Here is a 288,358-nt window from a genome sequence, read left to right as displayed (position 1 = left end):
GATCGTCCCAAAGCAAAATGGCGTATTATATCACTTTATGCCATAATTATCAATCTTTTCCCAAAGAGAGTTAAAATGCCGGTAAATGCAAATTCTAAGACAGGCAATCAAATAGTTTTTTTTTCATAGTCAAGAGGCATATCATTATTTATTTCTAATTGTTTTTTCTGCCACGACCAGCAGGCTAGTAAAAAATCGTATGTTTGATGGCTTTTTAAAAGCCCTGCTTTTTCTAAATTCGGCTCTTTGTTTCCATCGTAAAGTGCCCTATGACACCTTTTGAAGTGGAAAGGCTGGGAAGCATAATAGGAATACCATTATAATAGCCACGGTCTAAAATTGTTAACCAGAGTTTTACGATATCCCTCTTATATTCTCCCTCTGACCTTCTTTGTAAGCTAAAACTAAAAAACGAACTTTTAAGAACAACAGCTTAATGAAAAACTGTTATTTATTTATATTTATTTTTCACGAAAATAATTGAATTTCTTATTTGCTAATTCTCAAAGATAGCAGCGACAATGAACCTTGTTAGTCTTTAGTTATGTGACAAAGTTGCAAATATCTTGTTGAAGCTGTAACAGTTTATGGAAGCTGAAAGCCTATGTTTAATATAGTATTTTAACAAAAATTCATATGTACTTTCAGTTTTATCATCTGAATTCGACAAAAATCTTTTCCTAAGGTTTATTGCGTACATTCAAAAAATGAGAACGAGCAAAAATTAGTTTTAAAAAAGCTTTTTTTTAAGGAAGTAAAGAGTGAAGTTGAAATTCAGAACGAAAAACTAAATTATAAGATAAATCCGCAAATCTAGCTTAAAGAAACTCACTCATGGTATTTACATATCTATAGGATTCTAAAAACTGGCAATTTACTAAAACCTTTGCTGAAAATAAGAAATGGGCAGAACTATTGGCAACGCTAGAGCGTTACGGCTGTACAACATTACTTGTGCTATTACTACTCCTACTACTACCACTACTAATATGATACTAGTAATATTAAGACTAAGGGCGTGTAGGGGAAATTTAAGGAAATATAGAGGGGAAATTTGAACTAAATCAAAACAGTCAAAATATGTGCATGCGGATTTTCAAAGGGGTGTATTTCAGGGATAGATTAGAAAATTAAGTTAGAATTATCCTTTGACTCTTGAAAATTGTTCTCCCACTCTTGATGTTCTCCCAGAACATCTCCACATGTAAAACTGAGTCGCCAAAGAGAAAGTAAGATAAACAAAAACAATTTCGTAAAGGAATTCGACCAAATTTTACCCTTGTAAAATCTCCTGGAAAAACAATGGGCGAATTTCATAAATTATAATCCTTTCTCCAGGGGCTATGGGGGTCATGTCTTCCCCAAAGGTATAGTTATTGGACCTTTCAACTAAGCTGAACAAAATGGCCATCTCAAAATCTTTATCGAATGACTGAGGAAAAAGGGACGTGGGAGGAAGGTATTTGCCCTCCAATCCCGTCGGTCACTAAAAATTGTGTTATAACTTTTAACTTTCTTTCGAATAAGCCCTCCTTGGTCTTCTAAGACCTCTAGGTCGATACGACCACTCCTGAAAAAACAGGAAAAATACATTTGTTATCTTTTTTCTGGCAAGAAATGCAAAATTCCCAATGTTTGCATATGTGAACTTGGAACCCCTACAGCAGGGGTCTCTGATACGTTGAATCTGATGGTTTTATTTTATTAAGATTCCTTGATTTTCCTCTCTTCTCCCCCTGGCTGGTTTCCCCCCTTTTTCGAAGATCGGGAATTATTCTCAGGCTCTTAGTTCTTGAGTTCTCAGGCTTTAGTTCTACACTAAACTTAAGGAATTGTTTATATTTGGAACAAGGAAAAAAAAATCCAATTCTTTTGATGCATTTATTGTTATCAAAATTCCCTTTTTAAAGTTTCAGTTACTATTGTATCGAGTTGCTCCGTACTTACAGTTCGTTACTATGAACTCTTTGAGTACTGACGTATTACTACGTATTATACCCGTATTACTGGCGAAAACGAGTGATAAGATTTCTAGAATTGACGCAGTCTGTTTTTTTCATAACTCTACGCTGCAAGTAAGGAGCGACGCGGCGCAATAGTAACCGAAACGCTTTAGAAACAGAGTCTTGATAACAATCGATGCATCAAAAGAATCGAATTTTGATTTTTATTCGAAATATGCAAAATTCATCAAATTTAATGGTACCCTCGTCAATACCTCGCTCTTTATGCTAATTTTTAAGTACTATTAAAAGATTTATTTATTCTAATTAAATTGCCTTTGTAATTCAAGAGCCATTATTAATGACTTGGGACAAAATTAGAAATTTAGTGTAAAGAGCGAGGTATTGACGAGGGGGCGACTTCGTCATATACGCAACAATTTCTGTTCATTTTAAGTTTTAATGCTGCTCCTTACTTTCAGTTGAAAAACTTGCTTTTTTTTATTTAATACTTCAAAAAAAGAAAATAAAAACAGCGACTTGTAATTGATTTTATAAATCTATAATAAGAATTGTGTTGTTAAATGTTTTAAGGAAAATTTTAACAATCAGTATTTGTGAACAAGAATTCGAAGAAATGAATCATTCTTTATTAAGATTGTCTAACTTTCAGATTCGATTAAAAATGTTAAAATAAGTCAATTCCGACCGGGTATGGCGCAGAGAAGTCAATTAAACGCATGACAGGTTATACAACATCTGTTTCCGTGGACGGATGGAGGTACACAAGGGATGGCGTCATCACTTCCTGGAAAAAAGATTTTGAATCCTTTGTTTTTCGACTGCTAAATCCCCCTATTGGAATTTAGTTGCCAGTGCTGGCATTATACAAAATGCAAGTTATATTTATTTCACTTTTGAAATGTCGTTTCGCTCGAAACCGAATGGCTGATCCCAAACTTTTAGTGAACATGAGTTATTGTCTCTGGTGCTAGGCTTATTTCCCCCCAAAAGATCTCTGCGGAAAATCACCCCCAGGGAAATTCTCCACCTTTTGAAAAATTATCCCTCCCTCTCGGGAAATCCCCCCCCGCAGAAAGTTCCCTTGTATGTAAAATTGGCCAGCCACAGAGAGAGAGAGATAGTATGTCAAGTGAAAATAATAAAGAAAAGAATAAATTTTGGTATATTCTACCAACATTCCAAAATATAGGCAAAATATGTAGTGTATAAAATTCTTACAGTATTGTATTTATTTTTTCATTTTTATTTCATTTTAATTGTTATTTTGTGGTTCTGGGAGTTGATTTATTATAGCAGGTTAAGATGAAGTTTAACATTGGAGCTGTGGGGGTAGCCTAATATCAACCCTAATATCAACCCTCTTGACATTGTCAAGATTTTTAACAAAATAGACGCATCAAAATTGGATTCAAGTTTAGAGAATAGGGGATAGAGGAGGGCCAGATAGCAGAAAAGGAACCGAGGGAGAGGCTGATTGCCGTCCAGTAGCTTTCAGTCTTTAAAAAGCACATAAGAACTTTCGGTCGAATAATCCTCCTCCGAAGTTTCTAAAATAGCTTCTTCCATTTGAAGTGGATGGGAAATTTTTTTAGCACTATTCTGGAACTTTTCTGGGCTGCAGGAAAGCAACATTTTTATTTATTTTCCTTCTGCATTTGGGGTTCCTTTAGCCCTATGTTTCGTATAAGAATCATGCCAATCAGCAAAATTCGGTGTTTTTTTTAACACTTTTTTAGAGGAGGGATTAATTTCAAATGAACCAATCCTTTAAATAATTGTGTACCTTGGCTTAAGGAATTGCGGCTGTAAGTTTCAAATTGATCACGAAAAAGTTTTTAGGCTAATTTTCGATCCCCTAATCCCTCCCTCTCATCGAAGCAAAATTTTGATGATCTTTTTTAGCAAGAAAATAATCCCTAAAAGTCTGACGTTACTGGACTTCCAAATACAAACTTCCGCCCTTTCTTTACTATAAAATGGGTGTGTAAGTAATCGACATTTCACATAATTTACGCTCATAATCTAGGCCCTCTGAGGATTATGTCATCCTTGGATGTAAATTTACTGATATTTTCAACTATTCTGTAGAAAATGGGAACCTTAAAATATTGATCAGGTGTCTTAACTGTTACAAAAGGACCAGATATAAAAACAGGTTCTAGGAAAGGGGCTGGTTCTCAAGTTTAATAAAGATACTAGAACTCAAGTTTCACCTTCCTCCCTGAGGGGAGAGTTAAGGAGGTAGCATACCCCCTCCTATACTGAATAAATTTTGCTGGTTCTGGGTTTTAATGCTACTTTTCACTTTCATAATAAAGGGGTAGACAAGACTTATTCCTGGAAATCAAGAGAGATTATAAATCAATTTTTACCTTAACCCCCCTCCACAGAACTAATTTGATGTTTATCTGAATGAACAACGAGAGTTAAGATGTTTTAGCATTAAAATGCACTCGTTGAGGCATATGCTCCCCCCGCTTCCAAAATGAACCACCGCACCTCCTTTGTAATAGCTGATACAAACTTACACGCCATTGCATGTAATTTTATGAAATTAGGAACAGATTAGTTAGTTATATGAAGCTTTAAAATAAGCGTCAGAAATATTTTTCTGTAATAAGAGGGGAGGTATCACCCTGCAGCACCTTTATTCAGGCTGAGTCTAAATGGAGGGAGATGAGAGATTACCCCTTCCAAATTAAATGAAGTAAATGCCGTAGTAAATGAAGTTTAAATTTCGATAGTTGGAATTATATAGCAAACAAAACTTTTTGATCGACTGTGATATGGAAAAAATAACATTTATCGTCTCAGGCAGAAGCTCTAACATACAACAACAAAGTAAAAGTGTGTCCACTTTATTTTGAAGAAGTCACATTTTCCTCATTTATTCTCCAACTATCTAAATGGGATTGTTTTTTTTCAGGCTGTTCTGAAGACAAGATCTTCAAATGTGACTCGTGACGAACTATTTTCACTTGAAGATTCTGTCCCGCAAGCTACTTTCATGTCCCTCATGAACGGGAGATACGTATCTGTAAAACAAGGTAATGTCTATTATTATCATTTACGTTTAGGGATTCCCTGTTTCCTCCCTCATGAACGTCCATCCTAACCCTCAAGAACAGAAGATTTGTGTCTGTAAAGCAAGGTAATGTCTATTCGTTGAGGCAAACCTTCAGTAATTTATCGAAGAAAAGAGTTGTACTACCAGTGTACTATTATATACTATTATAATACTATAATAGCACTATTGTACGTAACGCAATGCATTTTTTTTACATGGTTCCGTTATAATGCATTTTGACTAATAAGTTTTGACTATAAAAGGAATCTGCATAAAACTATTGTGAATCAAAAGGCCCTTTTTTTCAAATTCCTAAATTGGTGGCACCAGTTGTAATTGAATATCGGATTTGGCCCTAGTCTTTTATCGAGTTTGAATATGATATAAGGTCAAAACAGCATATGATAGTGGTAGTTGAACTAACAACGGTTGGATCTTATTTCGAAAGAGTCAACAGATAAACTTTTATGGATAACTTCCCCAGAGATATCATTCCAGATCGAAGTGCAACGTCGAATGAAGATGGTTTTGAAGTGCTCTGTCCTCGGTTTGTCAATTTCAAGATAATTGAATCGGTCTGTGCGCCTTTGTGTCTGTCTTGTCGGTTGGATAATTGGGGGCACAATACGAGAAAGCTCTAGAGAAGGAGGTGAATTTATGCCCTTGTAGAAAACAGCCATCGACGCTACATCAAGCCTCTCGCTAATAAACTGGAGAGTTGTGAGGAACGACTAAACATGCCCTAAATGCTTTGCTTCAATTTCGAAGTCTACAAATCTTTTTTATAATACACGAAACCGGATTAAAAGAACTATTCAAGCCGCATATATTTAAAAATTCCTTGCCGCTGAGATCAAAACACGCTGACAATAACAGACTAAAATTATTAATTTTTTGCGTAGCGAAATTTGTAAATGTCACGAAGCTGAGAGTCACGAAATAATCTGCACCTGAATATTCTCTTGTACATTACCATTAGGGGATCTGGTCTTGGCTACACTCCTACAAAACCTTCTTAATTACCTAAGAAGCATTTTGACATACCATCCATGCGCAAGTATTTGCTTTATCGTACTTCTGAGGATGCAGTTCGCCCATATGATCTCTGGAATTCAAATGAATCCCCTGGAGTCTAGCTTCATTCTCCTTTCTGTGGAAAATCGCTCAAAACACTATTTGATAAGTCCTGTGGTAGTATAGTAGGTTTGATTTACTACATTGTAATATGGTAATATATTGGTAATATGGTAATATTGGTAATTGGGGATAATAAAAAAACTGTATTGGTAATGTGGCCCGGAGTTCGAGTTCAACAGTAGCATCACACTGCAGGGCCGAAGCCAACGCCAGGACCTTAGCAGTCAAGAAATGTCGTTGATCCGATACGTACGTACGTGCTATTTGATAGGATTGGCGGTGTTGCATTCTATTGCTGCTGCCACGAATCTTTCTGTGAATATTAACGTTTTTTCTTTCGGCTATTCCATGGGCAGTGGGTATAAGTTTGAATTGCTTTTCAAAAATTTAACTTCGATTATCCTTCTTTGCTAGGTTACAATCTACTATTGGAACTATGAAACGTGATAACCTAAAAACATCTAACTCTTCCATGTTTTTTTCGTGATTAGTTGCGATCATAGCCGTCGAGGAAATATGATTTCAAGGGAGATGTGAGGAAATCACACTTCCATTTTTATAATATGACTGAAAAAAAGGAATATATGGGGAAAAATTCTGGCTCAACCTTGCTAGGGATTCCTAGAGTGTCAATTCCTCCAGAGAATTCTGGAGATCATCACTTTGAACTTAGTCTTATCTCAATACACTAAACTAAGCGTTTAGAGATTCACGCAAAACCACCTTTCAAGTTCTTTTAGAGGAGGACACTTACCTCCTCGAAGTAGCCTTGGAGCGTCATCTCCCTGAAGTTAGTGCCTATTCCATGAATTACTCGGAATAGTAATAGTAATTAACTAAGTAAAATAGTAACTAAGTAATAATAGTAAGTAACTCTACTTAGAGTTACTCGGGGTTAATTTAAAGGTCAATTACTCGGTATTTTCTCAGTTTGTTGGCGTAGTAGCAATAACAAAGCAAACAAACAAAAAAGGAAGAAAAAAAGGCAAAAAAATTGAAAGAAAAAAAGTGAAGGTTCTAAAAAGGTTTCTAAGTCCTTTCTAAGGAAAATGAAACAACAACCTTGTTCATTCTGGATTTATGCTTATCAGCGTTAGAAAATTGACAATTTGTATGACAAGTTTATAAAGCTACGAGTAAATTTCTTGGATTGAGGGGAGGGTCCAGGTACTAAGACTCTTGCTCTCTTCACGCGCCTGGGTTTGAGAGTGTCAGTTTGTTTAGGGATGACTTCAAAGAACAAAACAAAAGCAAACTAACAAATCTATATTCTAAGAAAGTAGCTGTAACTCTTTACTTCTTAAATGAATCTTTTTGAAATTGGTTAACGAGACCGGGCGTACAACGCACTGTTAGAGCTGTCTCTGCTTTTCTGTGCCTCCCTTTTTATTGTTAAAATTCTACTCTCTTTTCACCTATCATCTCATCTAACTAATTAAACACCCCATACGGGATGTCTAAACTTGAAATCCTTTCGTGTTACCTCTCGTGTCAAATAAATCACCGAAGAAAATGAGTGAAAAAGAAATCTGTCTAGACTAGCAATCACCTGAAAACGAGGTTGTATCTGTGCTTTATTTTATTATTTCTTCTAACAGAAAAACAGACACATAAACAAAGAAACGGGACGTTGATTGACAAAATGAAAGTAAAACCCCGTAAAAAAAAGAAAAAAGGAAACCTACCTTAATTGTTGTCGCGGGCTCATATGTTGAAAAATTCCAACTTTTCGATGAAAAGCGAAAAAAAATCAATAAAAACGACGGTACTTGTGCATTATTCGGTACTCACTTGAGAAATGAAGTTATCCTTCCAGCAGAAAAAAAACAGATAAAAAAGAAAATTCGGACGAGGATTGACAAAATGAAAGTAAAATTCAGTAAAATAAATAAATAAATTGGAAATCTTCCGGAATTGTTGTCGCGGTCTCATTTGTTGAAAAAGTTCAACATTTCGATGGAAACACAAAAAAAATCAATAAAAACGCCTGTAATTATGCATTTTTCGGTACACACTCGAGAAATGAAATTATCCTTCTAACAAAAAAAAAACAAAAAAACACATACATAAGCAAAGAAAAATTCACACGATGATTAACAAAATGAAAGTGAAATCCGGTAAAATAAATAAATAAATGAGAAACCTTCCGGAATTGTTGCCGCGGACTCATTTGTTGACAAATTTCAACATTTCGATGGAAATACAAAAAAATAAAAATAAAAAAATAATAAAAATAAAAAAATAAAACGCCGGTACCTGTGCATTATTCGATACACACTCGAGAAATGAAGTTATCCTTCTAACAGAAAAAAAAAGATACATAAACAAAGAAAAATTCGGACGATGATTGACAAAATGAAAGTAAAAACCGGTAAAATAAATAAATAAATTAGAAATCTTCTGGAATTGCTGTCGCGGGCTCATTTGTTGAAAAATTTCAACATTTTGATGGAAATACAAAAAAATCAATAAAAACGCCGGTACCTGTGCATTATTCGGTACACACTCGAGAAATGAAGTTATCCTTCTAACAGAAAACAAGAGCTAAGAGCTCATATGGCACTTGTGACGAGGCCGAAGACCCAAGAACCAAGAGCTCATATGGTGTGAGCTCTAGCAAAATTCTAAGAATCATTAGATTGATTTAAAAGGAAAATCAGAGGCTTAATACCGGTTGAAATTTGAAATAAGAGCTCTGAGTCACGATGTCCTTCTAAACATCAAAATTAATTAAGATCCGATCATCCACTCGTAAGTTATAAATACCTCATTTTTTCTAATTTTTCCTCTCCCTTCAGCCCCCCAGATGGTCGAATCTGGGAAAACGACTTTATCAAGTCAATTTTCGCAGCTTCCTGACACGACTACCAATTTCCATCGTCCTAGCACCTCCAGAAGCACCAAACTCGCCAAAGCACTAAACCCCACCCCAAAATTTGGTCAATCACGTATCTACAACATTTGCTTATTTTACCCACCAAGTCTCATCCTGACCCCTCCACTCTAAGCGTTTTCCAAGATTTCCGATTTCCCCCTCCAACTCCCCCAATGTCAACAGATCTAGTCGGAATTTGAAATAAGAGCTCTGAGACATGAGTTCCTTCTAAATATAAAATTTCATTAAGATCCGGTCATCCGTTCTTAAATAAAAAATACCTCAATTTTTCTAATTTTTCCAAATTAATACCCCCCTCAGCTCCTCCAAAGAGAACGGATGCATTCCAATTATGTCAATAACCTATCTAGAACTTGTGCTTATTCTTCCCATCAAGTTTCATGCCGATCTCTCCACTCTAAGCGTTTTTCAAGATTTCTGTTTCCCCCCTCCAACCCCTATGTCCCCAGATCCGATTCGAGTCGAAAATGGAGAATCTGAGACATAAGATTCCTTCTTTATATCAAGTTTCATTAAGGTCCTATCACCTATTCGTTAGATAAAGATACCCCAATTTTCACGGTTTCTAAGAATTCCGATTTCCCCCCTCCAAATCCCCCCCAATGTCACAGGATCTGGTCGTAATTTAAATTAAGAGCTTTAAAGCACAAGATCCTTCTAAGTATCAAATTTCATTAAGATCTGATCACTAGTTCGTAAGTTACAAATACCTCATTTTTTCTAATTTTTCCGAATTATTCCCCCCTCTCCAACTCCACCAAAGAGAGTGGATCCAGTCCGGTTGTGTCAGTCAAGTATCTTGGACTTGTTTTTATTCATCCCACCCAGTTTCATCCTGATCTCTCCACTTTAAGTATTTTCCAAGATTTCCGGATCCCCCCCCCCCCTCCAATGACGCTGGATCCGGTCGGGATTTGAAATAAGAGATCTGAGTTACGAGGTCCTTCTAAATATGAAGTTTCATTAATATCTGATCACTCCTTCGTAAGTTAAAAATAAGTCATTTTTTTCTAATTTTTCAGAATTAACCCCCTCCCCACCAAATCCCCCAAATAGAGCGGATTCGTTCCGATTATGTCAATCACGTATCTAGGACTCCTTCTTATTTTTATCTCCAAGTTTCATCCCGATCCCTCCACTCTAAGCGTTTTCTAAGATTTAAGGTCCCCCTAATGTCACCGGATCCGGTTGTGATTTAAAATAAGAGCTCTGAGACACGATATCCTTCTAAATATCAAATTTCATTGAGATCTGATCACCCATTCGTCAGTTAAAAATACCTCATTTTTTCTAATTTTTCAGGATTAACCCTCCCCCCAACTATCCCAAAGAGAGCTGGTCCATTTCGGTTATGTCAATCACGTATCTAGGACTTGTGCTTATTTTCCCCACCAAGTTTGATCCCGATCCCTCCAAACTAAGCGTTTCCCAAGATTTTAGGTTTCCCCACCAAACTCCCCCCAACGTAACCAGATCCGGGCGGGATTTAAAATAAGCGCTCTGAGACACGATATCCTTCCAAACTTCAAATTTCATTAAGATCCGATCACTCCTTCGTAAGTTAAAAATACCTCATTTTTTCTAATTTTTCAGAATTAACCCTCCCCCACCCAACTCCAACAAACAGAGCAGATCCGTTCCAATTATGTCAATCACGTATCTAGAACTTCTGCTTATTTTTCCCACCAAGTTTCATCCCGATCCCTCCACTCTAAGCGTTTTCCAAGATTTTAGGTTCCCCCCTGCAACTCCCCCAATGTCACCAGATCTGGTCGGATTTAAACTAAGACCTCTGGGACGTGATATCCTTCCAAACATCAAGTTTCATTAAGATCCCATCACTCGTTCGTAAGTTGAAAATAATTAATTTTTTCTATTTTTTCCCAATTACCCGTCCCCCCACTCTCCCACAGATGAACAAATCGGGAAAACGACTATTTCTAATTTAATCTGGTCCGGTCCTGATACGCTTGCCAAATTTCATCGTCCCAGCTTACCTGGAAGTGCCTAAAGTAGCAAAACCGTGACAGACCGACAGAATTTGCGATCGCTATATGTCACTTGGTTAATACCAAGTGCCATAAAAACAGATACATAAACAAAGAAAAATTCGGATGATGATTGACAAAATGAAAGTAAAAACCGTAAAATAAATAGATAAATTGGAAACCTCCCAGAATTGTTGTCGCGGGCTCATTTTTTGAAAAATTTCAACATTTCGATGGAAATACAAAAAAAAATTTTTTAAGCCGGTACCTGAGCATTATTCGGTACACACTCGAGAAATGAAGTTATCCTTCTAACAGAAAAACACAGATACATAAAAAAAAAAAAAAATCGGATGATGATTGACAAAATGAAAGTTAAAACCGGTAAAATAAATAAATAAATTGGAAACCTTCCAGTATTGTTGTCGCGGGCTCATTTGTTGAAAAATTTCAACCTTTCGATGGAAATACAAAAAAAAATCAATAAAAACGCCGGTACCTGTGCATTATTCGGTACACACTCGAGAAATAAAGTTGTCCTTCTAACAGAAAAAAAACAAAACAGATACATAAACAAAGAAAAATTACAACGATGATGGACAAAATGAAAGTAAAACCCGGTAAAAAAAAGGAAACCTTCCGAAATTGTTGTCGCGGGCTCAAATGTTGGAAAAATTCAGCTTTTTGATGAAAATACAAAAACAAAATCAATGAAAACGCTGGTACTTGTGCATTATTCGGTACACACTCGAGAAATGAAGTTTGGTTTGTCATAATGAAGCATACCGAAATGTGACGGAAACATAATACTTTTGTAACAAAATTATGAAAACTACTATAAAGAATTATGGGGGGGGGACGAATAGGATACATTATATTAAATGCCTAGCGTAACCTAACCCAATAGAAATACCATCCCTATATATTAAACATTTAATAAAAATGGAACCACAATGAAAACCAGTTATTGGTGGTTCCAGAACCACCTGGAAAAACCAGTTATTGTCTTGTCTCAAGATCCACATTCTCGAGTGCGTACTGAATAATGCACATGCAACAAAATATTCTCGCCCTAAAAAAAGTTATTTAGAAATCTATGGAGAGGAGGGTAAAAAATCCAAAAGAGAGCGCACATGCCCACCTCTATAACAGGCGCAACTGCTAAAAACTCTGGAGATAAATAATTGGAAATTTTTCGACATGGGTTAAAAATAAAGGGTTAAATTGTGGCTGCTGTATCCATACCTTGAACTGATTTTATTTTCTACCTGAACTATTTTCCTTTTCTATTTTCTACCGCATATTCGCGTGAATGTACTTAAGATATTGTTAATCTTTCCTATCTGGATGAAAAAGAAAACTAACCCTATATGACACTAAAACACAAAGAAAATACCAAAAATAATTCGTTTATGTTGCCTCCTTAACAATTTAGTTTTTCCGTCATACAATACACATAGTAGCCCTTATATAAAGTTTTTTTTTTATGGAAGTTTAAAAAATGGAGCTAAATTTTTTTCAAAAATTTCGCTCTTTATATATTTTTATCTTCGAGAGGAAAGGGAGTGGGGGAGCCGCTTAAGAATAGCGATTGTTGTTTGCAACATCAACAGATTGTTCAAAGTAGTTACAAAATTTATAATGTGTTTAGAGCTCAATTTCTCAAAATTACCACATACCAGGCATGCGCGCGCCGAACACAATACGGGGTTTGTGTTAATTTTTATGGCCACCTCTAGTGAGGATCTGGCTTTTTTGTAGTCAATTTATAGAACGCTTACTAATTAATCTAAGTTCTTGAAATCTAAGGCACCCCATATAGCAGCCACATTGTTACCATCAACTGAAATTGGTGAATTGAAAAAAAAAAAGAATATAGCTAATATGTGTAGGCCTACTGTTTTAAGGCCTCGGAGACGTAATTTGTGACTAGGTCTAACAATTTCTAATTAGATTCTTATAATTGAAATATAGAAATTTGGATTGAGGTTTAATAATTTGAAAGCACGGATATTATCGGGAGTGGTTTACATGGAATATGACACTCTTATACGGACTTGAGTAATGAATTTCTCTCCCAATATTTACATGCATTTTTTGCAAAAATAAGCATTAATCTAAATTTATGAAAACAATGACAAAAAAAAACAACATATAAAATGGATTCACTTTTTAGTTCGTATATAGAATGGAACAACCAGTGAGAACCCATTCTTATAGTCTCTATCCTCTCCACTCTCAATATATATATTTATCAGAAGCTTACTGTTACTCATTGCCGGGTTCATCCCCCCCCTATATCTAAGCCATAAATCTCCCTTATTTGCTCTATACCGCTAACCAGACACATAAAATGTCTGAAATTTTCCTTCCCCCTTAAAAATTGGATTAGAACAAGAACCGTTTGAACAAGAACCAGTATCAACCTCAGAATATATTTGGAGTTAGAAGGGTCCCCAGGGAGAATTTTCTATGAGGAAAAAGGTTTTTATAAAATGTCTGAAATTTTCCTTCCCCCTTAAAGATTGGATTAGAACAAGAACCGTTTGAACAAGAACCAGTATCAACCTCAGAATGTATTTGGAGTGAGGAGGGTCCCCAGGGAGAATTTTCTTTGAGGAAAAAAGTTTTCATAAAATGTCTGAAATTTTCCTTCCCCTTTAAAGATTGGATTAGAACAAGAACCTTTGCATCCTTCAATCTGAAACTCAAAGGGGTCGGAAATAAGTCGCGTATAAGCACAGCCCATCTATTAGAATATTGTCACCTGGCTTAATGCCAGACCTTTGTTCTTTCTGATGATTCATAACTGAGTTGTTGATTAATTTAAATGTGAGTGAAAAAAGGATATTGGAAAATTGTGCTGATACTAAAATGCTTCAGTTGTTAAATATTATTTTAGTACGTCAAATGAATTTCATAGCTCTTGAGAATTCTTCATGCATAACAATTTTTTGTGGTTGAAATATCCCTGACGACAAGAAAAATGCAATATCCGGAGCTTTTTAATTCAAAAAATGATTATTGAATAGTTTGAATCGTGCTATAAAAACGAAGGCTATAACTCTTCGAAATTAGTGCTGTTTTTGACTTTTGGTAAAAAGAAATAACTATTTCAACATCGCAAAATCTGTCTGAAATGGTTTGGTCCTATAAGAACAGAGACCACATATCAGTTTTCAAGGAGGAGGGGGATGGTGGTATCAGTGAAGTATTTTTCGCAAGTGATGGTCAAGACTGCAGAAAAACCCAAGCTTTAACCCATTTTCAAGAGAATTTGCTGCTTTAAAAAGAAAAATTTGGTACTTACGTGTTACAGTGACCACACCAAAGAAGTGAAGTTAGGTTAATCCTAATGAAATATACCGAAATACGATGAAAATATTATACTTAAGTAATAAAATTATGGAAAATACAACAGAGAATTATGGAAAGCAGACCGCCCAGAATACATTATATTAAATACCTAACCTAACCACATCCACATATTAAATATTTAATTAAAGTATACTTGCAAAGTAGTCTATTTTGCTCAGCCTAAGTTGATTATCCCCGAGTGGACAGAAAAACCGGTTTTATTACAGATTAAGAACAAAGTGTGGTCGCTATAACACGCAAGTACCCTATATTTATATGACAGTGTTGACAGTGACTTGTTACCCCTGAAAAATTGGTATCCTCATCAATCAACTCGGGTCCATAAAACCTTACTTCAGAATCCCCAAATTAATTTAGAAAAATATACGGGATAATAAAAGTAGAAAAAAATCGTACTACTCACGGTCACTTATGTATGAACTGGACTTGATGCCCTTTGCCAAGCTTCTTGTAATTTTGTGCTCAGTAGTGCAATCCATATCGTCGTTTTCGAAGAGGGTCTGTAAAGGATGTAGCTAGGAAGTTTGGCGCGAAAGCGGGGAATTTCTTTGGGAAACGATTTCCCAGTGAACTGGTGTGATAGCAATAAATTAATGAACATTGAATTTGTTACTGTTCAGAAATATCTTCATTACCACCCCCCCCCCCAGTGGTGCTCATGACGTCTTTAATCATTGTAAAATGCAAAAAAAGGTTTTTTGACCTACTAACAGCAGAGGGAAAAGGTCATGTCTGTGACTAAGTTGGCATAATTTGGGTCATCCTTAAGCAGTATATAATTTTGAAAACTTTATTCGTTCGAAATACGCGATAAGTATTCTTCTGGGGGCCAATATGGTCCCCTTTGTCGGTAGGACGTTTCCCATATGTCTCCAAACCTATCTCCATTGTCCTTGCCCATATGGCACCGGCCATGTCTTCAAACCTGCACTCAGCTCTTTTTCTATACTTTTGGCGTACAGTCCATAAAGCGAATAAGTCTTTAAATCCTTGATAACCTCAATTTGATATTTTTTTTTGTAAAGGTATTAAACAATTTCGTCATTTTGTTCTAACGATTTCAATTGATTTATATCTCAATTGATAAATATCCTTTTATTGTTTTATTGTCTGAATTAGTAATACGGCCTTTTGGTAGAACGCCCCTACTCTAACTCAAATTTGTTGCACAGTTATATTTCCGCTAAATTTCTACTAAAAAAAACCCCAAAAAACAGAATAAGAAAAGTTTCTTGTTTGATTGGAAGCAGAAGTAGAGACACCATATTCATGATTTCATTTTGGTTTTTTGTTCAATGACTAGTTTGTAGTCGGTTTTTGACCCTTTGGTTAACAGATGGTGATTTTCCTTCAAGTACTTAATTACAGCTAGATTTCACTTGCACCAAAACTAGGCCAGTGTAACAAACCTTAATTTGCTAGTAAAATCAAAGTGATTTGATTTGTTCTTGAAATATATACAAGTTCATTTCTGAATAATTAACTATATCAGATATAGTAACATCTAAGTTTTAGAGATTTACTTAATAATCTATTTTACATCATTTCGCCAAGAGATGGCTTGTCAATTTGGGTTTCGTGCTGGAAGTTCTGCATTAAAACTGACCAGTTTTTATATTTGGCATTGACCCAAATTTGTGTAAAAGGGTCTGATTTTAATTTCAAAGGATGGAGACTATTTTGCCCTGTATTTAAGGCCAAACGGATTCCCTACCTACTCTTCCTGTCTCTTTCATTGTAAATTGTTTAGCTTTGTAAGCAAAGTCAATGGTAATTAATAGATTATTTTGATGGCAGTTAAAAGCTTATAAATTAAATTATTTTCTTATAAAAAAACAAAACAAAAAAACAGCTCTTGAACAAACTAAGTGAGCGACATTTTATAAGAAATAGAGTAAAACTTGAAGTCGACGCTCAGTTTTCTAAGTATTTTTGCAAGAGTCTTAAAGCTTAAAATATTTTGATTTTAGGTTATACACATAGTATGGGTACCTTTGTAAGTGTGAAAAATGACGCTAGTGTCAGCAAAATTACCAACAATTCGTGTTAGCGTTTCTTTACATCTCTTTCATTGTAATAATGAGAATAATTAATTTGACTGTTGTAGTTGGTAAAATTAGTGTAGCAATAAGTGTCTGATACCAGTTTCCGGCAGAAAAACGATTACAAAGTGTGAGACAATGTCAAGAGACGCCAAACGCTAGAATGTGCTGATGGTTTTTTTGCATTGATACTAGCGCCAGTTTCTGCTCTTGTAAGTTGCCCATACTCATTGAGTTATAATGAGTTTTTTTATGATGACCATTTTGATAAAAGGTGTAAAACCGAACTTTAACACAATGACAATAACCAAGAAACAAACCTTGGAACAAACGGTTCTGTGGCCAGTAGGAGGAACAGAGAGTAGAAAAAAGCAAAAGAGAAGAGAGAAGGAAGAAGAACAATAAAATAAATGCTTCGTATGTATACAACAAGCCATCCTCATTGTAAAAAAAAGTAAATAACTTAAACCATAACTACTTAAAAACAGAAAAATCTGAAATCAAAGTTGAATTAAAAGACGCTAAATAGCAGTTCGAATAGGGATAAATCCTTTTATTAAATATTGGGGAAAAAACAATCAAAAACTATACTAGATATTTCGATCACATATACAGTGATCGTCATCAGCAGAAATACAGTAGATGACGATCACTGTATATGTGATCGAAATATCCAGTAATTTTTTGATTGTTTTTTTGCTGTCTAATAAAAAGATTTATCCCTATTCTAACTTTTATTTATCGTCATGGAAAGACAGCGTGGTATTCAAAATTACCTATATTGAATAAAAGCAAAAAATCAAACTAATATATAGGAATCATTGCCTCTTTTTTTCAATTTTTTTGAGAAGGTTTGTTGATTTATTGGATTTGTGCGTTTTTTTTTCTTACTAGATAAAAATGAGAATTGACAAAAACATGTTCCCTATCCACATGACGAAAAAAAGACCCAAGCGTTTTGTTGTATAGACGCAAATATTCGTTTAACTGTTGTTCTATTATTTCTTCCTATTGGTCATTGGCCCGTTGTTTTTAATATTTACTTCTTTAATTTTGTTATGGTTGTACAGTTCGGCTTTAGAACTTTAATTCGTCAAGGGTACGAGCAACATCTGTAACGTGTTTCCATCAGTTCTGTTTTGAATTTAGAAAACAAAAACCGAAAACCTGATAAATCAACAAACGTTTTTAAAAATCACAAAAAGAAGCGTTGATTATTATATTGATGTAACATTATATACATAAAAAGAATGGATTTCTATAGTAATTCTAGATATGTAAAATTAATTAAATTTAAGGTTAGTCATCATAAGTTACGAGACGGAGAATATTTGCCTTATTTGCGAAAAGGGGGCAGAACGCCCCCAAAAGGGTAAGTGGTCTTTATTAAAGTTACACCATCAAATGCAGCATACCACGGAACCCTGTAGAATAGCTTTCAGGTCTCTACAATGCAGTAAAACAGATTGTGCCATAGTGGCGTTTTTGCTATTTTATGGCACAAAACATAAAGTTTGCCCCAAAGAAGAAGAGAAGGATACCGATTAAACATCCTGAGCCAATCGATATAGAATCATCGAAGAGTAAGTGTATAGGACTGTTTAATTTCAGAGGAAGCAAAGATTTGCGGTGACGTATTCATTCTTAAGACGCACATAGTCCATTCAAAATTAGCCTTCAGATAAACGTAGAATGCGTTTCTTTCAGGGTGAGGGTGTTTGAGGGTAAGACATTAATCGCGAATCTCCCTGCATTCGCAGCAATGTTTTCGGACTATTTTGGAACAGCCCATCATAATAATAAGCACCATTTGTGCTGTTAAGCACAAATGGTGGAGAGTCAGCAGGGTATTATGAGCTCCACCAGGAAATTTCTCGAGAGGGGCCAAAAGTTCCCTCTTATAGTGGAGACCCAAGTTCCATACTTTATGTGCTTATTCCGTTTTCCGCCATGTTGAATAAAAACGTCTTTAGTTGTTCTTAGTGTCAATCGACCAGAGTGGAAGAGCCATATCGGTCTCCAATCTTATACTTTTCATAATTATTGGTAAGCGTCCTTATTGACCAGCCAAACATTAATCCGTAAAAAATCTCTTGACGCTGTAAACGAGCAACAGTTTTCTTCATTACTTTCAAACAGTTCGTGGTAACGAACTGTAGTAAGGAGCGACCTGGCTCAATAGTAACCGTAACTCTAAAAAGCGGAATTTATGTACAAATATTTACATCAAAAGAATTGCATTTGAATGCTGATTTTAAATATATAAATTTCATCAAGTTTAGTTTTACCCATCAAAAGTTAAGAGCCTGAGAAAATTTGCCTTATTTTAGAAAATAGGGGGAAACGCCCCCTAAAAGTAATACAATCTTGGTGAAAATAACACCATCAGATTCAGTTTATCAGAGAACCCAATCGTAGAAGTTTCAAGCTCCTATCTACAAAAATGTGGAATTTCGCATTTTTTGCCAGAAGACAGATCACGGATGCGTGTTTATTTGTTTTTTTGTTGTTTTTTTTTTCCAGGGGTGATCGTATCGACTCAGTCGTCCTAGAATGTCGAGAGAGGGCTCTTTCTAACGGAAATTAAAAAGTTCTAGTGCCCTTTTTAAGTGATCAAAAAATTGGAGGGCACCTAGGCCCCCTCCCACGCTCATTTTTTCCCAAAGTCACCGGATCGAAATTCTGAGATAACCATTTTGTTCATTATAGTCGAAACACCTAATAACTATGTCTTTGTGGACGACTTACTCCCCGACAGTCCCCGTGGAAGGGGCTGCAAGATACAAACTTTGACCGTTGTTTACATATACTAATGGCTATTGAAAACACACGTTTCCAGGGGGATTTTTCGGTTTGGAGGGGGAGGGGGAGTTGAGGAGGGGTTACGTGGGAGGATCTTTCCATGGAAGAATTTGTCAGGGGGGAAGAGAATTTCAATGAAGGGGGCGCAGGACTTTCTAGCATTATTTAAAAAAAAACAATGAAAAAATAAATATGAAAAGTTTTTTTAATGAAAGTAAGGAGCAGCATTAAAACTTAAAATGAACAGAAATTATTACGCATATGAGGGGTTCGCCTCCTCGTAATACCTCGCTTTTACGCTAAAGTATTTTTAGCAATTTCAACTATTTATTCTACGGCCTTTGTGATTCAGGGGTCATTCTTAAGGAATTGGGACAAAATTAAAGTTTTAGTGCAAAAGCGAGGTATCGACGAGGGAGTGAACCCCCTCATATACGTAAACAAAACACACGATAATAGAAGTTCGTTACGTAAGTTAATTCGTAAATTACTCAGATCAAAATTCTGAGATAGGCATTTTATTCACCATAGTCTAAAAACCTAATAACTATGTCTTTGGGGACGACTTAATTCCCCACAGTCCCCGTTATAGGCGCTGCAAGTTACAAACTTTTACCGTTGTTTGCATATACTAATGGCTATTGGGAAGTGTACAGACGTTTTAAAGGGAATTTTCTTGGTTTGGGGGGGGGGAGAAGCTGAAGCTGAAGGGGGTTGAGTGGATGGATCTTTCCATGGAGGAATTTGTCATGGGGGAAGAGAATTTCAATGAAGGGGGGGAGAGGACTTAATAACATTATTTAAAAACACAACGAAAAAATAAATATGAAAAGTTTTTCAACTGAAAGTAGGGAGCAGCATTAAAACTTAAAACGAACAGAAATTATTACACATATGAGGGGTTCACCTCCTCGTAATACCTCACTCTTTACGCAAAAGTATTTTTAGTAATTTCAACCATTTATTCTATGGCCTTTATGATTCAGGGGTCATTCTTAAGGAATTGGACAAAATTCAAGATTTAGTGTAAAGAGTGAGGTATTGACGAGGGGGTGAATCCCCTCATGTTCGTAATAAAAACATACGAATATAGCAGTTCGTTACGTAAGTTAATTCGTATTGACGAGGGGGTGAATCCCCTCATGTTCGTAATAAAAACATACGAATATAGCACTTCGTTACGTAAGTTAATTCGTAAGTTACGCATATTTTTTACTAATGAAAACGTTCGTAAAAAATTAAAAGTTCTAGTTGCCTTTTTAAGTAATCAAAACATTGGAGGGCAACTAGGCCTCCTCCCCCGCTCCTTTTTTTCTCAAAATCTTCCGATTAAAACTATGAGAAAGCCATTTATATAAAAAAAATTAATATGCAAATTTCGTTTGAATTTTTTATGAGCGGAGAGCCAAAATAAAAACGTGCATTAATTCAAAAACGTTCAGAAATTAAAAAAAAAACAAGTTTTTTTTTAACTGAAAGTAAGGAGCGTTATTAAAACTTAAAACGAACAGAAATTACTCCGTATATGAAAGAAGTTTTTCCTCCTCAACGCCCCGCTTATTACGCTAAAGTTTTTTACTGTTTTAAAAGATAAAGTTAAGAGAAAGCGTCAAACTTTAGCGTAAAGAGGGGGGCCACTAGTGGATCCGCTATCTATAATTAGCGGATTTGTTTAATTCCAAAAATCTCCCTTCTAAAGTCCTTCAGATACACACATTAAATGTTCTATTTATATCTCCTCCTAACATTAGACAAAAATAAGTGTGGCTACTTTTTGGATCAATTTAGAACTAAAGAACTAAATTTTCAACTTTTGAAACTATTTAGAAATTTGGAAACTATGGGTCTATGGCCAGTAAGAAAAAAAGAAGACGAAACAAGAATTACACGAATGTTTCGCTTGTACACAACAAGGAGTCTCCGTTCCACTTAAATCATAATAATTTCAAAAGAAATTAAAACTATATAAGTGAAAAAGAGAAAGAACATGAAAAATATCGAAACTCCTTTTTCGAGTTTCGGTTAATCCTAGCACGAGTCGCTCCTTATTTACACTTCGCTACCATCAACTGTTTGAAATGGTATGTAAAATCCAAATAGATTAAAAAATTAATTTCTTGTAGAGTTCTTGTTATTGAGGTCATATTGTATGCGTCGGTACTTCCGTGTTATAGCGACCACACTGTTGTTCTTGATCTGAGTAAAACCAGTTTCTCTGTCTGCATATTTTAATCAAATATTTAATACATAGAGTTGGTTAGGTATTTAAAATAATACGTCCCGGGCGGCTTACTTTCCATAGTTCTATCCGTTGTAGTTTCCATAATTTTGTTACTAATATATTTTCATCATATTTTGGTATATTTGATTAGGATTAACCTAACTTCACTTCTTGGGTGTGGTCGCTCTAACACCTAAGTACCTATGCGTCATTTTATTTGGATTTGTGTAGAAAAAGTGACATTATTGGATTTCACTTCTTTGCAGCCTACTGATGGGCATGATTTGTACGAATTAAGACATAAATATCTACTGGAGAAATGAAGAAAATGGCGATGGAAATTACCTGCCAAATTTGACCGTTCTTTTTGTAAAGCCATTTTTAAACAAAGACAAATATTATTTAACATCTGGTATGAAATATTTATTTGGAAATCGAACTAAGCTTGTAGCTAAGCAAGCATCTGTTCAACCATATATTATTTAATTTTTTTAATGCAATTTTTGGATGATATATGCATCCATCTTTCATATGCCACTTCTTTCGCCAAAATTAGCCGGTGGTTTTTATCAAGACCAAATTGTCCAAAATAAATTATAAAAATGTCATTTATGATGAAATGACATAAATTAAATACGATGTGCCAATCTAAATCGAGGTTCTGGGTCGTCAGCTTAGTGCAAGAACTCGAAAAGAATATTTGAAAAGGAGGAATCAGCCCCCTTACATTTAACTTTCTTTTTTCTCTTTACCTATTTGAAGGAAACATTCTTCTCTGGCATTTATTAATTCTAAATATTTTAGCTACTACTTGCCTTATTTGACAAACTGTTTTCCAGTTGCACGTTTTCTTATGAACTTATTTCTGAGTAATGATGAAAAATAGCGTCCACTACCCTTACTCTTATTTAGAAATCCCCGTCTCATTTCGCTTTTCTAAAAACATTTCCTCAGAAACATTTCCTCAGACATGACTTTTTTTTTTTTTTTTTTTTTTTTACTGGACCAAAAAGTTCAGGGTTATTTTTACATCGACCAATAGCATAATAACGCTACCATTAAAAGGAATAAACATATTTTATAAATTATAGTTAGGAAGAGATAATATACACTTATTCTTATAGTAGAATTAAATAAAAAAACAAGTTTTTTGAAATGAAAGTAAGGAGCGACATTACAACTTAAAACGAACAGAAATTACTCCTTATATGAAAGGGGTTTTTCCTCCTCGACGCCCCGCTCTTTACGCTAAAGTTTTTTATTGTTTTAAAAAGTAGAGTTGCGAGAAAGAATCAAACTTTAGCGCAAGAAGCGGGGCGTCGAGGAGGAAAAACCCCTTTCATATAAGGAGTAATTTCTGTTCGTTTTAAGTTGTAATGTCGCTCCTTACTTTCATTTCAAAAAACTTGTTTTTTTTTTATTTAATTTCTGAAAGTTTTTGAATTAATGCATGTCTGATTTTGGCTCTCCGTACATAAATTATTAAAATGAAATTTGCATATTAATTCTTTTTTGGCTAAATGGCTTTCTCTTAGTTTTGATCAGACGATTTTGAGAAATAAGGGGTGGGGAAGGAGGCCTAGTTGTCCTCCAATTTTTCGGTTACTTAAAAAGGCAACTAGATCTTTTAATTTTTAACGAACGTTTTTATTAGTAAAAAAATACGCAACTTAAGAATTAACTTACGTAACAAACTTTTATATTCTTATATTTTTGATTATGTATATGAGGGGGTTGGTCCCCTCGTTAATACCTCGCTCTTCACACTAAATCTTGTTTTGTCCCAATTCTTTAAGAATGACCCCTGAATCAGAAAGGCCGTAGAATAAATAGTTGAAATTACTTAAAAAATTTTTAGCATAAAGAGTGAAGTATTTATCTCCTCCTAAATACCTCGCTCTTTATGCTAAAGTATTTTTAGAATCCCTCATATGCGTAATAATCTCTGTTCGTTTTAAGTTTTGATGCTTCTCGTTACTTTCAATTGAAAAAACTTTTTCATGTTTATATTTTCATTGTTTGTCTTTTTTATAGTAATGCTAGAAAGTCCTGCGCCCTTTTGATTGAATTTCTCTTCCCCCATGAAATATTCCTCCAAGAAAAGATCCTCCCATATAGCCCCCTCTCCTGAACCCCACACCCAAACCAAAAAAATCCCCCTGATAACGTCGGTACACTTCCCAGTAACCATTACTGTATGTAAACTTTGGCCAAAGTTTGTAACTTGCAACCCCTCTCCCAGGGACTGTGGGGGGTAAGTCATTCCCAAAGACATAGTTATTATGGTTTTAGACTATGCGGAACAAAATGGCTATCTCAAAATTTTGATCCGTTGACTTTGGAAAAAAATGAGCGAGGGAGGGGGCCTAGGTGCCCTCCAATTTTTATGGTCACTTAAAAAGGGCACTAGAACTTTTCATTTCCGTTAGAATGAGCCCTCTTGCGACATTCTAGGACCACTTGGTCGATACGATGACCCCTGGGAAAACAAAAAAAACAAAAAAAAAAAACAAATAAACACGCACCCGTGATTTGTCTTTTGGCAAAAAATACGAAATTCCACATTTTTGTAGATTGGACCTTGAAATTTTTTCTATAGGGTTCTCTGATACGCTGAATCCGATGGTACGATTTTCGTTAAGATCCTATGACTTTTAGGGGGTGTTACCCCCTATTTTCTAAAATAAGGCAAATTTTCTCAGGCTCGTAACTTCTGATGACAAAGACTAAATTTGATGAAACTTATATATTTAAAATCAGCATAAAAATCTGATTCTTTTGATATATCTTTTAGCATCGAAATTCCGTTTTTTAGAGTTTCGTTTACTATTGAGCCGGGTCGCTCCTTACTACAGTTCGCTACCACGAACTGTTTGATAAGTTAGCATTTGGCGGAGTGCACTTTTACCTACCTAAGTATAAAAGCAGGAAAAAAAAATGAAAAGAGGTTTGGGCTCAGATTTTTTCCAGTGCGCGGACTTATCATATCGACAAAAATATCTATACTGTTTGCTTAGTCCTTAAAAAAGAAATAAATAAAGTGAGTTTTAATGATTTTTTGATTCAATGAAAAATTACAGCTTTTTCCAAGTGTGATATCATTGGAAAGTCTGATAGGCCACCTGTCTAAATTGATCGATCGTCTAGGCCTCTTGAAATGAGTCAATTCAAAGAAGCTAATGGTGTGTCACGAACCTGACATTACAAAATAAGTGTTTATCTGATTTAGTTGTGACAGGAATCTTAAACTGGCCTCTTTGTATTTTGACTTTAATTGCCTTAAATAAAATTTTCTCACTCCAAACTCTTGATTGTATTCAAAAATTAGACTAGAATTATTTTCTTAAGATTAGTTCCCTTTAAGCTTGCATGACTGTATATTTAATTAAAGTGGCAATCAAATGAAATCAGCGAGATTATGTTTGACTAAAGTTTGACTAAAGTTATTTAGTTTGACTATTTAGTTTGACTAAAATTATGTTGTATATAAGAGCGTTAGTTCCCTTCTAAAAATGTCACATTTTTAAAAAATGCCAAAAAATCAAATGGATCAGCGAAATTATGTTTGTAAAGTTTGACTAAAGTTATTTAGTTTGACTATTAGTTTGACTAAAATTATGTTGTTATAAGAGGGGTAGTTCCCTTCTAAAAATGCCACATTTTTAAAAAATGCCAAAAAATCAAATGAAATCAGCGAAATTATGTTTGACTAAAGTTTGACTAAAGTTATTTAGTTTGACTATTTAGTTTGACTAAAATTATGTTGTATATAAGAGGGGTAGTTCCCTTCTAAAAATGCCGCTCGTTACGCTCAGGTTTAACCTATGCTTTATTTACTGTATGATTAATACCAAACCCTAGCTCTAATTAATCCTGCCAATAATGACCCATACCCCGAAAAATAGCTTTTTCCCCGTACTATCTGAAACTAGTTGGGTATGAGTATAACTTATGAGAGTTATAAGCCGATTGGCCTATCATAGAATTTTGCTTGATATTTCTTTGGCGTTGGCTGGGCCAAGATCTTTGTTTTGTGAGAGAAAATGGCTGGATTCGATACCTTACCGTGGCACGATCTCTTGTTATCTAAAACTTAACAAAGGCACTGGAAATTTGAATTTTTATTGGAATGATTTCTCATCCGATATTGTACGACTACTGGTTCGATACGATTTCCTGTGGAAAAAGAACAACTAACATACAAATAAACATGCATCTGTGACCAAACGTCTCGAAAAACCACGGCAAAATTTCGCATTTTTGTATATAGGAACTTATAACTTCCAGTCAAGGGTCCGTGGATATGCTGAATTTGTTGGTGTGATTTTCATCAAGTTTATTTTTCTCCACGGAATGTTTTATTCATTTTTACAACAATATGTATATTTTTCGAGGTTAAATACTTTTGATCTGTAACCTCTATAAAATGTTGAAACTTTACCATTAAAGGAAGAGTTGTTTAAAGCAGCTGTACCATTCAAATATTGGAGAACTCATATTCATTTTAAGCTTAAATGTTGCTTTTAAGGAGTCTATGGGGCGAATTCCTCTGCTCACTTTCACCTTGTATGTCTGAAGGACCTCTCTGTGAAAGTTTTAAGACGTGGGTCTAAACCCGTGGTTCCCAAACGCTTTTGGCCCATGCACCGCCGAGACATTTATAAAATCCTGATGCCCCTTTGGAGTATTTATATCTTGTTATTACAAAATTAACGTGTATTCACCGGGAGGAAATTTAAAAGGCCATCAACTTGTTTTCTTTTTCGGGTCTTTCTTTAGGCATATTTTATACTAATGAAAAATTTTGTATTAATACAGCACCTTCCATGCAATGTATGACGTCATCGTAATGCTATTTGCTATTATATATCTTTACTGCTCTTTAAGTGCATGTGTGATGTCTTTCATATGAAGAATTTTTTTTCGTAAAATTAAGACTCTTAAAGTATAGTCAGCCGAAGGATGCACGTCCTGACCATGACCCACGAAAATATTACCATGCCCGCCGGTGGCGCCTGCGCCCCACGCTGGGAACTACGAGTCTAAACTGAGATGATTAGCCTATCTCAGAATTTGTGCTCGATTGTAGTTTGAGTTTATGTGGGCCAAAATTGTTGTTTAGTGTCGCAAAATGGTGGAAATTGCTACTTTTTGCGGTGTCATCTCTTTTGCTACTTGACAAAGTGCCTTAGAGTTTTCAGTTTGCGTTTAAATGAACCTTCTTCCGATACTCTATGACTAATTGGCTTGATACGATAATCTTAGACAGAAGAACCGAAAAAATAAATCAATACGCCTCCCTCACGATCCTGGTCGAAAAAAGACAAACTTATATATTTCGTAGATATGTACTGCAAACCCCGCTCGGCGGTTCTCAAACATGTTGAATTGAATGGTATAAGTTTCGTCAAGACCAAACCAATTTTTTTGTGTATTTTCCCCTTTTTCCAAAATTGTGCACATGCTAATGACTTTTAATGGGTAAACTTAAATTATTTGATTTAATAAATATGCAATCCATATGAAACGCATATTCTTTTGATGTGTATATTGTGGTCGAAATTCTGTTATTAAAAGTTTTGATTTTACTGACTTTGCTTGTAACCATAAAATTTGTTATTTACAGAAAAATGAAATTCATTCATTTGTTCTATAGAACATCATCCGGTTTTGAAGGATCTTTTTCATAAAATTTAGCCAGTTTTACATTTAATTGGAAAAGAGCCCTGCTAAATGCATACGGGCAATAAATTATATTTCAAATAACAGCTTCAAAATGCGGTTTTTTTCTTTCAAAATAAATTTCCTATTTTTTTTAACTTCTTTAACACTGCTTGTATATTATGGCATACATGCGGCGAGGGGGCGAAGAGGAAGGAGAATTCCCTAAGATTGGTCCAGAGAATTTTGTTTCCATAAAAATTCTGATTTCAAATTGTGTTTGTGCTTTTGACCCCCTCCCCATTTTAATAACAATGCTGGAATCCCCCTGTGGTATCACAGCTGGTAACTGATTACACTTGGGACGGCATACATTTTTCGTATTGTCTACTTAGGACATGGTGGTAACGTTTTGTTCAGAAATAGATTCATTCATTATTAATGAACGACTCCTACTGTTCAAACAGAGGACCGAACTTAAATCTGTTTGGTCTGAAGTATTAAAATTCCCAATATTTTCTATGATTTTTTTATGTATCACCCAACTCTGCTATGAAGAGCCCTTATTACTATTTTAATGAAATAATATAATCATGTCTTTTTTAGGGGTGGACGTCACTGCAAATCAAGATGAAGTATCAGATCACGAGACATTTCAACTAGAATTCGATCTGGCAACAAAACGCTGGTACCTACGGACTATGGGAGATAGATATTGGACGTTAGAATCAGGAGGAGGAATACAAGCTGGTGCCACCAAAAAGTATTTTTTTTTCAGCCAATTTTCAGACACTCACCCATACACTACTTTTAGTCTGGGACCTTTTTGTTTCAAAATTGTTGAAGGATTTTGAATATGGAATTTTTGTTGTCGCTAGATGCAGTTTACTTAGGAGCGTGTTGTGACCTTCTAAGTGGCACAGTCTGACCGAAATATCCAGAGATTTTTTTGTCACTGTCAAATAAAAGGATTTTCCCTATTGAACTGCTATTTATTTTTCATTGTATTGTTTTTAATGTTAATAGTAAGCATTTTTTGTCTACAGCAAGAATGGACAACATAGAATTTTTTTCTATGAAAAAATTCAAATAAATCAGTTTTGCCTTTGGATAAAGTAGCAATGATCTGCATTTTTAATTACTACAAGAAACTTTTGTTTAAAAAAATTTTGGTAACGAACTGTAAGTAAGGAGCGACGCGGCTTAATAGTTGCGGAGAGTCTAAAAACAGATCTTTGATAACAATAAATACATCAAAAGGATTGGATTTTTATGCTAATTTCAAATCTGAAAAGTTTGTTAAATTTGATGTTACCCATCAAAAGTTATGAGCCTAAGAAAATTTGTAAAATTTTGGGAAAAGGTAGAAAACCCCCCAAAAGTCTCATGGTCTTGATTAAAATGTGGCAATTTTTTTCGCCACAGCCAAAGATCACGGATGCTTGTTTTTTTTTCATAAGGGATGATTGTATTGAACCAGTGATTTTGTGAGATCGGGAGAGGGCTCATTTGATCGAATATATAAAGTTCTAGTGCCCTTTTTATGCAAACAAAAAATATTGAAGGCCAGGAAGCCCACGGCCCTTTATTCTTCAATATTGTCCGATAAAATTTTGAGATATCAATTTTGTTCAGCATAGTCGAAAGATCCAATAAATTTGCCTTTGTGGACCCCCCCCACAGCCCCTGGAAAAAGGGCTGTAAGATAGGAAATTTAACAGTTGCTTACGTATAGTATTTATTATTGGGAAGTAGGCTATACAGACATTTTTTATGGGGAGAGGGATTTTCCACAGTGATAATTTTCCGTGAGAAGTTTCTGGGGGCGAACTTTCTAGGGGAAGTTTTACACTGGGAGAGTTTGCCAGAATTCCTCTACGACGTTCTTTTTATATGTCTTAATTAATTTTTTCCGACTCAATTTTATAGGTAGGGATATTTCGTGGAAATTCCCAGCGGGGTTGGAATTGTCTGGAGGATTTCCCCATGGGGGAGAATTTCTCGTAGGGGAAATTCTCCATGGGTAAATTCCGCGAGAAAAATTTTTCATGTGGGAATTTTTCCGAGAAATTCTTCTTGTGGGAGTTTTCCGCGGGAGCAACTTTCCACTGGGGGTAGAGGATTTCCAGAAAAAAAATCCACAGACGGAGGGAAGGATTTCCGGCATGGTTTGAAAACGATCTGAAGTTAAAATCTTTTTCAAATGAGAGTATAATAAGGAGAATGTTTCATGTAGATTCGTCCGCAAGAAATTTCCTTGGGGTATTTTCAGCGTGGGTGGAATTGTCTGGGAGGAATTAGCACAAGAGCTTTTCTAAAAGTCCTAAAAAACTTTAGTGTAAAGAGTGGGATTTTGAGAAGGGGGCAACCTCCCTCATGTACGAAATCATTTCTATTCGTTTTAAGTTTTAATGTTGCTCCCTACTTTCAGTCGAAAAAATTTGGTTTTAAAAATTGAATTTAAAGCTAATGGCACTTTACTTGGGCTTGCAGCGAAATCGGTCCCTCACCAAAACTGTAATAGATGGATGAAAATGGGAGCTTCTATCTTCGCTTACTTACTTTTATGAACAAAATATTAAAACAAAAAAGTTCCAGTTTTGCCTTTGACAAAAGCAGCCATAACATGCAGTTTTAATTTCTACCAGAAACCGCTGTTTAAAACTAATGTTTCTTTACCTGGGCTTGCAGTCAATCTGTCTCTCTCTGAATCTGTAAAAAATGAATGAAGATGGAAACTGAACGTATTGGAGGAATGATTCTAATCTTTTTTTGAATTATTTCCGACATTGCAAGCACTTCAGTCGCTCATTTTATAGGCTACAATTGCATTATTTTAATGTGGTAAATATGGTGAAGTGATAAGTTAACAACAAATACATTTGTAAGGAATTCGAAATCTAATGTCTGCTTTTGTTATGCTAAATTTAAAATTAATTAATAGACATATAAATCGTTTCCTAAATGTTACTAAATTAATGTTAAAACTGCAAAGTGTACATGTAATAAAATATGTCGCATCGTTGCAGTTGAATTTCTAATTGAATTATTTTTTGTACTTAATTCAACATTAATTAATAGACATAAAAATCTGTTTCTAAATGTTACTAAACTAGTGTTAAAATTGTAAAGTATTGACTGTATGTTTAATAAAACATATCGCGTCGTTGTATTTGAATTGTCTGTTTTGTTTATTTTTGTATTTTATTTATTTTGAATATTTTTTTTCTGTTTTTGAAAAATTTGTATGTGATTCTAGGTTGACCCCCTCCTTTCGAAGTTTTTGTCCGACTCGTAAAAACATAACGAAAATGCATGCAAGCAAGTTTTTGATGCGTTTTTTAAGTTTTTTGGAACCCCTTCCCTCCGAACAAAATCCTGGCTACGGCCTTATTGATCATACTTACTTTTTTCTAGGAGTTCTAATGCCTTGTTTGAGCTTGCTTGGCAGGCCGATTGCTCAGTAGCTTTTCGAGCCAACAATGGTAAATATGTGGCAACTAAAAAATCGGGCCACTTATTCGCAAATTCTGAAGTTGTGGATGATGCTTCAAAGTTTTATTTCCATTTAGCTAACAGGTAAGCTACTATTTCTCCAACTTTTTCTTTCTCTTTTTCCTCTTTCTCTTTCTCTTTTTCTCTCTCTTTCGATCTTTGAATATCTTTTCTACAAAATAATAATTATAAAAGTAATTGATAATTAATATAGTTTTATTTCCATTTAGCCAACAGGTAAGCCACTACTTCTCCTACTTTTTCTTTCTCTTTCTAATCCTCTTTCTCTTTTTCCCTCTCTTTCGATCTTTGAATATCTTTTCTACAAATGATTTAAAAAACAATAATGGCAATAGTTCCCTTTGTCGTGGGTTTGCTTTCATCAGGGTAACAGTGTCTTAGTGTCTTAACAGCATGCCCTCTTTACCGATTATGTCCCATTTATTGAGAAAAATGAAAAAAAAACTAAATTTTCATCGTCATACTACAGACTCTTTATTTAATTACAAGATAATTTATGCTTTTGTAATTTGAAAGGTTATAGGACAATGTGTTTTCAGTTGCATTTTAATCCTATCTACTTTGCTTTGCTGATACTCCCTTTAAGAACAGTTTAGCAAACTATTATTATAGTTAAAAAACTATTAAACACTTATTAATTTACTATTAACTTACTTATTATTATAATTTACTTATTAATTTTGCTATTTTTACTATTATACTATTATAATTTACTTGTTAATTTACTATTAATTTACTAATTAATCTAAAATAATTACCTAATCTAGGAAGTATGGAAATGTCAAATACGACCTTTAGCTGTAACGCCGGCTATATGATCAAGGTTGTCTGCAGTATTTTCACAAATATTGCAGCGTAGTTCACATTATAACTGATGCCATTGGGTTTGTGATATATGTTGAATTGTTGTTTTGGTTTATGAAATACATTCACAGTCAGGCTGATTCTGAAAAATTAAGAAAAAAGAACAACTTTTTCAACTGTAAATAAGGAGCAACATTAAAACTTAACATGAAGAGACATTACTATGTATATGAGGGGTATTGCCCTCACCTCAATACCTCGCTCTGCACGCTAAAGTTTGACTTTTTGTCCCAATTTTTTTTTAAAGCCTCCTGAAACATAAAAAACTTCTGGAAAAAAATATAAAATTCCATATTTTTGTATATATTAGCTTGAAACCTGTACAATAGGGACTTCTGATATGCTGAGTCTGATCGTGTGATTTTGAGATCACTTTTTCCTATTGTAAGATCACTTGATGTTTTGAGGATGTTTCCCCGCTTTTTCAAAAATTAGGCAGATTTTCTCAGGCTTGTAAATTTTGATGGGTAACATTAAACTTGGGGTAACATGGTTGGGTAAATATATTTTGAAAAAGCATCAAAATCCGACTTTTTTAATGTATTTATTGTTCTCAAGACTCTGTTTCTTAGAGTTTCGGTTACTATTGAGCTACATCGCTCCTTACTTACAGTTTTTTACCGCGAACTGTTTGAGTAACCAAAATGTACTTGAACTGGTTTGGAGTGAGACAAAAAAAAATCACCATGTAAGTTACCTGATGAATATCTGAAATACTAAGGGTACTAATGGTATAAAAGGTACTAGGGGCATTATGAAGATAGGTAGTGCTAAAGATATCAGTGATCTGTAATTTATTTATAGTGCTATAGTGCACTTACTATTTTAGCATTAAGTCACCTTATTGCAACAAGCTTGTTAAAATGAAATCTGTAGCTATTTTTTTTCTTTTTTTTTGTCACGAGCAAAAGGTATCGACCGCAATTGACCGTATTTATTTAGTTCGCACTTTCACCGCTGAATAATTTCATTAATTGATTCAGCTAAGGAAATTTGCCATCTAAAAGTTCTGAGTACGTTTTACCATATTTGATTCCTTATCGATTTCATTTAATCTAAATTTATTATAGATTATATTTAGTATAAATAATAATATGAATAATATATTTCTTGTAATTTTTAAGAAATATATAATTTATTTGTATATTTTAGTTTGCTGTTCGTACCAGTTCTGAGCGCGTTTTTAACATATTTAAATTCTTATAGATTTCATTTAATCTCAATTTATTGTAAATTATATTTAGTACAAATAATAATATGAATAATATATATTTCTTGTTTATTTTTAATCAATATATAATTTATTTTTATATTTTAGTTTGCTGTTCGTACCAGTTCTGAGTACGTTTTTAACATATTTAATTCCTTACAAAATACTTTTCAATTTCTTTAAGCTTGAAGATTTAGCTAGGTTTAGCTAGATTAACGTTCATAGAGTATATTAACTATATATTTTAATTTGAGTTAGACTTCGTAAATAATGAAGGTAAACATGATCCTATAAAAAAGAGAACAATTTATGTTCTGCTTTTATGGAAGATAAAGTTGCCGTTCCTGTTGTAATTAAAACCAAGCGGCAATATTACGACTACTGGAAACATAGTCAGTCTGTGGTTTTGGATTTTGCAACTTAACTCGAAGGTGCAAGCAATCCGAGCCAAAAAATTTCCGTGCGTGTAAAAGTGGGATCAGTTTCTGTCACCTGTTTTCATAAAGGTGTTTTTATTTAAAATAAAAGCTTAAGATTAGGCAGTAGATAGTCGCTTGTACCATAAAACTATGCAAATTGAAAATAAAGACTGACTATCTTAGGCACTAGTGCTGGATTGTCCCCCAAATGCATAATTGAGTTCTTTTGCAAAAAGCTGTAGGAAAAACGTAGTTTTATCCCACTTTCTAGGACTATAACGAAAGAAAAATTGAGATGACAAGGGCATGTTTTACGGATGAAGAATGACAGATTGTCTGTCTGGGGTAAAACGAAAAGGAGTTGTCGTCCCCGAATGGGGTAGGAAGATGTCGTAAGCAAGGATCTAAGGAAATGTGTACCTCATGAAAGGGGGTAAAGTGTGAAGCTTTGAATAGATTTGGATGGAGGAGAAGAGTGCGCAGCTGTATTGACCTCGGGCGGATTGGTGCTGCAGCGAGTTCTCAGTAGTAGTAGTAGTTTCATGACTAAAAAATAGACACCAGAAAATGTATCATTTTCAGAGGCTCAAAGCTTGAACATATACGTTTTGACAGACCTCTATTATCTCGCTACCCCCCCCCCCTCTCTCTCTCTCTCTCTCTCTCTCTCTCTCTCTCTCTCTCTCTCTCTCTCTCTCTCTCTCTCTCTCTCTCTCTCTCTCTCTCTCTCTCTCTCTCTCTCTCTCTCTCTCCTCTCTCTGAGGCTTAGGTTAGTTTTGTGAACATTTGCCCCTTTACATATATGTCAACAAGTACCTCTGGTCAAGGACTCAATTTTAATTTTGTTATGTGCTTTTTTTAAACATACTATTTTTATATACGGGTATTATTTAATTATCGCTGCACATACAATCATTAATATTAATTTGCGTTAATCATTAAATGTTAACGAGTAAAGTAAATGGGAAACAACTCTTATAAAAACAGAAAAAAACATAAGTGTAATAATCGTAATCTTATTAGCAAAATTTACACCGAAAGTATTTGTTTTTTTAGTTTGGTTCTGAATATCTAAACTTAATTCATCTTAAACTTACCGTTAAGACATTATTAATAGAAGAATATTTGCATGATTGTGGAAAACAGAGGAAAAAACCGTAAAAATAGTAGCAACCGTCACGAAAATTAAATTGTCGACTTCAACACAGAACAGAGTTTTAAAATTTTTATTTGCAGAAACATGAAATTTTATGTTTTTCCGTGGAAAATGTACTCCTTATTTTTTTTTTTCACTTGGAGTGAAATATCTGCACTAAGTGTAAAAAAGGGGCATTGGGGCATTTACAGCTCTCTTGCTATGGGAGAAATAATTGTTAAGCAAGTGTTTGATAGGAGGAAGGGTTAGCAGTTCAGGGAATTTCCCTGTCATATTCAGGGAAATCCTTTATGTTCAATTAAAGCCCATACATCTATTTTTATACGACAGTTTAGTTTATAGGAGGACTGAGAGGACAATATTCGCCTTAAATTTGGGAAAATACTGAACATGATATTAAAAACGAATATAAATTGAATAAAGGAAAACAGTTATTTTCAAATATAAGCGAAAATCAGCATTAAAACTTGATGCTAGTGCTATAATACACAAAGGACATGCCACCCCTCTTGAGTCCTCGCTCTTTTTCTGACATTTGTCCTTTTTTTGCTAATCTTAATGTCTCAAGAATGTATACTCTAACACAGTCGTAATGGAAAAAAAAATTAAGTTGTTTTAGTCACAATTCTTCAAGAATCAAAGGGGCTCGTTCACTACTATTTACTTTAGACAAAAAAATCATTGATAACCCAAATAGGAAACAAAGAAAAGAAAAATACTTGCGAATTTGAATACTTGCTAAAAGAAAAAAAATGAATACTTGCGAAAAGTATTCCAAAAAACTGAAAAATTGAACTGAAAAATTAAAAAATTGAAAAATTGAATATTTGCAAAAAGAAAAAAAAACACTTACGAACCGGCTATATTTATTGTAATGATTCGCTTTTAGGAAAGGACTTAGAACTTTTGTACGAAGACTGAGGGTCGAAGGGGTAGCAAACCCCCTTATGAATAGGCTAATTTATGTTTCGTTTCTAAGTGTTAACGTCCAAATTTACTTTCATTTGAAAAATAACTTGTTTTTTTTCTAAATTTAAATGCTACAAAAGTATGATATTAGAATTGATTAAAGTTATAATTCATTACAATAAATCATCATGGAATTATATGTAAATCTTATAATATTTATGGGAGACTGACAGTAGAGTTAACTTTATCATTTTAACTTGGGTTTAATAAGAAATAAAAACTATCAACGCCACTGACTTTACATCTGTACAAATCAGAACTGGAACATTCAAAACAACCGTAATTTAGATTTAATTGAATAAAGTCTGAAATTTCCCTGGCGTTTAGCTAAAGGGGATAAGTCACCTTTTTGGCGAAAATAAGTTACAAACACCATTCGATTTTTCTCCCTCGAGATCAAAAAATTGGTCTAATCGTTAGGGTAATATATTAAATATTGACTGAAATATGTGAGGTTTTAGTTAAAAAGTTCAAAAAAGCAATATGACAAATTGGGACTAATCCCGTATCTTTTAAATCCTTTCATTCAGCCGGATCTGAATAAGTTCATCCGATTCGTCATGAAAAACTAAGCTACACAGATATCTCCTGTTTTCACCTCGCAATTTATTGATTTGACAGAAACAGTTTAACACTAAATTTGCTCTCCTTAAAAATTTTTAAAAAGTGACATATTCCCTTTTGGCGAAATGCCACAGATTTACCCAAACAATTAAAAACAAGAGTAATTGAGATTTGTATTTGTCTGAACCCAAACTAAAATTATAGTTTTTACAGTGAACTTCGTCATTGTTCGTGGCAAAACAAAAAGCGTTTTTTTTTTTTTTTCATCTTTTAAAGACAAACTTCTGAACTTGCTGTAAAGATTCATGTGCATTTAAAAATCTGAAACTCTGATGTTTTTGCATATAAAAGGTGTCTACCATGCTTAACTTGTTCCAGGCCAGTTCTCGTCTTAAAATGTGATCAAGGATTTGTTGGATTCAAATCAGCCAATACCCCAAAGATGGAGTGTAACAAAGCTCAGTACGAAACCATCATTGTTGAAAAGGGACCAAAAGGACAGGTATTTTTCAAAGGTAATGGTCGGTATTTTCAAAGGTATTCAGTCAGATCAGAACAAGACTTAAGCCCGTAATGTGCCCCTAGAACCAGATTTACACCAAAGGACAGGTATTTCCAAAGGTAATGACTATTCAGTCGGTATTTTTGTACGGCATGGCATGCTTGGCATGTCAAGTGCCAGATCAGGGAAAAGGAGGTTGTAATGACCATTTTCACTAAGATAAATGGCTTACAAGTGAGCGCTATTTTAGTGTACCGTATTATTACTTAATTAGCTATTTTCATTTGCTAGTTAATTAGTTAGGTAACGAACCAATAATAGGTCAGAACAAGACTTAAGCCCGTAATGCGCCCCTAGAACCAGATTTTAACCAAAGGATTATTTTTCAAAGGTAATGACTATTCAGTCGGTATTTTCGTATGGCATGGCATGCTTGGCATGTCAAGTGCCAGATCAGGTAAAAGGAGAGTAGTAATGGCCATTTTCACTACGATATATGGCTTACAAGGGAACGTTATTTTATTGTATAACCGTATTTCATAAATGAAACCTTTCCGAAGTTGTTTTATTACTTAATTAGCTATTTTCATTTTCTAGTTAATTAGTTACGTAACGAGCTAATGATAGGTTAGATCAAGATTTAAGCCCGTAATACGCCCTAGATTCAGATTTTGACCTTAAAACTTGTAGTGAAAATAATTCCAATTCAAAATGATAAGAATCGCATTGCACATCTTTGGAAGAACTGTTTAATTCTCCCATTGAAGTTTGCCCATCTTACAGCTTTCGAATTGGGATTTCATCCTCTTTCTTTTCAGTTTTAGGTGATTTTGTCTCCCGAAAGCAATTTGAAATTTGGAGCGGTGATAGCGCTCCTAACATGACAGCCTTTTCCAGACATTTATCCCTCCTGCATAAATATATTTCACTGCACGCATTATCTGGAAGAGGGGGGGGGAGGGGATAAAGTTCCTACATGATCATGGAGTTGGCTTTTCTTGTTTTTCTTTTTCTTCTATATTATATTCCCTATTGTAGGAAAAGTATTTTTGTGATATTTTTTTCACAGTATCTGAGTTGATGGTTTGTAGAGGGTATAGCCTATGTATAGGCGACCAGGATATTCATGACTTGACTAACTTACCACTCACTGATATAGTCAATATAAGGCTAAGCGAAGAAAACATGAATTAGGGGAAAAACCGTTTTAATTGGACTCGATATTTTGCACGTCCTAAATTTCGTTGCCTAGCTTTAGCTCTGTGAGATAAATATTAAATGAAGTTTTCAAATACAAAACACGATGAATTGCCATATTTTAAACTAGGTATAACGACTGAGAAAAATGACCTGAAAAGTAAGAAATTAACCTGTCAAGTCGTATAATTTTTATCCCGTCCAGCAGTGTAGATTTAACACTATATCATCCAGTGGCTACAGGTAGGCACTGGTCTTAAAAAAGCTGGCATTACATCTTAAGAAAACGCTAAATTCCACATGTTAATTTCCCCATAAAATTCCCAGAGTTTAATTCTTGTCCCTTTCACGAAGCTAAATTTTTTAGCAAAAACCGCCCAAAAGCTTCAAACCCCCGCTTGTGAGAAAATGTCTATTCCTTTTGCAGTTTCTATTATTGCAGGAATATCAGGTTTTTTTTTATGTAAGTGTTCCTTTAATGGAGAAGTTCTTCTACAATATAAATTTTGTAGTTGGTGCAGATATCATCATCTGTCTCTACTGATATCCCTTCGAGATCCAAAAGCTGTTTAAATCAAGCCACATACCTCGCCCTGTCTCAAGTCTTTCTCTATCTTGGGCATTTTCTCCCTGACCTTTCTAGTCTAGACGCAGGAGTTGTAAAAATATTACACCTACGGCCATCCAGATCTAATCACCATCGAGGTGGATACCCAAAAACATTAAGGGCGGAAGGGGGTGAACAATGCCTCTAAACTTGCAGGACCTCATAATTAAACCCATAATTCCTAAACTACACTGCGAATTTATTTTTGATATTCAATCGTTCAAACAGATAGCTAAAAATGTCTTTTTGGAGCACCCACGAATTAGAGCCTGTTTTTCTTGCTCTAATTCGTGGTGTAAGAGAAATTATGGTATAAAAATATATATGACAAGTCAAATATATGCGGCCTAAAAATTAATTATTCTATATGTCGTCCGCTTCTGGAGATTTTGACCTTTTGGCACCAGCAACGATGAGCTCCAGAAATCCGCGCCACATCAAAAAATGTATCTGTCCTGCTCGTTCGGAGCAGCATTCAATGAAGTGATTGTTTGTACGTCCATATTCGTGCTAAAAAGAATAACGACTAAATTAACCAATTTAGAAACTGGAAAATTTGGTGCGATAATTTTGGAAGCATGAGATTAGCTATAGAAAATTGAACCAGATAAATAAATCACCAAAGAAAAGGATGAAAATCAAGCAAACACAACTTAGAAACAATTGGGTAGTTTTTAAGAGAGTTGAATTCAATTCAGTGAATATTTTAGCGCTATGTCCATGGGCCATCTTCAGCACAACACCAGAAAAAAAATATGTATATATAAAAACTTAAATTGAAATGTGAAAATTAAAACTAAAAATGTTTTTAAAAAACTTTTTAAAACAGCCCTAGCATCCTTACTTCAGCAAAGTTCAACCAGGACTTCTTGGTTGAACTTCCTGGTTGAACTTCATTGAAGTAAGGATGCTAGGGCTATTTTAAAAAGTTTTTAAAAAACATTTTTAGTTTTAATTTTCACATTTTAGTGTAAGTTTTTCTGGTGCTGTGCTGAAGATGGCCCTTGGACATAGGGCCAAAATATTCACTGAATTGAATTCCACTGTCTTGAAAAACTTCCCTATGGTTTCTAAGTTGTGTTTGTTTGATATGGAAAGGCAGTGTGATCTTTGTCGGTATTTATGAAAATCAAGGGGATGGGACACCCCCTAAACGATCAAGCTTCATAACTCGAAATATGAATTCAGTTTCCAAAAGTTTTCTTTATTCGATCCTATCTTGGGAATCTTTTGTCTCAGGATATAATAACTGTTGCTGATTTCATTCTTTGAAGTATTTACTTTAGTTCCTTTATTTCTGTTAACCTCGCTGGGTATATTTACTTCTTAGCTTGAAGCATGAATTCGGCTTCTAAATAATATTTTTATTCGATCCTATCTAACGAAAACCTTTCTGTTTTAGGACAGAATAATTGTTACTGGCAATTAACTGGTGATGGGGTAACAGTAGATGCAGACTCACCAGAAGGATTGTATCTGGAGCTTCGAGAACCATCAAAAATAGCGATCAAGACACCTAATAACACCTACTTGAATGCTGATAAGAACGGAGTATTCAAAGCATCTAGTGCTGAAACGCCTACACTTTGGGAATTTTAAATTTGGCGGTTTTTTTGCCTTATGTTGCTAGTCGTAGAGGTGGCAGTCTAGTATAACACATATAGTGTCGAATGCTACACTGGGTAGAGATTATGCTTATATAGCACCTCTGTGTATCTGTGTATATTTTCTCTTATTAATTTATCATTAACTTAGTTCTCGGAGTCAGATAAAGATACGTCTCCGGCCAACCACAAATCGCAGCACATTAAGTGAAAAATTCGTGCTTTTAGTTCGAAGTTTCCACATTAGGGAAAACAAAAGAACGCGCGTTGTATTTTAGAATAGGGAAAATCGATGAAGAAACCGCAATTGCTTTTATAAAGCAAAATCCATCGACAGAAGGGTCGATACCCATGTTTGATGTAGCTAACTCAAATCATTAAAAAAAATTGTTCATTTCGTATATTAATTTTGAATTAGGAGTGCATCCTCCTTCCTCATCTAAGTACGACTTTAAAGAACGACAAGATCGAGAGTGTTCAGGTTTCAGCTTGAACTGACTCCACTAACCTCCATAATCTGTTATATAAAGGTATGTAAGAAGAAAAGAGTAGCATAAAATGCAATGCGTGTTCCTAAAAAAAAAAACTACAGACAAATTTAGATAAAACTACTAATACAACGTCCATTTTATTTGCTAACCTTGGCGTCACAATGCTATTTTTAGTTCCATATTCGGAATGGGTAACTTATTTACTTTGTTTTGGTCAATCCTGTCGCCCCAATTATACAGTTCTATCAACAAATCTTTTTTTTATTTAAACAGAATATTAAGCAGAACAATCCTTTGAAATGTGACAGTTGGTACTCGTAGCCAAAGAGTAATGACAACTTATAAGAGTGGTAACTGACGTTAGTGTCTTTAAAGAAAAAAATCACCAATGCCATCTATCATTTGAATATTATTCAAACCTTCTATACCTAGCTGTTTATTTTTATTTTTTTATTTTTTTTTTTTAAACTGATGTCATACACTTACTTCTACAATGATTTGCGAAAAGCATTAAATACACTAATCTGTCTTATTGAATTGAAAAAAATTCTATCAGAGGCCAAACACTAGATTGTGTTGCTGATTTTATTTTGTTGACACTAGCGGTAGTTTTCACTCTTGTAAGTTACCCCGCATTCGTTGCTTTTAGTTATAAAACACTTCATATTTGTGCGTTTTAATTAGTTTTGAAACTTCGGTAAGATTTTAATTTTCAGCCCTTTAAACATGTTTGTATTTGTAACTAGAACTAATTTATTTTTCCATTGAAGATCTGAAAGTGGATATTACTTTTTGAGAGACACTTTTTTATCCTTAGCAAAATATTTACTGCTTATACTTGTAATCATCTCCTGTATTTCAACTTGTTGCCTGTATAGTTGAAACTTTTTATGTTTCTTTTCCATATCAGGAAGAAGATATTGCCTTTACTATGTGTGTAAATGATTATGGAATAAATTGAAATGACTCATAGTCATATTATTATCAATATGAGCTGACAAGGATGTATGGCCAATAATATTAGCCGTTGCAATAGATTATCGTCTTATACGCATTATCGTCTATGCTTATTCTTTGTCGTATTGTCATAGCGTCATTGTCGTACTGTCATAGCGTCGTTGTCCTTATTGACATAGCGTCATTGTCGTCACTATGTACAATTTTGCTGTTGTTGGCTATTATATAGATTTGATCCGTTCCGTCTCTGAACAGCTCATAGAAAAATAAACATGCGATGTAATTGTGCTCAAATAAGGTGACAAACTTCCATTTTGAAGCCCAGCTACAAACATCACAAAACAAAAAGTTTGAAAAAAAAATACAAGTAAGCTTAAGTACGCGTAAAGCTATTGTTTTCTAAACTGGTCAGGGTTGCCACATACCCCTAGAAATTACTTGGTAAATCTTCAAAAATTAATGAACTAAAAGAAAATATAACTAAAAACACAATATTCTTCCAGAGTCTTGTCTCTGTTACTTTTTTTTTTTTTTACCAACAAGCGTATTCCTGGCTTTTTGGAATGGAAAAGGGAATTTGAACAAACGAAGTTTTTTCCGGTAATTATATTCCTTTTGAAAAATTTGCTGAAATCCTTTGGGAAGCTTGTTTTTACAAATTTTGAAAACATGAAAGTAGTATTTTGTGTTGGTAATTTTCAAGTTTTCGCTAGTTCTAATATGTGGTTTACAAAATAACTATGCGTCATCTCTTTCGGCATACCAAGATCATTTATCAAAGGGATAGTCTGAGTGATCCAAAGTGAATAGCCAACATTGAAAATTGGGCATATAACTAATACTCTTTACTAACATCTCAAATTGAATTAGAAATGTTGTTTCATTTATGCTTTTAGTCTTAGAAGTTAAATCAAGTGATTAAAAAAAGATGATGAACGTGAATCATTTTTTTCTTTTCTTTAGATCTGAATTGTGCTTCTATTCTGTTTTTTTTTTCTTTGTGAAAGTTTTTGCAGTAAATTTGCTAACTTTTAATCTATTTTTTAAATTTTACCTACCTACCCGGATTAGCAGTTGTCTTAAAATTAATATTTTAATATTTATTTTTAATATTTAAAAAAATACAATTTTTAATATTGTATTTTAATGCTTTATTTGTGAAGTGTACAAAGTAGGCAAGTCACAAGCATATCAAATTGGGAAATATATTGTTGAAGCTTTAGAATTCAATGTCAGAGCAGTAGACCTAACCTTACTTTAGTTCCCCCGGAGCCATTGGTGGCGCATAGGGTATTAACTAAGCCTCTCCAATCGACCCAAAAAGGTGTTGCAGTGGTGACGTCTTTCCGTTCAGGTACTTATTAGGTCCCAGCCGTCCTCAGATCTTCGTCAAAGTTCTACTACTTGGTCTCTTGTTCTACTACTTGGTCTCGAATTGTTGCCTCTTCGAGGAGAGTGGCATACCTTAATACGGAGTACAAGTCCTAAATATGCCCACTTCTTCTTCCTTTGAACAACAGTAATGGGATGCTGGCCTGTTTTACTAAGGATTTTCGAGCTACTGACTGTCTATTGCCACCCTATATTAAGATTCTCCTCAGGGACATATTTCCGAATGTAAAGATTCTATTTTCGAGATGTTGGTTTATTTTCCGGCAATCATTAGTGCAGAGTAGTATGGAGAGTGGAATATGGATTGTATCGGAAGAGGCGTCGGTTTAGTCACAGAGAATAATTGCTGCTCCTCCAAATCCAATTTAGTTTACTAAAAGCTCTGGTTGACTGACCAATTCTGCGTTTAATCTCGGTCACTGTTTCATCATCACAATTGACTCCATATATTCAGCTACTTGAACTACTTGTCTCTTTCTATATTCTTATTCTTGGAGTGCAAAGCAAGCGATGAGCTTGTTAAAGATCGCTGGTGGTGATTTTGACAGCGACCATTCCCTGGTGATGTCTGCACTGAAGATACGTCTTAAATTGCCCGCAAATCTGAAAAAGACATCCAATTGTTTCAACAGCCATCTCCTCCGAGACCCTAAAAACCCACCAGATCTAAATCTCGGAACTGTCTGAAAAATATCGAATCTTGTCTCTAATACCCCTTTAACTCTATCTGAACAGGATATTGATAAACTGGTCACCGACCCCTCTACAGTCATCAGCGACGTCGCTATTTCTGTTTTAGGAAAAAAAAGGGATAATAAAAAGCCTTGGAAAACCAACGAAATTACCTTATTATGTGTTGAGAAGCGCAAACAATAACAAATCAGACAGAGGGAGAGCAGAGACAAATGTAAGCAGTTAAAGCATACTGTAGAAAAAGTCACCCGTAGATCCCATCGTGCTTACATAAAAGACAGATGTCAACAGTGTGAGCGTAATTTCAAGAAAGGTGACTCACACTTTTCCTAATTGAAAATTTGCGAGCTAGCAAGGAAGAAAAGATTTAATTCTTGTACACTGCTAGATAAAAATGGTTGCCATACACAAAGCAAAGAAGGCATCTGCTCGAGATGGATGGAGTATTTCAAAGAAAATCTTAATCCTAGTATCGTTCTAAACCCTACAATCAAAAACCAAGGCTATGTGCTGCTCACGAAAGCTGCATGGTACAATTAAGCAAGACTAGAAAGTTAACGGAAGGATTATCCAGTGGGTCGAAGAGCTCAACTACCTAGGCAGTATAATCACCAATGAAAACAACCACTCAAAAAAGACCTCTCACCCTCGCAAGTTTCAGCTTCAAAGCCTTTGTGCCGATATGACGAAGCAAGGATTGGTCTTCACGACTTAAGACACGACTTCTCGACGCTTTGATTATCCCCATCACTATATACTAATGTGAAACATGGAGTTGAAGGTAGATGACCAGTGTCGACTCGCAGCGTTGGAAACTGAACTTGTCCGTCGTATTGCTGGTATTGCCTACCTCGATCGAATTTCAAACGTCGCCTTAAAATTAAATCAACAATCCTCACGAAGATCAACTCCAGCAACTTCATTGGCTTTGTCACGTAAGAAGAACTAGCAGTCACATCTCCCAAAAATCATGCCGAATTCATGGTTCTCGCCCTTGTGGTCGCCCCCCCCCCTCAAAGAGATAGAAGAAAAATCTTACGCTTCTTCACCTTTCCGAACTTCTTCACCAAGCAAAAGACTTTGAGGCATACCGATACTCGTCATTACGAAGAAAGAGGGCCACAAGACGACTTCCAAGGACAAACAGTACTTAAATCAGGTCAAGCTAGTCATTATCAATTCTGAAAAGTTGAATATTATCTCGCCAGATCTGTCGAAGTAGTTTTCTTCCAAAAACTGTTTAATCAACTCCAACAACTCCACCAATTTATCTCTAAAACCCCCAAAATCCCACCCTCCACTTGAGTAAACAATGGGCAAATTTCATAACTTAAAGGCCTCTTCCCACGGGATGTGGGGGGTAATTTTACATCTAAAGACATAGTTATTTGATGTTTCAACTATAATGAACAAAATGGCTGTCTAAAAATTTTGACCAGATAACCTCGTGGAAAAATGAGCGTGGGAGTGGGCGCAGTTGTCCTACAATATTCTTAGGAACTTAAAAAGGGCACTAAAACTTTTAATTTCCGTTTGAATACAACCTTTTCTGATCGTCTAGGACCATTATTTCACTACTATCACCCCTGGGGAAAAAGTCAACATTTATGGCTCTCGCCCTTGTGGTCAACCCCCCTCCCCCAATGAGGTTGAAGAGAAATTTCGCGCCTCATCACTTTTTCACCTAGCAGAAGACCGTGAGGCATACAGAAGACATATCCACGCCAATACGAAGAAAAAGGGTCACAAGACGACCTCCAAGCACGGACGGGACTTTAGTCTAGTCAAGCTACTTGACTTGGACGCTTTAATTTTTGAATTAGAATCAAAATTTTGATGGCATCAAGTCATGGCTTGACAGATAATCCAATTTATGATATATTGTGCAAAGTAATTTCGTCAGATCTTTCAAAGTAGTTTTATTCTAACAACTCAAACAGTTTTCGTTTAATCAAATCAAACATTTAACACAATTCATCTCCAAAACTATCAAAATCCCACCCTCCATTTGAGTTTCTTCTAATCAAGTCACGGTTATGTGTATTTTGAGCTGTTGACACTGTCTCTCGACAGATTCGTCTCATGAGCTTCTCTCGCTCGAACAATTTCCTGTACTTTTCTGAATTATCCCCCAAAAAGTCAATCTTTCTCTTGCTTGATATGTCAAGCTTTTTTGGATCCGCCTCTGTCTCTCGACAGATTTTATCGATTCGTCTCATGAGCTTCTCTCTCTCGAGCAATTTCCTGTATTTTTCTACATTTTTCTCCAGCAAGTCAATTCTTCTCTTCTTTGAGGCCTCCAGCTTTTTCTGATTCGTCTCTGTCTCTTGACAGATTTTATCAATTCGTCTCATGAGCTTCTCTCGCTCGAACAATTTCCTGTACTTTTCTGAATTTTTCTCCAAAAAGTCAATCTTTCTCTTCCTTGATATCTCGAACTTTTTCGGATCCGCCTCTGTCTCTCGACAGATTTTATCGATTCGTCTCATGAGGTTCTCTCTCTCGAGCAATTTCCTGTATTTTTCTACATTTTTCTCCAGCAAATCAATTCTTCTCTTCTTTGAGGCCTCCAGCTTTTTCTGATTCGTCTCTGTCTCTTGACAGATTTTATCAACTCGTCTCATGAGCTTCTCTCGCTCGAACAATTTCCTGTACTTTTCTGAATTTTTCTCCAAAAAGTCAATCTTTCTCTTCCTTGATATCTCGAGCTTTTTCGGATCCGCCTCTGTCTCTCGACAGATTTTATCGATTCGTCTCATGAGCTTCTCTCTCTCGAGCAATTTCCTGTATTTTTCTACATTTTTCTCCAGCAAGTCAATTCTTCTCTTCTTTGAGGCCTCCAGCTTTTTCTGATTCGTTTCTGTCTCTTGACAGATTTTATCAACTCGTCTCATGAGCTTCTCTCGCTCGAACAATTTTCTGTACTTTTCTGAATTTTTCTCCAAAAAGTCAATCTTTCTCTTCCTTGATATCTCGAACTTTTTCGGATCCGCCTCTGTCTCTCGACAGATTTTATCGATTCGTCTCATGAGCTTCTCTCTCTCGAGCAATTTCCTGTATTTTTCTACATTTTTCTCCAGCAAGTCAATTCTTCTCTTCTTTGAGGCCTCCAGCTTTTTCTGATTCGTCTCTGTCTCTTGACAGATTTTATCAATTCGTCTCATAAGGTTCTCTCTCTCGAGCAATTTCTCGCATTTTTGTGCATTTTTCTCCAACAAATAGATTTTTCCGTTCATTGAGACCTTGAGTTTCTTCCGATTTGTCTCATTTTCTCGATGTACCTTATGAACTTTACTCTTGAGCTTCTTGTCTTCCTTCTTTTCTTTGTACAGTTTCTCTTCAAAATACCTGTCTTCTCCAGATTTTTTCTCCAATAGGGAAATTTTTCTCTTCTTTGAGGTCTCGAGCTTTTTCCGGTTTGTCTTTGTTTCTTGATAGGTCTTATCAGTTTGTCCTTTGAGCTTCTCCATTTTTTTCAAGCGTTTTAACTAAGCCAACTTTCACTATTGAGTAGATCTGAGTTTGCGCATCATTTTATATTAGCTAATGACGTCATATGCTAATGACGTCTTTATGAAACTACGAAAGTGTTATATAATCTTTATATATATATATAAATGCCTGCCTGTTATCTCTCTGTTTCAATATGACGTCATTTATGTTTATATAGCAAGTTAAAAGAAAGAATTTTTCGGATAAAAGTAAAAAGCGAAGTTGAAACCTAAAATTAACTAAAGTTAGCTCTAACTAAAAGTTAGAGCCAATTTTCCCCAATCAAGTGAAAATAACAGCGGAAAATTTAAATGAGCCATATAGTACCATAAAGGCAAAGATATACTAAAGAAAATTGGCCTGTTTCTCTGGATGCTTAAATTATGCATGCTTATCTGAGTTTTGACAAGATTCTCTTTAGAAACTAAATTTCAGCCGGGGGGCAACTGAGATATGGAAGGGGCTGTTGTCCTCCCTCCTCCAGTGCATCATAGCAAATTACACCCCAGGTTTTCAACAAATGAAAAATGAAACACGATAGGATGTTTTTACATGATTTGAAAGAGCCTAATTATGTCGAATAGATTATCATTTAATAGATAATTGTGAAGAGAAGGTCCCCGGGTAGTGTTAGGATCCAAAGGCAAAAATAACGAGATTTCTAAAATTCATATTATGTTGTTAGTTCTTTATTTCGAATAATACTGAAGCCCCTCAGTTACAAAAACAAAAACTCCTCTTATCGCTGCAGTTAAAAGAGATAATTAAAAAATTGTATACGAAGAGTTATCAATATCATGGCTGGTCAAAGACAAGGACTATTTAGGACCTCATAAATCAGTGCTCTATTTTCTGCAGACTACTTTAGGGCTTTGTTGTACTTCAAATGCACTGTTGTACTGGAAACAACGTTAGGTCGACATGAAAAGTTCTCCAGTGGAATTCCTTTTGGTCCAATTCTGGGTTTCCACAGATACAATGTCACGCTAAAAGCGCCGTTTTTGCGTGGTCCATTAAATTTCTTCGTTTTTTTGCTACAAGTCTATGCATCACAACAGAACAACGGCAGCGCTGAAATATTTCAACTGAGTCAGTTGAACATCGCATCTGTTATTCTGAACTAAAAGTTTTCCGAACCATAAAGCACACGTAATTGAGAAACTAGTCATGTTTATCAGAAATTTTCTATTTATATTTGACAAAAAACATGAGGTTCATGTCCTTCTAGTCCAAGATTTTAGTCTTCAGCGCCTAGGGGAATATTTCCGGGGAAATGAAAATAGAAGATAATATTTTTTTTAATAAGGCATAGCTAGCCTAGGATAATACAGCCCTATGTATTCTCTGCAGATAATACTATTCCTATGCACTTGCTTCATAAATATCTCATACTATTTTTGTGCTTCAACGGCTGCAACGAACCATTTCTATGTGAAGATTTGGCAATTTTCCAGCATTCAGTATCCGTGTGCCGTTTTGCGTCAAAAATCGCATCAATGGGAACCAAGGGTAAAACCCTGCATAGCATAATTAAAGTCCCTTACGTTGAACAAGGAAAACCACTTTTTTGTTTAGAAAGCACTAACTTGTCTTTTTTTTTCTATGCCGCATATGGAGCACTGGAAGCTGTAACTTCAAAGAGCTTTATTTAGCGACTCATTTGAAAGCTATATGTATACACATATTATGGATTACACATTCCTGTGGTGGCGCAGTGGATTTGACCTTAGCTTGGTAATACGGGACCCAGAGATCGAATCATGCTACAGTAATGCACTGCAGGGCCAACGCAGGTACCAAAGTAGTCAAGAAGCGTCGTTAATCTGATACAATACACTACAATGGATTAGACTTGAAACAATCATCTTAAAGTACCTTATAGTATCAAAAATGACCCTTTTTAAACATCATTTGTGGAGTGGAAAGGCTGGGAAGCATGAAAAGGATATCGTCATTATTTTCATGGTCTCTGGCCTTTATTAATCCAAAATATAATTAACGTTTCTCCACCAGGTGTATTAGAAAACGTGCAGGTCTTATTTATGACGTCTTATTACCTAAAAGCGGGGCCCCCTCTCCTAACTCTCTGCTCTGCATGCTAACATTTGAATAGTCCGTTCATAAAAATATTTTAAAATGTGCCAAATAAACGCCCGGCTGATGATTGCAGGCTTTTTTTTGTATCAATTGTCATTCAAACTGACAATTGCTGTTTGGAGCAAATGAAATTAAAAATGACATTATTTCTTTTGTAAAATAGGAAAAATAGACAGCTCCGAGAGCTGTTATTGAGTTTATCAAAATGCACTTTTATATCGAAGCAAGCAAAAACCTGACCTCGCCGGCTTTTAATGACTTCGCTTGGGCGAGCACGAGACAACTTATACTGAATTTGGTTAGTTTCAAAGAAAAATAAGACTAACATCTTAAAGCTTTTTCCCCACGGGTAAGTCCCCACTTCGACAGAATTGAGCTATAGTACTGACAAAATACTTATACACACAAAACAAAATTTAAATACAAAAAGAGATAAAGGAAAGAAAAACAACGTAGGTAAAATGTAAATTCACTTATAGGAAATATTTTCTGGTAGTTACTGGTTGTGCAGTTTGCTCTCCGGAGCATGGAACATGTATTTATTTATCGGAGAGACTTCCTGATATTTTCCATAAAATGGAAGAGTATGATTTGGTAGAACTTCATCTATAAATTTAATCTTTTCCAAAAAAAATATTAAAAATAACAAAATTACCAACTCCGCTAAATTTCAGTCAAGAAATTTTTTTTTTGCCATCTCGCGTTAGTGAACAACCACTATTTTGAAGTTTCTAAAGATCATTAAAGCATGTAACAAAACTAGATACTGTAGTTACTTCTGACTTTTCAATTAGCTTCATGCCTTAAAATAGTCATTTTTGAACTCTGTTTTCAAACAGTTCGTAGTAACGAACTGTGGTAAAGAGCAACCCGGCTCAATAGTAATCAAAGCTCTAGAGTTTTCAAACACCAGCAGTCACACACTTAGAAAAATCAAACTAAAAAGAATGCTAAAAGGTCTATTAAGAAGCAATCATTCCAGATCTTTTTTCGTAATTTTGGGTTACTTTGCATTCCTTCATAGTAAGAAATTAACAGAAGACAAATAGTCAGAACCTACCAATGGCCAATCCTGGGGGTCGGGAGAACTCTGCCACCCCAAGATTTCTGGCGCCCTCATTCCTTGTTTTTTCTGTTTTCACTCTTTTTTTTAAATAAATTTGTCCAACTAGGTCAATTACTGGGCCCCTTGTCACATTGGCCCACCTCCCAAAATGTTGCTTATTGGCACCCTTGTCACATCCCCCCCCCCAGATTTTCTATATCTAAATCCGCCTCTGGAACCTAGTGAAAAAATGACTTCAAGAAAAAAAAGAGAAGACTTAGCTCCTAACCTGGGAGATTAATCATAAAAATCTTTACCTATGATTTTATTTACTTCCTCTGATTTGGGCTAACTTAGTTAAAGACTGAGTCTATTGTCTGAAAGCTGTCTTGGGATCCGAAAATAAATCAATCAAGATCTTTTAGTTTAAATTCCTTTAACTTTTTCCACATAGACAAGGATTGATATATGATATTAGAGATCATTCTCAGCTTAATTAAAAAAAAAAAAAGTCGGGCAGTGGCTCCAACTGGCTCTGATTTTAGCCAAATTTCATTATGAACGGACCCGTTAGCAAAATTCTGGTGTTAAACAAGGTTTGCAAAAATGTATTTTTTTATTAAAGTATCTGTTTCACATTCATTACAAATACATTATGGGTTTTCGCGGTGCAAATTTCTTGAAGATTTATTCATTCTTGGTATATAATTCAAATCCATTCCAAGCAAAAGAAAGGGTGGAAATTCCCTTTTTTATTGCGACTAGTTCGACAAATTTCAGTACATAAATAGGTATGTATGCGAAGGCCGCGATACACGCTGTAGCAAGCTTGAATTGAATATACATTTTTATTCCTACAATATAGGCACATATTTATTGTTTTTGGTAAGAAAAACCAGTCTAAATATAAAAATATCAATGATTGGCAGAAACCAGTTTCGTAGTCAGAAGGAGTGAGGTGTAAGGTTGAAAATTTCCTTTAAAGGAAAAATATTGTCGGCGATAAGTTTTTTATTAAGTTCAAGTAAATATTTTCTTTTCAATTTTATTTAACAATTTTTCATGGAATAACAAAACGAGATAGTTAAAACTCACGTTGTCTGTTATATCTAGAAATATAACGTCTACAGGCCTAGCCAAAGGGCGATAAACGAATTGAATGCAACCATCAAAATAAGTAGAAAATAGAATTATTTCAAATCTGTCTCAGAACTCCGATTCGACTAGTCGATCAAGTACTTGCATCACTACTTCATTAGTTACTGAGGCTTTGGTTCATTATCACCATACTGAAAATATACCATAATTTTTATTCCCATCTTTAGATTTTGATAATTTCTTTATCGACAAGTGTGACTATGATGTGGCGTGAACCTCTTAATTTGAAAATCTTACCACAGTAATTACAGCGTCCCTAGTTACCACAATCAAAGCCAGAAACTTCATCTCCTGAGCTTGAATAAGCAGGTGTCATTCAGCATTTGAGAGCTCGAACCAACAGCATCATCTAGTAGTTGATCAGATAATTCTAGAATATAAGTAAATATAGGTGAATTCATATATATATATATATATATATATATATATATATATATATATATATATATATATATATATATATATATATATATATATATATATATATATATACTAGCTGTTGGGGTGGCGCTTCGCGCCACCCCAACACCTAGTTGGTGGGGGCGCTTCGCGCCCCCCCAAGCCCCCCCGCACGTGTAAGTCGTTACGCGCCATTGTAGTTGTGTCCCTATGTCCCACCTGTGAATATAGATAGATATATATATATATATATATATATATATATATATATATATATATATATATATATATATATATATATATATATATATATGTTTTTAACTACGTAAAACTTGCGAATATACAACATTCTTTGCTGTCCCATTGTCTGTGCATATAAATAGATTGTCAGGTTTACCGACTCTTGAACATGCAACATATAATGGTCCATGGGAAAACAATCCGTATTCAGATCTATACCTCATGATTCTAATGATTGCCCTTGAGCTTTGTTGATGGTGATTGCTAATCGACCATTCCCTGAGTCGCCATCGTCATTTATATATCCCCCTGTGCACCCCGGCGTCCCCTTTGTAGTTATGTCCCTGTGTCCCGGTCGTCATTTATATTCCCTGTGTCCCGGTCGTCATTTGTGTCCCGGTGTTCCAGTCTGTGATTTCTCTTTGAGTGTCCCGGGCGTCATTTATATTCCTTGTGTCCCGGTGTCCCGATCGTCATTTATATCCCCCTGTGCCCCCCGGCGTCCCCATTGTAGTTGTGTCCCTGTGTCCCGGTCTTTTTTAGTTTTTTAGCTTTTTTAGTTTTTTTTCTTTTTAGTTTTTTTGTAGTTTTTACCTTTTTTAGTTTTTTTTCTTCTTTTGTATTAGTGTGAAATAATTCAGACGTCATATGCGGACAAACACGACGTCACTCGACAGACAGACAGACAGACATAACCCACAAACAACTTATTTTTATATATATTTATTCATATTTTTTTAGTTTTCTTTTTCTCTTTTATTTTTCAGTTTTTTCCTTTTTTTTAGTTTTTTTCTTTTTTAGTTTTTAGTTTTTTTTAGTTTTTTTTAGTTTTTTTTAGTTTTTTTAGTTTTTTAGCTTTTTTAGTTTTTTTATTAGTTTTTATTTTTTTAGTAGTTTTTGCCTTTTTTTATTTTTTTCATTTTTTTTTTAGTTATTAGATTTTTACCTTTTTTTAGTTTTTTTTAGTTTTTTAGCTTTTTTAGTTTTTTTTTCTTTTTAGTTTTTTTTGTAGTTTTTACCTTTTTTAGTTTTTTTCTTCTTTTGTATTAGTGTGAAATAATTCAGACGTCATATGCGGACAAACATGACGTCACCTGATCCACACACAGACAACTTATTTTTATATATATAGATATATATATATATATATATATATATATATATATATATATATATATATATATATATATATATATATATATATATATATATATATATATATATATATATATATATATATATATATATATATATCATCAGAGTTTTTACTGATTTATTTAATTTGTGTGGAACGTAAAGGGAAAATAATGACGAAGACCACACTGCCTTTCCATAATTCTCTCGTCTATATTTGTAGTAAAGGGAAAATTGAAGCTGGGCTCGAATCAAGACACAAGTCTATATCCCCATGTTCGGTTAAGCTTATTGCAATTAAGTTTTTTTTTCAAAATCCTATGCTTCTGAACATAGCATAAAAATTGAAAAAAAATAATTGTAATAAGCTAAACCGAACGAAGGGTACCCTGCGTTCAGTAAAGACATGTAGAATTTTGAAAAAAAAATATTTGCAATAAGCTTAACCAAACGCGGGGTCTATCATTGTCTACGCTGTCTAGATTCTGGATCTCAAGATACTATTCTTAAATCGTTATTAAACATAGTATTAGAATGACAAAGCAATGAAAGTTTCAATAAAGAGATTACTTGAGGGACAAGTTAGATGCGCCCCTTTGTCACTTCTTTCCTTATCATTTTCCTTTCCTTTCCTTTGTCAAAACTTTCCTTTGTCACTTTGTTTCATTGTCACTCATAGCAGAACTTCTATTAATGGAAATCAAGGCTCTAATAACCTTTACGTTTTTACTTGCTCCGTTTAAATTTCATATTGATTCCGACAGTCCCATCAGGTTTTCCTATAGTTGAGGATGGATGTCATACATGCAGTAGAAATTTTCAGCTTCAAAACTGATTTGGCAATACCCTCTGAATATTTAAGGAAATTATTATGAAGGCATCAGATAATTTAAGACGTTAAAAACTATTTTCTTTTCATTTAGCACACACAGGGGTTTATATTTTAAGAAAGTAAAACCTTAATATTAGTTATTATACAACAACGCAATTAAAGCAGCAATATAATTACCGAAAAAGCTGGAAACAAGTCTTTTTGGAATCAGTGACTCCATGCGAAATTATAAAAAACGGTGAATGAACCTGAACAGCTAAAGCAAAAGGTGTTGACTAATTATGAACAAAAATGAAGCACAGGGAGATCTTCGGTTAGAAGACATGCGACAACAATCATCACAAAGAATAAAAAATAAAATGATGGACAACGAAATTTGTGGCTAGAAGACAAGCAACGGTGGGGATCACGTCGAATCGTAGACAAATCTGAGGTTAGAAGAGAAAAAACAGCGAGAATCATAACAAATACCAGGAGCATATAAAACCTATAAAACTTATGATGCTGTAAAGGATAAACAGGAGGGAGAAACTAAATTCCCGCCCGAATTTCTTAATTCACTTGAAATTGCTAATTTAACACCTCATGACTTAAAATTAGAGAATAACACGATAATTATGCTAGTACGTAAGTTGAGAATCTCATATATACAAGCCTGCCGTGTGCCGAGTGCCAGGGCCTAAGTGAATCTCATATATATATATATATATATATATATATATATATATATATATATATATATATATATATATATATATATATATATATATATATATATATATATATATATATATATATATATATATATATATATATATATACAAATGGTTGGAGAGGACCTGAAATGGTGCAACCAGGGAAAGAAAGGAAGAAAAGAGGTTTCGGATCTTAAAATAATCTCTTTAAAACGTGAGAGACTGGTAAAAGAATGGCATATGAGCGATCTTCCGTTTCTCTGACCATCAAATAATAAGATTGAAAACAGATATATCACAGTGACAAATGAAACTTCTGAGGGATAAAAAGAGAACGAACTGGCACAAGTGTAAGCAGGTACTAGTCAAAACACTTGCCAATCCGCCCCAAGCCGGAGTAACCGAAGAGGATCTAGACAAGGAGGTAGAAAGAATCACAGAAAGCATGAGCAGTGCGTTTAAAAAGACAACCTCCAAACGCTTGTTGAGTAGACGGACCAAGCCAATAACTGGTGGGCTTCGAAATTGAGTCAAAGGAGAAAACTTACCTAAAGGACACTAAGAATAGCTATCCGAACAAATAATCCAGGAGGCTCAAATGGTTACTCGGAAGGCTTAAACACCTTAAAATAGAGATAAGAAGAACAAAAAGTAACTCAAAGAGAGGATTTTGCGAAAGCATAGTCAGATGAAGCTAGTAATGAGCTACTAAAGACTTTGAAAAAACCCATCGGGCACAGAGTAGATGGCATCCTCACAGCAGGCCTGGAGGAAACTCTGAACCGCATGCTTGACATCTTTGTCAAAGAACCAGAAGAAAGTAGTCCCATGGCAGCTTATTTTATAAAGCCAAATACGGGGGAGGAGCTGGCTTTGCAAATTGTGAGGGGGGACTGGGTAAAAAATTCGTGGATGATTTTCAGTTTTAAAAAGCCCCCGGAACCACTAGGGCATCCTCCACACTGATCCAGAAAGGATGGGAGAAAATACAAACCTATTATATTGGTAATGCTCTGGGTTATGTTACCTGGAATGAATTAAGGTCACAGGCGTTTTCATACCAAGCCAGGGAAAGAGTATTACTTAAAACACCAAGTCTTACAGAATGATTACATTAACCTCCTTTCAACTGAAAGTGATAGAGCGATTGATCCATGTTCATGACAAGTAATCCGAATACCAAGAATATGATATCCGATAAGCAAATAGGTCTTACAGATATAGTCAGATATAGTCTTACAGAATGATTACATTAACCTCCTTTCAACTGAAAGTGATAGAGCGATTGATCCATGTTCATGACAAGTAATCCGAATACCAAGAATATGATATCCGATAAGCAAATAGGTCTTACAGATATAGTCAGATATAGTCTTACAGAATGATTACATTAACCTCCTTTCAACTGAAAGTGATAGAGCGATTGATCCATGTTCATGACAAGTAATCCGAATACCAAGAATATGATGTCCGATAAGCAAATAGGTTTTAAGATAGCAGGCTCTATAGACGCAGCGGATCACGAAGCCTTAGGAGTAAAGGATATGCCTTGTGTTAAATTTCTTTGTATAGAAGGAGTATTTGATAATGTCACCTTTAAATCCGTACAAATTGCAATGGCGGAAGTAAGACTAGATAAATCTCTTAAGAAATAGAATTCCCATATGCTCAAGAATCGGCAGGTAGTCATAGAGCTAAAGAAATCGAGAAATCAAAAACTGTTCATAAACGATGTTCACAGAGGGGTGGGAAGGGTCAGTTTGTTGAGTTTCCTATAACACTAATCCTGATACAGCCAGGCATATGCAGACGATCTAGCATCCCCATTGAGAGGAAAACATCTAATGAACGTGTTTGATTTGGGACAGAATATGTTGGACAAGATAAAATCCAAATATAGTCACTGAAACATAGACTTCGTTTAGCACCTGAAAACAGTGAAATAGTAGTTTCGCCAAAAGAGAAATGGCTAGTTTCTTTTGCTCTAAAAATATATGATCACTCGATATGCCCGAAGAAACAGGCAAAACATTTAGGGGTGATAATTGATCATCAGCCGAACTTTAAAACACACTCCCTTGAAAAAGCACGGAAATCCACTGATTTCCAAATTCAATGTCAATGAATTGTGGAAAAGAGCTGTGGCTTGGCTCCTAATAAGATCATGTATTTATTTAAACCGGTAATCAGACTGATTCTGTCGTATCAAAGGTTTGGATCAATTCAACTCGAATTACGAGCCAGATAACCCCCTTTATAAGGATGCAAAGCCTAGCATACCTAATGATTATATGGTATAACATGGAACTGCCATGGCAGAGATTATCTTGGAACTCCAACACATAAAAAAAATTCTAGAAGGGGAAGCAATAAAATGGGCTGTGAGAATGCAGATAAATGGTCAATGGAGCCAAAGACAGCATATACGAAATTGAAAAATAAAAGCCACGTTGTCATCTGTAGGTCATTGCTTCAGTGCAGGGGGCAGCAGATGCCTAAGGAAAATCTTTTCCTAACAGCAATATTACGAATGGATAATCCTGTCCAGTCTTAAAGAATAGGAAAGAAGTCGAGCAGGAGATAGAGCTGCTCCATCAAAACAACATGACAGTCTGTTATACTGACGGTTCGCAGTTTGATGGAAAATCAAGGGTCGGAGTAGTAATATACCCAAATGATCTCGATGTGAACAAGCAGGTAATTAATTAGGACCTTAATTTGCTACAATCTTCAATAAGTATATATATATATATATATATATATATATATATATATATATATATATATATATATATATATATATATATATATATATATATATATATATATAAATTTTGCATAAAATGGACAAAGCTAACTGAATCCAAGCCGATACGTATATATATATATATATATATATATATATATATATATATATATATATATATATATATATATATATATATATATATATATGTATATATATATATATATATATATATATATATATATATATATATATATATATATATATATATCTTAATTGACAATCAAGCATGCGTGAAGACTTTTCAGAATATAAAGAGCCGAAAAAAGAGAGAAATTGGAACATTATGAAGCCCTGAATAGTTCGACATCCAAAGGGAACCAAATTACCCTAATAATTGAAACTGAATATAATTTTCCAAAATTTATAATAAATAATAAATATGCATCTGATAACTTGATATATAGGACTAAAAGGTTTCAAGAACCACGTTAATGCAAATACTTGAGAAAAAATATATTTGAGAATGCAACATACAATTGTTTGACTGAAAATCACTGTCTCCTTCAATAATTGTGTTGTTTAAAGTACTTAAATGTATTGTTAAATGTGTTAATAATTGTGTTGTTTACCTTAAAGCAATAAATTTTTAATCATACTTTTCTTTGTTAGCATAAATTTAGGTAATAAATTTAAGCATCACGTTCTGCTTGCACCCTTTTTTTATTCTGTCTTGCTAAACATATATTCAAATGATAGAGATGAGTATCTGATAGAAAGGTAATATTTTAAAACGTAAGTAAAAACAATTCCTGATCGAAACCCATTTTCACGTTCAATAATCGTACTCTTTTAGGTATCATGTTAAGAAATTATTTTCAATCATAAATCTTCTTCATGAAACCTAATTCATAGTGATAAACCAAAAATTACCTAATTGCAAATCATTTTTAATCTTATATAAATAGTTGAGAGGGTTATATATTTAAGGATAAAATCATATAAATTTTTGAACAAGAAATCAGAAGTTTTTTCTCAAAAAATTTTTTTTTGTTAAAAAGTATAAAAATAACGAATCAGTTTTTAAAACATTCCAGGATTAAAGTTTCTTTTAAAGGATTTCAGTTAATTTTGCAGTTACATAGATTATATACAGCTTATTTGTTGAATGAATAAAAAAAACAAGTTTTGTAAATGAAAGTAAGGAGCAACATTAAAACTTAAAACGAACAAAATTACTCCGTATATGAAAGGGGCTTTTCCTCCTCAACGCCTCGCTCTTTACGCTAAAGTTTGACTCTTTCTATTAACTCTAATTTTAAAACAGTAAGAAACTTTAGCGTAAAGAGCGGGGCGTTGAGGAGGAAAAGCCCCTTTCATATACAGAGTAATTTCTATTCGTTTTAAGTTTTAATGTTGCTCCTTACTTTCATTTAAAAAAACTTGTTTTTTTTTTATTTAATTTCTGGACGTTTTTGAATTAATGCATGTTTTGATCTTGGCTCTCCGCACATAAATAATTAAAACAAAATTTGCATCTTAATTAATTGCAATTAATCGGAAATTTTGAGAAAAAAGGAACGAGGGAGGAGGCCTAGCTGCCCTCAAAGTTTTTGATTACTTAAAAAAGCAACTAGAACTTTTAATTTTTTACAAAAGTTTTCATTGGTAAAAAATATACGTAACTTACGAATTAACTTACGTAACGAACTTCTATATTCGTATGTTTTTATTGCGTATATGAGGGGGTTCAACCCTCGTCGATGCCTCGCTCTTTACACTAAAGCTTAACTTTTGTTCCAATTCCTTACGAATGACCTCTGAATCACAAAGGCCATAGAACAAATAGTTGAAATTACTAAAAATACTCTAGCGTAAAGAGCGAGGTGTTACGAGGAGGTGAACCCCCCCATATACGTAATAATTTCTGTTCGTTTTAAGTTTTAATGCTGCTCCTTAGTTTCAGTTGAAAAAAACTTTTTATATTTATTTTTTAAATAAATAAAAAAAATCTATCCTCAACTTCCCCCCCCCCGCAAACCGAAAAGATAACCCTGAAAACGCCTGTACACTTCCCAATAACCATTACTATACGTAAACACCAGACAAAGTTTGTAACTTGCAGCCCCTCCCACGGAGACAGAGTTTTTATCCGGTGACTTCGGGGAAAAAATTGGCGTGGGAGGGGGGCTTGGTGCCCTCCAATTCTTGTCACTTAAAAAGGGCACAATAACTTTTAATTTCTGTTAGAATGAGCCCTCTCGCGACATTCTGGGACCACTGAGTCGATACGATTACCCCTGGGGGAAAAAAACAACAAACAACAAAAAAAAACAAATAAAGGCGCATCCGTTATCTGTCTTCTGGCAAAAAAATGCGAAATTCCATATTTTTGTAGATCGGAGCTTGACACTTATACAGTAGGGTCCTCTGATACGCTCAATCTGATGGTGAGATTTTCGTGCGATTGCGATGGTGCAATTTTCGTTAAGATTGTATGACTTTTAGAGGGTGCTTCCCTCTATTTTCTAAAATAATAAAAATATTCTCAGGCTAGTAACTTTTGATGGGTAAGACTAAACTTGATGAAACTATATTTAAAATTAGTATTAAAATGCAATTCTTTTGATGTAACTATTAATATCAAAATTCCATTTTTTAGAGTTTCAGTTACTATTGAGCCAGGTCGCTCCTCACCACAGTTCGGTACCACGAACTGTTTGATAGACTAGACACACTTTAGTCTTTACAAACAAGAAGGAACAAAAAATTTTCCTCCGATAATTTTATAGGATAAACGTTTTCGCAGAGGTTTTTTAGATTATTTGTTCGTCATATAGAACATAATACATTTATATGTTAAGAAAAATAATATTTTTTTTAGGAAAAGTGTATGGGATAGAAGTAAACATATGTCTCAAAGAATGTGATACCTTGTTCATGAATCCAAATTACAGGAGTATGTTGATACTGGGTATGGGGAGTATGAGGATGTTGAACTAGCCAAAAGACATTATGTACATACCACTACTACAGCTACTATTACTGCTGCTAATACAATTACTGCTACTCCCACTCCGTTTGGAGAAGATCTACTTTCTATTTGGGCGACAAGGACGATCTTTGGTAATCTGTAATCGGCAGAACGTGTCCTCCAAATCTCAATTTTTCCCTCATTATAGCCCTAGAAAGTCAGATTGAACCACACGTTTCGAACAGCCTACTGTTTGGAATACGCTCATTCAGTCGGGTACCCAAAACAATCCGATGGCAATTTCTCTGAAAAGCATCTAGCAAATCTTCCTAATTTTTCGGAACGCCCACACTTCTGAATCATACTTAACCAGTCATACTGTAGCTTCTAATTTTCGAATCTTTGTTTGCACATTTATCTTCCTATCCTTCCAAACTTTTTTTTATCTGTGAAAGAACATACTTGTAATAAGATAGTGAACACTGAGAGAATAAAAAAAACTTTTCATATAAAAAAAATACTTAATCTGAATATATCTGCTTCACATCTAAAAGCTCATTTCAGCGCTAAATAAAGCAAGGAAAAAAAACAACTAGCTTATCCAAATTAACACATACTTAAGAATATTTGAAAAAAATCACAAACAATTAACAAAAATAACTAAAAATAAGACAAAAGAAATTTAAACAAGTCCAGATGATAAATAACGCACAAATACAAGATAGGGTAACATCTATTTGCTATAAATATTGTGGGTGTCCGAGTCGTCTTCTCATGTGAGATTGTACCAATTCGAAAAATAATTTTTATTTAAAATTTCTACGCATGAACTTGGTTAAATCAATTAAAATTAGATACAAGCAAAGGTCCATTAATACTCTTAACTTCGACAAATTGAATGGAATTTTTCTTTTCTATTCTAGCCGAAGTGCGTTGACTTTTCCCATAATCTGTTTCGTTTTGATCTTTATTTATTAAGTTCAATTTCGTTTGGGGTTGATAGTCCAAAACTTTCTTATTCTCTTCCTTACTAGAAGCATACGAGGTTCTTGCATTTCTTTATTAAACCATTATTCTTTATTCTCCTTTATCTCTATTCATACTAATCCCCTGTTTTTCTTTCTATGATCCCATTTGCACCAGTCCAACGCAATTATCAATTATTTTAATACGATGAGACATCATTTTATATTTAAAAGATTAAATAGATGTTCCACAATGGCTGATTCAAAAGTTGCTATCTGTTTACTCTAATAATTAAAGAATTGAATTCCTAATTAAAATGGGAGCCGGTATTTTCCCTCAGATCCCCCATGGAAAATTCACCCACAGGTAATATTGAGCAACAACAAAGAAAGTAGAAAATAGATACCTCAAAATGCCGATGAGATATCTTAAGGGATAACAAAATGACTTGACATCAAAAACAGCTTTAGGACAAAAGGCTGGTTGGTCTCCAATCACTTTCCACTTGTAAAGAAAAGGACTAGAACTATCAATTTCTGATATAATGAGCATCCTCCAAAGTTTCTACGAGTACGAGGGGGAGGTTTGGGGACGAGGAAGGGGCAGTCCTATCCTATACGGTTAAGCTAATATGGGGGTTTTAATGGTACTTTTTACTTTCATAATAACAGCGTAGACCAGAAATAGTCCCAGAAGTCAAGAGGGATTAAATATCAATTTCTGCCACCACCCCTTCCTTAGAACTAATTCTGTACTTGTCTGAAGGCTAAATTAGAGCTAGGATATTTTGGCATTAAAATGCACAGTTTGGGGCATCCGCCCCCTCCGAAGTAGACCATCCTTCCCATAAAAAAACCTTAAACCTTAACAATTGAAGACTTGCTTAGCTTATAGCCCTTGCCCTGAAGGCAATCGGGGAATTATCTGGGGGGGGGGGGTCAGTGGTGGGGGAAATGCCTAAACCCAGTTAAAACAGATATTTATCATAGAAAGTTCAAAAAACTTCAAATGAAAACTGTGTTGTTGTAGTAACGGAAGTAAAAAAAAAATACAAGCGATGTGCCCGGTATGAATGCTGTTCGCAGTAGACAAGGAAGACTAATAAGCAAACGCAAGCGCAACTCAATTACAGTGCAGGCACAATCTATCGCATAGAGTTTAGTGTGAATGAAAGTTAAGTGTAGGATCTCCACTATATACTTGTAAAGACATAAAACCGAAAAAAAATTGACAAAGCGGTACATATCTAGTATGAAAAATTTTACGCGGGCAGAACAAAATAAAATTTAAATTAAAAGGCTCCATCATCACAGAAGATCAACAGGTCCCTTTCTAAAGGGCAGTAAAGGACCAGAAACTTTCGAATACAGCAGTTTAGAAGTGTTTATTTGATCTTTTACGCCATTATATAATGTTTGATCAAAAAAAAATAATTGATAATTCCGGTGGACTGAAAAAAACTTTTAGAGAGATCATGGAAAGAAATAACGATAATTACTTTCAATGAATATAAGGGAGAACACAGAAAACATTCTATTTACAATAGTATAATTAAAACACAGGCTAGAAATTCCTATGCTTCTAATAAAGAAGAAGATAAGGAGATTTTCGAATCCTAACTTCAGACAAGTTTGAACTTAATAAATAAAGGTCAAAATGAGATAAAATTTGGGAGAAACCAGCCTACTTTGGCTAGTTCAGCAAAAGAAAAATTCGTTCAATTTTTCAAAGACATGAGTGTTTAAGGACTTCTGAACCTGTACTGATTATAACGTACTTCAGTTGAATGATACGCGAGAATTTAATTAAACATAATGCTTCATTTTGTTAGAATCACATATCAAAAGACAAGTAAATAGCAGTAGCCTCGTCTTATGTTTCTGCGTGAGTGATCACAATGGGCATGCTTAATAACAACTTTAGATTATGAAAAGTGCATCTTCCATTTTTCTTTTTGTACAGCATTTATGAGTGTGTATGTTTTTTTTCTTATCTTGTCATCTTTCATACATATGTCTATTCTTTTAAGCCATTTTTCCTGTTTTTCTTTGCATCAAAGAAACTGAAACGATTTAATTTAATTATGCCCCCTTCAATTGGCACCCCTGGTTTTTCCTTCCCATTCTCTCCCCTCCCCTTGATAGAGGAGAAATCCTCGATTAATGAAACTTAATCTCAGGACTGTAAAGGTCTTTATTTCATGCTTAAAAACTCATTGGCCGTAGGTATATGTCCTCGAAATTCCAAGTAAATCCGACGACTTTAATAGGAAAGGTAGATGAAAATCTACCTACCTACCCAGCTCCCCTCTGTCCCACTAGCCCAAATTAGTTTCTACTAAGTTTCCGGAGGTTGTGACTACTATTGTGCAAAAATTCGAGAAGAGCATTATGTCACTGAAAATCCAAATTCTCATTTCCTATTGCCTCACGGACAAGAGCCAAGAGCTCATATGTCACTTGTGACGAGTATAGAACCTAAAATCAAACTTGGTACTAGAGTTATCAATTTCATCGTCCTAAAACGTCAAGAAGCACCGAACTCGCCACAGCACTAGAAATCCCTTCAACTCCCCCAAAGAGATGACATAAGCGAATCCCGTCCGCTTATGTCAATCACGTATCTATAGCTTGTAATTATTCTCCAACTCAGCAAAGCACTAGAAACCCCCCAAACTCCCCCAAAGAGAGCAGAACCGGTCCGGTTATGTCAATCACGTATCTAGAAAATGTGCTTATTCTTCCCATCAAGTTTCATCCCGATTTCTCCACTCTAAGAATTTTCCAAGATCTCAGATTTCCGTTCCCCCCCCCCCCACTCCAGCTTGAAAATGGAGCATCTGAGACATGAAATCTTTCTGTATATGAAGTTTCATTAAGATCCTATCACCCATTCGTTAGATAAATATGTCTCAATTTTCACAATTTCCCCTCCCTCCAGCCAATTTGTGCGGGTCCCTGACACGCCTACCAATTTGCATCGTCCTATCACATCCAGAAGCACCAAACTCGTCAAAAGCACTGGAAATCCCCCCCCAACTCCCCCAAAGAGAGTGGACCCGGTCCGGATGGTTCAATCACGCATCTAGAACTTGTGCTTATTCTTCCCGTCAAGAAAATAGCGACGAAGACCACTGAATTGATTTCAACTGTCTTGAAAAGATGTTTCCTATTGTTTCTACTTTGTGTTTGTTTGTTTTTCTCCCTTTAAGTTTCATTCATATCTTTACGCTCTAAGCGTCTTCAAAAATTTCCGGTTCCCATTATTTCCGTTTCCCTCCTCCACTCCCCCCCCCTATGTCCACAGATCCAATCCGAATTGAAAATGGAGCATCTGAGACGTGAGATTTTTCTATATATCAAGTTTCATTAAGAAACGATCACCCATTCGTAAGATAGACATGAATCGATTTTCACGGTTTTCCCTTCCACCAGCCCCCTCAGATGATCGAATCAGCGAAACGACTGTCATCAAGTCAATTTGTGTAGGTCCCTGAGACGCCTACCAATTTTCATCGTCCTAGCACGTCCAGAAGCACCGAACTGGCCAAAGCACTGTAAATTCCCCCCTCCAAGTCCCACAAAGAGAGCAGATCCAGTCCAGTTATGTCAATCACGTATCTAGGACTTGTGCTTATTCTTCCCACCAAGTTTCACCCCAATCTCTCCAATCTAAGCGTTTCTCCAAGATTTCCGGTTTCCCCCTCCAACCCCAACCGATGTCACGAGATCCGGTCGAGATTTAAAGTAAGAGCTCTGACACAAGAATTTTTTCTAAACATCAAATGTCATTGAAATCCAATCACCCGTTCGTAAGTTAAAAATACCTCATTTTTTTTAGTTTTTCCAAATTATGCCCCTAAAGTCCCCCAAAGAGAGCGGATCCGGTCCGATTATGTCAATCACGTATCTAGGACTTGTGCTTGTTCTTCCCACCAAGTTTCATCCCGATCTCTCCACTCTAAGCGTTTTCCAATATCTCCGGTTTCCCCTAAAAACTCCTACCAGTTTCAACAGATCCAGTTGAGAATTAAAATAAGAGCTCTGGGACACGAGGTCCTTCTAAATATCAAATTTCATTTAGATCTGATCAACCGTTCGTAAATTAAAAATACCTCATTTTTTCTATTTTTCCAAATTAACCCCCCCCCCAACTACCCCAAAGAGAGCAGATCCGGTTCGGCTATTTCGGTCACGTATTTAAGACATGTGTTTATTCTTCCCACTAAGTTTCATCCCGATCTATCCGCTCTAAGGTTTTCCAAGATTTCCTGTTTCCCCCTCGAACTCCCCCAATGTCACCAGATCTGGTCGTGATTTAAAATAAGAACTCTCATTCACGAGCTCCTTCTAAATATCAAATTTTATTAAGATGCGATCACCCATCCGTAAGTAAAAAATACCTAATTTTTTCTAATTTTTCCGAATAAACCGAAATCCCCCCCCCCCAACTCTCCCAAAGAGAGCAGATCCGTTTCTATTATGTCAATCATGTATCTAGGACTTGTGCTTATGCTTCCCACCAAGTTTCATACCGATCTCTCCACTCTAAGCGTTTTCCAAGATTTCCAGGTTTCCCCTCTAACTCCTCCCAGTGTCACCAGATCCGGTCGAGATATAAAATAAGAGCTCTGAGACTTAAGATCCTGCTAAATATCAAATTTAATTAAGATCCGATCACCCGTTAGCTAAATTATCTTATTTATTTCTAATTTTTCCGAATTAACCGTCCCTCCACTCCCCCTCCAGATGGTAAAATCGGGGAAGCGACTATTTCTAATTTAATCTGGTCTAGTCCCTGATACGCCTGCCAACTTTCATCGTCCTAGCTTATCTGGAAGTGCCCAAACTGGCAAAAACGGGACCGACAGACCGACCGACGGACAGAAATTGCGATCGCTATATGTCACTTGGTAATATCAAGTGCCATACAAGTTTCAATCCAATGTGTGAAGAAGTATACATACATATCTTCTGAAAATTTGCGAGATTTAAAGGGACAGCATTAAAGGGGACATGGGCTCAATTTGTGCGTCTAGTCACACAGACTGAAAATAGTTGCATAATTTCACTTCAAATTAGGTGTGATATGCCTGCCTTTCTCCAGCAAAGTGACAGGAAGAGGGGGTATAACTCGGGTAAAAAGTAAAAATAATAATCATTATTGGAAAGGGGGCTCAAAGGGTCGAATTATGTCCTCAGTCATCCAATCCTTGTATGATTCCTGTTCAAATAAAATAAAGCATGTCGATTTTTTTAATAAAAGTTGAATTTTTTAAATTTTGTGAGAGGATCTCATGAGAGAAGATTTTGTAATTTTTGTAGGGAACAAATGTCTGGTTCGTCCTCCAGTCATACAAGTTGGAAATCCTTGCGAGAATCCTGTATAATTAAGGCACAGCATGTCTATCTTTGAGGCATAATTGGTGTTGGATCCCTAGCTCTTTAGAACCCCAGTCATATGAACTTAAAATCCTTGTATGAATCCGGTTCGAACAAAACACCTATCTTTTCTCTGAAGAGTTGCCAGTGGGGAGCGGCAGGGGAATGTTGGAGGGACCAGTGCCTCAAAACTTGGACTGAAAATCCCTGTGAGATTTCGCTTTAAAAAAGTAACCTGCCTCCCTTTCAGCAAAAAGCAATTATTTCAGGAGCAAAAACGGTGCCACATACCTTAAGCTTTACTTAAGCTTAGATGTAACAGGCTATTGATCCACTTAAGATCTCAGGCAATGCAGATTGAAAATCCTTGCATGATGCTGGTTCAAAGAGGTGCAAGATACCTATCTTAAGGCTAAACAGCGGAAGCAAGTGAGGTCAGAAGGGCCAATTTTTTTTTTCTTCTTCAATCATACAGGTCTAAAACTCTTGAGTGGCTTCAGTTGAAACAAGGCAAAACATGCCTACTTTCTGAGAAAAAATTTCATAGTAAGAGGGCTGAGATGTCGGAAGGGCCACAGGGCAACTTTTCACCTCCAATAGCACAGGTTGAACATACTTAAACTTCTGTTCATACGGAGAGGAAGACAGAAGGGTCATGGGTACTCACTTAGTGCCTCCAAAACAAATACCGGATTAGGGTTTTTACGCAAGGTCATTAATTGACTTTTTTTCTTTCTGAGATGTACCACAATAATGAAGTTGTTATCCCTTGAAATTTTCACAGTGGTATATCTCTTAATCAAATTTTTCATATGCATAAATCAGGCCTTCAAGAACTATTGATCGACATCTTAGAAACAAATTATATTTCTCATAGTTCAAAAGTTGATTCCCTCACCGTGCACGAGCTTTCCAACATTACTAAGAAAATAGCAAAGGGCAAGTTTTAGTTTCTTCAGGAATGACAAAACCATTCAAGTTTAAGCAGCCCATGGGATATTCCTCTACAATAGTCCCTATCAAAGGAAAATAAACAAAAAATTTCAACGAGAATCGCAAACAGAAACCTATATATATATATATATATATATATATATATATATATATATATATATATATATATATATATATATATATATATATATATATATATATATATATATATATATATATATATATATATAAATGTAGTGTCTGTCCGTTCGTCTGTCTGTCACTAAGTATGACGTCTATATATAAAAAAACTAATTAAAAAAAATTAATTAAAAAGAATTAAAAACTATCTTCTATAAAAAAACGAAAAAAGAAAAAAACTAAAAGAAAACTAAAAAAGGAAAAAAACAAAAAAGAAAAAAATAAAAAAATAAAAAAATTAAAAAACTAAAAAAGAAAAAAACTAAAAATATAAAAAAAAATTAAAAAAGAAAAAATTAAAAAACCTAACTTAGGTAAAAAACAAAAAAAAACTAAAAAGAAAAAAAAACTAAAAAAGAAGCAAAAAAGAAGAAGAAACTACAAAAAGAAAAAAGTAAAAGGAAAAAAACTAAAAACGAAAAACTAAAAAAGAAAAGGCAAAAAAGAAAAAAAGAAAAAACTAAAAAAGGAAAAGAAAAAAAGAAAAAACTAAAAAAAGAAAAAACTAAAAAAGAACTATACATGACGTAAAAAAAAATAAAAAAACTAAAAAACTGAAAAAGATAAAAATCTACAAATGACGTCATTTTCGCACGCGAAACCAGGCTTGGGGCTGATAGAGATAGTAAAAAAAGAAGGCGTGTCGCTGTATTATAAAAGCAATGCGTGTATAATTTTCCTACAGTGTCACTAACAAGGGAACACCAGAGCAACGCAATACAAGGCTTGCGGCTCAAAGAGAAAGGGCCAGATTAGGAATGTCCAATTTATGTCATCGATTCGATCGAAAAATGACATAGCGTTGGCCCTTGCGTCGTCCAGAATAGCCTCAACGTTGCTGCTTGGTGAAAGAACTGCTCATTCCGCTTTGAAATTGCCTCTGAATATGCAGTCTACAGAAACTCCCACGTGCAACATTTCCAAATCATCTGGGATGGGTAAAGTACTGCAGCAATGCAAACTTATTGTTTGGGACGAGTGCACAATGGCACACAAAAAATCGCTCTAGGCTCTTGACCGATCATTGCAAGTTTTGCAAGGAAATTCCAAACCCTTTGGCAGCACATAGATTGCTTGCGGGAGATTTCAGGCAAACATTACCTGTTATTTCTAGATCGACACCTGCAGAAAAAATGAATGTTTGCCTTAAAAATTCTAATTTATGGGTACACGTAAAGACATTGAAATTAACTATAAATACACGTGTCCGATTGCAAAACGATCACTCTGCTTAAAATATTTTCAGATTAATTGCTGGAATTTGGGAACGGAAAGCTCCCAGTTGACTCAATTTCAGGACGTATACAACTGCCTCCCGAATTCTGTAATTTAGTGACGTCAAAAAATGATTTGGTTGAAAAGGCATTTCCGAATATTCTAACCAATTATAAAAATCATAAATGGCTAAGTGAACGAGCGATTCTGGCAGCCAAGAACAAAGACGTCCACGAAATCAACAATATTATTCTGACCAAGATTTGAGACAAGGCAGTCATTTACAAGTCAGTCGACACAGTCCTGGTATCAAATGAAGCGGTTAACTATCCATCGGAATTTTTTAATTCCCTGGATCTACAGGGGATCTCTAGGCGTGCAAATAATACTTTTGCGAAATATTAACCCACCAAAGCTTAGCAACGGCACGCGACTAGCCGTAGGAAAAAAAACAATGGAAAACGTAATAGAGGCAACAATCTTGACAGGGCCTTCCGAGGGTGAGGCTGTTCTTATTCCTCGCATTCCCATGATTCCAACAGATCTGCCCTTTCAATTTAAAAGATTGCAATTCCCAATTTGATTAGCATTTGCAATCACCATCAACCAAGCTCAAGGCCAATCATTAGAAAAATGCGGTATAGATATTAATACGGATACCATGGACATTCATATGTTGCATGTTCTAGAGTCGGTAAACCGGGACGATCTATTTACATGCACAGACAATGGGACTGCGAAGAATGTTGTATATTCACAAGTTTTACGCTGTTAAAAATTAGCACCTTGCATTCGTGTTGCCTTGGGGGGGGGGGGTTTAGGCTTGCGGCTCAGAGAGAAATTACCAAAAGAAAGCGTGTCGATGCATTACAAAAGCAACGCGAAACCTGGCTTGCGGCTGAAAGAGAAAGTAAAAAAAAGAACGTGTGTAAAGGAATGGAATTTAATAATCAAATATCTTTGAGAAAACTGCAATAGAACAAAAGGGACAATGAGAATCCATATATAGAAGCCTGCCACGTGCCGTGTTGGGGCCCGGCGGCGAAGCCGTCGGTACCCAGCTATATATATATATATATATATATATATATATATATATATATATATATATATATATATATATATATATATATATATATATATATATATATATATATATATATATATATACATATATACATATATATATATATACATATATACATATATACATATATATATATATATATATATATATATATATATATATATATATATATATATATATATATATATATATATATATATGTATATATATATATATATGTATATATATATATATGTATATATATATATATATATATACATATATACATATATATATATATACATATATAAATATATATATATATATATATATATATATATATATATATATATATATATATATATATATATATATATATATGAAAAAACTGCAATATGAAAAGACGTTAGAATAAAAATGCGGTTAGAATAAAAGGGACAGTGAGAATCCATATATAGCATGAGGGACAATGAGAATCCATATATAGCACAAGGGATAATGAGAATCCGTATATAGAAGCCTGCCGCGTGCCATGCTGGGGCCCAACGGCGAAGCCACCGGGACCCAGCCAGTGAGTTATAAGAATAGAGGGCAGTCCTTTTAGACCCGCGAGAAAATGCTCCTTTTTTGGATCTCTAATTTTTCTATTTATCGTCTATGAAAATACTTTGGCGAAGGGGCCAGAGAATAGTCTTACATCGTAAGTATTTTAAGATTTTAGTCTAACTTCAATTTAAATATGGTGCCAGCTTAAAAAGTTGCTCTCCACTCGAAAGGAATCATACCTCGAGGAAATAAGAGCTTGATGCAGTAGCTTCAGATAGTCCTTTCTGACAGATTAAAGACTCTAGTCTAGCACACACACTTTAGGCTTTGGCTCAAAGATAAACAAAAACTATCTTTTTTGGACCAATGAAAGAATTATACAGTTTTTCCAAAACTAAGGGCATTAGTCAATCCGGCAAGTGGTCCAAACTCTGAAAAAACAAGAAGCCGGACCGTTACCACTTTCTCACAACAAACTGAAATTACCAGCATACGAAAAGAATGGTACCTGATCAAATCAAATTGTTGCTTTCACCAATTTTTTTAAAATTCGTTTTTCATACCAAGCAGTTCGAGTAAGAAAGAATCACTTATTCATATTTTCTTCGTCTATTCCAAGATGAGCTCTATTCCTAGAGTAGTGCAACAACAAAACATTCATGATTTTTGGCGTTCAATGATGAAAAAATTTCAGAACGCTTTGACATTAACTTAATCTTGATCTGAGAACCTTTCAGCAATTAATAACATTACACATCAAACATTCAAGTTTATTTTTATTAGTTCTTTCCAAGGCTGTTCAACGGACATATAGTTTTAAGTAGCCAATGACGCAGTAGGCTTTAGACTTTTACAGTTAGGGAAGGGGACAGTAACTAAAATGTTGTTTGTAGTGATTTATGTTGGTTTTAAGCTTGATTTGGATATTCAACGTAAATTTTACTCGTTTTAAGATTTATTCATTCATTAATTTTATTACCTGCTGTATGTTTGTTGGCTATGATTGTTTATATAATTTCTATTCAGTTTGGGTTTCATTTATTTTTTAATAGAAATTTCTGTTCCTTTTGAGTTTGAATTATTATTTCTTCTAAATCTATAGCTGCCGATCTTAAGTTTTTTTTTTGAAAAGAAATACTTTTCCTTGAAAAAATTCTTCCGTTTTTTTTCACTAATTCCTGTTTTTTTATTTTTATTTACTTATTTTAATTTTTTTTTTTTATAGCCAAAGTGTCACATTTTCAACATTCCCCACTCCAGAATCAATTTTTTTTTCAACAGTAAAGTTTCATCAAACTATCAAAATATAGGAAGTATCAAAGTAAACAAAGTTACAATTAGCAACTTGCATAACTCACAGCCCTTGCCCGAGAGGTTTCAACCCCGAAAGCTCAGTTAATTGGCATTTGGACTCTTTTGAACAAAATGACAATCTCAAAATTTTGACCGGATGCATTTGGGGAAAATGGTGGTAGTGGTGGAGGGTCAGTTGACCTTTGATAACTTTTGACTCTTCAACCCCTGAGTTATAGTTATTAGTACTTTGGAGTATTTTGAAGAAAATGGATACTTCAAAATTTTGACCTGATGCATTTGGGGAGAATAGGGCGTGAGGGTGGGTCTGGTTACCCTCCGATCATTTTTTAATCTTAAAGGGGCGCTAGAACTTTGATTTCCAAACGAATGAGCCCCCTCCAAAACTTATATGATCCCCCTTCCATAAAAACATTCTATGTTAAAAAATGGCAACTAGCATGAGCTTATAACTCTTGCCCCTAGGGCTGGGGGGTATCAAACCCGGAACCAGAGTTATTTGACAATTGAATTACTTTGAACAAAATGGATATCTCAAAATTTTTATCGGAAGCATTTGAAGGAAAATAGCTTGGGGGACCTGGTTGCCCTCCAATTACTCTTGACTCTTAAAAAAAGAACTATGACTTTCGATTTAAAATCCAATGAGCTCTCCGAAGTCGATACAAACTTTTCCGTAAAAAGCTTATAGTCAACAATGGAAAGCTTGCACAACTTACAGGCCTGTTCTTGGGGGCTTTGGGTTATTTTAAACCCTAGAGGCATAGTTCTTGGATCTTTGGAGTATTTTGAGCAAAATAGATATGTAAAAAATTTTGATCGGGTGGATTCGGGATAAAAGGGCGTGGGGGACTAGTCGCCCTCCGATCCCTTTTGACTCTTAAAAAGAACATTAGAACGACAAATTCCCAACCGAATAAGCCCAGTCCGAAGTTTATACGCCCCCCTTCAGTATGAAGGGCCTCTGGGGAGAAACTACAATAAAACATGAAGCTATTTAAGACTTACTTATTCATTTATATTTGTACCTGCTATCTTTATGTTTGCTATGATCGTTAATTTTAGTTTCTGTTCCTTTTGGGTTCCATTTATTCTTTAATAGCAAAAAGGATTCTTAAAAAAGACTAGAACTTTGAATAATCACTCAAATGAGCCTCCTCCAACGTTTGTACGACACTCCTTACATAACTTACAGGCATAATTACAGGATGCATAACTTACAACGCTCGCCCCCGGGCTTTGTAGGTTTGTGTCGACCTTGGAGTTTTTGTTATTTGATCTTTAGACTATTTTAAACAAAACAGCTATCTAAAAATTTCGGATGCATTTTGGGAAGAGCACATGAGGGGGCTATTTGCCCTCTAATCCCTTTTGACTCTTAAATAGGGCACTAAAACTTCCAAGTTCCAATCGAATGAGCCCCCACCGAAGTTTATGGGACCATCCCTTCCATATGAGGAGCTCTTGGGAAACACATAAAATAAAAAAACATTGAAGCCTTATGGCCTTCACTATAGGCACCGCTATAGGGATAACTTAGGACTCTTAAAAGGAAAATGGAACTTCGAATTTCCAATCAAATGAGCTTCCTTCAAAGACTATATGACCACCCTTTCCATAAAAATCGTATACGTCCAGGGGTTATAACTTACAACCATTGCCCTGGGTTCCGGGGTGTTGTGTCAACCTGGAAGCATTGTTATAAGGTCTTTGGGCACTTTTGAATAAAGTGGCTACTTCAAAATTTTGACCGGATACATTTGGGGAAAATGGACATGAGGGAGACTTCTTGTCCTCTGATCACTTTTGACTCTTAAAAAGAACTAGAACTTTCAATTTCCAATCAAATGAGCCTCCTCCAAAGTCTATACGACCTGTTTTCCATAAAAACGTTATATATCTCTGGGGCAAAGCTGACTTTCCTTGCCCCCGGGCTTTGTGGGGGAGGGGCCTGCGTCAATACCGGAGTCATTGTTACATGATATTTCGACTTTTGAACAAAATAGCTATCTTATAATTTCGATCAGATTAATCTAGGGAAAACAGGCCGTGGGGAGGTAAGTGCCTTTCGATCACTTTTGGCTCTTAAAAAGGGAATAAGAACTTATAATTTACAATCAAATGAGCCTCCTCACAAGTTTGTTGGAACACCCTTCCATGAAAACTTTATCTGGCCTCGGGGCACAACATACAGCCCTTGTTCCTGGGCACTTGGGGCTGCATCAACCCTGCAGGCAGTATTACATGATATTTGGACTATTTCGAACAAAATCGCTGCACGTATCTCAAAATTTTTACCGGATGCTTTTGGGGAAAAGAGCGCCTGGGGAGGGAGGCTATTTAACCTCCTGACCCTTTTGAGTCTTGAAAAGGGCCCTAGAAACACCGATTTTCAATTGAATGAGCCTCCTCCGAAGTTTATTCGACCACCCCTTCCATATTAAGTGCCTCAGGTAAATAAAATAATAATACGTAAATGTCATAGTGTTGCCTATTACCATAATCTTAACTTTGATTGTACGCGAAATTGTTACCTTGAAACAATTTTAGACCTTCGAAACGATGAAGATTAACAGTTTCGTTTTATTAACTATAAAATTAGAGTTTTCCGAATGACTCTAACTTTCGGTAATCACAACCTGGCCTCCTCAGTACGACTGACTTATAGATTTCATTATAAGGTGTAATTCATTACTTTTGGGCAAAAATAACTTCTCAAATACTAGGTTCTTCATTTCTTTTCCTATTTTCTTCTTTGTATATCGAGCTTTTAATTTTTTTTTTAGTTATTTTCTTATCTCGTGTTTTGTAAAAAGAAAAGAAAAAAAAAACAAAAAAAAACAAAAAAAAACGCCTGTAAATATCCATATCTTTCGGGGTATTTGGGAGCAGCCTGTCCAAAGTCAGGAGAAGATGAGGGTAGGGGAGATGGGCTAATATTCTATACCCGTAAGAAATGATGATTTTCAAACTGACAATATATTGCCTTGAATCTGATTTTACTTTACAGATAATGATAATGGATCGCACCTGGACACACTCTCTAAGAACGAAATAACTTTTTCACCTTGTGTTTTGGAATGTAAGTATTTTTAATCTTGATATCAAGCCTGGTCGCTTCAACGGAGTTATTAAGACCCTTTAATAATGTAATGTTCAAAAACCTGCTCTGTCAGAAGTTTAAAGGATCTATACATGTTGACGGATATGCAGTATTTTTCTCTGGAAGGAAACGTGAAGCTAGAGTTGCCCTAACTGTAAGCGAATCAGCAAACAAATCGATGTTCGAGTTTATGCTGACGTATGAAAGAAAGCTAAGAGCTCGTTTTGCCAGTTACCAGTCTACAATCATAGCTGCTTATGCCCCAACAAATGAGGCTGATGATTCCTTGGAAGATGTGTTCAATTTTGAATTAAATGACGTAGTCGACTCAGTGCATGAACATAATATTCTTGTTTTGTGTGGTGATTTTATTGCCAAAGTTGGTAGTTACCGCAGTTATGCACCGGATGTGACTGGTCAACACGGTCTTGGTAGAATAACTGACAATGGATTGCGTTAAATTGTCCTCTGTGCCAGCTATGACCTAAATGTTGGTAGATCGTGGTTCCCGCATTGCGATATATACAAATATACATTGATTTCGCCTAATGGGACTTCTAAGAATCAGATTAATCACGTTCTCATCAGAAAAAGGCAGATACACTGACTAGAGGATGTTCGAAGTTTTCATGAGGCTATTCGTACTCTGAGTAGTAGCAAGCTCTAAATTAAAGCTAATTATTGTTGCCAAGTGTAGAAAGACCATGAAAGTGTTTGAAATTCAGAGGCTCTGTGACCAAAAAGAGAGACAAGCATTTTGCACTGCAATTTCTAACAAATTCACAAGCCTAACATGCGATCAAACAGACGTTGTCAAGAACTGAAGCAAAATTGTGGATTCTGTAAGTACAGCCCCTGAGGAGTCTTGGAGCCCCATACAAGACAAAAAAAAAAATAAAAAAATAAAGATCCAGCTAGAATCCAGTGATAGAAATGTCGTAACCCAATTTAGAAACCGCTGGGCCGTCAAGGCCCAGCGTAAACAGGTCCACAAGGCTGCAAAGAGGTTCATAAGAAATGACAGACACTACATTTTGAATACGAAGGCAGCCGAAGCTGAGACAGCTCTCAGCAAAGGTGATATTAGAACAGTGTACTGGATAACGAGGGAGATCACCACAGACTTTCGAAAACCTCCATGGGTTTTTTGAAAACAAAATAGGCAAACTACTAAAGAGGGAAGAAGATATTGATAGCTGATACTGAAGAGTCTTGGAGCCTCATATAAGACAAAAACAAATAAAGATCCAGCTGTGAAGAGGTTCATAAGAAATGACAGACACTACTTTTTGGAGACGAAGGCAGCCGATACTGACACAGCTCTCAGCAAAGGTGATATTAGAAGTGTACTGGATAACGAAGGAGATCACCACAGACTTTCAAAACCTCCATGTTTTTTTTGAAAACAGAATAGGCAAACTACTTAAGAGGGAAGAAGATATTGATAGCTGATACTGAAGAGTCTTGGAGCCTCATACAAGACATAAACAAATAAAGATCCAGCTAGAATCCAGTGATAGAAATGTCGCAACCCAATTTAGAAAACGCCCCAAGGCCCAGCGTAAACAGGTCCACAAGGCTGCAAAGAGGTTCATAAGAAATGACAGACACTACTTTATGAAGACGAAGGCAACCGAAGCAGATACAGCTGTCAGCAAAGGTCATATTAGAACAGTGTACCGGATAACGAAGGAGATCACCACATACTTTCAAAAACCTCATGTATTTTTGAAAACAGAAACAGAGGCAAGAAGATATTGATACCTGATCGAGAGAATAATTAAACATATTGCTAGAGAGTAATACATATTCCTCCCCCTGCTAATCCTATAGAGCCGTCTGGATCGTTACTCTTTGAGCTGGATATCAACGCCAAATCCATTAGAATTTTGGAGGCCAGAACTGTACTACGAAAGCTGTAAAATGGCAAAGCTGCTGGAGTTAACGACTTACAGCCTAAATTGCTGATGCAGTAAAGCCGCTGATCCTAATGAGACCTCTACATGAAATCTTGAATCAGAATTGAAAAACTGAGAGTGTCCCCATTGATTTGAAGGATGGGGCCATTGTCAAACCTTTTAAGAGAGGTTAAACAGTTGATTGCAATAATTGGCGAGATATTACCTTGCCATCCACAGGAAGTAAAGTCCTTTGCCAAATACTCCTGGATTACATTCAATCGAGGATCGACGAGATCATGAGAAATGAACAACAAGGGTTACGGTCAGGCAGACCTTGTGCTGATCTGATTATCAGTTTAAGAGTACTAATTGAAGAATGCAACGAGTGGCAAACTGAAATGTAAAAAACGACTTCTTGAAAGCTTTCGATTCTGTCCACAGAGATTCCCTATGGAGAATGCGACATTACGGGACACCAGTTAAAAATATTATAATTATTGTTGCTTTATATAATCACCAGCTGACTGCTGTGCGAACCGACGATGGAGTTATTATAGAATGGTTTCAGATCCACCCCATTGTATGACAAGGCTGTATCCTCAGTTCTGTGCTCTTCACGATTCTCATTGACTACATTCGTTGGTAATGTCACTTTGTTGGGGGGATTCAATTGAGCGAGAGTCGCATTATCTTTGATGGTAATTTTTCTGATGACATTGCGCTACTTTTTCATCTAAGATTAGACTTGCAGCACAACATCATGGAACTATCAGACATAGCCGGAAGAGTGAAATTGTCAATCAGTACTCCAAAGACCAAAGTCATGTGCAATAGCGTAGATACAACGCTGGAAGCGTGGAGTACAGTTGCAACATGCGTTGCTGATACAGGCAATGCTTTAACCAAGCTAAGAAAAGTCTCAAAAAACTCTACATAATCTTTAAAACTCAAGCTCCAGCTACTAAATAGCAACATCCTCTCTTTATTAATTTACGGATGTGAGGAATGGATAATGATAAAACAGCTCGAGAAACAAACACAAGTTTTCGAAAATAATTGCCTTCAGCCCATTCTGGGAATCGACTAGGCTGACAGAATTTTGAAAACCATAATATGTCAGAGAAAAAAAAACAACATTTGATAGCCCAGGTGATCCTAAGTCGATGGCGGTATTGAGGCTAAATAGTCCGCATCTGTGATGTGGGGCTCCCTAAGATGTCTGCCCCCCCCCACAGAGATTGTGAGGTGCAGACCACAGAAAGCAACACTTAGCCGACATCCAGAGAATGGTGTAACATTGGCGGGAACATCTTTGAAAAACTATGACCACAAGCTCTTCAGTGGTCATTGTGGAGAAGCAATGTTGTCACCTTAAGCGCCAGACGCCATAGGAAGAACAAGGTTTAGTAAGTAAGTAAAAAAAAATTCGTAGGCGAAGTCAAATATTCGTTTGTTATTTTTTAGTTTCTTATATTCGCAATCTGAATTAATACACATTATTTATATATTTCGATATTGTCATTTAATTTAAAACGGAAAGTCAATGTGCGTAAGACATTTTTTACTTCTTAGTAAATCCGGATAAAAAAAAAGACATGACGAGTATAAGCGGAAATGGAAAGAGAAGTCATAATTGCAAAACATTCTCGATGCTATTCTAATTAAACTATTTTACACTTCTAAAACCTAGCAAAACAGCAGTAATTAAAAAAAGAAAGGAAAAGGGCAATTCTCACAGTTAAAACTTATTGAACACAATATAATATAGTTTAATTATGAATGTCAACAATGGAAAAAACATAACACAGCACTTATATATTAGCCACAGTATTGATACTTAACTTTGAACATCCTAAAACGCCAGTTAAGGGTACGGGTTTCTCATGCCTCTTGGATACCGACGGGGACGAGGAAAATTCCCACGGAAGTACGGTGAATTGAAATCATGCCTTACTCTAGGAGGGGTATATCTAAATCCAGGCCTAGGCTGGAAATTCACTGAAGAACGAATTTCTGCATTTGCACGCCACCTTTGATCCAACCCACTAGGTGGAAATCGAGGTTTCAATTCAGTGGCATAGATCCTTGGTTCAAATGGGCCTTGGGGCTGTATCTGAACGCTGCTTATGCAACTTGATGTATGAGGATAGTTTTCACATGTCATAATATCGTGAGAATCGGGAATATTTTCAATTTCTAGGTTATGGTTCGGTTTCTCTTGCCACGTATTTTCAACGGCAGACTGGTCCGGAGTGATAAGAAAATTATATTCAGAAGGCTGCTCTGTCCCTATGACAGCAAACTTGGGTGTAGAGGGTGTATTGGGTCGTTCGCCTTGACTAGAATTAGGGAAAAGGCCAATAGGTTCTTCACCTTGCCCAGATTTTTCTTGCCACTCGCATCTGAACCCAGCTTGAACTGCAATATTTTCCACATTAGGCTCAACATTCTGATCTGAATTTTGAGTAGATCTTATCTCTGACGCCTTAATGAAGGAGTTGAGCTGATTCTCCCTTTCTGTATTTTTTTGAAATCCAGGGAAATAGCTTTCACCTTCAAATCTGGTCTCAGAGCTTTCTTGCCACTTACTCACAGGAGGAGGCTGGTTTAAAATACTTTGAAAATCAAACTTGACAGTTTGCTGAACATCTTGCGGCTGAGGATAATCCTGTTGAGACTGCAAATTCGAAAATCGGAAATCTACATCACCCAGTGATTCAGTGGGCATAAAGTCTAAGTCTAAACCCGGAAATTTATTGTCATACGATGGTGCAGTAAAAGTTACATTAACTGTGTCTCTGAAATCACAGTCTTTGACTCTATCATCTACATCAATATCAGAGGCTTGAGTTCGAAAATCCACGTCTTTGACTGAATCAGTTATATTGTGAGGTGGAAGAGGAGGCAATGGTGGGGTGTAGAGTTTTCCTCCATTTTCGTCATCAGAGAGATCCATATCAAGCTCGCCAAAATCAGTATCACCAGCTTCTTGTTTCAAAGCATTTCTCAGTTTCTGTTTCAAATTGGTCAAAGCAGGTATATCTAGAGTATTAAGCAATCTTTCTGGACTATCGTCTCCACGAGAGGTTAAAGCAATGAGATTACTTGTATTTATATTATCTTTTCTGCTGCCTGACCTCTGTCTCATATCTGTATCACCATCCAAAAAATCAAGCTCTTGCATTTCTTCAGAGAAATCATATGTGGCATCAGTGGGATCATATATCTCTTCAGTCTTTTCTTCATAGTTAGGTTGAAAATAATTTGTAGCATAAAAATCAACCGAATTGTCAAGTGTAGATGCATCAGCTACAGATACAGGCGGTGGTGGGGGAGCGCCAGAAGCAGCCGTGCTTAAAATATTAAATATATTTGGGTCCAAGTTTGATAGCAAACTTGGGAAAAAGGGGAATGGTTCTGAAGGTTCAGGAGGTGTAGTTTCAAAGGTAGGAGGAATAACTTCTTCCATTTCTTTTGCGGATGTTGCTTTAGTTTCCATAATATCATTCATAGCAAGTAGCCTGGATTCCAAGGACTCTTTTACAGGCTCAGGTGGTATTGCTGGCAATTCAGATGTTACTTTTACTGATTCCAACTTCTTTTCAACTTCTAGCTTCACTAATTTAACACGATGCGCAAAGCTTTTATATGCAGTACATACTACTTTTGCTTCTGATTTTTGATGGTTATAAAATGAATTTGCCTTTTTCAGCAAGGATATGATCATAACTCTCTTTCCCATTTCTATATCTAAAGCTTTCACTACACTCTCCATACACTTTATGGAACTGTTCAAATCATCTAAAACTTTGTGTGATTGTCCCTTTTCCTTTATAACAGATCTCAAATTATCCACATCTAAGGAAATATTAATAGGGGCTTCATTCAAATTCTTTTGAAGCCTATCAGTCTCCTGTTCAATCTCTTGAAATTCAGGAAGTCTTTTAAAAAGAACTGAAGGTTCGTAGTCAATAGGAGCTTCATTTTTCTCCGTTTCAACTAGCAAGTTTTTCAAATCCTTTATTTCGTCGGGTTGATAAACTTGCCTTTCCTCCCAGATAGAAAGCATTCTAGACATAGGTTTTTCAATTTTCTCATCTCTAACAACTGGAAGAACCTCATTCAGTGCATGATACCAACTTGTAAGAAAACCAGTCAATTGCTTCCGACGACTGTGTTGCAATACATCGTTGGCAAGATATAGCAGAGCCAACCTCTGTGGAACCTTGGCTTTACGTATAGCCTTTAGCCATTGTTTAACAATGCTTGGGGCATGAGTTTTATATTGAAGACACCAGCCAGATAGTGATTGAATACTTTCTTGAGTATCTTTCAAATTTTGAAGCCGTTTCTCCAATTTCTGCTCACTAAAAGGCTCCATGATCTGAAACAAAATACATTACTATCAAATGCAAAACAAAACAGAAAAATGAAGAAAAGCAGGCAAAAAGGCTAAATTACAAGCCAGAAATGAAAATCCTGACAGGGAAAAAGGTATAACAAAGCTTATATTGCCCAATATGTCACTTTCTTCAAAACTTATTATTTTAACGAAGTGGTAAAAATACCGAAACTACGCCACCCCCCTCCCTATGATAGCACCAATGATAAAGAGATCATTCCTGCATCAGATTATGGAAACAAATTATACACACCTCAGCTTTACTTTTGGAGAAAACTGGCAATTTCAAACCTGATGAGTATCTTAAACCTTAACTCTGCATAGCTGAAGAAAACAGGCATAAGTACAAAATCTTACATTCCGAGTAGCCTAATGACATAGGCTAAATAATGTATGAATTTCATAAAATATTACATAAATGAAATAAATCAACATATATAAATGAAATAAATGAACTTTAAAATATTAATATAACCTTGGCCTTTACGCTAAACTATTTTTAGTAATTTCAAATAATTATTCTACGGCCTTTGTGATTCAAGGGTCATTCCTAAAGATTTGGGATAAATTCAAGTTTAAGTGTAAAGAGTGAGATACTGACGAGGGGGCAAATACCCTCATATATATAATAAAAATATACAAATATAGAAGTTCGTTACGTAAATAATGTTTATTACTAACAAAAATGTTCGTTAAAAAAATTAAAAATCTAGTTGCATTTTCAAGTAACCAAAAATTGGAGGGCAACTAGGCCTCCTCCCCCACCCTTGTTTTCGTCAAAATCATCTGATCAAAACCATGAGAAAGCCATTTAGAAAAGAATAATATGCAAATTTGGTTTTAATTATTCATGTTCGGTGGGCCGAAATCAAAACATGCATTAATTCAAAAATGTTCAGAAATTAAATAAAAGAAAAACATTTTTTTTTAACTGATAGTAAGAAACGACATTAAAACTTAACAAGAGCTAAGAGCTCATATAGCACTTGTGACGAGGCAAGAAGAGCTAAGAGCCAAGAGCTCATATGGTATGAGCTCTAACAAAATTCTAAGAATCAACAGATTGATTTAAAAGAAAAATCAGAGGCTTAATGCCGGTCAGGATTTAAAATAAGAGCTCTGAATCACGATGTCCTTCTAAATATCAAAATTCATTAAGATCCGATCACCCAATCGTAAGTTATAAATACCTCATTTTTTCTAATTTTTCCTCTCCCTTTAGTCCCCAGATGGTCGAATCTGGTAAAACAACTTTATCAAGTCACTTTGTGCAGCTCCCTGACACGCCTAACAATTTTCATCGTCCTAGCACGTCCAGAAGCACCAAACTCGCCAAATCACTGAACCCCTCCTCCCAACTCCCACTAAGAGAGCGAATCCAGTACGGTTACGTCAATCACGTATAAAGGACATTTGCTTATTCTATCCACCAAGCTTCATCCCGATTCCTCCACTCCAAGTGTTTTCCAAGATTTCCCCCTCCAATTCCCCCCAATGTCAAAAGATCTGTTCGGGATTTGAAATAAGAGCTCTGAGACATGGATTCCTTCTAAATATCAAATTTCATTAAGATCCGGTCACCCGTTCGTAAGTCAAAAATACCTCAATTTTTCTAATTTTTCCAAATTAACCCCCCCCCTCCCAGCTCCTCCAAAGAGAACAGATCCGTTCCAATTATGTCAATCACGTATCTAGGAATTGTGCTTATTCTTCCCATCAAGTTCCATCCCGATCTCTAAACTCTCAGCGTTTTCCAAGATTTCTGTTTCCCTCCTCCAACCCCCTATGTCCCCTGATCCAATTCGAGTCGAAAATGGAGCACCTGAGACATAAGATCCTTTTATATATATATATATATATATATATATATATATATATATATATATATATATATATATATATATATATATATATATATATATATATATATATATATATATATATATATATATATATATATATCAAGTTTCATTAAGATCCGATCACCTATTTGTAAGATAAAAATACCCCAATTTTCACGTTTTCCAAGAATTCCGGCTTCCCCCTCCAACTCTCCCCAATGTCACAAGATCTGGTTGGAATTTAAAATTAGAGCTTTAAAGCACAAGATCCTTCTAAATATCAAATTTCATTAAGATCTGGTCACCTGTTCGTAAGTTACAAATGCCTCATTTTTCCTAATTACCCCCCTCCCCAAACTCCACCAAAGAGAGCAGATCCGGTCCAGTTATGTCAGTCAGGTATCTTAGACAGGTTTTTATTCTTCCCATTCAGTTTCATCCTGATCTCTCCGCTTTAAGTATTTTCTAAGATTTCCGGTCCCCCCAACTGCCCCCCCCCCCAATGACGCTGGATCCAGTTGAGATTTAAATAAGAGATCTGAATTACGAGGTTCTTCTGAATATGAAGTTTCAGGAAGATCTGATCACTCCTTCATAAGTTAAAAATACGTCAATTTTTTCTATTTTTCAGAATTAAACACCCCCCCCCCCCAATAGAGCGGATCCGTTCCAATTATGTCAATCACATTTCTAAGACTTCTGCTTATTTTTCCCACCAAGTTTCATCCCGATCCCTCCAATCTAAGCGTTTTCCATGATTTTAGGTTCCCCCACAACTCCCCCCCAATGTCACCAGATCCGGTCGGGTTTAAAATTAGAGCTTTGAGATACGATATCCTTCTAAATAAAAAATTTCATTAAGATCCGGTCACCCGTTCTTAAGTTAAAAATACCTCATTTTTTCTAATTTTTCAGAATTAACCCTCCCTCCCCTACCACAAATCCATTCCGGTTATGTCAATCATGTATCTAGAACTTGTGCTTATTTTTACCATCAAGTTTCATCCCCCTTCCAACTCCTCCCCCCCCCCAATGTCACCAGATCCGGTCGGGATTTAAAATAACAGCTCTGAGACACGATATCCTTCCAAACATCAAATTTCATTAAGATCTGATCAACAGTTCGTAAGTTAAAAACACTTTACGAACGGTTAAAACTTACGGCAACTACGGCAGCAACGGTTAAAACTACGGCAGTGACATTAAAACTTAAAACCAACGGAAATTACTCCGTGTATGAAAGGGGCTGTTCCCTCCTCAACGTCCCGCTCTTTACGCTAAAGTTTGACTCTTTCTCTCAATTCTACTTTATAAAACAGTAAATAGCTTTAGCGTAAAGAGCGGGACGTTGATGAGGGAACAGCTTCTTTCATACACGGAGTAATTTCTGTTCGTTTTAAGTTTTAATGTCGCTCCTTACTTTCACGTTGAAAAACTTGTTTTTTTAATTTAATTTCTGAACGTTTTTGAATTAATGCATGTCTGATTTTGGCTCTCTGCAAATGAATAATTAAAACAGAAATTTGCATATTATTTTTTTTTTTTTTGCTAAATGGCTTTCTCTTAGTTTTGATCAGACGAGTTTGAGAAAAAGAGTGGGGGAGGAGGCCTAGTTGACCTCCAATATTTCGGTTACTTAAAAACTAGGATTTTTAATTTTTAACGACCGTTTTTATTAGTAAAAAATATACGTAACTTACGAATTAACTTACGTAACGAACTTCTATATTCGTATATTTTATTATGTATATGAGGGGATTCGCCCCCCTCGTTAATACCTCGCTCCTTTACATTAAAGCTTTAATTTTGTCCCGATTCTTTAAGATTGACCCCTGAATGACAAAGGCTGTAGAATAAATAGTTGAAATTACTAAAAATACTTTAGCGTAAAGAGCAAGGTATTTAGGAATAGATGAACCCCCCATATGCCTAATAATCTCTGTTCGTTTTAAGTTTTAATGCTGGTCCTTACTTTCAGTGGAAAATAACTTATTCATAACAATTTTTTTTTTAATAGTGCTAGAAAATCCTCCACCCCCTTCATGGAATTTCTCTTCTCCCATGACAAATTCCTCCAAAGGAAGATCATCCAACTTCGCCCCCTCCACTCACCCCCCCTCCCCAACCCCCAACCAAAAAATCCCCCCGAAAAGGTCTGAAAACTTCCAAATAACCATTACTGTATGTAAACACTGGTCAAGTTTGTAACTTGAAACCCCTCCCCCGGGGACTGTGGGGGAGTAAGTCAGCCCCAAAGACATAGTTAGTATGTTTTTCGACTATGCTGAACAAAATGGCTATCCCAAAATTTTGATCCGTTGACTTTGTGAAAAAAGGACCGTAGGAGAGGGCCTAGGTGCCCTCCAATTTTTTTGGTCACTTAAAAAGGGCACTAGAACTTTTAATTTCCGTTAGAATGAGCCCTGCCGCGACATTCTGGGACCACTTGGTCGATACGATCACCCCTGGGAAAAAAAACAAGAGGTAAGAGCTCATATGGCACTTGTGACGACACAAGAAGAGCTAAGAGCCAAGAGCGAAGAACTGTCAAGAGCTATGAGCATATGGTATGAGCTCTAACAAAATTCTAAGAATCAATAGATTGATTTAAAAGGAAAATCAGAGGCTTAATGCCGGTCAAGATTTAGAATAAGAGCTCTGAGTCACGATGTCCTTCTAAATATCAAAATTCATTAAGATCCGATCCCCCACTCGTAAGTTATAATATACCTCATTTTTTTAATTTTTCCTCTCCCTTTAGCCCCCCCCCAGATGGTCGAATCTGGGAAAATGGCTTTATCAAGTCAATTTGTGCAGCTCCCTGACACGCTTAACAATTTTCATCGTCCTAGCACGTCCAGAAGCACCAAACTCGCCAAATCACTGAAACCCTCCCCCAAGAGAGCGAATCCAGTACGGTTACGTCAATCACGTATTAAGGATAATTGCTTATTCTATCCACCAAGCTTAATCCCGATTCCTGCACTCCAAGCGTTTTCCAAGATTTCCCCCTCCAACTCCCCCCAATGTCAATAGATCAGGTCGGGATTTGACATAAGAGCTCTGAGACATGAATTCCTTCTAAATAAAAAATTTCATTAAGATCCGGTCACCCGTTCTTAAGTTAAAAATAACTCAAATTTTCTAATTTTTCAAATTAACACCCCCTCCAGCTCCTCCAAAGACAAACCCCAGAGCAATTTTTATCGTTCTAGCACGTCCAGAAGCACCAAACTCGCCAAATCACTGAACCCCTCCCCCAACTCGCCCAAAGAGAGCAAATCCAGTACGGTTACATCAATCACGTATCAAGGACACTTGCTTATTCTATCCACCAAGCTTCATCCCGATTCCTGCACTCCAAGCGTTTTCCGAGATTTCCCCCTCCAACTCCCCCCCAATGTCAACAGATCTGGTCGGGATTTGAAATAAAAGCTCTGAGACACGGATTCCTTCTAAATAAAAAATTTCATTAAGATCCGGTGACCCGTTCTTAAGTTAAAAATACCTCAGTTTTTCTAATTTTTCCAAGTTAACACCCCTTCCAGCTCCTCCAAAGACAACCGATCCGTTCCAATTATGTCAATCACGTATCTAGAACTTGTGCTTATTCTTCCTATCAAGTTTCATCCCGATCTCTCCAATCTAAGCGTTTTCCAAGATTTCTGTTTCTCTCCTCCAACCTCCTTCACTCTAAGCGTTTTCCAAGATTACTGTTTCCCTCCTCTAGCCCCCTATGTCCCCTGATCCAATTCGATCGAAAATGGAGCATCTGAGACATAAGATCCTTTAAATATATATCAAGTTTCATTAAGATCCGGTCACCTATTTGTAAGATAAAAATACCCCAATTTTCACGTTTTCCAAGAATTCCGGCTTCCCCCTCCAACTCCCCCCGATGTCACAAGATCTGGTTGGAATTTAAAATTAGAGCTTTAAAGCACAAGATCCTTCTAAATATCAAATTTCATTAAGATCTGGTCACCTGTTCGTAAGTTACAAATGCCTCATTTTTCCGAATTACCCCCCTCCCCAAACTCCACCAAAGAGAGCACATTCGGTCCAGTTATGTCAGTAAGTATCTTAGACAGGTTTTTATTCGTCCCATCCAGTTTCATCCTGATCTCTCCGCTTTAAGTATTTTCTAAGATTTCCGGTCCCCCCAACTGCCCCCCCAATGACGTTGGATCCTGTTGAGATTTAAAATAGGAGATCTGAGTTACAAGGTCCTTTTAAATATGAAGTTTCATGTAGATCTGATCACTCCTTCGTAAGTTAGAATACGTCAATTTTTTTCTAATTTTACAGAATTAACCCCCCCCCCACCAATAGAGCGGATCCGTTCCAATTATGTCAATCACGTTTCTAAGACTTCTGCTTATTTTTCCCACCAAGTTTTATCCCAATCCCTCCAATCTAAGCGTTTTCCATGATTTAGGTTCCCCCCAAACACCCCCCCCCAATGTCACCAGATCCGGTCGGGATTTAAAATAAGAGCTTTGAGACACGATATCCTTCTAAATATCGAATTTCATTGAGATCCGATCACCCTTTCGTAAGTTAAAAATAACTCATTTTTTCTAATTTTTCAGAATTACCCCCCCCCCAAATACCCCAAAGAGAGCGGATCCGTTCCGGTTATGTCAATCATGTAACTAGGACTTGTGCTTATTTTTCCCACCAAGTTTCATCCCAATCCCTCCACTCTAAGAGTTTTCCAAGATTTTAGGTTTCCCCCTCCCAACTCCCCCCAATGTCACCAGATCCGGTCGGGATTTCAAATAACAGCTCTGAGACACGATATCCTTCCAAACATCAAATTTCATTAAGATCTGATCAACAGTTCGTAAGTTAAAAATACTTCATTTTTTCTATTTTTGTCCGAATTAACGGGCCCCCCACTCCCCCCACCCCAGATGGTCAAATCGGGAAAACGATTTGAACGATTAGAACTGGGACCGACAGACCGACAGAATTTGCGATTGCTATATGTCACTTGGTTAATACCAAGTGCCATAAAAACAAACAAACAAACAAACACGCATCCGTGTTCAGTCCTCTGGCAAAAAATGCTAAGTTCCACCTGTTTGTAGATAGGAACTTGAAACTACTATAGTAAGGTTCTCTAATACGCTGAATGCGATGGTGTGATTTTCGTTAAGATCCTATTACTTTTAGGGGGGTTTCCCCCTATTTTCCAAAACAAGGCAAATTTTCTCTGGCTCGTAACTTTTGATGAGTAAGACTAAACTTAATGAAACTTATATATTTAAAATCAGCATAAAATCTGATTCTTTTGATGAAAATTCCGTTTTTTAGAGTTTCGTTTACTAGTGAGCCGGGTCGCTCCTTACTATAGTTTGTTACCACGAACTGTTTGGTTATTGTTTGTTTCTTTGCTATGATTGTTTATTAACTTCCTGTTCAATGTGGGTTTCATTGATACTGCAGTAGAGAAATATTTTGGTTTGTTTTAAATTTAAGTTGGATATTTGATTTAAGCTTCAATCGTTTTAAGACTGATTGATTCATTCATATTAATTAAATTAAAAAAAACAAGTTTTTTTAACTGAAAGTAAGGAGCGACATTAAAACTTAAAACGAACAGAAATTACTCCGTGTATGAAAGGGGCTGTTCCTCCCTCAACGTCCCGCTCTTTAATCTAAAGTTTATCTTTCTCTCAATTTTACTTTATCAAACAGTAAATAACTTTAGCGTCAAGAGCGGGACGTAGAGGGAGGAACAGCCCCAGCCCCTTTCATGCACTGAATAATTTCTGTCCATTTTAAGTTTTAATGTCGCTCCTTACTTTCAGTTAAAAAAACTTGTTTTTTATTTAATTTCTGAACGTTTTTTAATTAATACATATTTTTTATTTAGGCTCCCCGCAAATGAATAATTAAAACGAAATTTGCGTATTAATTTTTTTTTGCTAAATGGCTTTCTCTTAATTTTGATCAGACGATTTTGTGAAAAAGGGTGGGAGAGGAGGCCTAGTTGCCCATCAATTTTTCGGTTACTTAAAAACTAGGATTTTTAATTTTTAACGAACGTCTTTATTAGTAAAAAATATACATAACTTACAAATTAACTTACGTAACGATCTTCTATATTCGTATATTTTTATTATTTATATGAGGGGGTTTGCCTTCTCGTTAACACCTCACTCTTTACACTTAATCTTTAATTTTGTCCCAATTGTTTAAGATTGACCCCTGAATCACAAAAAAGGCTCCAGAATAAATAGTTGAAATTACTAAAATACTTTAGCGTAAAGAGCGAGCTATTCAGGAAGAGATGGGCCCCCCATATACGTAATAATCTCTGTTCGTTTGTAGTTTTAATGCTGGTCCTTACTTTCAGTTGAAAAAACTACTTCATATTTATTTTTTCATTGTTTTTTTTTTAATGCGCCAGAAATCCTGCGCCAGAAATTCCATGAAGGGTCATGGAATTTCTCTTCTCCCATGACAAATTCCTCCAAGGAAAGATCCTCCCACGTAGCCCCCTCCCCTCAACCCCCCCAACCAAAAATCATCCTGAAAAGGTCTGTACACTTCCAAATAATCTTTTCTGTATGTAAACGCTGGTCAGAGTTTGTAACTTGCACTCCCTCCCCTGGGGACTATGGGGGAGTAAGTGAGCCCCAAAGACATAGTTATTATGTTTTTCGACTATGCTGAACAAAATGGCTATCTCAAAATTTTGATCCGTTTACTTTGGGAAAAAATGAGCGTGGGAGGGGACCTAGGTGCCCTCCAATTTTTTGGGTCACTTAACAAGGGCACTAGAACTTTTAATTTCCGTTAGAATAAGCCCTCTCATGACATTCTAGGACCACTTAGTCGATACAATCACCCCTGAAGAAAAAAAAACAAACAAATAAACACGCACCCGTGACTGATCTTCTGGCAAAAAATTAAATATAAAAAACAAGTTTTCTGAAATGAAAGTAAGGAGCGACATTAAAACTTAAAACGAACAGAAATTACTCCGTATATGAAAGGGGCTTTTCCTCCTCGACACCCCGCTCCTTGCGCTAAAGTTTTTTATTGTTTTAAAAAGTAAAGTTGCAAGAAAGAATCAAACTTTAGCGCAAGGAGCGGGGTGTCGAGGAGGAAAAGCCCCTTTCATATACGGAGTAATTTCTGTTCGTTTTAAGTTTTAATGTCGCTCATTACTTTCATTTCAGAAAACTTGTTTTTTTATATTTAATTTCTGAAAGTTTTTGAATTAATGCATGTCTGATTTTGGCTCTGCGTACATAAATTATTAAAATGAAATTTGCATATTAATTCTTTTTTTGGCTAAATGGCTTTCTCTTAGTTTTGATCAGACGATTTTGAGAAATAAGGGGTGGGGGAGGAGGCCTAGTTGCCCTCCAATTTTTTGGTTACTTAAAAAGGCAACTACATCTTTTAATTTTTAACGAACGTTTTTATTAGTAAAAAATATACGTAACTTAAGAATTAACTTACGTAACAAACTTTCATATTCTTATATTTTTGATTATATATATGAGGGGGTTGGTCCCCTCGTTAATATCTCGCTCTTCATACTAAATCTTGTTTTGTCCCAATTCTTTAAGAATGACCCCTGAATCAGAAAGGCCGTAGAATAAATAGTTGAAATTACTTAAAAATTTTTTAGCATAAAGAGCGAAGTATTTATCTCCTCCTAAATACCTCGCTCTTTATGCTAAAGTATTTTTAGAACCCCTCAAATGCGTAATAATCTCTGTTCGTTTTAAGTTTTAATGCTTCTCCTTACTTTCAATTGAAAAAACTTTTTCATGTTTATATTTTCATTGTTGTTTTTTTTAATAATAATGCTAGAAAATCCTGCGCCCTTTTCATTGAATTTCTCTTCCCCCATGAAATATTCCTCCAAGGAAAGATCCTCCCATATAGCCCCCTCCCCTGAACCCCACACCCAAACCAAAAAAATCCCCCTGATAACGTCGGCACACTTCCCAGTAACCATTACTGTATGTAAATATTGGTCAAAGTTTGTAACTTGCAGCCCCTCCCCCAGGGACTGTGGGGTGTAAGTCATCCCCAAAGACAGAGTTATTATGGTTTTCGACTATGCAGAAAAAAATGGCTATCTCAAAATTTTGATCCATTAACTTTGGTAAAAAATGAGCGTGGGAGGGGGCCTAGATGCCCTCCAATTTTTTGGTCACTTAAAAAGGGCACTAGAACTTTTAATTGCCGTTAGAATGAGCCCTCTTGCAACACTCTAAAACCACTTGGTCGATACGATGACCCCTGGGGAAAAAAAACAAACAAATAAACACGCACCCGTGATTTGTCTTCTGGCAAAAAATACGAAATTCCACATTTTTTTTAGATTGGACTTTGAAAATATTTTTTCTATAGGGTTCTCTGATATGCTGAATGCGATGGTGTGATTTTCGTTAAGTTACTTTTAGGGGGTGTTACCCCCTATTTTCCAAAATAAGACAAATTTTCTCAGGCTCGTAACTTTTGATGACAAAGACTAAATTTGATGAAACTTATATATTTAAAATCAGCATAAAAATCCAATTCTTTTGATATATCTTTTAGCATGGAAATTCCGTTTTTAGAGTTTCGTTTACTATTGAGCCGGGTCGCTCCTTACTACAGTTCGTTACCACGAACTGTTTGATACTAAGTTCCACATTTTTGTAGATAAGAGCTTAAAACTTCTACAATAGGGTTCTCTGATATGCTGGATGCGATGGTGTGAACAATAAAAATAAGCACAAGTCCTAGATACGTGATTGACATAACCGGAACGGATCTGCTTTGTTTGGGGGAGTTGGGGGGAGGTGGGTTAATTCTGAAAAATTAGAAAAAATGAGGTATTTTTAACTTATGAAGGAGTGATCGGATCTTAATGAAATTTCCTATTTAGAAGGACCTCATAACTCAGATCTCTTACTTTAAATCCCGACCGGACCCGGAGTCATTAAGGATGGGGAGTTGGGGGGGAGCCAGAAATCTTGGAAACACTTAAGCAGAGAGACCAGGATGAAATTTGGTGGGAAGAATAAAAACAAGTCCAAGATACGTGACTGACATAACCGGAAAGGATCCGCTCTGGATCCAGTGACATAAGGGGGAGTTGGGGGGGGGGCTAAAATCTTGGAAAATGCTTAGAGGAGGGATCGGGATGAAACTTGGTGTGAAAAATAAGCAGATGTCCTAGATACGTGATTGACATAACCGGAACAGATCCGCTCTATTTGGGGGAGATGGGGGGGGAGGGTTAATTCTGAAAAATTAGAAAAAATGAGGTATTTTTAACTTACGAAGGAGTGATCGTATTTTAATGAAATTTCATATTTAGAAGGACCTCGTAACTCAGATCTCTCATTTTAAATCCAGACCGGATCCAGTGTCATTGGGGGGGGGGAATCTTGGAAAATACTTAAAGCGGAGAGATTAGGATGAAACTTGGTAAGAGGAATAAAAACATGTCCAAGATACGTGACTGATATAACCGGACTGGATCCGCCCTCTTTGGTGGAATTGGGGGGAGGGGGTAATTCGGTAAAATTAGAAAACTGAGGTATTTGTAACTTACAAATGGGTGATCAGATCTTAATAAAATTTGAGATTTAGAAGGATCTTGTGCTTTAGAGCTTTTATTTTGAACTCCGACCAGATCCGGAGACATTGGGGGGGGGGGTTGGAGGGGGAAACCGGAATTCTTGTAAAACGTGAAAATTGAGGTATCTTTGTCTTACGAATGGGTGATCGGATCTTAATTAAACTTGATATACGGAAGAATCTTATGTCTCAGATGCTCCATTTTCAATTCGAATCAGATCCGAGGACATTGGGAGCTGGAGGGGGAAATAGAAATCTAGGAAAACGCTTAGAGTGGAGAGATTGGGATGAAACTTGATGGGAAAAATAAGCACAAGTTATAGATACGTGATTGACACAATTGGAACGGATATGTTCACTTTGAAGGAGCTGGGGGAGGTGTTGATTTGGAAAAATTAAAAAATCCAGGAATTTTTAACTTAAGAACGGGTGACCATATCTTAATGAAATTTGATATTTAGAAGGAACTCATGTCTCACAGCTCTTATTTCAAATCCTGACCAGATCTGTTGACATTGGGGGAGTTGGAGGGGGAAACCGAAAATCTTGGAAAACTCTTAGAGTAGAGAAATTGGGATGAAACTTGGTGGGTAGAATACGCAAATGTACTAGATATGTGATTGATGTAACCGTACTGGATCCACTCTCTTTAGGGGAGTTAGGGCGTCGGGTTCAGTGCTTTGGCGAGTTAGGTGGTTCTGGGTGTGCTAGGATGATGGAAATTGGTAGGCGTGTCCGGAAGCTGCACAAATTGACTTGATAAAGTCGTTTTCCCCAATTAGACCATCTGGGGGCTGAAGGGAGAGGAAAAAGTAGAAAAAGGGAAGTATTTATAACTTACGAGTGCGTGATTGGATCTTAGTGAATTTTGATATTTAGAAGGACCTTGTGACTCAGAGCTACTATTTTAAATCCTGACCGGTATTAAGCCTCCGATTTTCCTTTTAAATCAATCTATTGATTCTTAGAATTTTGCTAGAGCTCATACCATGTGAGCTCTTGGCTCGTCTGGCCTCGTCACAAGTGCCATATGAGCTCTTAGCTCTTGTCTTTGCTATGATTGTTTATATAACTTCTATTTGCTTACGGTTTTCATTTATTCTTCAAAAGTAATTTCTGGTCGCTTTGAGTTTGAGTTATCGTAGGTTTCTATTTCTTCCAATTTTAAGTTAAATATGACCTTTACTTTTCTTTAAAGAAAAAAATTTTTTTCAGAAATTTTTTTTTTTATTGATTACCTAGCAAGAGCATAAATACGCTATTTCATGCATCTAATATGCCCGTTATAGATACACTAATCAATTCCCTTTTAAATCATTATGAGCACATTCAGGGATAACTTGTTGTTTATTTTTCTTCAGAAGAAAATAGTTACCAAATGCCTGAAAAGTAGGCTTACTCTAAAACAATTATCAATACTTACTTATATCACTTATATCATATAAAAGGTAAATTTGCAATTCAAAACATAATTTAGCTAGTACAAAAGTGAATAGGCTATACAGCTTAATACCTTCTTTATGCTCTTTCTCAATTAAATAGTTTAATTACTGCGGGTTTGTAAGATTTCACTGCATTTGTTTTTCATGTGTCCTAGTTTTAGACATTTTTGGCACTGAACTGGTTTTGGCTTGTAGGGCTTGTGTGGTTTTTTGTCCAAAAAGGAATATCTGTCCTAGGATATTGTTGTTGTTTTTTTCTAAGTGTGAATAAGAAAGAGTTTGACTTTTGGTCATTAATGTGTGGTTTGCCCAGTTGGGTGACATCTGCAACTGGGATTGTGTTACCAGTTCTGTCAGAGAGCCCTTCTTTTAGCTCCTAAAACGGAATTTCTGGAGGGATGTTATGCACAACTATTTTAGTTTGGTAGTGGTTTGGGGTCCATAGAGCAGACGTTAATGGAACATTAATGTTTTTAAGTTAAGTAGAATCTCTGCTGATTTAGAATCTTGGACACCTATTAGCAAATATCCATCATGGTTAATATTCAAAGAAAACATTGGTTTCAACAACTTGAAAATTGCAGCCCTTATTAGATTTATCTTATTTGTCTCAAGGGGGTATCAGGAGAAATTTTTAAGTATATTCCAAGGTTTTGTGAAGGAGGAGTTGGTGCAAGGGGAGGGGAATTTTTTTGATTGGGGAGATTTGTTTTCCTTTTTTAGAGCTCCTAGAAAAGACCTCTTGAAAGTCATTTTCATCACTGATAATGACAAACGCCCACACCTCATCTATTGTCTTATCTATTGAATTTGACCCATCACAGCTTACCCTTTTTTGTCTAAAATGAAGAAATAAATAATAGATGACGAAATCAGGAACTTTGGGGATACAGGAAATATATAGCTTATAAGTCCTCCTTTTTTCAAGCTTTGAGAGTGAGCATGACCAGTCAAGATGGGACATACGTGGAAGAATTTTGGTAGCATTTGGGGTAGGGTTCAGGTGGACTTTTTTGGAGGGTGTTCAATGCATTGCCTATTGGAATAAGTTTTAATCCTAACAAAAGGAAATTATAATACCAAACCATCTGTACTCTTGTGAGCAGAGGACTTTGATATCCATAAAAAACAACCACAGTGTGGTCCAAGATTGGTTGGGTTGACTGCTGATAAATCAAGGTAAATATACACAATTTTTTTTTTATAAATTTCTTAAGGTGTTGCTGTTTTAATTAATTTTAAGTTTGTTTTTATTCAAACTGAAACTTCCATCCTTATTCAAGCTGCAACTTCAAACTCTAAACTTTAAAAAAAGAAAAGAAGTTTGTAGAAAAATATATATACTATTACTAGAAATGTACTCTAATAACAAGAGCCAAGAGCTCATATGGCACTTGTGACAAGGTCAGAAGAGCCAAGAGCCATGAGTTTCTTCCCACCAAGTTTCATTACAATTTCTCCACACTAAGTGTTTTCCAATATTTCTGATTTCCCCATCCAAATCCCCCCAATTTCAGTGGATCCTGTCAGGATTTAGAATAAGAGCTCTGAGACACGAGGTCCTTCTAAATATCAAATTTCATTAAGATCCAATCACCCATTTGTAAGTTAAAAATACCTCAATTTTTTCTAATTTTTCAGAATTACTTAATTAGGTCCACCCCACACCAACTCCCCCAAAGAAAGCAGATCTGGTCTGCTTATATCAATCACATTTTTAGGACTTGTGCTTAATCTTCCCACCAGGATTCATCCCAATCTCTCTACTCTAAGGGTTTTCCAAGATTTCCAGTTCTCCCCCACCCCCCAACTTCCCCTAAATGACACTGGATCCAGTCAGAGTTTAAAATAAGAGGTCGGAGTTACAAGTTCCTTCTAGACATCAAATTTCATTAAGATCTGATCACTTGTTCACAAGTTAAAAATACCTTATTTTTCTATTTTTTCCAAATTAACACCCCACCCCAACTCCCCCAAAGAGAGCCAATCTGGTCTTGTCATGCCAATCACGAATTTAGTACTTGTGCTTATTCTTCTCACAAAGTATTGTCACAATTTCTCCACTCTAAGCATTTTCCAGGATTTCTGGTTATCTTCTCCAACTCCCTCCAATGTCACCAGATCCAGTCAGGATTTAATATAAGAGCTCTATGACACAAGGTCCTTCTAAATATCAAATTTCATTAAGATCCAATCACCCATTTATAAGTTAAAAATACATGATTTTTTCTAATTTTTCTGAATTACTGAATTAGGTCCCCCCATCAACTCCCCCAAAGAGAGCAGATCTGGTCTGGTTATGTCAATCATGTTCCTAGGACTTGTGCTTAATCTTCCTACCAAGTGTCATACCTATCTCTCCACTTTAAGGGTTTTCCAAGATTTCCAGTCCCCCTCCCCCCAATGACACTGGATCTGGTCAGGATCTAAAACAAGAGGATTCACAAGGAACTTCTAAATATCAAATTTCATTAAGATCTGATCACTTGTTCATAAGTTAAAAATGTCTTATTTTTCTAACTTTTCAAAATTAATGCACACACACCCCCCAACTCCCCCAAAGAGAGTTTTTTTATTTACTTGTATTTTAATTATAGGGTAAATATTTACCTTAGTAGATCAGTAGCACCTGATATTATAAAATTTTAGAAACAACAGAGTTGAAGACATTAATCTTGTAAAATTGTGCTATTTAAAATTAAAACATATGTCAAACTCTGTAAGTTGTATTAATTAATTCTACTGATACTATCATCTGTGAAATATAGATGTATAGTGGATAAGTAGTATGTGTTTTGGTAAGTAGCCTAAATTATTAGAAATATACAGGTAACCTAGCACTTGCTTTGAAGTAAAAGCATTTTCTGCAATGAAAAGCACAGCTTTGTCTTTGTCTCTATGGCAGCTCAAATTCAGAAAGTTCCCAACAAGTCCAGTGCTATTGTTATAAAACAGCAAAGTTTGTTGTAGAGTAAACACACATTTAAAATACAAGCCCTACAAAATGCTTTGAATTGGAATTGCTCATTGAATGTGGAATTGTTACATTATAATAGGTGCATTTTGATTATATTACTATTATTTCTCTAATAGAGTGATTGCCCATAGGGTAAAGGTATGTATTAACAGAATAGTCAGATAGCCAAGAAACAATCTTATATTTATGATCAGAATTTCATCTTGAATCTGAATATGATATTCATTTCTGTTGTAAATCTAATTTTAACCCCTTTACAGACCCTGAAAGATGATACCTATTTTGTCTCTTATTTCAGATACAGCTTATATAGCTGTGTTCATAAAATTACCTCCATAAATAGAATTTCATCCTGAATCCAAATATGACATTAAATTCCATTACAAATTCAATTTTAGCCTAGCCTTTCAACCTTACCCAAATACAGAGCCCATACTATAGATATGGGCCATACTCAAATATAGAGCCACATTTCCTATGCATTTATTGATTCCTGATTTTGTTGCTGTCAATTCAAAATATAGGTAAACCAGTTTTGACAAGATTTACACTAATACTGGTATATGAGCCACATCTAAAATAAGAGAAATTGCATCATCTTTGAGGGTCCATAGAGGGCTTGAAATTAAATTTGCAATGAAAATTAATGTCATTTTTGGATTCAAAGTAATATTCTAGTTTAGGTACTCCTTGCTATCTTAGAAAGGGGTAAGGATAGAAAATGAAACTTTCAATAATGAGTCCAGGGCCTAAATTATACTCTAGGAAGGTATTGCCAAGCTTCCATGTTAAGTATCTTATGATTTCTAAATAATATAAGTTTGCCTACTTGACAGATTGACTGACTATGTATACTGAGATCAATTTCTAGAAATCTTAGTAATTCTAGGTTCAAGATCATTGCCCTCTAGAGGGAGAAGTAGTGGAGGTAGTAGACCCAGGTAAAATTCTAGTTTAGCTCCTTTTTGTTATCTTAGAAAGGGTTTAGGTTAGGAAAATGAAATTTACAGGGTTTGGTCTATTGTAAAATTCTAGTTTAGCTACTACTTGCTATCTTAGGAAGGGGTTAGGTAGGGGAAATGAAATTTTCAGTAATGAGCCCAGGGGCAAAAGTATACACTGGTAAGATATTACCAAGCTTCAATGTTAACTCTATATTTTGATTTATAAGTCTTAGAAATATGTCTACTTGACAGGCCTCTTGAAAATTTCAAAAAAACAAAATTTTACCTTAATTTACAGTTATAAGTAACTTTTGTAAAATTCTAGTTGATTGACTTTTGGCTATCTCAGAAAGAGGTTATGTTAGGAAAATGAAACTTTCAGGGATGTGTCTAAAGGCTAAAGTATGTCCTATGAAGATATTTTGAAGTACCCACCTCCACTTCTTCCTCTAGAGGGCCCTGAAATTTGCCTACTGAAATACCTATTGAAATTTTGACAAAACAACATTTTACCTTAATTTTCAGTTACCAGTTGCCTTTTCTCTGCCTTTATTTCTGAAAATGCAATTCCTGTTATTTGGGTTTAATTCTGAGCCATATCAAAGGTTTTTTTGTCAAAATTTAGGAAACGTGTTTGCATATCTTTAAAACCTCATAATTTGGGATTGAGCAAAGTTGTGAAGCTGAAAACAGTTTTATTGTACTTCATTCAAGCATAAGATTTTATTTTGCAAGGTTTCACTTTTATAACACACATATTTATAAAGGTCATCAAAGGTCAGGGCCCTCTAGAAGGAGAAGCAGTGGAGTTGGTTACTTCAAAACACCTTCCTGGGACATACTTTAGCCTTTAGATTCATCCCTGAAAGATTCCTTTTCCTAACCTAACCCCTTACTGAGATAGTCAAAAGTCAATCAACCAGAATTTTACCACACTAGGTTTGCCTAACATTACACTCTTTATTTTGTTATTTCTAAATCGATTCCTTATTTTTTTACATATAATATGTTCTTTCCCCTGATCATCCTAGGTATAGCTCTTCGAATATATAACAACTAAAAGAAAATGAAGAAATACTCAGGCCTACTTTATAATATGTTTGAAGTTTCTATTTAAATTTCACATCAATCTTGACACAGGCCCAGACTTAAGGCTTGATTTTGTAAGACATATAATTTTAAGACCTCAAATATTGTCAAAATAGAAATTTATTTTACTATATGAATCTCTTTCTTTGACAATATGAAAAATAACATAAATTTTCTGAGTATAATTGTAGTATAAAGAGATACACTTCCGCTACCTAGCCTACTATTGTAAAAAGGTGCCTGAAAACCCAACGCCAGTAGTTTTAATTTACTTACGTTACATTCGGTACTGAATCACAGCATAAATATTACACAGTAGCGAAAATCCCAGTGCTCTCCATTACGGATTTTCGAGACACATTATTCAAACACCTTTCTTCATGATTCCACCTAGTTTAATATTTATGCTGTGGTAGCACCTGAAACTCTCGCTGTGACGCAAAGGGAAACTTCCTTCTCCCCGCGATTTGATGTGTCCCGCTTCAGAGTGAAATATTTGGTACTGTTTAATATTCTTGCTACTGTTTAATATAAAATTATTTCACAATTAATTTTGAAACTGGAAAGGTATTTTAGAATTTTCTGACCGTTTATAAAAGCTTCTTTATTCCTTTTGGTAGACCCCATATCACCATATGGCTTTCTTTTCTTTTTTTCTGTTTCAGTAAATGTGGGCTTTTCAGTCGAGATTTTCAGTCCTTTTCCTTTTGATTCAATCTATGAGATGAACAGAGCTAAAGAATTAGTTGCTTCTTGTTTATCATTTATCTTGAATTGCTCAGATTTCTTGCACTAAATCATTTGATTCTAGGAATTAAAATATAAGAGGATATACACTAAGTTAAGTGCTCTGTGTGCCTTTTCAAATTTATTGCATAATAACGCTTCTTCTTCTTCCGATAAACAGCACCTGAAATCTATATTGGACTCTTTTCAGCTTCTAAGAGGTTTCTTCTAAACACACAATTAATGCATCAAAAATCAATACAACCGTCAGATAAACAAAAAGGCTCTAAATGGGAGATTTCTGGGGAATGTAAACAGGAAGGATGTGCTAAAGCACAGAATGGATGGCTCCAAACCCCCCCCCCCCCAGCACTTCCTACATGAAGGGCCTAAAAGTGGAGATCAGCGCCCCCGGTAGGGACTGTTAAGTCAATTCCGTATTCTTCTTATATATATATATATATATATATATATATATATATATATATATATATATATATATATATATATATATATATATATATATATGTATATGTATATATATTATACATATATATATATATATATATATATATATATATATATATATATATATACATATATATATATATATATATATATATATATATATATATATATATATATATATATATATATCGTCTAGTAGTGACGAGTACTAGAGCTGCCAGTTACAAACAATTTAAGGCATGTAGGCCGATTGGTTAGCTAGAATTACAATACAAAATTGAGAGGGATATAACGCTTGAAAAGGACGAGCAAGACTTGGCTGTGAAGCCAGATTTTCCTCCTAGAACAGGTTTGCTTTTAAATACTCATTGAAGGCGGAAGGTAAGTTTTGCCTGAGACAAAAGTAATGAGCAACGTTAAAACGTTGGCGTGATGTCACGCCAACGATCGACACAGATTATGCGGAGGAGTCAAATATCGGGCAAGACGTTTCCGATCCAAGACCCTAAGCTATGTAAAGTGTTAACAGTCGATTTTACTGAAGAACTTCTTAGTATTTTAACAATTAGTAGGAGTTGTTGTCAAAATCTGCTGTGACGATTTTGAAAGTTACAAAAATTGGAAGGCAGCTAGCCTCCCCTCCTCACGCCCTCTTCCCGAAAAGTTATCCGACTAAAATTTTGAGATAGCCATTTGGTTCAGCATGGTTGAAAGGTCAAATAACTATATTTCTGGGGAAGGTAAGATTCCCTAAAGCCTGAGGTGTGGGCCGTAAGGTGTGGGCCGTAATTTGTCCATTGCTTATATGTAGTATTTACTATTGGGAAATACAAAGACTTTTTTCTTGGGTGGGATCTGTGGTGGTGAGATTTTCCATGGGGAGAATACTCTTTGTAGAGAGAAGTCTTTGGGAAGAACTTTCCAATGGAAATTCGGTAAGGGGAGGGGAGTAAGCCCGCTGGGATGACCCAAAAACGGTCACAAATTGAAAAACAACAAGAATTTTTAGCTGAAATAAGAAGCGACACTAAACCTCCCAATGTTGTTAATGCGATACCGATATCGTGTGTAAAAAAAATTCTCCTCCAGGAAAAAACCTACCTAAAGTTTAATTTCCCCATTCTCTGGCCATATTCATAATTCCATGTTCTTCCCTGTTCTATTAAATTTTAAAGAGCAGCATGAATAATTCATTATGGATTCCATAAATTAGACTGTTTAAAATAATTGTTTGATTTTCTTAATCTTTTATGACTTGCGGCTTCTGAGCATAAAAACGAAATGGCGGATATTTGTGTAAGTAACAAATGAGAAAAAAAATTAATCAAAGAAGCTGGTTTAGTTACATTAACGCAAATACATGAAAATATAATTGAGAGAAACGTAACATATTTGTTGAAATTGATTATTCAAATCCCAAATTTCAATAGCAGAATTTTTAATTTTAATCATTCACATATTAATGTGAAAACTTTACTTTATGTTAATACGATATGGTCTATTGCAAACAAATCCATAAAAAAAGAACTGGAGACGAGATTTCAGATAGAGTTTTAAGTTTGGAGGAGTGATTTAAAGAATGTGGCGACAAAATACTCCAGCATGCCAAGAGATGCAGACACACAAGCAAAATTTTCAAGGTAAATCGGTAAATTTTCCGAGGTGTTGACACACGACGGTGAGACCATAGAACTCACCCCCTCCCCACTTCACAACAGCCCATCTCCCTTAGCTGTGCCTCAGACTGGATATCATTGTTTTATCTGATTTAATCTTGGGTATTTCACCTATGCAAATGGACATTCATTAAATAAAAATGTAAGGTTCCATGTATTTGTTTTTTAGTTGTATCGGTAGAAGATGTACGTTCTCAAAGTCACCATACATTTAAAACATTAAAGAGCTGAGCATGTATTGACAAGTACTGACAGTAAATATATTTTGACTTCATTTGACTCACCCTGCTGCTCTCTCCATCATGTTCAGACTTAGCCGGTGGCTCCGCTTCCAAGGACTAGGCAATCAAAAATTACTTGAGGAAATCGGGTTCACTCTTCTAGACAAGTTGCGGATAAAAAAAAAAAAAAAATATCGGCCGATAACCGATATCGTTTACCGATATACGATAATGACACTGACGCTCATATCAGGCCAATTTTTTCAGTCGTCCGATAAATTGGTAGGGCCCTAAACTTAACCTAAATCAAGGTTGCGTTTTCACAGGACATTTGACAATGGCAGCAGAGAATAACCAATCAATCCATAGATGTCAGCCTCTTGTCGGATTCCTGTCTCAGTCGAAAACCCTGAAACACAATTAGTCGAATGTATCAGACAGATTTTTGAAACCTGAACAACTTAATCTAACCTCATTGGTAGGATATACTAGTAGCTAACCAGTGGGAAAATTGCGGTTCCTTCATTATGCCCTGGGTGCCTCTGGAGGCTCAGATGGATCTAAGAGATTTAATTATGTAAATGAGTATGATATGACGTAATTCAATATGCTATAGCAAGTTAGGGTAATCATATTTAACCTAAATCAAGGGACCATTTTCATAGTCATTTGACTGTTTTGTCGTAATTTTGTGCTGCGACCAAATGCAGTTTGAACAGTAAATTATAGGGTATTGCGCGAATAATTTAAAAATTGAAAAGGTGTCTTTAAGTTTATATTTATTCTAGTTTTACTTGATCTTTGAAAAAGATTAAAATTGTAAAAAGTAAGTTTTGAGGACTGTGTAAAATGGACAATATAGGGGGACCATCAAGGCCAACACCAACCCATATTTTGGTTTCAGCAATTGCCTACTGGTGAGTGGACTTTTCACAGTCCAGAACATTTCCAAACCCAGCCAGTGCAAATATGGCATGATTCTACAAATGGATGCAATCAGTTTCCATTCACTGGCTCCCCCAATCAGTAACATCAAACAATCACAAGCCCAGGTCAGAGTCAAGCAATAAAATACTGTAATCAAACAGGTACAAGTCAATGGATAAATACAAACAAAGAGAATAAGACAGTACAATTGGAAGATTAAAGAGAAACAGCCAAGGAACATATCCAGCTGTCAGTGCAAAATAGATGTGAAGCTTTAAGTGATGAAGTAAGAAATGAGAGTGACAATGAAAGCTATTTCAGTGAAGCAGTTTTGGTAAAATTCTAGTTAAGTGACTTCTTGCTATGTCAGAAAGGGGTTGGGTTAGGAAAATGAATCTTTCAGGGATGTGTCTACAATCTAAAGTATGTCCCAGGAAGGTATTTGAAGTACCTATCTCAGTAAAATTGGTGCAAACAGTATTAATGGCTTTCATATAAAGTGAATATATCACTTGATGGCTTTTTTAAGGCTGTTTACAAATATAATAGTTGCTTCTACCACAAATTCAGATTTAAGCACTTTTTACCTCTTAGAAATGACCTAAATATGGGGTATAAAAAATCTGTAATAGTTTAGAAACAAATTTGGGCTATATATTTGCACATCAGGGGGGTGCAGGTAAAGCATAGCATATATTAAATATGTATACTAACCATTGCTGTATTTATTTTTTTTTTTTATGTGTTTGTGCACATTGAATTTTAAATCACCAGTGCAACAGCACAAACACATAAAAAAATACAGCAATGGTTAGTTTACATATTTAATATATGCTATGCTTTACCATCACCCCCCTGATGTACAAATATATAGCCCAAATTTGTTTCTAAACTATTACAGATTTGTAGTGACCCCTTATATAGGTCATTTTTAAGAGGTCAAGAGGTCAAAATGTGCTTAAATCTGAATTTGCTGTAGAAGTGATTATTATATTTGTAAAGAGCATACAAAAAGGCATTGAGTGATATATTCACTTTATATGAAAGCCAGTAATACTGTTTGCACCAATTTTACCCCTATCTCCACTCCTTCTCCCTCTAGAGGGCCCTGACCTTTGATGACCTTTTAAAATATATAGGTAAATTCATAGCAAACAGTATTACTGACTTTTGTATAAAGTGAATATACCACTTAATGCCTTTTTTTAAGCTCTTTACAAATATGATAATTGCTTCTACCAGAAATTCAGATTTAAGCACTTTTTGACCTCTTAAAAATGACCTAAATATGGGGTATAAAAAAGGCTTAAAACATTGGTCTCAAACTTTATAACATTGGACTCAAACTTACTGTTTCATTATAAATCTATTTTTTAATGTTGTATTATCCACAAGCACTGATTTTCCACTATTAAATTGGATAAATAAATTTTTGTCAATGTTATGGCATTTTCTTCTTCCTTGTCACCAAAATTTCAATTAAAGCATGTATTTTTGTTTTTTTTTACAAAATAAAAGGATATTTGAAATCACAAATCTGTAATAGTTTAGAAATAAATTTGGGCTATATATTTGCACATCAGGGGCATGGGGGTAAAGCATAGCATATATAGTTAAATTTACAGCAAACAGTATAACTGCCATTTGTAATAGCCAGCTTTCATATTTTGACCAAAAACAAAATTTATTTATCCAATTTAATTGTGGAAAATCACTGCTTATGGATAATATAACATTAAAAAAATGGATTTATAATGAAATGGTAAGTTTGAGTCCAATTTTTTAAAGTCTGAGACCAATATTTTAAGCCTTTTTTATACCCCATATTTAGGTCATTTTTAAGAGGTCACAAAGTGCTTAAATCTGAATTTCTGGTAGAAGTGATTATTACATTTGTAAAGAGCATAAAAAAAGGCATTGAGTGGTATATTCACTTTATACAAAAGCCAGTAATACTGTTTGCTATGAATTAACCAATATATGTTTTGTAAAACTGAAACCTTGCAAGATAGACCTTCTGCTTAAATGAAGTACAACAAAATTATTTTCAGTTTTGCAACTTTGCTCAATCCTAATTTATAAGGTTTTAGAGATATGCAAATAAATTTCCTAAATTTTGGAAAAAGAACATTGGTATGGCTCAAAATTTCACTCAAATAACAGGAATTGTATTTTCAGAACTAAAGGCAGAGAAAAGCAACTAGTAACTGAAAATTAAGGTAAAATGATGTTTTGTCAAATTTTCAATAGGTATAGACCTGTCAGGTAGGCCAATTTCAGGGCCCTGCAGAGGGAGAAGCAGTGGAGGTGGGTAGTTTAAAATATCTTCCTGGGATATACTTTAGCCTGTAGACCCATCTCCAAAAGTTTCATTTTCCTAACCTAACCCCATTCTGAGATAGCAAGAATTCACTTAACTAGACTTTTACTGCAGTTTCCTGCAGAGAGGTAGAAGGTAAGCAAAGCATTAGTAACAACATAAACAATGAAAGAAGAAGAGAAAGAAATGTTAGAATTTTGTCCTCAGCAGTGCCAAACACCCTTGAAATCCCTAAGAGACATGAAAGTTAACCTGGAAACAAAAAAACAGAAAACTCTTTCCAATGACTGTAGCTATTAATGCAAGCATAGAATACCACTGCAGTGTAAATATAATCCCCACAGAACACAACAAGCAGTTCCCTGACCACAGCACAATTATCAAAAACTTGATGAATATACTAAAAGAAAACAAGTTTGAATATGACTTGGTAAAGAACAGTGAACTAGTAATAGCATATGCTCAAAATGAAAAGTCCAAAGAATTATTGTTGAAGACTACAAAACTAGGAAGCATAAGGGTAATGGTTGAAATAAGAAAAAAGTTAGTCTGTGGTGTCATAAAAGGCATGAATTTAAAACTGACAGAAACTTATATAAAGGAATGCTTAGACATAGAATTAAAAATTCACCTGATAAAAAGACAAACTTTTTAACAAAGAAACTAGAAAAACAGAAGACAGCAAAGCTGTGTTAATCACTTTTTTAAAAGACACCTTGCCTTCTCATAATTGGTTTGCAGGAAGACCTAAAAAAGCTGCTCAATATAACAGACCAATCATTCAGTGCAATAACTGCCAAAGATTTGGCCACATCAAAACAGTTAGCAGATCACCAAAACCATTTTGCCTTAGATATGGAAAATCTCACCAATCTAAAGACTGTCCATTAAAAACTGAGCCAGTGGAAACAAGAAATACAAAATACCACTGTGTAAACTGCAATGGTAACCATACAACTCAATTCACTACTTGCCCACAAAGAAGACAAAACAAGATTATCACAGGGAATGTAGAAACCCAAATGTAGTAAAAGAGCTGTATCAGCATATGAATCTTATTCACAAGCTGTAAACAAACAACTTTCAAAAACCAGTCAATTTTATCTAAACAAAGAAGAATTCCCTCTAATATCAAGAGACCAAGAATTAGAAAAATCAAAGTGCTGTTAAAAACAATGGTGAAAAAGATAATAAAAGAAATTGCCAAAAACCCAAGAATATTTTACATAAGCTCAATTCTGGTTGAAGAAAAAATCAATAGTTTATGCAAGGTTATCAAACAAATCACAAATAATAAAATAGGCCCAAGAGAAATCAATGAACCAGAATTAGACAGAACATTCAAAGTTACAAATGAAAGCATACTTGACCAACTGATATGTTAGTTGTCTCATGGAACTTTCAATCAGTAACAAGCACAGAAACAGAGATGTTAATAACACTTTGCAGTTGATTATAAAGTAGACATAATGTGCCTACAAGAAACATGGCTAGTCCCATATAAAAGATTTAAACTAACAGGATTTAATATCATAAGACAGGATGAAATCGGAGGCAGTGGAGGAAGCACTCTAATAGGCATAAATAAAAAGTACGAATTCAAGATTTTAAATATAGAGACATCACAAAATACAAATTACCAAATGATAGAAGCAGTAGGATGTACAGTATGTCTGAAAAATTGTTAAAAACTCAACACCATCAATATTTACAACCCAAAAGGGGAAAATAAGAAAATTGGCAAGGTTATTGAGGAAATGGTAAAAACAATCCCAACCTGTGAAAAATACATAATACTTGGAGACCTATATGCACACAACAATATTTGGTATGATTGTGGTATCTCAAATAGTGCTGGAGATTCAGTGGAAGTTTTACTACAAGACAACTTAGATGCATGTCTAATCACACTGAAGAACCTGAAAACATGTCATTGCAAAAGAACAAACATATACACTACAATAGATCTATCAATTAAAACAGCTAATATAGCTTCAAAATGGACAATCTGGTCAGCAAGTGAAATCACTTTGTTGAGTGATCACCAACCAGTAATGCATGAAATAAGAGATCAACCCACAAAGTGTGAAAATGAGAGCTGCAGAAAACAAATAAACATCAAACTAGGGAAATGGGACAAACACCAACAAATATTAGAATTGCAAGATCTGGAAAATAGCTTTGTAAGTTTAAACAATATGAAGAAACAATTAAAGCATTCTAAAACAGCTTGATACAAGCAGCATAGTTAGCTATAAAAAATAAAACAGAAACACACACAAAACACAAACACACCCCCTGGTGGGACAATGTTTGCAAAGAAGCAAACAGCAAAAGACGATATGAAGTAATGAAGAATTATCTAAAATTACAGAAAACCACAGCCATATTCAAAAAATATCAAAGGAAGAAAAATGTAAAAGCTAGAAGCAATACCTCGAAAAACTTGGTTTTATACACTCCTGAACAAAGATCTTTATGTTTTTTAAGAAAATGAATGGCTTTTATAATGAACAACCCCAAGTAAACATGCCCGTTCAATCAGATGGAAAAGAAATTCTAGATAATCAGGAAACAGCCAATGAAGGGCAAGATATCTCAAATCAATTATAGACAAAGAAGAAATAAACCAGTGAGCTGTAAGAAAAGCCCTCAGCCAATGAAGGGCAAGATATCTCAAATCAATTATAGACAAAGAAGAAATAAACCAGTGAGCTGTAAGAAAAGCCCTCTGGAAAATAAAAAGAGTTAGAGACACATCTACTGATGCACCCTATAATCAACCTTTAATTATAAATAAGTTAGAAACAACAACTAAAAACTTACCACTAACAGCACCAGGCAATTATAGAATATATCCTGATCATTTTAAAAAATTTCCTTCAAAATGGATAAAAATGCTACTTCAAATAATTAACAAGTGCTGGGAATCAGGGGAATTCCCAAAAATATGGAAAAAGAGAGTAGCAATCATGTTACCCAAGCCCCATAAAGATCCAACGAAACTAGAAAATCATAGATATATAACCTGTAATGGGGGAGCTTTATGAAAGATTAATAAAAAATAGAATAAACTGGATTGTGGAAACCTAACAATTTCTACCTCCATTCCAATGTGGATTTCGCAAAGGTTTAATTACCACTGACAATCTTGCATTGCTCCAACAAGATGCCCTATATTCCCTGCAGAACCACAAGATCATGATAACAGTCTTCATGAACATTAGGTCAGCATTTGATGTTGTATCCCATAAACAGATTTTGGATGGACTGATTAGCCTGGGAATAAAGGGTCTCCTAATATCAGTCTGCCATGAATATCTAAGAGAAAGAACTGTCCAAGTTAAATAAGGAAATTGCCTTTCCCATATTTATGTAAAATCAAAATGAGGAGTCCCACAGGGCTCAGCACTGGGACCAGGTTTCTACAATATAAGTCAATACAACAGCCCACTGAGTGATGATGTGGCCACTGTTGTGGCCTGATATTTGCCTAGCTTTAGTTGCAGCTATTGCAGCAACCATGATTTGCATTTTTTCTAGGTGGCAGCTGTTACCACCATCATGATGAGAAAAGACCCTTGACCCAAAAAAATAAATCTTTAGTCATTAGCCTCTTGTGAAGGAAACATGCTTAACAAATAAAGGCTTTACCTTAAATCGCATTTACAGCAAGATAAGGTGGACTGCATCTCATGTAGAACATCTCACTGTTGAATTGATTGAGGTGACACAATTGGTGGGTGTGCTTTGGTGTGGTATCCCACTGGTACTTCCTTTCCGCATTACTCCACTCCAAATCAACTGCATTTTTGAAGGAATTAATCGATTCACCAGTGACAGTCTCATTGGAAAGACTGTTCCAAGTTGGGACAGCACATAGTGAGAAAAAGTTTGTCCTCTCTCTATGTCTGGACAGCTCCTGTTGCAGGGTGGAAACAAAGTATTGGTTTTGTGACTTACTCTCTTTTCACAACCCTTTTCCCTGATTTTCGAAGTAACCATAGAGCATCCAGTGACTCTGCATACATCAATAAATGGAAAGAAAAAATTAGCTTTCATTTGCTATATCAATACATCTCCAAGCTCAGTTAGATTGTTCTTAAAGTTTGTTAGAAAAACATGACTTACCCACAGCAGAAGGATTTTATTTTTATTGCATAAATTTCTATTAAGTATTCCTCTTCTTGTTGGTGATCCATCTTTACCAGCAAACGCTTATACCAACCAGTATTCATTACAGATGTCTTGGACACAAAATTCATTGTGTATCATTTACAGAGAAAAGTTTATTCTGGGTGTGGTGAAGTTGGCACCATGACTTACACTCGCGTTTTTGGTGCTGTGAAAAAAAATATTTAAATGGTTGGCTTATTTTATTAACTGAGATTATAAAAAGTAGGGACGAAAACTAAAGGAGTACTTATCACTTTCTTTCAAGCATCACAAGTGATTTGAAAAGGAAACCTGTAACTGAAAGACTTGCCATCAATAACAGGACTGGGCAGAATCTGGACCACTCTAGAAAGTTCAATTTCATCACAGTCACTGGCATGAAACTTGAAGCAGCACAGAGAAGCACCAGCAAACGCTTATACCAACCAGTATTCATTACAGATGTCTTGGACACAAAATTCATTGTGTATCATTTACAGAGAAAAGTTTATTCTGGGTGTGGTGAAGTTGGCACCATGACTTACACTCGCGTTTTTGGTGCTGTGAAAAAAACATTTAAATGGTTGGCTTATTTTATTAACTGAGATTATAAAAAGTAGGGACGAAAACTAAAGGAGTACTTATCACTTTCTTTCAAGCATCACAAGTGATTTGAAATGGAAACATGTAACTGAAAGACTTGCCATCAATAATAGGACTGGGCAGAATCTGGACCACTCTAGAAAGTTCAATTTCATCACAGTCACTGGCATGAAACTTGAAACAGCACAGAGAAGCACCAGCCTTTCTGAGGAACATCACTTCAACAGAATGTGGACGAAGTGTATCAATCAGTCCAACATAAACTTTTTCACACATACTTCCTCTTTTCCCTTTCACCTCATAAGCAACTGTGGTGGACATTCCCACCATTAAATGCTTGTCCTGAATTCCACTAGTTGATGCTTTGAGGGGAGTTTCATTGTCATCCTTCTCTTCATTGGTATTTGTGATTTTGGGTTCGCTTGGACCTCAACTGCCGTCTCCAATGGTTCAGTATCATAAACTGTATGGAAGTGCCCATCTGATGAGATGGATGAGAAGACGGAATGAAATGTCAAAATGAATCTTGTGCGTTTTGAAAATTGTCTGTTTCCTCATATGGACCAGCATGAGGATTCAAGAGACACATGCCAAGATTGACCCATCTTAGACTTCTTTTACTATTCTGAGCTCAAAGTGCTGGCAATGCGCGTTATAGAGATGGAGGGAAATTGTTTTGAGGTGTTCTTTGAGGCACATAAGAACTTCTTTAGCAGAGCCTTTCTTTAGCCAGATCTTTCTCTAACATAGAATATAAGTGAAGTGTGCTTTCTCCTCACTCGTGACTTGTGACGCGTGACAAAACGTGACTTACACTCGACACTTCGAGTGTAAGTCACGTTTTTTCACCCTGTGGTAATCAACCTCTCACACGGAAACCGCTGGTCTTACTGACAGTCTCGTCGTATATTCTAGATCGTGGAGGGATGCGTCAGAGCCCGGCAGGTTGGGACTCGATTCTGCTTTAATCTGTGTTGTGGGTGAAAACATTACGTGCTCAAACGTGACTTATCCTTGCAGTAAAAAACGGGTAGCTTGAGATGAGTAGTCAAAAGTTTGTTTCATTAGGTGGCAATTGTTGCAAGAACAACAGTTAAGTCTTATCTAATGATGTCAAAAAGATGTCATTTTTTGACAAAAATGACATCTCTTCTGTGCTGCTGGTAAACCAATGTGGGTATCTTCAGGCAACACCGACGTTCAGGGTAGGGAAGCTGTTGGTGTGGGGCACAAAACTTAGTTGTTCTTCTCTGTATGCTCTCTAGGGCTGCCATGTCTCCCTTGCATTGAGGGTTTGTAATGGGGAAGCCAAACTGCAAATTTGGTCTTACAAGAGTATTTTATAATTTCCTTATTATCAGAAAATGGCGCAATGATATGGTTCGTTTAATTAGTCTCAGGGCTCTGTTGGCCCTAGCAACTTTTTGCATAGTGTGCTCATGGAACTTAAACTTCCTGTCAACGATCACCCCTATCTTGTTCACTCTCAATAGCCTCAACTGGGATACGAGTGCCAGATTTATCCAGCATAGAGTGTGAAATCTGATTGTTGTGGGGATCCATGTGGAGGACTTTGCACTTTGATGGGTTGAATTCCATCATCCAAGTTGAAGCCCATAAGGAGGGCCCATTCAAGTCATTTTGCATGGTTTGATCAGCAATTCCATTTAGTTTGCTATCATCATCGTAGAGAGTGATGGGGTTTTGTGGAACATTCTCAAAATCATTAATATATTTAGAGAAGATGACGGGTCCAAGGATGCTTCCCTGGGGTACCCTGCTTATAACTGCTGCAGACTCTGAAAATACAGGGTCTCCATCGTCAGAGTAGACCATTAATTTTTGAATTCGGCCAATCAGAAACGATCTTATCCACTCCACAGTGTCAGCATGAACTCCATATTCATGGAGCTTGTGTAAAAGATATTCGTGGACAATTTTATTGAAGGCCTTGGCTTGGTCAAGTAACAGGACGTCAATGCTTTATGTTCCTCAATTAGTTTAGTGACGATATCATAAGACTGGATCAGATTCGTCTCAATGGACTGATTCCTTCTGAAACCATGTTGAGACTTCAAGAGTAAGCCATTTTTTCAAGATGTTTAATAAAAGCATCATTGAAAATATTTTTGAGCAGTTTAGAAATGACTGATGTGAGACTAATAGGCCAATAATTTTCAGGGTTATTGTCATCTCCCTTCTTGAAAATTGAAACTATATTGGCCGATTCCCATCAACTAGTACGACCATCATCCTTATGGACATCTGAAAAATGTCAGCCAGTGGTATGACAACAAGAGCTGCAGCTTCTTTCAGCAAACGTGGATGAAGGCCATCGGAGCCCCAGGCCTTGTTCAGATCTAACTTATTCAGGTGCTTGAGAACATCGTCCACATCAATCACAACACATGGCATTTCGTGGACATAGTTCCTTTCTGGGAAAGGGGGAGGTGAAGATACTGGAACTGAATGAGAGAAATTAGTGGCAAATGTGGCATTTAAACAATTTGCGATGTATGCAAGGGAATCAAGCACAGTAGCATCAGGACGTACAAGCTGGCATATTCAGCGTCTATTAGGATTAGCACTGGAAACATACTTCAAAACTTTTTGGGGTTTGTTTTTGCACTAAGTGCTATGTTTACTTCTTAATAACTTATGACTTTACGTGTGAGATTTCTCAGATTGTTACAGCATTTCTTGAAATCAGCAAGATGATTCTTGCTGATCAAGCAAGATGATTCTTGCAAGATGATCCTGTTTTGATTTCTTGTATTTCCTCCATGCCTTATTCTTACTCTTAATGCCTTACCTTACCTCTAGTGAGAAATGGCAATGTTTTCGTTTTCTCTGTGTATGTTATGGAAGTAAATTGCTTCTCAACTACAAGCAAGCTTTGCAATGTTTGATTTATAAGGAATCATCTGTATGACTTTTTGTTGTTTTCTGTATACAGAAGTGAGGCAGCATGTTGTCTTCTGCATGAAACTTTAGTCCATCACATACATGTAAAGAGACAATCAAAAAAGTTATCTTTATGACTTTATTTAGTCTCCTCGATAGTATCATCTGCAAGAGTATCTTTTCATTCTTTATGAGAAAAAAAGATTACATTGTCCTATGTTTGACTTTGTACTGTATTCTATACAGTACGGGGGAACATTTAGAAAAGTTGTCTATTGCCATATGTAGGCAACCAAGACTCTCACCAATTTTCATTTTTCACATTTAATATGTAGGTTATTATACTTTTAGGTAATTGCCTAATCACCATCTCCACAGTTAAATAACTACACAGTTTCTTTTACACCACTTGGAAATTTCATTTTTTCACTGTTACATTTGTTTTAATTTGTATCTAAATGTAAATTCATCAATTTGGATATTTGAATCATGTACATTGCTCACTATTTTAATTGCATCAAGAGTTAATAGTGGGCCCTAATCACAGATGCACATTTTAGCTTGAGCCTATTCTTAGAAACTACTGCCCAATCTTTCACACATGTTCTTCAAACTGGAACAGAGCATCTCAATCACATACAGATCAAATCACAGACAGGTCTTGTGGTGAAAATCAGTTATATTTGAATACGCTAGTCTATAAGGGCATCTTTTGTCTAGCTTTGTTGTTGAAAAAGAAGTTTTTCCAGATTTTAGTCAACCAATACCTGCCATTTAAAACTATCTAGATCATGTCTAAGGCAAGGAACTCACTATCCATGTTTAGGAATGATATATGTTACTTACATTGTTTATCCGAAATTAGGCGCTGTTCAGGTACTGTGGGTTTTATCCTACAATATAAGCTACCTTTACCCTCTATCTAGTGCTTGGCACTTCTGCTGCAATTCTCCTTCCATGAAGGAACCAGCTGTAGCCCCCATTAAGGGGACTAGGAGGCATTTGTGATTGTCCTTCAAAATGCTCCTCCCAAACATATTTTGAAGGAGCATTATAAGAATATTCTAGTCATATAATATTCTTTTCTTATTTCTGCCCAATAATAAACCTCAAGTTAGTCAAATGATGTACCACTCAATATGCTTTTTACATTCATTTTGAATATACCATAAGCTATTCTTGCAAATACATCCCAGCCTCCCCTAATCAGACCCTGGTTGTATCAAAGACATTGTTGATTGAGTTTTTTTTTTCAATTGGCTTTGTTTTTCATTGTGAACTATCTAGTCAGTAAGAAATAAGCAAAAAAAAAAAATTTAACTAATAACATCAGCAAAGCTTTGCATAAACTGGAGAGAACTCTGAATATCCAATAAATAAAAACTTCTGAATATAATGAAGTAAAATTTGTTAGGATAATGCTTAGTTCAGAACAGAACACAGCATCCATAGTTATCAATCAAACTAAGGTATGTATGAGATTGCATTCGGGGAAAAAGATATTTATACTTTGAATAAACATAATGTGACTTAAGGGTACTGACATTCTTGAAAATATATTGTTTCAATATAAAGACTAGTGTCCACCAACTGAATATCCTCGTCAAACCAACTACCAGAACTCCCCCTCTCCCCCGCAAAATAAATTTAAAGATTTGGGTATTTATAAGGAATACAAAGAAAACTAAATTGCATAAACTAGATATATTTAGATATAAAACTAGATATATGGAAACTAGATTGTTGTAATAGAGGAGCACATTACTAGGGTTATATGGGGGAAGGGTGCTTTGTCAGAGTAGCAATTATTATATTGGAAAGATGAATGGAAACAGGTATCTAATATTACTACTTTTATTTTATAAGATTGTTTCCTTTAGAAGAGCCCCTTCCCTTCAGAGTTACTAATTTATTAAACTTCGGAATAAATTGTAAGCAATGGGCTTTTTTTTACCTTAGAAAGTTAAAGTTAATGTTCGTTAAGTTTTTCATGATATTCTTCTAGATAGAGGCTATTGAAATGTCAGCTTCAGCCTTTGTCAATGAAGCAATTAAGAAAAACATGGACCTCAGCTCAAAAATTGAATCTGCTATGGATTCTTTTGGGAAAGCACTTGATGGATTAGAGTCAATAGTTATGCCTGTTTTCCATGAAGCAGAATCTCTACAAAGGAGAAAAGAAAGTATGTACCTTTTCTCTTTTGTTAGTTACTATTAATGAAGCAAATAGAAAAGAACAAAGGTGATTTCAGTCTCTTTTCAAAAGTAAAACAGTTAAAGGAGAAGAAACTGCTGTAAGTTTTTAAGTGTATAGTTTTTTTTTATTAGTTCTGGGAATTGATCCACAAACTAAGAAAGAAAACAAGACATGGCACCCAATAAAGGCACTAAGAAATGGTAAAACTAAAGCTATACTGTCCAGTTCTGCTTACAAATAATAAGTCAGCTTAAGAATATTCCTATTTCTGTAAAATGAAGGTTTCAGATTGTAACCGAATATTTGGCAAACTGAGTTGTAATTGAAGGGTTTTGGTGACTTTTGGCCACGATTATCGCTTTTGGGAAGGATTTTTTTTTATATGATTTAGCAGATACGAAGCAATTTGCATGTAAATTTGTACATATTGTCTTTGCAAGCTTAAAATTCATAGTAAAAATGGGCCCATACCGTAAATAGACTGGTATTTTGTTTAATAAGTTGTGCACTGCCAATATTGCAACACTCTTAACTTGTCTATAGGTCCAACCCGTCCCCCCTGAAAGAAAAATTCCATCTTAATACATAGATATTATTTTTGTAGCTTTGAAAATTTTTCTTATTCTGTGAGAAGGGTTGTTAGAACATCCTTATGGCTAAGCCCCAATCTTACTCACTTTTGGACACATAATTTCAAGTAATAAAGTCTTCCGTTCAATCTCTTTTTAGGATGCTTTCTTTTTCAACAAAAAAAGTTTAGGACCTATGAAAGCAGTTATTAGGCCTACACTTTTTTCCTAAAAGAAGTAACACAAATTAGTAGAGTTATAATTCAAGTTTGAAAGTATTCTGGTCAATAAATTGAGATTTGGTTTATAATTTGAATTGGACACTAATCATGCTGCAATCTTAATTTCGAACCCAATTTGGCTCCTTCAAGTACCCACAAATATATGATGTCTTGAGAAAGTATATCATAATTAATTTTTAGCTGTTGCAGATAAAATTTTTAGCTGTTGCAGATGCTGCAGATAAACATGCTCTGTGTTATTTTGTTTCTGGTGCTACCTTTACAAGCAAACCTTGTAATTCTTGAAATGATATTTTTTTTCTATCATGAGATTCTCTTCCCTTGCACAGTGGTTTGATGGTTGTCAAAGCCTCCGAATATGAAGGTTTATCTTGTAGATTTTTTTTAGTTATTGAGTATTACTCTATTAATGTACTATCTCAGGGTTTTTTGACCATGGTTAATTACTTTTGGTGTCGTTTAGATTCCAAAGTGACCAAATAAATCTTTGCTTTTTTCACAATAGATAATTAAGGTTCTTCTGCATGTTATATTGCTAGCTATTGTCCTCTAAATTTATTGTTTTATTTTTAAAAATCGATAAAACACATGGGAAACTTCGTAATTACACAGAAGTCTCTTTGCTTTTGTTCTTGAATATTTCTTTTCTTGTGATTTTAAGGCATCTTATCTTAGAAGGAAAAAAACTTTTTTTTATATCTTGGCCCTAAGTCTTAAGGTAAATATGTCTACTTCGTTGCCATAAACGATACTTCCTTGTTGAGAACCATATTTTTGACTTACTTGACTTAAGTCCTATCCGGCCTTGGTGGTCGTCTTGGCGCCTCTCTCCTCACGAGCAAATGTATCTGTCAACTATACTGCTCTCTGCTTTGTGCCATTCTGAGAAGACTAGGGAGGTTGTAGTCGAAGAAGTTCTCCTTCCAGCGCTTTGGAGGGTGACCGCGAGGGCGAGAACTGAATGCGACCTTTCAAAGCAATTTTCGGTATTTGGTCGTTGGACATGCGCTGGACGTGGCCACCTGAGTTGTTGGAAGTGGACCCTGTCCAGGATGGTAGTGTTGTACTGCAGTCTTTCGAGTAGGTCAGTATTTAAACTCAATTTACATATGTTATGCCAGCGACTCGGCGCAGCAGCTTTGTCTCAAACGCAGTGAGTTGCCTAGAGTCATCTTCTCTGACTGTCCACGTTTCACAGCCGTACATAGCTACAGGAATGATGATGGAGCAGAATAGTTTAAGTTTTAGCTTCACAGAGATTTGATTTGGCTTCCATATTGGCATTCCATATTTTGATATCCACTGAGTGATTATTGTCGCTTGTGATCTGGCTCCCCGGATATGTGAAGCTGTCCACCCATTCTATTTCCGCTCCATCAAGCTTTATGTTTGGTGGGGATTGGATGTTTAACCTTGACACACACATGGCTTTCGTTTTATCCTCTTTGATTTTCATTCCGAAGGTCCGTGCAACTACTTCCAGGTTATCTGCTTTGGTTTGGAGTTCAGCAACGGATTCGGTGAGCTTGTCAATGTTGTCTGCGTGTGTCAGCTTGTCAATTACGATCCCTCCTAGCGTTGCCCCATTGGTTGCTTCAGCATGTGACATTACACAGTGGAGGAAGAGATTAAACATGTGAGTTGAGAGGATGCATCCTTGCAAAACACCAGCAGAAGTTTGCAATTCTTCGGTCGTTCCCTCAACTGTTTGTACTTGGCGTCTGAACCGCTCATACATATTACAGGTGAGTACTATGATGTTTGACAGGACGCCGTAATGCAGTAATATGTGCCAAAGTCCTTCCCTCCAAATTAAGTTGAAGGCTTGTTTGAAGTCAGTGAAGAGTAGATAGAGGTCCTGACCATATTCAAGGTATTTTTTCATTACTTGTCAGATGGCAAAAATCTTGTCTATCGTTCAGCGGTTTGCTTGGAAACCCGCCTGATGCTCAGGAATGATGTGACTGGCTAATGCTTTTATTATGCCCAGTAGTGTCTTGGTCAACACTTTGGCAGGTTAACTTGTCAGGCTGATTGGACGGTAGTTGTCGCATTCGGCTTTGGACCCTTTTTTATGCAATGGAACTGTAGTGGTGCAACACCTCGTTTTCGGGAAATAATCCTTGTGCCAGGCAGTTGTGGCAATTCTGTAGTAAAGGTCTGTTACGACTTCTGAGTCAACATTCAGGAGTCCTACTTGCAATCTATCTGGTCCAGCGATTTATTTGATTTGAGTGACTTGAAGGCAGCTTCAACCTCGCTTTTGAGTGGTGGTGGGCTTTGTTCCGATGGGGAGATGGTTAAATTCCTAAGAACGGTAGGGTCATGATTGATTGGGGGGTTCAACTTTTCTTGAAAATGCTGTTTCCACCTCTCTCTTATTCCTGCTGCATCGTTGATAGGAGTCCCGTCCTTATCCAGAAGTACATTCGTAAGTGTAGTTTGGCTCCTTGACATCTCTCGTATTCTTTTGTACACAGCATGGGTATTGCCTTTTCGGAAGTCGAGCTCACATTGGTCTCATTAGTTATGACTGTACGCGGTTAGAGCGTGTTTGAAAATCTTTTCTGTTAGTCGCTTAAGATGCTTATAAGGATTTCTACTTTCTCGGTCTTACCTATTAGCGACAGCACAATTGTCCTTACACAGTTGAATGATCTCATCGGTAATCCATGGCTTTTCAGAGCCATTAGTTCTTCCAAGGACTGTCTCTCTATGGAGATTTCGGTGCTCTTGTCGACTAGGGTGTCTATTTTATTTCCTGTAGACTCATTGAAGAATTCTCTAAGAGGGTTTTGAGAGCCAAATCGAGATTCATCCGGTAACGGTTGTAAGTTGACTCGTCTTTCAGAAGCTCGATACGGAATTTCGGGACATTTTTCTGTACTGTTGTTGCCAACTTCAGACGGAGGCGGAAAGATGCCATTACCATTGTGTCATCACTGTCAAACTCTCCTCCTGCAAGAGCGACTGTGTCTAGCGTGCTAGTTTTCCAGCGATTCGGGACGAGTACATAATCGATGCAACTTTTGGTGGTTCCATCAGGTGATTTCCACGTTACTTTTTGCCACTCTCTGTGTTTGAAAAGAGTGTTAGCCAATAGCTCGTTGTCCCGGCAGTATTCCAGAAGGTGCTCGCCACTTCCGTTTATGGTACCATATCAAAATTTGTTCATGACGTCTTCATTACCGACGGATTTCGCACCCACTACTGCATTAAAGTCTCCAATGACAAGAATTATATTTTTTTTTTGGAATGGAGTCTGTGAGGGTTTGGAGTTGGCTGTAAAATTCTTGAGTCTTCATCCCTACGAGAAGAATCTGGCACTTAAACCTGGATGATGCTCAGGTCCGCAGTCGAACCTTTAAGCCAGATTGCAATGATATGTTCGGAAACTGGAGTTGTGGAGATAAGTGATTTCTTTGCTTTTTTTGAAAGCATATATCCTACTCCTTGGCGATTAACTCCATCGTTACTACGTGACAAAAGTAGTGTTGTGTCCCTAATCTTTTCAACACCAGTTAGTGGAAGATTGGTTTCTGAGAGACCAAATGATGTCCCAGTTATACCTGTTGATTTCTCGTACAAGTAGATTCTTCTTTCCTTCCTTAACTAGGGTCCTTACGTTTAGAGCTCCTATCTGTTGTTTCAGGGGTAAAAAGGGGCGGGGCGTCCAATGCAGGATTTGACCTATTGGAAATTGCGGTTGCGGCGCAGCTGATCGTCAGGTCATCAGTAATCTTTCCGGCGGAGCTGGTCGTCTCATCGTCGGCTACCCTGGTCGCGGTATCTTGTTTTCATCATTGTAAAATTTGAGAGCAGTATCTGAGAAGAAAGGATGCTCAGCTAAATTTTGAGACAGTGGACTTGAACTTGAATCCTTCCATTAGGCGTCCTACATGGCCAATACAATTTTTTCATTAATGAGAGAAGGTTTGGCGCCTGCCGGGCCATTTCCACACGCCAGTGGGCCCTGCGCATCACCATCTCTGGGGCCCCCTTCGTCCTATGCACAAATTTATAACGGTCGTGCATGGGTGCTTCAGTTTCATTTTTATGGATCCCTTAGGGCTGGGTCCACCCTGGTCCACGCCTCCTTGTTACATATTCGGAGGTATTCTTTATATCTAAAAGACTTTCCCCTAGTTGCCGCCTGGGGACGTGCCTGGTGCCTAGAGGGAGACTAAATTCCCAAGGCTGTACTCAGGAGAGCCAGGAAACCATATTTTTACATGGAAAATGACTGTTTTAATGAAAATGGTAATTTCTATGAGCAATGTTTTGCATCTCTTTGAAAGGCTTGGGTTGCGTTTTTATTTAAGTGCGGTGATCGTTCTGAGTGAATATTTTCACAAAGCTTTTTCCACAAAAGAAGTTTTTAAAGAAAAGTGAAGATCTACATTAAATCAAACATAAACAGAAATAAATTAAAATAATAATTCAAATATAAAACGGCTATAAATCACTATCAATAATTAAATTAAATTCGAACCGAATAAAAATTGTAATATATAACTAAGACAAACTTAAAACGAGAAGAAACTACCGCAGAGTGGAGTAGGGTTAAAGTCCCTCGTGCCCTGTAAGTCTAGAACGTAATTTACATTTTACTGAAAACAACTTCCCCCAGACAATTCCCTTGGAACATCTCCAACTGCAAAGTTTAGCAGATAAAGAGAAAGTATGATAAATAAAAAGAATTTTGTTTTGGCATTCTTTCGAACCCCCAGTGTAAAATTTCCCCTGGAAAGTTTACCCCGGAAATTTTTCTCCACACAGAAAATTATCCCCAGGGAAACCCACCCTAAGCACAAAATCCCCGAAAAATGTCTGTATACTTCTCAATGATAAATACTATACATAAACAGTATGGAAATTTTATAGCTTAAAGACTAATCCCCAGGGGCTGAGGGGGTGGGGGTCATGTTATCTCCAAAGGCATAGTTTTGTGACTTTCAAACTACGCTGAACAAAATGGCTATTATGGCTCAAAATTTTGGTCGGATGATTTTCGGGCGTAGGAGGGGGGTTAATTGCCTTCTAATCTTTTTGGTCATTTAAAAGGGGAAAGAACTTTTAATTTCTGTTAAAATGAGCCCTCTCCCGATGTCATAGAATCATCGGCTCGATATGATCACCCCTGGGGAAAATACAACAAATAAACACGCATTCGTGATCTTTCTTCTGACAAAAAAAAAAAAAAAACACAAAATCCAGTGATTTTGCAGATAGGAGCTTGAAACCTCTACACTAGAATTCTGTACGTTGAATTTGATGGTGTAATTTTCATGGAGATTCTTTGGTTTTTATGGGTTATTTCTTCCCTTTTCAAACATCAGGCAAATTTTCTCGGGCTCGTAGCCTTTTAAGGTCAACACTAAGCTAATGAATCTTATGTATTTAGAATCAGCATAATTATTCGATTCTTATAATATTAAATTAAAAAAAACAAGTTTTTTTTTTAACGGAAAGTAAGGAGCTACATTAAAACTTAAAACGAACAGAAATCACTACGTATGTGAAAGGGGCTGCTTCCTCATCAACGCCCGCTCTTTACGCTAAAGTTTGACTCTTTTTTTTATCTCTGCTTTTTAAAACAGTGAAAAACTTTAGCGTAAAGAGTGGGGCGTTGATGAGGAAGCATCCTCTTTCACCTACGAAGTAATTTCTGTTAGTTTTAAGTTTTAATTTTCGCTCCTTACTTTCCGTTAATAAAAACTTTTTTTTTATTTAATTTCTGAACGTTTTTGAATCAATGCATGTTTTGATTTTGGCTCTCCGCCAAATAATTAAAAGGAAATTTGCATATTTATTTTTTTTGGCTAAATGGCTTTCTCATAGTTTTGATCGAGTGATTTTGAGAAAAAAAGGAGCGAGGGAGGAGGCCTAGTTGCCCTCCGATTTTTTGGTTACTTAGAAAGACAACCAGAACTTTTAATGTTTTACAAACGTGTTTATTAGTAAAAGATATACGTAACTTATAAATTAGCTTACGTAACGAACTTCTGTATTCTCATGATTTTGTTACGTATATGAAGGGGTTCACCCCTTCGTCAGTACCTCGCTCTTTTCACCAAAGCTCAAATTTTGTCCCAATTTCTTAAGAATGACCCCTGAATCACAAAAGCCGTAGAATAAATAGTTGAAATTACTAAAAATACTTTAGCGTAAAGAGCGAGGTATTAGGAGGAGGTGAGCCCATCATATGCGTAATAATTTCTGTTCATATTAAGTTTTAATTCTGCTCCTTACTTTCAGTTGAAAAAACTTTTTCATGTTTATTTTTTCATTGTTTTTTAAATAATGCTAGAAAATCCTGCGCTCCCTTCATGGAAATTTTCTTCCCCCGTGATAAATTCCTCCAAGAAAATTTCCCCCAACATCCCCCTCTTCTCAACCCCCCCCCCCCAACCAAAAAATCCCCGTGAAAACGTCTACACACTTCCAAATAACCATTACTATATGTAAACACTGGTCAAAGTTTGTAACTTGTAGCCCCTCCCACGGTGAATTTGGGGGAGTAAGTCGTCCCCAAAGACATAGTTATAAGGTCTGTTGACTACGGTGAATAAAATGGCTATCTCAGAATTTTGATCTGGTGACTTCGGGAAAATAATTAGCGTGGGAGGGGGCCTAGGTGCCCTCCAACTTTGGTCACTTTAATAGGGCACTAGAACTTTTCATTTCCGTTAGAATGAGCCCTCTTGCAAGATTCTAGGACCACTGGGTCGATACGATCACCCCTGGAAAAAAAAAACAACAAACAAACAAATAAACACGCATCCGTGATCTGCCTTCTGGCAAAAAATACAAAATTCCATATATTTGTAGATAGTAGCTTGAAACTTCCATAATAGGGTTCTCTGACACGATGAATCTGATGGTGTGTTTTTCGTTAAGATTCTATGACTTTTAGGGGTTGTTTTCCCCTATTTTCTAAAATAAGGCAAATTTTCTCAGGCTCGTAACTTTTGGGTAAGATGGGTAAGACTAAACTTGATGAAACTTATATATTTAAAGTCAGCATTAAAATGCGATTATTTTGATGTAACTATTGGTATCAAAATTCCATTTTTTAGAGTTTTGGTTACTATTGAGCCAGGTCGCTCCTTACTACAGTTTGTTTCCACGAACTGTTTGATTCGTTACCACGAACTGTTTGATATTTGCTGATATCAAAATAATTAACGGCACTTTCGGTAGAGGTGAGAGGGGGGCAGTTAGTGTCATCCCCGAAGCCGTATCTACTGGAATTTTCGACAATTAAAAAAGAAATAGCTCTCTCAAATCTGTATCTGATATCATGGGGGATATGAGGCGCTGGGCAGTATAAAAGGGCACGGTGAGGTTGCTTACTAACTTCCAATCTCTTTACACTCTCAAGAGAGACATTAGAACTTTCACCCTTTCTGAAGTTTCCGTGGCCACCCCTTCCATCCGAAAAGGTTGGAAGAATACATTTGGAAGCACGTGATTATTTACTAGGGTAACGCCAGAGTATTAGTATGATTATGCAAAAACTCTTGAGTTATCAACTTGCGATACTCAAACGTAAAGTTGATTATTTTGAATACCTAAATTAAGCATAAAAAGTATACTCTTTTGATGTCCACATTGCATTCTAAGTCCTGTTTTTAGGGTTTTGGTTGCCCTTTTTTGAATCTACATAAAATGTAACTTCTTTTGGTTTGAGGATGTTAAAATAAAAACACACAAGCCCAAAGATGTTTTTTCGCAGTTGAACAAAGTATGGAAGACTAGAAAAATAAGTCTTCGAACCACGATTGGAAGCTACAGTGATGATGGTGGTCAAGTATCGTACTGAAGAGTGGACTCTTGAAACACAGAGGACGATTTGTTAAATGTTTTCTAGAGAATTCGGCTACGGATTGTTTGGGTACCTATCTGACTGACCGTGTCTCTAACAGTAAGCTATACGAAAAATGTGGTTCAATCCTGCTTTCTGGGACTATAATGAGAGAAAGGTTGAGATGACTAGGACACGTTTTGTGAATGAAAGATGACTGATTGCCAAAAATTGTCCTTGTCACCCAACCATCTAGGTCCAAGCGAGAAGCAGGTCGTCCCCGAATGGAGTGGGAGAATGTCGTAAGAAAAGATTTAAGAGAAATGGGAACTTCTTTTGAGGGTTTAAATAGATTGAGATGGAGGAGGAGCATACGTAACTGTGTTGGCCTCAGGCGGCTTGGTGCTCCATTGAGTTGTTAGGAGTAGTAGTAGTTTACATACCCACTTTTTAGAGTTTTGGTTAGTATTAATGGAAGTCCCTCAAGGAAAAGAGAGGCTTGAAGAGAAGAGATTCACCCTTCACTCCTTATAAGACTTTGGTCTCTACTGTGCAAAGGGGTTCTGCTCTCAGATTGTTTGAGTAAATTTATTTTGTATGATTGAAGTATACAGCCCAACAAATGGATCAAACAGTTTGTGGTAACGAACTGTAGTAAGGAGCAATCCGGCTCAATAGTAACCAAAACTCTAAAAAATTGAATTTTGATATCAATAGCTACATCAAAAGAATCGCATTTTAATGCTGATTTTAAATATATAAGTTTCATCAAGTTTAGTCTTACCCATCAAAAGTTACGAGCCTGAGAAAATTTGCCTTATTTAGGAAAATAGGAGGAAACACCCCCTAAAAGTCGTAGGATCTTAACGAAAATGACACCATCAGATTCAGCGTATCAGAGAACCCTACTGTAGAAGTTTCAAGCTCCTATCTACAAAAATGTGGAATTTTGTATTTTTTGCCAGAAGACAAATCACAGGTGCGTGTTTATTTGTTTTTTTTTTTGTTTTTTTTTCCCCAGGGGTCATCGTATCGACCAAGTGGTCCTAGAATGTCGCAAGAGGGCTCATTCTAACGGAAATGAAAAGTTCTAGTGCCCTTTTTAAGTGACCAAAAAAATTGGAGGGCATCTAGGCCCCCTCCCACGCTCATTTTTTCCCAAAGTCAACAGATCAAAATTTTGAGATAGCCATTTTGTTCAACATAGTCGAAAATCATAATAACTATGTCTTTGGGGATGACTTACTCCCCCACAATCCCTGGGGGAGGGGCTGCAAGTTACAAACTTTGACCAGTGTTTACATATAGTAATGGTTATTAGGAAGTGTACAGACGTTTTCAGGGGGATTTTATTTTGTTTGGGGGTGGGGCTGAGGGGGGGGGGCTATATTGGAGGATCTTTCCTAGGAGGAATCTGTCATGGGGGAAGAAAAATTCAATGACAAGGGTGCAGGATTCTCTAGCATTACTATAAGAAAACAATGAAAAATGAACATGAAAACGTTTTTTCAAATGAAAGGAAGAAGTAGCATTGAAACTTAAAACGAACAGAGATTATTACGCATATGAGGGGTTCCAAAAATTCTTTAGCATAAAGAGCGAGGTATTTAGGAGGAGATAAATACCTTGCTCTTTATGCTAAAGTATTTTTAGTAATTTCAACTATAAATAGGGTCATTCTTATAGGGGTCATTCTTAAAGAATTGGGACAAAACTTGCGATTTAGTGTAAAGAGCGAGGTATTAACGAGGGTACAAACCCCCTCGTATACATAATAAAAATATAAGGTTATGAAAGTTTGTTACGTAAGTTAATTCTTAAGTTACGTATATTTTTTACTAATAAAAACGTTCATTAAAAATTAAAAGTTCTAGTTGCCTTTTTAAGTAACCGAAAAATTGAAGGGCAACTAGGCCTCCTTCTCCACCCCTTATTTCTCAAAATCGTCTGATCAAAACTAAGAGAAAGCCATTTAGCCAAAAAAAGAATTAATATACAAATTTCATTTTAATAATTTATGTGTGGAGAGCCAAAACCAAACATGCATTAATTCAAAAACGTTCAGAAATTAAATAAAAAAAAAACTAATTTTTTTAGCTGAAAGTAAGGAGCGACATTAAAACTTAAAACGAACAGAAATTACTCCGTATATGAAATGAGTTGTCCCCTCCACAATCCCTCGCTCTTTACGCTAAAGTTTGACTCTTTGCCACAATTCTACTTTTTAAAACAATTAAAAGCTTTAGCGTAAAGAGCGAGGGATTGTGGAGGGGACAACTCATTTCATATACGGAGTAATTTCTGTTCGTTTTAAGTTTTAATGTCGCTCCTTACTTTCAGCTAAAAAAATTAGTTTTTTTTTATTTAATTTTTTTTTTGCCAGAAGACAAATCACGGGTGCGTGTTTATTTGTTTGTTTGTTTTTTTTTTGTTTTTTTCCCCAGGGGTCATCGTATCGATCAAGTGGTCCTAGAATGTCGCAAGAGGGCTAATTCTAACGGAAATGAAAAGTTCTAGTGCCCTTTTTAAGTGACCAAAAAAATTGGAGGGCATCTAGGCCCCCTCCCACGCTCATTTTTTCCTAAGGTCAACGGATCAAAATTTTGAGATAGCCATTTGGTTCAGCATAGTCGAAAACCATAAAAACTATGTCTTTGGGATGACTTACCTCCCCACAGTCCCTGGGGGAGGGGCTACAAGTTACAAAATTTGACCAGTGCTTACACATAGTAATGGTTATTGGGAAGTGTGTAGGCGTTTTCAGTAGGATTTTTTGGTTGGGGGGAGTGGTTGAGAATAGGGGGATAGGCTGGGGGAGCTTTCTATCGAGGAATTTGTCATGGTAGAAGAAAATTTCCATGAAGGGAGCGCAGGATTTACTAGCATTATTAAAAAAAAACAATGAAAAAAGAAATATGAAAAAGTTTTTTTCAGCTGGAAGTAAAGAGCAGCATTAAAACTTAAAACGAACAGAAATTATTACCCATATGAGGGGCTCACCTCCTCCTAATACCCCGCTCTTTACGCTAAAGTATTTTTAGTAATTTCAACTATTTATTTTACGGCTTTGGTGATTCAGGGGTCATTCTTAATGAATTGGGACAAAATCTAAGCTTTAGTGTAAAGAGCGAGGTACTGACGAGGGGGCGAACCCCCTCATATATTTAATAAAAACATGAGAATACAAAACTTCTTTACGTAAGCTAATTTATAAGTTACGTATATCTTTTACAAAAAAAAAAAAGATTAGTAAAAAATTAAAAGTTCTTGTTGCCTTTATCTTAATTAACCAAAAAATCGGAGGGCAACTAGGCTTCCTCCCCCGCTCTTTTTTCTCAAAATCATTCAATCAAAATTATGAGAAAGTCATTTAGCAAAAAAAATAATAAATATGCAAATTTCGTTTTAATTATTCCTCTGCGGAGAGCCAAAATCAAAACGTGCATTGATTGAAAAACGTTCAGAAATTAAATAAAAAAAAAAACAGGTTTTTTTAACTGAAAGTAAGGAGCAAAATTAAAACTTAAAACGAACAGAAATTACTTCGTATATGAAAGGGGCTGCTTCCTCACCAACATCCCGCTCTTTACGCTAAAGTTTTTTACTGTTTTAAAAAGAAGAGTTGAGGGAAAGAGTCAAACTTTAGCGTCAAGAGCGGGATGTTGGTGAGGAAGCAGCCCCTTTCATATACGAAGTAATTTCTGTTCGTTTTAAGTTTTAATTTTGCTCCTTACTTTCAGTTAAAAAAACTTGTTTTTTTTATTTAATTCCAGAAGAGAGCCAAGGGATATTTCCTGCAGTTCTTCACGTTCAATGCACAGATCCATGACACCTAACTGTAACGCTCATCTAGATTGTAACCGTAGTGTAAAAAAGGTAGAATCATGGAGGAAGAATGAAGAAATCTGTCCCCATAGGCGAGTCTTAGCTCTTAAGAGTCGTTATTAAACCATACTTTTTTTTTACTATAATATAAAATAAAAAAAACTAATTCTTTAGAGATTCTGTCACAGAAATTTTTGGGCAGTATTTGTCCTTTTAAGGGGACATTGACGGCTCCTCTCTGGTCAAAATCTGTGATTTCCCATTAGCTTTTATCGTGGGCCCTATGGATATCAAATTACTTGAATGTTAATTCTTTATTTCTTTTCAGACTTGGAAAAAACGGTAAAAGCTTTGGAAGATGTTTTGGGTTACTACTATGTAAGCCGTGATTTAGACTCAGTTATAAAAGATAGACCATTGAATATTGGTGTTGACAGATATTTAGCAGCTTTAGAAAGATTGAAGAGTGCCTCTCAGTTTTTTATTCGAAATAGTCCAGAATCAAAAGAACTTGAAAACGTGGTAAGTATTGTTGACTTTGATCAATAGATGCGTTTTTTTTTTTAAATCATAGATGTATTAAGTCATGTGTGTTAAAAATCAAATGGGAAAAAAACACATACACAACCATTCTTAGAAACCAATACTAATGATAATTACCTTATAAAACTTCTTGCTTGTAACTTCTTGCTTCTGTAATTCTTAATGCTTATAATAATCCTTTATAATTGACACCTCTTAAAAGTTTTTTATAGCAAATTCGATGTCTCCACTGGTTTCTGCAAGTGATTTACTCATATACCGTTTAATTTGCTGCGTTGAGCCAGCATATTAAACTGGCTCTAATATTACACCGGCTCTTCATTTACATTGCCGCACATAGGGATAAAATTAAGAATCTTTCATAAAAGCTTCTCAGACGGTGCTCTCCCTTAACAGTAAAGTGTCATTTATTTCCTTATGTTTCCAAGTACAAACAAATCCTCAGTAAAAAAGACTGTCGAGATTTAATTTATTTTTTGGTTTGAAAATACCCTGTTTTCATCCTATTATCTTCGTTTTTCAAAGGAGTGAGTGTCGTTGAATCTTGCTAGGAAAAGGGGGTTGTCACCAAAAGGGAAAAAAATATGATCCGACCCAAGTTTTTTGAATTTTCATCAGAAATTCTTTAAACCCCTCGTGAGAAGAGCAGGGTAAATCCCCCCTTCTAAAGCTTTTCTATAAGTTTGAGTGACCCTTGTACTAATCAATGCTTTAAAGAGAAGGTAGGGCTGTGTAAAACAATGTATAAATCAAAAGAATCTAAATTTTATGTAAAATTAGCATAAGCACTTTTTTTTCTTGTATAAGCAAGCTTCGTGAAGTTTAAATGGACATTTAGACAATAACTTGTGGAAAAAAATTGATCAAACAGTTTGGGGTGAGTCACATTAAGTGAAGGACGTGAAGTAAAGCCCTTGTCGATTGAAATCTACTTAAAAACAGGATTTGGATTGTGATATACACATCAGCAGAATCTGCTTTTTGTGACAATTCTAAATATACCTAATTCATACGCTATCTATCACAAGCCTGTAATATCCCTGTTCAAGTTGTTCGATTCGACTTAAAATCGTCTTTTTCTGCAAGGTTGTTACCAAACTACATAAGGTAATATTCCATACTTGTGCTGTTTGGACTTGCCATTTTTATTATCACTTAAAATAATATTTTTAATAATTTCACTTTTTATGCAATCTCTTTCTTCTAGATCTGTCTACTTGAGTTTGGTATAGTTACGTTGAATGATGAGTTCAAGGATATAGTTTCTCGTAACTCTAAGCCCCTTTTACCTGTGAATGTCACTGACCTCATATCAGGAGACGTAGATTCAGAAAAGATGGTGTCCCTAGACTTCCTGCCCGTTGACAAGAGGGAGGTTCTTTCGAAAATAGCGGATTGGCTTCTTTTAGAAGACAAGGATGAATTTATGAACATCTATGCAACATTCAGGTAGGATCAGTAAATTGTTCTATTAAACCTAGATTAAGGCTTTTAATTTGTCATGCAAAAAATCAGGGACATTTTGTAAAATTGGTTCGGCATATGACACTTTTCTCTGTGCTTTTAACAGTCCTTGTTGTTCTGACGGATAGCTTTGTAAATGAAAAACAAGAAGCCTAAAAAACTAATTTTGGCCATATTTCGTAATTCATATCTTTCCAATCATGGTCGGTTTCGCATACTTTCAGTGAGACTAGGCTTATAATCCGCTGCTCAAAAAAAAGTATAACTAGTAGGCCTACATAATGTCGATATGATATTTACTTTAGATCCAGATTCAGAACATTTACGTTTGAAAAAAGAGTTTTGATATTCAACCGAATCTGTTTGTTTTATACTTTTTTAAACTTCAATCTGAAACATCGGTTGGATTTCACATCTTCTAAATAAATGAGCACTCTTTTCACCAATGACCTAAATTAGTCTGTTGAAAGTAAGCTTCTCTTTTGAAAGTAACTGCACTGTCACTTTTGTTAACAAGGAGGTGGAGCTTAAAAGTGCGCCTAGACGGTAAACCAGATTAAACTTTCAATTTTGCGAACGCTAGTTTGTGCCAAGAATGGTATATAGCTTTTCTTGACTCTTCAAATGCATGATTATCAGAGGAATTGACTCCGGGTTGTTTTTGGATACTCCTCTGACTGACCGTATCTCAAATAGTAAGCTGTGCGAAAAATGTGGTTCAGTCCTGTTTTCAGGGGCTATAGTGGGAGAAAGGTTGAGATAGCTAGGGCACTTTCTATGGATGAAAGATGATAAATTGCCCAACATCGTCCTTTTCAGGCAACTTTATTGGGCTAGGTTGAAAGTAGGTCGCCCTCGAATGGGGTGAGAGGATTTCGAAAGGAAAATTTTTAGGGAAATGGTAACTTCTAGGATGGGTGCAAAGAGGGAAGCTTTGAATAGATTGGGATGAAGAAGGAGGATACGGAGCTGTGTTGGCCTGAGGCGGCTTGGTGCTGCAGGGAGTTGTTAGTAGTAGTAGTAAATGCATGATGCCTGTTTAACTAAAAATAAGTCATTTCTGAAAATGGTACAATATTATTCCAAGCTATTCTGGGTAAAATAGATTCTGGAACTACTCTGGACAAAATGGTTTATCCGATTTCGATATTTTTCATTGCTTAGCTGTACCAGCAATATTTTCATAGCTGGGCTGTTGCTTCAATTAATTCCGACATCTTATCAGGATTATCCTCAAAAATAATTATCAGACGAATGAAATTACTACCCAAAGATTTCATACTTATTTGATCCATGTAGGCCGATTAGGTTAGAAATAAATATTTAAAAACTTCCTTTTCTTTTTTGTTTTTATAGCCTTTCCTGTTATAATGTTAATGCCCTTGACTCAATTTGATTCAACTGTTCTCTTCTGGAATAACTTTTGATTGCTAGTAGATTCTACAAATCTAGGTCATGCCTATTTAATGCTAGCTGGTTTAAGTCATAAATTAAACCGGTAATATTTGATCTTGTTTCTCGCCTCTTTTCTAATATTGGATTAGCTCTGAATGTTGATAAATATGGGTACCTAGCATTTTATGTAACATCGCCATCTACAGTTTTGTACTACCATGTGGATCTTCTTCAATTTGATGTGCTAATGCTATTAAGTGGCTTTGTATCCATATCTGCAATGCACTGTCAGGGCGCTTTTCAAAAGCTCTTGTCAACATTAAACAAAAGCATCAATTAGGCTATGGAAAAACTGTCGCTAATCGTGGTCGTTACTCACGTCGAGCGCTCGCCCGTCGTTATAGTAGCTTCTGTGATCACTCCGTTTTATTTATGTCTGGTATGTATCCTCTGCTTCAGAAGAAGCAGCTAAAATCAATTCGAGTGATGTACTTTCGGTACCTCAAGTACCTACTTTATTTGTCTCGATCTGATCGAAATCATGCTATTGCTAGTAAATACGATGCTATGAACATTTCGGTGTCATTTGAAAGCTTAAACATTGTTTTAAATGATAATGCTGCTTTTTCTCTGGGTTATTTCTACCCGCTCATCCGATTGTTGTGCCGTTAGTGGTTGTTTATTATATCCGTGTATATTGATGTTTCTTCGTGTTTCTTTTTCCTAGTACCCCGCTTGTGCTCTGTCGTTTTGCAGTGAGTTAAACTAAATTTTTATTGTTATTATAAATTCTCGAAGTGATCACCATTAAATGTTTTAGAAAATCCATTAAAAAAGGTCATACAATAGCGCCTTACCTCAAAAATGAGTTAGGTGTTGGACTGCATAAGTCGTAGAATGGCCCATTGTGAATCCAGATCTACCACTACTAATACTAAGTGATCCATTTCTTCTTGAATAACTCTAATTGTACTTAAATTATTTTCCGTATCTACTCAATAAACAAACAGTAACGATTTTGGTTGCAAATTAACCCAATTTAAGGAATATTTTCCTTCATGTAGAGGTACTATCTTTGATTTATATATATATATATATATATATATATATATATATGTATATATATATATATATATATATATATATATATACTCTACAGGAATTTGTGTTGTGCAATTGATAAGTTAATCAGATAAATATGCAGGATTGGTGAAGGAATCTTCATACCAGGAACAAATTTTAATAGAAATGATTATTATTACACCAAAATATGTGAAAAAAAATTTGGAAAATAACGTTGTAAAAGCCTTTAAAAATCTGAAACCGCGGAATGCTGTAAAATTTCACTTAAAGGTCCAAATAAAATGTATGAATTTTAGCCAAAAATAGAAATGACTTCGAATGAGTTTTTAAAAGTCTTATACCATGAATTTGGATCTGCTTAGAACATACATCAGCTTTAGGATTGCTTTACGTTTTAATTTCGTCCTAGAAACACATAAAAGCTAAATTTTTGCTGAGACAGCCTGAAAATTGATTTTTCTTCAAAAATGATTTGGAATATCCGAGCAAAATACTGAAATTGGTCCAACCTATTGGTCCAGTATAGTCGCAGAATTTATTTTAACCATAATAGCTCGGAATCATATCGGACCATTTACATAAATGACCTTTGTTTTTACTTAAACAGGCATTATGCATTTTGGGTGAAGGAAAGCCTGTTGTTCTTGGTACAAATTAGTGTCCACAAAAACTAAACGTTTGATCTGGTTTACCGCCTGGGCGCACTTTTGAGCCACAAACTCGTGCTGCTTGAAAATGTTACCTTGGATTCCTTTGTAAACTCTCTGAGTCATCATTCTCCTTGGCTATTGAGAAGAAAAGTGTAAATATTTTTATTATGTCCCAAAAAGAGAATCTGGCTATTCGTTTCTAGCTGGCGTTCAAGTCACGACTCTTAATCCTAAATTTAGCATGTGAACCGTATATTCCTAAAGCAAAATGTTCTGAAAATCTGGTATCTGTGTCGTAAATATACGTACAGGTCCTACAATTAATGAGACGTCTCAGTGTTTCTCCGGAGGTGGGGGGAGCAAGAGCGTCAATTCATGAAAATGTAGGAGGAGTGGCTAGATTTTCCTCCATTTTGTTTTCTCATGAAAGTACCAAAAAGTTAGTTTTCAAAATTTAGGGGGATGGAGTAAAAACACGGGGAAAGGGAGGGAGTCTTTGGACCAATTTCAGAAAAGTGCCCCTTCCTTGTGTGTGTAGGTATACACTGCTAAACTACGATCATATATTTTACCCTCAAACTTTCAAACCAATCTTATCGTAATGTCACTCGTAGTAATTATTGATAAAGCTGCAACCGCTCTCTTTCAGAGTTCTGCGGGTTGGTTACAAAACTTAAATGTTTAAAAGTTGTACGTAACGGAATAAAACTTTCCGTTGCCTGTATAATTAAGCGATCTCTGCCTAGCTATTTGTCTCCTAGCTACTACCAATCCTCTGAACACTATCGTGCAATCCGGCTTGCAGACGTGATCATAATTAACGCCTATTTGCCCCATGATAGAAGATCTGTTTCTTCCTTCTCCAGCTATGTGAATGCCTGCAATAAATTAAAGACTCTCATATCTGGTATTGAGCGTCTGGGATACAAGTGGGTGCTTATAGGCGACTTAAACTGTGACATCACCGTTTCCTCGACACGAAAGGAAGCGCTTTTTCAGTGTCTACCCTCAGTATTTAAGGTCCTAACGAAAGACCATAGTTTTACATATATCCACTGTATTGGTTCTGTCTCAAATTTAGACCACTGTATCTGCCATCATTCATTAAAAACTTCAGCAGTACATGTTGATGAAGATGAGAGAGATTATGATCATTTACCTCTTTATTTTGATATTATGGTTACTTCTGACATATACTCGAACCAACCCTCAATGTCGCATAAGTGGTTTGAAAAACGTGATTGGTCTAGTGCGAACATGCCTCTTTACCTTGCTACCCTTGGAACTCTACTGTCCACCGTACGTGTCCCTTTCCATCTTCTTTGCACAAATGCGTACCCTATTATTGACAATGCTCGTGCTGATTTGAATCGCTATTATCGTGACATTATCTTATGTATAAAGCACGCTGAAGCTGTGGCCATCCCGCTGATCCGTGTCAGGCGGAATACCCAAAAACCAATTTGGAAGTGTGATCCTTTGCTGAAAAAAGTCAAGAATAAGGCCAAATTCTGGTTAAGAATCTGGTCTGCCTGTGGTCGACCTTCTTGGGGTACTGTGTTTGATCTAAAACAAAAGACGAAACTCGAATATAAACGCCATCTTCGTGCCGTTCGTTACTCCGGTGAAACTTTTCGGAAAAGTAATAGTAAGTGGCGAAAAGTGATAAATTTTGCCAAGTTTCCGGATGCAAGTTCTAGTGATATTATATCTCGTCCATCTTGGATCGAACATTATTCAAAAATATTTTCGAAAGTTAATTATGCAGTGCATAAGTGTTTCTCATGTTTGCTTGAAAAAAATTTGCCGTCACGTTTATGTCAGAGACATGTGATTCCAGTTGAAAAGTGGGCTATTATTAAAGATATTAAGGGTTTAAAATCAAAATATTTGGATATTGATGGGATTAGTGTTTTGAATCTCGTTCAGAATTCTTTTGAACTGGTATCTCATCTCCAACTGTTTTTTCAAATGTGTTTGAGTAGTTCGTGTGTGCCCGATTCGTTCCTATGCGGTAGCGTTACGTCACTTCTAAAAAAAGGAAAAGATACGGTTTCTTGTAGTTCTTATAGGCCGATAACGGTAGCTTGTACTCTTAGCAAGCTTTTTGAACACCTCCTACTACCTTATATCACTAAGCTTGCTCTAAATGATGATAATCAATTTGGTTTTAGATCTGGGCTAGGCTGTCAGCATGCTCACCGTGCTTTGACTTCTTTATTAAAAGATGTCCATCGCACTCGTCGCGTACTTCATTTCGCAACCCTAGACTTGTCTAAAGCATTTGACAGTATTTGTCATACTCAAACATGGACAGCATTATGCCAGAGAGGAGTAAATCCGTCGGTAATTCACGTGCTTCGTTTCTGGTACTCCCATTCTTACCTTCGCCTTAAGTCATTAGATAATTCTTATTTTGGTCATATCCCTGTTCGTTGTGGTGTAAGACAAGGGGGAGTTCTTTCGCCTTATATTTTTAATGCTTGTATTGAAAATGTATTATCAAAAATATCGACTACGTGCCTACTAGGACCATCTGATATCTCATATCTGTCTTATGCGGATGACCTTCTTCTGATTAGTCAAACTGAGTTTTAGTATTCCTCGTGTTAAATCGTTTCGTTGGCTTGGTATAACAGTATGCGATTCTATGAATGCTCTCCAGTCTCGTGCTGTCAAAAATATAAGTGATAAGCTGAGGCTCGGTTACTCTAAGATTGTAGCAAATCGTGGATACTATAGGAGAAGAGCGCTAACTCGGCTTTACTCAAATTTTTGTGATCATTCTGTGCTCTTCTGTTCTGTTATTAGGCCACTTCTGTTGACTGGTGATCTAAGACGTATTCGCATAAATTATTACCGGTACTGCAAATTTCTTTTATATCTACCTCGTTCTTACCGGAATACAAAACTGGTTAAAAAGTATTGTGCGACAGATATTAGTGGTGCTTTCGAAAAATTATCTGCGAAGCTAGCTATTGAAGCGCTTTATAGGCTAGGATGTTTTCATCGCCTTATCCGTCTTTTTTCTGTATGTGATTAAATTTGTTTCTTTTGTATTACTTTTGCCGTTTTTCTTTTGTATTTTACTCCACTTAACCTCTGTTTTGTGAAGTGGGTGATAAATAAATCATTATTATTATTTAATGTCTCCTAAGAGTAATATGTGCTTCCTGTAATTTATTCATCTATAATTGATTGATTTTTTTTTTCATTAAAATTTGTAAACAAGAATTTTTTAGTCTAAGCCTAATGGTGGATAGAAATTTTCTGCATAAATATGTTCATATCCATGTTTAAGGAGGAAACACAAAAGATTCTCAACCTGAAAAATTTTTCCCAATCTCGGAAAGTTCATCTGACTTTGCTAATTATCACTAAGAGCTGGACCTTCGTAGAAGTATGAGTCGTTCAGTTAACATTGTCTTGATTAATAGTTTAATTTTAGAAAGAAGATGTTGGGAGGGCGTTGAATAGCTAATATTGTATCATTTGCATTAACTGACATAATTAACATGGTTGTTCGTTCCTTTTCAGATCATCTGCACTCACAAAATCTCTTACAGCACTGCGAGACTATCATAGATCTTTATCTCTTGGCTCGTCTGGAGCTAGTCCAAGCGTTGCTTCGCCTACTCTACGTCCAAAACTACTTGGGAAGTATACAGATACGCCATCCAGAAAGACATCAAAGAAAATCTCCTCTATGATTGAGAGAACGGCCAATAAAATGCTTGTCAAGGCTTCACAGACAATTGAACAATCAACTCGATTGGGTATTGTGAACAAAAGAGGTGGTGCAATAGGTATGATTCAAACATTTAGAGAGAGAGATCATCAGGGTTTTTTATTTAGATGTGTTGAATCTCTATTGACGAAGACAGACAATCAGACAGGCAAGTTTCGTTGAAAAACACAACAACGCTGCTGATTGTGTTTTTTAACAACAAATAAGCCGCACAACTTTATTTTGAAATTGAATACTAATCATGTAGCTTTCTAAAAATTGGGACAAACCATTTATGCTTGCTATTACCTACAGGCTTATGCTCCCTGTGAAACGTGCAATTATGTGACCAGCTCAAGACTGCACCATAACTTGCACCACTCAACTTCCACCCAAAAAAAGAAAATACTTGTATAATTGGATCCATTAGTTTCACATCCATCTATTTACCGAACTAGAATGATGATGTTACTCGTACGTTTTATTAAATGACCTTAAGATGAGGCTTTTTGGGGGGGGGGAGCGAATGCATCAGCGAGTTTCAACCAATTTTCGTGAGGACAGGTGTTCAGCTCCTGGTGTCACTGGTGTGACTCTATTAGCTCAACCACATTTGACCCTGGTCTAAATGGGTACTTGGAGAATTCTGGGAAAGATAAACAGGAAGGGTGTGCGAAAGCACAGGATGGCTGGTCCCCAACGGGGGTATGAAACGGAGATCAGCAGTGCCAGTAGGGGCTGTCAAGTCAAATGCCATATTCTTTACCATACCTTTTTTCAGTAAGAAAGATCGCAAAGCTAGTTATAAAAATTTAGTTCAATAGGTGGATAAAACTGATATGAGCTCTTGAACATCAAAAGTAAAACAGTTCAAAATAGGGATGATACCTTTTTATTGACAGTAAAATATAAAATTATTTAACTGGATATTTCGAACACATATACAGTGTTCATCATCAGCAGTAATGAGTAAGTGGTATCATCCCTATTTTGAACTGTTTTACTTTCGTCATGGAAAGGCAGTGTAGTCTTCGAAGTTATCTACTTGAACATCAAAATTAGCAAATTTGTTGTCTTGCGTTGAAAATTGAAACTCTATTAGTGCAGAAAAGTATCGCACGAAAAATTATACTTGGAACATAAATCTTAACCGCAGCTAACTTTTTGCTGTTTCCTTTAAATTATAAACAAAAATAAATAAATAAAATTATAAATAATAATAATACAGTAAAACTACAAAAATAAAAATAATATAATAATCACATTTTTAAGAGATTAAATCTTGAAGAAAAATGAAGATTTGTTGAGCTATACTACTGGTCATATATTTTCACTTTTGTCATCTCACTAGTGTGTCCCTTGTGTTCACTTATCACTTGTGTTCCAGGTTCTCAATTTTGGTTGAAATGTCTTTTTTGTGTTGTTTGTTTCTCAAGGTAGGTGTGACTGTTTGTTTAGCCAAAGCATAAAGAAGTGGTTAAATAAATTAACCATTATTAATTATTAACGATATTAAATCTTAAATACAAATTAACGATTTAATTCAATAATTTTTTTCCTTCGGAAATAAACCATATGCTTTTCGCCCCTCTGTTGAGCGATACTACTTGTCATATAGTGTCACTTTTGTCATGTCACTAGTTTGTCACTTGTATTGACTATCACTTGTGTTCCAGGTTCTCAATTTTGGTTGAATTGTCTTTTTTGTGTTGTTTTTTTTCCCTTGGTAGGTGTGATTGTTTGTTTAGCCAAAGCACAAAGAAATGGTTAATTGTTTTTAGTGACGTTTTTAAAGAATTAGTCAATAGAAAAAAAAGAAGAAATAAGGTGCTAGTTTATAAATTGAGACTTTGGGAAGTGAGGGATAAATGTTTGTATTATAAATTATAATTTAAAAATCACCGAAAACATTTATTTTTGGTAAAAAGTTAGTTTTAGTAATTTTTCCAGCTGGCGTTGGCGTTTTTTTTTTTTTTTCAAAAAAATTTAATTACAATTATATACACACTTAAATGCAATATTTATGACTGCACTGGTAAGTCATAAGTCCAATTTAAAATTGTTTGATGGCTTTCGACATAAACAATCATCACAGTTATTAATCATGTATTATATTTTTCTGCTCGCTTATGATCTTTCCTTGTTAATAATTCACTGAATTAAAAAAAAATCGTGGTGGAAGGAACGGTTGGAAGGAACATTAAAAACTTCATTTTGTGAAATTTTACGTTAAATGTCCTGAGTTGTCTTGCTTGCAGTGTCATATCATGTATTATGATGAATAGATACCGTCGGTGTATTGTGTTGAATAGATACCAAATCTTCTATGAAACCATTTTCATAACGCAAGTGGGCAGGGAAGAATTTTTTGTGGCGAATGTAGCCGAAAACTTAAACATGATAATCGACCCAAATCGACTATCATATGAAAATCGATGTAAATCGATTTTCATACAAGTCCTCTTTGAAAATCTTGTTGGCGAAAAAGCCTGGTAAATCTTTGAAGGGAGGTAGTCTACACAGTTTTTCGGATTGCTCGCTTTACCATGATTATATATTGAGCTTCTTTTCATGCGTCTTAGGTATATAATCTCTTGGACAAGACTGTCGTACATTTGAAATTAAAACGAAATGATAATATTAAACAATGGGTAAAATCTCTGACAAGACAGTAAACAAAAGAACTTTTTTTGCACCCATGATAGTACAAGTCAAGATGTTTCGGATTCACGTTAGGAAGATTTTATGAATGGGGGAAGTAACGATAAAACTAGAAATTCAGTTTAAAGTGGTGAGAAAAATATGAAAAAAAACCCACGAACACTACGTAAAAAAAAAAAAAAAATGGAAAACAAAAGATCGGCTCACATCTAAACAAAGTCATGATTGGTTGATCGGAATTTTTCTTCCGTTTTTCATTCTGTTTTTGTATAGCTTTTATTTGTTTTTTTCTCACCACCTTTTTATATTTTTAATTAAGTTAAGCTTTTATTCTTTTTTTTCGTTAATAAAGGCTTGGGAATTAGAAACGGAAATATTTGGATATCTGTCATTATTGTTTTTTTTTTACTGTCCCATTAAAAAATTCAAGCCGTTTTTCAATACGTTATAGTTTTTTATTTGTAAATTAGCCACTGTTCTTCATGATCGTTATTGATTTATTAAGTTGTTCTTTTACATTGTATAGTTTCCGAAAAAAGTCCTGGTACTGTGGTCACTAAGTCATAGTCTTTAAAGCTATATGTTCTGTCATATAAACTATTCAACAATAGACTGAGGAAGTACCTAGCAATTTCCTAGGGAGGGAAGGACACGGCATAATATAAGCAAAAATATAAGAAACAACATGATACCCTATTTTGTTATACTCGATTAACGACGCTTCCTGACTACTAAAGTCGTTGCGCCGGCTCTGCAGTGTTTGCTACAGCTGCGGTCGATCTCTGGGTACTGTATTACCAAGCTAAGGTCAAACCCACTGCGCCACCGCAGGACACTTGATACCCTCATTCTCCAGGATAATTGATTTCAAACTTTACGCCTTGAATTAGAGGCAAAGAAGAAAATGGGTAAGGGACCTGAAAAATCCCATATGGTCTGCTATCTATTATACAAGCAAGGTCGCATCCAGGCCCGTGTCTGCATACAGGCAAGGATAGAGGGAGGGGATTTAGAGGATTTGAACATTATAGGTTGAAATGATCAAACTTTCAAGATATCTACTGATACTTGCTGACACAGAGATGATGTGCGTTTGAGTGGTATTTCTAAAGAGTTGTACTTGTATATGAGCAGAAGACATGTTAGATCAGTTAAAATCGTTGAACTTCTTTGGAAGTAGAAAAAGCTGGTCACTGGGAACTCGTTTGCCAGATATCTATACTTTGATGTTTGCTTTTCCCCAAATTGAAGGGAAACCCCAAATTAAAGCGTTTTATTTTATTGTAATTTTAGGCTAGAATTTAAGGTTAGGCTAACTAACTAACCAAAAACAACTCACCGCAGCACCAAGCCGTTTGAGGTCAACACAGCTACGCACGCTCCTCCTTCATCCCATTCTATTCAAAGCCTCCCTCTTTACACCCACCCAAGTTCCCATTTCCTTTAAATCTTTCTTTATGGCATCCTCCCACCCGATACAAGCACGACCTGCTTTCCATGTAGCCCTAGACGGTTGGAGAGAAGGGACAATCTTCAACAATCTGTCGTCTTTCATCCACAAAGCCTGCCGTAGCCATCTCAATCTTTCTTTCATTATAGCCCTAAAAAGCGGGATTGAACTACATTTTTCGTACTGTTTGGAATATGGTCAGTCAGCTGGATACCCAGAACAATCCTTAGGTGATTTCTCTGGAAAACATCTACTAAATTTTCATTACTTTTCGTAGCGTCCATGCTTCAGAGCCATAATTGACCGCTGTCATTATTGTACCTTCCAGTATTCTAATCATGGTTTGCAGACTTATCTTCCTATTATTCCAAAAAAATTTTAATAGCTAAAAGAACACCCTGAGCCATGGCTATTCTACTTTTAACATCTTTACTGCTCCCACCGTCTTTACAGATAATACTACCAAGGTAAGTGAAGCTGCCCACTTGATCAATTTTTTCGTTACCCAATGTCACCTTTTCATCTTCACTTTATCCTAGCACCCTGAACTCGTAAAACCTCTAAAAATTCATTCATTTTGCTCACACTTTCATCTAGGTTGCTTAAATCATCAGTATAATCTAAGTCCAGGAGATTTTCTCCTCCCCATTTGATTCCGTGGTCTCGTTCCTATCTACGCATTGAAAACTCCGGAGTTTTTTTTTTTTTAATTTAGTTTTTTCCACAAAAATTGTTATTTGAGCACTTTGAGTGAAGAAGAATAAAAAATGTTATATCACTTAAAAAATAAAGGTACTTGGGAAGAATAACGGGCGGTCTTGTATTCAAGATAAACCTTCAGTACCCACAGTTTTTTCTGGGGTTGTGGTGAGGATAAAGTAATTTTCATAGAAAAGCCATATGTCGCTTATAAATGATGTTTGAGGAATTTGAATTTATCGAATGCTGAAAAATATAGGATTTGTATGTGAGTTGCATGATTTTATGCAAAAAAAAAAAAAAACGTTAGATTGTGCGTCATTATATATCAACAGCCTTATCGGCAAAATAGTCTTTTATTCTGTTTCCTGAAAGTTCCGTCTTATCAGATTTCATCTTTTTCCAGTACAATTTTAGGTGACTCTACTTCTCTTCTACTAAATTTTGGTTTCATGTACATCGACATTATGGGGGAATACCCTCTACGCTCTTTCTGGAGGCATAAGGAGTGAGATTTAAGTTCCCTTAAGCATTATTTTCAATTTTCAAATTAAAATAAAGTTTTTTCTGTTTTCCTTACCTTTGCCCCCTGAAATTTTTTTTTCGAAGCGCTGTCTATTCCTTCATAAAAATTAAATATGGTCCGCAGTATACCTTAGTCAAATTTTTCTTTCCTTATAAGGAAAGAGGTATTTGGGTGGCCGTGGATTAAGCACCCGAAAGTAATATTATAGGTTTGGAGAGTTGAAGACATTGTTATAAATCCACGTCTTCTAGACACGTAGGCAATAATCAATTTTGGGAACTGGAGAGATGTGCAAGTTTAAAAAGAAGAATCGAGGGGTAAGTTATAAAGGAAATGTTTGAAACGAATGAAAAATAGTTTGAATTGTGAACTTTGGGAGGGGGGTGGCTTTGCCTCAAAACATTGCTCAGTAGATTCATTTTTTACTGACGTAGTTTTGAGAAATAAAATTGAGCTCAGAAATAAATAAACGTTAATCTGCATCATCGTAAGAATATATTTACGGTGTTCGTCACCCCATCATCAGAAATTCGTTTAGGAAGGGGAAGGTGGGAGTGAATTCACTTTAGGAGAGATGGGTCATGAAAATATTATAAATTGGGTAAATTTTACAAAATCTATGACATGTATATGAATATCTATGGGGATACTTCGGAAGATTTTTTATGGAAATTATGACTATTCGAGATTGGAGGCTGCACCTTGAGTGCCTCCTATTTGTATGTCTGTGTGCAGTCATTGATGTCTTTTCCTCAGAAATCATATAAAAAATTACGCTATTCTCTGTAAAATCTTATCATAATAGAATTGCAATGTTTATGGTGAAATGTGATCTTTTATTTTTTTGGATTTATATCTGTCATAATTTATTAGAAATCAAACCGTTAAAATTTTATAAAACAGAGTTCCAGGCTAAGCTGTGCACATCCAATCTGCATACAATCTCTTTCGATATCTCACTAAGCATATAGCAAATAGAATTGCTACCTTGTAAGATTGGAAACTGGCTATGGTTTTGCAAAAACCACAACGCCATCTAACCTTTGGTGCTTCTTTGCATTTTTTAAAACTTTCGCTTTTTTCAGAAACTAAGATCAGACACTTTAGATACTTTAATAGATGGATTTTGTCGCTTACTCTGATTACACTAATTTTTCCTTATTATTACACAAAAAATCACCAAGAGACGTCACATGCTAGATGGACTTTTTTCGTTTTTCTTTTATGACACTAGTAAAAATTTCAATTCTTACAAGTTACCTATGCCCTTTGGTATATAATTGGTAATAGATTATGCTTTCGATAACAAAATCAAAATATATTTCAAAGTAAAATTCTGGATTTTTTTTTTTTTTTTTGATGGCGGAGAATCTCATCCGCCTCATTTTGAGTAGCCCTTTGCATAATAGATGGGATTTTATACGATCAATATCTTGTATAGATTTTTTTTTGTATAGATCGAAAGATGAATATTATGTTAAGTCTCAATAAAACCGTGCTAAAGAGCACCAAGTAGACCTCAGAAGAAGAAAAATTGAAGCAAATACACTGTAGAAGTAAAATGCCAAAAAACACATTTGAAAGTAGTATTTTATGAAAACTTTTTTAAAAAAATGTATTGCATCCTTTCCGGTGGCTCTTTCAATTTCACCTTGTTCAAACTTTGGGAAAGAACATTCCCCTAGTGTCACTCTGTACGTGAAACTGTATTGTTACGCCATTGCTAATCTTTTGTTATATTTTTAGATTCAAAAGAAGACTGCCTTGATGAAGTTGAAGTTTTTTGGCTTGTTACAGCTGTTGAGGCATTTGTTAAGCTGTTACAGATTGAACTTAAGCATATGATCGGCATTATTCATTTGAAGCACTTCAAATGGGTGCTCTCTATAATCATGAAAGAATCGCTTGATCTCATCGTCAACGATGCTGAGGTTACTTAAAGCTATTTTCTTTTATATTTACTTGTATTTCTCTATATGATTTATTCCACGTAAGTAAGACCAAAGCATGCACATGTATGGGGGAATCTCCTAGCTTTATCACCCCCCCTATGTCTAATACATTGTTTAATTTCTATTTAGAAATTATATTATTTGTCCTATTTAACGCTTTACGTTATTGTGTAGTTTCTCTCCCCCGCCCTTCCCCACAAACAAGTGTTTCGAGAAAAAAATTCTGCAAACCCATTTAGGCCAGATATTTTAATTGACTAATGAAGAAACGATAGTTGCTACATCGCAGAAAGAAAAGATTGCCAATTAATTTATTGTTTGTTTTGGGAAAATCGGAATTGGTATTGTTTGGAAATTTAGGAATTTGATTTTTCCACAAAACCAGTTGCTAAAATTACGTTCATTGTATATTAAAGTATATAATTGAAAAAATAGCCTTTATCTCGAAACAAAATTCGCGTATGGATATACCTGACATACTTGGATCGACAATTATTTTGTCTGCTAATGCGTTGTACCTCTTCTTTTCTTCTTTTTTTCCTGATTAAAAAGGTTTGATATTGAAGTTGTGAAGGCAATCGAAAAGTATTGCCTTGAATTTTCCGCACCAAAAGGAAATATTTTGTATTTTTGAGCAATTTATAATTGTGCTCCATAAAATTAAAGTTGAGGAAGAGTTTTAGAGGGGTACATTTCCTATTGGTTTTTGTAACGTATGGAAGCATAGCTTTGAAGGATTGTAGACCATTCAAAACCAAGCAAATTCACAAAAAGAAGATTCCTCAACGTTAACAAGAAATAAAAAGAGAAACGAAAAACTGTTTCACTGTGGATCCCAAAACTCAATAATAAAATAAATTTCATCCAAACATTGAGTAAATAAGAATTTAATGCTTTGAGTATGTGATTTTATTTCTAAGGGTGGATTATCAAGAGAAATTAAATAATTTGATTTTCTGGGGACAGTGAGTCAGATTTCAATGTTTAACTTCAAAAGTATGCATGCTAAGAACCGCTTTTTAGTGTAAATGTACTAGACGTTGCAATATCTATGTGAATGTTCATTTAAAAAGTTAATATTGTCTGCTAGCACTGGAAAATAAATATCTTGTCGAGCTCAAATGAGAGGCTTCAAAATAACTGCCCATCTAAGTGTTATATTCTTAAAAACCTGACGCCTCCTAAAAAGAAATTCCAAGACAGTTAGAAAGGTGACAATTGCAGTATTTATGTGTAAAAACCAACTAAAAACTTGGCTTCATAGGAGTTGCTTAACATGTGGAGCTACCAAATAATGATGAACTGTGGAAGACCGTTTATCTTCGTTAAGATTTTTGTCAACCTCTCTTACGAAGTGGGATGGTTGCCATATAGTCAGTAAATAATTAGGTAATTGATGGCACTGTGAATTTGTATTAAAACTGGCATGTTACGTTCAAAATATGTGATTTGTGATCTTTTAGAATCATTGTACTACTATATGAACGAATATAAACATGGAATAAACACGGAATAAGTGGCCAGTATTGTAGGTTCGCACGTGTATAATTTGTTGTTTAAAGAGACCAGAAACTCGTCCTATTGAAGGAGAGAGGTGGGGGTATTGAAGATCCTACAGCATGTTTTAAGTTGACAATTTTCATTTTTTCTGGTAGGGGGTTCAGCAGAAAAATATCAGGAGGTAGGGATAGTTGATCTGAATAACAGGAGATGTACCCTTTTTTATGTCCTTAAGTTGTTGAATTTGATTACATCCAGGCTTAGATGCTCAGTTTAGCGAAATTTGTGGTTTTTATTCTCCTGGAGAGACCCTACATTTTCAAACTGCTCGGTAAAATAAAATAAAACCTTAATTTTTGGTACTACCCAGCTTCACTGGCAGACTCCCGGTTAAAGGAGTATGGCGTTGCATGTACTGAGCCAGCTTTTATAACTCCGTTGTGTGTTTAATGGGTGACGCGTTGCTGAAGCTACCTGAAGCCTCTTGTCCTGTTTTAAAACCAGCTTGTGCCCTCATATCATTTGCGTCTGTCTGAATTGAATTGTCCAGATCTGGCCAGTCAAGACTATTTTAGGTTTGCTATTGAAGTAACATCTCACCGAGTAAGACGGATAGACTAAAAGCTGTAGACAAGGTTTCATGCATTGACTATGGATCAAATTTTGACGCCAATTAGAAAAATAGAGGTGAAGTTTCTAAATTGTATAGAAAGTAATTCGATTGAATTGAGCCTCTGAAGCCTTTTCGAAGAATTCTATACAGGACATTGAAAACAGGTTCAAAACAAAGTTAAGGTGGATACAAAGCTTGAAAGGGGGAGTTCTTTGGAGACAGCATACAGAAAGACACCAGCTTCTGTAATTTTTTGTCTCGCTTTAGTGGTAGACGCTATAGTAGTGAGCGAAAAAATCAGTTCGGAAATGCCTGGGCATTGGAGGACAATGGTTCACTCCTTCAGATCTTCTGCCTGGTATCGGGGTCCTTTAACTTTGTATCCAAAGGCCTCTGGCTTCAGACTTATGTGGACTAGCATTCCCTTTCATTGGCCGGGCATTATATTATTATGGTTTTTTATAGAATGTTTGTTGTTCTGTTTTTCATACTTTGATTAGTTTTACCATTACAGGGCTCGATACCCATTAGAATCTTGTTAAACATGGAATTTGCTGGAGTCTGGACGCTTGGACTTATTAATGCACTGATTCAGCGTTGAGGGGCCGTTAATTATGTTATTATGAGCCAATGTTGTCTTAATAGAAGTCTTGTTGTTTTATATTGGTTAATTTGATTAATATTCGCTTGACTTCGTACTTTACTATGTTCCAGTTTAGAATAAGCCTCTTTTTGTGATATGTACATCTTCATCTAAAGCTACGTTCGTGTTCTGAATTACTTTTCGTAATTTCTCACTATTTATTTACTACTAGTTTACCCCTCGCTCGTCGTGATGATCTTAAAAGCAAAGAAATTCAAGGACCCCTCCCCCCCCTCATGAAATTTCCCTGTCATCGGGGAAACGAGTCCATCTATCGAAAAACACGATAATGCACTGAATCGACAAATACAAACATCAAATTTTTTTCAAATGTCATGTGTTTCACAACAAAGTTAATCCCAGGCTGAATAAAGTTGTTGTTTAGTCTAAAATTTATATAAATTATCTTATTAATTTATTTTAATGTAATCTTAAACAGTCGAGAAAATAAATGCAAATCGAATTTGCATATATGTGGGAAATTTTCCCCATGTAAAACAACGATAGTGTTTTCAAATCTGAAAATTATTGTTGAATACCAAATTTAGACAGTTAAATGAAAAAGTAGTTTTTTTAATTCCGGAAGTGACGGAATTCATAATTAATTAATCCGTCAATTAACTATCCAGAATATGTGAATAGTTATCCGTAAAAAAATGTGAATTATTTGTGGTAAGGGATCTCCAACTTAATCAGTGTGAAAAATATTAAGAGGGATTGGGGGAGGTGGTAAATTTTTTGCCTTAAACTTTTTGCAAGAGTACTTGCAGAGTTACTCTTGCTTTTTTTGCAAAAGTAAAGTCAACGACTACTTAAAGTTTATTGACGACCGTATGAACCGTGTAGCAATACATAAAGTAGTGTAGTAACTCAAATACCAATGCCAATAGGGGTGAACCATCAAGTCATTGAAATTGCTGTGAGTTTAGCTAAAAAAAATTCAGATTTTTAACTATAAAATTTTTAACTATAGGAGTGTAGCCAATAGGGGTGAACCATCAAGTCATTGAAATTGCTGTGCAAGTCTATAAAATTTTTAACTATAGGAGTGTGGCCAATATGGGTGAACCATCAAGTCGTTGAAGTTGCTGTGATTTTAGCTATTTTTTTTTACTATAAAATTTTTAACTATAGGAGCGTAGCCAATAGGGGTTAACCATCAAGTCATTGAAGTTGCTGTGATTTTAGCTATTTTTTTAACTATAATATTTTTAACTATAGGAGTGTAGCCAATAGGGGTGAACCATCAGGTCATTGAAATTGCTGTGAGTTTAGCTGAATTTTTTTTTCAGGTTTTGGCTGCCAAATCAAAGCGTTTAATTGTCAAGAATGAATTTTCGTCTCTCCTGTCGATGCTACTGGTACTAAAGAACTTGCAATTGATGAAAAAAGATTTAGATGAGCTATTTGATGGCTGTAGTTCTCAAGTTAGAACAAAATATTCTAGTTTTGTCAACCTGTATTGCGAAGTTGTAAGTGCTCTATGTTTGTCTTTCTTAGGGAGGTAATGACGCCCACAAGCTCTGACCACCTACAGCTCCTTCTCTCCTCAGAACTTTCTTGACATTTTTCTTATCTAAAATTTTGGGGTTGTCCTCCCCTTCCCTCCCTGTGAAATATTTTCGTGTGAATCTGGTCTAGATTGATGATTGCGTCGACTGTGGGAGGTAAATTGAAAACTCCGAAGGTTGTAAAACAACGAAGAATAATGAAACTATAGAATTAAATCCTATAGCTTATTTAGTTTCTATTTCCTGATAATTACTAGTCAAAATTTTAGTACTTGCTTTCTGAAAATTGTTCATTTATTATATTTTGATTATCCAAACGAGCTGTTATAGAACCTTTCTTAATTATAGGCAAAGTAAAGACAAGTTTGTTCAAATTTCCAAGCAAATGGGGTGTGGCTGAGCTTAACCAATAGTGATTAAGCTTAACCAACTGGCTGGTTCAAAAGTATATTTAACCATAACGCCCTCCAATACATTTACTGTTTTGTAGCATCGGGCAAAGAGTATGGGTAACTTATAAAAGGGAAAATTGGCGCTAGTGTCGGTAAAACTTTAAACGGCATCTAGCATTCGGTGATACTTGGCATTTTTTTACAGCTTTCTAATGGTTTTTCTGTCATTAACTGAGATTAGACGCTTATTACTACGCTAATTTTTTCATTAACATAAATTAAATTAATTATTCTGATTATTTCACTGAATAAATGCTTAATATCCTCAAACGCTAGATTGCGTTGAAGTTTTTTTGTCAACACTAGCACCAGTTTCTACTCTTTTAAGTTACCCATACTCTGTGGCGCCGGGTGCCACAGTGCCACAATTTTTGAAATTAGATTAGTTTAGTCTTCAGCCTCAACGAAAAGAATGTAAAAAAAATTCGCATTGAAGCTGTTTCATTCCTAATTGTTACGCTTAAAGCAGTAACTTTTTAGCAAAGAGGGACGATATATCGGAACCAAGAGTGACAACTTTGACAATATACGTATACGTTAAAATATTATGAAAAAAGGGAAACGACTCCCAAAAGGGATGCGACCTTGATCGGAATCACATCTACAAATCTAAGATATCAGATAGTCCTAAAACTTAGGTTTCAGCCCTCTACTTAGTTTTTCCTTCTGAGAAAAATACTTGTCTTGTCAGGTTAAGATATATGGTCAAAGCTCACTGTGTCTGCACAAGTTCGAGTCTGTCCAGTGACGCTTAATACATCAGTTGATGGAAGATACGTGCTCCATGGCTGATGCTTATGGCTGTAAATATTTTTATATTGATTTATTTTATGAATACTTTTGAAATAGGGCCACATCTTGAGTATATATACAGATCCTAAGATTCTTACTTTTGTCTTCAGAGATAATATTTAAGTTAATCAAATATTTTTATCTCTGAGAAAGGCTATATCCAGGGGTCTACGGGGTCTGAACCTCCCTCCTTCTAATTTGTCTGACTCGTAAAAGCGCACCAAAAATGCATATAAATAAATTTTCTATTTTTTTTAAATTTTTTTGGATCCCCCCCTTTTCCAAAAAAAAACTTGGATACGCCCTTGTCTGCGCGATCCTTTTTCGTCAAGTTTGGCTTTATAATCAAGCCAGGTCACTTTGACATCCAAAAATATTTTTACCAGGCCTTGTCTTCTTTTTTAAAGGCGACGTCTGAGTGAATCGATTGCCCATGGGCAACCTCTTTCGTCAAATCCAACCGGATCTTTTTGACATCATAAAAAAAATTTTTGCCAGATCTTTTCAATTTTTAAAATAAATTATGTCTTTTAGTCTCACAATGGATTAATGACGTTTCTGGAGTACGTTCGGTCAGGGAGTGGCGCGTCTCTGCCAAAAGATGGCACAGTTTTTGAAGTAACAAGCAACGTTCTTATATTCCTGGAGCAACTTCTACATTATGTCGATGCTGTTGGAATACTTCTATCAAAGGACGAGGAATATAAGACCGCATGGAACTTAGGTCGCTCTAAAGAAGAGAAATGTAAAGAGTGCTTTGGACTTTATCTCAGTAAGCGTTTAGCTCATATCTTAAATGCCGCTAGATATAAGCTTTGAATTTGATATAATTAATTTTTTGGGTCAGCGGTTTTATCAATAGTTGCAACGTTCAGAGGTCATTTTTATCGAGTATAGTAAAGTTAAACAAATAGGAGGGAGGAGGAGCGTACATATCTGTATTAGCCTTAGGTGGCTTGGTGCTGCAGTGAGTTGTTAGTAGCAGTAATAGCATAGCAAAGACAATGGAGAAAACCCAAATAGAAGGTTTATTGTTCGTTTTAATTTTAATATACAAAACATCATTTAAATAGAAATATTTTTCTTTTTTTCCTTTTGTGTTTAAATACAGAGAATATGCTCCTTTGTGAGTTAGTTTTAACGCACTGAACTTCTGATAATGACGTACTCCATTTTTTTTCTTTTTTTGTATTTTTATAAGCAGAATGTCCTCTTTAAAGACTTGGTCAAATTGGCTTCCAAAAAGAGTGACATGGACATTCAGCAATGGAAAAGATTTAATTTTATATTTTGTTAGTACTAAGCTTTATATCCCCTGTGCAAGATGTGGACGTGTTGTATTTTGGCATTTTGTAATATAATATTTCAAAGTAAGACGACAATTGTAGTATCATTCGATTCCTGAGATTCAGTTCTGTCCACCCACTCAATTATATTTTAAAAATTTCGTTTGTATTTTTTTTAGATTGTAAATTAAGCAGAGAATTCGATGAAAAAAGGAAAATTTCCCTATTTTCTAACCAAGTTTTAGTCATCTCTCCAAGACAAATTTTGTGTAATATGATCATTTTGGCTCGATAAAGGGATAGATCTGATCCTAATGAACATAATGACATAAGTATCTCGTCCCCTAGGTGCCTTTTAACCATTTTATCATATTAAAGGCTCAAATTTTGAAATTTAGATGGTTGTGCACGATGAAAAGTTCAGACAGGAAATGGGACGTTTCATTTTTTTGGATGCTTTGCTTTCGTATCAGAATAAACAGATCCTTCTCCATCCGGTATTGACGCTGTATGTGTGGGGCTTCATCTTTAAAGTTTCAGGATTGGTTTTTCCTCTCATCGTTTAGTGACTATTTTTTCTTTCAGAAAAAGCCTTCTCGCTGCTAAACTTAAATCTCTCTGTGAAGTCAGAAGAGTATAGTGACGCTTGTATTAAGGCTGTATTTCGATTAAATAACTTTCACCATATTACAAAGGTGCTTGTTCGATCAGGTTTACTTGAACTTCTTAAACGTGCCTCGTCTAACTGTGAAGATGATTATAGGACTTTGATTGAAAAACAGAAGAAAATGTATTTCCAATGGTAAGTCATTTGTTTATTATGTGGGAGCTATTGAATACTAGTAGTTTTCACACTAATGTATGTCAAACAAGCCGTTACTGTTCATGGTGCAATTCAGAGTGGTCAATCACATGCCATCAGTCTATCGTTGTTATTATTATTTCTCTAACCACTTTGTATGGAAGGAATGGTCTTAAAAACTCTTGAAGCGAATCATCTGAATGGAAATTGGAAGTTCTAGTGCCCTCTTTGAAAGTGATATTAGAGCAACCAGCACCCCGACCATCCTCTTTTTGGCTATTAGGTCCTTCGTAAACCCACGAGACACTATCATCGAAATTTTTAGATAGCCGATTAGTTAAGAAGAATCAAAAGGCTGCGTAAATATGCCCTCGGAGATGATATGATCCCTAACTCCTGTGGCAAGGGCCGTAAATGATGTAAATTGCTAATTGTTTGCGCATAGCTTTTATAATGAAAATGGGGGCATGTTTGCTGCTGGGTCTACGATTAGCTCTAAACTTACAGGAACCATTATGGGGGTTAAAAGTATTAAACGTTTTTTCCGGTACATGGTTCCCTCGATTCCCTCGAAAGATATGGAGCACAAAAAAAGTCTTTGAACACCAATACAGACGGGAAAATAGGAAAAAACTTATAGGTTCTTTTCAAAACGGGGCCCAGCAAAGGGACTGAAAAGGGCCAAAAGTTTTTCCTGGCCACCTCCTTTCGAAGGGATGATTGGAAAACTAAGGAGTGGGCCCAATTGATTGGAAATTTAAAGTTATAGTCCTGTTTTAGGAAAGTAATTAGCAGTAATTAGCCACCCTCCCGTGCCTTTCCTAATACATCTCTCGCTCGAACCACCATGATATTGGATCCAATTTATGTGTAGTCAGTTTGATCAGGAACGTTGAAAAGTCTAATAATTATGCCTCCAGGGTCGACAGTGTTCCCAAAGCCCTAGTGGTGATGACCCTTATTTATGTAGATAGGTTTTTGTAGGAAAGGCAACCATGTCTGGTCTTGGTTGTCCGATCAACTAGAACCTCTTAGGGATAGTTTGTCAGACCAAGACTCCTAATAGTTCACTAGGAGGAACTCTGGAATTGATACGCGTACCTGAGTAGATCAAAAGACACTTTATGCACCTGACTTTTCAAACTATCTGCAATATCTTGGGGATCCAGTTGAACTTTTCAGGGATTTTTGTGTGTGGGGGGGGGATATTGGGGTCAGATGGATCTCAACTTTTGTCTTGGGGAAGGAGGAGCGATGGATCGGAAGAAACTGTATATCTGTATGATCAAAATAGTACATCTGCAGTAGCTATAGGGATGAAGTTGAAATTTTCAGTTGCTTGTGGAAAAAACAAAAGGGAGGGTGGGGCAATGAGAATTCTAGTTTTGTTGGTTTCGGGAAGGGCGAAGTAATTTTTGTTTCTGATCCATTAAAGACCACATTGACAAGTTACATGGAAATATATCATTATGCTCAGAGTTAACCTCCTACTGTTTACTTGTTCTAACTTGATTTGAATAGTAAACTTTTCAAACCAGCTTAGAAGAAATGTCCCTTTTCTGGAGGAATGTTGTTACTTCGCCTAAGGCCTAGTTTGGTGACAAGTGGTGATATGTTCAAAAGCCTCAAAACGAACAAATAATTCAGGTATTCTTTTCTCTAGGGATTTGCTTATGAACAAGCTCCCCCCTCCCCCGTTTATTGTTCTATATTTTAAAATTAGTTAGGTAATTATATTTGATTCAGAAGACTCAGATCATCACAAAGACAAGTCTCAGAAGACTCTCGTCTTTAAAATTCTTCTAATTTGAGAACAATTCATTTTAGGCTTCAGAGGTGTAGACATGGGAATGTAAAAGAGCAGGTAACCACCTACTCCCTTTCCATGTCAACCTTTGCTACCCTGAGAAAAAACAGTGCATTTGAGGTGTAAAAACCCATAATTGAAATAAATGGCTAAGAAAATTATTTTTAAAACCTTTCTCCCATGTATCGAAAACAATTCTGTGGGTCGGGGTTTCCCCTTAAACTTTAAAAAGAATTCGTCACAGAGCCTACACTTACTTTTAGCAATGTCGAGCGAAATTCATTTGTCTTAAGAAATTGTTGACCTCTCTATTACCTTACTTTAGTGGTAGTGTTCCTTTTGATGTCTAGAGGAAGTCATCAGCAACAGATACTACTACTACTACTTACAAATCACCACAGCACCAAGCCGCCTGAGGCCAACACAGCTAAGCGCACTCCTCCTCCACCCCAATCTATTCAGTCTCTTCCAGTCCCAATCATCACAATTTCTTTACACTCTCCCAGGAAGTTCCCATTCCCCTTAAATCTTTCCTTATTACTTCCTCCCATCGCAGCAGGGGACGACCTGTTTTCCGTTTAGCCGTAGACGGTTGACCGAAAGGGACAATCTTCGGCAATCTGTCATCCTTTATCCGCAGAACATGCCCTAACCATCTCAACTGTTCTCTCATAGCCCTAGAAAGGGAGGTTGAGCCACACTTTTCGTACGGCCTACTGTTTGAAATATCTCTACTATAAAGCTTAATTAATTAAATTATCGTATTTTGTTCGATGATTTTCGACATTTATAGATGGGGAACGGACACCGGTAGTTTTTGTCTTTTTTTAGGCATTAGATCCTGGTTTGTATTTGAATCAGCAACTAAAACTTATTAGTGCCAGATGTTGAGGCTGATAAAGCAACCGAAGAAAGCTAATACAATCAACAAAAGCTATCCTGGCTTCCGCATTTTTGTCATAAAACAGCAGCATTAAGAACTTCTTTGATCATCCTGTGTTGAATTTTTTATGAATTATTCTTTAGAGCCTACTATATAACTAGAGACCTAAATACCTTAATTTCGTTAAATACTGAATATATAGATTAACGGACATATAATATGATAATTTTTTTTATCTAGCTGGTTGAAAGTACTGAACCCGATCACACAAGAAGACCTGTCGCCCGTTGTTCTTGATTCTGGAAAACTTAGAGACAAGGACAGAAATCTCATTAAGGAAAAGTTTTTGGTGAGTTATTTACACTTTTTTAGTACCTTGGCCTATTGCACTTTCAGCAAAGCTTGTTTTGGGAAAGTAAGGGTCTGAGTAAATTACGCAGAAGACTACCTCCCAGAAAAAAGCATCGAGTGTAAGAGAATCAGATTTTTGGCATCTTGACTTTTAGAGCCGTTTCCGTTTTGGCTCTTAGAACAATTAACGGAAATAACTAGCCGAACTAAAAAAGTAAGAATGCCTCTAGTGAAGTCGTATAAGTAGTAAATTCGTAGCATTGTTGTTACAAAGTGTAATCAACCATCAGCATTATTTCATAGAATTCATGGCTATAGAATTTTTGGATTATACTTTATAAGATAACCTGGGATTGTAGATTTTTTTGAAGCTTTGCCGAGAATCTGAATATGTAATATCGCGCTTAATATGAAGGCTAGTAATAAGTCCATGTTCGAAAAGGGGTCCAACCAAGCCAGTACAAAGCTTCCACCTGATGTTTGGTTTTCTCCAAGATTCTTTCTTCTTATGGTAGGTAACCGTGTGGGAATTGAATTTTAAATAGTCATCTATAGCCATCTTTCCATTCCTTCGTTTTTTTCTGTTTTTTCTTGTACAATTCGATTATGTATGTACAACTTTGATTTTAAGTTGTCGAATAGAGACTTCATCTCGGAGCTAATTTCTTGGCAGTCGTTTCTATACAAATCGAATGATGCGGGCTTATTGCCTTCTCTAAGGCCTCAGTCTATTGCTCAAGAAATCTCCATTAAAGAAGTGCTTATCAGTCTGAGATAACCCTGTGGCCATTAATATCATGTGTAATAAATAGGATCAATTATATTAAATAGTCACTAGTCCCTTAGTCCTTGAAACAAAACATTTACATCCGATAAAAATAAAAAAGGAAGGTCTTGTGTAAGAGCACTAGAAACAGAACATTTATATTAGATAAAGACAAATACTGGATAAATTGTGGGAAAAATTTTGATGGCAGAGGGCGAATTGCAGCTGGTGTATAAAGTATAAGAGTTGGGGAAGAGTAATAGAGCGATTTGCCAATTGTGAATTTACTTCACATTTTTGATGGCTTCAGCTCGGAGCTGAACAAAGATTTATTGAACTGGCCAAGGGCTGATTTCTGTCTGGTCGAGAAAAACAGCATTAAGTGGTAGCATTTCTTGTATATAATTGGTTACAGTTTCATATCTATGAAGTAAATAATTTGCAATAGATCTTTCCTTTCTAAAACCATGCGCACATCACAATTTAAACAATCTATTGGATCATATACCATTTTCTTTGAGGAAATGGGCACTTTTTATCAACTCATCTTTAGTCTCTTTGGTATACGAGAAAAAACTATGTTCGATTATTTAAATGCATATATTTTTACAAATCCAAGTTTTAGTCCCTTTTATTTTTTTGTATAAAACCTCTCCATATAAGCCAATGCTTATTGCATCTTTTCCGTAATTACAAAATTGTCACCAGTATATAGTACTATCGTAGCGTACTATCACTCTATTTCCCTTATATTTCTTCGTGTTCTAAACCTAAAAACTGGAAGGACTATGATTTTCGTCTCCATAATAACGTCAATTAAAATTTGAAGAAAAAGAACTAAAAAAATGGTATATGCTAATTTTTTTTTGATAGTACAAGACCAAATACTGATCTATATTAAATAAATTATTTTATTCGAGTTTTGTAACGTGTTTATTTCTTATTTTAAGACTATCCGTCAGACATGTGCCATTCATTTAAAAAGTATTGCAAGTAGTAGGAGTTTTCAAATAGAAATTTCAGGATTTGTTGATGACTTGCCGAAACAGTTTTTTAGGCTAATTATAACCATTTCGGGTAATTATAATTAGGCTAATTATAACCCATTCTTTTTATAATGTCGGTTCTTTGTGTATTAACTTTGTTGCAGCACTATGGATTAATGCTCTGCTTGGTATTAGGGGCGTGGAATTCGATCCCGCCGCAGCAAGGCTGGGTGACAAGCTTGCTACTTAGCCCTGTAAAAAAGACCCGGCAACTGAAATGTAGATTTGAATCCCTACCCGCCAGCAGCGACTTGGCAGTATTTCTATCCTTTATCACATCTTCCTGTACTTGCTAACCATCAATACACCTGTAGGCTTCTATTTGAGAAAAATAGTTGAATGAAATCAACTTTTTATGGACATTACAAAACTTGTTATATTAAAACAAACAAAACATTTAGTTTGCTGCGATGAAAGTAAGCAATGATTTTACATCTGCTTATTACTTTTTGTAAAATATGTGTATTTCTTTTTATAGGCGTTCAATAAAGAATTCGAGGATCTTTCTCAAAGTCAGCGTGGATATAGTGTCCCAGATATGGAGTTGCGAGAAAGCTTAAAAAGAGACAACAAGGAGAAAGTTCTACCTCTCTACCAAGATTTCTATGATAAGTTAGTTTTTCAAATATTTAACCGTCACGTAAAGTAAGAGTTATTGATCTGTAACAGTGCTTGTAAAATGTTTTCACGGCACGGCCGCACCCCCCCCCCCCCCCCCCTCAAAAAATGGATAGATCGAAGACTAATGAATGCAATGATACAAGTTTTTGTCTTTTGGGTGCAAGTTATAGTTGCAGGTTTGTTGTGAAATCCCTTTTTTCAGATGGAAATATATATCTTAATGGGAATTATAGGACCTTAGTCAGTGTATTTTATGCTCTAAATAAAGCTGAAGTGAGGATTTTTACTGCATTATATTTTGTCTGTACGAACTATTCTTGTTTTATACAAGAATGAGCCCTTTGTTACCTAGAGCCAGGCCTGTACTTGGAACACTTTTCTTTCTGAGAAAATAGCTCCCCGAATTGTCACGCTATTACAGCCAAAATTGCCTATACTTTCTATTTGTACTGCTGCTACTATTACAACCCACAGCAGCACCAAGCCGCCTGAGGCAAGCTTAAATATTATCTTACGATATCCTCCAACCCATTGTGGGATTAACCCGCTTTCTGTCTGGCCCTAGATGGTTCACTGACAAGAACGATCTTTGGAAATCTGTCATCCTTCATCCGCAAAAGTGTCCTAGCCATTTCAACCTTTCTATCCTGCCCTAATAGGGCAGGATTGAACCACATTTTTCGTACAGCTTACTATTTGAAATGCTGTAAGTCACAAGGGTACACAAAACAATCCGTAGAGAATTTCTCTGGAAAACATCTGGCAAATCCACCACCATCTTCCTGAACGCCCAAGCTTCAAAACCATGCTTGACTACTATCATCACTGTAGCTTTCAATATTTTAATCTTGATGCGCCGACTTATCTTTCGATTCTTCCTAGCTTTTTTAATTGTAAAAAAAACATCCTGGGCGTTGGTTATTCTACTTTTAAAATCTTCACTGAACTCACTGTCTTTACTAACAATGCTATCGAGGTAAGTGAATCATGGACGGACTGTCTCGTTATCCTTTTTTACTTTTTTTTTTACCTATTCCCAGTCACAGTGACTTAATCTTCTTAACATTAATTTTCAAACCTATTCCTGTATCCTGAAATCTCAAAGCACCCAGAAATTCAATGACTTTGCTAAAGCTTTCATCTAGGATGCTCAAATTATCAGCATAATCTAAGTCTACAAGAGTTCTACTTCTCGATTTAATTTTGTGTTCCAATAATCTTTTTCTGTGCTCCTTAGGTCAAAGTTCGTCAGAACGAGCCATATAAATAGGAATAGAACGCAACCTTACTTAACTCCTGATTCAATACAAAACCAGCTACTAAACTCATTTCCTACCTTAGCCGCAGAAATTTTATTTTCGTAAATAGCACTAAGCATTTTAATGTATTTATCTGGCATACCATACAAGGATGGGTCCTAAAGGTCTCCTATCGGCTTAATAACACTGGACAAAATTAATAATATTGGCTGAATAAAATGCTTGCAAATAATTTATAAAACTGAGGACTAATAAAATTACCGCGTTTTCAATTCACGTTTCTGCAAAGTCATTGCAGGGCCTGAAGTTCTTAGGTCATTTTTAAAAAATCATTTATTTTGAAACCCATGTATGAGAACCCGTTCCCATGCTCGGGGTAGTAAAGAAAACACTGAAAAAATCAGTGCATTAAAGGGCCTTTTCTATTCTCTGACTGTTTACTCATGTAATGGTAATCATTTTTTTAACTCGTTGCACCCTTAAATTCACCAGCGGCCGAATTCCCCCTCTTAAGAAAAGTCTCTGGTTGAACACATGCCACTACAAGTCTCAGTGCCAGGACCTAAATGTAAGGTTTTGTTTATTGAGGGCCAAGGAATAGATGAAAGTTCGAGGATGATTGGGGGTAAACGTTTCGAACGGAGCTTGTTTCGCCAGGGAAGTGGGGGGGGGAAAGCTTATTGGAATCCTAATTCATTGCACAAAACCTTATTTTTTCAGCATTCAGATGGCAAAGCACCCCTTTAATTCCCTCCGGCTTACGTTTTTATAAAAGTCTGACTAGAAAAACAAAACGGTTTTTCCAAATTACCCCATTTTGGGGCCTGAAACCATTCTCGAATTGCTTTTTTTCTTAATAATTAATCAAATTGCAATTATATAGTTGTAATTTAAGCGGAGGGAGAGAATTTATCGATTTTTCTAAACTCACTCTTATTGTGTAGCGTTAGAAACACGTTTAAGATTTTCTTAGGCGGTAGGTCTTTCTGCTTATCCATCAAGTTAAAAACAATCTATTCTTTTCAGCTACTCAGCCGTTTCATTTACCAAGAACGTCGAAAAATACATTCGATATAGTCCAGCCCAAGTGTCGTCTCAAATTGATACGTTTTTTGACGTAACTGCCTGATCTTTTGGTATTGGCACAGTTTCTCGGCGTAAAGAAGCGTATCCTTTCTGCTGTTCTCTTTTTTTTACGCTTCTTCTTTTTTTTACTGTCCTCGTCTCTTTTGCTTCAAGAGTACATCGGTTATAGTTTTGTTTTTATTTTGTATCACGTTGTAAACTGGAGTTTCTTTTATGTTTTTCAAATGCAATCCTTTAGTTGAATGTTTATGTAGATTATTAGTTGTTAGTAGAAAAACACCAGATAATACTTAAGATATTTTATATCTTGATTGAAAAAAAAAAAGAATCGAACAATCCTTACCCCGACTGCATTTTCGTCAATGATCGTGGCCAAATAAAAAAAAAAAATTCAGTGCTGAAATCTAATTTACTAGACTACTCTCCCGAGTTTCTAGTAAAAACTTGGGAGAGTAGTTGAAAGAGTAGCAAGCTACTCTCCCAAGTTTGAACGTCTTTGGGTCTGGAAATTTAGCAAACTCCTGGCCCGATTTTGGATGCAAATGAGACCCAGCCAGAGTATCCAAGACCCGATTCTAGTGAGAACCCATTGGTGATAGATGGTTTTCTTTTTTTGCAGCAGTGAAGGTAAGTAAGACTGTTTCTCACTGTAATGCTTGTTAGGTGGGTCTATAAAAATCTTTGATTCAAACCCGGTGTGTATCTCGGCCTTGGAGCATAGAAATCCCATCCCCTTCCTGTTCAGTCCAAATATCTGGGCAAACTCGATGCAGAAGGTCAAGGGAATATAGATCGACTGATAATGATTTTGATTGACTAATTGTTCTAGGCAGAAGCACTGCTGTGTGCAGAGGTAGAAGAGCATAAAATAATGCATCTCAAAACCTCCCTTTTTACACCCTCCCAGGAGGTTCCCATTTCCCTTAAATCTTTCTTTATGACATACTCCCACCCCAACCGCGGATGACCTGCTTTCCGTGTAGCCCTTGACGGTTGACCAAAAAAGAAAATCTTCAGCAATCTGTGATCCTTCATCCGCAGAACGTACCCAAGCCATCTCAAAATATTCATTTAAAGATTAATCGCATCTGATGAATAGACTTTCAACTAAGCAGCAGTTGGATGGTTTCAAAGTAAGAGATCGGCACTGTTTCTGTTTTTTTATTCTTTTTTTACTTCGGTTTTGTTCCGTTTTTGGAGAGAAATTGAAAAGCAGTAAATAAGACAGCTTTTTTTCAGTACTATTTCTGTTTTACTTTAAATTTACGCGCTTAAGTTCCTCCGCCACGGGTAATTATGCACAAAATAATCAAACCACAAAAAGGCCAAAAAGTTTTATTTTCGGTCAGCTCGAAATTTATATTATATAGCTTACTTAACGTCATTGGAGCGTATGGATTGTCAAAAGCGTGAACCATCAATATCTCAGTAACGACTTTTTTAAGTAACGAGATTAGTGAGTTAAAACCTTCAATGTATTTTCAGTCAGGTTTTCAAGGGGGAGGATAACAATATGAGTAGTACTGTGAAATTTACTTGGAGAAGGTGTTGATGAACTCAACTTGAAAACTGTAGAAATTATAACATTTTCATTTTTTTTTATAGAAGAATAGCCATTGATTCGACAGTTGGATGCTTTTAGATATTTTGGACACATTGGACATTGTTCTTTAATTGAATTACATAAAAAAAAACTAGTTTTTTTAACTGAAAGTAAGGAGCGACATTAAAACTTAAAACAAACAGAAATTACTCCGTATATGAAATGGGTTGTCCCCTCCGCAATCCCTCGCTCTTTACGCTAAAGCTTTTAATTGTATTAAAAAGCAGAATTGTGGCAAAGAGTCAAACTTTAGCGTAAAGAGCGAGGGATTGCGGAGGGGACAACCCATTTCATATACGGAGTAATTTCTGTTTGTTTTAAGTTTTAATGTCGCTCCTTACTTTCAGTTAAAAAAACTAGTTTTTTTTTATGTAATTTCTGAACGTTTTTGAATTAATGCATGTTTGATTTTGGCTCTCCACACATAAATTATTAAAATGAAATTTGCATATTAATTCCTTTTTTGGCTAAATGGCTTTCTCTTAGTTTTGATCAGACGATTTTGAGAAATAAGGGATGGGAAAGGAGGCCTAGTTGCCATGCAATTTTTCGGTTACATAAAAAGGCAACTATAAATTTTTATTTTTAACGAATTTTTCTATTAGTAAAAAATATACGTAACTTAAGAATTATCTTACGTAACAAACTTTTATATTCTTTAATTTTTATTATGTATATGAGAGGGTTTGTACCCTCGTTAATACCTCGTTCTTTACACTAAATCGCAAGTTTTGTCCCAATTCTTTAAGAATGACCCCTGAATCAGAAAGGCCGTAGAATGAATAGTTGAAATTACTAAAAATACTATAGCATAAAGAGCGAGGTATTTATCTCCTCCTAAATACCTCGCTCTTTATGCTAAAGTATTTTTAGAACCCCTCACATGCGTAATAATCTCTGTTCGTTTTAAGTTTCAATGCTACTCTTTACTTTCAATTGAAAAAAAAATTTTCCATGTTTATTTTTTCATTGTTTTTTTATAGTAATTTTAGAAAATCCTGCGCCCTTTTCATTGAATTTCTGTTCCCCCATGACGCATTTCTCCATGGAAAGATCCTCCCACATAGCCCCCTCCCCTCAACCCCAACCCCAAAACCAAAAAAAAATCCCCTGAAACCGACTGTACACTTCCCAATAACCATTATTATATGTAAACACTGGTCGAAGTTTGTAAGTTGCAGCCCCACCCCCAGGGACTTTGGGGGAGTAAGTCATTCCCAAAGACATAGTTATTATGGTTTTTGACTATGCGGAACAAAATGGCTATCTCAAAATTTTGATCTGTTGACTTTGGAGAAAAAATGAGCGTGGGAGGGGGCCTAGGTGCCCTCCAATTTTTTTGGTCACTTAAAAAGGGCACTAGAACTTTTCATTTCCGTTAGAATGAGCCCTCTTGCGACATTCTAGGACCACTTGGTCGATACGATGACCCCTGGGGAAAAAAAAAAAAAAAAAAAAAAAACAAACAAATAAACACGCACCCGTGATTTGTCTTCTGGCAAAAAATTCAAAATTCCACATTTTTATAGATAGGAGCTTGAAACTTCTACGGTAGGGTTCTCTGATACGCTGAATCTGATGGTGTCATTTTCGTTAAGATCCTACGACTTTTAGGGGGCGTTTCCCCCTATTTTCCTAAATAAGGCAAATTTTCTCAGGCTCGTAACTTTTGATGGGTAAGACTAAACTTGATGAAATTTATATATTTAAAATCAGCATTAAAATGCGATTCTTTTGATGTAGCTATTGATATCAAAATTCAATTTTTTAGAGTTTTGGTTACTATTGAGCCGGATCGCTCCTTACTACAGTTCGTTACCACGAACTGTTTGATTGGGATCCGATTGTAGAAAAAAAAGTAAGTGCAATAAGTCATAAAAAGCAAAAAAACTTGACAGAAGCTTATGGATAGCAAAGGGATATATTTAATCATGGAAAAGGGGGCTGTGGGGACTTTAGAGCTTTGGTAACACTAGTCGCGGGCGTAGCTTTAGCGTTTTTATTTGGGGGGGGGGGTCAAGAGGGATCCACATTTGGATGGTCAAGAGGCATGGGCTATATAATAATTTTTCTCTCCAAATTATTAGGGGTAACTGCCCCCTTGCCCCTACCTCCAAACGACGCCCCTGGCACTAATAATCATTTCATTTGGAAATAAGTAACCACACTAAATAGATAAAAGAACTAATGTTGATATATTTCACTTTTGGACAAACAAAAATGAATATTAGTGACTTGAGAATCGTAAAAAAATTACTGATTTTGTTTTAGTCTTATCTAAGGTTAAACGATAAAAAACTACCTATAAAAAAAAGAATTGACAAAAACAAAACCAGCCACAGTAGTGCATTTGTCAGAAGCGCGTGAACACCTTGATTGAAAAATTAAGTTATAAATTACCTTGTGGCAGCCCAGTGCATATGGCCGTGACTAACGTGTAAGGATTCTCCAGTTCAGTCCTGATGTCCCAAGGAAGTTACATATCTAGTCCCACATTCTTGAAGGTAATCTTCTTCTTTTCTTTGAATTATATTCCTATATCTACTAGTATCAGCTTGAGACGACATTTCTTATATAAATAAACAAAGCAGAAACTTATTCCCACAGTTTTATATTCTTAATTCATTTTCATTACATTTAGACAGAGATGTAAGGCACAATTTCATCGGCTTGATACTTCTAAAATTTATTATTTTTTTACAAATGATCTACGTATGTTTTTCTTTGAATATACTACTTACAACTACGAAACAACAAAACTACATGAAACAGTTTTTTTTAAGTAAAATTGGGGATGAAGAAACGTTTATGATCAAGGTTTTGTGAAATATGCGAGTAAAGATCGCTTGAACCCCATAGAAGACCAATAATTACGATTTGTTTGCTTGAAAATCTGCTTTGAAATTTGATAGGATGTCCAAATTTTGTCTAAAATTTGAAATTGTAATCCAACATCTCAGCTCTTAAACAGACAGGGTAAAAAAAATAACTTTAAAAATTGTCCTACAATCAATTAACACTAGTATCAACTAAAAACAAACAGAAATTATTTTGAAAAACCTTTGCCGTAAAAGAGTTTCCAAGAAAAGCAAAAGCACTATTGAAACCTAAAACCTGCAGAACTAGGGTAATAAAAAGATAATAATGATAAGATGTATTTAAACCTTCTGTACTAAACATGAATGCAGGTATTATTTCCACTAGACCAAAAACAGGCAATATCTTAAGTTTAGCATACCTGGACCTCACTGAAGAACTTTTATCTACATCTGTCAGCACTCTAACCACTTTATTTTGTAGCACTGTCAATGGATGAAGATGAGCTACGAACTTAGAAGACCACATAGTATACTAGCTGTGTATTCACAAAAGAGAAATAAAGTGTCCTTAGGATATTATACGGGAAAATATCCTTAAGTTTTCTTGTCATTCCGATACTACAAGCAATCTTGGCAGAAATGTGACGGACATGATTGTTAAAGCTGAGCAGCTCCTTTTCTATCCTAGCAGCCATCGCATAGTCGGTATCATCTGCAAAGCTCGGAAAAATAGCCTTAACCTTAGATACTTCACCAATTAACAGACCACAGCTTACCAGGCACTTATTTAAATCATTTATATAGATAAAAAACAATAGGGGGCCCAAAACTGGTCCTTGAGGAAAGCCACATTTTTTACTTTGTCACTGGATTTAAAATCCCTTATTTTTATGCACTGGGTCCGTTTATTCAGAAAAGAACTTAATAATTGCAATAAATTATACCGAATACCACAATTTTCCAACTTTTCACCAATATTTCATTATCCACGCAGTCAAAGGCCTTCTTGATATCTAAGAATACTGACGCATCTTTCAGGCCACAGTCCAACGTATCATTAAAAAATGACGCTAAAATAGAATAGCTTGCTCGGTCGACATCGCTTTCCAAAAGCCAAATTGAGTAGAAAGAAAAAATGACCTTGATTTAACGAACTTCCTAATTCGCTCATATATTAACTTTTCAATTACTCTAGATGTAACAGGAAGCAGCGATATCGTTAGTTACCCCACATGTCTCCTTTCTTGTCCCACCATGGAGTTTCTTCACACTACCTTAGCGGAAGAGAAATTTATTTGTGTATTCTTCTTCTTTTGCAAATGTATTTTCCAGTTACCACTTTGAACTTCGCAACCGCTACATTTTCAATAGATATATTTTTTTTTATGTTTCTTCAAAAATAGACTAACTTGTGGACAGACTCCATAAACTCTACGAAACTGTTCAGCTCAACTTTGAACTTTAAGTGCGTTGTCTACTTAGTTGCGATTTTTTATTTTGAATTATTTTATTTTTACTTTTGATTATAATCTTAGTGTATTCGTGTTGAACATATATTTGTTGCCAAAGTGCTTCAGCGGTCTTTTTTTTTTACCGGTTTCAAGTATTCACGAGAATAATATAAGGAGTTCAAGTCAGTGTAGGAATCCTAGAGTAGTTACGACACGATCAAAGTTTTCTATGCGCCATGTTTTTCCCAGTGCCTGGAATACTTTACCACATAATATTGTATAGGAAACAAACCCGAGCAAGTTCCAAAGTTTGCAGGGTTTATGAGAAGGATGGGTGATGAGTTCTCTGGTTTCTTTATTTATTAAGTTAATCAAATTATTTGATTTTTTGGTTTGATGGATTGATGATGGGAGGTACTACAGGGTTTTTTATTTGATTTTTGTCTTTTCTTGTTTTGTTTTTGGTGTTTAATTGTCGTCACCTTTAATAAGTTGATTTATATATAGGCCTAGTGGGGTGATTATTTACCTAAACAAGCTTTGCTTCAGGTTTTGTTATGTTTATTGTTGATGAATGAACCCTTTCTTTCTATATATATATATATATATATATATATATATATATATATATATATATATATATATATATATATATATATATATATATATATATATAAAGAAAAGAAAAAAAAAGACTCTAACTGGCAACGGTTTCTTATCTTTTCTATCAACGCTAAGATAGCAAGTGTTTTAGTAGCCTTAAAAGTAGAACCATACAGGACAGCTAAGTATTTCAGAGAAAATGATGCGGAAATAGTTACTGGGCCAACGTTGATAGTTACAGGAGGTCGTTGAGACGAATTGTAAAATAGAAACTTAATTTTCTAGTAGGTGACTTGGAAACCCGTACCATTGAAACTAATTTTTCATGGGCACGATTTAAATGTCGGTAAAATACTGACATTGAAGTTCAAGATTTTAATTTCAACTCCTGGAGCTGACGTGTATTTTCTTTGGCATTGAATTTGATGTTGCTTTTTCCCTTTTGCATAAATCAAACTATTAAACCGGTGAGTTTTCCACAATTTTCACCTTTTGTGTCAGCTTGGCTAATTCTATGATTGCTAGCACTTTACTGCAATTGGTTGGGCTTGAACACTCCCCAGTCTAATGTCTGAAAATATGGCAATCGAGGCACTGCATTACCTTTTTTGATTGCCAGAGCGACTAAAAAGAAAAAGGTGCTATACTAGTATTCAACAGTCTATCCCTCACTCTGAACTTCAATGCATGAACATGATCGTCCTGTGTCTTAAATTTCAACTGTAGAAATCTTGGACTTCCAAAACGTGTCACACAAATTACAATTTCAACAAGCACGCAAATTTGAACAAATTTAGTGTCGATGTCGTTTTAAAAATGCCTGTATGCTTGCTTTTAATAATCTTAGCCCGAATACTCTTATTACTAGGCATTACATCCACTGCTAAAGCTGCAGAACTTTCATCAATATTATAAATTAGCAACCCATTTTGGCGACTCACAATGTGTTTGATCTTTTCGATATGGCCAAAGATTATGGCTAACTTATAAGAGTGGGAACTGGCACTAGTGTAAAAAAAAACTGTCAGCACCATCTAGGTTTTGGCGATACTTGGCACTGTTTCATAGTATAATAATAAGGATAATGAATTTAATTAGGATCGTTGGTAAAATTATGGTACTAATAAGTGTCTGATCTCAGTTTCTGACGAAAAACGGATAAAAGGCTATAAAAAAAGCCAAATGTCACCCAACGCTAGATGCCATTGATAGTGTTTTTGTTGACACTGTTCCACTTTTATAAGCTACCCATACTCTTTGGATATAGCCAAATTTCTTTAGGAAGTCATGCTTGTCTGCAGGATCGTACACAACACATAATGTCTGGGAATCAACTCGAAGACGTCCCAACAAAACCAACGGCGCTGGATGCGAACCTCTTCTCTTCTCAGATTCAAATTTAAAACGAAACAAAGTGGCTACGAATAAATAAATGATAAAAAAAACCGAAGTTAGATAAATAATCAAGTCAAACTTAAAACAGACAGAAATTACCATAAGTAAAGGTTGGGGTTGAACCAAGTAAAGGCTAAAGGGGTATTTGCACTTTAATGAAGAAACAATATATTTCAAAAAACTTTCTCGGATCATCATTGCATTATAAAATCAAAAATCCCTTAAACTTCTGGATTCTTCTTTTATATACCATATTTCCAACAGTCAATCTAATTTCATTAATCTGATATGGATTAAATTCTTATAAACTAATCTTTTATGTACAGAAAATCAATTGGAGTCAATTCAAAGTTTTGCTTCAACAAATTAAACAGATTGCTTCAAAAATCTTCTCTTTGGGCATCAGTTTCCAATATTGTTAAGTCAATTGAGCCAAATGTAATAGTTAAAAAAAAAGTATCCTATCAAACAGTTCGTGGTAACGAACTGTAGTAAGGAGCGACCCGGCTCAATAGTAACCAAAACTCTAAGAAACGAAATTTTGATACCAATAGTTACATCAAAAGAATCGCATTTTAATGCTGATTTTAAATATATAAGTTTCATCAAGTTTAGTCTTACCAATCAAAAGTTACGAGCCTGAGAAAATCTGCCCTATTTTAGAAAATAGGGTGAAACACCCCCTAAGAGTCATAGAATCTTAATGAAAATCACACCATCAGATTCAGCGTATCAGAGAACCCTATTGTACAAGTTCCAAGATCCTATCTACAAAAATATGGAATTTTGTATTTTTTGCCAGAAGACAAATCACGGATGCGTGTCTTTTTTTTTTTTTTTTTTTTTTTTTCAGGGTTGATCATATCGACCCAGTGGTCCTAGAATTTTGCGAGAGGGCTCATTCGAACGGAAATGAAAAGTTCTAGTGCCCTTTTTAAGTGACCAAAAAAATAGGTGGGCATCTAGGCCCCCTCCCACGCTCATTTTTTTCCCAAAGTAGTCGGATCAAAATTCTGAGATAGTCATTTTATTCAGCATAGTCGAAAAACCTTATAACTATGTCTTTGGGGCGACTTACTCCCCCACAGTCCCCGTGGGAGGGGCTGCAAGTTGCAAATTTTGACCAGTGTTTGTATATATTAATGGTTATTGGGAAATGTAGAGACGTTTTCAGGGGGATTTTTTGGTTGGGTGGGGGGGGGGGGGTTGAAAAGACGGGGCTATGTGGGGGAAATTTTCCACGGAGGAATTTGCCATGGGGGAAGAAGATTTCCATAAAGGGGGCGCAGCATTTTCTAGCATTATTTAAAAAAAAATGAGAAAATAAATATGAAAAAGTTTTTTTCAACTGGAAGTATGGAGTAGCATTAAAACTTAAAACGAACAAAAAATATTACGTATATAAGGGGTTCACCTCCTCCTAATACCTCACTCTTTACGCTAAAGGATTTTTAGTAATTTCAACTATTTATTCTACGGCCTTTGTGATTCAGGGGACAAAATTTAAGCTTTAATGCAAAGAGTTATTGATGAGGTATTGACGAGTGGGCGAACCTTCTCATATACGTAATACAAACATACGAACATAGAAGTTTGTTACGTAAGCTAATTCGTAAGTTACGTATATCTTTTACTAATGAAAACGTTCGTAAAAACTAAAAGTTCTAGTTGCCTTTTTAAGTACCCAAAAAATTGGAGAGGAACTGGGCCTCCTTCCCCTCCTTTTTTCGCAAAATCATTCGATAAAAACTATGGGAAAGCCATTTAGCCAAATAAATAAATATGCAAATTTCGCTTCAATTATTCATCTGCGGAGAGCCGAAATCAAAACACGAATTAACTAAAAAACATTCAGAAATTAAATAAAAAAAAACAAGTTTTTTTAACTGAAAGTAAGGAGCGACATTAAAACTTAAAGCGAACAGAAATTACCCCGTATATGAAAGGGGCTGCTCCTTCTTCAACGCCCTGCTCTTTATGCTAAAGTTTTCACTGTTTTAAAAAGTAGAGTTGAAGAGAAAGAGTCTAACTTTAGTGCAATGACAAAGGCGTTGAAGAAGGAGCAGCCCCTTTCATATACGGGGAAATTTCTGTTCGTTTTAAGTTTTAATGTCGCTCCTTACTGTCAGTTAAAAAACAATTTTTTTTTTTATTTAATTAATATTAGAACTAAGTTGAAAGTCAAGATGGTAATGATTCTAATTACTCGACGGTAAGTATTATCTTTATTTATAGCAAAATGAATCTGGTTCGAGATATAAATAACTCAAGAATTAGCACTGGATTATTTTTCTTTTAAAAAGTGAATGAAATCATGAAATAAAGACAATTTTATTTTAAAAGTAGAAGAAATGCAAAATACGTCTGATACAAAACTAAAAATTAAATTTTCTCACTAAGTTCAGTAAATCCATCCGTACCTATTTCCAAACTAAATATACTCTTCTTTCTTTCCAAGAAATCAATTAATTTGGAGAAGGGAATATATTTTCTAAGACATACTCCGTGGCCTACGATAATTAACTTATGCTTCGCTCTCGTCACTGCTACATTCAATCGACGTTCATCTTGTAAGATCTGACTCTCCTAAAATAAAATAAAAAAACAAAAAAGGTGTCAAAGTTGATATTTGAGGTATTGTAGTTTACATTCATATTTCGACGTAAACATGCCACAGAAAACTGAAGAGAACCGGCACGCTAACGTGGCTCTTATTGAAGTTTAGACAATTAGTAAAGAGCTAACTTAATGAGGAATTTTATAGACTAACATGTGTAGAATAAACTAATTAAATATTTCTTTTTATATATAAAATCCGTCTTTAGCAATATAAATGAGTAAAATAAATACATAATTTAACAAATGATAAAAACGAGAAATCTAAGGCCGATAGTAAATACCCTATGTTGTGTTAAACAGGGCCAATAAAGTAAACTCTTTTTTTTCCGAATGCAAATTTCGAATCAATAGATAGACTATAGATCACAGCCTATATAGACACCAGTTGCGCAAACATTTTTCAAAAACAACACATAGCTATCGTCACGACATCGACGATCGAGCCAAGATCTTTTCGCGCTGATTGGCTGTGGGAGCGCCAGAGGTTAACGCCTAGTCTAAAGATGTGTGTTGAAATCCTTTAATGGACAAGATATGATTCCGCGCAACTGGTGTCTATATGGGCTGTGCTATAGATAGACTATGCCTATCTATAGTTAAAATAGACTTTTATGTAATAAATAGGTAGAGTTTTTCTGGTTAGTTTTAGAGTTACATTGAGACAAGGCCAAGAAAACCTTATTGAGGAAGAATTATTTTGACAAAAAAAGTTGTATCAACTTGTGACACCCAAAAATAGGCGTAATACTTTTTTTGTGCCCCTCCTAGAGTATGCAATCCAACGCAGTATATCAGGTGTATGATCCAATGTAACTTATTCTTTAAAAATTTTCCTTTGCTTCATAATCGCTTGTAAAATCTACTAGCGATGCAAAAAATCTAAGGTCATGCTGCAATGATTGAAAATTTTCGAATTATTCAAAACCAAACTTATTCTTATCTCCTGGTCTTAAGTATTAACTACCCTAAAAACCCATACTAACAAAAAAGAAGAAGAAAAATAAATGAAGTAAAATGCAAGCATTATTCAGAGACAAACGGGAATCAAAATCTCGCTGTCGATGTCCATAACATTCACATGCCCGATTGGCAAGGACTCAGAATTGAGCATAATACCCATTGTTCACATTTGGGGTCTGTTTTAGAAATAAGGACGGAGACGCATATTGAGCAAAACTTTAAAACTACGTAGGAAGATTCAATATCAAACACTATGGAACCCATTATAATCAAACAGTTCGTGGTAACGAACTGTAGTAAGGAGCGACCCAGATCAATAGGAACCGAAACTCTAAAAAATAGAATTTTAATACCATTAGTTACATCAAAAGAATTAGATTTTTATGCTGATTTTAAATATATAAGTTTCATCAAGTTTAGTCTTACCCATCGAAAGTTACGAGCCTGAGAAAATTTGCCTTATTTTAGAAAATAGGGGGGAAACCCCCTAAGTCATTGGATCTTAACGAAAATCACACCATCAAATTCAGGGTATCAGAGAACTCTGCTGTAGAAGTTTCAAGCTCCTATCTACCAAAATGTGGAATTTTACATTTTTTGCCAGAAGACAGGTCCCGGATGTGTGTATTTAATTTTTTTCCCCAGGGATGATCGTATCGACCCAGTTGTCCTACAATGTCGCGAGAGGGCTCATTCTAATGGAAATCAAAAGTTCTAGTGCCCTTTTTAAGTGGTCAAAAAAATCGGAGGGCACCTAGGCCCCCTCCCACGCTCATTTTTCCCAAAGTCACCGGATCAAAATTCTTTTTTGATCCGGATCCCAAAAGTTCAGCATAGTCGAAAAACCTAATAATTATATCTTTCGAGACGACTTAATCCCCCACAGTCCCTGGGGGAGGGGCTACAAGTTACAAACTTTGACCATTGTTTACATATAGAAATGGTTATTGGGAAGTGTACAGACGTTTTCGAGGGGACTTTTTCATGTTGAAGGGGGGAGGGGGTTACATGGGAGGATCTTTCCATGGAGGAATTTATCATGAGGGAAGAGAACGTCCATGAAAAGGCTGCAGGATTTTCTAGCATTATTTAAGAAAAACAATGAGAAAATAAATAAATAAAAAAATTCAGCTGGAAGTAAGGAGCAGCATTAAAACCTAGAAAGAACAGAAATTACTACGTAAATAAGGGGGTTTCCTCTACAATACTTCGCTCTTCACGTTAAAGTATTTTTAGTAATTTCAACTATTTATTCTACGGCCTTTGGGATTCGGGGTCATTCTTAAAGAATTAGGACAAAATTCAAGCTTTAGTGTAAAGAGCGAGGTATTGACCAGGGGGCAAACCCCCTCATATACGTAATAAAAATATACAAATATAGAAGTTCGTTACGTAAGTTAATTCTTAACTTACGTATATTTATAACTAATAAAACGTTCGTAAAACAATAAAAAGTTCTAGTTGCCTTTTTAAGAAACCAAAAACCAGAGGACCACTAGGCCTCCTCCCCCACCCTCTTTTTTGTATCAAAATCTTCTGATCAAAACTATGAAAAAGCCATTTAGCCGAGAAAAATTACTATGCAAATTTCGTTTTAATTATTTATGGGCGGTGAACCAAAATCAAACCATGCATTAATTCAAAAACCTTCAGAAATTAAATAATAAAAACAAGTTTTTTTTTAACTGCAAGTAAGGAGTGACACTAAAGCTTAAAACGAACAGAAATTATTCCGTATATGAAAGGGGTTATCCCCTCCGCAACACCTCGCTCTTTGAGCTAAAGTTTTTTGCTGTTTTAAAAAGTAGAGCTGCGAGAAAGACTCAAACTTTAAAGTAAAAAGCGAGGCGTTGCGGAGGGGACAACCCCTTTCATATACGAAATAATTTCTGTTCGCTTTAAGTTTTAGTGTCGTTCCTAACTTGCAGTTAAAAAAACTTGTTATTTTATTTATTTAATAAAAGTATAGTTAATAAAGAAAAACATAAGAAATTAGTGTCAAGATGGAATAAAACGTATAAAGACAAAGAAATTCTTTAAACAGAAATTATTTTAAAATTAATTAGTTAATCAACTAACTAATTAATTAATGAATTAAGTAATTTCTTTAAAATATTTTTTTTTAATTACTTGTATTTAGGAGAAAAAAATAAGAAATTAGTGTCAAGATGGAATGAAACATATAAAGACGAAGAAATTCTTTAAACAGAAATTACTTTAAAATTAATTAGTTAATCAACTAACTAATTAATTAATTAATTAAGTATTTTTTTTTTAATATTTTTTTTTAAATTACTTGTATTTAGGAGAAAAAATAAGAAATTAATGTCAAGATGGAATAAAACGTATAAAGACGAAGAAATTCTTTAAACATAAATTACTTTAAAATTAATTAGTTAATCAACTAACTAATTAATTAATGAATTAAGTAATTTCCTTAAAATATTTTTTTTTAATTACTTGTATTTAGGAAAAAAAAAATAGGAAATTTGTGTCAAGATGGAATAAAACGTATAAAGACAAAGAAATTCTTTAAACAGAAATTACTTTAAAATTAATTAGTTAATCAAATAACTAATTAATTAATGAATTAAGTAATTTCTTTAAATTTTTTTTAATTACTTATATTTAGGAGAAAAAAAATAAGAAATTAGTGTCAAGATGGAATAAAACGTATAAAGACAAAGAAATTCTTTAAACAGAAATTACTTTAAAATTAATTAGTTAATCAACTAACTAATTAATTAATGAATTAAGTTATTTCTTTAAAATATTTTTTTATTACTTGCATTTAGGAGAAAAAAAAAGAAATTAGTGTCAAGATGGAATAAAACGTATAAAGACGAATAAATTCTTTAAACAGAAATATACTTATGAAGAATACCTTAACAATTACCCGATCCAGATAAACGTTTTTTGCCTTGAAAGCCCCTATGAGATTTAGATTATATTCACATTAGTAGCAAGCCAAATCAGAAGTTGCCAGGCTATCAAAATAGGGTGTCTGCAAAACGTCGGGAATGAATTTGCGATTGAGTTGAAACTTAAAAACCCTTTTACAGCAGAATTTTGACATAAGAGAAAGGCAGAGGAGGAGGCTAAAACGTTATGTCTCCAAGTTGTCCGTTTTGTCTAAAGTTGTCCGTTTTGTCCTCTTAGACCATAATTTTGACATAAGAAACAGGCAGGGAGGCTAAAAAAGTTTTGTCTCTAAGGTGTCCGTTTTGTCTAAACGTCTTGGCGTGGAAAGTTCTCATGCGACTTTCAATTTACCCACGGCTAAGTATTCAGGTAAATCAAGACATTTGAAGTTTGAATTATAATATGACTTTAGTTTTGCTCGTTTCGCGGATTAAAATTTACTTTTTGACTTCTTGACCCCTTCACTTTTTTGGAATTCATTTTTTAATTAAATAAGCATAAAACAACATCCTTTTTGACGACTACATTCTGGAAGAAACTGAACTAATTATTGAGTTTAATTTATTTATGACCCTTTGTGAACGCAATAGAAAAAGGAAGCATAAGAAAAAAAAGAAAAGGGAAAAACGAAAAATTATAAATAAAAAAATTAAAATTCATAAAATAAGCACAAAAGTACAATCATAAACCAAGTAATTACACAACACACAAAAACAAACACAATTATTACAAAAAACTTGATAAATTTACTGTTTTAAAAAAGAACACCATGGATGTCCACTGAATTCTTTATTGTGAACTTCAAAACATCTGCCTATGGCAGCATTAGGGTCAATAATATCGTGTTTCCTACTGGCCCAAGAATTACTTGCCTAATGTGGAAGACCAAGGAGATATTTAGCATACCGATAATAAATTCATCGGAGTCACTTTAGTTCCATTGCCGAGATGGTACGCCAAAAAGATGCAAAGTAAAAAAAAAGAAATTGAAGCGCATATGAGTTATACAATTTAGCTAGTAGTCGGCGATTAGAACGAATTTTATTAGACACTAAGCTACCGTAGGTACTGGACGTCCAGTGCTGGAAATGACGAATGAGGAGCTTTCTAGTTTGGATTATTGATTATGGAAAAGCCTGAGGGGGGAAAGCGCATCAGATTTAGTGGAAGACTGAAAAGTTGATATTAAAAATTGAAAGTAAATTGGAACTTTTGAATTGTTTTTTTCTCATTATGCATTGGTCAGTACACACTACGATAAGAGATCGGAGCGCAAAACTAGTGGATACAATTTTTCTTAATAAAGGGATGGGTAATAAAGCGTCTTCTTTTGACTGATGGGTCCGATCATTTATTTCTTCTTTCAAGAGTTACGCATTAAAGGTAGGAAATAATAAAATCAAAACAAACTTTAAAAACCGGATAAAAAATTTGGTAATATGCATTTTATTGCGATTTAAGAGTCGGACAAAAACGTCGAGAAGGAGGAAGGAGAGTTCAAACCCTGGAACCCTCCCTGTATGCTACCTTGATTTATAGATATAATTCAAAGTGAGCGTCTAATTTAGGCTCATAGAGACGTATTTGTGAAGTGCACCAAATTCGAAGAAGAACACAAAAAACAACGGAATAACGTGACAAATATATATTATTGCGAGAAAATAATAAAATTCTGAGCTTTCAGATGTAAACCTAGGAACGAAGCCCCTTCTCAGACTGTTCACATGTACACAGAGCTGTTCCTAGGGTTGGTTGTGCCAGAGGAAATTTAATTACAGCACCCTCTCCAGATTCAAATATAAGCGAAATAAGCTTATTCAAAATAAAAATAATTGACCAAAGTGAACGATGCTCCAGTCGCGGCGCCCGCTCAGCTACAGTACCCGCGATAGCTGAGCCGATTAACCTTCCCCCCCCCCCCAGGAGATGTCTTTGCATATACAACCATTCAACATAAAGTTAAGGTAGGAAAATTCAAATCTCAGGGCTAATCTTTCGTAACAGAATAAAGCGGCGATCAATCTTTTTCATTATTGAGCATTTTGTGTCTCATCGATTTACTACGATAAGACAACTTAAATACCCAATTCAAATTATATATTATTATTTGAAATACAACTGTAAATGCTTATACTAAATTTGTTGCTAAAATCCTCAATAGCTATAGACAAAACTTTATGAGGACAGGAAACTTTTCGCAAAAATAAAAAGTTTTTCTTTTTTAATAAGAAGCCATTTGAATTAAAATGGAATAATTGTGGGCATCAAGTCATGGCTAACTGTAGTAAAAGCCAAGACAGATAGTCCAATTGAGTGAGAAGTAAACTTAATGTCCACTTAATTTTCTAAGGTTTCAAAATACCAAGTAAGCATATTGACGATTGCGACCATTAAAACGAGTTAAATACACACGTTGTTAGGCCTATTTATGGCAACCCGAGAGCAAAGTTGTTCTACAGCTCGAAAACTCAATCCGAGAAAAACGCAACTAAATATTTTGAATCTTTTTAATTTCGACATCAAAAAGAATCTTAAAAGCTCAAAAAGTGAATCTATATCACAAGCTAAGATGAAATGTAAAAAAAACCGTTTTCTCTTAAAGAGGATGAGAAAAAGAACGCTAAAAAAAAGTCATAGTTTAATTTCGCTCTCCGGTTCATTTCGTGCAAACTACGGAATAGGCTAATTATGCAGAATGAAAAAACGACTTTTGATGTCTTTTTTTTAAACTCAAATTCATAAAAACATGCTTCATTGAAACATAATAAAACACATTGTTTTCAGTTTAAGTCAAACCGAGGTCTGGGAGGGGCACCTGCCCTACTGCCATATAGCAAATTAACTAAAACATTTATTTCCTTCAAATGTTATACGGTTATTATATTTTTCTCTGATTCATCCGTATATTTTGTATTGCTCGTCTGTATGGCTTGGGACATTCACCTCAATACTTCGCCCAATCCGCGTACTGCAGATTAATGCCATTAGATCACTTTGTGGAATAGGGAACCGGGATTCGATCAGGTCAATGTACAGTATGATAAACATAATGCCTGCAGCCGGATTGCGTGATTTTTATACACTGGTTTTTATGTATAAGTACCATTATGGGTGCGTTCCAGAATGTTTTACAGGAATTTTTCGAGATAGATCTAATATTCATGATAACAGAACTCGAACAAGTGGAGATATTGATGTTCCTCGCCTAGTTTCAAGTAGGACTGCTTTTTTAATTATTTATAGAGGGGCTAGGCTATGGAATAAGCTTGTTCCAAGTATCAAAGAATTGCCCATTAATCAATTTAAAGCCGTGCTGCGTGTGGGGTTTCTTGGTAGGTATACCTTTGAACTAGATTGAGACTGATTGATTTAATATTGGAAATAATTGTTTATTGTTTTTTTTTGTTTTTTTTTTCTTTTCTTTTTTTTTGCTTCGGGATCATGATATTATGTTGTTTGATTGTGTATGAATTATTTATATATTTTTTTTTCTCGGTACACGGTTTCACCTTTCTGCTCATTTTAGATTAACTCATTGTTTTTTTGTTGTTTTTTTTTGCTTTTTTTTTTCTTTTCTATTTTTTGTTCTTTTTTGTTAGTAACACACCCTCGCAAGCAACGCTTTTGGTGTGCTACCGATTGATTTTGTCTGTGTTATTCCTTTTGGTTAATAAATTAATACTACTACTACTACCTCCCTGGATTTAGTTAACTAATTTCTGAGTTAGTAAGTCTACTGATGAGTTGGGACAGCCATTTTGATATAATATTGAATTTGTGCTCTGGATTTTATTTGCATTACCATTTTTATTAGGTTCTATGGCAACAAATAAGGCAATCTATAAAAAATAGGAGTTTTATTTAAACGGTTGGTTATCCGCACATTTGATTGCCGTTAGTGCACGTTCTTGGTTTTAAATACTTCAATGTTTTGCAGTTAATTTACGAAGTATTAAATGTATAAAGAAAGGTGAAAACACCAAAGATTGTTTTTCCAAGAGGACGAGACGTAGATATCATCAAAATTTGTAGCTAACTATTTTGTTTGTTCACTGGATTGTATATTGCTAGGCAAAAATGGTACCGAAAATTTAGGATTTTACAACGGAGCCAAAAACAGTTCTTAAAAATATGTTTACAGAAATAATTCCCCGGTCTCGCTCCTAAGGAAATAAACAAAGAAAACTGACAATATGAAGGTTAATAATGTGACTTCATTTGTATATAGTGAATAGAATCACACCGGTTAATGTCTGAGCTAAGCATTTCAACCCTGAACACGTTGTTTTTCTGACCTTTTGCTAAATACCCTACAGAAAACGTGACCCGTGTATAAAGATCAACAAGAGTATCATACGGGGTATAGCAACTCAAAACCAGCGGAAGAACGAGGTGCACCGTTAGTGTTTCGGGCGGAAACACTCGAAATATAGTATATCAGGTGCCTTTACATACAGGAGAACATTTGATCCTACATTCACGCACTGCTAACCCTCAAACTGGAATAATTTTCAGTGGCAACCGAACTTCCATCCAGGCGACATATCATTAAGAACATGGGACCCGACGTCCCCCCCTCTTTGGAAAATTCCCCCACACGCAAACGTGAGCAGCCACAGAGAAAGTACAAAATAGGTGCCTTAAATGTCGATCACATGTCCTAAGGGATAACAAAAGGATCTTATATCAAAAACTGTTTTAGGACAAGGGCTGGTTTGTCTCCAATAACTTATGACTCACAAAGAAGGGACTAGAACTCTCAATTTTCGATCGTATGAGAGTTTCCCGAAGTGTCTGCGACCATGAGGAGAAGGTTAGTGATGAGGAAGGGATAGCCCCTTCCTATGTGGAATAAATTCTGCTAATTTTGGGGTTAAATGTTACTTTTTACTTTCATAATGACAGCATAGACCAAAATATTTCAATTTTTACCTCCATCCCCCCCCTCCTTAGAACAAATTTTGTCTGTACATGAAGGCTCAATGAGATGTATTGGCATTAAAATGCACACTTTCAGGCATCTGCTCCCCCCCTACCAACAAAAGAATCAGAGAGCCCTATTGTAAAGGCTTGAAGATCTCATATAAAAATGTTTGGAACTATGCATTTTTTACCAAAGAAGGATTATGGAGGTGTGATTACTTTCTATATATAAAAAAGGACCAAATATCGAAAACGGTTCTAAGACAGAGACTTCTTGGCCTCCAATCACTTTCGATTAGAAAATAAGGACCAGAACTCTAATTTCCGATTGAATGAGCATCCTCCGAAGTTTTTACGACCAAGCAGGAGAGGTTAGGCATGAGGAAAGAGCAGCCCTCTCTTATATGGAATAAATTCTGCTCATTTTGGAGTTCACTGTTACAACTTACTTTTACAATAGCAGCGTAGACCCGAAATACTCCTAGAAATAAAGAGGGATTATACATCAATTTCTACCTCCCCCCTCGCCCCTTCCTTAGAATATATTCTGTATCTATCTAAAGGCTCAATGTGTAAGTTTTAACTTCGTACCCTTAGCCGTTCCTTAAATACTGCTGATGTACCTTTTTGATAACTAGCATGGACTCACTATGTATTTGGTTGTGTTCGGTATTCCTCTCCAAAACTGTGGGTGTTATGCCTACATGCCATATTTATTTGACCTTAAGACTATTTTGAACAAAATGGCAATTTCAAAATTCTTACAATGTTTATTGAGAGAAGGCGGCTAAAGAGGGCATGGGAGGGAAACTGGAAGCCTTCCAACAACTTTAAAACATCCCTCCAAATATGAGCTGAAAGTTCCAACTTAATACCCTCTCCCATTTTTAATATATTGCAGATCAACATTTGTGACAAGCTGGATGCACATAACACATTAGATTTATTGTAAGATATCCTTAAAAATTCTCCGAAGTTCCACCTTAATACCCTCGGCATATTCGGATGCACCCAGACTAAAAAAAAAATCCCTTTTCCTAATGGTGAAGCCTACAGGGCATAATTTACACTACTTGCCCTGGGGCTGTGGGGGGGATGGCATTCCTAGAGCCATAGTTATTAGACCTTATGACTGGTTTGAATAAAATACAAATTAGAAAATTTTGACCACTATTAAGTGGAGAGGGCACGGAGGAGGGAGGGAGACTAGTTGCCCTACAATCTCTCTTCAATTCCCCTTGAAAATACATTGAAAGTTTCAACCTAACACCATCTGCCGTTGCCTAGATATTGCTGATATTCTCTTTTCACCATCAGCAAAGACGAAGTGTGTTTTAATTGTGTTTGGCATCACTCTCAACATTTAAAGTTTCACTTTAAGGTTCTAAGCTTTTTTGAAGATCCAGGATCAAACCAGCCCTCTTTTCTTCATAAAAAAAACTTATATGTTAACAGTGAGCAGCTTGCATAACTTACAGTCCTTACATCGGGGCTGCGGAAAGGGGAGGGCTATCTATTTTGAGCAGAATGGCTATCTCAAAAATTTCGATCAGATTCATTTGGTGGGAAAAGGGCATGACGGGGGAGTATGGTTGCCTTCCAATTATTTTTGAATCTTGATAAGACACTAGAAATTTCGATTTTCAATTAAATGAGCCCCCCACCAAATTTTATGCGACTAACTTTCTCATAAGAACCTCATATCTTAACAATGGGTCATTTGCATAATTTACAACCTTGGTTCGAGGGACTGGAATGGGGTTGCCAACCCGGAAGTATGGTTATTTAACCCTTGGACTATTTTGTACAGAATGGTTATTTCAAAATTTTGAGCAGATGCTTTGGGGGGAAAACGGCATGGATGGTGGGAGGTGGTCTAGTTTGCCTCCAAACAGTCATTACTCTTAGAAAGAGCACTAGAAATTTTAATTTGCAATTCAATGAGCTCTCTCCGAAGTTAATACAACCACCCCTTCCATATGAAGTGCCTTTGGGAAAAATTAATAAACAATAATACATTTACTATAGGCAACGCAACAGCGTTGCCTCTGACTTAAACAGGTGATTAGAACCTTCAATTTCCCTTCTAATGAATATCCGAAATTATCCAGGGAGAATTTCCTGCGGAGGGATTTCCAGAGGGAGTTTTCTGCGGAGGAAAAATTTTCCTGGGGAGGGAATACCTTGCAACTCATGACATTTAGTGAAGTTCTCAGACATTCCGCACTCCCTCAAATAATAATGATGCGAAGATTTGCTCTCCCTTTCTGTAACTGTGTTTCTAAATCCCTAAATAGTTCTTTTCTCTAAATAGTTCTTTTCAAACGAGGATAATTTTACACGTAGTTTCATGTCAGTCCATTCTATCCCACATCTTGGGAGTGTAGTAAAAAATAAAATGCTTTCGGAGAGGAGAAGGAGACTGAAGATTTGTTTGGGGGACGGGGAAGAATGTCCAAGGTATTTTTCCATTTTGTCCTCATAAAAAAGTGAGCGTTTCGACATTATTCTTCTTTTTATGTCTGTCATCTGACAAGCTTTTTCTCTAATAATCCTCGACGGAATTGTTTTCATTTTTTAGAACCTTCGACCATTTTTTACTAGCTCTGATGTCAAATGGTGAACTTAAACTTTTATTTATCTAACAGACTCTTTTACAATCAACCTTTTCTACAGGAAATCATAATTTGAGACTGTTTCTTAGGCTAATCCTTACAAAATATGACGTCAGGAAGGATTTTTACTGATTCAAACTTTGTCGGAGAAGAATCATTACAAAAAATGACGTCAGGAAGGATTTTTACTGATTCAAGCTTTACTGGAGAAGAATCATTACAAAATATGACGTCAGGAAGGATTCTTACTGATTCAAGCTTTACTGGAGGAGAATCAACCAATCAGGCGAGAAAATACTGTGCAATTATAAAAAACAAGGACCAATTTATCTCCGCTGACAGTGGAAAATCAATTAGGCAATTTGTTTAACTTTAAATCGTCACGCTTTCAGGGTCATATCTGATGTTCTAACAATTCTTAGATAATTGTCAGAAACTATTTTCTAAGTTTTTATTAAAGGGATGATCAGAAAAACAATGTGTTCAATCACGCTTTGATCATCCTGATCGGAATTGCAAAGCTGATGCTTACTTTCAGAACAGCTTACAAAACAGTTTTTGGCAATTTTCTCAGAAATGAGAAACTGTCACGTAAGACCTTTGCACGTGACAGTGACGAAATGTCAAATTAATTTGCCGACTTGATATTTAAACTGCACAATTTTATTCTTTTCTTTCAATAACAGAAATATCTTACCGATTCGTCAATGGGACTTGTCTTGCAGCACGAATACAGGATAACTTCCTTATCTCTTCCCTGGTACTGGTCAACAGTATTCACCTCAATTAGCGATAGTTGTTTCGAAGCCAAAAACCGTCGAACGTACTTAACTTGACCTTGGTAGGGAGCAATTACTCCTATATCTTTTTGGGACAAACCACACTGAAACAAGGAACACAAGGTAAAATAAGAGCATGTGCCAAAATATTCGAAGTGTCGAATATTCTTATATCTAATTTTTTATTATTTTTTTTTGAATCCGGAACTAGTTTTAAAAGTTCATCGTCATACTATTATGGACGCATCTTAAACATGCTAGACTTCATAAATCAAAATGACAAGTTTCATTGCATCAGATTGAAACGCTTCTGCATTCAGATGAATTTTGACTGAAACCCTCAAATCCCATAAAATAAAGGGCTATTAAAAAAAATAATTTAATGAACTGTAAGCAACTCGACCCAACAGGAACCAAAACTCTAAAAAAGAGCAACAACAAAACAAAGAATTGTTTTCGCATTTGATATTCTTTTTTTTTACTAGGTGATTTATCTTTTCTGAAATATATCTTCTCACGTGATGTATGCATCTCTTCTCTCTTCTGTAAGATATGTATCTCTTCTCACGCTGCTGCTTTTTAAAACTTTTTCAAACTAAAGCTCATTGAGTTTTAACGTCGCTATTTGAAAATTTAATTTGTAAGTCATTGTTATCATTTGTCCTTGTGGTGAAGTTTTTACTTATTCCACTTATCTTCAACTGAAAGTGAATACAAAAAAATTCTAAAAAAAAAAAAAAAAAAAAAAAAAAAACTGGCCAAAGAACTCCCCTTTAAAAATGCTAGAATGATCGCCAAAAAGTTCATTTACGATATTTCAAAGCCCTTTTCTCCCCAGAGATATTTAAGACGCGCCCTTTTTCAGGGACTATTACCCTTCTCGATATATAGCTATATGAATACTAAATCAGATTGGGGGGGGGGGCAACTAAATGAACCTCACTTAAGTTCCATTACTTTTTATAAAAACACTTAGTAGTGACAAACTATGGGTAAAGAACGGTCTTTGTTAATTCACACCGAAAGCAATAAAAACGACGACATTTTGGCTAAAATACATACATCAAGATAATCTAATTTCAAACTGGTTATAAATATACAAAATTCGCTAGTTTCAAAATTGAAAGCCATTAGAAAATGAGAATTTGCATAGTTTTAGCTCTAAAAAATTAATATTGATAAGCCTTAGGCTGTACAATGAAAACAAACATGTCTCAGAACCCTGAATATACCATCTGCTAAAACAAAAAACCTAGAATTTTTCATACGCAACATATTTGTGTTGTTTGACCCAGAGGTGGTCGTATCTTATCAAAAAAGTCATACCATTTGAACGAAAATTTAAAGAACTGTTTTAACCCGGTAATAACCAATACTATTAAAATAGTAGGCAAAAATCAATACTAGTTACTCATAAGATGACAACCCAAGTTAGGGCTGGAAAAGGTATTTCCAAACTTCTGCCTTCACAAGCTGAAATAGAATATTTTTTTACATATATAATTGTGTCTGTATTTGTCCCAACAAGCATAAAAAAAATGAAGTTGAATTACTATCGGTATTCACTGTAAAGGGATAAGCTTACCATTGTCTCTGTCAGGCATATATGTATTCAAACGTTTTTTATAGGTAAAGAAGCCAGAATTAAAAAAAAAAATCTCTGTGCTGTAATAAGAACTCAACTTTTGTGATTGAATTTCCGAGTCTCCAGAGTTGAAAACTTGATAATCTCTGTCGTTCAATTCTTGACACTGTCAGGTATTGCCCTCTAATCAGTGCAACTGTAAAACATCGAGTACCCTTGGGAGAAGAATGTTCCTAAGTCCCAAGTTCTAAACCAAATCAACATATTTTTAATCTCGATTTTAATTAATAATCAGTCTGGCCTGAGAACTGAGAAGCGGCACATATTAAATAAAACATACACAAATACTTGTTTTAAATAGATTTTGTGTGTGCATAGAGGAGGGGGGGGGGCATAAAACGTTCTGAACAAGAAATAAACAGTTTTCTATTTTTTAGGAAAAACACAGCAGTAGCAAAAAGGGCATCTGGTTTCATTGTTACCTGTTTTATTTCATGTTTCAAACGTCCCGCCCCGTTTTATGTTCTTCTGTTTTTAAAAGAAAGGAACACTACCCATTGTTATTTTGAATATAGATTCGTTATTGAAAGATTCACTCGCGTGGCGCAACTATTGGAATCGCAAAAAAGCCCTTAAACCACGATTATACCAAATACTCACCTTCCTAGGTCCTAATTTATGTTTATTTCCATTTGTTTCACACAAAGTTTGGGATTAGACAGAATAACCTCAAACTGAAATTTTACCTTTTTACACGAGAAAACTAGCATATTTCTTGCAAACGAATCATTTCCACTTCCATGTCTTAGAGTAAAGGTAAAAAAAAGGGTAAAGGATGTGGCACTAGACCCTTAAGGTCCAAACCAGCGGTGCTGATCTCCGTTTCAAGGACCTTCGGCCAGGAAGTACAAAGGGGAGGGGGCATCCATCCTGTGCTTTCGCACAAGCTTCCTGTTTACCTTCCCCAGATTTCTCCAGGTACTCATTAAGAGCCGGGTCGACTCTAGCTGACCTTAAAGTTCTTTGAACTTAAAGTTCGCTGAGTGAAAGTTCTTTATGTATTAAGATGATTATTTTAATGCTTGATTTCATTTTCATTAACATCAGATACGGCGTTATGGCATTACGATACGAGCTGGAAACTGTGAGAGAAGAGGGCATTACATTTTTTTAGTTTGGAATCAACTGCACTGGTTATAACTATGAATCCTTGCCATGGATACATGGATATGGATACAAACAGGTGCTCAAGTATACATTTTACCTAAATCTACAATAGCAAATGAAGAAGACTAAACCTTATGCAGGAATACTAATTTGAAAGACCAGATCAAACCTTAAAGAATTTTTCTATCGCTATAACGAATTTCCTGCACCCAATGCTTGCAACATAGATTTTTTTTTCTTTATCACTTTTAATTATCACTTTTGAGGGTCTACGTTGTTTAATATTGAATCGTTCTTTAATTTTAAATTGTCACTACATTGTTTAATTTTAAATTGTCGCTTTTAAAGGTGTACGTTTTTCAATATTTTATCGCTGTTTAATTTTAATTGTCACTACGCTGTTTAATTTTAAATTGTCACTTTTTAGGGTGTACGTTGTAATATTTAATTGTCGTTTAATTTTAAATTGTCACTACGTTGTTTAATTTTAAATTATCGCTTTTCAGGGTCTATGTTGTTTAATATTTAATCAAACATTCAGCAAGTCAATAAAAGAAGGAAATGAAGAAATATTTATACATTCAAAGGTTCACTTTTAGCTATTTTCTGCCTCAATCTTCTCCTTTTCCTCAAACTCGCTTGTTCCATTGTCTATAATATGCCAAATCACTTAAAAATGTCTCCGTAATACCAATTTTATCCGAATACTGCATATAAAAGTAGAATTTGCATATAAAAGTGCATGACACCAAATGTGCATATAAAAGTAGAATTTCTCCCTTAAAGCAACTTACGCAAGAACTTACTTAAGGTAGAGGAGTGAATTCCAAAAACTTGAAGAATATTAAGTTTATGCGAATAAAAGGAAGCGCATGAGTTTCAAAAATTAGTGAATTTTTGGATAGTGGACTTTTTCAGTCATATTTTCAGTATACAATATAATATAAATTAATAGATAAAGCAATAAATTATATAAAGTAAAAAATTTGATACAAAGACAGATCTTACCTTAATGAGATAATCAATAAGTGAATAAAGTATCTGGCTTTCACCGACATTTATAATTTCATCGTAAGGCTTTGTTTCTAACGCCTGTGCCTTAACTGTGTCTAGCATTATTACTGAGGATGAGAGTGAAGTATCACAGGCATTTGAGATCCATTCAGCTACATAAGAAGACATCCGGTAAGACTAAAAATATATTAAGGCTGGAATCAAAGAGTATGGGTAACTTATAAGAGTGGAAACTTGCGATAGTGTCGACAAGAAACTGTCAGCACCATCTAGGGTTTGGCGATACTTGGCATATTTCTTAGTGTGATAATAACACCATCAAGCGTTTGAACAGCTGTTTTATTTACGATGATAGAGAAACTCTTTTATGCGTTAGAAACTCTAATGCAAAGCTAACAAAGGACCATTCTGAGATATCAACCATGAAACTAAGAAAGTAAAAATACAGCAAAATTGGGGTTACCGATTCATAAAAAAAACTACCTTTCTTCTACAGGAATTATGACGAGACTCAAAATTAAAAACACAGAAACTATCCGCGAAAAAAGATAGGATATCACCCCAAAGGGTTTCTCACACTGCAACAGATTTTGAGTTTTAATGCAAACACAATATATTTAGCTTCGGTGGAAAATTCCGACATACCTGATCTTTCAAAAGAAATGTACGAATTTAATCAGGGGAAGCCCGATCATGTAGGTACGCAACTCCATCCCCCATACGAGACAGGGCGGGGTGTAACTGTCTTGTATCTATTTTTCATCTTAAGGCATATTTTGGCATTGTTTTGGAACTAGTTCCCCTCTATCTCTCCAGCAAATTTCTTTTCCGTGCCAGAATATGAAAAGTGAGAATATTAAAATTGTAAGGGCTTCATTTTGTTTTTACTTTTTTTTTTCTTGGCAATTAACTAGATTTTTCGGACTTTATTATTTCTTTATTTTTATTGGTATTTTTCGCAGGCTCATGGGAGCATTGGTTTATGTTTTCTTACTATTCATTGTGTTATGAATGGCCTGCGTGATTTATATGTATATATTTGATTATTTAATGACATTATTCCCTTCCATAGCCCCGAATTCGATTCCCTGCCTGAAGATTCTAAAGTTTCCACTGAATTATTTTTTTGGAAGAATTTTATTGAATTGAATGCACAGAAAACTAAAAAGTATTTAGTCAAGGTGTTATACTTTTTCCATATAACTTAGTGTTTTGAGTAGTTGTCTCCAGTCTCTTTTTCTTATTCCTCTCGTTCACATACTGATGAGTCTATTTCATCCATTTTTTTTCAAATGTGCCTATTTTTAGCAGTGCTTCCAAACTAGGACCACTCTTCTTCTCTAGTAAATTTCTGTTTACGTGCCTGAGAATAGAAAGTGAGCTTACTGTAATTTTAAGTCTTATTTCGTTTTTTCCTCGGCTGTCAACTTAGTTTTCCGGACCTTGGTATTTTATTGTTATTTTATTTTCCGGACTGTATTTTAAGTCGTATTTTGTTTTCTTCCTCGACTGTTAACTTAATTTTCCGGACCTTGTTATTTCATTGTTATTTTATTTTCCGGACTGTAATTTTAAGTCGTATTTTGTTTTTTTCCTCGACTGTTAACTTAATTTTCCGGATCTTGTTATTTTATTTTCAGGACTGTAATTTTAAGTCGTATTTTGTTTTTTCCTCGACTGTTAACTTAACTTTCCGGACATTGTTATTTTATTTTCCAGACTGTAGTTTTAAGTCGTATTTGTTTTTTTTCCTCGACTTGTTAACTTAATTTTCCAGATCTTGTTATTTTATTGTAATTTTATTTTTCGATTTGTAATTTTAAGTCGTATTTTGTTTTTTTCCTTGACTGTTAACTTAATTTTTCTGACCTTTTATTTTATTGTTTATATTTATCTTTCGAGATTTTATTGGTGTTTTTCGTCAGACTGAGTGGTAATGGGAGTGGCAAGTTCATTAGAAAATTTTTCGTTTTTGATGTCGCAGGCTTTGGAATTTTTTGTTGAATTATAAGAAGTAAAAACAAACTGCATCAGTTTTTAAAATTAAATATTTTTTTTTCAAATCCAACTCTTTGAAAACAACTTGATGCTACAAATACGAATGAAACACTAATTAATATTTATTTTCTAGACTAGTTAAGCGTCAAGTAATATTGGAATGGAGGTAGATAAAACCACATACTAGCCTTCATGCTGTCTCAGGAATTGACGTTCAAATATGAAATTTCTAACACCAATTTTTTACATCGTCTGTGTTTTCAGTAAAGTGAAAACCCCATTATAATATGCGAGAAAACTGCAAGGGTTCCATCCTTCATATTCCCTTGGTTAATTTCTTGGTGATTTAAGTTTAAATGTCGTAGCTTACTTCATAAAATAAATAGTTTTCTGGTGCGTTTAAAAAGAATTTCGCCAAGATAGTATACTTTCTCAATATACCTTCAAGTGCGTTTTAACTAGTTGTCCCCAGTTTCTTTTCTTATTTGTCTTTCTCCCACTCCACCCAGCGATTCACCTTTTATTTATATTAAAAATATTACATCTGTAGTAGCACCATTAAAATATTTCCTCCCATTAACGTTGAAAAACTTGTCGCCGGACATGATTTGAACATAGTATCCCTTTAGACTCTAAAACACACTGGCCTATGCAATAAAAGGCCGCTAAGAACACTGAAATACAATACACAATATTATCAATATCAGCACCAGGAACACTTAGCAATTCACAGGAAGTAATTACTAATCATTAGCTCCAATACGCAAATTAGTACGTTTCAACATTTTTCCGAAAATGTTTGCCAATTTATTTGGTATGGTCTTTGCAATACTGTTTGCATATGAACTCTATACGTAAAAAAACTAGCCTGTCCAGACCTGTCATTCCTCCATAAGAAAAACCATTTCCTGGGGTTCTAATTACCACAATATACTTTCCAAGAGAGTAAAAATTCTCAAATCATAGACTATAAAAATTCCATATTAAACTCGACAAAACATAAAGCGGAACTTACATATTTTATTCTAAACTTAATATTTTCTAAAATATTTGAATTTTATATTTATATTTTATACATATATATAGAACTCAAATATTTATAAAATATCTAAACATTTTGTAAATATTATTATTTAGTTCGTCATTTTGCATTTAATGAGTCATTCGATCATTATTTAATTCGTCAATTTGACCATTGGATTTATTGCTAAACGTTTTTAACACATTTTAATGAGCTAGACAGTGAAAAGCCCTCAGTACTTTTTATTTCTGGTGTTGCTATTTTAGTAGCCCCTTGCATCATTTAACTGGATAGTGTTCAGTATTGACTAGCTTATTTTGGCTTATACGTATTGTAGGGAATATACATACTTGTATTCTATTCTAGATTTATGGATAACTATTTTTGCATACATACAATACAGTAACATAAAGATGCACCTTTTCATTGGGCAGCCGTAGAACAGCGTTGGCCACCTCTTCATTGCCACATTCAAGTTTGCCATCATAGGTCATATAGTTTGCTAGATCAGTAATAACCTGGTTCATCCTATACTGAATATTCAGGAAAACAGTGTTGTCAGGTGTTTCTAAATGAGAAAATAGACTGATGTCAAGGCCCAGTGATCTAGAATATAAATATGGTTCTGTAATTGTCTGACTCCTTTATTATATGGCATTATAATTATGACAGTTGCACCCCCCCCCTGATTTTCAAAAATACCTTTTCATGTTTTGCTTGAGAAATGTCTCTTTTTGGTATTTTCATTGAAAAAAATGAATAAACAATAAAATTGTTTAAATTTGAAAAATACATTCCCTCTACCCCCTCCCCCTATATTTTCGTGAATTGGTGCCACTGTTTCCAGAGTATCAATGATGGCAAGTAAAGATCCACACACAATCTCAATCCTTTACCAGGTAATAATATGCAATTTATATCACTTAATTGATTTACTTAGCACCAAGTAGCAATCCGAATGCTCGATTTTCGATACTTCTAAAATTCTTGGGTATCGAAATTAGCAAGCTCTAAATCCAAAGAGGCCACTCGAGTACCAAAGAATTGATTTTAGTATTGTCTCTAAACATCGAATAGACAGCTCAAAGTGTCAGAACAAAGATAAGACTTTTTTACGATTAATAACCATTGTACAAGAGATATATTGATTCATAAAGGATAAAAGTTACAAAAAAGACAGATTTGAGCAAATACTCTACAAGTATCGTCTGACAATAATTTCAAGAATATCACTTTTAAACTAAATTTTCCTACTAGGCCTCTTATTCGCAGACTATTAACACTATAGTAAAAGAAGATTATTAAAGAGTTAAGAGTAAGTGCAGCAGCAGGGTTGCCACTTATAGCACAAAAGTGCTATTTTATTTGTTTTACTGTGTGTAGCACCGGTTGCACGTGCTCAAAGTTTCTAAAATAATGCTAAAATAGTACAAAAATGCTATTTTAGCACTATTAAGGTAATTTTTCTTATTATAGCATCGAAAATCGCTGTGTAGCACGCAAATTTGAGTAATTGTAGCACTTTAAGAACTGACCGTGTCGGCAACCCTGCAAAACAGTCAGCAAGTGCCACGAGGAATAAAATTAGATATTGTGGCAATCGATTCAATATAGTAAAGAAAAAATCAACAAACCTGGCAACCCTACTTGAGACAACTGGTGGCAATTGATGGGAATCCCCAACAAGGATCCATTTTTTTGAGTAGAAGAGAGGACCCAATGTAGCTGGTAGCAACGCCTGTGCTGCTTCATCTACAATGCAGAGATCAAATTGACGCAAATAAAGGGCGGGATTACCCATATTTAAACAAGTTGTACCAACAACGAGCTAAAAAAAAAAGTATAATTGATGGATTATTAAGAAGCAAAAACATATATTGAGACAAATAGGATAAATTCAGGGCGGCAATTGTGGGAAAGAACAAAACAGAATTAATGGCAATGTCGACCAACTGATTATATGTCATGGTAGCGGTAACAGCTTCAACCCAGCAAAGAGGGAGTCAAGGTCTCTGGTGACCTATTAAACATTTGTATATATGTAATCGCCCTTTGATTGTGAATTCAGAAAGGCACCTATTCTCCACCTTGAGAGTAAAAAATAAAAGGTAAGTCAGTACAACCATTACTTTTAATACTGAGTCAAGTGATTTAAAGTAAACATTAAGGTTTTCGACGTTGCTTTTGAGAGGTTACAGTCAATTTTTTCTGGGATTCTAAAAGAAAAAATAAAGTGGAGAATGGGTGCCTGCTTGATCTTGGGTCTCAGACACGAAGCTTTCAGAGATCATTCTCTTGGCTGGCGGGAGATGACGATCCTCATTCAAAATTTTAGCCGTTTTTTCTGTTTGTTTGGATTAACAAAGATGAGTTTTCACATAATCTCATTACCAAAGTCAAATTCTGAGCCCTGTAGCATGCTTCTATAGTGACTTAATAATGCTGTGAGTTGTTAGTAGTAGTATTAGTATAATCTTTCAAGCCTACAGAAAGTAAGTTTGAAAAAAAAACCTTTTAGTAAGGCAAATTTTCCATTTAGAGTTGATTCAGGAACGATATATATCATATAGGATTATGTGACAAGATTATATGATCCCCTCAATTATGAGAAGAGCTTCAGCACAACATAAATGAGGTCTCGAAAGTGGGTGAACGAATAGTTTTGGCAATAAGCACGCGAAACACAAAAACCGTGCGTAATCATGTGAATAAACTACCTGTTGAGCCACTGACAGTTAAAGCAAAGAACATTGAAGAGGTTGAGAGGTTAAGATATCTTGGGAGTCTAGTTAGCACCAATAGAAGCCTCGAGCGTGAAATTGCCATACGTATCGCGTGCGCAGGAAGTGCCTTTGATAAGTTAAGGAACGGTGGAAGAAGTGCCACTTTCTTCTTGAAGCTGAAATTGAGCCTCTTCAACAGTAATGTCCTGTTGTTTCTGACTCATGTCAGAATCAAAACTAATTTATGGTTCTGAAAGCTAGGCACTGATGAAACGGCTAGAGAAAAGATTAGAAAGTTTTGAAAATAACTGTCTTCGATTGATTCTCGGTTTCAACTGGACGGACAAAATTACTAACTCATTCATTTGAGAGAAGACTAAACAGCTATTCGGCATTGATAAAGTCATAAGCAGTCGGTGGCAATATTGGGGGACAGATGGCTAAAATGGGCAGCAATCGCCTGCCTCATTATGTTTGGTGATGGACTCCTCCAGGAGTTTGACGTCAAGGACGCAGAAGGCTATGCCTGGACGATGCCTAGAAAAAGATACAGCGCTCTCAAGAATATCCCTTGATGATCTTCGGCCGAAGACGCTGGAGGGGTCATCGTGGAGAGGCATCGTCACTGCCTTATGCGCCGACCGGTGTAAGAAGTCCTAAGTAAGTAACATAGGATTATCTCAACAGTAAAAGATTATTGCAAAAAATAAATCTCTGAGAATCTTGAAAAAACGATTGAAATTTATGAAAATGGCGGCGGATCGACATTAAAAGTCGACGAAAGAAAATTTAACTCTTTTTTTCTTTTTTGTTCAGTTTATACAAATAAATAATTCACTTAAATATAGACTAGGAAAGTTGATCGACAAAGCTTTAGATTCAAATATAAACTCAATATAAAACTGTATCCATAATTTATTCTTTAAAAAAAAAAAAAAAAAAAAAAAAAAAAAAAAAAAAAAAAAAAAAAAAAAAAAAAAAAAAAAAAAAAAACATAGTTCAATGAAAAAAGCCAGCTTCACGAGTCTGCCCATTTCTTGCAAATATAGCCTCGGGCAACCTCCCTCCAAAAACTTTTCTTGCTATGGTTGTCGGTGGCTTTGCGTCCACTCTTTGGAACACAAAAATCATATTTAAAAAATTCCACTCATCTTACTAATAAGTTAAAATTTTTACAATATAGAAGAATTCAATTCTCTGTAATTTGATGTTGTTTCCATGTATTCGAATTGTAATGTGAAAAAGTGCGAAGATATATTAAGGATTAAATTACAAAAGCTACAAAGATGTGACTATGGCTACTTTGGAGATTGGTGTCATTATGAAACTGGTTATCCTTGTAAATGAATATTCTCTTTATCTTGGTTAGAGGTGAATTTTACAAACAGGTGTTTGGTTTGGCTATGGGTACATCTCTCTATCAGGCATTTCATGGACTCTATTGAAACCTCCACTATACACAGTTTTAGGCTCTCCCTTGTTTCTGGGGCAGATTCATGGATGATGTGGTCTACATTTGGAAACACGGTTTAGAGTCCTTAGATCTTTTCGATAGACATTTAAATAGTTTTGATAAAAATATAAAATTTACTGTGGAGTTTGAAGAAAATGAGAGACTACCTTTTCTTGATATGCTATTGATTAACAGGGATTTTCAGTTACTGTTCTTAATATATAGAAAGCCTACACACAGTGATGGGTATTTGAACTTTCATTCGTGCCACCTTTTTTCTGTGAAACGAGGGGTTGTGATTGCACTGGTGGACAAAGGTTTCAGAATTTGTTCCCAGGAGTTTCCAGATTCTGAATTGTTGTATATAAGGGATATTTTATTTTGTAATATTTACCCAATTAAATTCATTGATAAGATAATAAAAAATAGACGCATTACATAACAATAGGGTTATTGGAGTTTTGCAGTGTCCAGTATTAAATATGCCTAAAGTTTCATTTCTTTGCCTTATGTACCTATTTTGGGGGAAATACTTAAACGAATTTTGCGTAAACATAACACTGATGCAAGTTCCAATCGGTGAGACCATTAGGTAGTTTCCCTAATTCTGGGAACAATTTAACTCGGAGAGATTTAGTTAGTGAGGTGTATAAAATTCCTTGTTCTTGTGGAAAGTTTTATATTGGTAGAACTCACAACAATTTAATGAAAGATTTATTGAGCATCGCAACTAAAAAGAAAAAAACCCTACAATTAAGCAAGCCTCCTGAAATTTTTCTTTCGGCTGAAAATAGTTCTTTCATCCTGAACATTTTGTAAAATTTGATGAGGCCAGGGCCATTTCTAACGATAAGGGTTTTTCTCAGTGGGCGAGGGAAGCTATAGAAATTAAAAGACATATGTTTACTATTCATTCAATAAATAGGGACACGGGAAATTTAAATATTGACCCAATTTATGACTGTCCTTTGAAAAATGAACCAATAGTCAATAAGGGAATTAAGATTTTGCATAATCACCAGGGGACTAGATTACTGGACAAAAAAGAGTTGCTTCAATATTAGCTAAGAAGAGGATTATTTCGCAACAGAATAGTTAACTTGTGTTTTTATTTCCTTAATTGCTTTGATGTTCTCATCGAAGTAACTCTAATAGCTTCTTTTCTCTACGTGGACTAGTTGTGACAACTGTATTTATTAATATTGGTGGTGGTTTTGTTTGTTTTTAGTTCCGTGTTTTTCTTTTTAGCTTTGTTTATCTTGTGTTGAGGATGCCTAGTTAGCATACAAGCGAAATATCCGCGTTGGTTTTTTCATCTTTTCTCTCTACTGCCCGCAGTCTCGATTGATGTCTTTTCATCTTTCTTTGTTATTTATTGTTATGGCTGGCCAGTTCAGCTTAAGAACTTTCATTATGTCAAGCTTTGTGTTTTTATGGCTTATTGTACTTATTTCTCAATCAGATAACAATGCCAATAGAAAAAAAAAACACGAAATAATGCATTATATTTTGCTAGCATGCGTGCCCAAATATCCAAAAGCATCCAACTATCAAATCAATAACTATTCTTTTATATAAAAAAAATATTGACACGCGTATAATTTCCACTGTTTTCATGGAGAGTTCATCAATACCTTCACCAAATAAATTTCCTGGTGGTACTCATATTGCTATTACCCCCTCCCCCATTATACCGCTTTTTTTGCAGGCTAAAACCTAAATGTAAACTCTTGCGTTATACCGATGCAAGAAAATGGACCTAACAACATGTCCAAAGTAGAGTCCTAACATAAAAACAAATCTCGGTGAACAAGGTAAATTAGAGGATAATTTGAATCCAATTCTCCCCCCCCCCAAAAAAAAATGTTATACATTTATCTGTTAGACAAAAGAGAGTTGGAGAATTGGGACATAAAACTACCCTTTTTAAGGCTCGAAACCACTTCCCCCATCTACACAAAAATCCACCGGCCCTCCCCCACATCAACTAATGCACATATTACTGGTAAACCCTTTTGACAATCTATATTTATACATTTATTAATCTACATTTGCGTTTATTAATATTGGTGGTGGTTTTATTTGTTTTTAGTTCAGTTTTTTTTTAGCTTTGTTTATCTTGTGCTGAGGATGCCTAGTTAGCATACAGGCAAAATATCCACGTTGTTTTAGTTTTTCATCTTTTCTCTCTACTGGGCGCAGTCTCGTTTCAAGTTTTTCCATTGAGTTTTATTTCTCTTTGTTGTTTATTAGCTTGACATAAGCTTATGAATAGCCAAGGGTTACATCTAATAATACGAGCAGATTGGGGGGGGGGACTTAAAAGCATTGGTAGTACTAGTGATGATTTCATTTGGAAATATTTACAACACCAAATAGATAAAAGAACTAATGACGAAATATTTCACTTTTGGACAAACAAAAATGGATATTAGTGACCAAAGAACCTAATAAAAATTACTACTTTTTTTAAATTTTATTTTAAATTAAACAACAAAAGCAGCAGGAATAGTTTATGTGTCAAAAGCGTGTGAATAGTTTTATGGAAAAATCAAATTATGTAGTACCTTGTGACTGCGTAGTGGATAAGGCCGTGATTCCTTTTTAAGGGTTTTCCTATTCAATCCCTCATGTCGGAAGGAAAAGCATCTAGAACGGTAAATTCTTGAGCTAATTTTTATAAGACTAATTTTCAAGACTTGACAAACTATTTTTTTTTCTTTTGTTTGAACAATTTTCCCATATCTTTAAGTGTCTAGCAACAGACGATATTTCTGAAGTAAATAAACAAAGCATTATTTATACCCGCCACTGTTTCAAATTCTTAACTTATTTTCTTTACATTTAGACTAAGATGTATAATGATGCATCAGTTACTACGGAAGAAGGCCAGTGGATTTTTGTGGAGGTAGAGAAGTGTGCTAAATTATCAAAAAAGTTAATTTTAAGCCTAAATTCCCTAGCTATTTTATTTGCCGACAGGTAAACTTAGAAGATTTCTTTGGGGTGTAGGGGGGAGGCAAAATTACCTAAGAACTTCCCTTGATTTTCAGGATTATCCCAAAATAATGCCAGCAATTCAGCCTCAGAAGAATGGTAGCGTCCATTTTAGTGCAGACAATCTTTGTCTGTGAAAAATAAGAGATTGCATTTACATTTTGGCCGGCCAAAAATGTGAAAAGATTGGAAGAGAGAGACAATGTGAGCAGCCCTATAAAATTGAACTGGTGGAGGTGTCGGAAAAATAGAAAACTGTCTAAATTACCTTGGCATTAATAGAAGAATAACAATTGATTGGAGATAAATTAAAAAAAACAAGTTTTTCCAACTGAAATTAAGGAGCAACAATATTAAAACTGAAAACGAACAGAAATTATTGCGTATGAGGGGTGTTTGCTCCCTCGTCAATACCTCGCTCTTTACGCTAAAGTTCAAATTTTTGTTCCAATTCTTTTGAAAATGACCCCTTAATCACAAAGGCCGTTTAATTAGAATACATAGCTCTTTTGAAACTACTAAAAAAAAAAAAAACTCAAATGAAAGAAAAGAACGATATATTGACGAGGGGGCAAACCCCTCATACACGTAATAATTTCCGTTTGTTTTAAGTTTAAAGTTGCTCCTTACTTTCCGTTAAAAAGCTTGTTTTTTTATTTAATTTCTGATCGTTTTTAAATGATGCTGGGACATCTGCCATCCTCTTATTGAAAATTCCCTTCCCACGTAAAAAATTCCTCCATGGATAGATTCTCCCACGTAACCCCCTCACCCGACCCTCACCCTCACGAGAAAAAAATTTCGCCTTAAAACATCTGTATACATCCCAATAACCGACATTATATGTAAACAATTGGCAAAGTTCATAACTTGCAGCCCTTCCACCGGGGACTGTGGAGGATTAAATCATCCTCAAAGACACAGTTATTTGATTTCCCACTATGCTGACTAAAACGGCTATCTCAAAATATTGATCATATACCTCTTGGGAAAAAGAGCATGGGAGGGGGCCTAGTTACCCTCCAATTTCTTTTGGTCATTTGAAAAGGGCACTATAACTTTTAATTTCAACTCGAATGAGCCTTCTCGCGGTATTCTAGGACTACTGGGTCGTTATGAGCATCCTGGGGAAAAAATCAAGCCAAAAAGCAAAAAAAAAGAACAAAGAAACACGCATCCGTGATCTTTCTCCTGTAAAAAAATACAAATTTCCAAATTTTGGCAGATAAGAGCCTGAAACCTCAACAGTAAGGTTCTCTGATATGCTGAATCTGATGCTGTGATTTTCATTAAGGTTCTATGACTTTTAAGGGTTGTTTCCCCTGTTTTCGAAAATAAGGCGAAGTTTCTCAGGCTCGTAACTTTTGATGGGTAAGACTAAACTTGATGAAACTTATATATTTGAAATCAGCTTAAAAATATGATTCTTTTGATGTCTCAATTGGCACCAAAATTTTATTTTTAGAGTTTCGGTTACTACTGACCCGGGTCATTCCTTACTTACAGTTCGTTACCACGAACTGTTTGACTTTTGGGCATTTTAGATACTTTTGAAGACAAAATGATAGTGGATAATCTCGTTTCCAGTCATGAAGAATGACATATTCTTTTCAAGAAAATTAAAGTTTGTCATTCGAGTATGACATCTTCTACAACATACTTTATGACTATATAAATACAAAATGCCTTTCCATAAAAAGAAATAGGTCGTAGCAGTAACAACTTGTAAAAAAAACAACAACAACACATAAACAAAATCGATGGGTAGCGCACCAAAGTGTTGCTTGCTAGGGGGAAACAAGAAACAAGAGAATAAGAACAACAACAAATATATTGTACAGGGAAGTGAAGGGTGAAAACATGCAGGCTTATGAGAAAAAAACATGAGTTAGGCACACTCAATAAAATTGTATTTTGTCATGATCCCGAAGCAAAAATAACTAAAAATAAACGAATAAAAACCAATTAATAACAGAAACAAACAAGTCAATCAATTATTTTTTTCTATCCATCGCTATAAATATGTTGACATTGTATTTAAATCTGTTTTGTAGGTATACTTATCGATTAGCCTCGTAAGTTATCCAGATTTAAACTGATGAACTTTTTTTTTTAACAGTAACACGAAGCTTACTCCAAAGCTTAGCCCTCCTATATACAACTAAAAAAAGCAGTCTTACTTGAAACAAGTAGGACTAAGAAACTTCCTGTTTTGGGGAATTTGCTATACCTCACACAAAAACCACATGTCTCTGCAGTCCTGAATGGTCAGTAAGTAACTAAGTAGAGGTGTGCATTAGTTCAAAGGGTTTTGCTGAGAAATCCCAGGGTGAGATAGCTCTATAACCGCTGATGCATGTAAAATACATCGAAGTGGTAAGGAATATCCCATATCACTACTGGAAGGCCACCATACCAAATCCTACATAAGAGAAGGGAATATAAGTTTTATCTTCAAAATCACAATTCTTTGTAGTTTATTATTGTATATATCAGACAACAGTTAACAATATGGGAAAGCATGCTTAGACAATTTTGAGATCAAGCATTAAATTTTTACTTTTATTTCTTATTGACATAGCCTACAACTGAGAGCAGTTCAGTTTATTTAATTGTTAGTTTTTCTGGTTACTGGTTTATTTGTGATTGTGCGAGCCTGTTTTATTTCGTTTCTTTTCATTAGGGAATATAAGCCCAATTGAATTCTCTAAAAATTAGTCAATCAAAACTGCGAATTTAAAACCTTTTGGAAACTTGGCATTATGGGAGATTCGCGGATCCAAGATTCTAGGCTGTAACAATTTAGGATTTCCTAAAATTTTATAACAATGATCACAGCTCGAGAAGGAAAGTAGTTATTCAAAATCCGTTATTTGAACATTAATAATGTAATTTAATGTTAAAAATTAGTTTTTTAAATAATTTTATGTTCTGAGAGCTATTGAAAAGTAATTATAGATTGAAATAAATTAAATTAGCTAAAAAACAATTGAATTAGCATCAACCCATAACTAAATTAGCAGAAAAAAAATATTACAAATAATACAATAGTAATAGCTTTGTACACGACATTTAGACGATCTATACTGATATGAATGCACAATGGTATCGGGTGGGAGAGCGGAGGAAGGGGGGAGGGTAAAGAAGACCATTAAAGGGGAAAGCGAGCACTCTAAACCAAAAAGTAGGGGAAGGGCAATGACCATTAGAGGGGAAATTCAGCAGCGTACACAAAACTCCCCATCCTCCCCTGTGCCTCCACGAATTTTAATATATAAATCTTCTTCCTTCGTTTACTAACCTTACTTTTATAAAAAGCTTCCAAATCTTTTACGCTTTTTATATCCTGCGTCAATGTCGCCTCACTATATGGCAATATTTCGTGGTGAATCCTGGAGGTTTTCCCGATTCGAATAAAATCCACATTACGTGCTTTCAACTTCAATAAAATATTGTCTACAGCTGAATGGGTATAGGCGGTAACTAATACTGATTTACCCAGCTGAACACTAATTTCTATGAGGCCTACAATCAACGAAGTCTTACCTAGAAATAAAGGTTAGGATAGAAGACCCGTTAGACACAAGTAAGTTATGATAGTAGCTCTTACAGAGAATACACGCTATATAGTCTATAACAATAAAGACTAGCCATAGTGGAGTTTCAAAATCAAGTACAAAAAATATAATTTTTCTGCTGAACCAGAATTTTTTTTTCAAGACTTGTGCATCATGTAAGCAGGTAGCCAACTTTTACCACCAATTTGGCTTGATGAAAAGCCAAACTGAGCGTACATTTTAAACTAAATCTTTTTCTTTGTATAATATTTAGTCACATCATTTTCTAGTTAAATATTCTATTTTATTTCACAGAATGTCGTCAATGCTGTGTTTCACGTAACATAGCATTGATGTTCACTGCTGCTCATTGATGTTCACATAGTGCTGATGTTCACTAATATTCACTGATGTTCACACAGTATTGTTGAACGTCATAGTGACGTCATACCATTCATTGATGTTCACACAGTATTGTTGAACATAATACAGTAGTAAACGTCATACTGACGTTCACTTCTTAAATGCTTCCACTTAACAGCGGAACAATAATTAGTTTTATAATACAGATAGAAATAGAATTCTATAAAGAAGCTTAACTTTCTTTGAACAAACTCATACTCCACATTACTTGAAATCAATTTACCGTCAATCTCAATATTCAGAGTTTCCACCTTCGCAACCTCCAAAGGAAATCTTATTTCTCTTACATCTTAGCTGAAATAATTTTTCATCATTACAGCTCCTATAAATTGCCAGTAGAAACTTGAGAATAGGTTTATAAGTGAAAGTCAGGCTCTGGACCATTTTTTCTTTACAAAAAATGGTGGAATGTACAACCATCCACATAAGACTTCGTGAATTTCGCTATTTTCCACATAGTTTTAGTGACATTCAATTTTTCAAGCTCTAAGGAATATGCCATCCTCCCCCTGAAGCAAATTCAAAAGCCTGATTCAAACTAGCATTTTGTAAATAATCCGTCCCGACTCTCGACGGCTGACAGAAACATACAAACGTAATCAAAATCCTGCTACAGAATTTTATCAGTTGTACTTTTTTCTTTATTTTTACTTGTTTTACTTTCCTGTTGTACTGATCAGGCGTTTTTGATGAGAAACGAATAAGCAAAAATATCAGAAAATATAGGCGAAGCTATATTTTCACGGTATACACCTCCTTTAATTTTCTCAAGCCTTATAAGTTCTACCTTAAATCTGCCCTAGGCTGGATGGATGGATAATAAACTATCTATCAACAAGTGAAATGACATCATTTTTATTAATTGTGAAAAAGGTTTATGCCAGCTTTGCCTCTCACTCAGACTATCTGTCTTAGCTTTTTCTCCAATTAGCCATGGCTCTTAACTTTTTCATCACTTAATTTTAATTCAAAAATAAACAGACTCGACCTTTGGCCTCGATGTTGTTGCCAGCTTTGAATTAAAATCAAATGATGAAAAAGTCAAGAGCCGTGGTTAATTGGAGAAAAAGCCAAGACAGATAGTCTGAATGAGAGGCAAAGCTGGCATAAACCTTTTTCAGAATTGAATAAAAATGATGTACTTGTTGATAGATAGTCTATTATCCATCTATCCATCCTAGGGAAGAACTAAAGTAGATAATTATAAAATAAGGGTAGTTCAAATAGTTTATGAGTTTCTATAAGCTATTTGAACGTAATTGGAGACCCAAATACAAGGTTTTCAAAGAAGGCGTGGAAATAGGAAATTAAAAACACCTGGATAGAACCTAATTTGCGCCACAACTGTATATCTGTAAGTTATTTGTCCTAGCTTCTCAAGATGTTTATCCCTCCTTTTGCTATTATACATCTACTGTGCGGAATTCAGAATCCTGGATTGCATTGTGACTTAAAAGATATAATTGTCATGCCCAAAACAAAACGGTGCATATCACACAACATTTAGTAGACTTTTAACACATCGACCAGTAACTAAAACGCTGAATGGTTCAAGACATTATTCCTGATGACCATCTTAATAAATATTATTGGCACTTAGGTTTGGCCTTAACGCAACGAATTAGGGACATATACAAGGGCATTTTTTTTAAATTATACGCCTTGATTATACATGATTTGCATTAATCAAGAATTACATAAGCCGCACGAAACAAAGCTAAAGATTAAACAAGGTACACTTTTAAACTAAACAGTGATACATACAAGTATTTACCAGGGATAAAAGACAACACTTACCAGTTCCAGGCATTCCCTTAATTAGTAAGTAATCATTCGCTAATAGACTTTTGAGCAATGCTTTCTGTTGTATCACATTCAGACTTCTAAGAGCTTTTTTCCCCTTAACAGCTACTTCTTTGGGCAAAAGCTTCCTTGCACTTGGATCAGATCTAAAAAGCAATTTGATGTCCGAAATAGTTGAAAATTACAATTGATATCAAAGAATGAAAAATGACAATGATATTCAAGCACCAAGGGAGCCCAATCAGCAGTCCCTGGCAAAAACAAAATCCTTTACCCTATTTTTCAAAGTGACATAATTAATTATTTTAAAAAAGTATATATTGGTCTACTAGACCAGATTATGAGCAAGTAGAATTTGTCTTAAGGAGCGCAGCAAAGACAATAGGAGAACACAGTGTTGAAAGTTCAGAGTGCAAGACTAGGTTTGAAAAAAAAAAAAACTGAAGATGAATAACTCGCGCACTAAGATACTGGGTAACGAGAAGATTAATCAAGTGGACAGTTTCACTTACCTAGTTAGTATTATTAATTACCTAGTTAGTACCATTATAGTTGATAAAAGTTTGGAAGAATAGGAACACAAGTCTGCAAACCAACATTAGAATATAGGGAGGTACAGTGATGACGCGGTCATATATGGTCTAGAAGCTTGGGCGCTCGGCAAGACGGAGGAGGATTTGCTAGTTGTTTTCCAGATAGATTGCCTACGGATTATGTTAGATAACTGTCAGACCAATTGTATTTCAAATTGTATGGAAAATATGGTTAAATTGTATGGAAATATGGTTCAATCCCGCTTTTTAAGGCTATTATGAGAGAAAGGTTGAGATGGTGTGAACTTATTATCTTATTATCAGCATAATTTAAGTCTAGGAGAGTTCGACCTCCTAAACTGATTCCGTGTTTTTCCATTGCCTTTACTTCGCTCTTCATGACAAAATCCACAAAAATGATCGATATAAATAGGGATAGGACAAAACCCTGCCGAACTCCTGATTTGAAACGAAGCCACCTAGGCTACTAATCTCATTTCCTACTTTAACTGCAGCAATGTTATTCTCGTACATAGCAGTAATCACTCTAATGTATTTGTCTGGTATAGCATACAAGGAAAGGATCTTCGCTAAAGCTCTTCTATCAGGTGAATCAAGCCTTTGCTCATTATCTAGAAAACTAGGGACTAAATGGGCTTGATGACTCAGACACTTCTCAATCAATAATCAAACATTCGGTTGACACAACCTCTGCCCTCCCCAAAAAACACTGTTCTTCTCTGAAAACATTATCTACGGCATCTCTAAAGCAAAAAGTAACATCATACTAAGCAGTTGTTTCTAGAAACCAGGCTAACACAAAAAAGCCAAGCCTTTAAAATTACCACACTCACTCCTCTCACCTTTCTTATTGAGGTGTTTAATTAAAGTTTTCCTATAATTGCTAGGTATTTCCCCCTTTTCAAAAATCATATTCATGATTTTCAGTATTTATCCATATTTTAATAATTATGGTACAAATTTATATTACAAGCACATTTTAAGAAGAAACCATCAAAACTGATACTAAGAGCAGATGGTATTAGTCATTAAAAGAATATTTGAATAAGCTTGACCTCCTAAGAAAAAACTACGGCGTTTTTAGAAGAGTTTAATAAGAATGTTTCTTATCCCTTCAATCACAGACATATAATTATTTAGTTCTGGCGAATCCTCACTTGAAGCTATATTCATATGGCCCTTCAGCCAGGAAGTCCAATGGCAAACAACAGAGTAAAGCTACAAACGTGCACAGGTGCTTAAACCGTGAATAGTTAGATCGTTGCTCAAGCGGTAGCCATGTACTACACTACTGCCAAAAGTAATCATTCCATTGGAGTTACATTTCAGCCATATTTGTGCTTCAACTATCTAAGCTCAAGTCTGCTTTTCTATAGTGCATTACACTTTTTTTCATTTTTTTTTCTACGACTACATTAGACGCTGAGAAAAGGAAAATAAAGCTGTTTTGGAATACAGTTTAGGAAAGAATATTTTTACATGTTATCTTGTGCTTAACTAATATAGGATATCAAAGAAGAAAGGAATTACTACTTATAACTCATCATGATGAGTCAGTTGTAACTCATCATGAAAGTAAATGAATATAATTCAATTACTTTTAGGATCAAGCTTGTGATCATTCAAAACAGTTTCTTACCAGGAGAATAAAGAATGCAATAAATGCTTTTTGGAGCAAGAAAGCATCAAGGAGGCTCATTACGATTTAGAAGCCTAAAAAGGCTAAAAGCAGTTTAAAAGTTTATACTTATTTTATTAGTTTATAAAGCCTAAAAGCAGTTTTAAAGTTGAAGCCTTTCAGATTGAAGCCTTTCAAAAACTTTCGATTGGATTTTCACCCTAAAAATTAAATTGGAACTTCTGAAATCTGACATCGTATAAGAAATATTTTCGCATCATCAAATAATTGATTTAAAAAAAAGTATGATGATCTTCCACCCCTTTTTGGAATTTATAATGTGACCTAAGTTAGCCTTTATTTTAAGGTAACCATGCCCCTACGTCTATAGATCGTATCAATATAATTGACTGCCTTTGGCAAGCATAAGCTGATGCTAGCATAAGAACATGGCAACAATGGGAATCGTTATGCATGTTTATTTACCTTTACCTACCTATGTTTTATTATGTTAACGATTGTCTCAACAATCTAGTAGTTAGAAGCACCGCGGCTTCACAAATCTAAATTATTAAAGAAGACACAACTGTTAATTGCAGTTTACATAAATAATCTTCCTAACTTTTACTGATGAGTTATATAAGAAGTTCCACGAACTTGAAGATCATCTATGATTCGGATCAGGGAATACCGCGTCAGTTAATATTTAGCTCTGACCTTAGATTAACAGCGACACTGCGCCTCCAGTGGCATTTTTTGGCATCGACAAGGAGCGTCCAGTCTTTCTGGTGTCCTGCTGTCTCAAGGCCATCTCTCCCTTGGGTTTCAGGAGCGTATTAAGAGTGAAGTTTTAATGATATGTACGGTTAAGGTGATTCTAAGAATAGCCTCTTCTCCTCAATCATACAGGTTGCCACTGAATTTTTTTTTGCGGATGAGCAAAGGTTGCAATCCATATGACACGGTTTGGGCATAGCCATCGACTCTGCTGTCGAATGCTATGGTTCGGCAATATATGGAAGGATTGACTGGAAATTACACGTGAATAATCTCTAAGTGACAAGACGATCAATGACTAGATTCTCCCTATCATTTTAAAAGCTCCATTCGTTTGGTTTTAGCAGGCCACTACTTGTCCCTAAAATGAGTATGTATTTTTGACGATACTTTCAAGTATTTGTTTTGAACCACTTATAGCTGCTCTTCATTATAATGTCTGATTAGGAATGGGGCAGTTGATGTCACTGCGCACCCGATTTTGATTCCAACACGGGTCCCCACCATCGTATTGAATTCCCAAAATAGGATTTGGCCAATTCTTGGCAGCTTTCCAGCACAGTATAGGCATCGGAAAAGGTGAAAATACAGAGATTTGTTTTCTGTGTTCATGCTTATGCCTTAATTGGTGGTATTTTAAATACAAAATCAATTAATGTGACGAACAGAAACGGTGTTAAGTTGAAACCTTTCTACGGTGAGCCTTCTAAGGTGGAGCTTTCAACACATAGTACCGTATTGGACCTTCAGACATGTGGACAGGATCGTCAGGATATCCTAGTGAGAGATTATCTTCTAAAGGTTTACCCTGTTGATTGAGTAAAACGCTCTTTTCGAATTCAATGAATATTATGAAGAGTTTAAATCATAAATCACAGGAGTTTTTAATTAGTATTCGAATGGCGAGTACAAGCTCTACATAGAAGCAGCTAGGTCTAACGCCCTTTTCCTCGCGTCTAAGTTGGTCATCCGGTTTTGACTTTGAAAACAAGGTAAGGAAGCAGCTTTTCTTGCATAGGGTATAGGCTCATTCCATGTTAATTGTAACATCCAGGTGAATCAATTTATTTGGCAAATCGAATCACAATGCCCAGTCTAACAGGACTTTCGTCAAGAACCACAAAGCTTCAAAAGAGCAGCCCATTTGAAAGATCCAAAAGAAAGCACAGAATATTTAATCATATTGACCATGATTTCATCTTTGTCATATTCATTGTTGTTTCTAAACTGTTTCTGGATCTCATAACTTATGTTACTTCCTATAGCACCTTATGGTCAATTTTCCCTTATAACTAAAATTAAAATTCAATTATTAATAAAAAAAAAGGGAAAAACATATCCCTCACACACACGCAGTAGGATACCACAATATCCCTCACACACACGCATTAGGATACCACACTTTTATTTCCTACATTCGAAAAATCAATTTATCCAAGACGTCCTACTTTTCTCAATAAGTAAAACTCAAATAAACGCGTTTACATTGAAAACTGACGGGACGGTAGAAGGAACCCGTCCTTTATATATGCATATATATATATATATATATATATATATATATATATATATATATATATATATATATATATATATATATATATATATATATATATATATATATATATAAAGTATAAGAATTTAGGTATATATTTTATATTATTTTTTTACATCTTTTTATATATTACATAGACCATTTTAAGGCTGAGTTTATATCTGATAATGTATCACTCATCAGGGCACTGTTGGTAATAGATAGTTCCTGTTTCCTCCACGATTTTTAACCGGTAATAAATATCTTCGGTCCCTAAAGATTTCAACTAATGGTATACATGATCTCACACTCATTTTTCAATTTCTCTTCCCTCTCAAATAGTTATACCTGTGAACGACAAGCTTTCGAATCCTTTCTGCGACACTGTTGTCTTGAAATAGGGACATGAGATTACCGTATAAGATGCCAGTTGCATTACCGAACTCTGTCTTATCAAGAAATACTTCTTCTTCTTCTTTTAACTGCGCATGCAGATCTCTAGAAGAAATAATAAATTAGCCATGCCATAGAATAGTGCAGGATTGTGCAAGGGGAGGCTCTTTTCATCTATTTTAAGATTGGCTCCATAAGCTTTCTTTTGATTACCCCTCCCCCTTTCAAACAGAGAGAAATCATGTGCGAGCCTGCAATTAAACAGAAAAAAAGTTTATCAATGAAAGGAAAACAAGGTTAGACTGAAAAACGTAAGCTTTTTAACACTAATTTTGTTAACGTTCAAGATGCAGCCAGACGGTATAATAGCAAAATGCTGTACTGGCATGTTAAAAAATTGAGAAAAAGTCCTTTTAATAGAAAATCTGTAGATGCTTATTGCAGAGGCTCAAATCCTATTTAGAATGGCATAATAATTTTTATTTCGAAGTTTTTCTTTTCTAGACATCTTTATAGCATAGCCTTAAATAATAAACATAACCAAACAAAATTTTTTTATTCACCTTGGAGGCACAGAGTCCTAGCCTGTTTGAACGTAAAAAAAAAGCTGCGTTCTTCCTATTCCTATGATGGAAAACTTTGATTCCATCACAAAAATAGTGGATAACTAAAAAAGTCTAACGCTAAAAATTTGTTCAAGATTTGTCCAGTTATTCTTTTTACAAATCAATTTTATAACATAACTACAAAACAGTCAAAAATTATTACAAAGAATAAATGAAACTTAAAACGAACAGTTATTAAAATAACAATCATATCAAACATACCGAATACAAATACTGATATAGATTAATAAATAAATCCAAAATCGAGTAGAAATTAAAATAAATGCTGTAATCAAACTCAAAACAAACAGCAATTACCACAAACAGGATTTTGAGTGTTGTCAAGACACAATATATATCTTAACTACTTGCTTTACCCAACATACGCAAAGAACTTGAGGTCAAAAATTATTAATTCTGCTTCATCGCCTAGCCTTCAATTTCTGTCAAAAGAAAATTACGAGAAACGAAAAATTGCCCAACTCTGAAAAAAGCTATTTGTTTTACGGTTCCATTTCCTCTAAAAATAAAAAAACAAAGTAAATGCGGACAAGATTCGTTTTGAAAGTTTTCAATTTTGAAAGTTAACAAAGTTGATAAAAAAAAAAGTGTGGGGATTATGAGAAATAACAGATTATCTAAACAAAATCGGTGAAATTGGCAGTAAAGGGGTGATTTTTTTTTGTGTGTCTGTGTGTGTGTGTGTGATCGAAATATAAAATTTTATCACTTAGATGTAATACCTCTGTACAATGTCAGTTTAGAGACATCTGTGGGAGCAAGTAGCAAACGGTAGAAATTGTCGGTTATAGTCTCTTTTCTGGATCACTTAATATCCTCATAGCTTCTCCTAGGTATGCAATAATAAAGATATATTTGATAATTAATCTTTCATTTATAGAGACAGCTAAAGGAGAAAACGAATTAAAAGGTTTTATCTTAAACAGCCCAAAGACTTTGACTTAGTAAAGAGCAGTTTCAAATTCGTATTTTTTTCCAAAGAGAAAAAAAACGAGGGGTAAGCACGTTGAACTTACAAGACTATGTCCTTCTGGACATGGGTTTAAGTCTTGACATCGTCAAGCACTTGTAAGCTCAGGTAGAGTCGACCCTGCTCACAATGGGTGCCTGGCAAATCTTGGGAATGTAAACAGGAAGGATATGCGGAGGCATAGGATTGCTGACCCCCAAACCACCACTGCACTTCCTGACTGAAGGGCTACGAAACACCAGAACGGACCATGACGTCTGATACCACATTCTTTTACCATTTTTTTTTAAATGTACTTTTTTCTTTTTCAGGTATCATCACATAGAGTGGATAGCAATGAAAACTTGGAAAAGCGCTCATTCAACCGAGTTCTATTAGGCTTGTCATAGGTTACGACCAATTTGTCGGCAATCTGACATCCCTCCAACACTACATCTGCCTTTGTGGCTCCACAGTGCATCAGATGAAAATTTCACGATAGTTATTTAAAATTGAGATTTATGCAGATAGTAGCAAAATATACCTGAAATAGGAGGGAATGAAAAGCTTAAGAAAGAGGTCTATCCTATCATATTTCTTTTCAATTGTACGCGAATCCGTCAGAAATACAACTTACCGTTCACCTAAGACATGTATTTTTTCGTTTTCTATCGTTGTAACGTGTACGATATCAATAGCAAGCTTGGATTTGGTTGACACAACCAGACTATCTCCAATTTGAACAACGCCTGTCAGAGCCTCATGTTGATAATTCTTGGTTTTTACCAATTCAGATCGCCATTCATCTCCATTTTCACTAGTGCTACTTGCCACTCGCAGGTTGGCAATGCAACTCCCTTTCTTTTGCCTTAACGAAATAGAATAATAAAAATATGCTTAAAAATGTGCAATAAAAACATATGCTCTTTACTGTTTACTGTTTTATTTATTTCACATAAAAATACAAAAAAAATTAGCCCCCAAAGGAGAGCAAAGCTCGTAAGTTGGGTGGTCAAATAGTAGGACATACATATAAAATAAAACAATACATTTCGTCATAATAATAATAGCGAAAATTATCTGGGTCAGAATGCCAACGAGCCGAACGAGGGGAAAAGTTTATTAAGAAGGATTTTGTATTTGCAACTGAAAAATGGAAATATTTACTTCTCGTATTTGTTTTAAATCCAAGAAATTTAGCAAAAAAAATATCGTTTCTATTTCTGATGCATTTTTAAGTTTTGATGGTCGATGCAAAAATCCTCCAAGTCGCATCTTGAAGTACCTGTAATGGTTTTATACTCGTCCAAAAGGTACTAAGATAAACAACTGTTCAGAAATTCAAATAAGAGGCAATTAAAGAGTAGTAAATTATCTTTTAAATGTAAAACGGAAAAACATTTTTCAACCGATTCATTGACCCAATATTTTGAGAAAGTTTTACCCTTAAATGATCAATATGAATTTAAAATGACAAAAAGAGATCAAGAAAAACACGTTACTGATTAGACTCCATGGATTTTATTCTCAATAACCTGAAGCTCCTGGCAAGAAATCTCTCAAGTGGCACGTTTTGAGCGATCAAAATCATAAATTCAGTTTTCGTCAAATTTGGTATTAAGTTACTGGAAAGCAACCATCGATAAACTGAAGTGACAATTTTCAATCAATGCAAATGAATCCCCCGCTTTGACAGATATAGTTGTGTCATCTGCAACAGAATTGGAAGACTAGTATTTTCCTGCAAATTTTCTGAGACATCATTAATGTAGATCAGAATAAAAGCGGACATAATACTGAACCTAGAAGGATGTCAATATCATTAAGGCTATTTAAATTATACATATTTCCATCAACATCTACTGCAGTTTTGGTTCCACACATGTAGGGTTTTATAATTCTAGCCACTTCCTCCTTATGCCAGAATTTTATATTTGATCAAAATGAATTACATAGTTTAAAGAGTCAAATGCTTTTTTAGCCTAATTAGAAACAATAATTTAGTAATTTAGCCTAATTAGAAACAGTAAACAGTAGTTTTCTAATTAGAAAACTAATTAGACACATGGAAATTGGCACCCAAATAATAATTTATTTCTAATAAAAGAGGTGCAACTGCTTCTTCTGACCAACGGTTGCTGTCGATACTAAAATCCATCTTTACTAAAAACCTCTCTTGTCAACAGAGGGGGCAGCTAGCCCATGGAGCAGACAAGGCTTCTTTATAGAAAATTTTATAATTCAAATGCCAATTCACCCATGTAAACAGAAAGAGACATACATTTAGCTTGTAGAATAACAGATTACGAGCCAAACCATAAAAAGAGCCTTGGCATTATTTTATACTATTCTTACTTGGTGTTAAATAAAAAGAAAGTTTTTTAACTAAAAGTAAGGAGCGACATTAAACTTAAAACGAACAGAAATTATTCCGTATATGAAAGGGTATGTACCCTCTTCAACGCCCTGCTCTTTACGCTAAAGTTTTTATTTGTTTTAAAAAATAGAACTGTGACACAGAGTCAAACTTTAGCGTAAAAGAGCGGGGCGTTGAGGAGGGGAGTTATATATTTAAAACCAGCATTAAAATCCGATTCTTTTGATGTATCTATTGGTATCAAAATTCCGTTTTTTAGAGTTTTGGTTATTATTGAGCCGGGTCACTCCTTACTACAGTTCATTATCACGAACTGTTTGACAAGTGAAATGTTTTAAAATTCATCCCAAGAAGAAACAAATAGTTTGCTGGAACTATATAAATGAAACGAAGTGATTGAGGCTAATAGCGATTGAGTATAATAGTCATAATTAGAGTATACAAGTTACATGGCTACTGTAATACATAATGCTTTTTAAGTATTTAAAATAAAATAAGTATATGTCAGCCATGTAACTTGGAGGAAGCTTTGGCGTCAGGTACCATTCGTGTGTTCCGGAAAATGAAATTTTATGTTTCGAAGGGTGTATTCAAAAAACGTCTATAAATTGTTCAAGATTCTTTGTTTCACTTGAAACTAGACAACGCGAAATCTGGCTGTGAAATTGGACTTCGACTCCAAGCCAAGTACCATTCGAGTGTTCTGGAAAATGAAATTTTTATGTTTCGGACGGTATGTTCAAAAAAAAGTCTATATATTGTTCAAGATCCTTTGTTCATATTTCACTTGAAATCAGACGACGTTAAACCTGGCTGTGAAATCAGACTTCGACTCCAAGCCAAGTAACAAACGAGTGTTCTGAAAGATGAAATTTTTATGTTTCGAACGGTATATTCAGAAAGTCTATAAATTGTTCAAGATTCTTTGTTCATATTTCACTTGAAATCAGATGACGTTAAATCTGGCTGTTAAATTGTAGTTCGACTCCAAGTTCAGGAAAATATACCATAGTAATAGTACCATAAACCATAACAAAACTATAATAATAGCGATTGAACATAGCCATATTAACAAAAGTTCATATGGCTTATCACTCTAATTATTATACCTAAGACAATTCAAAATAGCAAGATTTCCAAACACTATTAAAATTTGGCTTAAATTTAAAAGTACTGTTCCCATTTAGCAATCACGTGTAGTTCGGCGTTGTGCAAAATCTTTTGCTAATCTATCAACCTGAATTCATGCTACAAACTGATGCAAATTAAACCCCAAGTAGTTTGAATTTTCCTTGACGTTTGTTATAAATTATTTCTAATTAAGTGATTCTTCACTGATATTTTCCTGTTAAATTGGAAGTTATGTATCGAGAGCAGAAGGAATATACCATGACTAAATATTTTTGCTTCAAATAATAAAAGAGATAATTAAGAGGAAGAAACATTTCCAGGAAATAGATCTTCATAATTCCAAGAATTTGTACTCCTATCTCTTACTTAATTCAGTCTAAATGCATTTTCCCACAAAATCTTTAATATCCATCTTTTCTCTCATCCTGTTTTTTTTTACGCTCATTTTTTTTTATATTTGATTGATCAGTAACAGTGGGCATTCGATTAATAATAGTGATCATTATCATCAATAGATATACAACCTTTCAATAGAGGATATCGTCCACAAATCCTTGAGACTGCTTCTTGACCAAGCTTCAGTTTGTTCAATTCGCAACAGTGAAGTCCACTTCTTAAAGAATTCCAGATCTTCATCTGTAAGATGCTTTGTCAAAGTTGGAACTAGGTATGCCATGTTATGGGGTGGCTCTGGAACATCGTTCTGAGTTCTTAAAAAATATAGAAAAAGTTATTTTGGTTAAAGTTAGATTAACTGATCAAACGAAAATAGAAAACAAAATGGAAAAGAATTTACAACTTAAAAATCACGTTCACATCCGTTTATTTAAATATCTATCGAAGCACTCAAAATAAACGCCAAATTAATCTACTTTGCTATTAAAAAGAAAGCACACACAATGAAAAACAAGAGCCAAAGAGCTCATATTGCAATTGTGACGAGGTCGGAAGAGCCAAGAGCTCATATGGCACTTGTGACGACGTCGGAGCCTCAAATCAGGTTCCGACCTAAAAAAAAAACACTGGAAATCCCCCCATCTCTCCAAAAGGGAACGGATCCAGTCCGGTTATGTCAATCACGTATCTAGGACTGGTGCTTATTCTTCCCACCAAGTTTCATTCCAATCTCTCCACTCTAAGAGTTTTCCAAGATTTCAGGTTTCCCCCTTCAACTCCCCCCTCCCCCCAATGTCACCGGATCCGGTCGGGTTTTAAATAAGACTCTGAGACACGAGATTCTTCTAAATGTCAAATTTCATTAAGATCTGATAACCCGTTCGTAAGTTAAAGATACCTTTTTTTTCTATTTTTTCCAAATTAACCGTCCTTCCACTCCCCACCCCCCAGATGGTCGAATCGGGGAAGCAACTATTTATAATTTAGGAAGCAACTATTTATATTGAAAGTTGGCAGGCGGTTCCTGATCCGCCTGTCAACTTTCAGCAATCTCTATATTGATCACGTATGAAGTTTCGGATCTTCTTCATGCTAAAAATTGGGGTAGTCCAGGATTCGAATCAGAGACCTATCACACCCTAAGAGAATCATCCTAAGTGTGGCTAGACCAGCAAGCCACACTTAGGAAGAACAATCTTTTTTTTGATCGGCAAATAAAATTCTTCTCAACAATATTGTTCTCTCACTCAACCCCCTCCCCCCCAGATGATCGAATCGGGGAAGAGACTATTCCTAATTGTGTTGCGAGAGCAACACTTTGGTTTTGTCCCCGTTTTTTTTTTTATTCCTATGCCGCCAATCTCAGCTTATTCCTGGAAACTGGTAAGGGTCTAACCTGTGCGGTTTTTACGGAAAGTGTGGACCTCAGGCCGGATTGATGAATATAACATTACATTTTGGAAAGCTCTGCAAAACTCTTGCCTTGGGCCAAAAAGGATGGTTTTTGCTTGTCCACGAGCCAGAGCCTATGGTGTGCGAAGTGAAGTGGAGCTATATAGCCTATGACAGAGAGGAGTATCTGAAGTTGTGCAGCCAAGCTTTCGTTTCATCAAACCATGTTTCTGCTTTCGAGTGGAAAGCTCCGTTCTAGCAGGCAAGCAGGCAGGCACCACTTTCAAATTCAAGATGGACTAAAATCTATAAGTGTTAAATATATGCGGCAGTTACCCGGCCCCACAGCCAATATATCTTCTTTGATGATAAATAGAAAAATTTACAGAAGCAAAAATGTGGCATTTTCCCACGGATCCGAAAGTGCTGCCATCTATTGTTTCTACCCATTTCTGTTCGTGATTTCAGCTGAGTTATCACTCGGTTTTTCGGACTTGGGATTGCGGTATAGAAATGGTATCAGATGTGCCTAATAAACTTAAAAAGTTCTCTCATTCCTAAAGAAATTGGAGCTTATCCTTTGCTCCTTTCTAAGTGATGATGTTAGAAAGTTGGCCTATGGCAAAAAAAAAATCAACTTTGAACTAAGACAGATAGAATTTTTTTAGACGGCAATCGATAGCTCTTGATGAGCTGATCAAAGTATATGACATCCATTTTTTGGTATAAAAATTCCTTCATGAGGTATACCAGTTTGAAAGTTTCAAGGGGTTAACAACTTCAGTAGTAAGGTACACACTGAAACGAAATCTAGGCTGATACAAATTGTGAGACATATAGAGGACTTGTAAGCAATAGTCGGCTGTTAGGTAATAATCACCTTCGGCAATGAGGGGTTAGCAGCTTTTGCTAGTTGGTGTATCTATTATTTGTTTCCAGTGTATTTCACGGTAAAACCAATTTGGTTCCAGTGGTAAGACATGTAGGGGACTTGTAAGTAATAATCTGCTGTTAGGCTACAGTCAACTTCAGTGATGAGGGGTTTGCAACTATGCTAGTTGGTGTGCCCGTTTATTTGTTTCTGGTGAACTTGATGCCTATCACGGGAGAGGGACTTATAAGTAAGAATCGGTTCACTTTGGGCGAGAAACGGCTGTTAGCTCACAATCATGTTCGGCAATGAGGGGTTAGCCACTTTTGCTGGTTGGTGTACCTATTATTTGTTTCTGGTATATTTGATGGTTAGACCAATTTGGTTCCAGTGGTAAGACATATAATGGACCTGTAAGTAACAATCGGCTGTTGGGCTACAATCATCTTCAGCGATGAGGGGTTTGTAACTTTTGCTAGTTGGTGTACCCATTTATTTGTTTCCGGTGAACTTAATGTCAATCACAGGAGAGGGACTTGTAAGTAAGAATTTGTTCACTTTGGGCTAGAGATTTGTGCAAATTGCATTCGATCTCTTTAAATCTGACAGAATTAAGTGTTTACGCAACGGGTACGAACAATAACATAAAGCAATGAGGTAGTTTCGTAATAATTATTGTCACCTATGGTATTTTAATCCGAAAAAGTTATGAATAGCTTTGTAATACCAAGTAGATTATATAAGATATGGTTCCAAGTTTTCATTCGTCACGATGTCTACGATTGAAAAGGATAAAGTTCAACTGGCTGCAAAGTCAATTTAGTCCCTTCTTTCGATATTATTTTGTAGTTGTTTTTTCAACGCTGAGGAATAGCCTTTGGTCATGTGACCATTACCATACCGTTTTAAAAACATACCGTTTTAAAAACTACGATAGGTTGACAACATAATCATTTAACCGATAGTGAAGAAACAAGCACAAACGAGAATGTAAAACAATGAGATAGTTTCGTAATAATTAATTGAATGTCATCTATGGTATTTTGATCCTGAAAAGTTAATGATGGCTTTATAATACCAACTAGATTACATAAAATATTGTTCCGATTTTTCATCCGCCATGAGGTCTACGATTGAAAAGGATAAAGTTCTACTGGCTTTTTCAACTCTGAGGAATAGCCTTTGATCATGTGGTTACTGATCGATAGCGAAGAAACAAAACCAAAGTGTTGCTCTCGCAACACTTTAGTCAGCGAAGCTGGACAAAGGTTGCCGCAACACTTCACGTTGCCCGGGCAACGTAGGTCTAGTTTAATCTGGTCTGGTCCCTGATACGCGTGATAAGTTTCATCATCCTAGCTTATCTGGAAGTGCCCGAACTAGCAAAACCGGGACCAACAGACAGACAGACAGACCAACGGACAGAAATTGCGATCACTATATGTCACTTGGTAAATACCGAGTGCCATAAATACATATTCGCACATCATTTGATGGCTCGTAGTTTATTCTGATGCTTGGTAAGCCTGTAGATGGGTGTGGTAGGTGAGAAAACAGATGGGCACTTCTCGTTCACTGTTATCACTATTCCAAATTTCATTACTAGATCATATCTTCGACCAAACGAAGTAGGTAAGTTCAAGAGCTCAAGGACATCTTCGTAGTTGATGTAGCGGGGCCCAGAAATGATTTATTTAACCAACTCAGAACTTTGGTACTTTTTAACAGAGTCTCCAGCAACATTTAAACACACATATTGTCGATATACTATTTTATTTATACCTCTGGCCTGAAATGTCTTGGATAGATTCTGAGCTTCTTCATTGAATAGAAAAATATTATCCATGTAGAGCTCATTTAAAGGATCCAAATAAATGAAAGTCTGCTGGGCGAGTTAGGGTAGCATGGGTATCATGAAGGGTCTCAGAACCCAGTTTTCAAACTGTTTCTCAATTTAGAAGTGGCAAATGAGGAAGTACTTACTTATATGCTTCTATTTTAATCCGGACATAAGCTATGTAGCTTTCCCTGGCGACAGGATCTGGCAAACTGTTGAATTTCACAGGTTACAGTCTTGCGTTAATGGGGCAATAATTTCGAGCCATGAAGGGTCCTATCTGCGACCATGTCTCCGAGATTTGCCAATCGGCTTGAGGTCAGATTTTACGGTATTGAGCCAAGTTTTGGCTTGTCTTCCATATCGTTTCTTCCAATCAAGTAATGCTTTGCAAAGTAGGCTTTAATTTGTAAAAGTCTCAGCCGGTCTTTGGCAAACATGGCCGAACCAGGACAAGCAGTGGCGTCGAATGATATGTCGTACTTCTGATCACATCGCTGGCGGATGATTGTATTTGGGCTTCGGTCGCTGACCCGTAAACACAGTATACTCCCCAGGCATTTGTGTTCAAAAGTGTTGAGAGTGTGTGCATCGGTGACTTTTAAGGGCCACGTCTCGCAGCCGTAGAGTAAGACCGAACGGACTAAGGTATCGTAAATACAGGTTTTTGTTTTCCGGTGGATTTCCTTCCTTTTCCATAGCGGCTTCCACAGTTGGGCAAGGACAGCGGAAGCTGATCAAGTGCGACATTAGATTTCTTTGCTACATCTACCGTTGATATTGATGTACGATCCAAGATTCTTGAATTTATTGACAACTTTAATCTGCCTTTGGTTCAGAGTTACAGGGGTAGAGTTCTGTGGGGCAATAGACATAGCTTTGGTCTTAACCTTGAGCCCCACTGGGACAGCAACTTTGGAGACTTTCAGAAGCATGTTCTGGGCTCTGCCAACGGATTCGCCAAGAAGAACAACATCATCGGCATAATCGAGGTCGGTGATACTGAAATCAGGGCTAACCTTGACTCTTTCGAAGTTTAGCATTGCATTTTTCAGTACCAAATCGACGACAAAATTAAATCGTTCGGGAAAGAGTACACATTCTTGCCTCACACCAAAATCCATATCGAATAGCAGCGAATGTTCTCCGTTGGCCCGGATGCACGCTTGTGTGTGTTGATAGTCCGCCTGAATGAGTCAGATGATCTTAGGTGGGACACAGTCCTCTTCCATCACCATTCAAATCCCTCCTCGGACGACTGAATCGAAGGCCGTAACGAAGTCGATGAAGACAGTGACGGTGATTTGTTGATGCTTCGCTCTATGTTCAAAAATTTGTCTCAGGGTGGAGAGTTGGTCAATATAGCCCATGCCGGCTCGGAAACCAGATTGGTTGGGGCCGGTTCTTTCGTTTTGGAATTTTTGGAATCAGTTAAGCAGGATCATTGCAAAGATCTTTCCTGCAATGCTCAATAGCGACACCCCTCTGTAATTTCTGCATTTAGTGCGGTCGCTTTTCTTGAAGACTGGCATTGTAACTGAGTCCTGCTATTCTTGGGGACACCGTCCCTGAGACCAGATTGAGCTGAAGACCTTCTGTAGTTTCTCAGCGAGAATAGGAGCAGCCTTGGAGACTTTGGTCGGGATAGAATCTGTGCCTGGCGCCTTATGATTCCTCAGATTCTTGATTGCCTCTTTGATCTCTTGAATTAAAAGGGGGAGGGGGTGAACATTGACGTTGCTGTATGGAGTTTTTGACTTGGTGGCACGGAGTTGTGGTTAGGGTTGCTTGGCTGGATTGCGGTGGCACTATTATTGGGAGGTGTTTTAGGGGAAGAGATGTTGTGATTGGGGACCAGCAGCTTTTGGAAGTGGTACTGCCATCTTGCGATTATGTTATCTTTTCTTGACAGAAGCGTTCCATCTTCGCCTCTCACTCCAGTTCAGATCTTTTTACTTTTCCCAGTTGCTTCTTTTAGTAGTTGGTAAAGCTTTCCAGTGTCTGAATGAGTAGTAGCCTTCTGCATATCTGCTGTCACGCGGTCCCAGTAGAGTTGCCTGTCGCGAGCGGTAGATTTATGAGTTTCTTTTTCAGTGTTTTGAACCCTGCTAACTTGGTGTTTCCGATTTATTGTTTCTCGTTTAAAAGCTCGATGGTGTCTTCTGAGATCCACTTTTTCCGTTTCCGATTTAGCCTGCCAATGACTTTTTTAGAGGCGTCTGTTATGATGTCTCTGATCTTCGTCTAATCGTCTTCTTTGTTAATGGTGGTTGATTTGTTATCATCGTCCGCGGACAGGATGTCAAAACGGTTGGCCGTACTACATCGTATCTCAGATGTAGTTGCGCTCGTTTCCTGGAGGCAAACTTCATGGTCAGGGAAGCTTTTAACAGCATATGATCGGATCCATTCTTCGCTCCTGTGTCGGCTCCACGGTAGGCTCTACTGTTCTTTTCAGAGCTTCGTCATCGGGAGGATATTGGCAATTAATCAACCTGAGATTGTGCTCTTCCTTCTCGAGAGCGTCAAGTGATCCTTTGGGATGGTTTGTGTTGGAGCAACGTATTTGCCGATACAAAATTATGCTGCTGGGCAAATTCTACGTGTCTCCTTCCACGCTCGCACCTGTCATCCCATCCAAATCTTCCAACAGCTCTTTCACGGTCTGTCTCGCCACTTCCAAAATGGGCGTTAAGATCAGCTCTTAGGATAAGGGTTTGGGTATGTTTTCAATGACTAGATCAGAGCATCGTAGAACACGTCAACTGTACTTTCGTCCGCGGCTCTGGTTGGTGCATAGGCTGAGATGATAGCGATGTTGAACACGTAACCTTTAAGACGGGCCTTAGCCAAACCGAGTGAGATTGGCTACCATTTAACCAGGAATTTTGCTGCTCTAGTACTGAGGAAGAGAAGTGCACTGGCACGAAGGAAAATCATGACGTTCTGCCCGAATAGCATGTCCTAGGTCATGTTTATAGTATCCTAGAAATCACAGGAGCTAACCAAGCGTGAGTATTTTGAAGATCAACGAGCCACCAACAGCCAGTAGTGATATGCTCACAAAAAGTAAGACCTACCATCAATAATACTACAAAATCTAACGCTAATACGACAATATAACACAGAAACGAAAAAAAAAAACAAATCGGATGATATAGCCCAAAAAGCTGAGCTTGTAGGGGACTTAATCAATACAGAAACAATATGAATGCAGAAAAACAAACGGAATCTTGACTTAAAGTGTGACTTTTCTTCATGACACTGTGGAAACACGTGTAGAATTCCAAAATAAAGAAAAAAAATGCTAGGATGGGGGATCCTTCCAAACCACTCCTACAACCCCAACCTCTCCCAACCAGCCTTCATTCCTTGTCACCCTTAAAGAGAATTCACGCAGGAAACATTTTTGATCCAATGAGGAAGTCAAAATGAGGTACAAAAGTGGCTTGGTGATCAACCTAAAGAATTTGAAGCCATATCCATATGAAAATTAGAGCAACGACGGAACAAATGCTTAAATGTTGCTGGGACAGAATTGAAAAGTAGTGAAAGCCTTGAATTCATTAAATAATAATTGAAAACTATATGTGTCTTGAACAGTCTTGAAAAGTGCAAATAAAATCAAACTGAATGTTTGATATATAATGCTATCAATTGTTGAAAGATCATCAGTTCAAGATTTTATTTCACTGGAATTTCATTTTCATTTTCAATGCTGCAATAACTGGAAAAGAAATTTTTTGTAAATATAATTCGTTTTCAGTGAAGCACAAATGACGTATTAGGCTTTAGACTTTTATAGTTAGGGAAGGGAGTAGTATCCAAACTCTTGATTGTAGTGAAGCTATATTTGTCTTGAACAGTCTTGGAGAGAACTAATAAAATTAAACTAAATATTTTATATATGATTCTATTAACTGCTGAAAGATCATCAGTTCAAAATTTAATTTTACTGTAATAAGTACAAAAGAAAATATTCGTAATTTGTTTTGAGTAAAGCACCAATGACACAGTAGGTTTTAGACTTTTACAATGAACAGAGGGAGTGAAATTCAAACTCTTCTTCGTAAATATTTTTGTTCTTTTCAAGCTGGATTTGCATATTCAATGTAAGCTTCACTCGTTTCAAGATTTATTTACTCATTTATATTAGTAAGTATTGTTTGTTTGTTGCTATGATTGTTTATTTAATTTATGTTCCTTTTTGGGTTTCCTTTATGCCTCAATAGCAAAATATTTTTATTCGTTTTAAGCTTGATTTGCATGTTCAATCTAAGCTTTACTCGTTTTGAGATTTATTTACTCGTTTACATTAGTAACTATTGTTTGTTTGTTTGCTATCATTGTTTATTTAATTTCTGTTCGTCTTGGGTTTCATTTATTCTTAAATAGTAAGTTCTGGTTGTTTTGAGTTTGAGTTATTGTAGGTCTCTATTTCTTCTGATCTTAAGTTTAATATGACCTTTACTTTTCTTTAGAAAACTTATTTTTCGGAAAAATTTATTAAACAAATTTTTGTTCGCTTTTGATTGCCAAAGTTTCAATTTTTTTCAAAATTCCCTATTTCACAAAATTTTTTTTATTCCAAAATAAAATACTAGTTTTAGTAAGGACTAATAAATTATACTGAATATTGGATATATGATATTAATTGCTAAAAGCTCACCAGACCAAGATTTCGTTTCACCTAAGCCGGATTTAAAGCTTCGATGCCTCTAGGTCCAAGCGTTCTTGCCGCTCCGTGTTTGCAAGATTTTCAAAGAAATCCCCAAAACCTTGGGAATAGTGAAAGCCGTAGGGCCTACGGGGTCTATTGGTAAATCCCTGTCTAGTTTCACTGCAATTTTCATTGTATTTTCAATTTGGTAATAAAAAAAAATATTAGTAATATACGTAATATATGTGGCGCTTTTAGTAAAGCGCCACAAGCGCAGTAGCCCTTATACTTTTACCGTTAGAGAAACGGGCAGTAACCATACTCTTCTTTGTAGTAAAGACACCATACAGTAGAAGTGCATAACTCCTACTCCCTGAAAACGACCGCGGTCAAACAACTAATCCTTAATCCAATTCCCACGTGTTTTTGAATTCTGTTCTCCCAATTATTGTAATAAAAAAGGTAAACTAATTTTGCAGAACTTTGTAGCAACTTATGTAAGAGAATGGTAGTTCTAAGCAAGAGAATTGATTATATAAGTAAGAAAATGATACTTTTATCGCTAGGGAAACGGGCAGTAGCCATACTCTTGTTTGTAGTGAAGAACCCATTCATTAGAAGTGCATAACCCCTACTCCCTGAAGACGACCGCGGTCTAACAACCAATCCTATATCCAATTCTCACTTGTCTTTGAATTCTGTTATCCCAATTATTATAATAAAAAAAGTATACAAATTTTGAAGAACTTTGCAACCACTTAAGTAAGAGAATGATAATTCTAAATAAGAGAATTGGTTATTTAGGTAAGAGAATCATTACCGTTTTGGAAACCGTTTAGCCGTTTAGCCATACTCTTGTTTGTAGTGAAGAACCCATTCATTAGAAGTATATAACTCCAATTCTTTCGGAGAGAATTGGGGAAAAAACTTTCAGAACTGTTTTTTTAATTAATTATTATTCGTATTTTGATTCCAAAAAGATAAAGTTTTAAAAAAATCTCCTTATTTTAAAATAAGATTTTTTTTTCAACATTAAACTTTCATCAAAGTATCCAAACTAGTACCAAAGTAACAATATCAAAGTACCAAAATGTCAAAGTATAAAAAAGAACAAAGTTAACATGCCATTAAAGTAAACAAAGTATCAAAGTAACAATAATTAAGTTCCGGAACTCAGAGTCATTTTCCAGGGCTGGGGGGTCAACCTTGGAAGCATAGTTATTTGGCCTTTGAACTATTTTGAACGAAATTGATATCTCCAAATTTTGACAGGTTGCCCTTTGAGAAAGGGGGGCGTAAGCTAGTTGGCCATTGATACCTTTTTACTCTTAAAAAACAGCTAGAAGTTTCAATTTACAATCGAATGAGCCCCCTCCAAAGTTAATACGACCACCCCTCCCACAGAACCTTATACTCTAATAATGGGCAACTTACACAAGTTACAATCCTTGCCCCAGGGGCTAGGGAATATTTTTCTAACCCTAAGTTATAGTCGTTTGAATTTTGGACTATTTCGAACAAAATGGCTATTTTTGATAAGATGCATTTGGAGAAAAAAGGCACAAGGGTGGGGGGCTTGTTACTTTTTAATCACTTTCGATTCTTCGATTCTTAAGAGCTTACAACTTACATAAGTTAAAATTCTTATCCCAAATGCTATGAAAGATTTCTCAACCCCAGATTTATAGTAGTTTGTATTTTCGACTATTTTGAACAAAATGGCTATCTCAAAATTTTTATCGGATGTATTTGGGGAAAAAGGTGTGGGGGGTGGGGGTAAATCCCCTCCAATCACTTTTGATGACCCTTAAAAGATAACTAGAGCTTTCAATTTCCAATCAAACGAGCCATCTATGAAGTTTATACGACCACCCCTTACATAAAACCTTATATACCCTTGGGACATAGCTTACAACACTTGTCTCTGGGGGGATGTGTCGACCAGTAAGTTTTTATTATTTGACCTTTAACTATTTTGAACAAAATAGCTATCTCAAAATTTTGAGTGGATGCACTTTGGGAAAAAGGGCCGCGGGGAGGGGGGCTAGTTGCCCTTTGATCACTTTTTACTCTTGAGAAGGGCACTAGAAATTCTTATTTACAATCGAATAAGCCCCCTCAGAAGTTTATATGACCATCCCTTCCAATGTTTCTCGGTTGTCTATAGTTTGTAATTACACATTTAATCGCTTTTGTGATCTTAATTTTCGCATGTAATGATTCCTTACGTTTTATACATAAGTTGGTCTGCTCTATGACTGCAACTAAAATGTGTTTTGCTCCACTATGGATGAGGCTGTGTGAACCTACTGGAACTGAGTGAGCTGTTTGTGCATTCCGTTTATTCGCTTTTTTTAATTGCACAGTCGATCATGATAAGCACAAAATATTGAACTGCTGCATTAATTAACATTCAAAAGACCCAAAAAAGATAATTAATCTCAATAAAAACTGGATTGTCTGCTACAAAAACACATGTCGCACGTGGAAAATTTTGATCCAGAGCAAGAAATTAGAAAATGTAGATTATGGTAAAAATATTACCGTTGCTTTTCCATGTTTTGTGGTAGTTATAAATAAAATATATAATACCGTATATAAATAAAAAAAAGAACTTGTAGAAAAAATAATTTTTTGCCTCCAAAATCAAAATCCATGTTTTCTAGTCTGCGTTGAGAGAAAATCCAATACACTTACCCTAAAAACTACCAATGACCTTTAAAAACACGCAATCAAACCAAAACCTTCCCAGCAACAGTCATATCTCACCTTTGGTATATAGAGCACACGACATTGTATTCACACGATTCACACCTTCTTTTATCATCAAGCGCAGGCGGAAGAACGCTATCCTCAATATCACGAATCGAAAGAGAATTTACTTCAGTAGAGGACAAACGACTCAGCCCCGGTCGCTTGTTCTCGTTCTTTCCTACTAAAAGGAGAGTATAATTAAAAGAGACTAAACTAAGTGAGAGAAAGCAAAGTATTACACCTGGCTATGCAGAAAAATGTTGTTCCACGACAGAATCAAGTTATTGGCCGTGGATGGTTTTCAGTTGTGATTTTTCACTACGTGCAAATTTCTTTACATAGATAATAAATCTGTGAAATATTCTTCGCTAGAAAAAGAACTCAAGGTACATTTTCAGAAAGAGGTTGTTAATAAAAGTGTTCATAGTAGTCATACATTACACTAAGATGAATATTTATAGCATTGAATACGTTTAGATACTAGTTAATCAATGGGTGAGATTACTTGTGTGGGAGATTTTTCATTTTTTACAAAGAAAAACTTTTCTTTGATCTAAAAATCTACTTCCTTCGTGTGTTTTTTTTTATTGGTGTCTTTTGATTCTACACTAAGTAGAAACTTGAGGAAGGAGGTATACCATCACATTCTTAAACCTTCTCTGGTTTTTTGGAATTACAGTCGTTCACCAACAATTCTGGGAGAAGGTCAAGATTGCCCTAAACACTCACATTAAAATCCATTTCGTGACCCTGTATATTGTAGCCTACTGATCACAAAACCTGAAGATGCTCGTACAAATTATTTTCAGGGAAAGATAATGTAGAATGAGACAACTTAGCCAGCGAACTGTAAGGGTCATAATCAGACAAGGACGCACACACCCTTGTACAGTTCAAATACATTATCGGATTGTCTTGGTCTAAGAGCAGAAACATAACAGCTTATATAAGAACACACAAATGTGATTATGTCAATAACCATCGTGTAGAGGTCGAATACAAGTCGTCATTTATCGTTACCTCCCGTGTATGTTGGGATTTACTTCGAGAGACCTAATTACTGCGTTTAAGATGATTTATTGAAAACGGAGTGCAGGTCCAGAAGGCGCTGACTTAAATTATCGATTGTTATTTCCTTTTTTCCTCTCTGTTTTTCGTTTTGTTAAAGGAAATCTAGAAACTTTCCTTTATTTCTAAAAAATTACCAAAATATGTGACCTGAAAACTGGCAGAATTCTAGCAGTGTTTCCATTTTTTTCAAAAATCGTGCAAAAGCCGCTTGAAATCAGCATATTTTCGGTAGAACCAACGAAAAGAAGGTAAAAAAAAAGTGCTAAGCGGTTTCTGATAGGTGGTTTCGGACGCGTTTTGAAAACATATTAATGTGTTGCTATCATAAGCTTTAACCAGAAAAATACGTCATTATAGTCTATTTTTGGTGTACTCTCAATCATTAGATTTTTCAGCAAGACACGAACAACAAAAGGTTCTAAATCATAAGCTTTTAGCACACCCCGAAATTTTTTAAATTTTTCTATTTTTGACCTGTGCATAGAGAAGCAGAATCAATCGGATAAGAAATTTAGTACCTGTATTGCTTGAATCGCCTCGTGTACTCCTGACTCACTGATGCAATCTACACATACACTCACTAAATATGAGACACTAAAACTATAGTTAAATCGTTATGCCGCTCTTTACTTTTATTTGAAAGCTGTTTTTATTTAATACTATGTGGTTCAAGGTTTAAAATTCGAGCTAAATATGTTCGGGCTGTTTCCCCTGAATCTAACATAATAAAAAAAACGAAGTTAATTTTCCTGAAGTTCGTCAACTAAAATTTGATTGGAACCAGGAATAGTCAGAACTTCGTTTTTTCAGTATATCGTGAGGTTTCCAAAAAAAAGAACAAAAAAAGTGATATCTCACGATAAACAATTAGGTGTAGAAGTACTTGTTCTAAATATGAAGCCTTATAAGAGGATACTGAGATTTCTTGTATCGTAATTACTGATGTGTTTTCCGGGGCTTTAGCTGTTCCCAACCCTTGACGATTCTATGAATGAGACATTAATAAAACACGCTTGTCAAAGGGGAAAAAACAGGTTTATAGTCAGCACAAATTCCATGAGCTTTTTCATTAGAGGATTTAACTGTAATTTTATCATCTCTAAGGCCAAGGAGTGCTTTTAAGCCGTCACTAAGAATAATTCGTTCATCCTCAACAGGTACGGAAATGAAAACTTTCCTCTGCTCTGGTAAATAATAAAAAGTAAAAGATATGCGCTTGCGATCTGCCACATTATTGTTGATTACTTTGCACAGGTCACATGTGCTTTTTCGATGTTACACGAGTTGTCCTCCCGTGATATATCCTGTATGTCCTTTAGAATACAGTCACCTGAAGCAACTTCAAAGTTACTTTCAAATTTGAATTTGTCCCAATAGTCACTTGTCTCGTGGATTGTTGGATATCCCTACAAGGACGTTATGCAGATATGTCACACGAGAATCATTGGGATTAGATATTTTTAAGTTTTCATTAACAATCCAAGAATCAAATTTAGGGTAGAAGTCTAGCCAGGAAACTAAGAGTCGTCTATTGTCAATATTTGGCCAGTAAAGGACCGAAGTACAATAAAAAGATAGATAATGTACATTATCACGGCATGGTTTCAACCCCTAAGCTATAAAACTAATATTTAAAGCAAGCTAAAATATGCTCAATGTGAAGTATGCCGATTTCATAATGCTGATTAAAATAACAAAACTGAATGACGAAGAACAGAGAATCGAATGATTTATTTGATTAGCTAGTGCTACCGACCGATTGTATCAGTAAATAATAGTCAAACCATAAATTTATTATATGTTAAGCTTGAAAACACAATTACACTGCATATACTATACTCAATAGACCAATTAAAGCAAGCTATGTAAAACCAAAAAAGTAATCTAGCTCTGCCACAGACTAGTGTTACTTGTACTGTATTGACTATAGTTATTTATGAAAGTCTCAATTTTAAGTTTCCTGGTATGTGTGGAATCTCCGAGGAGCTGCTTAAAAACAGCGATGGCATTACTCTGTTATGGATCCAAAGGCTATTCAATGCAATACGAGATTCGGAGATCATCCCGAAAGACTGGCGTGCAGGATTAATCCTACCACTGTGGAAGAGAAAACGTTCCCGGAGAGACTGAAAGAACTATAGAGGGATAACGCTCCTCTCGATACCAGGCAAAGCTCCTTTCTACGGTTTTGTTGCAGCGATATTTTGCACGCCTCTGATGAAAAAACAGAGTTATGCCGGGCCGATCAACGACAGAGCATATATTCTCCATTAGACAAATCACCGAGAAGGCGAACGAGTTCTTTCAGCAAGCTTTCATTACTTATGTCGACTTCAAGGCAGCTTTCGACTCTATTGATCGTGATTCTCTACGGAATATCCTTCCTAATATTGGCCTCCCGTGAAAATATGTCCACCTACTCAGTGTCATGCATCAAGAGACTGAGAGCTGTGTGCAAGTGAATGGTAGACGTAGCGCGTTCTTTACTGTCCAGTAAGGAGAGGAGTCAGGCACGGTTGTTCAGTTCTCCTGAGGTATTTAACTGTATAATTGGTAATGTTATGACTTGCTCAACCCGGAAGTTGAGCTTTGGAATCAAGTAAGGGGATAGAGTTGTGATGGATTGCGACTTTGCTGGTGACATAGCACTAGTCACAAACTCCAAGTCACTGCTTCTCATGGCTTTAAACACCCTTCTGGGTGAAACTGCAAAGACAGGACTGTCTATTAATCGGAAGAAGACGAAATTAATGGTGGTGCAGCAAAAGTCTGACGTCGACAATTCTAATTAATTGGTCGCCGGAAACCAAATCAATGTGGTTGACCACTTCACTTATCTTGGTTCTATTATATCATCGGATGGTTGCATCGACTATGAAGTTGCTGCCCGCGCGGCCAAGGCTACTGCCGTCTTCAGCAGACTGAACGGTGTTTGTAAAAAACCAATGATTAAACAAGACACCAAAATGAAGATCCTTGGAGGGTCAGTTTATTCGATCCCGCTATATGGAGCTAAAATATGACCTGAAACTGTAGCTGTCCAGCGCCTACTCAACACTCTTCAATCTTAATGGCTTCGGACAGTCGTAAGAATCCGATGGACAGACTTTTTCAGCAACAACCGCCTACGAAGTTTAACTTCCCAGTCACCTTTGTCACACCTGGTTGCCAAGAGGACACTTCGTTGGTTTGGACATCTTTTGCGATTGCCTGTCGATACTCCGGCACGGATTCTTTACGACTTTGAACAAACTAGCAGTGGCTGGAAGTGTCCAAGAGGAAGACCCAAGTTCCAGTGGAGTGATAGTCTCGGGAATTTACTGGACCAAGCTGGAATTTTGCTGTCTGATGCAGACGACCTTGCTGCAGACTGTCCCAAGTGGAAAAGGCTGATGACCCTTTCAACTGGCAGGAGGATTAAGTAAGTTAAGTAAGTGAGTAATCAAACTAAAAAACTAAACTAATAGCATAAATCCTTCATTGTCGGTTTGATATCAACTGGTTTTATTTATATATATTTCACCTACATTTAAAAATTAGGTACATAAATTATATAAAAGTCCAAGTTTCGCCAAGTTTCGCAAGTTTTGTTATTTCAAAAAAGAATAAAAAAATCCACCATTTCTTTTAAAATTTGCTCATAAAGCCTCTGTTTTATAGGGGTTATTTCTGTAATTTGGGTTGTCACTGGGACTGTATGAACCATGTCATATACAGATGCAGAGTTTTACTTTTGACAGTTCTTATCAGAATCGCTTCAAATTTTAGATCCAACACAATTAGGGGATATGGGAATAATCTGAGCGTTAAGACAAGTTTTCTTATGACTGATACTTTAAAAGTGGACAAGAACTTTTAATTAGCAATAAAACCACCACTTTCCCTAATCACTTCGACGATTTCTTCTACATAATGAGCCGGGGAAAAAAACATATATGGGAAACAAACGGTTCTTCAGTAAGTTAACGTTACTACGTTGACTTTGATTTCAATGTGAAATCATGTGCTTCCTCATAAACAAAAGTAAGTTTTTTAGCGAAAAAACTTAAACTATGAAGGTAATTTCCAAATTAGATAATTCTTAGATTTGCCCTAGAGTTCGAAAAAGGTGAAAAGTAAGCGCACAGCGACAAATGAGGGCAGAGGACTGAAGATACCAGTCGGGGAGCTCAGGAGCCCAGTCTATAGAACATTTGAATTATTTATTCATTTGGCTATTAAAATCAATAATTTTCAAATTGATTGTAGCGAATATTACTCACGGACCAAAAGAGGATACGCAGATTGTGTCTATTTAAAACTCCGAGTCTTAAAGAATGGTTGCTTCTGGCATTATTAGTCAATATTGGGTCTCGCTATTACTCATGTACGATGTTGGTATTCCCTTCAACCAAGAATTAAACTTGCAAACATACAAAAAAGAAAACAGAAACTGTATTTTTGTTGAAGATAGCTTTAAACCATATGGGATGTACTCCCTACGTACACTCATAGATCTCTCCCCACCTCACATAAAATTGGAAGATAGTACACATAAAACACATTTTTGGGTTTAAAAATACCGTTTTTACTTGAAAAAAGTGTGTGATACCCTCCCATACGAAAACTTTGGCTGCATTTACCTAAGAATTTCGTTTCCTTCACGCATACACTTCAAAACAGGAAATAAGCAGGAAACACACTTCAAAGCAGGAAATACAGGAAAACAGGAATTCAAAACAGGAAAACAAGGAAATATACTTCAAAGCAGGAAATACAGGAAAACAGGAATTCAAAATAGGAAAGCAAGGAAATACACTTCAAAGCAGGAATTACACACTTCAAAGCAGGAAAAAGCGAACCAGAAGACTTTTTTGTTACTTACATCTATTAGTTTCAGGAAAATGCTCATTCTGTTTTCGGGATATAGAAGGAACTGCACTGACGTAATAACTAAGTTCATTTCTTAGTTGAATTAACCCACGTTTCTCATGGACTCCTGCTGGGATTTCTTGCATTGCACCATCCCTGAAAAAAGAGTTTTAAAACAGGAAGAAGCCGTGTTCAAAACATTTCACCCATCAAAAAAGTGTATAACTAGCACATTTTTCTAAAAACAGTTAGAAAGTGAAAACTTTTCTACAATCTGACTTTATTCAAACTTTACATTTGTACAGGCATATTTATATCATACGAGAACAGTGGAATCAGATGTATATTCACATTGTAAGATAAATGAGAGATGCGCAATGATCAAGACAAAAAACGTTACAGCACTCTATACTCATAGACTATCTAACAAAGTTTATATACTGCAGGGAGACCCAAAAAACGGTCACCGTACATATTTTCTATTATCTCTCCTTAATTCAGTTAGTCTTTTCCCTTATTCTCCAGGATATAGTACAGTCACTGTCAATGGACAACCGTAGAAACCGATTGGAGCTCCAGCTACGAACATGGTCTACTGAAAAAAAAAAAAAAAAAAAAACAACTAGAAGAGAGGCTCCTACAAGAAAGTGAATGAATCGTAGTGACTAACAAAGTCGAGCTGTTTTCCCCTTCAGTCCCCGCTTCATATAATAGACATTTGCAGCTTTCGTCATTTGATGACTTAAAAGCTGGATTTAGTGTCCAATTTTCTATCCTTTTGAATAAAATTGAATTTAAATATATATATATATATATATATATATATATATATATATATATATATATATATATATATATATATATATATATATATATATATATATATATATATATATATATATACATATATATATATATCCTGTACAAGAGCCACATCAACTAGAAATGAGATATCGCTGTAAAGCTTTACACCATCCTCAAACAAGCTAATCGTACTACATTGAGTTACACTAGTCAAATCATTAATGGATATACAGAATAAAACTGGTCTAAAGAGGCCATCTTGTGGGACTCCATTAAAAAACTATTCTCCACTACATTATAAAGAAAAGAGAAAGAAAATCGAGCGAATATCTAAATATTATTAAGATGCTTTATTGGCTTCATATTTTTATTTGACACAGAATGGATAACAAAAAAAAATCATAAATCCAAAGGTAATAAATTTTGCTACTTCTTTTTATACCGAAACGCTGCAAACTTCAATGAATTTGACAAAAATTTTGGCCGCCAAGGCGTAGAACTTCCCAAAAAAAATGTTCGGGATGGTGATTCAACTTTGAACTAGGAATTTAAAGCGGATTATTTCCTCCATAATCATTCTATTTTCTTTTTCAAGTGCTTCAATTCTATTTTTCAGAGCTTCAACATAATTCTTTTTTCTTTCTCCGTAATTTTTGGCTATCTGCCCAGCTCTAGTTGTGTTATTGCTGCATATTCTGTTTCGTCTTTTGGTGCGAGGTTCGTTTTGCTCAGTTTCGCCTGGCTCTGTTTTATGGTTATATCTTGACACAGTACTGCTCTTCCTTCCTTCAATGTGTAATAATTTTTGGCTGACGCTATTTACCTTCCCTTTTCTTCGTTTTTCCAATGCAATTTGACTGGTTTTCCTGGCTTTTACTTCATGTTCCAAAATTTCTTCTGGCATTTTCCACTCATCGTCTGAATCTTCTAAGTCAGAAAACTCATAGCCGCATCTTCTTAAAGCATCATCCTTAATTTCACAAGCTACATCTATGTCAAAGTCATATTCAAACTTCAAATTCAACAGACAATTTGATGCTCGTGTATTATAGCGTTTAGTAGAATTCTTAACAAGATCAAACGCGCTAGCCATTTCAATGTTCAATGCTTCACAAAATTAAAATTACGGGTTGCTTTTGACAATAAGGCTATTTTACAACTGAGATGTAACAAGAGCGAACAAGTTTGTTATATAGATTCTGGAGGAACAGCTGACTTTTGGATCTTAACCAATCACAGCGAGAGTACAAGATGGCGTCACTTCACATCTTTTACCAGCTTCTTTGACAAGAGGAAATTTTGTTGGTGACTGTTGAATTTTCTTTTATGTTTTTCTTTTAATTATTGAAAAAAAATAATATGTTGTAATTATTGAGACAATTAAAAAAAATTGAGTGCAAAGTAATTGCGTTCAAAATTAAATTAATATCATAGTGCATTGGTCATTTCTAGATTTTAAATATATTTCATAATATATTTCATATTAACGAAACTTTATATACAAAGATTGAATTAACTGCTAATCAGTCTTAAATGCAACAGATTTGGATTCTTCTACAGTTGATTTTCATTTTAACTTTCCGCGTTTCAATGGTATGATCTGGGATCTAAGAAAAAAAAAGCAATTTTTATTTAGAATTTCAATGCAATTAAAACAATATGCTATCTTAGAAATTTCAATCCATACGAAGTTGGTTTTATTTTTGGGAAAATTGCAGTTTTGCTCCACAAAATGTCAGAATAGATCACTTTTGCGGAACACAGTTGATGTGTCAGGACATTGGTATCATGTCATATTTAGACAATTAAATGTAATAGATTCCAAAAATCCAGTTTTTTGGGAAACTTGTATTTTACTCCGGCCAAATTACTTTTGGTCACCGAAAAAGCCTACTAGAACTTTGGATATCCGTTTCAATGAGCCCTCTCCTGATCTCCTAGGACCATTGGTTCGGTCTATATATTTCATAATATATTTCATAATAATGAAACTGTATATACAAAGATTTAATTAACTACTAATCAGTCAATAGATAAATGCTAATGAATACTTTATATACTAATATTATTTATTAAATACTACTAATAAATGTAACAGATTTGGATTCCTCTGCAGTTGATTTCATTTTAACTTTCCTCGTTTCGATGGTATGATCTGGGATTTAAGAAAAGAAATAGCAATTTTTATTTAGAATTTCAATGCAATTAAAACAATATGCTATCTTAGAAATTTCAATCCATATGAAGTTGGTTTTATTTTTGGGAAAATTGTAGTTTTGCTCCACAAAATGGCAGAATAGACCACTTTTGCAGAACATAGTTGATGGGTCAGGACAGTGGTATCATGTCATATTTAGGTAATTAAACGTAGGAATTAAGATATTTGATTATTAAAGCAAGTCTGATTTCTAACAAAGATATCTACTATACTTCAAAGTTTTTGTTTTCTTTTTTAAAGTTTTTGAATTTTCGTAATCCCTTGTTAAAAATATATATAAATATTTTCGCAGATTGCTATTTTTTTGCTTGTGGAATGTGGAATTTTGTTGTTGTTCTCTATTTCAGAGAAAGATCAAGCTTTTTTAAGTTGTTTTTTCCCAAGGGGTGATTGTACCGAACCAATGGTCCTAGGAGATCAGGAGAGGGCTCATTGAAACGGATATGCAAAGTTTTAGTAGCCTTTTTTGGTGACCAAAAGTAATTAGGACGGAGTAAAATACAAGTTTCCGAAAAAACTGGATTTTTGGAATCTATTACATTTAATTGCCTAAATATGACATGATACCACTGTCCTGACACATCAACTGTGTTCTGCAAAAGTGATCTATTTTGACATTTTGTGGAGCAAAACTGCAATTTTCCCAAAAATAAAACCAACTTCATATGGATTGAAATTTCTAAGATAGCATATTGTTTTAATTGAATTGAAATTCTAAATAAAAATTGCTTTTTTTTTCTTAAATCCCAGATCGTACCATTGAAACGCGGAACGTTAAAATGAAAATCAACTGTAGAAGAATCCAAATCTGTTGCATTTAAGACTGATTAGTTGTTAATTCAGTCTTTGTATATAAAGTTTCGTTATTATGAAATATATATAAATTCTAGAAATGACCAATTCACTATGATATTAATTTAATTTTGAACGCAATTACTTTGCACTCAATTTTTTTAATTGTCTCAATAATTACAACATATTAGTTTTTTCCAATAATTAAAAGAAAAACATAAAAGAAAATTCAAAATTCAACAGTCACCAACAAAATTTCCCCTTGTCAAAGTAGCTGGTGAAAGATGTGAAGTGACGTCATCTTGTACTCTCGCTGTGATTGGTTAACATCCAAAAGTCAGCTGTGCCTCCAGAATCTATAAAACAAACTCGTTCGCTCTTGTTACATCTCAGTTGTAATCTTGTAAAATAGCCTTATTGTCAACAGCAACTCGTAATTTTAATTTTTTTTTTATTTAATTAATTTTGTTTCCCAAGAGTGAATTTGATTTACGATAAAATCCCAATATCCTTAAAAGCTGAAAAAAAGTACAATGTAGTTTGAAAGTAACTTTTCTGTGGTCTATTGTAACCCTATAGGAGTAAGCATAGCAATTATCCACTGAATCAGCAGCACAGACAAGGGAGCGTCAAAATCCTTTCTCTAAATAGAATTTCAGATAAGTGTTTGAAAGTAATCGGGATTCTCTCAAAATAACAAAGCATAATGAAAAGCAGATGACGACCTTAGTAGACGGTTCCAAACAGAGCCCGATATGAAACAGGTCTGTTTGCCTTTACTTTCCTTCGGGTTGTTCTTACGGATTTTCGCTTTGTGCAAGACCCTAGAAGGTGCTATTTTAATTTCGGATTTCTTGAGAATAGTATTAATGAGTGCAATCATTTTTAGGACAGTCTTAAGGGATCCATACATGCATAGTCGGCTTCTATGACATAATTATTTATTTGTTATTCCATTTATTTAGTAGCATATAAATAAGGGAATAAATAAGATATAAAACTCGAATTTGAGATAATGCAAAGAAGACAAAGCATACAAGAAAAATGTACAATGTTATCCTAGCTGTAGGGGCAAGTTACGAAATGATTGAAGAAACGTAAAAAAAACTTACTCATTGAGGCACTTCTACAACCAAGGAAGATGGTAGAATGGGCGGTTGAGCCTAACGAACATAGGGAACATGGAACTTACAGGAGAAAGGAATTTAGCAAAAGAGCAACGCACTCTAAGCGATGCCGTCGATGCCTAAAATACTTTGATTGAAGGTAATATCCCTCACATGCAAACAAGTGGGATGGACTTATTAACAGTTGAAACACCATTTGATTATAAACTATAACGCAATAACAGCTTCAATAAAACTTACCTAAGGTAAAAGAGCAAACCGGAAGTAGGATCGTCGTTTAACTCCTCCCTGGCCATACAGTAGATGATAACTTGACCTTTGTGCTCAGCTGAGAAGCTGGAACGCCCAGTTTTCACTTCCAAAGGGAGCACCTATAATATATGCCACAGAGATGCAACAATAAAATCAGCAGTAGTACATTACATATGGTGGCGTAGCAGACACATCAGTTAGATTTTTTTTTATCTAAAGAGCATTCTTGCCATTATTAATCCGTCAACAACAAAAATTTGTTACGTTGATTGACTAAGTTAAACCTTAACAGTATGCTACAAATAGGATTTTGGATTTTGTAGATCTTCTAGTGATTTAAAAGACAAATAGTACTATTTTTGAATCACCATTGACCCCTGTAGAGATAGAAATATGAATTTACTTTGAAGAGAAATTATATTTAGGCCCTGGTTAAAATAAATGACGACTAGTGATGTGTCCTTGCCTTGCCAACGGCACCATAGAACCAATTAAAGCCGGAGTGTAAATGGACTTACTCATGCTAGGAATATGACTGACAATATAGGACAAGACCTAATAAACACTTATTTGTCACTTATTGCGACCCCTGCAGTTAAACCTTTACTTTGACTTTACTTTGAAGAACAATTATAGTTAGGCCCTGTTTAAAAAAAAGTGACGACAAGGTGTTTCCAAGATAATTTGAAAGTTATCGCAACTTTTAGTTTTTCTTCGGTCCTAGTAGTGCCTTTTCCTATTATGACTTCATGTTTAAAATTTTTCTGTTTTTCTTTCTTTTTTCCAATTTTTCTTGCACGTTTGCCTTCCTCATATTTCTAATCAGCTTTAAAAAAATCACCATTCTAGTTTCACTAATTTGCGGTTTACTTGACTCAAAGCAACCAGCATCTGATTTTATACATATAGATGTACTAGAAGTCCGAGCTTATTAGTTTAATTAACATTTTGGAGTCAAGAGACACGCTGCTTTAATGCAGTCGAAATTAGCTTTTCTCAGGCTTCTGGAGTGAGAGCTCGAGGAAGAAAAGTTAATATTCTAAGAGAGTGGAGACTACTAATTTAGAGCGTCTGGAGCTCTTGTAAACCGGCCCTTACCCTTTTCTTTCCTTGATTTTCGACTTCGAAGCTGACATCGATTTTTCCCTTCATACCATAACGCGCAGACCACACATTTTCTTCAATATCTTTTAGCTGAGAAATCCTGCCGCTCCAAACAGACGCCGGTTTTGTTCTCTTCTCTGTAGATGGCAGTGTAGGCGGGAAAACATTTTGACCTAGCATAAACGTTTTAATAATAAGGTTATAGCTCCATTTCTAGTCACGAAACAACTTCGATATAGTGCCCAGCATCAGTCAAAGGTATAGTTTATCAAAAATTCAAATTGGAAAAGTTAATTTTGTTGAAAATTACTTTCATCTGACCAAATTTTATCAAGAGGGCCAATAAGTGCCGATAAAACCTTTTCTATGTCCCATATATAGAATAAAATAAACGATAGAGTTCCTCCAGGGCCATTGCTGGCACATTGAGCGTCAAATCGACGTTTCGGTTGCTGGGTCTTTTTTATAGGGACAAGTAGCAAGCTTGTTACCAAACGTTGCTGCGGCGGGGAGGGGGCGGGGTGATCGAACCCCGACCCCGTATTGCCAAGCAGAGCATGAATTCACTATGCTACAACAGAAAGGGTATGTCCCATAGTTAGAGGAATAGAAAGAATTGCTAATTCTTTACTACATTACTACATTTTCACAAGATGATTCGGTTTCGAAGGTCTATCTGAGCGAGGAAAAGGTAATTCTTCAATATACACTAAAGAATAGATTAGTTTATATTATTTTCACCTGCATAATTTTCGAGGGTTTTGAAGCTGTCTTTTTTTTTATTCCCGTAAATTTGTTTTCGTCATTAGTTTTAACCTGAATCAGTGTCAAATGGCGACTCTTTTACATTTGATTTCTTTTTTTTTCAAAACACAGTTTGAATTTTTGGTTACTATGGGCTGTGGTTGTTTACGAGATTGCAGCTATTGCTGCAGCCATGATTTAAACTGATCCTTTCACTCTTGGGGTATAAATTGATTTAATTAATTCCCTATTTTTTCCATAACACAGGTCTCTCTACCATAGGAGACATATTTTTAGATTGTGACCTTTCTGGGAAAAATAGCTTCTTTGACATTATGACGCAGCGCCATGTTTCACAGAAATGGTCCCAGGGGGAGAAAATGAAGTAGAGTGAACCTAGGCACACCCCCCCCCTCCTATCACTTTCGGCTCTTAAGAAAGAGCGATCGAGCTATTTCCATTCAAATGGAAATGCGAATAATGGTTATTTCTATTCTAGCGCCATTAACTTATTTGATAAACCTGTCTCTAAGAAGTGGTGTTTTTCCTTTGATACTAAAAAAAGCAAGACTAATCCCTCTGCATAAAGGTGGCCCTCAGGACAATCCATCGAACTTCCAACCATATCAATATTATCTGTTTTCTCAAAAGTTTTTGAAAAACCCTTACAAAGACTACTTTACCAGTTTCTCAAAAAAAAAAGGATTTTTTAATCGTCGTTAGTTCGGCTTCAGACCTGGTCATTCAACAGAAGACGCTCTGGCATCCTTAAGCTTATTCATCTACAGAGCACTTGACTCAGGTCTTCTGCCAGCTGTTATACTGATTAACATCAAGAAAGCATTTGACAGTATGGATCATACAATCTTACTGGGAAAGCTGGAACACATTGGAGCGAGAGGGATAGCTCTTCAATGGTTTGAATCTTACCTTCAAAATAGGTGCACCTACATTGTACCGACCCGAAGAACGACACTACTATGAAATTTGGTGTGCCCCAAGGATCGATCCTCGGTCCTTTTTGTTTTTAGTCCATGTAAATGACCTAACTCATATCCTTAACCCGAATCATGACGATCCAAAATGCTGTAACCTACGCTTTGATCAAGCGCTTCAGCGGAAGCTTGAAAACATCATAAAAGAGACCTATCTGTGGATGGATGCCAACAAACTTGTCATCAATGTCGAAAAATCTTGCATCCTATTATTTTCTAGGGTAGAAACCCTTCAACCGGAAATAACAGGAATTGTGACGTCTCGTGGAAAGGTTCAATGACCAGAAAATGGATGTGCAAAATATTTAGGAGTAATAGTAGATGAAAACCTTTCTTTCCTTCCTCAATTAAAGCTTTCAAGGAATCTGGGTATCATGAAGAAACTGAAGTACACATTCCCACGTAAAACCCTTACCCTTCTCTACAATGCACTCATTAAACCCCACTTACAGTATTGAATGACTGTTTGAACTTTCCTGCTTGGTTTTTGCTTTCAGATTCTTCCCCGGCTTGCTTCCACCGCCTTTTAGGAATCTGTTCCGTTTGGTAGCCGAACAGCATCTTCCAATTACAAGACTATCTGCACAGATCCATATTCAACAAACGCCAACAGTGAGGTCAGATTTTTCCCCAGACATCGTCCGTGCTAAGGCTTACAATACCCTACCGCTTGAATTGAGAGGTAGGAGCTCCCTTGGTTCTTTCAAAAAGAGAATAAGAAGTTATATTGTTTTGAATTAGTTTAATTTGAATAATGAATCTAAATAGAAAATTGATTTTAGCCATTATTGAGTTTTTTTGTGTGGGGATTGGATTAGTTTGCTCCTGGATGAAAAGGTGGAGATTTGTAAGGATGTTCTTGTTGGTAGGGGCCATGGTTGTATTGAGAAGTGGAGGGAGAGCCATAGTGCGTATTTATCTTTGAGGTGATAAGGGACTCAGCATGCATTTTTTGCATAGAGATGAGAGCTTATGTATGTTACGACTGTTATATATATATTTTTTTAATAAACCCGAATGAACTGAACTGAAGTGAAGTTTCTAGGAACACTGGTCAGATGCAAGTATCTCTGGCTTAAAAAAAAAGTAAAAATAAATAAAACAAATGCACACGTAGCCGTTACACAAAAAATACGAAAATTTGAATTACCATAGTCAGGGGCTCGAAATTTGTGTACCAGGGCTCTAGACATATATAATTTGATGGTGTAATTTAAATAAATCTCAGATTGATATTCTAGTATCTTATAGAAGCTTTCTATGCAATAAATCTGTAGTATACCTTTTAATATTGTATGTGGCAGCTAGCGAGAGGCACCTTGCTAGTATTGCCTATTTTGAGGACCCCAGTTCCCCCTCCGATGAAAAAGATGCGCGGTCCTTTTGACCCACAAAGATCCCTGAGAATTTCGAGTCAATCACACTCAACATCAAACAAGCCCCCCTTTTCATTTTACAACCTATGTGTGAACAAGTGACAATTTGCATCATCACCTGCATCCAGGAGCTGTTGGGTTAATGTCACCTCGGAGGGTTATTTATGGACTATTTGATATAAAATGGTTATCTCAAAATGTTGATCGGATGTCTAGCGGGTTACGGTTGGAGTGTAGTGAAAAAACGCACGCCAAGAGGGCTGGTTGTCTTCCAATCACTTTCGACTCTGAATAAGGGCACTAGAAACTTCGATTCTAATTTGAAGGCGTGTCCTTGGAAGTTACTGCCACCACTCCTCCCATACGAAATGGCGGGGAGAAAAATTAAAAGTAAATAGTTAAGTAAAAAACAGTATATAGTAGACAGTATATATACAGTATATAGTATATAGTAGAAAACAGTATAGACAATAGCGAACTGTAAGTAAGGAGCGACCCGGCAATAATACTAACCAAAACTAAAAAAATGGAATTTTGATACCAATAGATATATCAAAAGAATTGTCTTATTATGCTGATTTCAAATATATAAGTTTCATTAAGTTTAGTCTTACCCATCAAAAGCTATGAGCCTGAAAAAATTTGTCTGGTTTTCGAGAAAAGGGGGAAGATTTCCTTGAAGTCATACAATTTTAATAAAAATCACACCATCAGGTTCAACGTATCAAAGAACCCTACTGTAGAGGTAGCTCATATCTCATATCTGCTTATATCTGCAAAAATGTGGAATTTTGTAGTTTTTGCCAGAAGAAAAATCACGGATGCGTGTCTATTTGTTTTTTTGTTGTTTTTTTCGAGAGGTGATCGTACTGACCTAATAGGACTAAAACGTCGGGAGAGGGCTCATTCTAAAGGAAATGGAAAGTTCTAGTGCCCTCTTTAAGTGACCGAAAAAAATAGAGGCCAACTAGGCCTCTATAAAATTTTGAGATAGATTTTTTGTTCAGCATAGTTGAAGAGCCCAATAACTATGTCATTGGAGAAAAATGACCCCCTACAGCCCGTGGGGCAGATTTTTAAGTTATAAAACTTGCCCATTGCTTCATTTGTTGTTGGGAGGTATGCATACATTTTTCGGGTGGGGAGGGGAGGACGAGCTTTTCTGCTGGGAGAATTTTCTATGGAGAGAATAGATTCAGAGGATATTTCTATGTCGAGGGGGATTTTTCGATGGAGCTGAAGCCAGGTGTCCTGGCGTTATTTAAAAAAACGATCAGAAATTTAAAAGGAAAAAAAAAACAAGCTTTTTTTAAATGAAAGTAAGGAGCAACATTAAAACTTAAAACGAACAGGAATTATCGCCCCCTCCTCAGCAGCTCGCTCTTTACTCTAAGGTTTAAACTTTTTCCCAGTTCTTTAAAAACGATCTCCTGAAACACACAGGTCGTTTAATTAGAACAATAAGCAACTTTTTAAAGTGCCGAAAAACTGTAGCGTGAAGAGCGAGGTGTTGAGGAGGGGGGCGACCCCCTAATATACGTAAAAATTTTTGTTCTTTGTAAGTTTTAATGATTCTAATTACTTTCAGTTCGAAAACTTGTTATTTTTTCTTTATTTAATGAGACTTTATTTAATGCGACACACATTTTTCTAAAGGCAATGGAAAAAGAATGCCAAATATAGTAAAAGTATAGGAAAATGAAAAAAGTAAGTAATTACAAAAAATACACAACACAATAACCTACTTAATAGATATAAGCTACTTAATAAGATATAAGCTCCCAGCATTCAGTTCTGTTGAGCAATGTCGAACAGTTGGACGGATATTTTGTAACAGTGTCGACAATTTTGAGCTTGGTTATCCAACACCAAAATACTTAATGTCTTTAGACTCAGTGTTTATGAAACGTACCGCATTCTCAAAGTAGTTTGTTCCAAATAAAACATTAAAACTAAGATTAAGAAAATCAAATACAAATTTTTAATTCATTATATTTAATTTAATTTTGAATACCAAAAGCCAGTATATTTGACACAGAAATTCTCAGCATTCCTTTCAGAGAAACATTTCTGATTATAATGGCTTCGTATATCAGCTCAAGAGTACTCTTGCAGCGCAAGCAGAAGTTGATGGCATATTCTTACCGAAATTGCCCCTTATTAAGTTAGTTTTCCTTGTGCCTTCTATAACGATACGAACTTTCTTGTGTTCTAATAACTGCACTAATTACAAATAAACAAATACATATTTAAGATCACCATAAAAGGCTGATTCTGTGATAGAATGTTATCAATAGTAGGACTCTTACTTTCGTTGTTGACAATTATCGTTATTTACTTACCATTCATTACTGTGAAGTGATGAATTTTTTTTCTCCAACCAAATCATATAGAAAAAAAAATGTGGAAAACTGGTTAAGGGTCACTCATTCACAAATTAGAGCTTATATTTTCCTTATTAAGGGTCGAAAACCTATTGACAGACAGCTAACGGTAGGGAAACAAACATTTTTTCCATGGTTTTTACCCTTTCTACTCTCTTTTCTTGGGTTTCCTTATTAACTACTTTATAGTCCCAAATATCCATGGGGGCCACAATCGACAGTGATTGGAGGGTAGCCATTATCCCTTCCATGCCCTTTTCTGCTACCTTTTATCGGATAAAAACTCTGAGATAGCCATTTTGTTCAGAAACATAAAAAAACAAACAAATAAGTACAACTCCAAGGGTCAACATAATCCCCAAAGCCCCAATGCAATGGCCCTAAGTTTCACTTTGCTCATATTGGGTCTTGATTGTCCGATCGATTATTAAGGCTCGTTCGCTAAGCCACGATTCCCACGGTTTCTAAAGGATTCATAGGCAGTGCTATTGCGCAAATCCCAAGTAAAGAGCGATGTAGGCACAACGTATTATTTGTTATTATTATTTATTTTCTTTTGTTTTAGTTTGAACCAGGGTAATTCGAATCGAGGGAGTTGGCGAAGAAATTTCTAAAAGGACTGATTCGATTGGAAATTGAAACGGCTCTTGCTTTTTTTAATAGTTGAAATTGATTGGAGGGCAAATAACCCCCTCCCATGCCCACCATTTCCCCAAACACATTCAATCAAAATTTTGAGATAGCCATTTTGTTCGACATAGTTGAAAGATCCAAAAATTATGTCTTTGAGGACGACAACTATAGCTCTCAGGGGCGCCCGCACCTCGTATTCCCGAAATGTATTTGATAGAAATTTTGAAATGGCCATTTATTGTCGTAGACACTTCTAGAAGGGCTTATTAGATTGAAAATTGAAGGAACTAGTGCCCCTTTTAATAGTCGAAGGTGATTAGAGGGCAACTAACCCCCCTCTTACGCCAGCCATTTCCCCAAACACATCCAATCAAAAGTTTGAGATAGCCACTTTGTTAAAGGTAGTTCAAAGCCCCGAAATTATGTCTTTGAGGATGACCACCCCTCACAGCCCTCAGGACAAGGGTTGCAAGTTATGCCCTGGGGGCATATAAAGTTTGTATAGAAAGGATGGTCATAGAAACTTCGGAGGGCTCTCATTGGATTTTTAAGTTCTAGTAGCCAATAAAAGACTAAAAGTGATCAGGGGTCAGATAACCTCCCCAGACCTTATATTTTCTGACATGTATTTGATAAAAATTTTGAGATGGCCATTTTCTGTCGTAAAAACTTCTAAAAGGGCTCATTTGATTGGAAATTGAAAGGGCTAGTGCTCACTTTAATCGTCAAAGGTAATTGGAGGACAATTAACCCACCTCCCGCGCCCACTTTATCTCCAAAAACATCTAATCAAAATTTTGAGACTGGTATTTTGTTCAACGTAGTTGATAGGTCTGGAAATTATGTATTTGAGGATGACTACCCCCGCCCTACATCCCTTAGGGCAAGGGTTGTAGGTTATGCCCTGGGGGCAAATAAGGTTTATACAGAAAGGGTTCCAAAAACATGTTTTTGGAAATCATCATTTCCAAAAACACACTGTCACTGAGAAAGGTATTTGTGTTTGAACTTCATTTTCCAAAGAGACTAAGGGAAAACAGATGAGCCTTTCAGAGAATGTTGAGGAGAGTGCTGAGCTAAATAAAACATGTTATCTGTTTACAGATTGTCAACACGGTGTAACTCATGAACGACTGGGTATATCAATTTGGAAATTTCAGGAAATGATAAGGGACATTATCAAAAAGAGAATATTTGTATGTTAGCACTGCTACTACAATTACCACTAGTCCCCAGCATCGCACCTATAAGGGAAGGCCGACGCGATCATTGTTGACCGGGAACATTTATTTTTCCAGTCTTTCTCAAATCCCATCTTTAATTTAAAACAGATTTAGGTCTATTCATTAGGTGAAAAATTTGCGAGTCACTCGCTGGACGCTGGTCTTCTTCGTTATTCATCAAGAAAAGCACAAATCTGGTAGAAATGAAATGGCTGTGATATTTCAGAACCCTTGAAAAATAGTTGAAATATCTAACAGCTATGTATCCCTAACAGAATTAATCATTTCATTTGTTTATTTATTTTCTTTATTTCCCTCAGAAAATGAAGAGTAGGCTACAATATAAACATAAAGAAAAGACAAGTGATAACGCTTACAATCAAAAAATATCAAATATTGATCAAACCCTTAAAAAGAGAAAAAAAGATATAAAAACACTTGCTAAATAATTTAACCTGTAAGTGATCAAGAGCCAGAACTGTTACTAAAAAAAACGGAAATAAATTGTGGCCTAAAAGGATAATTTTCACCTTGTCTTCAAATGCTTTATATATTTTTCTTTATATAGACTACAGGATCCTTCACTTCAAGCTTTAAAACAATCTCAGTGTTACTAAAAGAAAGGGGGAAACCAAGTAAAAATTTGCAAAATTTAAAATAAAAACCTTTAATGGGCGAAAGATGAGAAGATCTGAAATTTCGGAAGTGGAGGGACGGGAACAATAAGTGAGGCAGAGCAAGAGCGCTATAAATACGACCAAGGACGTAATTAGTAGCATTATTATTCTTCGAAAATTACTGGATACAAAACTTCAAATACCGTATCACAAAATTCATTCAAATATTAGTGCAAATCGAATAAGAACTCCTTCAGGTAAACTTCAGAAGTATATTAAAATTGTGGGATGTGGCTTTAGTTACTGTGAATGAAAATCAGCTTATCCACTCTGTTTGGACTGAGGCCGTTTCTCTTCCACGTCTCTATCATAGTCACTATCAGGACTACCACCAAAAAAAAGTCTTTATGTGGCCACAGTAGTCGCAGGAATAGACGATAACTTTCCGGCAAGTGCGGTGGGATACGCTGTGCGGCGCATCAGAGTTAAAATGTTGATTGCAATTTAAATTTGGGACAAAATTGAATGTACTTTAAAACTTTGCAATGAATAGCATTTTTGTTCGAAAAGCCCTTATTAATATTTCTAGCGCAGAATTCTGGGTGGATGAAGAGGGGTAACATTGATCATATGGATGGGAGCCAGCTTTTACCCCATCCAAATAGCACGCCCTTCTCCCATGGAAAATATCCCTCCCCCCATCACGGAAAATATTCCCCCGGAAAATCTCCCTGCAGCTGGTTGGTCTCAAATCACTTTCGAATTAAAATAAAAGGACTAAAACTCTCAATTTCTGACGTAATTAGCATCCTCCAAGGCCTGTGTGACCATGAGGTGGAGCTGGGGAAGAGGAAGGGGCAGTCTCCCTCCTATACAAAATAAATTATGCTTACTTTGGCGTTTAATGTTGGTCTTCACTTTCATAAAGACAGCATTGATCATAAATGTTCCCAGAAATAAAGAGGGATAAAATATAAATCATACATTTTTGAAACGTTTTTAAAAGTATTTTTATCCCCCCCCCTCCCGAAAAAAGAGCTATCTCCCCCAAATAAAAGTCCTGGACACGACCCTGGGGATTATATTTCATCTTCAATCCTACCCCCAGGGTTCATTCATGGAAAATCACTTTTTTCTGAAGATCACTTTTTTGCGTGAGTAGTACTGACATTTTTATTTAAAATAGATCATGCATGGGATGAACCGCTTGATCTTTTGTACGTGATTATAAGTACCAGACTCTTTAAATCAGTCCGGAGTCTGGACTCCAGACTGGACTTGTCATGGGATCAGCAGCTTTTCAAGTATTAATTCTTTGGCTATACTTACCTTTCATATATCTTTGGATGAAAAATTCTAGTTGTGGAATAAAGCTCTCAACTTCCCGTCGAATATCATTTACATCTTTGTTTAATCCACACAGACCAAACAGAACTGATGGAGAATTTACTACTTCATCAAGGCATAAGATAATCTGTCCCCTGTTATAGCATTTTCTCTTAAGGACCTAAAAGAGAAACTAAAGGAACAAAATATTTTGCTGAAGCGCTCATTTAAAACAACGAAAACATACTATTTTCCAGACAAAATGCATTAAGTGCATATGCAATAAACCGCCATAAATGTAAAGCCATATTAGCCTTTAAAGCCATAACTTTGCTCCGGAAACTTTCCTACAAAGGGCCAAATTATAACCCTAAAAGGCCTCGTGTACTAAACAGATTCTTATACGAGCGTCTGAAAAAAAAGTGTCATTTTTCCTGGAATATTTTAAATTTTGACATGCGTCCACATTTTTAGAGTTCCGGGGGGAAAGACAGCTACCCTCTCTTCAACAAGCCATGGAATGGCACATATATATGCAACTGAAATTTTAAATGAAATTAACTATGACGGTAACATAAATATTTAGCGATATTTTACCACAATATTATGCTTAAAAATTTTAAAGAAATTACTTAAAAGACAGGGCTTGAAAAAAAAAAAAAAGGGTAACATACAATCTTTATTAGAGCATCCTTCCAGTTTACTCTGGTAGTTGAAAAACTTTTTCTTTTTTATTCTTCTTGTAAAATGTCTGACCCTATCCTCAAACCAACATCTTCTTCTATGTCTTCTCTAGTGACTAGATAATTTGCTCTAATGAGATTCCTAATGCTCTTATATATCCATTTCAACAATGGAACCAGTGTCTCTAGGTGGAAGTAAGCAAGAAATTTGCACAATTTGTCCAGCCATGGTTTTCAAAATTTCAAGAAAGTTATCCGTGGGAGACTATACAGATGTCTTGAGTCCCTGGGCCTTCTTCGTAATCAAATAATAATAGTAAAAAGTAAAATAAAAGTAAAGCAAAGTCAAAGCTAAAAAACGAAAAACAGACTGCATAAGAGAAGGGACTGCCGCCAAGGCCAAGTCGAGGCCCCCCCCTCCCTCGAATCTTTTTTCGACTCGTACAAACGTAACAAAAAATAATATAAACAAATTTTTCATGTGTTCATATTTTTTTGTAACCCTCCCCCCCCAAACGAAAAAAAATCCTTTTGCAAACCTCTCCCCCTCCCCCCAGGAAAAAAAATCCTGGATACAGCCCTAGCTGCCAATCGCTTTTTATAATGAAGTTTGACTAATACTTTAGTGCAAGAATTCTAGAGTACCCCAAATACGGTCAGCTGGCAATTACAAACGTTTTAACCACCGATTATCTCTCAAAATAATAAAATATTTAAATATTTTTGACTTACGTAACAGAAATACAAATAAATGCACTGACCCTTTTTTTCTTCAGGTATTGTGGTGAAAAATATTGTTACAGAGCAGATGTATAGAGAGAAAAAAGTCGATTTTTTCGTATAGCAGGGTGTCGAAGGGTGAGAAAAAATTCAGATTTTTGCCTAAAGCGAGCTGTTGAAGGGCGAGTGTACCATCCCTCCTTCTCACATATAGGCTAGTGCGTATCTTTTTGGTTCTAATTTGCCTCTACTTTAATTTGAAAAAAAAACTGACTTTCTTTTATATTTGATTTATGTTCATTTTTTATAATACCATTATAAAATTATTTTTGAGGAAAAGAATATTTAGTATGCGTTCCCAGTATTTTCCTTCATATGTATGTTTTGTATCAATTCAAATTTCATTAATTTAAGTGTCTACCGACATTTTCCGTGAGCAATACCTGCTCCACACTTATCTTATTCTTCTTTTATACCCACATCTCTCGAAATTATCCTTGTGAAACAAGAATCAAGCCACCAATCCATATAGAGTATTTCATATTTCTTGTTATGGTTACTTTGACTTCTGTGTTTCTTGGAGGAAGATCGATTAGTTCATTTTACAACCATTTTTCAACTCATGGAACATAAAAATTCACCTCAAAACGACCACATTTTTGAAAAACATTTTGCTTATATCAACACCACATTTCCTAATGGATCCATATGTAATCAGATCGTTTTTTACTATTTCTTTCCCGATGAGACTTGGCTTGAAGAATATTTCGGGATTGCGAAAACATAAAATTTATTTTATGTCCCAGACAACTTCCATCTTAGCTCTAGTTGTGAAATAATGCCCCACTTCACTCAGTCTCTGGCAAGGTGTTTGGTTAGGCCAGAAATACCGAACCGTTTAATTGCATGCTGTAGACAAACCCCGTCATAAATTGGAACTATATGAGTAATCCCATTCCCAGAATCTACCACAATGCATGTTATTCTACTGGATAAACATAATAAAAGCATAACCAGGCTACCTGTTGTAGCACAGTGGATTGATGCTCTGCTTGGCAATGCGGAGCACTCGGGTTCGATCCCCGCTGCAGCAAGATTTGGCCAGCAATGGCTAAGGAGGACCTTTATCCTTTTATCCTTTTATAGCCGGGCTGCTGACACACATTCCAGGTATGTTAAATGTTTCAAACGTAAGTTCAGCCATTCTTTCACGATTTGGTTTGGGATTCAGTCAAAAAGTATTGGCTGTTCGTAAGATTCATTACCTAGATCAGAAAAAAATTGCTCCATGTCATCCATGTTTGCCACGATAGTAGGGAAGATTTAACACGGAGCATTATCATCAAAAAAGCCTCATTTGCATATACCTGATCCTAAACCCAGTACCATATGTATTTTTTTTTTCATTTTCGTAAATATTTTTGGACATCTGCATAAAACTCTCCAAAGAATCCTCTATAAATTTGAATTAAGAGTCAGAAAATAATAATGGTCGTATTTAAAATTTAAATATTAGTTTTTAAGATTAGACCATCTTAAAATACTCTTAATATTTTAAAAAATTCATTAAAACAGCAAACACTGAAAGATTTCTTCAAAACTAAAAATGTCACTCAGAACTAAACAAATGAAGATCACGAACGGAGTTTTAAGACAAACGGAAATAAAGCTAATATTTTGGGAAGAAAAGCACATTCCTTCTTCAGCACTATAGAAAAAGGAATAAAATACTAAAGTTTTAAAATCCAAAAAACCTAATTCCAAGAGCGAGCCACTCATCTGCGACTAGACAAATCCAATGCTTCTCGCCAAATATTAGTAAGTGACTGAATTTGTAAAAACTATTTCATTTGTGAAGTAAGTTGAAAAACCACGTCATATGTAGTCTACTTTTAATGGGTAGTTCTGATGCAGGATTTATCTCAGGGATGAGTAAACAATCAGCTTCTCGTTTTAGATAAGCAAAGATCCATAAGAGCTAGTACAAAATAAACATTGAATAAAATTAGACAACATGTGACAGAGTTTTTTCCCAGGTAGATAATTGCGATCGCTTACCTTACGAATAAAATCCACTCACATACTAGTATTAGACAACAAACATTAGACAGGCCTAATCGTAAAGATTAGTGAGTGGCTTGCACTATAAAAATTTTAAATTCTGCTAATTTTGGATTTTATTTGTTTTTTTATGTTTGTTGGCTCTCCGCGTCGATTGGTTTTATCAGTTTTGCTTTATCCAAGTTGTTTCACATTTTTATGCATTACAATTGGTGAACATACACACAGCACCAAAGCTATAAAAAATCATTTTACTATCTAGATGATAGCCTTTTTCTTTTTCTTTTTTTTTACCAAATCAGCAAACCCACCCATTTGTCATTTATGAGTTACTAAAACGACCCAAATGTAGTAGCCAATCATTTAAGACTGGCAAGTCAGCATAATAAGGCAGAAGATTCTTACGGAAATGCGGTAGACCATCGATCCTGGTGCTTAATACCCTCTTGTATAGAACTTGTTCCAGAACTGAGGCGTTCGATTTAAATCTTCTTTTCAAATAGTTTAATGTCTATATCATACATTTTTCTGTGTTTTTTTCTATTGTTAAAAAAGCAAACAAAAAGCAAAAATCAACGCAATCAAAGAATTACTTCACAACTGAAAGTACAAAAAAAGTGTATTCTTCAGGCAATTTCTAGTTTTCGGGAGCATACTGTGTCCAGTTTTTCAGAAATATGCATATACTGCTCTCTTTTCTAAGAACTAGTCCCTAAGACCAATATCACAAGGATTGGCAAGGATGGAAGATAAAAAGAATAGTGTTACGCGACAATAAAAGCCCGACAAATTATTTTCTAGTTGCATGACTTAATAATGGTAATTTACCACACGAAGATAATTAAAAATTTGTTTTTGTCGTATTGCTGCACACGAGAATAGGACACAAGATTCTTCTAGAAAAAGGTTAAAGCCTAAAAGAACAGTTTATTGGATCGGAGGGACAATATGGCGCAGGATGAGAAAATTATGATTCAATATACATTTCCCTTTTGATTCTCTCTTAGCAAGCTTAGCAACAGCTTAGCAAACAGTTCTCAGCAATATCTCAAAAGTATGAAAAAACCGGATACGAAAATTAGGCGTGGCAGCAGCAATATTTGGCTATGAACCTAACCCTGTTCGTCGGTGACTGAGTATTTTGTCAATTTTAAGCTTGTGCTTACTGAGGAAACAAGAGCAATCATGGTAACAGCAGTTGCTGCATTATAGTAAATAGCAAACCATGGCCCTAGTGGCCGAGATTTAAAAAGGTTTCAAAACAAAAGTGTCTAGTGATAAATGATTGGCTCGAGATACTATTTTGAAAATAATAATTTCCACCCTGATTCAACTGAACAGTGATTCTTAATTACGAGAAGAGTTTTTAAGAGTTCGAGAAAGCCTGAACCAGTAGGCCTACAAAGGCTACCCAGGAATTTTTTTTCAGGGGGGGGGAGGATATAATTATCAATAATATTATTGCCTACCCGAGGTAGGTAATAATAAAAAATAAATTTCATTTGATAACACTGAACAAGAAGTGCAAAAAAACTAAATAAAATGTTGGATTTCAGGATCCCAGCCCCAAGCGCCCCTCCCCGGCGTACATCCCTGCCTAATACTCCCAAAACTCAAATAAATTCAACTCGAAATAAAAATTACAGCACTAAAGTCACCACTGTTATAAACCATTTTCTGGGGGTTTATAGTTCCCAACCTTGAACTTCAAGGAAAATCACATTTTCGCACGATATTTATTTCTTTTTTTTCATGTGTGACAATAAGTAGAAGCCATAAATTAAAATCATGAACGCTAAATACATACCATCTGTAAGAGTTCATGCCCAAGGGTACCAACCAGCATTATAAAATTACTTTGGTCAGGAGCCCCAATGCAGCATTTAAAACGTTCTGCCAATATTGTCTTCCTTGGACAATACATTGCACTAACAATAGACGTTCCAGTAAGAAAGAAATCTGGATTTACAACGACTAGACCCTGGAAAATAATAGTTATATTCGTAAGCTTTAATTTACAATTTAATTTACCAGTGATCGTTGAGAAAAAAAATTACAAAATTGTTAAAACTTGCTAGGAAGCACAAAAGCACAACAAAGCGCACATAGCACAACTTTCGAAAAGAAAGCAATCCTTTGCAAAGAAAGATCTACTTAATTTTTGCAAGCTTCAGCAGAATTTTTTCTCTTTTTATTTAGCTATTTATTTACTTTTTCTAATGTTATTGCGTTTTGCTCATGAAAACTAGTGACAGTTGTATTTTTTAGAATCGACTATTCTCATTCAATCGCATTCATTTTTTTTCTAGGTTTCCTTTCTGAGTTTGCTTTTCCAGTATAAAATACTAAGAAAATATTAAATACTAAGGAGAGCAAGTAATGAAATTCCTGAGCTCGTTTCGGTTCAGACATCTAATATACTGTTTATTTACTTCTTATTTACTTTAGCTATTTATTTACTTTTTCTAATGTTATTGCGTTTTACTCACGAAAACTAGTAACAGTTGTATTTTTTAGAATCGACTATTCTCATTCATTCGCATTCATTTTTTTTTTTTTTTTGCTTTTCTGGGTTTTGCCTTTCTGAGTTTGCTTTTCTAGTATAAAATACTAAGAAAATATTAAATACTAAGGAAAGCAAGTAATGAAATTCCTGAGCTCGTTTCGGTTCAGACATCTAACATACTGTTTATTTACTTTTTATTTACTTTAGCTATTTATTTACTTTTTCTAATGTTATTGCGTTTTACTCACGAAAACTAGTAACAGTTGTATTTTTTAGAATCGACTATTCTCATTCATTCGCATTCATTTTTTTTTTTTTTTTGCTTTTCTAGGTTTTGCCTTTCTGAGTTTGCTTTTCTAGTATAAAATACTAAGAAAATATTAAATACTAAGGAAAGCAAGTAATGAAATTCCTGAGCTCGTTTCCGTCCAGACATCTAACATACTGTTTATAAAGAAAAATATTTTTCGTTTATAGCCATGGTCTAGCTTGGTTTAGTGCCACAAAGATAGAAATTTAAAGATAGTAGCGGTTAAATTCAGATTCTACTTTAGCCCCTCATGCATTAGACAAACGTGATTATTTTCTTCTATTTGATGACACAATTTTAATTCCTGATGACATAGGTCTATTGCAATCCTCTGAAAGGCTAAAACCAGAAGGGGTGGTACGACGACCCCTTGAATGAGTAGTGGCCACGTTCCCCTAGGAGGCTGTCAAAATAAAGAAATATTCATATACAAATTTGCACTCATGAGAAATAGGCGGAAAGCTCCCTTTGTAATTTCCTTATGGGACATGAATATTTGAATACATTGTCTTAAAAGAATAAAAATCCATATAGACCATAATACAAAAGAATAGCTAATTCGAGAAATATAACAAATTCACTGAAGCTTCAACGTTTGAAAGATTCTCTTTATGGTTCTTTTACTGTTTCAGTGCCAAAGTAGTTCTATTAACACGCACATTCTTCTTCTCAAAGTTTACTAACTTTCTTCTTCTTCAAAATTTACTTTTCACTCTGCTTTTTTTGTTATATGATATTATCTGAAGTGTTTCTTCGCAGTTTTTACGTTTTTTTTTAAAAGATTTATTCAGATACTGAAGACGGTAGAGCTGGGTCTCTACCGGGAAGAGCGGAGGCTACTCTTCACTGTTGTTTTCCGTTTGTTTGTTTTTTTAATTGCAGCGACTCCCGTTAGTTTGTAGCTTGACTACTTATGTGAGTCGGTGTCTGTCCCATTTTTCACTGAAATATTTGTCATTTTTTCTATTTAATAGATACAAACTCCGTAGAAAAATTACCTTCATGTCATCTACAACTCCTATGTCATTATGCCAATCGCATTCAAGGTTCACAATATCATTCTTTCTAACCAACGTTTGCGCCCTAAAATGAGAAATAACAAAATTATAGAAGCAAAACATGCACATAGTAGTGAATGTAGGAATTTTCCTCAGAAGTAACAAGAACTAAGAGCTCATATGGCACTTGTGACGAAGTCAGAAGAGCCAAGAGCTCACATGATATGAGCTCTAGCAAAATTCTAAGAATCAATAGATTGCTTTAAAAGGAAAATCAGAGGCTTAATACCGGTCGGGATTTAAAATGAGAGTTTTGAGTCACGAGGTCCTTCTAAATATCAAAATTCAATAAGATCCAATCACCCACTCGTGAGTTAAAAATACCCCAATTTCTCTAATTTTTCCTCTTCCTTCAGCCCCCCAGAGGGTCGAATCGGGCAAAACAGCTTTATCAAGTCAATTTATGCAGCTCCCTGACACGCCTACCAATTTTAATCGCCCTAGAATGTCCAGAAGCACCAAACTGGCCAAAAGACTGAACCCCGACCCCTAAATCCCCCAAAGAGAGCGGATCCAGTCCGGTTACGTCAATCACGAATCTACGACATTTATAAGCGTTTTTCAAGATTTTCGTTTTCCCCATCCAACTCCCCCCAATGTCAATAGATCTGGTCAGGATTTGAAGTAAGAGTTCTGAGACATGAGTTCCTTCTAAATATCAAATTTCATTAAGATCCGGTCACTCCTTCATAAGTTAAAAATATCTCATTTTTTGTAATTTTTCAGAATCAACCCTACCCTCCCCCCCCCCAACTCTTCATAAGAGAGCGGATCCGTTCCAATTATTTCAATCACGTATCTAGGACTTGTGCTAATTTTTTCCACCAAGTTTCATCCCGATCCTTCCACTCTAAGCGTTTTCCAAGATTTTAGGTTTCTCCACCCCAACTCCCAACAATGTCACCTAATCCGGTCGGAATTTAAAATAATAGCTCTGAGACACGATATCCTTTCAAACATTAAATTTCATTAAGATCCGATCACCCGTTCGTAAGTGAAAAATACCTCCTTTTTCTAATTTTTCCGATTTAACCGTCCCCCCACTCCCCCCCAGATGGTCGAAACAGGGAAACGCCTGCCAAATTTCATTGTCCTAGCTTACCTGGAAGTGCCTAAAGAAGCAAAACCGGGAGAAACAGACCGACAGACAGACAGACAGACCGACAGACTGACAGACCGATCGACAGAATTTGCGATCGGTATATGTCACTTCGTAGATACCAAGTGCCATAGAAACACGATATAAAATGTTACAAAGTGCTGAAACTGGAAAATATGGTATTTAATAAATTATATTATTCTCCTTTGACAAAACATGGCTTTTCTTTTTCCAAAAACTTGGTTTTGGCACCTCCAATGGATGATATAGGCGTCTACGTGTCGGAATTTAACGGATTTTTTCTGAAGGAGGGGACCAAAGTAGCCGTGAAATTTTCCCGTGAAAATGGTTATTCTGATTAATCTCAAAGGGGGAGAGGTCGTCCTTCCCTGAACACCCAATTCTGCAGGTATGGATAAATATGACAATTTTTCCTTCAATAAGAAACAAGTTATTCGCAGAAAAAATTAAACTATTGATTGAAAAAGAAATGTATGTAAAAAAAAAATGTATGTAGCACGTGAAGTTAACTATGAGTTAAGTCACTTTAAGAAAAAGGAACTTCGCTTAAATTTCTACTTTGTTTTTTTTTTTTCGACAAAACTTACTTTAAAAAATAAAGCTTATCAATGAAAATATAAATAAATTTAATACTAAATTAGACCAGAAATTAGGTAAAACAAATATCTTACTAAAGTATAAATTCACTGAAATTACTATGTATAAAGAAATAAAATCTAAAACGAACAGATATTAAATGAACAATAAAATCAAACTTATAATGAACGAAGATGACCACAAATAAGGCTGGTTTTCTGCCCTTTAAACCCTCAAAAACACTATAATATATTTTTATCACAAACAAGTCTGGTGGAACCATTTATCAAAACCCACCAAAACACAACGATGTCATTTGTAATAAATTAAGAACAATGATATCGATCTACAGCATATTATAATAATCCAACTAAATTACTATTACTGCTAACAAATCATCACAACACCAAGCCGCCTGAAGCCAACACAGCTAGCACGCTCCTCCTCCATCTCAAACCATTCAAAGCCTTCCTTTTTACACCCTCTCAGGAAGGTTTCATTTCCTTTATATCTTTCTTTATGAAATCCTCTCACCCCAGACGTGGACAACCCGCTTTCGATTTAGTCCTAGACGGTTCACCACAGAAAGACAATCTTTGGCAATCTGTCATCCTTCATCTGCAGAACGTCCCCAGGCCATCTCAACCTGCCTCTTATTATGGCGCTAGAAAGCGGGATTGAACCGAACTTTTCATACAACCTACTGTTTGAAATACTGTCATTTAATCAGGTACCCACAACAATCCGTAGGCAATTTCTCTGGAAAACATCTAGCAAATCTTCATCCGTTTTCAGAGCACCCAAGCTTCAGAGCCATATTTGACAAATGGCATCACTGTAGCTTCTAATATTCTAATCTTGGTTTGCAGATTTATCTTTCTATCCTTCCAAACTTTTTTTTTGACTGTGAAAAACACCCTGAGCCAAGGCTTTTCTACTTTTAATATCTTCACTGCTCCCCTCGTCTTTACTAATAATACTACCAAGGTAAGTGAAGCTATCCACCTGATCAATCTTTTCATTATCCAATGTCATCTTTTTTATCTTCACTTATTCCTAGGTTTAGTGACTTAATCTTCTTAAAAATAATTTTCAAACCTATTCTAGGACCTTGAACTTGCAAAACCTATAAGTTCATTCATTTTGCTCACACTTCCATCTAGGATACTTAAATCATCAGCATAATCTAAGTCCAGGAGACTCCCCCCCCCCCCAATTGATTCCGTGGTCTCCCATTGCCTTTCCTGTGCTCCTTCAGACAAAATCCATCAAAATCATCCATATAAAGGGGGATAGAACACAGCCCTGTTAAACTCCTGATTTAATAGGAAACCAGCTGCTAACTCGAATTCCTAACTTAACTGCAGCAGTGTTACTCTCGTACATCGAATTAATCACTTTAATGAATTTCTTTGACATACCATACAAGCATAAAACCTTCGCTAAAGCTCTTCTATTTACAGAATTGAACGATGGCTCACAATCTATTAAACTAAGGAGCAAAGGTATTTGATGTCTCAGGCACTTCTCAATTATTAACCTAAGAGTGAAAATTTGATTGCCATATCCTCTACCTTTTCTAAAACCGTACTGTTCTTCTCTTAAAATTTTGTCTACAGCATCTCTCAGTCTAAAAAGTATCATATTACTAAATAATTTGCTACCTACAGAGACCAAACTAATACCTCGATAATTACCACACTCACTCTTATCACCTTTCTTGTACAGTGGTTTATTTAAGGTTTACCCAGAATCGCTAGGTACTTCTCCTTTTTCAAAAATCATATTCATAATCATCAGTAACTTATTTCTAACCTCATAGCCACTATATTTACGGAACTCATTTATCACACAATCAGCACCCGGAGCCTTATTATTTTTTTAATCCTTTTAGTACTGTCGCTAATCCTTCCTCACAAAACAAATCTTTGTTTACATCTAAAGTATCAGAAGCTTTTTCATTTTTCTCTATATTGTTTCCTGCAACTCCATCTCGGTTTAGCACATTCTCAAAATATTCTACCCATCTCTCTTTAACTCTTTCCTTATCACTAATTGTGGCTCCATTCCTATCTCTTTAACTGGGAAAAATCCGGATTGAAAAGTCCGTTCAATTTATTTACATGGCAGTACAATATTTTACTATTATGTCGTCTAGCTGCATCTTCCAGATCATCGGCAATTGTATCCATGGCCTCCACTTCACACCTCCTTAGTTCATACTTTAAAGCTTTCTCCACATTTTTCTTACATTCCTTTTGCTTTCATACAATCCATCACTCGGATAATTCTTTACAAGCCCCTTCTCCTCTCTATTAAACACAAAGTTTTTTTTTGATAATATTCCTAGCTGTGCTCCTAACTTTCTTCCCTAAGACACCACCAGCTACTTCACAAATTTGTTTCATAAAATTATTATATCCACCTTCCACATTGTCAAAATTTTAAACTCTCAAGTTTAGTATTCAACTGCTCCTGGAGAATTTCTCTTAAATTCTCATCCTGGAGAACAATTTTCTGGGCGGTAGTTACCCTTCCGAAAATTTAGCTTGGAGAATGGAAGAATTGGGGGAATCTGGGGGAAACGCTTGGGCCTAACAGCACAAAGCTGAAAACCTGGTCCTGGGTGTGAATCCTTTTCCGCATGTACCTGATGCCATAATTGCCATATAGGAATCGAGAATAATATTGACTATATTTTGAGTCTTGGTTGCTTTAATTATTTTGATTTTACTGCTGTTTTTTACATAGGCTAATTTAGGCACCACATCTGCTTGTACAGCTGTTTAAATTATGGACTTCTCTAACACTTTTCACCAGCCCTGTTAGGGCCTATCTACCATCTTTCCGTAATTTTATAAATAACTAAGAACAAGATATACATAAATCATACCAGCTTCCTCTTAGAATGCACAGCCTTTGCTTTCTGTCAGCCAATGAACTAACTTGCAAATAGATTTCACCATTATTATAGGTCTTGACATCTTCCACTTTATGTCTTTTTCCTAGTAAGCCTCCATCTCTAAAGAAATACAACACATTAAAAGAGAGAAAAAAGGTCAAGACATTTCATTTCAATTAGTAGCATTTTATTTAAATCTGAAATGCAGTCAAATAGATGGCACTTAGGTAGGTTACACTGAACCATGAAAGTTTAAGCATCCTCAAAAACTTCTTTAAATTCTAATACTATCAATGCACATTCGCCATCAAGAAGGTCCAGCGGGGCAATAATGTACTCTCAAAGGGAACAAGAAAACGTCAAGAGCGTATAAAAAGAGCAAAATAAGAAAAACTCACATCTCAATTCTGGTTAAAACAAAAACTGGTAAAACTTTCCTCCCTCCCCCTCACCGACAAAATTTCAAGGTAACCTTATGCCAATGGGATTAAGTATATAACATTAATAATTCCAAGACTTTCAAAATAGTTATTTATTCGTTCGTTACAGCTCCTTCATAAGTGTAAATCTGTGTGAATATGTTTTGAGGCTGATTTTATACATACACACTACACGTTCAACGCTTTAAACTCAATTCTTCAGAAGAGCACTAAAACAGGCCTACAAGTTTCCATCTTCACTTACTACTTAATATGTTTCTTATTACCATTCTCCTAGATTTTGAAAAAAAATAGCTTTTTGAAATATTTACGTTGAAAAAAAAAAGAATTATCCCTTCCTGAGTTCTGAGAAAATCAAACAGCTTTTGCGTATCTTCATTAAAAAAAAAATTGAAAAAAAACCTTGAGTCCCTATATTCTCATTTTTTATCTTTTCATTAATTTTACCCTTGGTTTTTTCTAGATTTTGATTTGTAGCCGCAAGTTCAATTTCTGTAGCAATCAACAATCTACAAAGATAAAAAGAAATACAGAAGTACTCTCACACAGAAGCTATTTATCATGAAAAAAAGTACAGTAATTACTATAATTTTCATATTTCAAGAGAAATATGTAACAAAAATCTTTTTAAGCTTCAACTCCAAGGGAAATACAATTTCCATAATCCGCATATCAGGTTTTCAAGGAATTTTTCTAGTTTTCTCTTTTTGTATATACAAGTCCACATCATAACTTATCCATCGACTATTTAGTTAAACTTACAATGAATATACAACAACCTACAAATGGAATCAATAAAGGCTCCTAAGCTTGTCAAGGAGGGAGAAGACATAAAAGACACTAATGGACTAAACCAGAGAAAAACACATTAAAATATTATAAAATTATTTAGCAAAATAAATGAATAGATGAAAAAATTTAATAGATTAAATACAACTAGATAAGACTCCACTAAGACATACATATCAAGAAAAAGGAGTAAAAACATCGAAGAGACCAAACAAATGTTTAAAATTATTTTGAAAAATCTGAGAGAGTGGCACCTTTGAGCTGAATCAGACATATTATTCTATATAATGTGACTCACCACTACAGGATTGAATTCCAACCCTATAGAGGGAGTAAAAGAAATTTGAATGGTGTTTATTACAAAAAGGATAATTATTCTGATCAGTGGTAATAAACAACGTAACAGTAAGAGGCTGAGCGACCTAACAATGAAGCTAAGTGAAGTAAAACTACATTCTATAGACACTATTTTCTCTAGTTTATACAATATATACACTATAGTTTATAGTCGACGTACAGTATAGTTCATATTCTATGAGCTATATTCTAAAGAATATAGCGTGACCAAGATCAAGTAAGCAATAACTCCTGTACAAATAGTTTCCTGAATGGCGTATCTACCTTCATTGTAAACCTTAGACAGTGGTTTTAGAAGAGACTTAGAGGTTGATATCCATATTATTGGACAAAAAGAAATAGCCAAGGACCCACGATAAAGAAAGATCGCTTGAAAATAGTTACCAGACTTCAACGAGCTAAATAGGGTTTGAATATGGAATCTAGGGCAAAATTCAAGCGCTGAAAACGAATATATGGTGGCGCATTCAAAATTCCTTGGGCCAAAGGCAAAAAGGAGTATCTGCAGAAATATGAACAAAAAAAGATTTGGTATATTTTTATTCTGGGAGCTTTTTTGAGAATTTCGTCTGGCAGAATATTTCTCCATGATTGCAATTTCAGATCCAATTCTTCTAATGGGGGATTTCAAGAGTGGAGGGGGTGTATTATCTCTCCACTGTACTTTTAACATTTTCCTTGCCTTAATTTGCCCTTGCAAGCATTAAGAATTTACGAGTTCTTCAACTGATCGATATTAGCGTGAAAAAGCTATACTCTGTACAATACTAAGTATTTTAAAAGTTCTCTTTTGCCCCTTCATTAAAAGCCGGGAGTGTATACAAGAGAAGTGAAGGGTATAAAAAGTTTTGCGTTCTGTTGATACAGCATGGATTTGAGTCGGACAGCAAAAAAAAGCAAGCTTTCAGTGGATAAGGAGGCACATGAGACATTACTTTGGCAGCTTATTTTGTTAGTAGAGAGAAACGTTTGGACCAGCTTACGTCTACCTGAAAGAGACTGTCTCACCTGGAGCAGTTGCTGAGCAAGTGAAAAAGTTTAGTTTGGAAGTTTCTTTCAGCATTGTAGTTATTTCTGATGATGGACTATCAGCTGATGAAGAAGGGTCAGAGAGTGATACTGATTTTGTTCCTTCCAACAAAACAGATTTGAGCACTGATAGTGAGAGTGACATAGAGGTTAACTGTAACCCTAACATCGTTACTTCTGCTGAGAGCTCATCAGATATCAGCTAGTAGGTCTTTACAATCGTAAATACAACACCAGAAAACACATATCAATCAAGCGATAGGCGGAGCTTGTACTAGGTCATGAAGAGGCTAAAAAGAGAAATAGACGACTTAGCTCGAAATTGAAGGGCTGAGAAAGACCGTGAAGAACTTTTCTAAAAGAGAAAACTCTGTTATTCCACCCCTTTTGTATAACACTCCGGCGTTTTTTACTTGGAGATTTTGCTGAACCACCTGGCAATTTGAATGTGAAATATATTGTAAGTAAAGCGTTAGACAGTAAAATTTTGAACTTTGCTCAGGAGGTCATTTTTGCTGCAACTGGATTGTCCACACCAAAGCATATGGGCTTGACAGTGTATATCTGGCATAAGACGAGGTCAAAGAATCTCATTACTGTTCTGGACCAGTTTGGCCATTGTTACAGCTACCAAACTGTCCAAAGGATTCTAACCAATGAAGCTCTCAGTATAGATGACATGGTAACTCAAACTAGATTGTGTCTTCCAAGTGGCATCAGATCCAGGGATTATACCCACTTTGCACTGGACAACAAGGATTTTCTTATAAGTTTCCATTTTAATTTTGAGTGTATAGTTCCTAAAGTGAAAACATAACAAGCGGTAATTTATCTTAAAAAATTGCATATTCTTTTTGTATATGAAAGTTCTCCACCAGCCCCAATACTGCCCTGGATCTGCATGCCTGAAAGAAACAGTAGAGAAGAAAAATTCTCAGTAGCTTCGTGAGGAAGGAGAGAGCATGCGTCATCATTTGCAGGAGATTGAATAAAGTGATGGTTACCACATCATCTGTAATCAGTGGTATATGTAAGGGGAAGGGAGCAAAGGAGGCCATGCCCCTTCCCCCTAAATGCTTCAAAAATCTAAGTAACTAATAAAAAAGGAGTGACAATTCTTAAAAAAATAACTGACAAATTTTCTTCACTTCTAAAGCTTTTTCTTTCAATTTTAGCAACATTTTCATTATTTGACTGTCGTACTGTGGGCCCCTGACGAAACAGATTCAAGTGTGTGCTGCTATCCATGGTGTTGCCTGGATGAGTTTTTAGAAGAGAGGAGGGATCTTAAAGTTGCGAAAATATCAACCGTTTCAAAGAAATACCTCCATGAATTCAGCGAATGAGAATATTTGACTACTTTTGCGTCAAAATTGATTTTTTTTTTTTTTTTTTTTTACAGGAACAAGCATCAGATGGGAAGTCAAGTTACTTCACCACTAGCATTGTTATGCAGCCACGTTCATCAGCAGATACCAGCTATCAGGTCAAGCTTCCGTCGAGACGGTCCCGTATTTTTGCACTTCCCCAGTCAACCAGTCAATTATTTTGCCACCTGGACAGTTTGGACGAACCTACTTGAAGAGGAAGATACGAGCTCCTATAGTAGAAAAAGGACTAACGACAATTTATAAGACCAGCTCATTGAAAGCGTTTCCAAACAAGGTTGGTTTGAAGATAGGAAGTCATTTGTAGGAAGGTTTGATCTTAAATCAAACCAATTCAGGCTGTTCCATAAACTAATCCAGGTAGCTTTTGTAAAAATATCCAAGATATGAAATTAGCACTTTTCATGAATAGTATTTATCATAACAAAAAAGAGACAAGGCTGTATCCAGGGGTGTTAGGGGGTTTGAGCCCCCTGACTCGCAATGTTTGTCCAACTGTAAAAACCTAACATAAATCAATATACAATTTTTTTTATACGTAACCCTCCCCCCCCCAAAAAAAAAATCTTTTTGAACTCTCCCCTTAATAAAAAAAAATCCAGGATACGACCCTGAAAAGAAATGTTACCTGAATTTACTAATTTTTGCTTCTAATATAAGATATGAAATTAGCACTTTTCATGAATAATATATATTCTAACAAAAAAGAGACAAGGGCGTATCCAGGGGGATTAGGGGGTTTGAACTCCCTTCCTCCAAAATGTTTGTCCAACTGTAAAAACGTAACATAAATCAATATACAATTTTTTCATAAGTAACCCCCCCCCCACCCAAAAAAAAATATTTTGACCCCCCCCAAAAAAAAAAATCCTGGATATGACCCTGAAAAGAAATGTTACCTGAATTTGCTAATTTTTGCTTCTTTTTCATTTTTTGTCTGTTGACATATTGAACTTGACTCTAACTGTGCGAAATCTAAGGACTCCAGAAACAGCTCCTCTGAATCAGAAAAAACTTCAGCTCTATTCATATCACTGTCAACTTCACAGACCCCAGTAGTGTGCACATCAGCGTCTGGAATAGCATTAGCTTGCAAAAATCCAACCTTGTTAGGTGACTTCAAAGTCATCAGATTGCAAGACGAACTCTGTCCTTCCAATTTAAGCTTTTTACTTGCTTCACTAGCATTACTGCTGATAAGTCTTTTCCTAACAAGTGAGGTTTTGTTATTAATTTTAGTAAATTTATTTTTGCTTGGTGAAGGAGTTGGCATAATAACTGAAGACATGTCAAGAGAGTCATCTAACTCTCTAATAGCTTTATTTTGAACGAAAGATGTTATTGTTTGTTGTCCTTTCAGTGGTGTTAAGACTTTCTTAGAAGCCTTAGTGTCTGATTTCCTTAATGAAGTTGATGGACTTTTCCTTGGAGTCTTTGAAGGAGTTTTTCCTTGTTTCAAATTATCTTTTCCTGCTTTGCTTAAAGGATTTTTTTCAGGAGTTGAAAATTTTGAAGGAGAATTTGCTGGACTCTTCAAGAAAGGGCTTGCAAGAACTGAAAAGTCAACAACTTTCAGGGGCGAATAAACCAAAGGCTGCACCTCAAACTTTTTGGGTGAATTTCTTGTATTGAATGCTGGTGGATCAAACTTAAGATTCCCTTTCAGGCTTTTATTTTCGGGTTTTAATGAATCCATAGAATCTCCAAGCGAAGTGTATGCAATTAAGGGTTCATCACTTTTTTTACTTATAGTGTCAACCTTCTCAATAATATGCTCTTTGGTAAAAACAAGGGACGTAGAATCTACATTTTTCATCTGGCTCCTTGGCTGAAAGAAACTTGTAATCTGCTTCTGCGATTTCTGAAACGAAAAAAAACAAAAAACAATAAAATCAGATGAATACTTATATTTCAATAAAAGATAATGCTTTTATCTCAAGTAAAGTTGCCAACTAGGCATTTATACAGGAGAATCTCTTATTACCTGTGCCCTTTTCCATACATTTTGAGATGTTTATTTGAAATCTCGAGATTTATTACTCTTATATTCTCCATAGATGTTGACTATTTTACACAATTTTTTCGAGTTGTACCATGTGACACAACTATTTTAACTCAATGCTCATCCAACTCAACCCAATGCAACTCTACCCCATTAACTGAGTCAACATCACTTCAACCCCATTTGACCCAATACTCCAATCAACCCAATCCCACGCAACTAAACTACATTCAGCTTAACCTGGTGACAATCAACCTTATTCAGCTCACATTGATATTTCATTAAATTTGATAATTTAATTAACTAGTATTTGATTATCGAGGGGGACTAATTTTCTCCAGGGCTAAAAGATATGCTGAAAACTTTCTGTGTTCAATTTGCTTGAAATTTATATCCATAAGTCCCTTCATGAGCATAAAACAGACTACACTTACATAATACTTAACTAAAAAAAGGAGATAATCTCATTTAAGTCAAATTTTCAGCAAACAAAAGGTTAGCAGTTCAGTTACATTATTCAATTAATCAGGGCTCACTTAAACCAAAGTTGATTTGCATGAGGAAAGGCTGAGTTGAATGGGGTTTCAGTTAAATGGGGTTGATTAAAATTGAACTAAGTTGAATGAAGGTTGAGCTACTTGGGGTTTAATTAAACAAAGGTATGTTGAATAGAATTTTAGATAAATCAGGGTTGGAAAGGAGTTGAGGTGTAACAAAACTACATGTATTTGTGCGCGCCGAGTGTCCTCAACAACAACCTTGTCTAAGGTTGTACATGATATAAAACCGTTAGTGATAGCTAATGAAAAGGGACCAGCAGATTTAAATAGTTGAATGGGATTATTCTTTTGTAATTACTATGTTAAGTTCAACAAAAATCTAAACTTACCCAATGTGTCTTAATACAAATATTTCTACATTAGTATTAGTTTAAAACCTTTCATCTAAATTCGCCGTCCTTTCAACCAAAATTGAACCTATCTCTCCAGGTAGCAAAACCCTACTAACGAAGCTACTATCAAAAATGGCAAAATAATTGATGCGTCAGCTGATCTAATTCTAACGTTATCTATAGTTGAGTAATTCCTGTGAAGGAAGAATGGTTAAAACATGGTTACTTCTCCTTTTATTAGACAAAATTTTTAACCATTGACCTTTATGTAGCCAGAAAACATTGTTACATTCCATCAAGTTACCAATTACACTCAATTAAATCTCTTTCAACTGTCATTACTAAGAACAAGACTACATAAGCTTAATACATGTTACATCTTCTTAAACCCTCCCTCTGGGTTTAGATATATTTTTTCTAACATTTATTTACCTAGCATCAAAAAAAATTTCTATTTTCATCAAAAAGTCAGCGTCCAGGAAGGGGTTGAGCTTCTACTTGAAGACACTTTCCCACACCCTTATTTAAGATGTGCATTTACTTTTGAAAGTTTTTTTTTCAAACAGCACAACAACTTCTGGAGTTTATTAAAAGCAACAAATGTGAAATAGCATATATTCACCAGTAAAAACGTCATTGTGCTTTTTAATAGTGATAGTTTAACTTAAGGTCTAGTAATGTTCAAGCAATATATAGTATCATAAAGTGAAGGCACTGACAAATTTAAAAATTCTGATTTTTATGAAGAAAAACATTGTTGTTGCGTCATTTGTATTTTTCCAAAGTAGAACACACCACTGTACAAAACAAAAGCAGTCAAAAAACAGTTCTAAATACTGAAAGCTACACTAAATTGATATAAAAATCAGAACCATTCATCAATAATTCCAGAAGGAGATGTAAAAAAAAAATTGTTTTATTAATAAAAGTTGTGAAATTTTGGTTTTCCAAAAAACATATTATTAATAAAACAATTTAAGCATTTTTGTTCCAGATAAAATCCATTTTGATTATGTTTTATGATAAAAAAGAAACATTTCAGCAATAGTTATTATTTCTACGAATTACACTTACACAAAAATTGTGTACAAAAAAGCCAGATTTTGCTTCTGATTTTATAATTCCTTCTAGTATTATTTCAAAAAAAGAGAATTCTATATTTCACCAGGTAACTGGAATGAAAGTTTGAAAAACTTTACTTTGATTGTATAGTTTGTACTAGGCTACAATTTAGAAAAAAGAAAAAGTTTGTCAACCTCAGAAGGGATTTCATATTAAAAATTTATTAACTTGTTGTGTTTTCTATCCATAAATAAATTGCTGTTAATATATAACAATGAAAAATTCATGAGATGCAAACAGTGCACATGAAGCAAAGTTTAGCAAGTGTTTGCTTATCAAAAACCTTTCAGTTTAACTTGAAGGTCATAGGTTCATCCAGTTCAGCCAACAGTACCAATTCTTGCATAGCTTTAGGTGTTTGCTTTCTTCAAAATAATGACTTATTAATAGGTTTTAAAAAGGTAGTACTTTTACTTTTGCCTACTTATTTTGGTTTTGTTTTTCCTTTTTTTTCCTACAGGTTTATTTAATTTTTTTTTAGATGGTGCTATTTTTCAATACGAATTTTCTCTCGGATTTTCAGCCAACAGTACCAATTCTTGCATAGCTTTAGGTGTTTGGTGAAGGATACCCCAAGGTACTCAATAGATTCTGAATTAAAAACTTCTCGTAGCCCCACCCTAATTCAATTAAGCTACAAACCATTATTAAATACTAATAATGAGTCTGTCTTTGAAGGTGTGACTAACTGATCCTACCTCCCATAGATGTTATTGCAACATACTAAATTCAAAATTGGTACTCAGTTATCTAAAACCAACAGAATATCATCACCATACAACAGGGGACAAATTAATGCAATCTATTCCACATGTGGGAGGGTACTATGTGGCTGTTCTGATTGCCTTGATTAATATAACAGCGCTAAAGACTGACCCTTATTAAACTTAGTGACACCTGGAAATTTGGTGTGAAACTCCCCCCCCCCCCCAGAAAAAAAATATATTCTACAAATCTATTATCGTACTATCTTGTCAAGCACTGGTTTATGAAGTAGTAAACTAATATATACCAATGACAGCCACCCCCGCCCCTTTTAATGCGTGGACATAGCTCTTTGCTATATCCAAGAGTTTGCTGATTTTTCTTTTCAAATTGACATTATGAGCCAAGTAATGATGACATTTGAGTAAAATTTCTTGGGATACGTCCTAGGTCTATATCCAAGCAATAAGGGGGATGGCTAAAATTCCATTAAGATTGAAACAATGCTGAAATCTAACAAACGAAGGTTTTCTGAATGTAGTCAAATTATAATTTGTTGTTACAGTCTTTAAGCCAAAAAGAAATATCATACAGTAAAATGGCATCCAAATCACAAATAATAATACCAACCAACAAAATCAGCAATTCTTTGTATATAGCACAAGGCTATATCACACAAGTATAATGGTAGTTATTAGGGTACTTGTATGATATTAAATAAAAAAAAAACGAGTTTTTTTTAACTGAAAGTAAGGAGCGATATTAAAACTTAAAACGAACAGAAATTACTCCTTATATGAAAGGGACTGTTCCATTCTCAGCATCCCACTCTTTACGCTAAATTTTGACGCTTTCTCTCAACTCTACTTTTCAAAACAATAAAAAACTTTAGCGTAAAGAGCGGGGAGTTGAGGAGGGAACAGTTCCTTTCATATACGCAGTAATTTCGGAGTAATTCAAACTCGCCAAAGCACTGGAATCTCTCTCCAACTCCCCCAAAGAGAGCGGATACATTCCAATTATGTCAAGCACGTATCTGGAACTTGTGCTTATTCTTCCCATCAAGTTTCATCCCGATCTCTCCACTCTAAGCTTTTCCAAGATTTCTATTTCCCCCTCCAGCCCGATGTCCCCAGATCCGATTCGGATTGAAAATGGAGCATCTGAGACGTAAGGTCTTTCTATATGTTAAGTTTCATTAAGATCCGATCACCCATTCGTAAGGTAAAGATAACTCGATTTTCACGTTTTCCAGGATTTCCGGTTTCCCCCTCCAACTCCCCTACTGTCACCAGATCTGGTCATGATTTAAAATTTGAGATCTAAATTACGAGGTCCATCTAAATATGAAATTTCATTAAGATTCAATCACTTCTTCGTAAGTTAAAAATACCTTATTTTCCTAATTTTTTAATTAACCCTCCCCCCACTCCTCCAGATAGAGAGAGCGGATCCAATCTAGTTATGTTAATCACGTATCGAGGATTTGTGCTTATTTTTCCCACAAAATTTCATCCCGATTCCTCCACTCAAAGCGTTTTCCAAAATTTTAGGTTCTCCCTTCAACTCCCCCCAATATCATCAGATCCATCAGGATTTAAAATAAAGGCTCTGAGGCACGATATCCTTCTAAATTTCAAATTTCATTAAGAGTCGATCACCCATTCGTAAGTTGAAAATCCCTCATTTTTTCTAATTTTTCCGAATTGACTGCCCCCCTTCCCCACTCCCTCCAGATGACCGAATCGGGGAAACGACTATTTCTAATTTGATCTGGTCTGCTCCCTGATACACCTGCCAAATTTCATCGTCCTAGCTTATCTGGAAGTGCCTAAACTAGCAAAAACAGTACAGACAGACAGACAGACCGACAGAATTTGCGATCGCTCTATGTCACTTGGTAAATACCAAGTTCCATAATAATACAAAAAATCTAAACTTTTCTATATAGTCTAAAATCGTATCTAGACATTTGGTGGAGGGGAGGGCTCTAATTCAATTGTCACAGTAGTTAACATTTTATTTTGAAAGCGTTTACTGTAGAGTCAAATAGTAGGTTATCACTCTTTTTTTGTTACTATACCTAGTTCTTAAAAGGAATCTTACATCAAAATTACCCTTATTTCTATCACAAAGCTAATCCTGAAACTTCCATTTTCACAGCACAAACTTTGTATAAGTTCATCAAAGAGGGTTGCCTTTTGGAGAGGGGAGGGATAGATATTTCGAAACCTCCCCAGGATAGGGAGGGAATTAAACTCTAGAATAATTTCTTAACGTTTTGGTAATCTTGGTAAAGAATCTTTTTTTCTGAATTAAACACTATAGGCCTAATAACAAAGAGTAATACAATTTGATCTCCTATTCAATATTTTTTCCAAATATAATAGATACTACTGTTAACTTCCTGTTTATTATATTTTTAGTTTTGCTTCTAGTTTATCTTCTTCTAGTTTATCTTCTAGTTTAGCTTCTAGTTTATCTAGTTTATCTAGTTATCTAGTTATCTAGTTTATCCATCTCAACAGTGGTGTCAATTTATGGAAATTAAGAGGGATGTGTTTTAAAAAAACAAAGGGAAAGACAAATTTGTTATTTTTCAATGAAAATACCATCGAAAAGGCATTTTTAATTAAATTATCCCCCAAAAACGGTTTTTTTCCAAATCTAGGGTGCGGGCAAACAACTATGGGGGAAGGGGGGGGGCACAAATTGATACCACTGCGAACAAAGTCATCATCTCTCCCCCCCCCCCCCGTCTTCTAGTGCCTGGATAATCTTCCAAGCATAAACTAACAAAAATCACCATCAACAAATAAATGAAACCCAAAACAAAGAGAAATTACCACAATAACCATATCAAACTCAAAACGAGCAAAAAATTAACCGAGCAAAAAGAGTAGTGCTGACAACCCTCATACTTTCTCAAGACCAGAAAATAATTTGCACTATGCTGCCAAAAAAAATATACTTTAAATGTTTTCACTTTTTTTATATTAATAAATTAGAAAATTCAGAAACTTTAAGGAATAAATATCAGTATATATATATATATATATATATATATATATATATATATATATATATATATATATATATATATATATATATATATATATATATATATATATATATATATTATTAAATTGACAATCCACGAACATTTTTTTTTTCAGTAAAGTACAAATTATGTAGTAGTGGTAGTAGTAGTAGCAGCAATAGTAGTATGAGTAGAAGCAGTAGCAATAGGATGCAATTAAATTTTTTCTGGTTAGTCAACATCCTAAACAACAAGCACTGTTAGTTCCAACTTCAGGCACCATCTGTCATAAGATATTGTTGTTATGCCCTTTTGACAACCTGCATACAGACAACGTGTTTTGATTAAATTGAACTCCCCCTAAAAAAATCCTTGAAAATTTCACCTTCATACCCTTAGGCATAGTTGTAAGCAGTCATAGTAGAATGACAGAAATAGGGGTAGTACTAGTAGTATTAACGTATTGCCTTTACTATTAACGTATTGCCTTTACAATTACCTGCAATAGCAGTAGTGATAAATGTAGCAGTGGTAGAAGTATTAGTTGTAGTGTGCCCATATTGCCTTTTGGTTAATTGATTTTCCCCTTTTAGCATTCTCTAAAAGCTCAAACTTTACAACCAAATCGATTCTTGAGATACACTTTTTTGAAAGTGAGGATGCACATAGCGTCTTTTGATTTGATTCAAAATTTCCCTTAATATTGCAAATGCAATAGTGTGATAGTAGTAGTAGTAGTGGTAACAGTAGCGTTAGTTGTAGTAGTAGTGGTAGCATGCAAATATTCTCTTTCTGATCATCTCCCTTGTCATTTCCTGAGGGTTCCAAATTAATATACCTGGTCAAACATGGGTTATGTCCTTTTGACAATCAGTATACACATGCAGCATTTTTATTTGGTTCAGCACTCCCATCAACATTCTCTGAAAGGCTCGCCAGAATTCCCTTCGTACTCTTGGTAAATAAAGTTCAACTATGCATACCTTTCTCAATAGCATATGCTATATGTAAACAATGAATGAATTGCCTAACTAACAGCCCTTAACCTGGGGACTGTGGGAAGGTTGACATCCCTAAAGACATATTTACTGGACCTTTCAACAATGCCGAACAAAATGGTTCTCTTAAAATTTTGATTGGATGTGTTTTGGGGAATGATAGGCTTTTGGGGAGGGGCTAGTTGCCCTCCATTCACTTTTGACTCTTAAAAAGGACACTAGATCTTCCAACTTCCAATCAAAGAAGCCCCATCCAATCCAAAGCCATCCATTTCATAAAAACCTTATATGCCAGGGACAGAAGATACAACCTTTGCCCCTGCGCTCAGGAGGGTTGTGTCTGCCCTGAAGGCACTATTATGTTCTTTAGACTATTTTGAACAAAATGGCTATTTCACAATTATTATTGGATGAAATTGGGAAAAGATGGTGACAGGAAGGGGGGGGGGTAATTGCCCTCCATCATTTTAACTCTTAAAAGGGAAATAGATTTTCCAATCTAATGACCCTCCTCTAAAGTTCAAACAATCCCCCCTTCCATAAAAAAGCTTATATGCCCCCGGGGCATAACTTAAACCTTTGTCCCAGACTCTGGGGGGTTGTGTCAACCCCAAATGCCGTGTTATGTGAACCTTGGACTATTTTCAAACAAATGGCTAGCTTAAAATTTTTACAGGATGCATTTGGGGAAAATAAACCATAAGAGGGGAGGGCCTAGTTACCCTCTGATCATTTGACTCTTTAAACAGCACTAGACCTTCTGATTTCCAATCCAATGATTCCCCTCCGAAGTTTATGCAACCAACCTATCCATAGGAAACTTATATGTCCCTGGGGCATAATTTACAGCCCTTGCCCTGAGGGCTATGGATCGGTTTCATTTTCAGACATAATTACAGGACCTTTCAACTACAATGAACAATATTGCTATCTCAAAATTTTGATTGGATATATTTGGGGAAATGATAGGCATGGGGGACGGCTGGTTACCCTCCAATCACTTTCAACTATTAAATGGACACTAGCCAATTCAATTTCCAACCAAATGAGCCCATTTCAAAGCTTTTACAACAACTCTTTCTATACAAAGTACCCTGACCTAAAACCAAAAGAACAGGGGGCAGCTACCCTCCAATCTTTTTTAATCTTAAAAAGGACACTAGAACTTCCGATTACCAGTCTAATGAGCCCCCTTAAAAGTGTTTACAGCTATCCTTTCTATAAAAACCTTATAGCCCCAGGGCATAACTTACAACCCTTGTCCTGAGAGCTGTAGGGGGGGGGCGGTGACGTCCTTATTTATAAGTCTTAATTTTTGGACTTTTCCACTACACTGAACAAAATGGCTATATCAAAATTTTGATTGGATGTGTTTGGGGGAAAAGATAGGCATGGGGAGGAGTCTGGTTGTCCTCCAATCACTTTCAAATATTAAAGAGGACACTAGCCCATACAATTTCTAATCAAATAAGCCTCTTTTGAAGTTTCTATGGCAACTCCTTCTACACAAACGGTCCTGGTCTTAAGAAAAAGATGAACACATTGTGCCACATCACTCTTTACGTAGAAAGTGCTATTGCCTGCCTGTGATGTTATTATTATTTTTTTAAGACCAGTACACCTCGTATTGAAGGAGTTGTTGTAGAAACTTCAAAAAGGCCTCATTTGATTGGAAATTGCAAGTTCTAGTGCCCTTTTTAATAGTCAAAAGTGATTAGAGGGACCCAGCCCCCCATGTCCATCATTTCCTTAAATACATCCAATCAGAATCTTAAGATAGCCATTTGGAGTTGAAACGTCCAGTAATTATGTCTTTGAAGATTACCCCCCCCACAGAACTCTAAGGGCAAGGGTTGTAAGTAATAAGGGGGATATAAGGTTTTTATGGAACATTTGGTCGCATTAACTTCAGAAAGGCCTCGTTGGATTGGAAGTTCTAGTGCCCTTTTTAATGGCCAGAAATGAGTGGAGGGCAACCAGCCACCCCCCTTCATGCCCATTATTTCCTCAAGTCCATCCAATTAAAAAATTTTAGACAGCCATTTTGTTCACATTAGTTGAAAGATCCAATATTTATGCTTTTAAAGAATACCCCCTCACCATAGCTCTCATGCAAAGGGTTGTAAGTTATGCCCTGGGGTATATGACTTTTTTATAAAAAGGGTGGTTGCATAAACTTTGGAGGAAGCTCATTGGATTGAAAATCAAAAGTTATAGTGCTCTTTTTAATAGTAGAAAGTGATTGGAGGGCAACCAGCCCCCCCCCCCACTCCATACCCATCGTTTCCCTAAACACATCTAATTAAAATTTTGAGATAGGCATTTTGTAAGCATATTTGAAAAGTCCAGTAACTAAGTCTTTGGGTCTTAACTAAGTCTATTTTTAACAAACTGGCTAGCTCTCAATTTTGATCAGATATGTTTGGGTAAAAGAAGGTGCCATGGAGGGGGGCTTGTTGCCCTCTATCACTTTTGACTCTGGAACTTTCAATTTCTAATTAAATAAGCCTCCTCTAAAGTTTATACAACTACTCCTTCCATAAAAACCTTATATGACTTTGGGGCATAACTTACAACCCTAGTCTCCAGGTTCTGAGGGGTAGTTTCAACCCCAAAGGTCTTGTTATATGCTGCTTAGACTATCTTGGAGAAAAGGGCTGCCTCAAAATTTCTATTGGATGCATTTGCAGAAGAAGAAAAATGGGGGGGGGGGAGGCTAGTTGCCTTTCTATTACTTTTGACTTTAAAAAATAATACTAGAACTTTTGATTTCCAATTGAATGAGCCATGTCTGAATTTTATACTCATAAATGGCTATCTCAAAATTTTGGTCAGAAGCATTTGTGGAAAAAGGACTGGGGGGGGGGGGAGGGTTGGTTGCCATCTGATCACTCTTGACTTTTAAAAAGGGAGCTAGAATTTTAGTTTTATATTTAGTGAGCTGTCTCTGAAGTCTATATGACCATCGTCTTTGGAAAAATTTTAAATGTTAACAATGGGCAATAAGTATATCTTAAAGCCCTTTCTGTGAGGGCCATAAGGGGGTTTGTCATCCCCAAAGACTATAATTGCTTCACTTAACCTCAACTTGCCTGAAAATGGATACATATACAGCTCACTATCAATATTCACACTATTTATTAGAAAAGCCAGACTCTTTTTTTCCTGTCAATAGGTTAGAGTTTAATATAGAATAATAAATAAGAAAATGGTTGTGCTATTAAAAATATAGTTTGGAAAGTAAAGGTCAAACTTGCATACCTTTCTCAATAACATGTACTATACATAAGCAGTGAAAAAATTACCTAACTTAGAGCTCTTGCCGTAGGGACTGTGGGGGGCTGAAAGCCACGAAGGCATAATTACTGGATCTTTTAATAGTGCTGAATAAAATAGATGTCTGAAAATTTTGATTGTATGTTTGTTTGGGAAAATCATGGGTGTTGGGAAGGGGCGATGGTTACCTTTCATTCACTTTTGACTCTTAAAAAGAGCACTAAAACTTGCAATGTCCAATCAAATAAGCCCTATCCAAAGTTTAAGCAACCACTCATTCCATAAAAGCTTGTATGCCCCTAGGGCATAACTCACAAACCTTGCCCCAGGGCAAGGATTTAAAAACGAAAATTTAAAATCAATTTCTGTTCATTTTTTACATAGTCTATTTCATGAAGAAGAACAATATTTTATACCTTCTTGTTGTTTTTTTTTTTTTTTCAAACAGTTCGTGGCAACGAACTGTAGTAAGGAGCGACCCGGCTCAATAGTAACCAAAACTCTAAAATACGGAAATTTGATACCAATAGTTACATCAAAAGAATCACATTTTAATGTTGATTTTAAATATATAAGTTTCATCAAGTTTAATCTTACCCATCAGAAGTTACGAGCATGAGAAAATCTGCCCTATTTTAGAAAATAGGGTGAAACACCCCCTAAAAGTCATAGAATCTTAATGAAAATCACACCATCAGATTCAGAGTATCAGGGAACCCTATTGTACAAGTTCCAAGATCCTATCTACAAAAATGTGGAATTTTGTATTTTTTGCCAGAAGACAAATCACGGATGCGTGTTTATTTGTTTGTTTTTTTTTTCTTTTTCCCAGGGGTGATTGTATCGACCCAGTGGTCCTACAGTTTTGCGAGAGGGCTCATTCGAACGGAAATGAAAAGTTCTAATGCCCTTTTTAAGTGACCAAAAAATCGGAGGGCATCTGGGCCCCCTCCCACGCTCATTTTTTTCCCAAAGTAGTCGGATCAAAATTCTGAGATAGTCATTTTATTCAGCATAGTCGAAAAACCTTATAGCTATGTCTTTGGGGACGATTTACTCCCCCACAGTCCCCGTGGGAGGGGCTGCAAGTTGCAAATTTTGACCATTGTTTGCATATATTAATGGTTATTGGGAAATATAGAGACGTTTTCAGGGGGATTTTTTGGTTGGGAGGGGGGTTGAGAAGATGGGGCCGTGTGGGGGAGATTTTCCATGGAGAAATTTGTCATGGGGGAAGAAGATTTCCATAAAGGGGCGCAGCATTTTCTAGCATTATTTAAAAAAACAATGAGAAAATAAATATGAAAAAGTTTTTTCAACTGGAAGTATAGAGTAGCATTAAAACTTAAAACAAACAGAAAATATTACGCATATAAGGGATTCACCTCCTCCTAATACCTCACTCTTTACACTAAGGGATTTTTAGTAATTTCAACTATTTATTCTACGGCCTTTGTGATTCACGGGACAAAATTTAAGCTGTAATGCAAACAGTTATTGACGAGTGGGCGAACCTTCTTACATACGTAATAAAAACATACGAACATAGAAGTTTGTTACGTAAGCTAATTCGTAAGTTACTTATATCTTTTACTAATGAAACTACTACTACTACTACTACTAATAACTCACTGCAGCACCAAGCCGCCTGAGGCCAACACAGCTACGCACGCTCCTCCTCCAACCTAATCTATTTAAAGCCTAACTCTTTACACTCTCCCAGGAAGTTCCCATTTCCTTTAAATCTTTATTTATGACATCCTCCCAACCCAGACAAGGACAACCTGCTTTCCGTGTAGCCCCAGACGGTTGGCCAAAAAGGACAATCTTTGGTAATCTGTCATCCTTCATCCGTAGAATGTGGCCTAGCCATCTCAACCTTTCTTTCATTATAGCCCCAGAAAGCGGGATTGAACCACACTTTTCGTACAACCTACTGTTTGAAATACAGTCAGTCAGCCGGGTACCCAGAACAATCTGTAGGCAATTTCTCTGGAAAACATCTAGTAAATTTTCATCTGCTTTTCGGAGTGCCCATGCTTCAGAGCCATATTTGACCACTGTCATCACTGTAGCTTCCAATATTCTAATCTTGGTTTGTAGGCTTATCTTTCTATTCTTCCAAACTTTTTTTAACTGTGAAAAAACACCCTGAGCTTTAGCTATTCTACTTTTAACATCTTTGCTGCTCCCACCATCTTTACTAATAATACTACCAAGGTAACTGAAGCTCCCAACCTGATCAATTTTTTTGTTACCTAATGTCACCTGTTCATCTTCACTTATTCCTAGCCTTAGTGACTTAGTCTTCTTAACATTAATTTTCAAGCCTATTTTAGCACCCTGAACTCGTAAAACCTCTAAGAATTAATTCATTTTGCTCACACTTTCATCTAATATGCTTAAATCATCAGCATAATCTAAGTCCAGGAGCGTTCTTCCTCCCCATTTGATTCCATGGTCTCCAATTGCCTTTTGTAAAACTAACGTTCGTAAAAACTAAAAGTTCTAGTTGCCTTTTTAAGTACCCAAAAATTGGAGAGCAACTGGACCTCCTTCCCCTCCTTTTTTTGCAAAATCATTCAATCAAAACTATGGGAAAGCCATTTAGCCAAATAAATAAATATGCAAATTTTGCTTTAATTATTCATCTGTGGAGAGCCAAAATCAAAACTTGGATTAACTAAAAAGTGTTCAGAAATTACATAAAAAAACAACTTTTTTTTTAACTGAAAGTAAGGAGCAACGTTAAAACTTAAGAAGGGTTTTCAAGCCAAGGTAAATTTTGGAGTTGGGCAATATGAATGAATAATTACATAAAAAAAATATGCAATCATCAGAATGTAGCTATATACAGTAATTCAAAAAATTAAAAATAAAATAAAATATCCTCCCTTTGAATTTTTAACACCAGAGAAGCTTGCCCATGACTAACTGCAATTTCTGGGGAAAATAGAGTTACAATGATGAAAGATCATGACCATAACAGGCAAGGCTTAACCAATCAGATCTTGCCCTACTGCCCAAGGGCTCAGGGACTAATATACTCTTTGCTCTATAGGTAATGTTGCCTGTAAGCAAAATTGGACATTGTACAGTCCACCTTTTGTAATATTTAACTAATTGCTCTGATTTGCCAGTTCAAATTTCATCACAACTATCTTTTTTTAATTATGTTTTTCAACTTCCTACTATACAGAAATTACCAGTGATGACTAGAATTAGTATCTATGATATAATTTCATTAATATTGTACAGCTTCACCTTTTCCCTCAGCTTCAAAACCATGCCCATTTTACTCATTTTTGGTTTGCCCCATGGAGGAGGAGGGTTAACCAGAAATAAATGTTCTTCTAGAATTAGCATTTCTAAGTGCCATGGTATGGAAATTATGGTCAATGTTGGTATTACCTGAACAATTGTTTTGGGTCATGAAACTATTGTTAATAGATGCATTTTAACTTTTTGACCATCTTTTCTCTCTTGCAAAACTACTGCAAACTCACTGTTATGGAGGTATTCCAGCCCAAATATTCTTGTATTTATGCATAAAGAATTGCAATCATTTCCATTGATCAGATATTTGAAATTGTGAATCTGTAATAGTTTAGAAACAAATTTGGGCTATATATTTGCACATTAGGGCGGTAGTATTGCAAGAGAGAAAAGATGCTCAAAAGCAATAGTTTCATGACCCAAGAAAATTGTTTAAGTAATACCAACATTGACCAAAATTATCTGCTTTGCAGCCCAGTTTAAGACACCTTGTGATGAAAGTAAAGTTTTAGCCTAATTTTTGCTTCAGGATAGGGTAAAAGACCTCTTTTTGGGAGAAACAAATTTCTTTAAAATTTCAAAAAACAGATATGAGTTTTTTGGACTGCCACTATTTTACTACAGTACAACACAATGTAAGGGTAATTACATGATCCCAAACTTTTACCTGCCTTTTTGGGGAAGGCAGATAAAAGGTTTTTTACCCTATAGGCCTACTTTTTATTTTTATATAGGGTAGCTCTAGACTCTAGGTTCATTTCTGGAAGTGTTCTTGGCTCACATGAGCAAAATGCCCATCATCTAAGATTTTTTTCTGGACAAATTTTACTTATAAATAATAGAGACAGGATCATCACTAAGTCTAGGCCAATTAGCCTTCCAAAACATTGACAGTATAGGCTAGGCTTAGTTCACAAACCAAAACAATCAATTTTCCTACCATTTTGAAAATAAATATAGTCTTCTTGAATGAGCTGCAATTGTTTTATTCAGACTGATATTCTGTCAATCAAGGCATATGTAACGTCCAAATCGGGTTCATTTTAACCGGGAATCCGGGATGCAGGAATTCAAACTTTCGGCTTCACGACTCAGTGTTGCCGGTTTGCCGTTTTTAACTTTTCGCAACGATATTTTTCAGAAAAAAGTATGTGTAACTCCGATTTTGATACTTACAGTTATACTCGACAAAACAAAAACCTAGAAAAACCTTTTAATTAGGGGTAGAGAGGTACTTTTGTGTTCTGAAGATTATTTAGTCTAGTCTAATGCCTCATTTGTGCTTTATTTTTCTAAATTATGCATTAGACAGGCTTATAATGTGTTTTGTTCTCAGTAAAATACAAATGATACAATAGCTGCATTTTTAATTACCGTTCTTGAGGAAGGTCTAATCATCTTTTTGTATAAAAATCTATTTTTGATGGCAGGCAGGCTCACCTTTGTCCTTAGACTTCGTCTTGATTGACATCATTCAGCCAGAAAACCTGCTAAAGATTTTCAATCAAGACACATATTGACTGGATCCTGCAAGCCAGTTATAGCCGGGACGCTGGAGCCCCCGATATGCATGCGGGGGGCTTGGAGCCGGGCTTGGATGGCAATGAAGACACTCAAAGGCTGGCTGTCAGATATTTACGTTTTCTAGTAGGATATTTGTTTGATTTTTATGTAACTCCTTTGGTAGTATATTCAAAATGGGGTAATCTGACATTATGCAAAATTTGACTAGTTCCAAGAAGTCTTAGTTTTGATTGAAACGGAGGAAGAAATATTAAATAAAATTATTGAATGAGAATTTTAGATACTTTTAAATTATCCAATTCAATCGCGACATCCAAGCCCATACCAAGAGTAAGCCCTTACCAAGAGTATCCACCCTTACCAAGAAGTACTGCCGGAACACTGAAATTGACAACAAATCAGCTGAAAAAGAAAAGCTACAGATAATGAGTGTCGACAACCTCAAACAAAAAAGTATAATTTAGTGAATAATGGTGGACTCCCATCCCATGCTCCAAAAGATGGGAGAAAAATGATAAATATGGAGCCAAATCAGAGAAAGTGGGTGTCAACAACAAAATGAAATATCAATAAAGAATTTGAATTCTCAGAAGAAGAACTTTTCAAGATTGGAATGGTCATTGAAGTAAAAGAGGAAAAGGAATCAAGAAAATTCACGGAAGATTTCAGACTCTCAAAGTGCATAAAAGAACTATTAAAAGAAAACACATTGAGTTCGAAGTTTTTACTGAAAGAAGGAAAATGGTTATTTTTGTGAAAAATGAGGTGGCAGTTGAGAAAATTTGGAAGCAAAGACAAATGTGTGGTTTGGCAATAGAGTTCAAGGGAAGAGGTGGCCCAATAAGAGGGATAATAAAGGGAATACCCCTTGATGTTTCAGAGGATGGTATTTTAAATAGTACAGATAGTAAAGTTGCAATAACAGGGGCCAAAAGGCAAAAAAGATTTATTAGAGAGACTAAAAAAATGGAAAATAATCTTGGACTATTGCTAATATTTGAAAATAGCTTCCTTTCTCCAGTGGTCTTAATTGGGGGAGCAAGAGATGGATTGTACATAAATATAAGAGACAATTACTACAATGTCATAAGTGTCAAAAATACGAACATGTAAAAAATATTGCCAAGCTAAAGAAACGATTTGTCTACGATGTGCTGGAAAGCCTGCATCTCATCTGTGTCAAATGAAGAACAACCATCTATAAAATAAAACATCGTTATATAAATCTGTCAATTGTAAAGGTAACCACCCCTCAACTTCAATGCAATGTGCTGTCAGACAAAGGAATACTGAAATTCTAAAAGTTGCAGAAAGACATCAAATGAGTTTTGGAAGAGCTGAAATAGTTTATAGGTCAGAGGCTGAATTGAATAACCGATAGGCATATAAAGAACAAGCAAAAATTAACATGTCTTTTAGGGATAAAGAAAATAGGCAGATGCAGAAAAGAATAGTGAGTAATACTGTAAATAAGATTGTGATTGGTCTATCATTGTTTGGGAAATTTTAAGCGTAGAGAACTTGCCTTTCAGAGAAAAAGTAGATAAACTCTGTAATTTTATTGAAAGTTTGGGAATCATGCAAATGAATAGCAGCCTTATTTTTAATCAGCGTAAAAATAAATGACTGTTAAATCAAACATAAAAATTGTGTCTTTTCACTAATATTAATAGCTGCAGTCCTAGCTTCTTTCTCTAAGACACCATCAGCAACTTCACAAATTGTTTTTCTAAAATTATTCCAACCATCTTCCGCACTATCAAATTTTAAACTCTTAAGTTTAGTATTCAGCTATTCCTGGTAAATTTCTCTCAAATTCTCATGCTGGAGTATGCCAATATAATAACTACCCGGGAGGTAGTTATCCTTCCGAAATTTCAGCTTTAAATTGACCCTAGACACTACTAGATGGTGATCCTTACTTTTAATTTCAGTAATAGCACCTATATATACCCTAGTATATTTTATCGATCCTGCCAGTCTTCGGTCTGCCATAAAATAATCAATAAGGTTTGCTGTCTTACCGTTACGTGGATACCATGTAACTTATAGGTCATTTTATGACCAAAGACCGTATTGTTTAAGACTAGATTGTTATACATATAAAATTGCAAAAGTCTGTAGCCATTACTGTTTTCCTTTCCTACACCAAATTTACCTGGGCTAGGATACCATCTACCCCTATTTCTACCGACCTGTGCGTTAAAATTTTCCAGTTAAAGCATTATATTTCTACGTGGGATCCTGTTCGTTTGATCCTGTAACTATAATTAGAATCCATCTTAGTCACTAGTATATCCGTCAGTCGGTTTCACATACACTACTCTAACTGATACTCTGAACTTTCAGTCATAAAATGAGTAATTAGAATTCTACTATTAATACCTTCCTAGTCTAAACAAGACTTAGCAGCCTTTTCTATTTATCATAAGCCCTACTCACTGTCTATGTACACCATCTTTCCCGTCTGAGTAAACAAATTCTGTATCGCCTAATTTCATGCTTCTTACCCATGGGACATGAGTTTCTGAAACTCCTAATAAGTTCAGTTCGAATCGTCTGAATTCGTCAGTCAAAATGTCAATACAATAGTCATTTTCCAACGTCGTAACATTCCAAGTTCCAATTTTCATATTCTTTATATCATTTAAATTATTTTGGCCTCAGGAAAAGTAATGATCCCGGTTACTAGTGCAGGACGGGGATCACATATCTTCTCAAGTCTACATCGAAGCGCTTAAGCTGGCTTAGAACCAGACAGCAAAAACAAAAATTAAGCACTTGAACGCCCAACTTTGTAAGTTCAACTGCTTTCACTGAACGGCGATTAAAAATGCAGCTAATGGGCTTCAGAACTTCTATAGCTAGGGGGAGGCGTATCAGCCAAATTCCGTTTGCAGTAATTTTTGATCTTTTTAAGTTTGATATCAATAAATCCTCTTTTTGGAATTTTATTATATTTTATTGGAATTATTAGCTTAATACGTCTTCTTACTTTTCTTTGAAAAACTCCTTTTTTCAGCGAATTTATCGCAAAAAATTCATTGCTGGTTAATATAACCAATATTTCTCCGGCTTTTATGATTTTTGGCTTAAGAATTAAAATATGCAATTCTAATTTAAATTCTAGAGTAGTACCAGGTGATAAACCCTCCTGCGAGAATGTTCAAAATATTACCTATAAATGAAAATAGAATCAAAGAATGACTATATTTAGAAACATCATTCAGTTTTCTTCATTTCCGATTCTTTAAACTCTTTTATTTGTGAATTTGGCGTAAGTGTTTGTTGGGTGTGGTTTAGGAAAAATATCATTCTAATAGCCTAGAGGCACATAATGTCTTTCGATTGATTTCATTATCTCTCTCAACATCCCTAAAAGTTATAACTTATTACCATAGCCATATTTGATGTATTATATACATATCCTTTTGACAGAATATACACAAATGACGCCTTTTAATTTATTTGAAAATCATCCTTAAGATTCTCTGAAAGTTTATAATAAATATTATTATTCACTCCCGAGATATTGCAGATATACCCTTTTGACAGCCAGGATGCGTATCATGCCTTTCGATTAAGTTCAACATCCCCCCAATATTCTTTGAGAGTTTCCATCTACTCTTGAGACATCGCCCACAACATTTTGACAACCTAATTGCACATTGTACCTATTGATTTAGTTCAGCATCCTCCTTAGTACTTGGAATTTCAACTAATATCATTAGTCATTCCAGGGATATTTCAGATACGTCCTTTTGACAACCAGAATGAATATAGTTGTATTTGATTTACTTCTGCATTTTTCCTCAACATTCTCTGAAAGTTTCAACTTAATACTCTTACCTGTTCTTGAGATTTTGTGGACGTGAAATTGTGACATTCTGGATGCATATGGTGTCTTTTGACCCAATTCCACATAACAATCAACATTTGTTGAGAATTTTGACTTAAGAAAGTTGGTTGTTCCTGGGACAATGTATCTACGCCCACTTGACAATCGGGATGCACATAGTGTCTTTAAGTTCAACATCCCATCAACATTTTCCAATTTTTCAAATTAATTCCCTTCCCCAAATGTTCTTGAAATGTTAAATATATCACGTTTTGACAACCAGAGTACATGTAATAACTTTTTTCTGAGTTTATCACCCCCACCCCCTATCATCCCTTGAAATTTTCAGGTTAATGCACGTAGCTGCGAGCTGCCAAATTAACAGTTGCAATTAGTAATGAGTCGGAGTCACAAGGTGTCAATGTCTCAAGTTGTTACAGTAGTAAACAGTCACAATCGCAGGTAGTCACAGTAGCAAACAGTCGTTGCCACAAGTAATTACAGTTACAGCCGTAAGTAGCCTTAGTCGCCCTCACAATCGCAAGTTGTCGACGTCGCAGATGCAAGTAGTCACAGTCCCTTGTCATAAGCAGTCAGAGTTACAACTAGTCATAGTCGAGGGCACAAGTAGTCAAAGGTACATGTAGTCGCAATTTGTTCAAAGTCGCAATTAGTCACATCCGCAGTCACAAGTAGTCAGAAGTAGTTACAGTTGCAGTCGCAGTTGTGGCCTGGAAAGTTTCAAGGTAATACTCTTAACTGTTCTCAAGATGTTGCAGATGACCTTTTAATAACCGCGGATGTGTATATAGTGTCTTTTGATTTAGTTCAACATCCTCTTGACATTGCTTGAAGTTTCACCCTAATATCCTCAGCCTTTTTGGAGACACCCACGATCAAACACTCCCCTTTTACTAATCATAAATCCTTTATGAAAACAATGGGCCAATTGCATAATTTATATCCCTTTCTCCGCGATCTATGGATCTGTGTACCCTTATGACAATCCGAAACTGAATGGCTTTTTCGAAATTATGATCAGTGTCGAGGGAGGATCTACCAAGGGTGAGTGGAGCGAGGGGGGTGCGATTCAATGACTTTTCAACATCCCCTAAAAGCTTCAACTTTTATACCCTCAGGTGTTCCTTAGATACTTCTGATATGCCCTTTCAACAGCCAGCATGGAAATATTGTGTTTTGATTGAATTAAATACCGCCTTAACATATCCTGAAAATTTTACCAGAATACCCTATGCCTTTTGGAGACTCAAGATCAAACATACCCCTCTCCTCTTTCTCAATAACAAACCTATACGTGGACAAGGGGCAACTTGCATAGCTTAAAGCCTTTTCTCCAGAGGCTGTGCCCTTTGTAAATATAGTAAACAGCTGCAGATAGTGGTTGGGAAACATTTTTGTTCTGGTAAGCCTTAAGTAAAGTGCATATGACCACTTGAGCATTACGTTAGGAGTTGAACAATATCTGTAAATTCAATAGATAAGTCGAATTTAATTATCACTTAGGCCTGCATAAGTTGAAGTTTACCTCTATATCTCAAAGTTTGAGGGAATTTTAACGTAGCTCTTTTAACCTGAATTTGAGTTTTTTGATCTACTTACTCTTGTGGTCGTCATCTTAATTTTTCATGTAAATATGTTGTTTTTTCCCTATACTAATCAAAAAAATTTATCTGAAAAAGAAGTTTTTCAAAGAAAAGTAAAGGTCATATTAAACTTTATATCAGCAGATACAAATAAATGTTAAAATTCAAACTAGAAACGACAAGAAATTACTATTAAAGATTAAATGAAACCCAAAATGATCAGAAATTAAATAAACAATCACAGCAAAAGAACATACAAGTACCAATATAGATGAATAAATTATAAAAGAATTACCGTTAAAAACAAATGAAACCTAAGACGAACAGAAATCAAATAAACAATCATAGCAAATAAACACAAATGGGTACCAATGTAAATGAATAAATATGTCTTATTACGAGTGAAACTTAAGTTGAATATGTAAATCAAGTTTGGAATGAACAATAATCACTGCAAACAAGAGTTTGGGTTTTGCCTCCTTCTCTCACTGTAAAAGTCTAAAATTTACTGTGTCATTGGCGCTTTACTGAAAACGAATTATGTTAGCCAACGCATGTCTTCCTTTGTCTTATTACAACATTGAAAATTAAACATAAAAATTAGAGCAGAATTAAATTTTGAAGTGATGAGCTTTCAGAAGTTAATATCATTATATTTCGAATATTCAGTTTAATTTTATTAGTTCTTTCCAAGACTGTTTGAGACAAATACAGTTACACAACAAATAAGAGTTTGGATCCAAACTAATAAGAGTAAGAATCCAAATAAGAGTTTGGATTCTTAGCTGTAGAAGTCTAAGGCTTACTCCGTTATTGACGCTTCACTAAAAACGAATTATGTTACAAATACTTTCTTTTTCCAGTTATTATAGCATTGAAAATAAAAAAAAAAAAAAATACAGCGAAATAAAATCTTGAACTGATTATCAACAAATTGATAACATTATATTCGGTTTGATTTTATTTTTACTTCCCAATACTGTTCAAGACACATATATTTTTCAGTAAAGCACCAATAACGCAGTAGGTTTTACACTTTTACAGTGAGAGAAGGTGGCGAAGCCGAGACTCTTTTTTGCAGTGATTTTTGTTCGTTTCAAGCTTGATTTGCCTATAGAATTTAAGCTTCACTTGTTTTTTGTTATTTATTCATTTACATTAGCGCCTATTGTATGTTCGTTTGCTGTGATTGTTTATTTAATTTCTGTTCATTTTAGGTTCATTTATTTTTTAATAGTAATTTTTTTATAATTTATTCATTTAAATTAGTACTTGCTGTATGTTCTTTAGCTATGGCTGTTTATTTAAGTTCTACTCGTTTCGGGTTTCATTTATTCTTTAATACTAATTTCTTGTCCTTTTTAGTTTGAATTTTAACTGGTATTTGTATCTGCTGATCTGAAGTTTAATACGGCCTTTACTTTCCTTTGAAAAACTTCTTTTTTCGGAAATTTTTTTAAATTAATTTTTGTTCGTTGTTATTGCAAAAAGTTTTAAGTTTATAGAAGATACCTTATTTCAAAATAATTTCAAACTTTCATTAAAATTTCAAAACTAGTATCAAAGTGCCAATGTATTAAAGTTGAGAAAGCATAAAAAATATCAAGGTAAAAAAAAGTATCTAAGTAACAATAAGCAAGTTCTTTAACTCAGAGCCATTTCTCCAGGGGTTGGGGGGGGGGGGTTCAAACGGGGAAACATATTTATTTGGCCTTTGAATTATTTTGAACAATAATGGCAAAAATGGCAATCTCAAAATTTTGACCGGACGCCCTTTGGGAAAATGGGGCGTGGGCTAATTGCTCATTGGTCACTTTTGACTCTTAAAAAAAGAACTAAAGCTTTCAATTTCCGATCAAATGAGCAATATCTAATCACTTGAGTCACCTCGGAGATTTATGCAACCACTCCTTCCATAAGAACTTTATATGCCCCAGGGTATAAGTAACGACCCTTCCCCTGGGTTCTAAGGGAGGGGGTATTTTTTGTTATCTGATCTTTGGACTACTTCAAACAAACTGCAATCTCTAAAAATTTTGACCGGATGCATTTGCGGGAAAGAGGGTTTGTGTGTGTGTGTGTGGGGGGGATAGATACCCTCGAATCCCGCTCGAATTATAAAAAAAAGAATTAGAACTTTCAGTTTCCAATCAAATGAGTCACCTTTGAATTTTATAAAACCACTCCTCACATAAAAACCTTATGTGCCCTCGCGGCATAACTGAAAACACTTGCTCCCAGGCTCTGGAGGTTTGTGTCGACTTTGGGGCTTTTATATTTGATTTTAAAACTATTTTTAACAAAATGGCTATCTCAAAATTTTTATCGGATGGGTTTGGGAGGAAAAGGGCATGTGGGAGGTGGCTAGTTGCCCTTTGGTCTCTTTTTACTCTTTAAAAGTGAACTAAAACTTTAAATTTTCGATCAAATGAGCCCTCTCTAATGTTTATACGAGCATCCCTTCTATAAGAACAATATATATACCCGCAGGGCATAACTTATAACGCCTGCCCCTCGGGCCTGGGGGGTTGGTTCAGTCCTGGAGTTTTTGTTATCTGATTTTTGAACTATTATTAACAAAATAGCTGTCTCAAATTTTTATCGGTTGGGTTTGGGGGGAAAGGGTGTGGGGGGCTAGTTGCCCTCTCATATATTTTGACTCTTAAAAGTGAACTAGAACTTCCAATTTCCAATCAAATGAGCACTCTCTGAAGTCTATACAAGCATTCCTTCTATAAAAACCATATATGTGTCCAGGGCATAACTTACAACACCTGCTCCCGGGCCCAGGGGGTTTTATCGACCTCGGTGTTTTGTTATATGATCTTTGAACTATTTTTAACAAAAGAACTATCTCAACACTTTATCGTATGTATTTGGGGAAAAAAGTATATAGGGATGTTGGGGAAAAGCATGACATAACTTACGAGGCCTGCCCCAAGTCCTCGTGGGTTATGTCGACCCCTGAGTTTTCGTTATATGATCTTTGAACTATTTTTAACAAAATTGCTATCTCAAAATTTGTATTGGATGTGTTTGGGGAAAAAAGCCGTGTGGTGACTGGTTGTCCTCTGATCTCTTTTGACTCTTAATAAATGAACTAGAGCTATGAATTTCCAATCAAAAGAGCCCTCTCTAAAGTTTATAGGAGCATCCCTTCTATAAGAACTAGATATGCCCCCAGAAAGTAACTTACAAGGAATTCCCCCGGGGCCTGGGGGGTTTTGTAGACCAAGGAGTTTTTATCGTTGAACTATTTTTTAATGAAGTGGCTATCTCAAAATTTTTAACTAATAGATTTTGGGAAAAAAGGGCGTGGGGGGGATTTTTGCCCTCTGATCTCTTTTAACCATTAAAAATTGAACTAGAACCTTCAATTTCCAGTCAAATGAGCCCTTTCTGAAGTTTATACGTGCATCCCTTCCATAAGAACTATATATGCCCCCATTTCATAACTTACAACGCCTGCTTCCGGGCCCTGGGGGGTTTTGTCGAGCAGAGGTTTCTTATTATCTGAAGTGTGAACTATTTTTTACAAAATGGCAATCTCAAAATTTTTATCGGATGGGTTTCGGGAAAAAGGGCGTTGGGGGTGGGTTAGTTGCCCTTTGATAAGTTTTTACTCGTGAAAAGGGCACTAGAACTACCGATTTCTGGTCGATTGAACCTCCTCTGAAGTTCATAAGACGATCCCTTCCATATGAAGTGCCTCTGGGAAAAAATAATAATAAATAATAAAGCATTGGAGCCGTTTGACCTTTAATATAGGCAACGCTATAGTGTTGCCTCTGAAAACTCCGAAACTACCAATCCTAAAATATTATTTTCTTTGGTTTTTGGGAAGGGGGTTGTAAGCCGTTTGCGGTATTCCATTCCTGACGATTCCAATGCTGTTTTTTCTTCATGAGGTGCCAGCATTTCTTAGTGCTCAGGTCCTCTCTTTTGAAATTCTCAACATTTTGTTTTCGAAGTTACACATTACTATTAAGTTGATCCTGAATAATAGTCATCACTTACGAATTTATGTCAATGGATTTTTTTCTCGCTAAACATTACCTTTGAAAAACCCCCAATTAAATTTTCTATTTCTATCCGCCAAGATTCAATTGTTAGTAGCTTGAAACTGATAAAACATGATATAATTAATAAAAAAAACAAACCAGTAAGACAAATGGTGGCTCAAATCTCCCACTCGGGGGAAGAATGTTTTAACACACCCTACAGTTCTAGCCGTGTTCGTCTAAAGAAAGCCAAAAAATTCCTTTTCTTTCCAAGATGATAAATGTCTTCCGAAAAGTCCAAAAAAATTCAGAAAAAATATGACTCAGGGAAAAAACTGTATTTTTGCTTTGAACGAAAAAGTCAAGCAGAAAAGTCTTTTAAACGCACTGATTCTTCAGTAGAATCTTAGCATTTTATTTCATTCCGCTACCCTCACGGCAAGGGCTGTAAGTTATTCAGGCTATCAATTGTTCATATACAGGGTTTCTATCAAAGGGGTTTCTATAAACTTCATTCGAAATTTTATTCTTAGTTATTCAGACAGTTGAGTAACAAGAAAGCTATAAACTGATCATCCCCTAAGAAGAGTTGAGCCCACCCTATCTTTCATGTACAGGAAAAAACTGAGCAATATTAAAGTTAATTGCATATTTTGTGCTGCAAGACTAAGGCTCTTGTAAATATTTTTATCAGTTTTTGATATTATGTTCATTCTATACAGCATTTGATGGGTAAATATAAATTTTATCAATTTATATTTTTGAAAATATAAGTATTATCAAATTATATTAGTATTATATTATATTACGTAATAATTATTATAATACATTGAGTCTTTTAAGTATTTTAGTTATATAGTTAATATATTAAGTATATTAGGTATATTAAGTATATATATATACAAATTATATTAAGTATTATCGGATTATATTTTTGGAAATCGTTTCAACCTTCGATTCTTTCACTTCATATGTTGTCTTCAGACTTCCATTTGTTTAGACGTCTTCTTAATAGACACAAGATTCTCTTTATGCTTACTTATAATTACCAGCATGGTTTGAACATGAGGTATTTTTGAGCTCT

General features: G+C 35.4%; 5 protein-coding genes and 1 long non-coding RNA gene across 9 annotated transcripts in view; 2 read left to right on the top strand and 4 right to left on the bottom strand.

Annotated features, from left to right (window-relative positions):
- LOC136026019 (protein singed-like) overlaps positions 1-42,250 on the top strand; it is a 70,565-nt gene extending 28,315 nt beyond the window's left edge. For both annotated transcript variants that reach the window (XM_065702171.1, XM_065702170.1), the window contains 5 exons: positions 4,894-5,014; positions 27,766-27,922; positions 30,577-30,738; positions 36,236-36,372; positions 39,566-42,250. In XM_065702171.1, coding sequence (XP_065558243.1) covers positions 4,894-5,014; positions 27,766-27,922; positions 30,577-30,738; positions 36,236-36,372; positions 39,566-39,762 — 774 coding nt within the window. In that variant the 3' untranslated portion in view covers positions 39,763-42,250. The remainder of the gene's footprint in view (positions 1-4,893; positions 5,015-27,765; positions 27,923-30,576; positions 30,739-36,235; positions 36,373-39,565) is intronic.
- On the bottom strand, positions 4,868-64,298 carry LOC136026020 (uncharacterized). 2 transcript variants are annotated; one of them, XR_010617189.1, is made up of 7 exons: positions 60,164-64,298; positions 51,330-51,462; positions 38,558-38,673; positions 31,434-31,621; positions 30,567-30,826; positions 14,837-14,933; positions 4,868-5,002 (listed from the first exon to the last, which is right to left on the bottom strand). It is a non-coding gene; the product is annotated as an uncharacterized LOC136026020 (long non-coding RNA). The 2 variants fall into 2 exon arrangements; XR_010617190.1 differs by lacking the exon at positions 30,567-30,826 and having other exon boundaries at positions 60,164-64,296.
- Positions 64,299-78,483: 14,185 nt separating this feature from the next.
- LOC136026018 (uncharacterized) lies at positions 78,484-99,172 on the bottom strand. Its single transcript, XM_065702169.1, has 2 exons — positions 99,033-99,172; positions 78,484-81,122 (listed from the first exon to the last, which is right to left on the bottom strand). Exon 2 carries the CDS (start codon positions 81,117-81,119, stop codon positions 78,603-78,605), a length of 2,517 nt encoding a protein of 838 aa, XP_065558241.1. The 5' UTR covers positions 81,120-81,122; positions 99,033-99,172; the 3' UTR covers positions 78,484-78,602.
- Positions 99,173-102,858: 3,686 nt separating this feature from the next.
- Positions 102,859-159,486, top strand: LOC136026017 (exocyst complex component 7-like). Of its 2 annotated transcripts, none has more exons than XM_065702168.1 (12): positions 102,859-102,885; positions 115,039-115,216; positions 128,002-128,195; positions 129,424-129,665; positions 136,346-136,614; positions 143,618-143,802; positions 147,872-148,051; positions 149,869-150,106; positions 151,206-151,422; positions 154,353-154,461; positions 156,754-156,887; positions 159,182-159,486. In XM_065702168.1, the coding sequence occupies exons 2-12, from the start codon at positions 115,054-115,056 to the stop codon at positions 159,282-159,284; spliced, it is 2,034 nt and encodes a 677-aa protein (XP_065558240.1). In that variant the 5' UTR covers positions 102,859-102,885; positions 115,039-115,053; the 3' UTR covers positions 159,285-159,486. The 2 variants fall into 2 exon arrangements, with proteins under 2 accessions (XP_065558240.1, XP_065558239.1); XM_065702167.1 differs by lacking the exon at positions 102,859-102,885 and adding an exon at positions 105,413-105,506.
- LOC136025703 (uncharacterized) lies at positions 111,588-111,965 on the bottom strand. Its single transcript, XM_065701683.1, has one exon. It carries the CDS (start codon positions 111,963-111,965, stop codon positions 111,588-111,590), a length of 378 nt encoding a protein of 125 aa, XP_065557755.1.
- Positions 159,487-169,427: 9,941 nt separating the features above from the next.
- LOC136026016 (DNA replication ATP-dependent helicase/nuclease DNA2-like) lies at positions 169,428-277,400 on the bottom strand. Its single transcript, XM_065702166.1, has 20 exons — positions 277,248-277,400; positions 261,896-262,857; positions 256,985-257,113; positions 252,336-252,420; positions 250,329-250,502; positions 245,061-245,238; positions 235,754-235,932; positions 234,644-234,774; positions 229,476-229,618; positions 223,556-223,721; positions 212,155-212,340; positions 208,760-208,990; positions 206,503-206,652; positions 201,666-201,817; positions 199,190-199,434; positions 190,350-190,543; positions 189,135-189,321; positions 185,691-185,873; positions 181,849-182,034; positions 169,428-169,698 (listed from the first exon to the last, which is right to left on the bottom strand). The coding sequence occupies exons 1-20, from the start codon at positions 277,248-277,250 to the stop codon at positions 169,495-169,497; spliced, it is 4,068 nt and encodes a 1,355-aa protein (XP_065558238.1). The 5' UTR covers positions 277,251-277,400; the 3' UTR covers positions 169,428-169,494.
- Between the last annotated feature and the right edge of the window lie 10,958 nt (positions 277,401-288,358).

Source organism: Artemia franciscana, chromosome 4 (assembly GCF_032884065.1).
Source record: "Artemia franciscana chromosome 4, ASM3288406v1, whole genome shotgun sequence".
NCBI classification, from domain to species: Eukaryota; Metazoa; Arthropoda; class Branchiopoda; order Anostraca; family Artemiidae; genus Artemia; species Artemia franciscana.
Note: the sequence above shows the minus strand (reverse complement) of the source record. Positions and strands in the feature narration are given on the sequence as shown.

What these genes read in the sequence shown, in the direction of transcription:
- LOC136026018 (XM_065702169.1), bottom strand. Translation starts at nt 81,119, where the DNA reads ATGGAGCCTTTTAGTGAGCAGAAATTGGAGAAACGGCTTCAAAATTTG.
- LOC136025703 (XM_065701683.1), bottom strand. Translation starts at nt 111,965, where the DNA reads ATGGTCTACTCTGACGATGGAGACCCTGTATTTTCAGAGTCTGCAGCA.
- LOC136026017 (XM_065702168.1), top strand. Translation starts at nt 115,054, where the DNA reads ATGTCAGCTTCAGCCTTTGTCAATGAAGCAATTAAGAAAAACATGGAC. An exon ending in CAAAAGAACTTGAAAACGTG is followed by an intron (nt 128,196 to 129,423) that starts GTAAGTATTGTT and finishes TCTTTCTTCTAG; the next exon opens with ATCTGTCTACTTGAGTTTGG. An exon ending in GTGCTTTGGACTTTATCTCA is followed by an intron (nt 150,107 to 151,205) that starts GTAAGCGTTTAG and finishes TTTTTCTTTCAG; the next exon opens with AAAAAGCCTTCTCGCTGCTA.
- LOC136026016 (XM_065702166.1), bottom strand. An exon ending in GCAAAAATTAGCAAATTCAG is followed by an intron (nt 257,114 to 261,895) that starts GTAACATTTCTT and finishes GTATTTCTTTAG; the next exon opens with AGATGGAGGCTTACTAGGAA. An exon ending in GAGTTGTAGATGACATGAAG is followed by an intron (nt 250,503 to 252,335) that starts GTAATTTTTCTA and finishes ATTATTTTCCAG; the next exon opens with GGTCTAGTCGTTGTAAATCC.